This window comes from Ambystoma mexicanum, chromosome 1p, assembly GCF_040938575.1.
Source record: "Ambystoma mexicanum isolate Mex_15411 chromosome 1p, UKY_AmexF1_1, whole genome shotgun sequence".
NCBI classification, from domain to species: domain Eukaryota; kingdom Metazoa; phylum Chordata; class Amphibia; order Caudata; family Ambystomatidae; genus Ambystoma; species Ambystoma mexicanum.
In genome coordinates, this window is record NC_090921.1 from 91,509,471 (window position 1) to 91,797,828 (window position 288,358).

Sequence of the window (288,358 nt, forward strand, 5' to 3'; positions counted from 1 at the left end):
TTAAACTAAATACATCTACAATGAGTCCAACCCCTTCAGATCTAACATCAGTAATTGGCATCGGTATATTGATGATATTTTTATAGTCTGGAAGGGGTCATCAACACGATTGGACACTTTCAAAATATGGTTAAACGCACAAGATGCGTTCCTAAGGTCTACAATGTCCTCTGACGTCAAGGAAATACCACTCCTGGACCTGATGATTCAAAAGGACAGAACTAGCAATCTACTGACAACATTATATCATAAACCTACGGATAAGAACACCCTATTACATTACGAGAGTTACCATCCCATTAATCTGAAAATGAATTTAACTTACTGACAATTTCTCCGTATCAGGAGAAATTGCAGATCCAACCAACAGTTCAACAACATGCTAATGATCTAACGTTGAGGCTTATGCAACGGGGATATCCTCGCAAGGTAATCAAACATGCGATGAAAAGGGCTGAATATACACCAAGGGAGACGTGCCTGATCAAAAACATCAAGGAGAAAGAAGACAAAATCACTTGCGTCACTACTTACAGTCCCTTAAGCAACTTCACCAAGAAGACGATTCTAAGACACTGGCCTCTAATCATGATGCCTGAGTTCCATTTGGACAAACCAAGGTTTGCCTTTAAAAAAAACAGGAACCTGAAACAAATGCTGCTCCACACTTTTGAAGAACAGAACCATAAAGATGACCAACTAAATCTCTGGGGTCTTCCCCGAGTCAGGGGGCATTTCAAATGCAGACGTTGCTCAGTCTGCCCCCTCACAGAAAATCTGAAAATTATCTCTCTAAAAAATATTAACTGGACATGTGCAGAATTTACTAACTGTAACACGCCCTGGGCGATTTATGGGATACGCTGCCCGTGCAATATGCTATACAGAGAAAAAAACAAAAGACCGGTGAAACAACGCATATGCGAACATCGCTCATGCGTCACGAACCAGATAGCTGATAAACCCCTGGTAGAACATTTCAAGAAAAAACAGCACACACATTTGGACATCAGATGGTTAATTATTCACACAGTCCCCGCGAGGAAACGTGGAGGAGACCGAGACCTAGCCCTGAGACGTCTCGAACAACGATGGGTCCAGAAGTTAGACACAGTGAAAAATTGCTAGAATATAAGTATTGAATGGAATCTCTTTGTCTGAGTTTTGACAAGAAGCATCCACCCAAAATATATGAATTTGGGAAGATAAGGACGCCGTTGAAACTATAACGGTTACTGGAGAAATATGTTCCACCAAGCCTTAATAAGTCTGGGCACCCAACCTCTGGGTATGGTATATCAACAAAAGCATTTGTACACTAAGATGCCTCCGAAAAGCACAGGCTAATGGGTTTCATACACAGAGTGTGAATTAAATGAAGATATATCTAGAAATAGAGATGCATGACGCCAACAGTGTTTTTCATGAAATAAAAAACAATACAGGTCAAGTTGGGGGACTGGATGCTCTTCGTGACACTCACCATACATAATGTGGTATTGACAACTAGACCTCTGCGAGGTACTGTCCTTTTTTGTGCACACGAGCGGAACCTGTTGAGGCCGCTCCCAAAAAGGATTTTCTCAAGACAACCGGCCTTTCTGCACAGGACGGCTCTGTGCCCCAACCAAATGACAGATCATTTACATAAGCTTCAGTAAATATTATATGGCTTCCTCATGCCTATTGAATATGTAAATGGCTTACACTAATGCTATCTAAATGATATGTCTGTTATCATGTTCAGCCATAGGTGATGTATCATTTATTGAATTTGTTTTACGACACTCCAAATGTGATATGCTAAACAAGCTGTGATGTGTGAGACACTGATCATTTTTTACACTGTAAACGTGATATGCCAAATAAGCGGCCTGATTGAACAGTGCCGTATCCTCCATGTAGTTGAATACATTACACTTCTGCACAGTGTCTGTATCTGCTGAGGAATGCCTTTGTAATCATGCGGCACAGGTCGGTCAACCGACTGATTTACAAACAAATGAGAGCGTAAGGTCTGCTTTCTACATAGCTCTCAACTCACATGCTTTTGGCGGGTGTCACCCGCCTTGTAAAGGACTGACTCACCCGCCAAGCCTCCTGCATGCCCATTCATTCCAATGGGCGTCTCACCCGCCAAAAACAAAATCAGGTGATTTCACCCGCCTTTGCGACACACATGGTTGAGAGCTATGTTTCTATCTTTTTAGAGCATGATATAGTAAATAATGGGATCGGTGGATCTCGAAATAAAAAAGATAAAAGGAAAAGAAAAAAAGAAATAAGACACAATTTGGGCATGAATACACCTCCCCAGTCACGCTGAGTGTGTAACTGTAGGTTAAAAAACTTAATTTCCCATGATGCACACGGAGTATAATTTCCCAAAGAGCACATGACCGGTGGTCACGTGCACGTAACACATAGGCAAAGATAAACAAATCTATCCCCGAGCAACTCGCTTGATTTCGGGTTGCGCAAAAACAAAGGCAGAGCATACAGAGAAAGCAGCAAGTTTCTCGAGCGTTTTTGGGCACAATCGAACAGTGCAATTTCTTGAGTAAGTACACGAAGCTATGTTGGGAGAACACCTGATTTGTTTTTAGCTCCCGTACACGTAATGTGAATAGAAAATAATATCGAATTTAGTGTTTTTAATATGCTCCCCCATCCTGTATTTGTATAGGTTGGACAAGGAGTCCCCCCAACTAAGGAGATATGACAAACTCCTGAGGTTTATTAATCACGCCAAACCATGTTACAGAAAATAACATTTCTCAACCTTCCAAAAGAGGTATGCCCGAAATTGAACTTTCTGAATGTTGTAAATATATGCCAAAATGATCAGCAAAATTTTGAGGCTAAAAATATGCCCTGATTTGATGCTCCTTCACTCAGTTTTTTATACAGGTTGGATAAGGAGCTCCCTTAAGTATGGAGATATGACAAGCGCCTGAGGCTGATCAATCACGCTAGCTCGCGCTACTGAAAACAGAGAAAATAATATCTCTCAGCCTTCCAAAAGAGGTATGCCCAACATGTAGATTTGATGATTGGTGTGAATGTACGCCACAATGATTAGTTGTCTTTTTTTTAGCAATTTTGAGGCTAAACACATGCCCTGTGTTTATTGTATCACATAGGCTATTGCAGTCAACTAGAATCAACAATTGACTCACCCTCTGTCCCTGCATCCCTCACCAAAAAAAGGTGAGTGTAGTGCGCACTTTTTTAAAACCTAAATGTCAGTTCTCTATCTGTATGAGCATCTTGTGAAAACCAATATCCCTGGGCCTAGCTCTAAATAGTCTTTATTTATTTTTAACTTTAGAAAGAAGAGAAGTATCACACGGGCAAAAGACCACAGAAGCCCTCTAGACAATTAACTCCCTGTCCTGATGAAGGGCCGGCATTATTAAAGGAGAAGACCATGGATGGATGCGGTCTATCTTATGCCAGTAGGGCCGAAACCCACCGCGTTGACACGATTACCTAGCAGCCTCATCCACTGCCCATTAGTTACCCTGAGAGGAGAGAGGTTAAGAGAAAACCCCAAAAAAATACCAATTCTGAAAGCTGTCAGAACTTTGAGGGATTGAAAAGCACTTTATCCAATATATGCTGTGATATATTTTTACAATTTGTATGTATATAAGTACATGTCCTGACTTAGATGTTACATGTCATAAATGTTGTGTTTTGTGAAATGGTGCCTCAAAGAATGAGTTACTTTGTTATCCTCTGATGAATGGTAACTAAAGGAAGACAAGACAATAAAAATGTATGCAACCTGTAGGTTCCTACGATCCACATAAGTGTTTGCCTTTCTTGTATGTTAAAAAGGCTAGGTTGTTTTGGTAAAAGAAGGTGTTTTGTGTACCCGCAATGTGGCGGGCGTTTCCTGACATGGTTTCTAAAGACTGAATAATGGGTGTTTTGTTGCACACACAGCAGGAGCAGGAGGCAGTTTGTGTTCCCCCCGTTTTCCCACTATGGACTATACAGAAGGGGTAGTTATGACTTTTCAGCTGTTAGACTAAAGAAATACATTACTCATGGACAGAAATCCCAGATTACATGTAAACTGTTACATGTAAAACACCTTTTTGCAATTTAAAATGCCTTTTCTTTCAGAACTATACATGTAGCTTGTTTTGCAGCTTCTCCCATTGAACTGCTGAGCTGTGTAGCTGGCTCTCTGACCTGAGAGACCTTTGGCTGGTGCCTACCAGGGATGCAGGTCTGTTTTAGCAAAATGCTAAAAGAATACACTGGTTTCAGATCAAAATTGTATAACAGTCACATAAAGAAAGACAGGCCTGACCTTTCAGGTCTGTCATGGCCCCAATAAACTGCCTCACATCTTCAAACAGAGAATACCAATGGAACTTCAAAGACTTTTACATAAACAGCCAACATGGATAAGCATATGTTCAGGTCATGTGACTTTGGAGAAAATGAAACTTCCTGGGTTTTGAGAAATAGAAATTCAAGTGCGGCTCATATTAATGCATTGCCATTTCAATAACACTGGACCCATGTTCCTTAATAAAAAGAGAATTGTGTGTCCCATTGAGCTCATCCAGGACTCATATTAAAGATCACATAATTCCTGTCAGTCCTATGTAAATATCAAATGTATGTGATGTGTAGAGAATAAGTTAATAAGAAAGATGGGATTGTGACACTCCTATAAATCAGAGAAATCTAAAATTTGGTGAGCTGATAGATTGGGGTATGAATAAACTGTGAAAAACAATAGCTCACTCCAGGAAGGTCATGCCGCAGTCAAAATAGTGTCCCCAGACCCGGCATAAATCGCTGAATCTGAAATATATATATTATGGTGGTTATCTGTAAACTGAAGAAAGTTGTCATGTTGTGACTTTCCGACAAAGAAAAATACAACTGAAAATGTAATTTTAAAAAGATGCATTCCTCTCCTCCCCTCCCCTCATTATCCATAATCTGGACCGCCTAAAACCCTTGCTCTATCTGCTGGTAGAGGCCGGACTAGAGAGGTGGAGGAAAAAATGAATGTCCAATCCAATGCGTGGCAATATTCATAATGTGGGTGTGTCACCAATGCTATATAATAGCATTACCCTATGAGAAAAAGACTGGACCGAGGGGATGGAGAGGCAGAAGGGGACATAAACACAGAGAGAAAGAAGGACAAAGGATAGGAGACTGGTTCTTGGGAAACTGGGAGCCCTATCTCATAGAGGCCTGTGACTGTTGGGACCTTGCTGTGAATAGAGGCCTGCGGTGTGAACTGCCTCTCTTTTACCAAAAGAGGGTCCTACATTCTGGCTGGCCTCCTGAGCTAAGAATAGAGATCTCCCATGTAGATAGATATATCCCAAAGCTATCCATTGTTTGGAGGAAACTACCTGCCTTAATCCTTCCCATTAAATTATGGGCGGGGGACTCTTAGCCATTTGATTAAAATTAATTCAATTAATTCCCCTGTAGATAAGATCATGGTGTGATTCTTGTTAAAATTTGAAATTAACAAATCTCATCCCCAGTCTGTTATAGTCACTATAGCCGATAAAGTAATTGGATGACCCTATTTTCCTGTAACCCCTACCTTCTTTACAGAAAAGGGGTGTCCAAAACATGAATCCCAAAAACCCTGCCTATCATTTGAATGTGTGTGTTCTCAAACTAATGTTCCCATTAATTTCATTTCCAAAACCCTGCCTTTAAAATTTAAAAGCCAAACAAAATTCCCAATATATTCCCAGTCCCTAAAATCTTGCCTTAGAACCGAGCGGTGTCACATATAACTGATGCCTGTGGGGGGCGCCGGGAGAAAAGTGCAAAGGTGTTGGTTTTAAATGACTGCGTGTTTTCAAGCTTTAATAAGTGTTCATATGCCATATGCACTCTCATTAAAAATAAACTTGTGTTCATTGAAATTGAAATGTTATTCAGAAATATCTGCTAGGGAAGGAGAATAAGTAAATTACATATGTGCTGAAGTTATTGTGAGGTGCTATTATTAAGTGTGCACCTTTAATACATATATATTTCAACTTCTATACAGCGGCCTGGTTCCTGGATTATTGGTGACACAGGGTGTGGAAGCTGAGTGGTATGAGACAAGATGGATAACTGACCAAGTCTGAATCTGTTAAGCGTTTTACTGTGTGACACCTTGGTTAGGGAGGGAAGGAACTCCCAGAGTTGAGAGTGGCCATCCAATAAATCGTTACAGCTGGATGGATTATAACAGAGAGCTAAAAGAATGGAGGGAGAGGGTGAGTAGCTGCAGATTATCAAGGGACATGTTTATTGGACTTTGCACAGAACAAAGAAAGACAGCCACTAGGGAGCGAAAACACTAAATGTCCACTGAAAGGCTACTAAGCTCTATGTGTTAGCAAGTTGCTAATGTAATCAAACCGTAGTAAAAAAAAAAAGCAGCCATGTGATAAGAATGCTGCTGGATACTGCAAGGCCATGGAGAGTGGATGGCCTGAGAGCACCAGCAAATGCAGCCTGTAACGTGGGTGTTGCAAATTGTAGATTCATTGCCCTGAATGAAACAAGTATTTCGCTTCATGATAAGACTGCTAACATAGGGCCTGGAGGCCCATTTCTTTATTTAAAAAAATGTTTGTTTATTGAGTTTCAATACAACAGAACAGGGCAAAACAGTCCCATGCCACCCCCACCATCTCCTCTCCCCCCCAGTGCATGAGATGTTGTAGATTGAGAAACCATAGCATGTTCAGGATATCCAGAACAAACCGTAATCTGTATGGGCACAGCTGTTCGACGTAATCACCATGGAGAAAATCAGTATGGTTGTCCATTCCGTCATAAATCTGCAATCCCATTGGATTGCGTACGTTACCCATTCCATTGAGACAAATTCCCAACGTTTCTGTATCCAGTACAATGTTTGTGCAGGGTCTGCGGACTTCCATTTCCTGGCTATCACTAATAGGGCTGCTAGCCTAAGAATCGTATAGGCCTTCCAACGGTATTTCGGCTACTGTATGGCGTCCGGCCCGGCCAGGCCCACCAGGGTTTCCACTAGGGATCTTTTATAGGAGAGGTTAAATATCCTTTGCATGTGGCCCTCCGCTTCTTCCCAGTACAATTGTATTTTTGGGCATGATTGCAAAATGTGTAGCCAGTCCCTGTATCCCCTCCAGCACTTCTCTGATAAAGACCGCGATATCTTGTGTAGTCTTGTGGGTGGGTAGTGCCACGTAAACATTGCTTTAAACCAAAATTCTCTGATTTGGAGAGTCTGTGTCAGCCACGGGATATCGGACCACAGAGATGCCAAGTGTTCGTCCTCGAGGGGCGCACCCGGTGTGTGTTCCCACCTGAGTTGATAGGGGGGTTTAGAGGGCGGGGCTCGTCTGTGAGAAATGTGTACAGGCTAGAGATCATATGTTTATCGCCTGGGTTAGAGGTTAGGTCCTCACAGTGATACCCTAGGGTCTGGGCGAGTAATAAATGTAATAAATAAATAAATAAATAAATAAATAGGTATCTTTCAAATGGTGTAAAACGTGGCACGGCGGCTCGTCAAATCGAGGGCGGGGGGTGGAGGCACATTTCAACTGAAATAGTTGAGGCCCTGGAACCGTCGCTGGGCTTCTAGGTGTGCGGGTGCATGGCGCTATGCTATGGGACAGCCGCCCGACTTTCTGCAGCGCGTGCTTTACATATGCTCTCCCACACTCACTTGCACACTCACGCCTGCATACACCATGAACCAAGCATGCCGCTCACTGCACGCTACCACCAGCCAATCGACTGTGCACCTGTAATGTAATTCAGCAAATTATGGCCAAAGGCATAAGCAGTGGAGTAACTTTGCCGAAAATGTTGGGGGGTGGGGGGGGCATGACATCTGAGGAAAAGGTGCCCAGGCCAAATGAATGGGGACAAAATGGTGTGCCATGAAAGTTGTGGGGGGGACACACCCCTGAACACCCCTAAAATTACGCCCATGCGCATAGCGAGAGAAACTCTCACTGAAGTGAAACATACACAATAACAATCATATCAGGGATAAGGCAACCTCAATCACCCCGATACCCAACTTTACCCCACTTAAGAAACCCCAGGAGTGTCAGCCGCCCCAGGACCCTTGGGGTCCTCTGACTTCACTCCCGCGCTGTGCCACAGGACTGGAGTTATCAAATGTTGGGTGTGTGCAGCTCTCCTAGTTCTGGTTTGTAATATTATAGTACTCATAGTTTTGTATCCATAAAAGGAACATCAGGACTACAAGTACCAGAATGCACAGGGTAAAATGGACAGAGTGGGTGTCTCGCACACCTGCCATCGTGGGAGCATGGATAGCTCTGCGGTGGCGCGCCAGAGCTCCAGCCCAACGCCCTCTAGCCCCCTGCAGAGTGAAGGCCCCCACCACGGCACTGTCTTAAGAAACTATCGGCCTCTCAGCAGCAGGTCGAGCGGAGTGCCACTTGAGGAAGAGCCGAGGGACAGCTGCCGGGAGGGGGGTGGGTGCTGGAATGGGAGTAAGGGTCTGGGTGGGGGAAGGGACTGAGGGTAGGTATCTGGTGACCGGCCAGCCCCCTCTGGATTCGGAACTAACGCCATTCGCCTGGAAATAGCCTCGGAGCCTCATCCCACGACCGAGAGAAGCGGCGAATCCGGGCCCGGGTGAGGGAACCCAGCGGCCTCTGACAGCATGGAACTCCCCCTGCTCCTCGCCCTGCTGTGTGCAGCCTTCGGGGGTGAGTACAGACCTCGTTTACTAGCACCCCAGGTCTCCCACGCTATTGGGGGAACTTCACACTCTGCTCGGCAGAGGTGCCATACTTTGAATGGGACAGCACCAGCAATTCTAGGCAGGGCTGCTATACTGTAAATAAGACATAAGACACTGTCACTTCTCAGCAGGGAAGGCAAACTTTGAATGGGACAGCGCCAGCAATTCTAGGCTTGGCTGCTGTACTTTCAATGCATCAGCAGGTCGGCAGGCAATACGTGAAATGGGGCAGTGCTGCCTGTTCTTAGCAGGGCTGTCGTACTCTGGGACTGTACAGGCAATCCTCAGCAGGGCTGCTATACGTGGGAAGGGACAGTGCCCACATACCTCAGTGGTGCTACTATACTTTGAATGTGACAGTACAGGAACATTTCAACAGGGCTGCTATACTGGAAATAAGGCATCACTACGAAATAAGGCATCACTACACTTCTCAGCAGGGCTACTATACTGTAAATAAGGCATCACTACGAAATAAGGCATCACTACACTTCTCAGCAGGGCTACTATACTGTAAATAAGGCATCACTACACTTCTCAACAGGGCTGCTGTACTGTAAATAAGGCATCACTACACTTCTCAACAGGGCTGATGTACTGTAAATAAGGCATCACTACACTTCTCAGCAGGGCTGCTGTACTGTAAATAAGGCATCACTACACTTCTCAACAGGGCTGCTATACTGGAAATAAGGCATCACTACACTTCTCAGCAGGGCTGCTGTACTGGAAATAAGGCATCACTACACTTCTCAGCAGGGCTACTATACTGTAAATAAGGCATCACTACGAAATAAGGCATCACTACACTTCTCAGCAGGGCTACTATACTGTAAATAAGGCATCACTACACTTCTCAACAGGGCTGCTATACTGGAAATAAGGCATCACTACACTTCTCAGCAAGGCTGCTATACTGTAAATAAGGCATCACTACACTTCTCAACAGGGCTGCTGTACTGTAAATAAGGCATCACTACACTTCTCAGCAGGGCTGCTATACTGGAAATAAGGCATCACTACACTTCTCAGCAGGGCTGCTATACTGTAAATAAGGCATCACTACGAAATAAGGCATCACTACACTTCTAGGCAGGGCTGCTGTACTGTAAATAAGGCATCACTACACTTCTCAACAGGGCTGCTGTACTGTAAATAAGGCATCACTACACTTCTCAGCAGGGCTGCTATACTGTAAATAAGGCATCACTACACTTCTCAACAGGGCTGCTATACTGGAAATAAGGCATCACTACACTTCTCAGCAGGGCTGCTATACTGTAAATAAGGCATCACTACACTTCTCAACAGGGCTGCTGTACTGTAAATAAGGCATCACTACACTTCTCAACAGGGCTGCTATACTGGAAATAAGGCATCACTACACTTCTCAGCAGGGCTGCTATACTGTAAATAAGGCATCACTACACTTCTCAACAGGGCTGCTGTACTGTAAATAAGGCATCACTACACTTCTCAGCAGGGCTGCTATACTGGAAATAAGGCATCACTACACTTCTCAGCAGGGCTGCCATACGTTGAGTGGTGCAGCACCAACATTTCTTGGCAGGGCTACCATATTCTGAATGTGACAGTACTGAACATGTCAACAGGGCTGCAATACTTACAATGGAGCAGTAGGGGCTGTTCTCGGCAGGCCTGACCTGTTTTGGGAAAGGACAAGCACTTCCCAGCACAGCTGCTATTCGTGGGATGTTACAGTACCTCGTGGGATGTTACAGTACCTCAGTTCTCATCAGGTCTACTAAACATTGGATGTGACAGTATAGATGCCTCTCATCAGGGCTACTATACTTTGGATGCGACAGTATAGATGCTTCTCGTCAGGTCTACTAAACATTGGATGTGACAGTATAGATGCTTCTCGCCAGGACTACTATACATTGGATGCGACAATATAGATGCTTCTCATCAGAGCTACTATACTTTGGATGTGACAGTATAGATGCTTCTCATCAGGGCTACTATACTTTGGATGTGACAGTATAGATGCTTCTCATCAGGGCTACTATACTTTGGATGCAACAGTATAGATGCTTCTCGTCAGGTCTACTATACATTGGATTTGACAGTATAGATGCTTCTCGTCAGGGCTACTATACTTTGGATGTGACAGTATAGATGCGTCTCATCAGAGCTACTATACTTTGGATGTGACAGTATAGATGCTTCTCATCAGGGCTACTATACTTTGGATGTGAGATGTATAGATGCTTCTCATCAGTGCTACTATACTTTGGATGCGACAGTATAGATGCTTCTCGTCTGGGCTACTATACTTTGCATGCGCAGTATAGATGCTTCTCGTCAGGGCTGCTATACTTTGGATGCGACAGTATAGATGCTTCTCATTAGAGCTACTATACTTTGGATGTGACAGTATAGATGCTTCTCATCAGTGCTACTATACTTTGGATGCGACAGTATAGATGCTTCTCGTCAGGGCAACTATACTTTGCATGCGACAGTATAGATGCTTCTCATCAGAGCTACTATACTTTGGATGTGACAGTATAGATGCTTCTCATCAGGGCTACTATACTTTGGATGTGACAGTATAGATGCTGGTCATCAGAGCTACTATACTTTGGATGTGACAGTATAGATGCTTCTCGTCAGGGCTATGATACTTTGGATGTGACAGTATAGATGCTTCTCATCAGTGCTACTATACTTTGGATGTGACAGTATAGATGCTTCTCATCAGTGCTACTATACTTTGGATGCGACAGTATAGATGCTTCTCGTCAGGGCTACTATACTTTGGATGCGACAGTATAGCTGCTTCTCATCAGAGCTACTATACTTTGGATGTGACAGTATAGTTGCTTCTCATCAGGGCTACTATACTTTGGATGTGACAGTATAGATGCTGGTCATCAGAGCTACTATACTTTGGATGTGACAGTATAGATGCTTCTCGTCAGGGCTATGATACTTTGGATGTGACAGTATAGATGCTTCTCATCAGTCCTACTATACTTTGGATGCGACAGTATAGATGCTTCTCGTCAGGGCAACTATACTTTGGATGCGACAGTATAGATGCTTCTCGTCAGGGCAACTATACTTTGCATGCGACAGTATAGATGCTTCTCGTCAGAGCTACTATACTTTGGATGTGACAGTATAGATGCTTCTCATTAGGGCTACTATACTTTGGATGTGACAGTATAGATGCTGCTCGTCAGAGCTACTATACTTTGGATGTGACAGTATAGATGCTTCTCGTCAGGGCTACGATACTTTGGATGTGACAGTATAGATGCTTCTCATCAGTGCTACTATACTTTGGATGCAACAGTATAGATGCTTCTCGTCAGGGCTACTATACTTTGCATGTGACAGTATAGATGCTTCTCATCAGAGCTACTATACTTTGGATGTGATAGTATAGGTGCTTCTCATCAGGGCTACCATACTTTGGATGTGACAGTATAGATGCTGCTCATCAGAGCTACTATACTTTGGATGTGACAGTATAGATGCTTCTCATCAGGGCTGCTATACTTCGCATGAAGCAGTACAGACACTTCTCAGCGGGGCTGCTATACATGGCATGGGGTAGTACTGGCAGATTTCATTGGGCACCTATACTTTAGCACTGTAGAAGCACTTCTCATCAGGGCTACTATACTTTGGAGGTGACAGTATAGATGCTGCTCATCAGAGCTACTATACTTTGGATGTGACAGTATAGATGCTTCTCATCAGGGCTACGATACTTGGAAGTGACAGTATAGATGCTTCTCATCAGGGCTACTATACTTTGGAGGTGACAGTATAGATGCTTCTCATCAGGGCTGCTATACTTCGCATGAGGCAGTACAGACACTTCTCAGCAGGGCTGCTATACATGGCATGGGGTAGTACTGGCAGATTTCATTGGGCTGCTATACTTTGGCACTGTAGAAGCACTTCCCAGAAGGGCTGCTATACTTTGGATGGAACAGTACTGATACTTCTCAGCAGGGCTATTGTACTTTGGGAGAGCACACTGGCTCTCAACAAGGTAGCTTACTTTTAATTAGTAATAGCTGTTCTCTGCAAGGCTGCCATACTGTAAAAGGGACTGTACTGGCACTTTACAGGGCTGCTATCCTTTGCTTGGGACAGTACAGACACTTCTCAGCAGGGCTGCTATACGTGGAATGGGATCATACTGGCAGTATTCCTTAGGGTTGCTAGACTTTAAGACCGCAGAAGCACTTCTCAGCAGGGCTGCTATACTTCAAATGCTGTGTCCTGGCAGCGTTTCTGGATGGCGCGGACTCGATTCGTTCTCTATCTTTGTCATAGGACATGCTGTGTCATTGTGGGGGCTGCAGGCCCTCTGGTGTTGTGTTTCCCCTGTCTTATTGCATCTCTTCTAGAAATGTTTTCTAGATTCCAGACTTGAGCAAGGTTCTCCTCTGGGGAGAGACAAGGGGGACATGTGGCTTATAGAGAGAGGGGTGCAACAAGTAGACCCATGGAGGGGCGATTCCTGGAGAGGCCACATGTGGAGTGCTTGTGTCTGGTTCTGCAAGCCATGTCTGAATTACTTTCTGCCCACATAATGCAAGTCATGTAATGTATAGCTGGGCTATTGTGTCTGAATCTTGCAGCTGCACATTTAGTTGTGTGTCAAGATGTGGAGCCAACACCTGCATTAAGGTGTCCAGTTTAGGGGACATGTTGCCTGAAGTTCTGAAATATGTGTCCTAGGTATGTTGGTCGACTTGAAGTACTGGCCCACTTCCAAAAACTAAATCTCGAAAATGGTGTCAAATTCTGGAAGTTAGGCCTGAAGTAGCGTGTCAAATCCTAGAGGGCGCAACTGCAGTATACGGCCAGGGTCTGGAAGGCACACCAGTTTCTGGAAGCCTTTACCATTGTAGAGTGTCTCTCCTGTAGGTCACACCTGGAGTCGTCTGCCAGATTCTCGACGGCACACCTGGGGATTGTACCAGTTTCTGGAAGCCTTTACCAGTGTAGTGTCTCCTGTAGGTCACACGTGGAGTTGTCTGCCAGCTTCTCGACGGCACACCAGGGGGATTGCACACGTTTCTGGAAGCCTTTACCAGTGCAGTGTCTCTCCGGTAGGTCACACCTGGAGTAGTCTGCCAGCTTCTCAACGGCACACCTGGGGGATTGCACCAGTTTCTGGAAGCCTTTACCAGTGTAGTGTCTCCGGTAGGTCACACCTGGAGTAGTCTTCCAGCTTCTCGACGGTACACCAGGGGAATTGCACCATTTCTGGAAGCCTTCACCAGTGTAGTGTCTCCTGTAGGTCACACCTGGAGTAGTCTGCCAGCTTATCGAGGGCACACCTGGAGCATTGCACCAGTTTCTGGAAGCATTTACCAGTGCAGTGTCTCTCCAGTAGGTCACACCTGGAGTCGTCTGCCAGCTTCTCAACGGCACACCTGGGGGATTGCACCAGTTTCTGGAAGTCTTTACCAGTGCAGTGTCTCTCCTGTAGGTCACACCTGGAGCAGTCTGCCAGCTTCTCGATGGCACACCTGGGGGATTGGGCCAGTTTCTGGAAGCCTTTACCAATTTGGTGTCTCCTGTAGGTCACACCTGGAGTAGTCTGCCAGCTTCTCAACAGCACACCAGGGGGATTTCACCATTCCTGGAAGCCTTTACCAATGCAGTGTCTCTCCTGTAGGTCACCCTGGAGTAGTCTGCCAGCTTCTTGATGGAACACCTGGGGGATTGCAACCGTTTCTGGAAGTATTTAACAGTTCAGTGTCTTTCCTGTAGGTCACACGTGGAGTAGTCTGCCAGCTTCTGGATGGCACACCAGGGGGAGTGGCCAGTTTCTGGAAGCCTTTACCAGTGTGGTGTCTCCTTTAGGTCACACCTGGAGTAGTCTGCCAGCTTCTCGACGGTACACTAGGGGAATTGCACCATTTCTGGAAGCCTTTACCAGTGTAGTGTCTCCTGTAAGTCACGACTGGAGTAGTCTGTCAGCTTCTCGACGGTACACCAGGGGAATTGCACCATTTCTGGAAGCCTTTACCAGTGTAGTGTCTCCTGTAGGTCGCACCTGGAGTAGTCTGCCAGCTTCTCGACGTTACACCAGGGGAATTGAACCATTTCTGGAAGCCTTTACCAGTGTAGTGTCTCCTGTAGGTCGCACCTGGAGTAGTCTGCCAGCTTCTCGACGGCACACCTGGAGCATTGCACCATTTTCTGGAAGCATTTACCAGTGCAGTGTCTCTCCAGTAGGTCACACCTGGAGTCGTCTGCCAGCTTCTCAACGGCACACCTGGGGGATTGCACCAGTTTCTGGAAGTCTTTACCAGTGCAGTGTCTCTCCTGTAGGTCACACCTGGAGCAGTCTACCAGCTTCTGGATGGCACACCAGGGGGATTGGCCAGTTTCTGGAAGCCTTTACCAGTGTGGTGTCTCCTGTAGGTCACACCTGGAGTAGTCTGCCAGCTTCTCAAAGGCACACCAGGGGGATTTCACCATTCCTGGAAGCCTTTACCAGTGCAGTGTCTCTCCTGTAGGTCACACCTGGAGTAGTCTGCCAGCTTCTTGATGGAACACCTGGGGGATTTCAACCGTTTCTGGAAGTATTTAACAGTGCAGTGTCTCTCCTGTAGGTCACACGTGGAGTAGTCTGCCAGCTTCTGGATGGCACACCAGGGGGATTGGCCAGTTTCGGGAAGCCTTTACCAGTGTGGTGTCTACTGTAGGTCACACCTGGAGTAGTCTGCCAGCTTCTCAACGGCACACCTGGAGCATTGCACCAGTTTCTGGAAGCCTTTAGCAGTGCAGTGTCTCTCCTGTAGGTCACACCTGGAGTCATCTGCCAGGTTCTCGATGGCACACCTGGGGGATTGTGTGATTACTGGAAGCCTTTACCAGTGTAGTGTCTCCTGTAGGTCACACCTGGAGTCGTCTGCCAGCTTCTGGACGGCACACCTGGGGGATTGCACCAGTTTCTGGATGCCTTAACCAGTTTAGTGTCCCTCCTGTAGGTCACACCTGGAGTAGTCTGCCAGCTTCTTCACGGCACACCAGGGGGATTGGCATTTTCAGGAAGCCTTTACCACTGTAGTGTCTCTCCTGTAGGTCACACCTGGAGTCGTCTGCCAGCTTCTCAACGGCACACCAGAGGGATTGTACCAGTTTCTGGAAGCCTTTACCAGTGAAGTGTCTCCTGTAGGTCACACCTGGAGTAGTCTGCCAGCTTCTCGACGGTACACCAGGGGAATTGCACCATTTCTGGAAGCCTTTACCAGTGTAGTGTCTCCTGTAGGTCACACCTGGAGTAGTCTGCCAGCTTCTCGACTGTACACCAGGGGGATTGCACCAGTTTCTGGAAGCCTTTACCAGTGTAGAGTCTCTCCAGTCGGTGACACCTGGAGTCGTCTGCAGCTTCTCGACGACACACCAGGGGGATTGCATCCGTTTCTGGGAGCCTTTACCAGTGCAGTACCTCTCTTGTAGGTCACACCTGGAGTTGTCTGCCAGCTTCTCGATGGCACACCTGAGGGATTGCACCAGTTTCTGGAAGTCTTTACCAGTGCAGTGTCTCTCCTGTAGGTCACACCTGGAGTAGTCTGCCAGCTTCTCGATGGCACACCTGGGCGATTGTGCCAGTTTCTGGAAGCCTTTACCAGTGTTGAGTGTCTCGTGTAGGTCACACCTGGAGTAGTCTGCCAGCTTCTCAAAGGCACACCAGGGGGATTTCACCATTCCTGGAAGCCTTTACCAGTGCAGTGTCTCTCCTATAGGTCACACCTGGAGTAGTCTGCCAGCTTCTTGATGGAACACCTGGGGGATTGCATCCGTTTCTGGAAGCCTTTACCAGTGTGGTGTCTCCTTTAGGTCACACCTGGAGTAGTCTGCCAGCTTCTCGACGACACACCAGGGGGATTGGACTGTTTCTGGAAGCCTTTACCAGTGTGGTGTCTCCTGTAGGTCACACCTGGAGTAGTCTGCCAGCTTCTCGACTGTACACCAGGGGGATTGCACCAGTTTCTGGAAGCCTTTACCAGTGTAGAGTCTCTCCAGTCGGTGACACCTGGAGTCGTCTGCAGCTTCTCGACGACACACCAGGGGGATTGCATCCGTTTCTGGGAGCCTTTACCAGTGCAGTACCTCTCTTGTAGGTCACACCTGGAGTTGTCTGCCAGCTTCTCGATGGCACACCTGAGGGATTGCACCAGTTTCTGGAAGTCTTTACCAGTGCAGTGTCTCTCCTGTAGGTCACACCTGGAGTAGTCTGCCAGCTTCTCGATGGCACACCTGGGCGATTGTGCCAGTTTCTGGAAGCCTTTACCAGTGTTGAGTGTCTCGTGTAGGTCACACCTGGAGTAGTCTGCCAGCTTCTCAAAGGCACACCAGGGGGATTTCACCATTCCTGGAAGCCTTTACCAGTGCAGTGTCTCTCCTGTAGGTCACACCTGGAGTAGTCTGCCAGCTTCTTGATGGAACACCTGGGGGATTGCATCCGTTTCTGGAAGCCTTTACCAGTGTGGTGTCTCCTTTAGGTCACACCTGGAGTAGTCTGCCAGCTTCTCGACGACACACCAGGGGGATTGGACTGTTTCTGGAAGCCTTTACCAGTGTGGTGTCTCCTGTAGGTCACACCTGGAGTAGTCTGCCAGCTTCTCAACGGCACACCTGGGGATTGTACCAGTTTCTTGAAGCCTTTACCACTGAAGTGTCTCTCCAGAACTTCACACCTGGAGTAGTCTGCCAGCTTCTCGACGGCACACCAGGGGGATTGTGTCATTACTGGAAGCCTTTACCAGTGTAGTGTCTCCTGTAGGTCACACCTGGAGTCGTCTGCCATCTTCTGGACGGCACACCTGGGGGATTGCACCAGTTTCTGGAAGCCTTAACCAGTGTAGTGTCTCTCCTGTAGGTCACATCTGGAGTAGTCTGCCAGCTTCTCGACGGCACACGAGGGGGATTGGTCATTTTCAGGAAGCCTTTACCACTGTAGTGTCTCTCCTGTAGGTCACACCTGGAGTAGTCTGCCAGCTTCTCGACTGCACACCAGGGGGATTGGCCATTTTCAGGAAGCCTTTACCACTGCAGTGTCTCTCCTGTAGGTCCCACCTGTAATCGTCTGCAGCTTCTCAACGGCACACCTGGGGATTGTACCAGTTTCTGGAAGCCTTTGCCCGTGCAGTGTCCCTCCAGAAGTTCACACCTGGTGTAGTCTGCCAGCTTCTCGACGGCACACCAGGGGGATTGTGTCATTACTGGAAGCCTTTACCAGTGTAGTGTCTCCTGTAGGTCACACCTGGAGTCGTCTGCCAGCTTCTGGACGGCACACCTGGGGGATTGCACCAGTTTCTGGAAGACTTAACCAGTGTAGTGTCCCTCCTGTAGGTCACATCTGGAGTAGTCTGCCAGCTTCTCGACGGCACACGAGGGGGATTGGCCATTTTCAGGAAGCCTTTACCACTGTAGTGTCTCTCCTGTAGGTCCCACCTGGAGTCGTCTGCAGCTTCTCAACGGCACACCTGGGGATTGTACCAGTTTCTGGAAGCCTTTACCCGTGCAGTGTCCCTCCAGAAGTTCACACCTGGTGTAGTCTGCCAGCTTCTCGACGGCACACCAGGGGGATTGCACCCATTGCTGGAAGCCTTCACCAGGGCAGTGTCTCTCCAGTAGGTCACACCTGGAGTAGTCTGCCAGCTTCTCGACGGCACACCAGGGGGATTGCACCCATTGCTGGAAGCCTTCACCAGTGTAGAGTGTCTCCTGTAGGTCACACCTGGAGTTGTCTGCCAGCTTCTCGACGGCACACCAGGGGGATTGCACCCATTGCTGGAAGCCTTCACCAGTGCAGAGTGTCTTCTGTAGGTCACACCTGGAATCATCTGCCAGCTTCTCGACGGCACACATGAGGGATTGCACCTGTTTCTGGAAGCCTTTACCAGGGCAGTGTCTCTCCAGTAGGTCACTCCTGGAGTAGTCTGCCAGCTTCTCGACGGCACACCAGAGGGATTGCACCCATTGCTGGAAGCCTTCACCAGTGTAGAGTGTCTCCTGTAGGTCAAACCTGGAGTCGCCTGCCAGCTTCTCAACGGCACACCTGGGGATTGTACCAGTTTCTGGAAGCCTTTACCCGTCCAGTGTCTCTACTGTAGGTCACACCTGGACTAGTCTGCCAGCTTCTCGATGGCACACCAGAGGGATTGCACCCGTTGCTGGAAGCCTTCACCAGTGTAGCGATCTCCGGTAGGTCACACCTGGAGTAGTCTGCCAGCTTCTCGATGGCACACCAGGGGGATTGCAGCAGTTTCTGGAAGCCTTTACTAGTGTAGAGTGTCTCCTGTAGGTCACACCTGGAGTCGTCTGCCAGCTTCTCAACAGGACACCTGGGGATTGTACCAGTTTCTGGAAGCCTTTACCAGTGCAGTGTCTCTCCTGTAGGATTACACCTGGAGTAGTCTGCCAGCTTCTCGAGGGCACACATGAGGGATTGCACCAGTTTCTGGAAGCCTTTACCAGGGCAGTGTCTCTCCAGTAGGTCACACCTGGACTAGTGTGCCAGCTTCTCGACGGCACGCTTGAGGGATTGCCCCAGTTTCTGGAAGCCTTTACCAGTGTAGAGTGTCTCCTGTAGGTCACACCTGGAGTCGTCTGCCAGCTTCTCAACAGGACACCTGGGGATTGTACCAGTTTCTGTAAGCCTTTACCAGTGCAGTGTCTCTCCTGTAGGATTACACCTGGAGTAGTCTGCCAGCTTCTCGAGGGCACATATGAGGGATTGCACCCGTTTCTGGAAGCCTTTACCAGGGCAGTGCCTCTCCAGTAGGTCACACCTGGAGTAGTGTGCCAGCTTCTCTACGGCACGCCTGAGGGATTGCACCAGTTTCTGGAAGGCTTTAGCAGTGCAGTGTCTCCAGTAGGTCACACCTGGAGTAGTCTGCCAGCTTCTCGACAGCACACCTGGGGGATTACACCAGTTTCTGGAAGCCTTTAACAGCGCAGTGTCTCCTGTAGGTCACACCTGGAGTCATCTGCCAGCTTCTCAACGGCACACCTGGGGATTGTACCAGTTTCTGGAAGCCTTTACGAGTGAAGTGTCTCTCCAGTAGGTCACACCTGGAGTAGTCTGCCAGCTTCTGGACGGCACACCTTGGGGATTGCACCAGTTTCTGGAAGCCTTTACCAGTGCAGTGTCTCCAGTAGGTCACACCTGGAGTAGTCTGCCAGCTTCTCGACGGCACACTAGGGGGATTGGGCATTTTCTGGAAGCCTTTACCAGTGTAGCGATCTCCGGTAGGTCACACCTGGAGTAGTCTGCCAGCTTCTGGACGGCACACCTTGGGGATTGCACCAGTTTCTGGAAGCCTTTACCAGTGCAGTGTCTCCAGTAGGTCACACCTGGAGTAGTCTGCCAGCTTCTCGACAGCACACCAGGGGGATTGGACATTTTCTGGAAGCCTTTACCAGTGTAGCGATCTCCGGTAGGTCACACCTGGAGTTGTCTGCCAGCTTCTCGACGGCACACCAGGGGGATTGAGCCACTTCTGGAAGCCTTTAACAGTGCAGTGTCTCCTGTAGTCCACACCTGGTGTCATCTGCCTGCTTCTCGATGGCACACCTAAGGGATTGCACCAGTTTCTGGAAGCCTTTTCCAGTGCAGTGTCTCTCCAGTAGGTCACACCTGGAGTCGTCTGCCAGCTTCTCGATGGCACCCCTGAGGGATTGCACCAGTTTCTGGAAGCCTTTACCAGTGAAGTGTCTCTCCAGTAGGTTACACCCAGTGTAGTCTGCCAGCTTCTCTACGGCACACCAGGGGGATTGTGTCATTACTGGAAGCCTTTACCAGTGTAGTGTCTCCTGTAGGTCACACCTGGAGTCGTCTACCAGCTTCTCAACGGCACACCTGGGAAATGTACCAGTTTCTGGAAGCCTTTACCCGTGCAGTGTCTCTCCAGTAGGTCACACCTGTAGTTGTCTGCCAGCTTCTCGACGGCACACCAGGGGGATTGCACCCGTTACTGGAAGCCTTCACCAGTGTTGAGTGTCTCCTGTAGGTCACAACTGGAGTAGTCTGCCAGCTTCTCGACGGCACACCAGGGGTATTGCAGCAGTTTCTGGAAGCCTTTACCAGTGTAGAGTGTCTCCTGTAGGTCACACCTGGAGTCGTCTGCCAGCTTCTCAATGGCACACCTGGGGATTGTACCCGTTTTTGGAAGCCTTTACCAGTGCAGTGTCTCTCCAGTAGGTCACGCCTGGAGTAGTCTGCCAGCTTCTCGACGGCACACCTGGGGGATTGCACCAGTTTCTGGAAGCCTTTACCAGTGTAGAGTGTCTCCTGTAGGTCACACCTGGAGTCGTCTGCCAGCTTCTCAATGGCACACCTGGGGATTGTACCCGTTTTTGGAAGCCTTTACCAGTGCAGTGTCTCTCCAGTAGGTCACGCCTGGAGTAGTCTGCCAGCTTCTCGACGGCACACCTGGGGGATTGCACCAGTTTCTGGAAGCCTTTAACAGTGCAGTGTCTCTCCAGTAGGTCACACCTGGAGTAGTCTACCAGCTTCTCGATGGCACACCTGGAGCATTGCTGCAGTTTCTGGAAGCCATTACTAGTGTAGAGTGTCTCCTGTAGGTCACACCTGGAGTCGTCTGCCAGCTTCTCAATGGCACACCTGGGGATTGTACCAGTTTCTGGAAGCCTTTACCAGTTAAGTGTCTCTCCAGTAGGTCACATCTGGAGTAGTCTGCCAGCTTCTCGAGGGCACACCAGGGGGATTGGCCATTTTCTGGAAGCCTTTACCAGTGTAGAGTCTCTCCGGTAGGTCACACCTGGAGTTGTCTGCCAGCTTCTCGACGGCACACCAGGGGAATTGCACCCGTTGCTGGAAGCCTTCACCAATGTAGAGTGTCTCCTGTAGGTCACAACTGGAGTAGTCTGCCAGCTTCTCAACGGCACACCAGAGGGATTGAGCCATTTCTGCAAGCCTTTACCAGTGTAGTGTCTCTGCTGTAGGTTACACCTGGATTAGTCTGCCAGCTTCTCGACGGTACACCAGGGGGATTGCACCCATTGCTGGAAGCCTTCACCAGTGTAGAGTGTCTCCTGTAGGTCACAACTGAAGTAGTCTGCCAGCTTCTCGACGGCACACCAGGGGGATTGGCCATTTTCTGGAAGCCTTTACCAGTGTAGCGATCTCCGGTAGGTCACACCTGGAGTTGTCTGGCAGCCTCTTGACGGCACACCAGGGGAATTGCACCTGTTGCTGGAAGCCTTCACCAGTGTAGAGTGTCTCCTGTAGGTCACACCTGGAGTCGTCTGCCAGCTTGTCAACAGGACACCTGGGGATTGTACCAGTTTCTGGAAGCCTTTACCAGTGCAGTGTCTCTCCAGTAGGTCACACCTGGAGTCGTCTGCCAGCTTCTCGATGGCACACCTGAGGGATTGCACCAGTTTCTGGAAGCCTTTACCAGTGAAGTGTCTCTCCAGTAGGTCACACCCAGTGTAGTCTGCCAGCTTCTCGATGGCACACCTGGGGGATTGTGTCATTACTGGAAGCCTTTACCAGTGTAGTGTCTCCTGTAGGTCACACCTGGAGTCGTCTGCCAGCTTCTCAACGGCACACCTGGGGATTGTACCAGTTTCTGGAAGCCTTTACCAGTGCAGTGTCTCTCCAATAGGTCACACCTGTAGTTGTCTGCCAGCTTCTCAACGGCACAACAGGGGGATTGCACCCGTTACTGGAAGCCTTCACCAGTGCAATGTCTCTCCAGTAGGTCACACCTGGAGTAGTCTGCCAGCTTCTCAATGTCACACCAGGGGTATTGCAGCAGTTTCTGGAAGCCTTTACCAGTGTAGAGTGTCTCCTGTAGGTCACACCTGGAGTCGTCTGCCAGCTTCTCAGTGGCAAACCTGGGGATTGTACCAGTTTTTGGAAGCCTTTACCAGTGCAGTGTCTCTCCAGTAGGTCACGCCTGGAGTAGTCTGCCAGCTTCTCGAAGGCACACCAAGGGGGATTGCACCAGTTTCTGGAAGCCTTTAACAGTGCAGTGTCTCTCCAGTAGGTCACACCTGGAGTAGTCTACCAGCTTCTCGACGGCACACCTGGAGCATTGCAGCAGTTTCTGGAAGCCATTACCAGTGTAGAGTGTCTCCTGTAGGTCACACCTGGAGTCGTCTGCCAGCTTCTCAATGGCACACCTGGGGATTGTACCAGTTTCTGGAAGCCTTTACCAGTTAAGTGTCTCTCCAGTAGATCACACCTGGAGTCGTCTGCCAGCTTCTGGATGGCACACCTGGGGGATTGCACCAGTTTCTGGAAGCCTTTACCAGTGCAGTGTCTCTCCTGTAGGTCACATCTGAAGTAGTCTGCCAGCTTCTCAATGGCACACCAGGGGGATTGCACCCATTTCTGGAATCCTTTACCAGTGTAATGTCTCTCCTGTAGGTCACACTTGGACTTGTCTGCCTGCTTCTCAATGGCACACCAGGGGGATTGCGCCAGTTTCTGGAAGCCTTTACCAGTGTGGTGTCTCTCCTGTAGGTGACACCTGGAGTCGTCTGCCAGCTTCTCGACGGCACACCTGGGGGATTGCGCCATTTTCTGGAAGCCTTTAACAGTGCAGTGTCTCTCCTGTAGGTCACATCTGGAGTAGTCTGCCAGCTTCTCAATGGCACACCAGGGGGATTGCACCCATTTCTGGAAGCCTTTACCAGTGTAATGTCTCTCCTGTAGGTCACACTTGGACTTGTCTGCCTGCTTCTCAATGGCACACCAGGGGGATTGCGCCAGTTTCTGGAAGCCTTTACCAGTGTGGTGTCTCTCCTGTAGGTGACACCTGGAGTCATCTGCCAGCTTCTCGACGGCACACCTGGGGGATTGCGCCAGTTTCTGGAAGCCTTTACCAGTGTGGTGTCTCTCCTGTAGGTCACACCTGGAGTAGTCTGCCAGCTTCTCGACGGCACACCAAGCGGATTGCGTCAGTTTCTGGAAGCATTTACCAGTGCCATATCTTGGAGGTGAAATCTGCAGTATTCTTTTAGGTTCTGGATGGCACACATGGGGGTCATGTCCATTTATGGAAGCCTTTACTGGGGTAGTGTCTCATATAGTGGAGTAGATCTGGAATAGTATGTCAGGTTCTTGAGGACACACCTGGGGGGATTGTGGTAATCTTTGGAAGTCTCTAGAGGAGTAGTGTCTCTTTTCCTGGAGGTGACACCAGGAGTATTGTGCCAAGTTCTAGAAGGTCCATCTAGGGTATTGTATTCATTTGTGGAAGCCTTTGCAGCAGTAGTGTGTCATAACCTAGAGGTCCCATCTGGCTCGTTCTGCTATGTCTCGGAAGGTACACACAGGACATTGTGTACATTTCTGGAAATGTCTGCTGGCATCGTCTGAGGTCGCAAAAAAGAGTATTGTGTCCTCAAGTAGTGGACACTCCTGTCCCCTGCACACCATTAAATCAGTCAAAAATGAATACAATAGTATATTTCAATTATTACATGAAAATAATTACGAATCAAAGTTGTGGAGTGTCCATACATATTTATATTTTTAATAAACAAAGCGAGCTCAATACATCTCGTGTGGAACCGTTCGCCAGGAGCAAGTTTTGGAGAGAAAACATAAATCTTGAAACTTCATCCGTCATCTAAGGAGCAAGTAAAAAATACAATCAAAATCATCCATTTATCAATCTTTAACAATGATTGGTATCAAATTAAATGGTGTTCAACTTTCAATCACCTGGCTGACTTTATGCGTAATTAGGTCCTCATTTATCTTCTCTTGGGACAGGTAAAAAATGCAGGTCTTTTGATTTCTCAAATGTCTGCACACCTAACAGTAGAACGGCATTAAAGATTGTATTCGTATGAAATAATATTCTGTTAATTCTCAATCTAAATGCAATGCGAGGTAAGCATAAGTGCCTACCTCTCAGTCTTGGTCCGCTTTGTCTAAATTGTCAAAGGACTTAATTGGAGGTGTTGCATTTCAATTACTATGTTAGGGATCTGCAATAAATATAACAGCAATAAGGATCTCTGAGGATCTCAGTTCATCAGGAGATCATCACTTAGAAGGCCAATCTAGGAATATAATCACTCCCCAATGATCTCATGAGTTCATAACTGTTTATTCAGATATTTCGTTTTTGAATCGGTAAGAGAGGTATGAACGCCCCTTAATACGTGGGAAAGTGTTGATCAAGCATCCGATATGTTGTGAAGATAAGATCAAACTCTACATAGGTCTCAAGTCAGCAAGTAATAGCAAGTTAAGCAGCGTTCTGAGGGCCTGGAGGAGCCGAGCTAGAAAATCAAAATGGCTGACTTAGATACAACATAATCTGACGCACTCACACATTCGTGTGGTGAGGCCACTGGTTTACATTAGACTAATTTAGCGTTTGTCAACAGAAAGCGTAATGGTAACATCGTGCGGTCATATCTTAAGTGTATCTATGTCTGAAGTGTGCTATTGAGTAAGTCCCGTTAGAGATCATTTATGCGACCTTATTTATGCTGAATACATGTTTACACATCATGATTATGTGAGTAAGATGAAGCAAAGGAGTCAGACTATGTCATGTCATGTTAAATCTAAAAGTGGTCTATTCAATTTTGCATGTGTGCCCCACTTGGTCCCCGTATCCCACTGTGTGCCTCCACTGTGTGCCCCCCTGGTCCCCGTGTCCCACTGTGTGCACCCCTGGTCCCACTGTGTGCCCCCTGGTCCCCGTGTCCCACTGTGTGCCCCCCTGGTCTCACTGTGTGCCCCCCTGGTCCCCATGTCCCACTGTGTGCCCCCACTGTGTACCCCTGTGTTCCCCGTGTCCCACTGTGTGCCCCCACTGGTCCCCATGTCCCACTGTGTGCCCCCCCTGGTCCCACTCTGTGACCCCTGGTCTCACTGTGTGACACTGTGTGCCCCCACTGGTCCCCATGTCCCACTGTGCACCCCCCTGTTCCCCGTGTCCCACTGTGTGCCCCCACTGGTCCCCATGTCCCACTGTGTGCCCCCCTGGTCTCTGTGTCCCACTGAGTGCCACCCTGGTCCCTGTGTCCCACTGTGTGCCCCCACTGTGCACCCCCCCTGTTCCCTGTGTCCCACTGTGTGTCCCCACTGGTCCCCATGTCCCACTGTGTGCCCCCTTGGTCCCCGTGTCCCACTGTGTGCCCCCACTGCGTGCCCCCACTGGTCCCGTGTCCCACTGTGTGCTCCCACAGTGTGCCCCCCCGGTCCCTTGTGCCCGGCTGCGTGCCCCCCTCTTGGCACCCTGAGGCTGTCTGTCAGCCATCCTGCCCTCCCCCTTCTCCTTTTTTCATCTTAGCACTTACTCTTATCATTGCCTCTTGACCTTTGGTAACAGCTTGTCTGTCCTCCCCCTCTTCCCTTCTTGTATTCTCCTCCCACCCCTTCCCAGCACTATCTTAATCCGGCTTGACCCCTTAAGATAGTCAATTGTTTGTTCCTCTCCTTTTCCCTTTCTCTCCACATCCACTCACCTCCACCCCTTGCCCCTCCTCTTGTCACTCTTGCACTGCAACAATTGTCGTCAGGCATAGTAATGCTACTGCTAGTATTGTCTCCTTTTTTCCTTCTTCGCCTCTCACTTATTGTTCCATGCACTTGTACTATCTGCTATGATATGATAGTTATTTCTCACATTCGGATTTGATTCAAGGACCTGTAAGAATGTAACTGTATTCTCCCATGTACCCTCCCTCCTTGAAGCGCTTTGGAACACATTGTGTATAGGCGCTATACAAATAAACAATCAATCAATGAAAACATTTTTTTTAGGTTTTATAAACATAGTCAGCGTGCGAATTCTGAAAAGAGAACGCCGATATTTACAGGCTATTTCATCTGTCACACATATACGGTTTACAAAGATGTCAACTCATGAATTAAGATCCTGATTTCATAGCAGCGTTTCTCACTTGTAACTGGTTTTGAGGATGATATATACAATGTTATCACAGTGCCTTATAAACACATACATATCGTGAATAGAATTTTACATATACATGATTCTTTACACATTAGAATTTAGCTTTCGATAGTTCATTTTTCTCAATGGAGTATCATAGATGTACATCATTTCACAGTATATAGATGTTAATGTAAGGCACACAAGGTAAGAGCTTTACATTTAAATTTCAAGCATGCATGATTCTCTATACACAGAAGTCTAAATGACATTGTTCCTTCTTTTTTCAGTAGAATGTCCTAGATGTACACAATTCTGTAGTATGTAGATGCAAAAGATAATCTTTAGAAAATATCATATTCATATTATTCTCTATATGAATGATTAACAAGGATTATGGATTCAGCATCCTACCCAATTGTCAATACAATATCTAGGTTCATGGTAATATTTTGCGGATACATAATTCTTTACACATCGAAATCTAACATTCAGTAGTCAATATTTTCTCAATGGAATGTCCAAGATGGACATAATGACAGAGTGTATAGATTTTAATTTAAGACACAGAAGATATCTTTATATTGGACATTTTAGCTTAATTTTAACTTACAGTGTTCCTTCTTTTCTCAATAGAATGTCCTACATAATTTCGCTACACAAATAATCAATAAGGAGCATGGATTCAGCATCCTACCCAATTGTAAATGTAATATCTGGGTTCATGGAGATATCTGTGCTTGAAGGTATTTGTATTTTGTATTTATTAAGTTTATATAGCGCTTTACGCCAAAGCGCTTTACAGTAAGGTACTTTAGGTACTTTAGGATGTAAGTATTTAGGTACTTTTTGATGAAGGTACTTTAAGATGAGGGTTACATCTATTTCATGGTCCTGTAGAAAATTCATCAAACGTAGGACCGCATCTTCATTAGATAGCCAACATCTGAAATTATGCCGTTTGTGGATAGAATGCTTGTCTGTCTGTTCATAGAAATGGGGCAAAGGCTAATTCTTCATTCGTGTCTGTCGGATCAAGTGAGCCTAATGTGTGGGTCCAGAACATCTCTCTCTTGAGCAATAGTTCATGTAGATTTCCCCCTCGAGGTGGTGTTCGTATCACTTTGAGAACAACATATCGCAATTGTGATATTGTGTGTCTCATTGTTGTGAAATGTCAAGCTACTGGGGAATTTTTATTATTTGTACATATGTTAGACTTGTGTTCTGTAATCCGTTCTTCGATTTTCCTTGTAGTCTGCACTACATAATATTTGCCACAAGGGCACATCAGGCCGTATATGACATTTTTCGAATCACATGTGGCAAATGATTGAATGTGATTTTTTGACTGGTACATGGGTGTCTAATATGTTCACCATTCTGAATATTATTGCAGTGTAAGCAGGGGTATGTCCCATGTTTGGGTTTTGACAAGAATGATTGTCTAGACTTTGTTGGTCTTTCTGCTTTACACGACTGTCCCTTAGATTTCATCCTCTGGTATAGGCCAGCATTGGTGGTTTGGGGAAAAGTTAGTGTATCCAAATGAGTGATCTTCCAATTCTTCTTCAATAGTCGTGTGATCTGTGCACTGTGTCTGGAAATCTTCATTAGGTGTACAGATGGAGGTGTATCTTTTTGTCCCTAAGGTTCAAGTAGGGATTTACTGGTTAGTGAGCTGGTTTTTGTTTAGCCTCCTCCAATATTTGTTCAGGATATCCTCTTTCTTTGAACCTCTCAGTTATTGTTTGGGATGCCTTTCATGATCTGTGTCATCTGAAACTATCCTTCTGATTCTTAAGTATTGACTTAGTGGTGAGTTATCTTTCAGGTGTTATGGTTGGAAACTGGTATAATTTAGTGTGTTGTTTACGTCAGTTGGTTTGCGGTAAATAGCTGTTGTTAATGTGTTCTCATTAAAGCATATTTCCACATCTGGGAAATGTACGTGTGGTGCACCTACTTCTAACGTAAATTTGTTTCTTGGATGACATTGATTCAGATAGATAAGAAATGTGTCTAGTTCTTCACCTGAGCCTTTCCATATGCTAAAAATATAGTTTATTAGTACCCGGCGAGGGCGCAATCAGAATGAAAGAACCATTCTGATTGGCCCTCACCGAGGTATTACCAGGCCGGGAATCCCTTGGTTGAGATTCCACTGCCATTGTCCCCAGCAGGGGGCGTGGCACCCCCTCAGTTAATGAGGAGGCTCGAAGCAGGGCCATCCCTGGTCCGAGCCTCCCCACGTTAGTTGGGTTAGTGTATCCTGTGGCTGGGCGGGCGATAAGTGGATAAAGCCCTCTTCTAGGTGCAGGCCTGCAGTGCTTCCTCTGGTGTTGTTGCATTCGATATATTCAGGTGGGGCTATCCTCGCGCCGGTGTGTACACCCAACAGTATCCTTTATATCCTCTACCATTTTCCACAAGTCTAAAATCTCTTTTCGTTTCGGCAGTTGTTTACATTTATGCTTAACAGTTAAGAATGTGTTCATATATTCTAGTATCTCTCTGCTATTGGTAGCCTGCTCTGGCCAAGGGCGGGGCATTCCACCATGGGTCTCTACCGCCGACTGGTTGTGGTACTTCTCTATCTTGTCCTTGTACAATGGCAATGCACTATACATATACTTCAGACAATGGTATATTCAAAATAAGCCTCTAGTTATATGACACACACTGTGTTATTATAACCGTCACTACCAGTCCTCCGTTCCTGCCTCCCGGTCACCCCCTGTTCATGCCCCTCCACCCCTTCATGCTCACTCTCACACTTCTCACACCTCACACTCACATTATTTTCATGGGCCCTCCCTTAGCCTCCACTGAATTCACAATAATAGTTCAATACACTAAAACAACAAACTAAATTTACAAGTCAAAACAACAACCTCTACTCTGCCTCCTTCCCCCACCCAGAATATATTGGACACAGAATTCTGAGCTCTCTAATTATACAGAGCTCCTGCTTTTGTATCCCTTAATCACAATAGAAATGGCGCCATCATCTCCCCTTACTCGGAAAGGATCCCAGACTCCTGTCTTTCTCCTCGTTATCTCCTTAATAATAATAATAATAATATGAAAAATACAACAAAACACCACATAACCTTTCATGCTCTCCCGTCATCCTCATACACACACACTTCACCTCCTCACTCACTCTTACCCCCATTGTTGTCTCTCGCAAGAGGTGTACTTACATTTGCGTGTTCACCCGAGCTCCTCCGTCATAGGGTCCCAATAACCTCCTGCACCTTCTTAGAAGCCGAGCTCCGCACCAAAGAGCAGACACAAATTATGTTGAAACGGTTCCTGTATACCACTGCGAGTTGCACGCTTAGGACTGGTCACTGTAGGTGGGTGTATCCCCTCCAGAGATGCGGCCTGGAAGCCTCCGTCTTCGTGGGAGTCATTGGGATCACATTGGGGTCACTAAAAATGTAGAGAAAACGCTCCACACTCACACCAGAATAAATGCAACCCACGAGGGATAAAGGTCCAGCACACCTCTTGCAAAAATAGAACTATTCCAGCAAAGCCCTCTACTGCCACGGAACGTTCCGGCAAAATCAGTATAAGCAACACTTTATGAAGGCACACTGGGTCATCAGTGATGTAAATTACATAATGTACAAATCCAGGTGGCTGGTTGGCTAAACCCTATAGATAGGCTACCTGCTCCATAAGGGATGCCAGGCGTATTGGTCCCAGCCTGACTGCCCATTTTCGTGGGTTTCTTCTTGCACGTCATCTTGCATGAAGCTACACCTAATTGGCAATTACGTGAAGAAAAACAATGCATGCTCTATATCCTAACGTGCACCTGGTACTGCAGACAAGAGCTAAGAGGATACTTCGAGGTCATTGCATCGCATACACTAGATCGATTCCACACATGTCAGCACCCATCCAAAGCTCCCCACCCTCATTTTGGCTATGTTGTTTTACCCCTCCCTGCACCTCGCAACACAAATCACATGACCTATGGTGAAGGCAACTGGTCCCTGCTTTCTGATCTTTTCTGATCTATCGTGGGTCTAACAGTTTTATGGTCTGGGACTGGTTGGTACTTTGGAATGCTAGGGGTCTTGGGTTGAGTCCATTTAAATGCTATTACTTAGTGACGACTTAGAGTCCAGATCCCGCAGGAATAATATCCGCATTGTGGGGGTTCCGGAGGCAGCCCTCAAAGGCAAAATGGAACTTGCAGTCAAGTCCCTTCTGAGAGACCTCCTGGGTGATCCTCAACTCTCCCCGTTTTTCACTATTGAGCGCGTCCATCGTTCACTGGCCCCACGCCCCAAGCCGGGCGACTTCCCCAGACCAATTATTGCCAAGGTTCTCAGCTTCAGGGATAGAGATCACATTCTACGTCTGGCCCGCGAAAAAGGGGAACTGAAACTTGAGTCCCAGACTATCCGTATCTTTCCCGACTTCTCGGTCAACGTTCAAATGGAGCGCAGACAATTCAATGGTGTGAAAAAATTGCTCAGCGAGAGGAAGGTAGAATACGCCATGTTGTTCCCTGCAAGGCTAAAGCTCACCCACCGTAATAAACTGTACTTTTTCACAGTCCCTGAGGAGGCGGTGAAATTTATTGAGTCCCATATTCCTGTCCCAGGGCCGGAGGGCGACCCTGTGGAGGAGGGCTGAGCCGGCCTGCCATGCACCCATTACTCGAATCATGTGTGGTACCATTACCACGCCAGTCATTGGCATTTTCCTTGCAATCTTATGTATCCTTTCCCTTGTGTATTCATTCATTGTTGTAACTTGTTGTGAAGTTTCATGAAACGCAATATGGGTCACAGTTGTATGATCTACGGTATTTTGCACCTAAACTGGGATCCTCTATTCCTAGACCCTCCACTTACCGTACTCTACTATGGTGTCTCCTCTAAAACTTGACTTAGTTACCGCTGCACGTTATTTGGTGTACTCCACCGTTCAACCATCTTAATCGGGCGCACGGCAACAGCTACCCCCGCTGCAGTTGCAATGCCGAGTTTGGCTTGTTTTGTTCACTGGTTGCTTCCCTGTTGGGTGTGGGGGCCGGTCCTGCCCCGTTGGGCTGGCACCAAAGCCATGAGACTTTGGGTGGGTTTTTGGGAACTGCTGTGTTGGGGAAGGCAGTGAGGGAGGGGGGGTGCAGTTGGGGGATGTTTTAACAAAAATGTTGAGGCAGTGGTAGCTTTTGGTACGATATATCTGGCCACTGTATTGGTGGCCGGCACTTGTTCGACAAACTATGACACACATTACTCGGATCCCTCCTAAAGTGCTACTAAATGGCCATTAGGCTAATGTCTTGGAATATCAGAGGGCTCAGCAACTTCACGAAGGCTCGCAGGATCACGGCTTATGTCCAGAGGCACGGGGTCAAAATACTTCTCTTGCAAGAAACTCACGCCCTCGCACATTTATCGTCCTCTCTTGCCCCGGCATGGGGCCCCAACAAATACTACACAGTGTTCTCCTCACAGTCCAGAGGGGTCCTCACCTTGATTCACAAGTCCTTGGAGTTCTCCCTTCGCACCAGCCATGTCCAGGGTAGATATGTGATCCTCCACTGTTTCCTCGCTAATACAGAATGCCTCCTGGTCAACACATATGCCCCATGCATCGATGCACCCGATTTTTTTTACCACATCCTTGACATCCTCCTAGGTTATGTCAGGGTTCCCATTATCTGGGGGGGGACATGAATTTCATCCTAGACTCCGACTTGGACAGATCCGGTGTTGCACCCAGAACACTGTCCAGAGCCGCTCGTCGCCTCCATGCACACATGCTCACTGCCGGTCTGGTAGATGCCTGGAGAGTACTCCATCCAGTGTCGAAAGAGTTTACATTTTACTCCTCTGTCCATGACAGCCATTCCAGGATTGATCTTTTCCTTCTCTCCGCGGGGCTCATGGGCAAAACACTTACCACACAGATTCTGCCGCGCACATTATCCGATCACTCCCTGATCACATTGGACATTGCGTTGCACCCGGCCCTCCCCCAGCACTCTAACTGGCGGTTTAAGTCAGATGCTCTGCACGATATTGTCTTCAAGGCTGACATCCTCGCAGATATCACCTAGTTTTTTGATGATAACAAACGCCACGACACAACGGATGGGGTGAGATGGGAGGCCTTTAAGGTGTTTATCCGGGGCATGTGTATCTCCAGGGAGGCTGGGGTCCTGAAAGACATTAGAAACTCTCTGCGCCGTTCTGAGTCCAGACTTAAGGAGCTAGAGCGCGAGTATGCATCCACCCCCTCTCCGCCCAAGCTTGCACAGATAAGAACTGAACTGGACGCGTTCGAGTCCTTTGCCCTCAGTGAGATAAGATACCTTGCCCGACCCATTGCGGCCCGAAAGTATGGTGAGGGAGAGAGGCCGGGCTGTACTCTTGCCCGCCTCGCCAGGGCCGAGGGAGGTAGAGCTTGGATTGATAGTATCAGCAACAATGACGGAGTGCGACATTGGTCTGACCGGCCCATTCTTGAGACCTTCGCAGATTTTTATGCAACCCTTTATGCCCAGCAACCAGAGCACAGCCCGCAGGACCTGGAAGACCTCCTAGACCGCATCCCAATGTCCCTTATATCTCTAGCCACCAAAGAACAATTAGATGCACCCTTCACCCTTGATGAGATCACTGCTGTTATTTCGGCCCTCCCTAAAAGTAAAGCCCCCGGTCCAGACGGCCTAACCGCCGAGTTAAATCAGGAACATGTTGCCCTCCTTGCTCCACGCCTTTACGAGGTTTGGGAGGAGTCGCTGCGTCTTACTACCCTCCCCCGTTCCCTGCGCGAGGCTGTCATCACCATGCTCCCGAAGCCGGGTAAGCCTCTTGATGAATGTGGCTCCTATAGACCTCTGTCCCTCATCAACACTGATACCAAAATCTTCGCCAAAATCATAGCAAATAGGTTCCTCCCCATCATGAAATATCTGATTCACACAGACCAGAGTGGTTTTGTCCCTGCCCGTTCCATTGCCTTAAACATTTGGCGATTGTTTAACGTCATCTCTAGAATTGACCCCCAAGCCAATGCTGTGGCCGTGACGCTGGATGCCCAAAAGGCGTTCGACATGGTCTTGTGGCAATATCTTTGGGCGGTGCTGGAGAAGATGGGGATCGGCCCATACATGATGTCCTGCATTAAACTGCTATATACTAACCCCGTGGCCAGGGTCCTGGTTAACTCTCACCTGTCGGCTCCCTTCTCCCTCCACAGAGCGACATGGCAGGGGTGCCCGTTTTATCCCCTGTTATTCGCAATGGCCATCGAGCCCATGGCGGATAGTGTACGAAACACCCACGTGCGCAAAGGGATTCGTCTGCGGGATACCCCCAAAATGATATCATGCGTGAAATTTTCAAAATTGGCACATTCTCGGACTTCACCATTAATTATACTAAATCAGAAATCTTTCTCCTTACGCCCGCAACTTCCCAACCTGCATGCGAATTTCCTCTCAAATGGGCACCTGAGGGCATCAAATACCTAGGGGTCCAGGTGTCCCTCTCAAAATCCTCCTTATTATCTGATAACTATGGGGCTGCCGCGCAATATGCTGATGCCAGGATGGAAAGATGGCGAAACCTCCCCCTCTCACTATCAGGGAGACTGTCCCTAATAAAAATGATCATAGTTCCGAAGCTCCTATATATATTCGCTAACGTCCCACTCTGGCCCGGGAAAAGGTACTTTGCAGACCTGCATGCGGGGTGCACCCGCTTTCTATGGCATTCTGATGCCATGCGTAGAAAGTGGCAACATATGACCCTACCTTATGAGACGGGTGGCTTCAGTGCACCTGATCTCACCCAGTATTGGATAGCAGCTCAGGCTCAGCATGCTACATACTGGTACCATCACCAGAAACCCCCCCCCCCCCGCATGTTAAGCTTGAAATCCTGGCGACCGGGGAGGTGAATGTCATGTCCTTGATCCTTTTTCACTCGTATCGCTCGGAGGCCCCCGCTGACCCAGTGGCCTCCACCATAAGGGCGTGGCGGCAGATTCTGGTGCCTGGCTCTGGCTCCCCCCCCCGTATTACAAATGGCTTCCCCTCTGGTCGTTTCCTGGCCTCACCCCCACACAAGATAAGTTCCTTATGCATCACTGGTCGGACCTGGGATACAGATCATTCTCCGACCTGTTCCCCGATGGGAAATTCATCACCCCAGATACATGGAAACCAGGGCACTCCAAGTCCTCACTGGAGCTGCTGCAATACTTCCGACTTAGGGCGGCAGTCCAAGACATGTGGCCTTCGTATCCGGACGAACCCCCGGAATCCCCCGAGATCTGCTACATTGCCAATTCCGCTGGGGGTAGGGGCATTGTGTCCTCCCTATATAAAATGTTGATGGCGCAAGCTATAGAACCCCCCCACACTGTTCGAGATGCTTGGAGCCGGGATCTGGGATTAGACATCACGGATGATATATGGACCAAAATGTGCATGCATACACGTAAGCTTTCTCTTAACTCCAGAGTTAGATGTGTTCAATACAAGCTACTCAATCGCCTGTACTACACTCCCTACGCGATCGGGAAATTTGCCCGGGATCAATCCCACCTCTGTCAAAGATGTAGATCTAACGATGCGGACCACGCTCACATGTTCTGGTCTTGTGGGGCATTGGCCCCATTCTGGGATGCGGTGCTTGAGACCCTCTCCGAAATAGTGGGGTTCTGTGTTGACCCTGGCATCCTGTCTCTTCTGTTTGGGCTCTGGGAGGGGGTTGAGGCGAAACGGGAAGCTAAATTTCTGAATGTGGCGGCGATTGTGGCCAAGAAATGCATCCTGCAATGTTGGAAGCGCAGATCCCCCCCTTCCCTAGAAATGTGGCTGAAAGTCCTTACCTGGACACAATCTTGTGAAGAAGACTACATTAACATGTTGCCTAGTGATGCTCGACCTAAAAACATATGGACAGAGTTCTGTAGCTACTTGAACCGCAAGTTTGACCTGGAGCTTCTGTCATCTCCCTCATCTCCAGATCAGGGGACTGATCATACTACACGATAAATGGCTCTATTGTAATCAACCTGCTGTTAGGATCATATGTGACCTTCTGTAGAATCTGTGCTTTTTCATTCACGCTTCAAATATGAAATGTGTGTTGTTGTTGTAACCTGTAATGTGCCAGCTACTACTTCTTGCCAATAAAGAAAAGTTAAAAAAAAAATGCTATTACTTAGAGAGTTGAAACGGGAATGGTCGGAGGCTCGTGCCCTCATTCTCGTGGGATAGCTTTTTACAGAGAGCTCTCAACCTCTCAACCCCCTCGTGTCCTTGCAGGGCGCATTCCTTCTGGGATACGAATGCTGGCAACATGAGACAATGCAAGGTCTATGTGTCTCTGCAGCTCTGGCCTTTCTCACTGGTGCCCATGTTACAACCTATTCCCTATTCCAGAATGCATACACTTATTTCCATGTGTGTGGCTCAGGCTGCCACTCTGGCTGCAGTGCGAAGCTAGGCCTCCATTTCAATATGGCTGTTAATATGTAAGAAGGTGTCTAGGTCACAATGTATTTTAAAGCTAAAGCATACACCACCCCTAGCGACACCCCTCTACCCCCTGTAACCTACCCAAACCCCTAGGGCACACTTCCAGGCCTCTTCTGCATCCAAATGCGCTTGGGGGTTTGGGACGAACGGCTCCCCTTCCCAACAGTATCTGAATTTTCTGATTTCTCTCTGCTCTATCTCTTTCTGATAGGAGTCTCGTTTCCTGTTGGCTGACCCCCATGTAAAATGAGTGTGCTCTGAATTGGGAGGGTGTCCTCCCCATTGCCACCAGACACCCATGTATCACTCCCAACACCTCCCTCCCTCCCACTCTGCACCGATAGGAAAAATGCCCACAAACATTCCGGCAGTTTTAACCGATACAGTTGGATCACACCGGTCCTCCCTAACACCACTGACACTGCTTCTCTGGTCTGTGTTACATATATTGATCGCAAGGTGCACCCCTTCTCTGCACCCTTCCACTTCATCAACCCCCAGATGCAGCTACCTTACTCAGCACTCCTTCCCCGAAACGCTGAGCACCCCAAAGAGCATTACCACAAACAAATCCTGGACCAATCAGATCTCCTATCACGACTAGCACACTGCCCGTTGTGCTCCCAGGATTACTGACAATATTGGGCGGCGTAAATCCTTTTGATCTGGCACATCCTTTCCTCTAACTCTCCTAGCAATGTTTCATAACCCCATAACCACTTTCCGGACAGTTTTGTCATTATCGTGACCGACGACAAACCCCTTTCAAGCAGAGACAAGTCTTCCTACTTTCTTCACCACACCTCTCTGCATATCACCCTAGCCCACTCCCCACTTTCCTGAAATTGATCCCACGCCATTTTGTAAGGCGTCCATGTCTAATCCTCCAGAGAACCTTCTGCCAAGGACATCGCCTTCACTTCCCTAAATCCTCATAATTTCTGGCACGTGCATTGGCCACCAATCGCCTTCTGGATCCGGTCCACGGAATCCTGACCGCCGTGAAAGGAAAGCCCACACCGAAAGCAACGTTCCACCTCCACAGCGTGCCTGCCGCTATCCACAATAACAGCAGCACCATTCGTTCTAACAACTTCACCACCCATGAGTCCTTGCTAGATTGCCTGTTTATGAACCATAGACACTGATCTCAGAACAGCTTGTTCTACGTAAGTGAAACACAACCTTCCTACCTCGTGGGTATTCACATTAAATATACAAAAGGAAGGTAAACATTAATATACAAAAGGAAGGTAAACATTGTCATCACTCATGAGATACAGGGAGACTTACACATCCTTGGGCTAACTCCCAACCTTGTGTTAATTATTTTAAAAAATATACAATTTTACTAGTGATAAAACACACAATCTCAAAGTTATATCAACACATTAAAAGTAATATATAAAACCACAAGTACATACAAACATGTAAACAATTTCTCCAAATTATAGCAAAAAATCGGTGTACACGCTTTGCACTGGATAACTCTCACTACAGTGTATTATTGTTGGTGTGATTACTCTTTATGCTTTTAGAGCATGTAGGTCTCCCTGACTCTCATGAGTGATGACACTTAATGTTTACCTTCCTTTTGTATATTTAATGTAAACCATAGACGTCACCCTTCTGTCTGTCCTTTCCATGCCCCACAGCTGTGGTGCCAGCAGAACTGACAAGAACTCCAGAAGATGTCTTAAAATGTGTTCCCTTCAGCGTGTGAACAAATCTCCACCTTCCACTGGTAGGCTCAGGTAGAAGCCACATCAACACCCAAACGTCTGCCAGATCTTTCGGTCCGTATTGATCCTGTTCACCACTCTTATCTTGAGTGTGGTTTATTCCCCACCAGCAGTGCTAGCACCAACTGCCTATCGATGGATCTGGCAAGCCATAGCCGGCTTTAGACATGGGCCACCGGGGCAGTCGCCCAGGGCCCTACATTAGCCCCCCATTAGCTTGCCTACCTTGCCTGCTCGGTGGGAGTCTTTCACGGGCTACCCCAAGCTGGCGTGGTGGGTGAAGGTGCGGCCAGAGCCAAGGTCGGCCCGGTTCCAAGCGCTACTACCTTGCATAGAAAATTACGACTCCCTGTCAGTTATTGCCTTACAGCCGCCACCTCATCCAGAAAACTACTCTGACTCGTCAACTTATCCTCCAAAAGTCTTGATTCGATTGCGACCGACTCCAGCTTGCTCTCCGGAAATGTCAGTACCACCACCGATCCTTCTGTTTTTTCCACAGCTAACACGATGCCCAAGTCTCTTGGCAGCTCTTGAGACACTGCAAGCAGACCAGCACAGTCACCTCGCTCCCCCCTCGTCCCTATCCCCAAGGAAATCATCCAAGTAGTGCTGCATCTGTCCTGACCTGTCCATCTCTAAAAGTGGCCATAGAAGCGCACTGAAGCATTCAGACATGCCCCCAAGCACTCCATGGGAAATACTTAGTCCCCCCCCAGTGCTGGGAATTCATCCAGGTACAGAGGCAGCAGCCTATTGGCTGGCTTGATCTTGCACTTAGGCATCTCAGCCGCTCATGCATGCCGCCAGACTAGCTCCATCGACTTTTCCACTCTTGCACAGCACAGAGCAAGCTCCTTCTGATCAATATAATTGTTAATAGAGTCAAACAAAATTCCCATATTTCTTTTTTGCCCATTATCCTCATTGGTTAATCTTGTATTACACGCTTAACATCAGAGACCTGTCTCTAAGTGCAGGACCAGGATTCAAACCTGTGTTGCTATGTGTTGTCTTGCTTCCAAGACAAACGCGCTCCCCCTGAGCTATCCTCCCAGCTATTGATGATATTGTGAGATCCATAAAGATTTCCTCTCTCTTCCTGGAAATGGCGAATGAGGCCCTGGTGGCTCACACACCTAATGCCGCTCCAGCATGGGGTGTGCCGGTGCCATTCACTGCAGCCATAGCTCTGCAACAATCTCTCCCCATGCCATCAACTGATCTGGGCACCTCCTTGATCTGGATTCTTCCTCCTAGTGAAACCATGCAAACTCCCCCAAAGTTCATTTGGGACCTCCTTATAACGTCCTCCATCGACGCAATACTCCTTTCTAGGAAAACTTTGGCCATAAATACTGTTGCACAGCAAGAAGTCTGACGTCTACTTCTCGGGTGTCGTCGGTGCTTTTAAATGCTCAAAACTGAAAGCTCTTCAGTTGCGCTTGTTTGGCTAAGGCGCAGGGGTAAGCCCAACGCACAATAGGTTAGTTTCTGAACCTTTCACGCATTTTCTTTGACGTAGATTTGCATTTCTATCCTTCAAACAAGAGAAGAAATGCAGTGTCATTTTTTTTATCACATTTTACAGTGACAGGCGGGCTTGTTACTCCGAAAATACGCACTCACGTGGCCGCTGAAAGCTTGTAGTCCATTGGGGCTGGGAGCACGTTCCCAACACTACTGCATTTAAGGGGGCTGAGCAGTGCGGCTTTGCGCTACCGTTCAGCCACCATTGAAATGCTCAAGTCACCTTTCAGAATAAAGTCACCAGCACATTTCTAAAATGAGTGCAAATGAAAAAGCTCATCCTCTGCGCTTTTTTTCTTTTTCACTCATTTTTGGGAATCTGCCCCAGTTTGTCTGTTACCATAGCATCCCTACCCTTCTGTGGGGAATGTATTGATCACGTACAATAAGCATTCAGCAAGGTAGGCTTGCTGGTGATTGTAACACCTGCTGTCCTACTAAACAGGGTACATGATTAGACAGACCAAGCTAAGTAGGTCTAGAGCCTTATTCCTCCAAACAAGGGCTGTAAACACGAGCAGGCAGCCCGGCAAACAGCATAAAGCTTTAGTCGAGAAAAGGGGATTTGGTCCTCAAATTCCAGGGTACAGAGCCAAGCATGTGTGCTGCCTGCAACCCAGCCTATGTGCCCACTGCCAACATGTGTGCTGCCCTCTCCATCCCCTTGTCGTGACCCATTCTGATCTTGTGGCTACCCCTTACCGGGGTCCGTGCACTGCCCCGTTTCCAGTTTGTGTATTGTCCATCTCCACGCCTATGTGGTGATCAACGCCAGAGAAGAATTACATCTCCACGAAACTCCTCCCACCTGCTCAGGGTGTGATATTATCCATCTCAAATGTACCCCCACTCACTCATCCTGCATGAATATTCTGCTCGTGTACCGGCCACAGAAAACAAGGCGAATTTTAAGGAGGAGCTTATCCAAAATGCATTACCACTTCATGAACCAGGCAGTGCTACTCTAGTCCTGGGATATTTAAATTGGTGGCGTGGAGACATCCTAGACCCCTAGGCAATCAGCCTTGAAATGAGCCTCACCAATTGAGATCCAGAAAACATCCTAAGCAATCAGCCTTGAAATGAGCCTAACCAATTGAGATCCAGGAACCCACTCACAACAAGGGGAAAATATTGGATTGGGTGATTAGCCGGATTTTAGATCTTAGACTTGCTGGAACCAAGCCATGTATTTGGTCCGACCACTCTTTTGTTGAATTTCTTCTTCTTCGAACGCTTAGGCAGCCACCTATAACTGGCATATGGTTTGCATGCTTGACAGGCTCGCACCTATTAAAACAATCACAGTAAGAGACAGGACCTCGCGTAACTGTTGGTTCACACCTGCTGCACTGAAGGAACATAAAAAGAAAAAAAAGACAGTACTTGGTCAAAAACCAAATCAGATCACCATAAAGCAATTTGGAAGGTCTTGATGAAACCTATACGATGGCGGCATTTGACGCTAAGAATTCTTTTCAAGACAAACAAACAGTAAATGGCAGAAATGTACCCAAACAACTTTTCAGAATTCGGAAAACATTAGAAACACCTAACACTCAGCCTCAGACCTGCTTGCCTACCAAAGAGGACTGCTCCGCGGTACAGCTTGCATTTTCTGATAAAATCTTAGCTACACGCAAGAAAATCAGAACCTATGCACAGAACAGCCCAAAATGGTGCCAGGTTGCTCACTTCAAGCCTTCACCATGCGGGAAAAACAGGACCAGGCAGCAGAACATCTAACCCTTTCATTTAAAGCCATCACCACTCTTGAACCTATGGAGGTCCATGCAACCACGCATCTGATCTCCTGCCTCGGGGATGTCCTACCTTCTAAGATTATCCTTGATTATAAAACACTTTTTACCCCTTTCCTCCCCCGCTTTGTCAATTCTTCCTATGCATCAAAAAAGTAACTGTCGCACCACTGGTCAAGAAGACTGGGCTCAGTCTTGAAGACCCCTCTAGCCTCAGGCCTATCACCCACTCCTGAGGATAGTTGACAAAGTGGCCACTAGACAGTTTCAAGACTTCTTGGACCGACACTCCATTCTTCATCCTAGACAATCCGGTTTCAGGACCCACCACAGCATTGTGCACGCTCTGCTGGACCTTCAAACCAACATGCTTGACATGCTTGACATGCTTGACATGCTTGACAAAAATCAATGTAGTCTGTTGATGCTGTTGGATTTATCCACAGCGTTCGATTTATTAGATCACAACAACCTGATTGCCATGCTTCAAAGGGCCGGCAGATGCCAAGCCTTATCATGGATCCAATTCTTATCTGGTAGGGCCTCTGCCACGTTCTGGAGCGGCATCAGCTCAGACCCTGGTGCCATCTATTACGGAGTTCCCCAGGGAGCCTGCCTGTCACCAGCGCTTTTTAATGTACAAATCAAAATACTGTGTGATAAATTGGATGAGACTAATATTCTAGTTTCCAATTATGCTGCTGACACTCAACTCTTACTTACCTTGAGTGGCAGCTACGACTCTGACTCTTCCCAATTCTATAGCATCTTCCACGGGATCATGCCGTGGGTGACAACCCAACAGATGTGTTTAAACAATTCTAAGACCAAGCTTTTACTCTTTGGCCCACACCAAGCTAGATCTAAACTGGACGCTCACTTTGAGATCGATGGCTGCCCTATTCCGACACTTAGCAAGGTTAAAACCCTGTCCACTTACCTGGACTCCTCACTGAGTTCCGACTCACTAGTAAACAACTTAGTGAAAACCACATATTATCATCTGCACCTGCGTAAGCCCTTCATTTCTGAAAAGAACTGTGAAACCCTAGCCAGAGCAACTATCATTTCTCGACTTCATTATTGCAACGCGCTCTTAGGTGGCGCTACCAAAGGCAATATAACCAAGCTCCAGAAAATGCAAAATGATGCCGCCCGCATCATTAAACACATGGGCTGGGGAGAATCCATCTCTGAACTTAGGAAAAAGCTCCACTGGCTCCCTCTAAGCTCGAGAGTACTCTTCAAGACTCTTACTCTGGTCGGTATATAAATGTGTCTACGGCAAAGCCCCTTCCTATCTGAAAGAGAAACTTAAGAACTACTACCCATAGAGAACTCTTTGATCTAGCAACCGCCGACTACTAGTGTGTGCCAAACCCAATTGCGCGTCAGGTAATGGATCTTTCCCCTTCCTTGCTGCTAAAGCCTGGAATACCCTCCCTCTGGCACGCCGACAAGGAGAAGCCCTGCGGCCATTTGGCAAGCAACTGAAAACCATCCTATTTGAATAGTTCCTCTTCTTCTGCCTGCCCATGATCATCCCGCTTCTCTGTTATCGTCTTTGTGTTTTTGTCATGCACCATGATGCAGACGGGCTTCGGCGCTATAGAAATTAATAAATATAATACTTTAAAAAAATATGTGCTGCCCCTTTTGGAGTTTGTGTGCTGCCTTACCGTGTCCACGGGCTGCCTCTCACAGAGCCAGTGTACAGAGCCTGTGTGCAGAGTCTTTCTGAGCCTGTGACCTGCCCTTCCTTATGCAATGTTCCCTTTTATGCCACATGTTTCCGTTGCTCAACCTTGATGTCTGTGATGTAACTTTCGATGTGCGTTTCCCAATCCGGAAGTTCGTTCCCTAAAACCGGATGCTGATGTTTTCTGCCCATTTATGGCGCTTATTTCCCAGTCCTGTTGCTCATTACCTAATCCTGGTGTTCACGCCCAAACTGCAGTGTCTTCCACCCTACGCTGGCTGTTGCCTAAATGTTTCACCTATATTTTCCCCCTTTTTTGTGCACGAAAGGCCCTGGAACCAAAGTGTGTAAATAAAACGACTCCTTGTGGATGGCCATCCTAAACCGCGTTACCAACTACAAATGAAAGCCATTATAACAAGGGCAGACATGAAAAAAGCAAGAGGCGCTTACACCCCTAGTGGGCGATACTGTTCAGGGTAGACACCCGAAATAATGGAGTATGAACATTGCATGAAACGAGACAAGGCAACATGTTTAAAATGGCATTATAGGGGCGCGCAAGAACACTCTGAAAGTGTGGGCAGGCGTCTTATTTTGATAGGCAGAACCTAGTTAATTCTGTCAACTTGGAGGGAAAGCACTATAGACCCAGTATACAAGAAAGGATCAAGACAAGACCCATGCGGCTATCGATTGCTGGCAATCCTTGATGCCCCTTCAAAGGTCTTTGGCAAAATATTTCTTGTGGAACTTAACAATCGGATTGTGGAACATAACATCGTACCTTTTAATCAAACAGGGTTTAGGAGGGGCACTAGTACGGATGATAATGGACTGCCTTTCATCACTATCATCGAACAGGCATGGCTAATACGAAAACTGCCTGTGCATGTAGCATTTGCGGACTACAGTGCAGCCTTCGACCCTGTTGATGTGGTGGAAGCTGTCCAAATGGAAGATTTCCGGCGACTTACTTAATATGATCAAGGCTGTGCATGAGCATATGATAGTTAGAGTAAGAGGGAACGGCTCTGGGGGAATGACTGAGGGGATTGACAATAGCTCTGAGCTAAAACCTGGCTGCGTACTTGCACCCACACTGTTCGACTTCTATTTGGCTCATTTGGGTGATGGAATTGAGAACACATCTCCATTCCGCCTAAGTTGGGCAGTCTGGGTGTACAATGGCTGGCATATGTCAATGACCTGGCTATGCTGGATTTAACTCCACAAGGGTTGCAGGCTTCGCTGGATCAACTATACAAATGCACGGGGATCAACTATACAAATGCACAGGGATCAACTCACTGAAGACTAATATTACTAAGACAAAGATCATGGTATTTACCCCCAAAGATTACTCTATTAAAAGGTGCAGTACGCTGGCCTGGACGTTAAATGGAGAGCCGATAGAGATGGTAAGCTACTATAAATATTTGGGAGTAATACTTGACCCCATACTAGATCAGAAATTACACCTACAACGTGTCCAACTCAAGACGGCACAGGTCACAGGGGCTATTAATTCATTAACCTATAGTGCAGGAGGATACATTTGTCCCGCGCGTCTTGGAAGCAAGACCACACGAAGCAACAACAGGTTCGATCCCCGGGTCGCGCTTAGAAACCTCTGGGTGTTTAAGCGCGTTATAAATACGTAACTAAGACAAAAAAAAGCACAATTACGCAACTAAGAAAAACAAACAATTCCTGTAACAGCGCATCGATGCCTGCGGGCTGCGTGAGTGCTTTATAAATGTAAAAATAATAACCATCATTAAGTTGTATTTAACTAAGGCAGTGCCCATTATTCTCTACGGGAGTTCACTAAATTAGGATGACTAGAGAGATGCACACTTTGAGACTTCTGCAAGAGCATTCCAGCTGAGTAGATCATGTTGGAATATGATATCGTGAACGCATCACAAAAGCTGCCTACGCATGTATTGGAAAATGTATTTATAGAGTATTTCTAAGGTGCACTGTACAGTAAAATAGTGTTTCTAGGTGCCAGAAATTATGAATGCCACACCTGGAGCGTTACATTGGCGTCTTAGAGACGTTCTAATGAGTAAGAGAGACTACATGAAATCAAGTGTCATTTCATACATTCTGGAACAGCAGATCTCCCAACGATGTCTTGACACTACTATATTTAGTTTTTAAGAACAGGATCCGTGTGATATTACGCGAATATAGCAGAGAGCAGCATTTGGTGGACCTGGCTAGCAAGTCGAATGATATATTATGTATATTCATGGGTATGCCGGCGTCCCTTCTTACGTAAAACATTTCTTTGGGAGCCATCTTGTTTGGTCATACATAAGAGTTAAAATCAACACTGTACAAACCTATGAAATAACAGGAGCCTGTACTGGCAATTTAAGGGGTGCAGGAATGTGTTGACTATGTGATGACAAGGCCATTGAGACAGCTAAGCATCTTCTGTTGGAATGTACCACTTTGGACGCTGTGAGGAGGACGTATCTACTGGCCTGGTCTAATTACGAACAAGCTGATAACAATGATGTATGGGAAACGTTTATGTCTGGAAAGAATGAAGCTTGAATTTTTTATTTGACGAGACTATGGAAAATAATTGTGGACATTGGATGATTAATTTTTTTAATTTGTTTTAAAGATGTATATGAATGGAGCCTGTGAATAGTATTAAAAGTTGACTATATGTTGAACGCTATACTATTAAATAAAAACATAAAATAATAATGTTTAAAGAAGAGGTAAAGAATCAAACATAAAGTGAGGTAAAGAATCAAACACAAGGAGAGCAAAAAGATACGGTGCAGAGGTTGTGTTCAAAGTTAACTGTTTTGTTCACCTCTGGCACTCACAGGGTAGGAAATGGGCCGGAACAAAGCTCTGGCAAAGTTTGTCTTCCCAGAAGAGGCCTAGAGGCTAGTGCCATCTCAGTTCCCGAGCCGGCCTCTCACAGGACCAGGCTGGCTTCAAGTACCATATCAGTTCCCTAGCCGACCTCTCACAGGAGCAGCCTGGCTTCAAGTCCCATATCAGTTCCCGAGCCGGCCTCTCACAGGAGCAGCCTGGATTCAAGTCCCATAGTAGCCTGGCTTCAAGTCCCATAGCAGCCTGGCTTCAAGTGCCATATCAATTCCCGAGCCGACCTCTCACAGGAGCAGCCTGGCTTCAAGTCCCATAGCAGTTTGGCTTCAAGTCCCATATCAATTTGTGAGCCGGCCTCTCACAGAAGCATGCTGGCGTCAAGTTCCATGTCAGTTCCCGAGCCGACCACTCATAGGGGCAACCCGGCTTCAAGTTTCATATCTGCTTCCGAGCCAACCTCTCACAGGAGCAGCCTGGCTTCAAGTTCCATATCAGTTCCTGTGATGACCTCTCACAGGACCAGACTGGCTTCAAGTCCCATAGCAGCCTAGCTTCAGGTCCCATATCAGTTCCCAAGACGACCTCTCACAGGAGCAGCCTGGCTTCTAGTCCCATATCAATTCCCGAGCCGACCTCTCACAGGAGCAGCCTGGCTTCAAGTCCCATATCAGTTCCCGAAACGACCTCTCACAGGAGCAGCCTGGCTTCAAGTCCCATATGAATTCCCAAGCCGACCTCTCGCAGGAGCAGCCTGGCTTCAAGTCCCATATCAGTTCCCGAGACAACCTCTCACAGGAGCAGCCTGGCATCAAGTCCCATATCAGTTCCCGAGATGACCTCTCACAGGACCAGGCTGGCTTCAAGTCCCATATCAATTCCCGAGCGGACCTCTCACAGGAGCAGCCTGGCTTCATGTCCCATAGCATCCTGGCTTCAAGTCCCATATCAATTCCCGAGCCGACCTCTCAAAGGACCAGGCTGGCTTCAAATCCCATATCAGTTCCCGAGATGACCTCTCACAGGAGCAGCCTGGCTTCAAGTCCCATATCAGTTCCCGAGACGACCTCTCACAGGAGCAGCCTGGCTTTAAGTCCCATATCAGTTCCCGAGACAACCTCTCACAGGACCAGGCTAGCTTCAAGTCCCATATCAATTCCCGAGCCAACCTCTCACAGGACCAGGCTGGCTTCAAGTCCCATAGCAGCCTGGATTCAAGTCCCATATCAATTCCGGAGCCGACCTCTCACAGGAGCAGCCTGGCTTCATGTCCATATCAATTCCCAAGCCAACCTCTCACAGGAGCAGCCTGGCTTCAAGTCCCATATCAGTTCCCGAGCCGACCTCTCACAGGACCAGGCTGGCTTCAAGTCCCATATCAGTTCCCGAGCCGACCTCTCACAGGAGCAGCATGGCTTCATGTCCCATAGCAGCCTGGCTTCAAGTCCCATATCAATACCCGAGCCGACCTCTCACAGGACCAGGCTGGCTTCAAGTCCCACAGCAGCCTGGCTTCAAGTCCCATATCAATTCCCGAGCCGACCTCTCACTGGAGAAGCCTGGTTTCATGTCCCATATCAATTCCCGAGCCGACCTCTCACAGGACCAGGCTGGCTTCAAGTCCCATAGCAGCCTGGCTTCAAGTCCCATATCAATTCCCGAGCCGACCTCTCACAGGAGCAGCCTGGCTTCAAGTCCCATATCAATTCCTGAGCCGACCTCTCACAGGAGCAGCCTGGCTTCAAGTCCCATAGCAGCCTGGCTTCAAGTCCCATATCAATTCCCGAGCCGACCTCTCACAGGAGCAGCCTGGCTTCATGTCCCATATCAATTCCCGAGCCGACATCTCACAGGAGCAGCCTGGCTTCAAGTCCCATATCAGTTCCCGAGATGAACTCTCACAGGAGCAGCCTGGCTTCAAGTCCCATATCAGTTCCCGAGACGACCTCTCACAGGAGCAGCCTGGCTTCAAGTCCCACAGCAGCCTGGCTACAAGTCCCATATCAATTCCCGAGCCAACCTCTCACAGGAGCAGGCTGGCTTCAAGTCCCATATCAATTCCTGAGCAGACCTCTCACAGGAGCAGCCTGGCTTCATGTCCCATAGCAGCCTGGCTTCAAGTCACATATCAATTCCCGAGCCGACCTCTCACAGGACCAGGCTGGCTTCAAGTCCCATATCAGTTCCCGAAACGACCTCTCACAGGAGCAGCCTGGCTTCAAGTCCCATATCAGTCCCCGAGACGACCTCTCACAGGAGCAGCCTGGCTTCAAGTCCCATATCAGTTCCCGAGACGACCTGTCACAGGACCAGGCTGGCTTCAAGTCCCATATCAATTCCCGAGCTGACCTCTCACAGGAGCAGCCTGCCTTCATGTCCCATAGTAGCCTGGCTTCAAGTCCCTTATAAGTTCCCGAGATGAACTCTGACAGGAGCAGCCTGGCTTACAGTCCCATATCAGTTCCCGAGACGACCTCTCACAGGAGCAGCCTGGCTTCAAGTCCCACAGCAGCCTGGCTTCGAGTCCCATATCAATTCCCGAGCCGACCTCTCACAGGACCAGGCTGGCTTCAAGTCCCTTATCAGTTCCCGAGCCGACCTCTCACAGGAGCAGCCTGGCTTCAAGTCCCATATCAGTTCCCGAGACGACCTCTCACAGGACCAGGCTGGCTTCAAGTCCCATATCAATTCCCGAGCTGACCTCTCACAGGAGCAGCCTGCCTTCATGTCCCATAGCAGCCTGGCTTCAAGTCCCATATCAGTTCCCGAGATGAACTCTCACAGGACCAGGCTGGCTTCAAGTCCCATATCAGTTCCTGAGCCGACCTCTCACAGGAGCAGCCTGGCTTCAAGTCCCACAGCAGCCTGGCTTCGAGTCCCATATAATTTCCCGAGCCGACCTCTCACAGGACCAGGCTGGCTTCAAGTCCCATATCAGTTCCCGAGCCGACCTCTCACAGGAGCAGCCTGGCTTCAAGTCCCATAGCAGCCTGGCTTCAAGTCCCATATTAATTCCCGAGCCGACCTCTCACAGGAACAGCCTGGCTTCATGTCCCATGTCAATTCCCGAACCGACATCTCAGAGGAGCAGCCTGGCTTCAAGTCCCATAGCAGCCTGGCTTCAAGTCCCATATCGGTTCCCGAGATGAACTCTCACAGGAGCAGCCTGGTTTCAAGTCCCATATCAGTTCCCGAGACGACCTCTCACAGGAGCAGCCTGGCTTCAAGTCCCACAGCAGCCTGGCTTCAAGTCCCATATCAATTCCCGAGCCGACCTCTCACAGGAGCAGCCTGGCTTCAAGTCCCATATCAGTTCCCGAGATGAACTCTCACAGGAGCAGCCTGGCTTCAAGTCCCATATCAGTTCCTGAGATGAACTCTCACAGGAGCAGCCTGGCTTAAAGTCCCATATCAGTTCCCGAGATGAACTCTCACAGGAGCAGCCTGGCTTACAGTCCCATATCAGTTCCCGAGACGACCTCTCACAGGAGCAGCCTGGCTTCAAGTCCCACAGCAGCCTGGCTTCGAGTCCCATATCAATTCCCGAGCCGACCTCTCACTGGAGCAGCCTGGCTTCAAGTCCCATATCAATTCCCGAGCCGACCTCTCACAGGACCAGGCTGGCTTCAAGTCCCATATCAGTTCCCGAGCCGACCTCTCACAGGAGCAGCCTGGCTTCAAGTCCCATAGCAGCCTGGCTTCAAGTCTCATATCAATTCCAGAGCCGACCTCTCACAGGAGCAGCCTGGCTTCATGTCCCATATCAATTCCCGAGCCGACATCTCACAGGAGCAGCTTGGCTTCAAGTCCCATAGCAGCCTGGCTTCAAGTCCCATATCAATTCCCGAGCCGACCTCTCACAGGAGCAGCCTGGCTTCATGTCCCATATCAATTCCCGAGCCGACATCTCACAGGAGCAGCCTGGCTTCAAGTCCCATATCAGTTCCCGAGATGAACTCTCACAGGAGCAGCCTGGCTTCAAGTCCCATATCAGTTCCCGAGACGACCTCTCACAGGAGCAGCCTGGCTTCAAGTCCCACAGCAGCCTGGCTACAAGTCCCATATCAATTCCCGAGCCAACCTCTCACAGGAGCAGGCTGGCTTCAAGTCCCATATCAATTCCTGAGCAGACCTCTCACAGGAGCAGCCTGGCTTCATGTCCCATAGCAGCCTGGCTTCAAGTCCCATATCAATTCCCGAGCCGACCTCTCACAGGACCAGGCTGGCTTCAAGTCCCATATCAGTTCCCGAGACGACCTCTCACAGGAGCAGCCTGGCTTCAAGTCCCATATCAGTCCCCGAGACGACCTCTCACAGGAGCAGCCTGGCTTCAAGTCCCATATCAGTTCCCGAGACGACCTGTCACAGGACCAGGCTGGCTTCAAGTCCCATATCAATTCCCGAGCTGACCTCTCACAGGAGCAGCCTGCCTTCATGTCCCATAGTAGCCTGGCTTCAAGTCCCTTATAAGTTCCCGAGATGAACTCTGACAGGAGCAGCCTGGCTTACAGTCCCATATCAGTTCCCGAGACGACCTCTCACAGGAGCAGCCTGGCTTCAAGTCCCACAGCAGCCTGGCTTCGAGTCCCATATCAATTCCCGAGCCGACCTCTCACAGGACCAGGCTGGCTTCAAGTCCCTTATCAGTTCCCGAGCCGACCTCTCACAGGAGCAGCCTGGCTTCAAGTCCCATATCAGTTCCCGAGACGACCTCTCACAGGACCAGGCTGGCTTCAAGTCCCATATCAATTCCCGAGCTGACCTCTCACAGGAGCAGCCTGCCTTCATGTCCCATAGCAGCCTGGCTTCAAGTCCCATATCAGTTCCCGAGATGAACTCTCACAGGACCAGGCTGGCTTCAAGTCCCATATCAGTTCCTGAGCCGACCTCTCACAGGAGCAGCCTGGCTTCAAGTCCCACAGCAGCCTGGCTTCGAGTCCCATATAATTTCCCGAGCCGACCTCTCACAGGACCAGGCTGGCTTCAAGTCCCATATCAGTTCCCGAGCCGACCTCTCACAGGAGCAGCCTGGCTTCAAGTCCCATAGCAGCCTGGCTTCAAGTCCCATATTAATTCCCGAGCCGACCTCTCACAGGAACAGCCTGGCTTCATGTCCCATGTCAATTCCCGAACGACATCTCAGAGGAGCAGCCTGGCTTCAAGTCCCATAGCAGCCTGGCTTCAAGTCCCATATCGGTTCCCGAGATGAACTCTCACAGGAGCAGCCTGGTTTCAAGTCCCATATCAGTTCCCGAGACGACCTCTCACAGGAGCAGCCTGGCTTCAAGTCCCACAGCAGCCTGGCTTCAAGTCCCATATCAATTCCCGAGCCGACCTCTCACAGGAGCAGCCTGGCTTCAAGTCCCATATCAGTTCCCGAGATGAACTCTCACAGGAGCAGCCTGGCTTCAAGTCCCATATCAGTTCCCGAGATGAACTCTCACAGGAGCAGCCTGGCTTAAAGTCCCATATCAGTTCCCGAGATGAACTCTCACATGAGCAGCCTGGCTTACAGTCCCATATCAGTTCCCGAGACGACCTCTCACAGGAGCAGCCTGGCTTCAAGTCCCACAGCAGCCTGGCTTCGAGTCCCATATCAATTCCCGAGCCGACCTCTCACTGGAGCAGCCTGGCTTCAAGTCCCATATCAATTCCCGAGCCGACCTCTCACAGGACCAGGCTGGCTTCAAGTCCCATATCAGTTCCCGAGCCGACCTCTCACAGGAGCAGCCTGGCTTCAAGTCCCATAGCAGCCTGGCTTCAAGTCTCATATCAATTCCAGAGCCGACCTCTCACAGGAGCAGCCTGGCTTCATGTCCCATATCAATTCCCGAGCCGACATCTCACAGGAGCAGCTTGGCTTCAAGTCCCATAGCAGCCTGGCTTCAAGTCCCATATCAGTTCCCGAGATGACCTCTCACAGGAGCAGCCTGGCTTCAAGTCCCATATCAGTTCCCGAGACGACCTCTCACAGGAGCAGCCTGGCTTCAAGTCCCATATCAGTTCCCGAGACGACCTCTCACAGGACCAGGCTGGCTTCAAGTCCCATATCAATTCCCGAGCTGACCTCTCACAGGAGCAGCCTGCCTTCATGTCCCATAGCAGCCTGGCTTCAAGTCCCATATCAGTTCCCGATATGAACTCTCACAGGAGCAGCCTGGCTTACAGTCCCATATCAGTTCCCGAGACGACCTCTCACAGGAGCAGCCTGGCTTCAAGTCCCATAGCAGCCTAGCTTCAAGTCCCATATCAATTCCCGAGCCGACCTCTCACAGGAGCAGCCTGGCTTCAAGTCCCATATCAGTTCCCGAGCCGACCTCTCACAGGACCAGGCTGGCTTTAAGTCCCATATCAATTCCCGAGCGGACCTCTCACAGGAGCAGCCTGGCTTCAAGTCCCATAGCAGCCTGGCTTCAAGTCCCATTTCAGTTCCCGAGCTGACCTCTCACAGGAGCAGCCTGCCTTCATGTCCCATAGCAGCCTGGCTTCAAGTCCCATATCAGTTCCCGATATGAACTCTCACAGGAGCAGCCTGGCTTACAGTCCCATATCAGTTCCCGAGAGGAACTCTCACAGGAGCAGCCTGGCTTCAAGTCCCACAGCAGCCTGGCTACAAGTCCCATATCAATTCCCAAGCCGACCTCTCACAGGAGCAGCCTGGCTTCAAGTCCCATATCAGTTCCCGAGACGACCTCTCACAGGAGCAGCCTGGCTTCAAGTCCCACAGCAGCCTGGCTACAAGTCCCACATCAATTCCAGAGACGACCTCTCACAGGAGCAGCCTGGCTTCAAGTCCCATATCAGTTCCCGAGACGACCTCTCACAGGAGCAGCCTGGCTTCAAGTCCCATAGCAGCCTGGCTTCAAGTCCCATTTCAGTTCCCGAGATGAACTCTCACAGGAGCAGCCTGGCTTCAAGTCCCATATCAGTTCCCGAGACGACCTCTCACAGGAGCAACCTGGCTTCAAGTCCCACAGCAGCCTGGCTTCAAGTCCCATATCAATTCCCGAGCCGACCTCTCACCGGACCAGGCTGGCTTCAAGTCCCATATCAGTTCCCGAGCCGACCTCTCACAGGAGCAGCCTGGCTTCAAGTCCCATAGCAGCCTGGCTTCGAGTCCCATATCAATTCCCAAGCCGACCTCTCACAGGAACAGCCTGGCTTCATGTCCCATGTCAATTCCCGAACCGTCATCTCACAGGAGCAGCCATGCTTCAAGTCCCATAGCAGCCTGGCTTCAAGTCCCATATCAGTTCCCGAGACAACCTCTCACAGGAGCAGCCTGGCTTCAAGTCCCACAGCAGCCTGGCTTCAAGTCCCATATCAATTCCCGAGCCGACCTCTCACAGGAGCAGCCTGGCTTCAAGTCCCATATCAGTTCCCGAGATGAACTCTCACAGGAGCAGCCTGGCTTCAAGTCCCATATCAGTTCCCGAGATGAACTCTCACAGGAGAAGCCTGGCTTAAAGTCCTATATCAGTTCCCGAGATGAACTCTCACAGGAGCAGCCTGGCTTACAGTCCGATATCAGTTCCCGAGACGACCTCTCACAGGAGCAACCTGGCTTCAAGTCCCACAGCAGCCTGGCTTCGAGTCCCATATCAATTCCCGAGCCGACCTCTCACAGGAGCAGCCTGGCTTCAAGTCCCATATCAATTCCCGAGCAGACCTCTCACAGGACCAGGCTGGCTTCAAGTCCCATATCAGTTCCCGTGCCGACCTCTCACAGGAGCAGCCTGGCTTCATGTCCCATATCAATTCCCGAGCCAACATCTCACAGGAGCAGCCTGGCTTCAAGTCCCATAGCAGCCTGGCTTCAAGTCCCATATCAGTTCCCGAGATGAACTCTCACAGGAGCAGCCTGGCTTCAAGTCTTCAAGTCCCATATCAGTTCCTGAGACGACCTCTCACAGGAGCAGCCTGGCTTCAAGTCCCACAGCAGCCTGGCTACGAGTCCCATATCAATTCCCGAGCCGACCTCTCACAGGACCAGGCTGGCTTCAAGTCCCATATCAATTCCCGAGCGGACCTCTCACAGGAGCAGCCTGTCTTCATGTCCCATAGCAGCCTGGCTTCAAGTCCCATATCAATTCCCGAGCCGACCTCTCACAGGACCAGGCTGGCTTCAAGTCCCATATCAGTTCCCGAGACGACCTCTCATAGGAGCAGCCTGGCTTCAAGTCCCATATCAGTTCCTCAGCCCACCTCTCACAGGAGCAGCCTGGCTGCAAGTCCCACATCAGTTCCCGAGACGACCTCTCACAGGACCAGGCTGGCTTCAAGTCCCATATCAATTCCTGAGCGGACCTCTCACAGGAGCAGCCTGGCTTCATGTCCCATAGCAGCCTGGCTTCAAGTCCCATATCAATTCCCGAGCCGACCTCTCACAGGACCAGGCTGGCCTCAAGTCCCATATCAGTTCCCGAGTCGACCTCTCATAGGAGCAGCCTGGCTTCAAGTCCCATATCAGTTCCCGAGACGACCTCTCACAGGAGCAGCCTGGCTTCAAGTCCCATATCAGTTCCCGAGACAAGCTCTCACAGGACCAGGCTGCCTTCATGTCCCATAGCAGCCTGGCTTCAAGTCCCATATCAGTTCCCGAGATGAACTCTCACAGGAGCAGCCTGGCTTACAGTCCCATATCAGTTCCCGAGACGACCTCTCGCAGGAGCAGCCTGGATTCAAGTCCCACAGCAGCCTGGCTTCGAGTCCCATATCAATTCCCAAGCCGACCTCTCACAGGAGCAGCGGCTTCAAGTCCCATATCAATTCCCGAGCCGACCTCTCACAGGACCAGGCTGGCTTCAAGTCCCATATCAGTTCCCGAGCCGACCTCTCACAGGAGCAGCCTGGCTTCAAGTCCCATAGCAGCCTGGCTTCAAGTCCCATATCAATTCCCGAGCCGACCTCTCACAGGAACAGCCTGGCTTCATGTCCCATGTCAATTCCCGAACCGACATCTCACAGGAGCAGCCTGGCTTCAAGTCCCATAGCAGCCTGGCTTCAAGTCCCATATCAATTCCCGAGCCGACTTCTCACAGGAGAAGCCTGGCTTCATGTCCCATATCAATTCCCGAGCCGACATCTCACAGGAGCAGCCTGGCTTCAAGTCCCATAGCAGCCTGGCTTCAAGTCCCATATCAGTTCCCGAGATGAACTCTCACAGGAGCAGCCTGGCTTCAAGTCCCATATCAGTTCCCGAGATGAACTCTCACAGGAGTAGCCTGGCTTACAGTCCCATATCAGTTCCCGAGCCGACCTCTCACAGGAGCAGCCCGGCTTCAAGTCCCATAGCAGCCTGGCTTCAAGTCCCACATCAATTCCCGAGCCGACCTCTCACAGGAACAGCCTGGCTTCATGTCCCATGTCAATTCCCGAACCGACATCTCACAGGAGCAGCCTGGCTTCAAGTCCCATAACAGCCTGGCTTCAAGTCCCATATCAGTTCCCGAGATGAACTATCACAGGAGCAGCCTGGTTTCAAGTCCCATATCAGTTCCCGAGACGACCTCTCACAGGAGCAGCCTGGCTTCAAGTCCCACAGCAGCCTGGCTTCAAGTCCCATATCAATTCCCGAGCCGACCTCTCACAGGAGCAGCCTGGCTTCAAGTCCCATATCAGTTCCCGAGATGAACTCTCACAGGAGCAGCCTGGCTTCAAGTCCCATATCAGTCCCCGAGATGAACTCTCACAGGAGCAGCCTGGCTTAAAGTACCATATCAGTTCTCGAGACGACCTCTCACAGGACCAGGCTGGCTTCAAGTCCCATATCAATTCCCGAGACGACCTCTCACAGGAGTAGCCTGGCTTCAAGTCCCATATCAGTTCCCGAAATGAACTCTCACAGGAGCAGCCTGGCTTCAAGTCCCATATCAGTCCCCGAGACGACCTCTCACAGGAGCAGCCTGGCTTCAAGTCCCACAGCAGCCTGGCTTCAAGTCCCATATCAGTTCCCGAGCTGACCTCTCACAGGAGCAGCCTGGCTTCAAGTCCCATATCAGTCCCTGAGACGACCTCTCACAGGAGCAGCCTGGCTTCAAGTCCCACAGCAGCCTGGCTTCAAGTTCCATATCAGTTCCCGAGCTGACCTCTCACAGGAGCAGCCTGTCTTCAAGTCCCATAGCAGCCTGGCTTCAAGTCCCATATCAATTCCCGAGCCGACCTCTCACAGGAACAGCCTGGCTTCATGTCCCATGTCAATTCCCGAACCGACATCTCACAGGAGCAGCCTGGCTTCAAGTCCCATAGCAGCCTGGCTTCAAGTCCCATATCAATTCCCGAGCCGACCTCTCACAGGACCAGGCTGGCCTCAAGTCCCATATCAGTTCCCGAGTCGACCTCTCATAGGAGCAGCCTGGCTTCAAGTCCCATATCAGTTCCCGAGACGACCTCTCACAGGAGCAGCCTGGCTTCAAGTCCCATATCAGTTCCCGAGACAAGCTCTCACAGGACCAGGCTGGCTTCAAGTCCCATATCAATTCCTGAGCTGACCTCTCACAGGAGCAGCCTGCCTTCATGTCCCATAGCAGCCTGGCTTCAAGTCCCATATCAGTTCCCGAGATGAACTCTCACAGGAGCAGCCTGGCTTACAGTCCCATATCAGTTCCCGAGACGACCTCTCGCAGGAGCAGCCTGGATTCAAGTCCCACAGCAGCCTGGCTTCGAGTCCCATATCAATTCCCAAGCCGACCTCTCACAGGAGCAGCGGCTTCAAGTCCCATATCAATTCCCGAGCCGACCTCTCACAGGACCAGGCTGGCTTCAAGTCCCATATCAGTTCCCGAGCCGACCTCTCACAGGAGCAGCCTGGCTTCAAGTCCCATAGCAGCCTGGCTTCAAGTCCCATATCAATTCCCGAGCCGACCTCTCACAGGAACAGCCTGGCTTCATGTCCCATGTCAATTCCCGAACCGACATCTCACAGGAGCAGCCTGGCTTCAAGTCCCATAGCAGCCTGGCTTCAAGTCCCATATCAATTCCCGAGCCGACTTCTCACAGGAGAAGCCTGGCTTCATGTCCCATATCAATTCCCGAGCCGACATCTCACAGGAGCAGCCTGGCTTCAAGTCCCATAGCAGCCTGGCTTCAAGTCCCATATCAGTTCCCGAGATGAACTCTCACAGGAGCAGCCTGGCTTCAAGTCCCATATCAGTTCCCGAGATGAACTCTCACAGGAGTAGCCTGGCTTACAGTCCCATATCAGTTCCCGAGCCGACCTCTCACAGGAGCAGCCCGGCTTCAAGTCCCATAGCAGCCTGGCTTCAAGTCCCACATCAATTCCCGAGCCGACCTCTCACAGGAACAGCCTGGCTTCATGTCCCATGTCAATTCCCGAACCGACATCTCACAGGAGCAGCCTGGCTTCAAGTCCCATAACAGCCTGGCTTCAAGTCCCATATCAGTTCCCGAGATGAACTATCACAGGAGCAGCCTGGTTTCAAGTCCCATATCAGTTCCCGAGACGACCTCTCACAGGAGCAGCCTGGCTTCAAGTCCCACAGCAGCCTGGCTTCAAGTCCCATATCAATTCCCGAGCCGACCTCTCACAGGAGCAGCCTGGCTTCAAGTCCCATATCAGTTCCCGAGATGAACTCTCACAGGAGCAGCCTGGCTTCAAGTCCCATATCAGTCCCCGAGATGAACTCTCACAGGAGCAGCCTGGCTTAAAGTACCATATCAGTTCTCGAGACGACCTCTCACAGGACCAGGCTGGCTTCAAGTCCCATATCAATTCCCGAGACGACCTCTCACAGGAGTAGCCTGGCTTCAAGTCCCATATCAGTTCCCGAAATGAACTCTCACAGGAGCAGCCTGGCTTCAAGTCCCATATCAGTCCCCGAGACGACCTCTCACAGGAGCAGCCTGGCTTCAAGTCCCACAGCAGCCTGGCTTCAAGTCCCATATCAGTTCCCGAGCTGACCTCTCACAGGAGCAGCCTGGCTTCAAGTCCCATATCAGTCCCTGAGACGACCTCTCACAGGAGCAGCCTGGCTTCAAGTCCCACAGCAGCCTGGCTTCAAGTTCCATATCAGTTCCCGAGCTGACCTCTCACAGGAGCAGCCTGTCTTCAAGTCCCATAGCAGCCTGGCTTCAAGTCCCATATCAATTCCCGAGCCGACCTCTCACAGGAACAGCCTGGCTTCATGTCCCATGTCAATTCCCGAACCGACATCTCACAGGAGCAGCCTGGCTTCAAGTCCCATAGCAGCCTGGCTTCAAGTCCCATATCAATTCCCGAGCCGACCTCTCACAGGAGCAGCATGGCTTCAAGTCCCATATCAGTTCCTCAGCCGACCTCTCACAGGAGCAGCCTGGCTTCACGTCCCATATCAATTCCCGAGCCAACCTCTCACAGGAGCAGCCTGGCTTCAAGTCCCATATCAATTCCCGAGCCGACCTCTCACAGGTGCAGCCTGGCTTCAAGTCCCATATCAATTCCCGAGGCGACCTCTCACAGGACCAGGCTGGCTTCAACTCCCATATCAGTTCCCAAGCCGACCTCTCACAGGAGCAGCATGGCTTCAAGTCCCATATCAATTCCCGAGCCAACCTCTCACAGGAGCAGCCTGGCTTCAAGTCCCACAGCAGCCTGGCTTCAAGTCCCATATCAATTCCCGAGCCGACCTTTCACAGGAGCAGCCTGGCTTCAAGTCCCATATCAGTTCCCGAGACGACCTCTCACAGGAGCAGCCTGGCTTCAACTCCCATATCAATTTGTGAGCTGGCCTCTCACAGAAGCATGCTGGCGTCAAGCTCCATGTCAGTTCCCGAGCCGACCACTCACAGGTGCAACCTGGCTTCAAGTTCCATATTTGTTCCGGAGCCAACCTCTCACAGGAGCATCCTGGCTTCAAGTCCCATATCAGTTCCCCAGCCAACCTCTCACAGGAGCAGCCTGGCTTCAGAAGACTCAGCGGGGCACTGAACGCAGAAATAGCCAAAGCCTCACATACTATTTAGCAGCTGGCTAAATTGGTATATATGTCTTGCAATTCAAAGACATATTTTGTTAGGGTGAGTATTGCGACCACTGAAAAGAGCAGAGTCCAACTTCCATTACTCGCTCAAAAGGGTTTCCTACTGAATCACTATCACAGACAAGTGGGCATTCTTATGCTCCCAAAATGTTCTTGGCTTTTATGCAAATCGCCAGGCGTGGGTGCCATGAAGAGATACTATGTTGCTGACCTGGACTGAGGCCACGCCCATTGGTCCCTCCTCCTCCTCCTCCTTCCCACCCTCACCACCTCCAGGAGGAGAGGTGTCGGTCAGAAGTGAGCTGTATTGGGATTATAATACAGCGCAATAGCCAATGTCCTGTTCCTGGCCTTTTCCTGCATTAGGGTTGCCATCTTTGTTTGAAGCAAAAACCGGACTTTTAGCCACGCCCACATTTGAGAAGCCCCACCCCTTGACACACCCCTTTCATAGATTCAAAAACTGCAAGGGGGAAGAACAATCATGCTAGCAGTTATGTTTGTAACTGACCTAAAAAGCAATCTAAACATGTATGGCTAAAATGATATTTCACAGAATACCATACATGTTTTACCTTGGAATGATGAAAAGCTGAGCTGGTTCTGACAAAAATGGATCCGCTGATGTCAAGTCAGACGGTGATGTGCCCAACATTTCAGTAGCAATGCCACGCTACAAAACACCATATCGGGGCACCAAGAGACATGCGATGCACACATGGCACAAGATGGCAAAAAATAGACAGCAAAACCGGAAAGTCCCATTACCCGCACTCCTTGAACATCCCCGCAGTCCGGCCCCACCTGCACCCTCGGGCTCTGCAGAAGTTAAGCTTCCTTGATATGGTAGTGCTTTTTCTGTGGTCCCCAGGATTTCTCCAATTCCTGCATGTTAGTGGCAGGCCCACTTTCTGCGTGGCATGGTGCAGGTAGCTCTTGGTTCGTCCGAAGCGTTGCCATTTGTAGATGGTTGGTGTAACGATGTTTGCAGCTTTCAAGGAAACTCCCTTTTCAGGGATTCTGAAATGTTGACTACCCATGGTTTGCAAGAGTACTGCCACCAAGGCATTGTGGCAGCCATGCCGTCACGCTGTTCGTTGATCGTGTTTTGTTAATTCATGCTTCAGGAATTGGGCCTGTTGGAGGGACGTCATTTAGAGGTCGCCAGAGGTCGTGACTTTTTTTTTCTAATTCAAGCTCCTTGGCAGTGGCCAGCACCATGTGGCTCTTTACTTCTGGAGTGGCTTTCCTGTTCAGGCCTCTCCCTTAAAAAAAATAAGAAAAATAAGAACAGGAGTGCCACCAGTCTAACACTTTTAGCACTGACCCTAAATAAAGAATAGGAAAACCAAATAATGTCTCTTTCTGGAATTCTACACAATAACTGCTAGACTCATTAAGGGTTTATTTCAGGCACACTTAAGGGGGTGAGTCACTAATTTAGTGTGTTCTTAAACGCCTCAACTCAGCCTTTCATCCTTCTGAGGTCGATAGATGAGTACCAACACAGGTTGGGTGATATTGGGTGTATATTTTTTCTATATAAAGCGCTAAAGCGTAAGTGCTATATAATAACACATCATTACCATTTGGTCATGGACGTCTGCTTAAATTCACACTAATTTGGTAATATGGGCCTATACACACTGATTTTAACGATACATATGGCGATCCATTCAGGTATGAAATTCACATCACATTATAGTGATATCGTAAACCATATTTTTCACACTTTACAATGCTATGTGATGCCACTTCCTGTTTTGTCAACGGGTGAAAGGTCGTGTTCCATCGCTTCCCGCGATATCACTTTGGGGTGGGGTCAAATGACATCACTTCCTGTGATGTCATCAGGGGGTCAAGGGTCGTGTGATGTCACTTCCGCTACCCCTGGCATTTTGGGGAAATGTCGTCCCTGTCAGCTGCATGTACGAAACCAAGAAACCGGCCACGACGCACGGGTACGTATAACACTGCATGCTTATGGAAGATAGCTGAAGGCACAGCGGCCCACCCGCATGCATCGGCTATCATACACTACTCTAAGACACATTGCAAAACGCCTCTGCCATAAGAATGCAGCTATCCACCACGACACAAATTCGTTCTAGTTGGATACATGAGTCTCCTGCACCGCATACTCTCCAGACGACCTCACAGCACCAATCCACATGCCAGCTCGACAAGGGTAGCTAGAAAGTACTTGGTCATCCCTACCTACATTCGTATTGGCTAAAATGCACACACACATTCTAAACTCCTCTGACGAATTTCCCATACCTTGTGCTTCGGTCCCCTGAGGGCGTTCACCTACAGCGCTTTGAGGCCATTTCAATGGGGAAATGCGTGATACAAAAAACAATTACATGACATTGCCTTGTGTCGTAGGGGATGCAGAGGAAGAGGCTGAGGAATGGTCAGGATTAACGGCGGGCCTGGGGCACACAGCGCGCAGATCCCAGTCTTCATTTGAGGCATGGCTTTTGATTCCCACTCCCCTCTGCAGGATTAGTGCGCTGACGTCTCACTGAAGTAAGGGTTTCCCTGGCTTCTGAACCAGGTGCCCCGCCACGGTACTAATGTTATGCCTTTGGCAGTCTAGTGCCTCAGCCTGGCGTACCGGTGCTGTGCTCCATTGTGGGCGTGGCTTCATCCTCCTGAGGTCAGGGTTGAGGTACTTGCCTGCCATTGGCTGCACGCTCCTGCCCTTAGCTGCCTGGTTATCAGTGGCCCGGTGTTGCAAGCAGCCCTGGTGTGCTGATGACTGGAGGCATCATTTAACATGTGGATCATTTCTGCCTGGTCTGGATCGCTGCAGGTTTGACTTATTCTTCATGTATCTCTAGACTGGTATTGCCAGGTGGCTCTCGCCATGTACACTTGATTGGTTTGGCCCTCACCTGCCTGGAACTGTTCATGAGGATTACATCCTTCCAGTCTTTCCTGGGGGGCCCCTGTCTGCAGTCTACGGATAATTGTGCAGTCTGCATTCTGATCTTGTGGCATCTGTGTTTTACAAGTTTCCATGGCAGGATCTAGTATGATGTTTGCTGGGCTCCCTTCTTCAGGGAACATTTCCCTAAAGTCTCCCTTTTTAGAACCCATAAGGCTTGGTGGCAGTGGGTTTGGCATGTCTCTCTCTGTTTGGGACTTTTTGCATCCTCCAAGATTTGGTTGACGGAGCCTAGCTTGAAGAAGTTGCCTCTTGTTTTGTTTGTATGGTTTCAGAATTTGGCCCTCATTATGAGTCTGCCAGTAAACCGCTGATGCTACCGGCGGGTAACCCTCAGAGTCGCCTTACCATTATCGGTGCCCGACATCCTAGTGTTACCGGGACATTACGGGTGTGCTCCGGTAGTAATGGTGCCGATGAAAGGGGCAATTCTTTGCCGGTAGGAACCAGTACTCCCGGCAGGTCAGGCCTGCTGCTGGTTCACTGGCCCTTCTGGCAAACTCGGAGTAAGCCAGTCCGGGAATAATGCCGGAGTCGTTATACCAGCCGTTTTACTGGCATTTTTCCCAGACCGGCTTGCTCGTCATGAGGGCCTTTGCCTTTCATTGTCCTTCTTTTAGTTCGCTGACTAGCCTGCCTGCTTTGTGTTGGAACAGGTGTTTCCTAATGTTGCTTGCTCCTCTACCGAGCGTGGACACAGGGAGAGGCTCTTTCTGGATTGCCCAATTAAAATGTGACAAGACGAGTTCAGAGAGGTGGCAATTCCCCAATTACTTACTGGTAATCTCGGGTACAGTCGGCCCTCCTCTTCTTCCTCACAGACCCGGATCCTCGTGCTCGAACCCTTCCAAGTGACAGGCACGCGCTGAACATGGCATTGCCAATAGGATTATGGGTCTTTAAACAGGCTCTTTGGGATGGGAAGTGGGGAGGAGGCAGAAGCGTTGCTAGGGGTGAGGGGCTGAGGAGGCCATAGCCCCAGGTCTTTTGGTTGTAGCCCCGGATAGAAGATCAGGGGCTTCAACCAAAAGGCTATAGCTAGCCCCGAATCCGGCCAATCCCTACATTTGCTTGGCCCCTGATCTTTTCCAGACCTAGCAACACCCCTGGAGGGGGGTATTTTGTTAAACGTATATGGCCTTGTGTGGTTGCCCATTTCCCAGACACGACTTGCCTCATAGGGTGCAGGGTGGGAAGAAGAACATTGTGTTGACTTTTTCCGTTCAGTAACCCATGCATGTGTTGGCCCAGTCCCTGGAAGCCTCATGAGATCTGCTGTGAGCAAAACAAATTCAGGGAATGTATAAGTGACCTTGTTTAGGGTCGAAGAAAGGCACCAGGAGGACTGGTTCAGGCAGACAATTGAGCGGGTTGTGAGAGGAGGCTAATTAACTCTATGCCAACGTAACATGGGCGGCTTCAAGAACTCAAGGGCTCAAATACATGCACAGTTGGCATGTCAAACAATATTCGAAAAATAGCGCCAACGTAAACTTCTTGGTGCTTTCCAAAAAACCCAAGGGCATTTTGAAAATACGAGAAAAAACACAATTTTTTTGTAGGACATATCTGAGGCTGATTCCAGCCTGCAACTCTTCTGTGCGCATACATTAAATAAGCAGAAAGGTCAATGTGTATTATGTAGGGTGACCAGATTAAAAAAGTAAAAAACCGGGACAGGGCAACTGACATAATAGTAGGACTAACTCTTGAAAGTGGCTGTCAAGGCACTGCACTTCAGTAGCGTCTGGAGGAGAAGGGGTATACGTGTTACTGTTCAAAGAAACACATATTATAATTCATTTATCACAAACTAACACTATCTTAAGTTGTAAAATGCAGCATTTCTTCTGTGCGAGATTGTGCATTCCTGCCTGCCAGCGATGAAGACCTACTAACAAAAAACCGGGACCAAAGCAGATTCCATTGGGAACATAATCTTGAGAAAGGGGGATGGAGCACCAAATACCGGGATGCCTTTCTAGAAGCTGGCGGGTACCCATCCTGGGTGGCCCCAGCTCACATAAAGCCCTGCCTGTCTGATACAAAAAAAGTGTAAATAACTAAATCTACAAGACTCGACTGCTCCTGATCACCTAAAGAATGGTTCAGCTGCGGATGCTTGGGTTCTAAGTAGGAGAAGGAAACAAAGAGAGGATTAAGGCAGCTAGTTATTTCTGCATATATTCCAACATGCCCCATTCCTTTCTGGAGATGGTAGTCCAGTCCTGGTTTAAACTTTACATTATGTTACAGTTAGTCCTGTATTTCCCCATTATAAACCTTGGCCTGCAGAATGCACAGTTAAAACCAGGAACAGCCTAGCATCTCCTGAATGGAATGGGTCATGTTGGAATATATGCTGTGCATTTAGATGTTCTGCCCGTGTACCAGATGCAAACAACCAGTCAGGTCTTGGATTTTTTATTGTTGTGTGCCACAACTGGTTAAATCCTACTTTGCACGTGAGCCCAGATGGTTGATTGTGACAGCATTGTCTTTCGCATTTATATGTATTGAAGGAAAATGTATAGCAAAGTGGCCGAGATCAGGGAAGTTGTCTCTCAAGCGAGGAGCTTAAATACCTTCACAGATGCATGGACTGGTAATCCATTGAACCAACGTTTGAGAAAATGCCTATATTTTGCAAAGTAGTGTGGGAGCCCCTCTACTTAGAACGAACATGGGTCAAATACCTTATTCTATGGAATTTGTTGCACTGAGGAGGGTCTACGACCACATTTTAGCTCACTGCACCCTTCACAGAGAAGAAAAAACCATTTGAATATCAGTCTTTGTCCCACCCACTTGGGCCGTCCAGCATCAAAATACTAGGCAAATCTCCTCTGAATAAGAGTACAATCAACAACCCCAGACACGTGTTTTGTCCTAGTCGGACCTCATTAGTGAGGTGAAGCTGAGCCTCTCTAAGGCACAGTGAGCAAGCGGTCCACGTCTGGATTACACTGGGTTATTTAGGGTGAAACACCAGGTCTTACAAAGTTTCAAAGGGGTGTGGGAGGCCCACCACTGAGAACGAACATGGGTCGAATACTCTGTTCTATGGAATTTCTTCCACTCGGAAAGGTCTAAAATCTCATTTTAGTCCACTGCACCCTTCACAGAGGAGAAAAATCTATTTGCATATCAGTCTTTGTCCCTCCCACTTGGGCAGTCCAGCAACGAAAAGCTAGGCAAATCTCCTCTGAACAAGAGTACCAACAGCAACCCCAGACACATGTTTCAGCCTTGTTGGGGCTCCTCAGTGAGGTGAAGCTGGGGTCCACGCCTGGATTACCCTTGGTTATGTACAGTGAAACCCCAAGTCTTACAAAATTGAAAAAAGGAGTGTGGGAGCTCTTCTATTGAGAACGAACATGGGTCAAATACCCGGTTCTAGGGAATTTCTTCCACTCAGCAGGGTCTACAAACACGTTCTTGTGCTCACTGCACCCTTCACAGAGGAAACGTTGCCATTTGCATATCAGTCTGTGTACCACCCACAAGGGCCGTCCAGCACCTAAATGCTAGGCAAATCTCCTCTGAAGAAAAGTACCATCAGCAACCCCAGACACGGGTTTTGGCCCAATCGGGCCTCATTAGTGAGGTGAAGCTGAGCCTCTCTAAGACACATTGAGCAAGGGCTCCATGTCTGGATTACCCTGGGTTACTTAGGGTGCAACCCAAAGTTTTACAAAGTTGCAAAGGAGTGTGGGAGACCCTCTACTGAGAACGAAAAAGGTCATATACCCTGTTCTATGGAATTTCCTCCCTGAGGAGGGTCTATAACCACGTTTTAGCTCACTGCACCCTTCACAGAAGAGAAATATCCATTTGCATATCTGTCTTTTTCTCACCCACAAGGGCAGTCCAGCATCTAAATGCTAGGCAAATCTCCTCTGAACAAAAGTACCGTCAGCAACCCCAGCCATGGGTTTCAGCCTAGTCAGGCCTCATCAGTGAGGTGAAGCTGAGCCTCTCTAAGACGCAGTGAGCATGGGGTCCACGTGCCGATAGGGGCCAGGAAAATGTCTTCATAACAAAAAGGTAAAACAAAAGCACAAATTAAGTTAGATGATAGAACCAGACTCCAGATATTGGTATAGATACAGATTAGACACTACAAGAACGAAATTGTTGTTTTAACAGGTACCATCCTGCAAACACCAGAAAGGCTACAAATATCAGCAGATGCTTCATATTAAGGCTTTACATTTTACAAGCAAAAGGAGCAAACAAGCGAGTAATTGAACATTTGTTGTCCACTTTATGCACATAAAAGACTCTTGTTAGAAAAACTGTACACACCAGTATTTAATGTTTTAACCCAACGTAAGGGCAATACGTTTAATTTTATGTTTTTTGTCTAAACATTTAGAAATACAAATGTTCAACCCTCCTGATGAACCATTAGAAATAATGGAAAAACACGTGTCAAGGGAAATGTAAAGTAACATTAAATCAGAAATTGATGCAATATGTTGTACAAATCGGAATGAGAAATGTGAAGTAACATTCAATCAGAAATTGATGCAAATAGATGCACAAACTGAAGAGGACATTAAACATTATAAATCACAAATGTAATAATGAAGAGATTTTTTGTGTTACAATTAACAATCAAAACAAACAAATTTGGGGCACATAACAAAGGATACTCAAGGTTCTTTTTAATTCTTCACACGTTCTTCGTCCACTACTTTGACTTACTTTCCTCTACAACAGATGTGGCTGTCAAATCTTTCTTTCATCCTTGTCATTCTTTCTCTCACTTGTTCTCTCAAATCCTCTGGATTCTACTCTGCAAATTTCACTTGTCCCATCCAGGGTGGACAAACCGATGTACGGGGCTTCCACCTCCTGAGAACTTCAAAGGGATCACGGCCTATTGTGACATGAGAGGCCAGTCTATAGGCCATCAGTTTCCTTTCGATTTCTTCCTCCCAATAGTTCTCTGCACTAATACCGATTCTCATCACCTCAATCAGTGTTTGGTTGAATCATTCTACTGCCCCATTTGTTTCTGGTTGGTATACAGACGTCTTAATGTCACGCAACCCTATGTTCTGCAGAAACGTCTCCATGGTACAGGAGGTCAATTGTACACCATTATCAGTGACTATGATTTTTGGAAACCATTCCTGTTGAAAGATTCTATCAAGAAGCTTTACCACTGCTGCTGTGTCAGCTCCAACCCAATTAGTGACAAGGTCAACAAGGACCAGGATATAATTCGGTTTCCCCCTTGATCCATATAATGGCCACAACAAATCTAATGCCACAAATTCCCTGGGCAATTATATTGACCCACATGGTTGTCTTTGCATTTTTACAATCTTCACACTATCTTGGCAGATGCCACACTCTTTAATCTGCCACTTCACATCACTATCCACACCGGCCACCAATAATCGCCACACACTCTCCCGTTAATTTTCTTCATTCCTAAATGTCTCTCATGATGAGCCTCCAATATCCTTTTCCTGACCCCTACAGGTGGTATTACCTTACTTCCTTTACACAGAAAGTCTCCTTCAACACATAGTTCATCCCTCACCTAGTAGAAAGGCTTCATGGAATCCTCACTTGATGTCTCCTAACCCGCTTTCTACCTATGACCTGACTTCATTAAGTACTTCGTCCTCTGTCAAAGCTCTGCCCCACTCCTCCTCATTCACAAACCTGCCCTTAATCTGAAAGACTTGTTCCTTGCCTTCTTCAGCTTCCTTTCCATCTTCCTCGTCCACTGTTTTCTCTACTCTCCTTATTCTAGCTAGAAAGTCCGCTATCACATTTTCCTTCCCTGGAATATGATCAACTGATAATTCACGTCCCGGCAGAGAGGCCAACCACCTGATAATCCTAGATGATTTTCCCTCAAAACCATTGTTGGAAAATATTTCCACTAATATCAGTTTGTGATCAGTTGAAACAGTGAACCTTTACCCCCACAGAAACAAAATATGTTCACTGCCCGTACCACACTTAGAGCCTCTTTCTCTATTATGGAATACTCTACCTGGGGACTGTTCATCATATGGGAAGAGACACCAATAATAATTTCTAATCATTTATAAATCACTCTGGCCTTGTAATAGCACAGCACCAATCCCTGTGGCTGGCATCTGTCGTTATGGCACACTTACATGTTGGGTCAAACCTCACAAATGCGTCTACTTCAATAACGCCCCTTTTTACTAAACATATCCATCATCCGTTTTGCAGATGCAGCAACTGCATCTGTCAGCAAAATGTGGTACACATTTTGAATAGTACTCTAATCCGAGGAATGACATTTCTTGCTGTCTATAACTTGTACTTGTCGTCCCACGATTGCACAGATAAAGCTTTCTTCAGGTTCTATGATCTATGTCCAGCCTCTCTAAGAACCCCTTTTGTAGATTCCAGACTCTCAATGTGCTCCTTCTCTCTCTCACCTCACACCAGGCTGTCATCCTGGAAACAGGACACCCTTTCCATTCTTCCAAATAATGAGTGCATAATTTTCTGGAATACCGCAGATGCAGAAACTAGCTAAATGGCATTCTTTTACACGGAAATGTTCCTTCCAGAGTGATGAACAAACAGAGAGTCATTTATTTGGTGTTATGCCGAAGCTAGGTCCACTGTGCTGAATACCTTTGTATTACTCACCAGGCTCACTAACTCTTCTATGTTAGGGAGTGGATACCTGTCTTCCACTACACATTTGTTCACTGCCCTCAAATCAGCACAGATGCAAATCTGACTAGTAGGTTTCAGCACCACTTCAATTGGAGGCAGCCACACCGAAGCTTCCACTGACTTAATTATTCCCTGCTGTTCCAGCTTTCGCAACTCCATTTCATGTTCCTCCCACAGGCTTATACGGACGCCTCTGGCACACGCGGCCATTGGCACAGCCTACATTTTATTTTTGTAACAAAATCCACATAATTATCCTAGATCCTCTGAAAAGACATCTGTGAATTTGAGAATTTGTCCTGCACCCTCCCACCACTATCGACATTTAAGATGGGCACATTCCCTGGGACATTATAATCTAGAATTATACGCATGTAATTTGTCAAACCAATCTAACAAGTCCTCACCTGTTTTGGATACATGTACCTTTGCACGTGTGTTACACACTTCCAAATCGGCTTGGAATCCACCTACAATGTCAACGTGTACCCCCTATACCTATTGACACCAATATCAGATTTCTTTAGTACTATGCCAGAATTTCTCCACCCATGCCTTCCAATGAATTATGGTATAACCAGAGTCTATAAACATGGGTATGACCTCACCGTTCACTATCACCTCAGCATGGGGTTTGCTACCTCTGTTTTTCTATGTCTAACCGCACTAAGTGAAAAGTCCACACCTTCACCATCATTGCTTACACTTTATGCTTCTCCCGTACCAGATATCTCCCTGAGTGTCCCTCTGTAATCATCTCTAGGCATGTACGGGAGCTGGACATGTGGACGTTACTCCCACATCTCTCAAACTGGCTGTTTCTCATCCCTCTGCACTCATTGTGTCCCTGGTTTGCCATTGGCTTCTCTCTGACCCACTCCTGACCTTCCCGGGCTGCCACACTCTCTCCTTTGCTAAATATATTTTCTCTGATTCTTTGCTCTCAAACTTTTAATATGAACTGTTCCCATATGGGTTTATTGTGGGATGCAGCAAAGTTGTATTTCTTCGCTAGTTCCTTTATTGCATCGATAACATCCTCAACCGATTCCCCAAGTCTCGTTCCTCTCGATATTACATTTCTTTTCTTTGCATAGTACCGGTCCATTTTCTTTGTTGCCATATAATATGTGTTGAGGGTCTCACCGCCTCTGATTTCGTCCCCTTAATTAAGCCCACTTTGTCTGACATGCAATGGTTTTTTGAGAATGTGCCTTCAATGGAAACCTAAACAAAGCACTAGAAGTGCTTTTTTTCCTTTAAATGCTATATGAGGGGGTGGGAATTGGCAACACATAGGGCCTCATCACGAGTTGGGCGGTAGCCCTTAAATGCATTGGTAACGGGGTTACCGCTGAATTTAAGGGTCCGCCAAATCATTAGTATGGCGTGTTTACCCCCAGCTCAGAGCTGTGGGTAAAAACGTTGTAAAAATGCAGATTTTCAGTGCAATTACCGTGCGGTAATACCGCTGGTGGTAATTGTGCTGAAAATTCCCCATTGGGTCCAATGGACCCAATGGGGAATGGGGAATAACATTTACCACCCAACCCATGATCCGGCAGTAATACCGTTGGACGGGTGGGTAGTAAAACCAATAAAGTTGGTCAATATCCCAGTCAGGCTAATGCCCAACTCGTGATGAGGCCCACAGTCTTGAAAGTCCTCCATCCATATCTCCATTTAATTATCGTCTCACCTGGAGAGGGAAGACAATGTGGTGGTAAATTGCTAATTTTTTGTTGTTATGAGTCCTTAAAAAGAACACAAACACAATTCTTCACTTTCTGCAAATTTCAATTCATTAAGTAATTACACTGATCAATCAAGAAGACAATTATCGTGTAATATTGTGTGATTATTTTATTTTCCTGCAGACTTAAAAGGCTAGTAGTAGGATTTCAAGATTGGTACAAATACCTATGGCAATTATGATTTTGCGTCCACTTTTGGATTAAAATAAACACATGGTGATGTAGCGGTTTGATTTCAGACCCTCCCCCTTACTTTGGTCTATGTTGGAAAGCCAGACAGAAAAATTGGAATGATTTGGTGAATTTTGGATTTCAGACTCCCCTTACTGAAAGGCCTCTGTTGGAGAAGCTGGATAAAAAGGTTGGACTGATTTAAAAACAGACACCCCTCTTCCTTAAAGAAGTCGGGGTCAGTTGGACAACAAGGATTACCCAGTTCATTTATAAGCTATAGTTTTCAGCACACACTGGGAAGTGAGCTTTGTTAATTTTGAATTTTAACAAAATTCACCCCATAGTGTTATGCCAAATGGGGAATTAATTGAATTAATATTTCTGGTTAAATACGCTAAGGATCTACAGGGTTTTGCCCCCTCCCCTGCCCACTATACAGGGAAAGGATTCAAGGCAAGCAGACTCCCCCACCTTTTAGTTTCCAAGGGCTCAGTTCAAGCCTCTGTTTAAGGTTCAGGAAAGCCAGCTGCATCTCAGGACACTCTGGAAAGATAGGGTAGTGGTCTGGTCACTCCACTCTCAAAGATGGCTTCCCGCTCTCCACCATAGGACCAGGTCAGCTTGAGGCCTTCCTAGAGATAGACAGCTCCACTCAGATGCACTCTCAGCAATCTCCTCTGGTGTCTCGTTACAGCTGTCATATGGTAAGTTTCAGAAGCCTTCCTGATGGTCTGTCTCTTCTCTCTGTCCTAGTGCAGTCTCCCTTATAAAACAGCAATGAGACCACCAATTTTACAATCTTGGGAAAGTACCCTGCAATAATCCCTGCCCCAAGGATTGGAGAGTTACCCTTCTCCCTCCTCCCAAACCCAGCCTCAAAGTCAGGATTGGTCTACGGGTCTGGAGCAGCATTTGGCAATTCCCATTTGCAATCGCCCTTTGTGCTCCTTTCAACTTTTTGGCAAAAACTAGTTATGTATCACAACTTCATTATTTTACTAGCAACTGCCATAATAAACATATTTTCTGATTCAGCTAATCATGAGGAATTAGATAAGACAATCACCAAATCTGTACCATGTAGCACGGCCATGTGGCACCTTTCTGCCGTGTCTATAAAAAGCACAACAGTTATAATTATGTAAGTTATTAAGCAAGTCCGTAATTTCATTTTCCACCCGCTCACCAACTTTCACATTTGGAACATGTTTAGATCAGCCAGAAACCTAGTTTAACTGCCCATTACAGTTCCCACAAGTAACAGGTAGATGAATTATATCCCCAAAATCACCTGGAAACTACGTAAAAAATGGTACATAGATGAAATCCATCCGCCTTATGATGGCTGAGAAAAAGGCCTAAATGATAATAGTCCTTTTAAATTAACTGTGAATCTTCATGTGAGACAAATGGCACTCCTGCCTTCCGGTCATTTATTTTCACTGGATCAACCTGTTCCCAGAGTTTTTTTGATCAGTCTCCTTTGTGTTGGAAACTTGCTCTTTAAAGTGGGTGTCCCCATTTTCACACATATTAGTCATGCTCCAGCCAAGGGGAACTTCTGTTGTAGTGCAATGCTTTCAGAGCCAGCAGGTCTAGAGAACACTGAATTTTGACACCTTTAGCAGGACATTTTATTGCAGTTGATCATTAGATGGGAGATGGGACATCCAGGCTGGAACTGGGAAATGTCCTTGTGAAGTTTTTCCCACAGCCAGCAAAAGGGTTTGCCTGGGGCTGAAATTTTCCATGAAGACAAAGTGGCTCTTCAAATGTCATAGAAGTTTTGTAGGTGAAACATAATATACATTGATTTTTGGCAATCCACACATCATGTTTTGTTTTAAATATTTCTGACAGCAGTGATACTTTTTTGTTTTTCACTTTTCAAACTGCTTTTATTTGTACACACCTGTGCAGGCCATTTTTGTTTTCAATGTTTCACAATCATATTTTTCATGTGACATGGATCTTTGATTCCTCCTTCTTTTGTAAATTAAAATGGTGGTTATCCATTGATAATGACAGGTAGGCCCCTTTCCACATTGCTCCTTCATTTTGCTTGAAAAACAAAAAGAGGGCAGGCTGTTTTGTTTCATTGTTGAAAATCATGCCATTCATGGGAAAGGGACTTCTGTTTGAGGCCTTTAAAAACACCCCCCCCCCCACACACACACAAACACACACACACGCTCACCGCCCCAGCACTACTAGGCTCTATAAGCGCTATCCCAGACATCTTTCTTATGAACGCCGATTGTTACCCTGCATACGAAAGACACCATCAGACCTTCACCCATGTAAACCTGTTCACGCAGACATATTTTAAGAGATGTGTGCCTGTAACAGGTAGCTATTCCTTGCTATCCTAAGTGGCATGCCACAGGTAATACGTGAGATGTTATAATGACTGGCCCCATCGCACTTAACCCACTAATGTAAGCATATAACCCCTCCTGGTGTACAGCGCTCTGTTTCTTCTTGAACCTAGACTCGTGCCCAATGCATACTCAAAATAAAATAACTAAATGATAAACGTGTTGCTTGCTCTCCTCTCCACCAGCGATTGGCGCCAACGAGGAACTCGATCTCTACAATGACCTGTTTGCCAGCTACGACAAGAACACGCGGCCGGCGGAGAAAGTGGACGACATCATTGGCGTGCAGATCAAACTCATCCTCACCAACCTTATCTCGCTGGTAAGGGCCCGGCATGGCCGAGCAAGACCCTAATCCAAGCACAGGAGAAGCAGGTGGATCTGCTGTGGTCACTCTGCCAATTGTAACTGTATCATTCTGTTCTTAAATACTGGAGTACCACCTGTGAAGCATATACTGCCCATGGAAACTCCTCCATGGGCTTGTTTCTGTAGAGCGTCCTAAATGGGGGGAATGTGAAGGTGCCACTTTGAGATCAAGTGCACCATGAGCCGGGGACTGCAATCCCCTCTGCCAATGCACCTCGGTCTGATTCTATATGGAATTTAGTCATCCTCGATTGCTCATCGATAACTGTATAGGTGGTTTTGAAGGTGCCTGCTCTGCACATCTCCCTGCTGACAGATCCACTAACAAATTAACGGAGAACTGGAGCACAGGTTGTGAGGGGCACTTTGCCCTTTATAAATCTGAGCTCAAGGTTCAAAGTCCCTGATTCACAGAATGTGCTTGTGCAGTGTGGGATTGACTTCCCTCAAGTCTGGTGTACAAAAGACAGCATCATGTTGGCTGACGCACAGCATGGCACACTTAAAGGAAGTGGTCTGGTGACTCCAATGAAGATGGTGCAGCGGCCCGTCAAGGGAAGTAGAGGGACCGGGGGAAAGCAGGGTGAGCGGATCTGTCTGTGAAGCCATTCCTTGGGAGAGGGGCCCATTGGGGGTAGAGCAGGCGATGGTAAAAAAAAAAGCGGCCTTGCGGTAGGCAGCATTCCATAGGCATCCTACCACACAACCCTTCCCTGGTCCGTGGACACAGAACCCCTTCCTCTTTCTCCATCCATCCTACTGCAGACCCCTTTCCCCTAATTACACAGTAATTGTTTCTGGGGCTTATGCAGTGCACAAGTCATAATTTGCTGAGTGAGAGGGGCTCTCTGTTCTCTGTAGGTATAAGTACACCTTCCAAAATGGTAGCTTGCTGTAAAGAAGGGATAGGTAGGATGTAATACTACTGAAGTAAATGGTCACATGATTGGGTACTGGCCCTTTCCTCCCTCTTCATCTTTCGACTCACTAGCCTATTCCCAAAGCAGCAAAGCTAGAGCTGATGACAGGTGTGCTCTTTTGTTCAAGTCCAGATTGGTGCCATTGGTGTCAAGCCACTTGTTAATTGCCCATGGGAGTTTTTAATTACATTAGATGAGCAGATTAAAGTGTCTGTATGACACTGCAAAGGATGATGAGTCACGTCCTGTGTCAAATGGAATTCGCTTAGACTTGGCCACTGTCCGTTCTCTTTATGATTGAACCACAGCCAAGGATTTCCACTCCCGCGCTGAGTGATCCATGGCAGGACAATGAGCCGTTCTTGCCACTGATCTGCAATGTGATCCCCAGATCTGCAGTCGGTCTCTTAGAATTCCCTCAGTTGCTTTCCTGGGTTCTGTGAGGAGTCAGAAATGACAGTAAGACTCGGGTTTGCCATGTTTTTGGTTAAAGACTTTTATTGAAAATAAAAGGAGCTGTGAAAAGGTCACTCTGACCCTGCTCTAAAAGGAATTTCCCAACCTAAACACAAACTAAGGCTCTGTCTGTGTCAAGATGTCAGAAACAAAACTGTCCTGTGTGCAACGTTCTTTCTGACCATCACACTACAAACTTAAACTCTAAGGTGAAAAAGGGGATTGTCTTTAACCTTGATTGGATTGGGAAATTTGTTCATAAAGGAAGGATAAATGATTTAAACAAAAGTTTCTTCTGGAGAAAGTTCTTGGTTCCAGAGGGTAGCAGCTCGATTCCCCTGGATTCTTCTTTACTCCTTGAGATTTTCACACACCACAGTTCTTTGGGGGATCTCTTGGCCAAGTACAACACTTGCACAACAACTCTTTAACTTGACAACTTTGGTTTCTTTTCAAGAACACTTCTTTGGGCCAATGCAACACCTGCACACAATACTGTTTTAGGGCCATTACCAGAATGCCGGGCTGGAAATAAGGTGCCTGTAACAACGTGTACCGGCACCTTTTCCAGAACGGCATACTCCAAGTCGGTAGTTCAGGCCCCTACCGACAGAGAATTCACTGAATCACTGGCACCTTTAACAGTGGTGCCGGTGACTCAGTGGTACCCATCCCGTAGAGTCCTATGTGACTCCATGGAATGGGAACTTACCATTACTCCAACACCCGTAATATCATGGTAATACCGGGACATTGGACGGTGTAAATGGTGGCTTACCAGTAAACTCGTAATGAAAGCTTTGTCTTCACAGGTTCTTTCAAGAACAATTCTTTGGGCATTTCTTGGCCAAATGCAACATCTGCACACAATACTGTTTGTCTTCACAGTTTCTTATAATCCACTTCAATTGCCTGGGATACTTCCCTCTAGGGCGACCTTTTTACACACTTGAGGTTGCCTGGTGTATTCTCCTTGCAGGACTTCTGTTTCACGCACTTGAGGTTGCCTGGTGTACTCTTTTTAGAGGACCTCTGTTTCACATACTTGAGGCTGACTGGTGTACTCTCTTTACAGGACGTCTGTTTCACACACTTGAGGCTGCATGGTTTACTACCCTGCCAGGACCTCCGTTACACACACTCGAGGCCGCCTGGTGTACTCTCTTTACAGGACCTGCGTTTCACACACTCGAGGCTGCCTGGTGTACTCTCTTTACAGGACCGCCGTTTCACACACTTGTGGCTGCCTGGTTTACTCTCTTTACAGGACCTCCGTTTCACACACCTGAGGCTGCCTGGTGTACTCCCCTGCCAGGACTTCTGCTCATTTGTAGGTTTCACCCCCCTCCCAAAGTTGTTTGTATATAGTATTCGATAATGTATCTTCCTTATATATTCTCTTCCTTCTGCTTTCTTCATATTGGCACTGTGACATTTACATATTAGCAAAGGGTTTGTTTGTGACTTAAATTCCCTTTTAGTGTGTGCATTTATTTTCTCTATTTCTGGTAAGTAACTTTCAATTATACGCACTCAGCGTGTTCGCCGATACGCCTCAGTGTCCATGTTGCTCTCAGGAGGACTCACCGGCTTCTGTATGTGTTGTTATCTTCTCTCGCAGTCGGTCGGAATAAGATACCCGCCTGCTTCCCTCTCGCAGTCTTCTTTCCTTTGCTCGCCGGTCCTCCGCAGCTTTCTTCTGACAAGCCTGCTGTCCTTTTGGCTTCAGTAAGCAAATTGCCCTTCCCCTGCATCTGTGAATGCCCCAGGAGTTCTTCACCTGTTCGTGGCATATCCGCAGCGCATCTCAGTTACGCAGTCCCATCTTCGTTCGGCGGGGATCCGCATGACTCCACCACGCCGGTTTTAACTTTTCGCCTCTATGCTCTGTGCTGAGAGGTGTAACTGTCTCTCGCCAGTCGCCAAAGCAGCAACCCTCCATTTTCTGTTTGGGCTACTTACATTTCCCAGACACATGTGTGTGCCAGGAAAGACTAGAGCACTCACTAGGTCTGCAGTCTCTCTTGTTCCACTTTGCACAATCCCTCCTCGTCTTCGTCTCAGTATTTTGTGGATTCTGAGAACATACGTTCATTGTAAATGATTGACTCATGGAACTTGGATGAGCATTTACAAAAGGTTTTGATGGCAAGTCACCTCTGATAGACTGACAAGTGGAATTGAAAAAGGCGATTCTATCAGATTTGCAAGGATGGGTCACAGATTTGACTAAAGGGGTTTCCCTGATCTTCATGGGAATAGGAGTGGGAACATGGCAATAATCCATGAGGGTTTCAGACCTGGGGAGGTTATTCTCAAGGGAAAATGGGGATAACATGTCTCTGTCAGGGTTCACACTGATAGCCCCTTGGATCTGGTGGGCCCCCCCAGTCATCGACTCCCATGAGGGCCTTTCAAGCTCCCAGAGCGTCTTGGACTCAGTCCTGGCGCCGTTGGCGCCAGGCTCATGATATGGGATGATTCATGTAGAACTACGTGCCCAGTCTAGGCAGGACTGGAACTTTCTGTTTTCTCAGGGTGTGGTTGGGGGACTATTTTGTTCCAGAACAGGGAGTGGTAAAGGGGCTACTTTACCTGGGACTACCTGCGAGGCTATTTAAGCCACGCCCTGCATACAGAACACGCTTCACGTTATTCTGCACTCCTGCAGCGTAACGCTCACCGTGTCTGTTCTGTTCCTGAACTTCTACAGCCACACCCGTCCTGGACTCTAACCATCGGCATCTGGAAGGGAAAAAGACAAAGAAAATACGAGTCAGAGCAGCGGCGAAACCTTACCTGCAGCATCCTTCAACCGGCAGCATCTTCGGCTTCTTCGTCCGTCCCGGGCCCTCGCATCAGCCGACTCACTTCGTTCAGGCTGAAGAGCCCTCTCGGGTCCAGTAGCCTTCCGGAGCATCTTCGTAGTGTTCCTCCATTCTTCTGCGTGAGTCACTGGGCCTAAGAGAGCTGAGCGGGATAAGTAAGTTGCAAAGCATGAGAGAGCGGAGAGGCCCGCGTGCGCCACTGAGCCTAAGAGAGCTGAGCGCTATAAGTAAGCTACAAAGCCTGAGAGAGCCGAGAGGCCTGCGTGAGCCACTGGGCCTAAGAGAGCTGAGCGCTATAAGTAAGCTACAAAGCCTGAGAGAGCCGAGAGGCCTGCGTGAGCGACTGGGCCTAAGAGAGCTGAGCGGTATAAGTAAGCTGCAAAGCCTGAGAGATCAGAGAGGCCTGCGTGAGCCACTGACCCTAAGAGTGCTGAGCGCTATAAGGAATCTGCAAATCCTGAGAGAGCAGAGAGGCCTGCGTGAGCCACTGGGCCTAAGAGAGCTGAGCGATATAAGTAAGTTACAAAGCCTGAGAGAGCAGAGAGGCGTGCGTGAGCCACTGGGCCTAAGAGAGCTGAGCGGTATAAGTAAGCTCCAAAGCCTGAGAGAGCAGAGCGGCCTGCATGAGCCACTGGGCCTAAGAGAGCTGAGAGCTATAAGTAAGCTACAAAGTCTGAGAGAGCAAAGAAGCCTGCGTGAGCCACTGGGCCTAAGAGAGCCGAGCAGTATAAGTAAGCTGCAAAGCCTAAGAGAGCAGAGAGACCTGCGTGAGCCACTGGTCCTAAGGGAGCTGAGCGGTATAAGTAAGCTGCAAAGCCTGAGAGAGCCCGAGATGCCTGCGTGAGCCACTGGGCCTAAGAGAGCTGAGCGGGATAAGTAAGTTGCAAAGCATGAGAGAGCGGAGAGGCCCGCGTGCGCCACTGAGCCTAAGAGAGCTGAGCGCTATAAGTAAGCTACAAAGCCTGAGAGAGCCGAGAGGCCCGCGTGAGCCACTGGGCCTAAGAAAGCTGAGCGCTATAAGTAAGCTGCAAAGCCTGAGAGGGCAGAGAGGCCCACGTGAGCCACAGAGCATAAGAGAGCTGAGCGCTATAAGTAAGCTACAAAGCCTGAGAAAGCCGAGAGGCCTGCGTGAGCCACTGGGCCTAAGAGAGCTGGGCGGTCTAAGTAAGCTGCAATGCCTGAGAGAGCAGAGCGGCCTGCGTGAGCCACTGGGCCTAAGGGAGCTGAGCGGTATAAGTAAGCTGCAAAGCCTGAGAGAGCCCGAGATGCCTGCGTGAGCCAATGGGCCTAAGAGAGCTGAGCGCTATAAGTAAGCTGCAAAGCCTGAGAGAGCAGAGAGGCCTGCGTGAGCCACTGGACCTAAGAGAGCTGAGAGCTATAAGTAAGCTACAAAGCCTGAGAGAGCAGAGAGGCCTGCGTGAGCCAATAGGCCTAAGGGAGCTGAGCGGTATAAGTAAGCTGCAAAGCCTGAGAGAGCCTGAGATGCCTGTGTGAGCCACTGGGCCTAAGAGAGCTGAGCGGGATAAGTAAGTTGCAAAGCCTGAGAGAGCGGGGAGGCCCGTGTGCGCCACTGAGCCTAAGAGAGCTGAGCGCTATAAGTAAGCTGCAAAGCCTGAGAGAGCAGAGACGCCTGTGGGAGCCACTGAGCCTAAGAGAGCTCAGAGCTATAGGTAGGCTACAAAGCCTGAGAGAGCGGAGAGGCCTGCGTGACGTGAGCCACTGGGCCTAAGAGAGCTGAGCGGTATAAGTAAGCTGCAAAGCCTGAGAGAGCAGAGAGGCCTGCGTGAGCCACTGACCTTAAGAGAGCTGACCGCTATAAGTAATCTGCAAAGCCTGAGAGAGCGGAGAGGCCTGCGTGAGCCACTGGGCCTAAGAGAGCTGCATGCTATAAGTAAGCTACAAAGCCTGAGAGAGCAGAGAAGCTTGCGTGAGCCACTCAGCCTAAGAGAGCTGAGCGGTATAAGTAAGCTACAAAGCCTGAGAGAGCAGAGAAGCCTGCGTGAGCCACTTGGCCTAAGAGAGCTGAGCGGTATAAGTAAGCTGCAAAGCCTGAGAGAGCGGAGAAGCCTGCGTGAGCCACTTGGCCTAAGTGAGCTGAGCGGTATAAGTAAGCTGCAAAGCCTGAGAGAGCAGAGCGGCCTTCGTGAGCCACTGGGCCTAAGAGAGCTGAGCGCTATAAGTAAGCTACAAAGCCTGAGAGAGCAGAGCGGCCTGCGTGAGCCACTGGGGCTAAGAGAGCTAAGCGCTATAAGTAAGCTACAAAGCCTGAGAGAGCCGAGAGGCTTGCGTGAGCCACTGGGCCTAAGAGAGCTGAGCGGTATAAGTAAGCTGCAAAGCCTGGGAGAGCAGAGCGGCCTGCGTGAGCCACTGGGCCTAAGAGAGCTGAACGCTATAAGTAATCTGCAAAGCCTGAGAGAGCGGAGAGGCCTTCGTGAGCCACCTGGCCTAAGAGAGCTGCACGTTATAAGTAATCTACAGAGCCTGAGAGAGCAGAAAAGCTTGCGTGAGCCACTCGGCCTAAGAGAGCTGAGCGGTATAAGTAAGCTGCAAAGCCTGAGAGAGCAGTGTGGCCTGCGTGAGCCACTGGGCCTAAGAGAGCTGAGCGCTATAAGTAAGCTACAAAGCCTGAGAGAGCAGAGAAGCCTGCGTGAGCCACTTGGCCTAAGAGAGCTGAGCGGTATAAGTAAGCTGCAAAGCCTAAGAGAGCAGAGCGGCCTGCGTGAGCCACTGGGCCTAAGAGAGCTGAGCGCTATAAGTAAGCTACAAAGCCTGAGCGAGCAGAGAGGCCTGCGTGAGCCACTTGGCCCAAGAGACCTGGGCGGTATCAGTAAGCTACAAAGCCTGAGAGAGCAGAGAAGCCTGCGTGAGCCACTGGGCCTAAGGGAGCTGAGCAGTATAGTTAAGCTGCAAAGCCTGAGAGCCCGAGATACCTGCGTGAGCCACTGGGCCTAAGAGAGCTGAGCGGTATAAATAAGCTGCAAAGCCTGAGAGAGCCGAGAGGCCTGCGTGAGCCACTGGGCCTAAGAGAGCTGAGCGGGATAAGTAAGATGCAAAGCCTGCAAAGCAGAGGCCTGTATGAGCCACTGGGCCTAAGAGAGCTGGGAGCTATATATAAGCTACAAAGCCTGAGGGAGCAGAGAGGCTTGTGTGAGCCACTGGGCCCAAGAGAGCTGAGTGGTATAAGTAAACTGCGAAGCCTGAGAGAGCCGAGAGGCCTGCGTGAGCCACTCGGCCTAAGAGAACTGAGCGGTATAAGTAAGATGCAAAGCCTGCGAGAGCCAAGAGGCCTGTGTGAGCCACTGGGCCTAAGAGAGCTGAGCGGTATAAGTAAGCTGCAAAGCCTGAGAGAGCAGAGAGACCTGCGTGAGCCACTGGGCCTAAGAGAGCTGAGCGGTATAAGTAAGCTGCAAAGCCTGAGAGAGCAGAGAGGCCTGTGTGAGCCATTGGGCCTAAGAGAGCTGAGTGGTATAAGTAAGCTGCAAAGCCTGAGAGAACAGAGAGGCCTGCGTGAGCCATTGGGCCTAAGAGAGCTGAGCGGTATAAGTAAGCTGCAAAGCCTGAGAGAGCAGAGAGGCCTGTGTGAGCCATTGGGCCTAAGAGAGCTGAGTGGTATAAGTAATCTGCAAAGCCTGAGAGATCCGAGAGGCCTGCATGAGCCACTGGGCCCAAGAGAGCTGAGCGGTATAAGTAAGCTGCAAAGCCTGAGAGAGCAGGGAGACCTGCGTGAGCCACTGGGCAGAAGAGAGCTTAGTGGTATAAGTAAGCTGCAAAGCCTGAGAGAGCAGAGAGGCCTGTGAGACAGTTGCCTGGCGAGCTAGATACTAGACCCCCGAAAGTGAGCAAGCACTATATAACCTAGAAATGAGCTGCGTACTGTATTCCTGGGAACTAACAAGAAGCGACAGGGTGCTATATCCCTGGTGACAAGAAGCGGCTGGGCGCTATATCACTGGTGACAAGAAGCGGCAGGGCGCTATATCACTGGTGAGAAGAAGGGTGCAGGGCTCTATATCACTAGTGACAAGAAGCGACAGGGTGCTATATCCCTGGTGACAAGAAGCGTGTAGGGTGCTATATCACTGGTGACAAGAAGCGTGCAGGGCGCTATATTACTGGTGACAAGAAGCGGCAGGGTGCTATATCACTGGTGACAAGAAGGGTGCAGGGAGCTATATTACTAGTGACAAGAAGCGTGCAGGGTGCTATATCACTGGTGAAAAGAAGCGTGCAAGGCACTGTATCACTAGTGACACGAAGCGTGCAGGGTGCTATATCTCTGGTGACAGAAAGCGTGCAGGGTGCTATATCACTGGTGGCAAGAAGCGTGCAGGGCACATGCTATCACTGGTGACAAGAAGCGTGCAGGGCACTATACCACTGTTGACGAAGAGCATGCAGGGCACTTACTATATGACTGGTGACAAGAAGCGTGCAGGGCGCTTGCTATATCACTAGTGACAAGAAGCGTGCCAGGCGCTATATCACTGGTGATAAGAAGAGCGCAGGGCGCTATATCACTGGTGGCAACAACCATGCAGGGTGTTTGCTATATCACTGGTGACAAGAAGCATGCAGGGCGCTTGCTATATCACTGGTGACAAGAAGTGTGCCGGGCGCTATACCACTGGTGACAAGCGTGCAGGGCACTCGCTATAAGACTGGTGACAAGAAGCGTGCAGGGGCGCTATACCACTGGTGAAAAGTAGCGTGCATGGCACTCACTATATCACTGGTGACAAGAAGCGTACAGGACACTCGCTATATCACTGGTGGCAAGTAGCGTGCAGGTTGCTATATCAATGTTGACAAGAAGTGCGCATGGCGCTATATCACTGGCGACAAGAAGTGTGCAGGGCGCTCGCTATATCACTAGTGAAAAGAAGCATGCAGGGCGCTCGCTATATCATTAGTGAAAAGAAGCAAGCAGGGCGCTCGCTATATCACCAGGGACAAGAAGCATGCAGGGCACTCGCTATATCACTGGTGACAAGAAGCGTGCAGGGCGCTCGCTATATCACTAGTGAAAAGAAGCATGCAGGGCGCTCGCTATATCACCAGGAACAAGAACCATACAGGGCACTCACTATATCACTGGTGACAAGAAGCATGCCGGGCGCTCGCTATATCACTAGTGAAAAGAAGCATGCAGGGCGCTCGCTATATCACCAGGGACAAGAACCATGCAGGGCACTCACCATATCACTGGTGACAAGAAGCGTGGTCCATGCCTCTTTGCCAGCGCTGCTTTTTTACTTTTCCTTTTTTCAGAGGGCACGGATGGGGCACCTTAATCTATTGAACATACACAAATACCTCCAAAGGTGCAGGCATATTATCTTTCCATGATCGACTGTAGTGGTAAAGTTCTTCGGGGGATATCTCAAATAACGGAACAGGAAGTGTTTCTATATTGGCGGTGCCTGGGGGGTTTATGGAACCAAGAGCAAGTGACGAGATTGTGTATCATGTGAGTGAGCTGCAGTGCATTCTGGGATACGCTGCCCGGCCTGGTTATCAGCACTTGCCCTATCGCGAGGACACATAGGTCTTAAGCAGCCCTTACCATTCTGTGCGTATGTGTACAATAACGGCCATTTGCACTGATTCGGGCCCCTCATGTGTTGACATGCTTTTGGCTTAGCCACTGGAAAGCAGCTCTGTATTTTCGATGGTCAAATGCTGTTAGCCCCAGTAAGCTGTGTTTAATTTTTTTTATATTGTAATGTATAATTGTTAATTTATAATGCGCTTATTACCAGGACGGTTTCTAAGCGCAAGCCCGGGATTCGATCCCCTACCGTCAGCTCAGGGCATCATTTTTTTAATTTTATTTACACCCTCTTTTAGGTCCCTTGCTATGTTTACCGTGCAATATTTTATTGGCTAGGATTTTCACACGAAATGGGGACTGGCCACACCCTCGCACCACCGTTTGTATTCTGAAGTGGATGTTACTAGGGTGATTTTATAACACCACGTCACGTGGGAGACGGCTAAAGTCACCCAATCATGGAGCTGTGTTCCGCCATGGTGCTATGAGCGCAAAAGATAACCCAAGCTCGGCGCATTGCATATTATTTATTTATTTGTTGTGGTTATTGTATTTATCGAGTGTAACAGAAACACTTACAAAGCAACAGGTAGCCAATGGGGCAATCCTGAATCAGGGACCGTGCATTATGGGAGAGGATAGTGAGCAACTGACCAGTGGATGAGGATGGGGAGGGGTGGTGGGGGGGGCACTTGCAACATAAATCTTGGGCGGAAGAAACATTACAAACCATGATCCAAGAGGGCGTGTGATATGCAGGTGGCACTGCGCATCAGGTTGCTTCAGTTTGGTCAGGGAGGGGAAATGAACGGTGGAGCAGGCAAAGGGTGGTCCCGTGCGATTGAGGTGGCGCGTTAGTTCGGATCAGGATCAGAAAGAGTTAAGGCGTTTTTCACATGGGATGGAAGGGGGAGCGAGTCTGTCGGGAGGGAGAGGGGGTGAAAGCAAGAGCAGGTGCATGGGGGTCAGAGGCATTGCTAGAGGGGGTCTGGGGATCTATTGGTTGTAGCCCCGGATAGAAGCTCAGGGGCTACAACCAAAAGGCTTGTTAGCCCCGAGTCCCGACAGTCCCGACATTGCCGTAGCCCCGGATCTACAACCAAAAGGCTAGTTTTCCCCGAGTCCCGACAGTCCTGACATTACCGTAGCCCCGGATAGAAGCTCAGGGGCTAGAACAGAAAGGCTGGCTAGCCCCGAGTCCCGACAGCCCCGACATTAGCATAGCCCCTGATCTTTTCCAAACCTTGCAACACCCCTGGTCGGAGGACGGAAAGGTTGGGGGGTGAACTAGAGCAGAAGGGAAGTAGCGGGAGATAGTGCCGGCTAGCGAGGGGAGTGGCAGTGTATTCAGGGATTGGTAAACATGTAGTAGGAGTGGAAAGAGAGGCCATTCACTGAAAGCCGACCAGCACCGAGGCAGCGTTTGGAGTTGGGAGAGGAGCGGGGAAGACTGTAGAGGATACAAGTGGAAAAATTGAAGACTTTGTCATGTCAGGGTGAAGGAGTAGAGGGAGCAGACGGGCCCAGTAGCCAAGGTGACTGAGTACTCACGTCACGGCAGAAAGAGAGTTTTCGTACAGGTGAAAGTGGGGACGGGGCGTGTTTCAAAAGGAAAATACAAAAGGAGGGAAGGGTGGGGACCCCCGATGTGTTTAAACGTTAATTCGAGAAAAATTGGTGAGGTCAAAATTGATCGGAGCGTACCAATAAAGCCTTGGCACAAGGATGTATAGAATCAAAAAGAGAGAACTACGGAAAAATCCCTGGTTCACAGTACGATCTCATTCTGCTCTTAAAATAAGTTGCAGCTATAAGTCAATTGTTCACGTAGTGTCTCCAATTTTTCAGAAACAATGATCCATAGTTCCTTCAGTTAAAATTCCCACATTTTTTATTTCATGAAAGGCAGTCTGCATCAAAGAAATGGGTGTTCTAATATTTGTGCCAATACATTTCGGAGCTTAGTTTGTCTTCAGGGCTGGACACTTTACATGTGGTATTGCATCAACATATAATATTGACACATGGAATAGGTACAATGAACCAGGGATTTTTTCCTAGTTCTTTTTGATGGGGCGTGTTTACCATGTAATAAGCAGGTTACTCCTAGGCGCAGTTGAAGTAGAGGTAATAAAGTGGTGAAGGTTTAAGTCGCTGTCAAAAAGACCTCAAATGTGCGTGTCAGTGGGGAGAGGGAAAGTGGATCAGGTGGGAACGGGATGGAAGAGTGAAAGAGAGGAGGGACAGTGGAAGACGGGAAGCAGATTACTTCATTCTTGAAGGAACTCAGTCTGAGACAGCAAAGTACCATCCACTGGCGAATAGCGGAGAGAGAAGCTGAAATGCAAGCAGAGAGGTCAGGAGTGGGAGCGTGGAAGGGGAAGAAGGTTGCTCGGCGGTAGAGGGTCCCACAGGGAAAACCAGTTTCCTGAAGGAGGCGGTTCAAGGGGTGACTGCCAGGAGTAAACATGGAACCTCTCAGTGGAAACTGACCCGGCTATTGCTGACTCCAGAGTCCTCTATTTCTAGTTTCTGTCTGTATATATTTGGAGCAGGTCACAGTGTTTTGAACACAAAGTCATAAATAGACCAGAGCAGGGTTTGGTGCAGTCCTGTCCCCGAGTGCTCTGCAAAGGTGAAGCCGCAGAGAGATAGGAGCAGGAGCAAGTGGGAAGAATGGGCGCAGTGTGACTTCAAAAGGGGACAGCACAGGGACGTCATTTCACCAAAATGCCAGGGGTAGCAGAAGTGACATCACACGACCCTTGACCTCTGATGACATCACAGGAAGTGATGTAATCTGACCCTACCCCGAAGTGACATCATGGGAAGCGATGGTAAACGACCTTTCACCCCTTGACAAAACAGAAAGTGGCATCATATAGCATTATTTCAAAGTACACTAAGAAATATGTGGTTATGGTATCACTGTAAAGTGATGTACATTGCATACAAGAATGGATCGCCATATGTATCATTAAGATCAGTGTGTATAGGCCCATATTACCAAATTACTGTGAATGCAAGCAGACATCCAAGGCCAAACGATAATGATGTGTTGTTATATAGCACTTACATTAAGCGCTTTATATAGAATAAATATACACCCAAATCCCCCAACCTGTGTTGGTACTCATTTATCAACTTTAGCAGGAAGAAAGACTGAGTTGACCTTGCCGGGAGTCGAACCTGCACCTGCGGATAACACACGCATAGCAGCAGCGAGCGTTCTACCCACTGAGCTATCTTACCAGCTATAGCTACCAGAACAGTATAGCTACCAGAAACCCAGCCACTCCAGAAACAAAGAGCCACAGGCTGCTGGCCACAGCCCAGGAGCCTCAATTACAAATAAACGGTTGTTTTTGTTTTTTTTTCTGTTTTTTAGGGGTAGCAAGGGAGACTTCAGGGATCGGAGTTGCGACCCCTAAATTACATCCCTTGGACAGTAGAGACAGATGGCACAGTTAAGGGAGAAACACCTACGAAAGGGTCATAGCATACACTGATTGTGAAAGGAAGGGGAGCAGGAGAGGGACGGTGCCTTGAATTAGTGCAGTTCCACGGAGAGAAGATGGAGAGAGATATGTCGCACAGAGAGAAAGAGCAAGCGCCACAATGCCCCCGGGCTGCCTGTGCTCTCAACAAATGTGAATAAATAAATAAATAAATAAATAAGAGAGAAATATGACAAATGGAAACATTGCTAGACAGACGGAAATGGAGAGAGGAACAGGGGTACAAAATGAATTGCTTATAACTTGTGACTCGCATGACAGATTTAGCTAACATTTTGGAGACAACATTGTACTGATTATGCCCTCCACCCCCCACTGCCTGCCCCCCATCCACCCTCCAACCCCTATTCCCCACCCTGCAAAGGTGGACATTTTGGGATAGAAGAAGTTATTAAGAAAACAAAAAAGCACAGTTTTGGCCTAGTCCCAATTCTTGTTCCCATAGACAGAAAAGACCACTTTTTTCTCGAGCGCACAGCACAAAATCACTGGACGGAATTGGACCAGATATGAAACAACTTGGGCACGAAGCTTTGACTCAATTTACAGAGGGCATCAGGGATTATTGCGTCCAGAAGTTTTTAAAATATTTGCAAGGAATGGGGCGCCCGCAAAAATTATAGGTATATCTCCCAGGTGAATTGTAGTAGAAAAGCACTTCAGACATGAGATAGCTGCCTTTTTTGGGGGTCCGGTGCGGGAGATATTTGCATATATTTGGGGTAATATGAAAACGGAAAAGTGGAAAAAATTCACCTTGGAGGAGGAAAAAGGATGAAATGGCACCACGCTAGAGGTGGGGGTGGGGGGAGAGGACACTATGTGAAATTGGGGAGTTGGCGTGGGTTTGGGTTGAGAGCTCAAACATTTCCGCATATTAGAGGTTATTTTTTCATATTCAAGGTTATTTTCCCATGCAAAATAGCCTTGAATATTTTTGAAATATTTGGGGTTATTTGTAGTTCATTGCTGATATAACCACGGCTATGGGAAAACACTTTTTTGTGAAAGAGAGAGTTAAAATAATAAGATTAATATAAAAAAAAGTGGAATTTTACAGTGAGGTGTGTAGTAACCTAGTGGGGCAACATGCCAAGGGGTGCGATATGGCCCTGGCTAGTAATTGTAATGGGTTATTTATAACGCACTTACTACCCAGAGGTTTCTAAGCGTGGACCCAGGGAACGAACCTGTGTTGATCAGCGTCGTCTTGCTTCCAAGGCGTGCGTGTTGTCCCTGAGCTATCCTCCAGAGGGGGTTGCTCACTGGCCAGGACCAGCCCTGACTAGTGGACCGAAAAGATGTGCATAGTGGGCACAGTCGAAGACTGTGGCCACCTAGTGTGTCCAAAAGAAACACATTGGGGGAACATGTACAGTGGCCATGGCCAAAGGACATGACAAGTGTCCCGGTAGTGCTGCTCTCGACCTCTCTAAATGGGAACGTATCACAGCTGCTTGAAGGAAGGTCCACTGGCTTCCAGTCCGCGAGCGCAACAACTTCAAATCTCTAGCCATTACCCACCAGTCCCTTCCTAATTCAGCACTGCCTTGCTTCTCGCAAACATTCTCCCTACCCACCCACTCACTCACTCCAGGCCCATGCGTTCCTGCAACATACTCATTCCCTCTGTGCCTAGATTCAAACGATCTAGAGCAGGAGGCTCCAGGTTCTCTGTCAAAGCCCCCCCGTCTACGAAACTCCCTACCACTCAAACTGCAATATGAATCATCCTAAATATCCTTCGCAAAGAACCTTAAAACCTGACTATTTAACTAATTGCTAATACTATCATGAACAGTATATCCCACCCACTATTGGCTCTACTTAGTTCGTCTACATTGTCTAGATCACTTTGGTGCTATTGTCCCTGTTGACTTCATGTAACCAGCACCCAGATGCCTCTGGGCTTGTGCGTGATTTATAACTGCAAAAATAAATAAATAAATAAATAAATAAATATTGGGGGCAACAAGTAACATTGACACGGCCAAAGGCTGTGCTTACTGGCCAGGGACAAGGCCCTGGCTAGTGGACCCAAAAGACATGTATAGTGGCCACGGCCGTAGGTGGTGTCCACCTAGTGGGTCCAAAAGAAGGATATTGGGGGAACATGTAGAGAGGTTTTCGGCCATGACTAGTGGCCCGGTAGTGCTTGAAACTATACAGTGGACATGGCCAAAGGCTATTGGACCGTAAAAAAACAGCGGTATAACAAACCCCTTGAAATTCACTGGGAAAAACGTAGTTACGGTGCAGTTAATTAGCACAGATTTAATGCAACATAACCCTTGAAATTAAGCGGATGTGGGTAGTTATGTCCAGCTTAACTTAGCGCATTCCAGATGCAAAGCCCATGAGCACATGCACATTAGAAGAGAAGGGAGTCACACTCACATGCAAAATGGCATTATGGGGGACATAGCATTATAGGCAATATCAACGAGGGTACTGAGTTAATCGGGTCATGACTTAACACAGTTGCTGAAGTTCAAGGGTTTTGTTGCATTAAATCTGCACATGCTACACGTTAATGGAATGCTACTAGCACTTTTCAGCAGGACACCCTTACGTTTCCACCGATGGGATCACATTTGTAATTCTCTGGAGCCCTGTCTCCTCCAAATTCTGCATTTGCCCAGCCGCCTTGGGTGCAACTCAGGAGAACATTATCAGTGCACACAGACAAGTACCACCTTCTCAATACTTCATGATGCACAGGCCATAGTGGTTACTTACCATTTACAAATTAATTTCAGTAGCCTGTTCTGGCCATGTTTACATTGCCTTCACTAACTTAGGATGACAGTGCAAATCTTTGTACTGTTCCCTCTCAGGATTCCAGGTGTACACATTTAATGTTCAGGTTCCCCTCCTTCAGAAGTGTTAGTACCACCCTACAAGGAGAGAGCAACAATGAAATATAATTTGCTTGACCTACAAAGGATTATGGGTATGGAAATATCCCTGGCACTACCCATAGGGTAATAAGTATTCAGAAATCTGCAATGCTTTTTCATCAATACTTTCCAAGTTTCAGAGTTCTATTGGGGATAGGCCTTAATGAATTCCATGGTAACTCAGACCCCTCCTGCAAACCAGTGGTTTCAAGGAGCACTTGTATATAATCCTGCACCAAAATATGAGGGAGTAGGGATGCCGCAAAGAATCCAGTATTTCGTGTAAAATAATCCTGTACATGCAGATTCATGACATGTTCTGACTCTTCCTAAACTGCCCCATTATATCATGGTGAGGCTTTAAACATGTGCATGCAAGGTTTTGTCAGTAAGCAAATAACCGAGTGAATATTTTACTGCTACAATCCCCAGAGGAGTTTATAATCCTCTTTACTGAGCCTGTCCACTTCTGTTGTAATCCAGCTCAGGAGTGCAAGGGAAGGAGGGGAGAGGAGGAGTGGTTGGTGGGCTGGGAACACAGAAACACATTCATTGGAGGTGAAGGACAGCCACTTTCAAATTCAAAGTCAGGTGTTTGAGCAGTGCAGCAAAAGAAACATGTTGTTTGCTTTGCATTAAAGGACAGCGACCTCTAGGGGCAGTCTACTAAACTGCACCTTCTGTTTCTTTTCTGTGCACAGAAACTTGAGGCTTTTGTGAGCAGTACTTTGTGATTTTGTTTAATGGACGCCATGGGGGACTTCAGAGAGGCTCTGGATTAGGCTGGGGGAAGGACAAGTGAGTTCTTTGTCCTTCCCCCAGCCTAACGTGCCCAGTCATTTGAACTGCTCCAGATATGACTGTCTAGTGAAGTTTGGAGTAAAATGAGATTTGAATGAATGAAGAATAATCGACATTGTCAATGCGGGTACTTTTAAGGTGAGTGCAAATACATTTTAACTCAAAAAGAGATGTTTTGTAATCCATACTTCTTACCACCTGGTAATTGATGACAATTAAATGATTAAATTGTTCCTTATAGTTCCCCTTCGGATCAAGCAGTAATATTACTACCGCTCCTCCCTGTGCCACTGCATTGCTGGTACCATTAAAATACCAGTGTGACTGCCTGAAACTGAGAGAAGAATGGGGGCGCCATGGGGCCCGGGGGCCGCCACCTGCTAAGGGGTGCTGGGCCCCACAGTGCAGAGAGTTGCCCCGGCTCTCACACCACCTCACCCCACTAGTTTGGGTGGGTCTTGTCATTGTCACATGCAGCATACTTGTTGTACTGTCCCTTTAAAAGACCTCGTTATTATTATTTAAGGTTTATAGTAATTGCATCGAATGCCAAAGCTTCGAATGGCTTAGCATCTAAAAAAAAGCAATGAAATAAAGCATCCAATGCATTTTTATTCTTCATTTTTTTTAATTTGGGGTCCCGACAGGACAAAGGATCGACACCAAAGGGTCGACAGGACAAAGGATCGAATTTCTTTTTTAATTATATTCTTTTTTTTTAGGTTTTCGTTTTGGAAAAAAAGTGATTTTTAGCAAAAAAAAGAGGGTTGGGGGAACCCCCCCCCAAAAAAGTAAAAAAATAAATAAAAATAAATTCGATCCTTTGTCCTGTCGACCCTTTGGTGTCGATCCTTTGTCCTGTCGACCCTTTTTCTTCGATCCTTTGACCTACAACCTGGGAGGGGACCTGGGCCCGAGATCAGAGGGTGGCCAGGTAACCAGTGCAGGTTAGGTTTCAACCAGGAAGTCAGCAGGGGAGAGGAAGAGAAAAAGCCGGAAGGTTTTGAGGTGCTTATGGAACCAAAGATGGTTCTCCTAAAGTTTCAGGGAGGCAGGGAGGCCATTCTAGAGGGAGGCCCCGGCCGAAGAGAGAGATCTACCACCAACTCGTTGCTTGGAGAAGCGAGTGACCCTGAGGGAGTTGGAAGCGGATGAGCGAAGAGCTCGAGAAGGTAGCTATTTAGGAAGAGAGAGTTGAAGGTATTGCGGCCTCAGGCCCTAGAAGGCCTTGTGGACAATGCAGAGGGTTTTGAACTTAATCCTCGCAGCCACTGGGAGCCAGTGCAGAGATTTCAGTCCTGGAGAGATACGATCCCTGGGCTTGAGGCCAAGGACAAGTCCGCAGTCCTGTTTTGGATGAGTTGCAGAGGGCGGAGATTAGAAGCAGGAAGATTTAGAAAGAGGCTGTTGCAATAGTCAAGCCTAGAGAGAACCAGAGCTCTGGAGACAGTGAGCTTCTGGGGGAAGGAGAGGAAGGGAAGGATACCTCTGAGGAGGTGCAGCTGATAGTGTGACTTCTTAGAGACAGCAGAGATGTGAGGAGAGAAGGAGAGTGTGGAGTCGAAGATGACCGCAAGGCTTTTAGCCTCACAGGTGGGAGCAGGAGGAGGGCCAAGAGAGGCCGGCCAGAGAGTGACAGGAAAGGAGGGAGTCAGAGTGCCGATGAGGAGAATCTCAGTCTTACTGTCATTAAGGCAGAGATCATTTGCGTCACACCACTCCTGGATGGTGGACAGGCAGTCAGAGAGGGAGAAGAGGTGGCTGAGGCTAGCCGGAAAATGAGCTGAGTGTCATCCGCATAGTACTGGAAGTTAGGGCAGAGCGTGGCAATGCAGTGGTCAAGAAGTGCCAGGTATTGGTTGAAAAGCCAGGGAGAGAGTTTAGACCCCTGGGGGACACCACAGGTAGAGATAGAGATAGAGGAGAGGAAGGACCCAAGTTGAACCTAGGAGTGTCGATCAGAGAGGAAAGAGGTCAGCCATGCCAGGGCCTGGCCGGTGATACCCAGGTTATCACAGAGATGGTTGAGCAGGATGACGTGGCTGACGGTGTCGAAGGCAGAAGAGAGATCAAGTAAGGTGAGGACACAGGGGGCATTGGAATCAAGGTTGGAGAGCAAGTCTTCACGATCCTCTCCGCGCCCAGGTCCAACTGCTCTGGAGGAGGCGTAGCCCTGATCTTCCTGAGTGGATTCCTGCCTCTTTCATTCCTACGCAGGCCTACTCCTCTTTCGAAATGCCTCACCTGCAGGCTTTCTCTCTCTCCTAGCTATTCCCTTATTGTGTCTTTTATCTATCGGCTATCTGTGCAGATCTCCCCCTTCCTCGCTGAGTGGGCTGACCTCTCCTCCTCCCTCCTGGTCTCGACCACTCAACTCCTCCTTTTTGGAGACTTCAACATCCACCTGGATGTCTCCTGTCCTTCCTCTGGACTCTTTCACAACCTCTGCAACTCTCTCACTCTCTATTCTCCCCTCTGGCCCGTCTCACTCTGCAGGGCACACTCTGGATGTTCTGATCTCCTCAGACCTTCCCCTTTCTATCCCTCTCATCACTCCTCTCTCCTGGAGCGATCACTTTCTCCTTTCCTCCCATCTCACACTCTCTATCCCTCAGACCAAGCAAACTCCAACACTGCCACCCACCTTCTTGGTCATCCAACCCATGAAGCAAGTGTCAGTCGAAGCTTTCACCGCCACTTTCTCACCCCCTGTCCCCCTTTGGCTGACTCACACCCTGTTACAGCCCTATACATGCTCCACTCTGCTATATCTGATACTCTTGCTGTTCTTGCCCCTGTCATGCGGATCCGCCTGAAGCCCAAAGCCAAATGCAACTCCTGGTATGACTCTGACCTCGTCACCCTTAAATGCGAGTGCAGAGTGGCTGAGAGGAAATGGTGTGCATCCTCTGACAAACTGGCCTGCTGCCTGCTCCAAAGGCATTACCGGCTCTCTGTCCTCACCAAGAGGAGAGCTCACATCCAAGCCTGCATCTCTGCAGCATCCAACAACTTGGCTGAACTCTTTAAAATCTGTTAGGAACTAGCCAATCCTGCTGCAGTCTCTACCTCTCCTATCGCTTGCCAGGGCCTCTGCACTGCTCTGGCTTCTCATTTCATCTCTTAAACTCAGAACATCATGTCCTCTGTCTCCTCCTCTCCCCTTCCTCCCGCTACTCCGTGCTCTTCCTCTGGCCCTTCTTCGGCCTACTCACCTCCCTCCTTCTCTGCCATTTCCCTGTTTCTCCCAGATGAGGTTTCTAGATAAGTCCCATCTATGAAAGTCTTGTCAAAACAGTTTCATACCTGCTCCTCCAAAACCATCAAGGACCACATTGACTCCCTGGCTCCTCCCCTGGCTGACGTCTGCAACCTCTCCTTCGCCACTGGAGTCTTCCCTTCACCCCTGAAGCACTCCTGTGTGTACCCTCTTCTCAATAAACCCTCTGACAACCCTTTCTGCCGGGCTAACTATTGCCCAATATCCATCACTCCTTTCCTGGGCAAACTCTTGGAAAAGCTGGCCATCTACCAGCTCAATCTCCACACTGAATCTGTTGGATGTCTCCATGACCATCAGTCTGGCTTCAGAGCTCCCAGAAGCACGGAAACTGCTCTCCTGAACATCTGTGAAGACCTGCTCTCCAACCTTGATAGCTAGCCTTTTGGTTGTAGCCCCTGAATTTCTAGCCGGTGCTACAACCAAAAGACTTGAGGCTATAGCCCCCCAGCCCACCCCCTAGCAACGCCACTGCAGTGTGCATGCACAGGATAGGAGTTCAAGATGGTGGCGGACCAGTTTAATGGCTCAGACGTGGGCGGCATGCACACGGGTGGCAACCTCAGGACTGCAGTGGGAGGGCCACAATAAAGCACAACCAGTTACATTCTAAGAAGAACAAGTCCACTAAGCCGAGTCCCCTTAGTCAAAATAGGGTTAGGGGGTGGGGTTAGGCCCCTATATACGACTCAGTGACTGGTATAGAGGTGTGGGTTTTTAGAGAGTGAAATGCAGTGCAAGAGGCTGGAGGAAGGAGCTAAGGATGGAAGGGAACTGGAGTGCCGTTTAAAAGGCTGGAGGAAGTAGATTGTGGAGGAGTTGCAATTGGAGAGGAGTAAAAAAAGCCAGAGAAGGAGGTCAGAAAGAAGGAGGGAAAGCTTGGAAAGATAAGAGGAGATTGGAGGGAAGAAAACAGGGGTGGTCAAATGCCAGCCCAATGAAGAGGCAGAGTAGGTGGAGGTGGCCAACAGGAGGGGCGATTAAGGAGGAGGATAAGAAATATCTGTTGGGGTGCAAGATCAAATAGAGTAAGGAGGAGCCCACCAACAAGGGGGTGCGAGAGAAGATGAGATTAGAGTGCAATGTAAAAGCGCCAGTGAGACCCTTAGGAAAGAGATCATCTGGAAGGCGGAGGCGGCACAGGCAGGCAGGGCGGCGTGGAAAGGGTCGGAACTGAGTGACTAAACCCGGCCTCTGGACCGGCGCAAGCGGCCTAACTGCTGCTGGGTGGAAACTCTGGGGTCAGCCTTGGAGGTCCTCAGCCTTCCATATGGCTGGACAGATGCAGCCAAGGCCAGAGATTCAAAGGCAGACTGTCCAAAAATCCAAACCCATGATGAGGAGGATCTCACAGCGACCGAGGAAGCGAAGAACCAAGCCTGGGGTCTCTTGAACCCCAAGAATGGGAATGAATGAAACCTCTTTGGCACAGGACCTCAGAAGGAGAAAATATTGGGCCTCATTACGACTCCAGCGGTAGCTGTGCCGGTGAAACTGACAGGCTGCCGCCAGAGTTGTGATTTTTTACGGGGCCTGCCTCCACAGAAACATCGGGGGATTACGACCCCAGTGTTCCTGGAAGTCGGCACTGGAAAAATGTAAATCCCCATTCCCATTTGAGTCCCATAGGACTCAATGGGAATGATGGAAGCACCGGCACCGTTAATAACGGTGCTGGTGCTTCCCGGTAAGTCTGCGTGCGGGGGCCGTGCCGCCCGACAGGTTAGACCTGGCGGGAGGGACGGCAGCCGAACGCAGACTCGGAGTAAGCTTAACGGCACCGTTGTTACCGGACCGGCACACTCATAATGAGGCCCATTTTGTTTGTGGGAAAACAGGGAGTAGCCATCCTTTGTCTCCATGACTTTAGGTAAACCAGAGACTTAGGAGAGGTTGGATTTTGCCCAGATATTTTTTTATGGTTTACCGGAATTCAATGAGAACTCCTCCATGCCTTATGTTACTAAAAAGGGTAAATCTGTGAACTGGATGAAACTGAGAGCCCATCTGCCCCGCAGTGATACGAGGAAGACTCTCGGTGTGGGAGAGGGGGTGTGGGCAGTATTTATGCAGTCTAGGAACACAGAAAATGACCCTACTGAATAAATACCCTTGTCGCTTGGTATCCCTGCTGCCTATTATTGACCCACTCGACTTCTTGGCAGTGAGGTGTGGACAGATATCATGTTCCTGGTTAATGACAGGCATTTTGTGGCACGGAAATTGGGTATCCAGTGATATTGACGAATATAAAATAAGGAATACTTTTTTTAGAGAATAGAAAATAAGGAAAAAACACCACATTATTTATGAAAAATATTTATGGGGGTGGGGTAAGGGATTAAAACAGGGTGGGGAGGGGTGGGGTTATAATCATATGGAAATGGAGGGGTGGGGGGACCCCCCCAAATAAAAATAAAATAAAACAAAATGCAGTATTTCTTCTGTATTTTCTATTCGTTAAAAAAGTTTTTTGTTAATATGATAGATTATTTATAACACGCTTAATACCCAGAGGCTTCTAAGCACGCACCCAGGGATCGAACATGTGGTGGTCTGTGTCATCTTGCTTCCAAGGCGAGCACGTTGCCCCTGAGCTATCCTCCCGAGACAAATAACAAATGGATCCCAGAAATTGCAGTTCAGAGTATGTGAATGCCTTTCATTATGTATCTCTTTAAATGACAGTCAGGCATTTTGTGGCAGAGGGAAACACCTGCATCTTTAGTTATCGAGGCAGTCCTGTGTGTATCCAACACCTGTCGATGCTGCTGTTACCAGCAAGAAGAGCAGATGTCTTGTCCTTGTTGCAGTAACTCACACGTGCACCCATTGTGGCAGGCATTCTGATTGACAGAATTTCGGTCCCAGTATTTTCACGTGTGCCAGGATGGATGATAGATTTTTTGCACCTGGGTACGTGAATGGTAGAATGGCTGTCCGAGAGATTCGCACCTCCTTTCGAAGATTTGTAGCCAAGGAGCAGGGTCCTAACACTTCAGCAGCAATGCTGGGTTCAACATAAAGTCACACAAAGTCTGAAAAACCGTGTTGTATAATTGTTTTAAAATAAATTAATATAATGAGCATAGGTTTACACTTGGTGTGACTACTTCTGTTGTTGGATGGTTTCTGTATCAAGCTACGTTGCTGTTCCATGGCAGGTAGGTGACTTTTTTTCCTGACCCCTAAAATAATGTCCACAAATATTCTAGGAGGGGTATCATTTTACATTATAAACTCCCATCTGGGGAAAGTGTTTGATTTTAATGAGGGTGCATTTCTGGGGAAATGTCGCCCCTTGGCTGCCATTTCCCAAACGCCTTTATCGCTGAATACCTACGTGGCTACAGCCAGCCCCCACTTCTGATGTCGTTACTCTGGAGCCAGGCTGTTAGGGAGAATTCTCATTTCATGGCTTATTTCCCTTACCTATAGAGTCCCCCAGCAGCTTTGCTGGATTTGAAGGGTTTATTTCTTTTTACCTGCTAAGAGTGAGACTCTTTTTACCACTCATTTTTGCTATGTGTGTTCTAGGCTATTTTTGTGTTTAATGCCTATGGGATCTTTTCTCTCACCCATAGGAACCATCTTTATTCACATGTGTTACACAGCACCCTCCTTGCCGTGACACAGGAGTGTCGTAGCGACCCCCAAACATAGACCCCATACCCTGGGACTGACTACATGTTAAGTCCCCATTGACTTTACTAGTCGATTTTTATGACCGTAACCAGTACACCCCATCTTAATATGGAAGTACTGGAAGGGGTTAATAGTTTTTCCCCCCATGTTCATTTTCGAGAGGGTACCTTAAAGTCCCCCTCTACAAAGTTTCTGGCTGGTGGCAGTGGTTACTACCTTTTATATTCAACCGCAAATATTTCTCTATGGAATTTTCCCATTGTTCGAGACTACCACTTTTACTGACAGCCTCTAACATACCGCCGGTCTACTTGTTTTATTAACTTTACTCCGGTAGGTTTTATTTGCCAGAACTTTGATAAAACTTCTTTCTCGAGACTTACTCCATTTTCCTAACCCAGGTCGGGGATCCTTTGTTCGTCCTTTTGGCGGGCTTCTGCCAAGAAGCCCTCCTTTCGGCACAACTGAGTCTGGGGTGGGTCTGTTGTTTGGGAGGGGGAGTAGAACCACCGGACAGAGTTGCCACCGCAACTCAGGTCCCACTCTAACCTGATAGGCTGGAGGGTCTCCCGCCAAGATGACCACTCCACTGTGTGAGTGAGAGCTAGGCTCTATCAATGTGTCTCTTTCTGCATAAAAGCAGGGTCCTGAGGACTGGAAGAGCAAGACGTCGCCACTGGAACTACGGAACCAAAGGGAAGAGAAGCCAGAGACATCCTCAGCATCTACACCACTGGTGAAGCCCTGCCGGATCGTCTCACCATTTTTCTTCCACACGACGAGAGGAGATCTTCAGCGGAGGAGCCTCCTTCCCTGGAGCTGGTGGGGTCAACCAGTTCACCTATCGCATCCTCGGACCTGCCTTGGTCGACTCGACAGTGCCCCGCACTTGAAGACCGGATAGCCAGGCAGCTACCGACCCGGACCGCAATTAAAAGGAGCGTACCTTTCAAACGTCGTTTGGCATCACCGCGGCTGGTTTCATCCCTGGGTAGTGCAGCCACTTGAACCTTCCTCCACGACGAGAGCCTCTCTTCCTCTGTTGGACCCCTCGACCTGCAAGAACTACCAGGAACAACCGCCACCGCAGGAGCCATCTCTCCATGTTTAAGGTACATTGTTCCGCCAGGACGTCCTTTCTCCATGGTAGCCCTAAAGGTGTTTTAAATCCTTTAACTACTTGTGGGGTCGGCCGCCCTCTCTCTTAACATTGTCTTTCGCCTCGCATCTACCTCTTCAAAAGTTTTCTACTAATGACTTGACTGCAGCTACAAGAACATTTGTGCTCCTAAGCTCTTGGTCCTGTACCACTGACTCTGGCTCAGGCCTATTGACTCGGGCTGATTTGTTAGATCTGCTCTCACTAGATTAGTTTTCAATGAGAAATGTGTTGATGCACCTAAATCTTCTAAACTCCTCTTCCTTCCTACTGTTTTAACTTGTGGCAGCCATTTTGCTCAGTTTTCATTCACTTGTCTTTTGGTTAAAGTGTTACTGTGCATTACTTGTTCACAAAACTTCAGGGAAGTGTTGCTAGGGGGTGTCTGAAGATATTTCGGTTTAACTTGTGCTTTCCCTCCTTTCGTTGAATTGGTAGAGTGCCATTTGTAGTAGGTGTTCACTGTGGCGTTTTGCTCAGTTTTCACTCTACCGCAAACCTGTCTACAATTGAATAGGGAGTTGTATATGCTTTTCTTTTGACTAAACTTAACTTACTTTATTAACTGTGATCTATGTGTTGACTTAGAAGTGTATAAAATAAATATATATTCTCTTTTTCATACACAACTTTGGTCAGTGCTTCCTTGCTCCATACTACTGTGCTACCTATTGTGTCAACCCTGAATACTGCTCATCTCCCTCTTGAGATGAGTCTGACTGCTCAGCCACAGCTACCAACTAAATCTTTGTGGTACACACTGATACCAAAGGGGTTTTATTGCTCTCACCTGTAGTCCTAATCTGGGTTTGTGCTCCCTAAGGGAACTGCCCTGGATTCTGCGTAACACAGGCCTACACTACACAGGCACACCTGGTAGTAGGAATTTGTGGAGCAATTGCGTAGTGTCTGGAGAGCCAGCAGGCATGGAGGCGGCGAGTATCGGAGGGAGCGTAGTGGGGGTTGGGCTTGCTCGGAGTTCGATTTGCAAGATGAGAATTGTGTTGAGAGGCGTAAAGGAATAGAGAGGAGGCCCAGGGGAAGGCTAGCAGTGGTCAAGTCTGCTGAGTATAAGGGCGCTGGTGTTGAGTAGGTGAGGCATTACAGTAGGTACAGTCGGCATGAGGGAATGGTAGAGAGGGTATACGCGGAAGGAGACGAGGGGTGAAGACTGATGGCCAGAAGGCAGGATAGCTCAGGGGCAACATGCTTGCCTTGGAATCAAGACGTCACAGAGCACCACAGGTTTGATCCCCAGGTCCACACTCAGAAACCTCTGGGTATTAAGTGCATTATAAATAACCAATCATATCATATCAATTGGAGATTCTACAGGAGGGGTCTGCGGTGAGGGTTAAGGAGAACCCAACCATCGGAGAAGAGTTGGAGGGCAGAGAGGAGAGGCCTTCTGTTGGAACGCTGTGGGCTCCCACTGCCAGATGGTAGAGTTTGAGGTGTGGAGAGGACTGGGTGGATGCACAAGTAGTGATGGAGTCTTTTTTTAATTTATGCAGAATTCTTTGTTCAAAATACAAGTATTGGAAAGGATAGAGAACAGGTGCAAGAGATGAATACATGATATGGGTTTCCTTAACTTATTTTATGTAAGAGTTCTTATAAGGAGGCCTTTGCCTAGAGCCAGCAGCTTAAACAAAGACAAAACAATGTTTAAAAAAGTGTTAATTAAAATATACACCATTATAATAAACTCAGACAACTAGACAAAGGAGGATCAGAAAAGAGGCATCTCAAGTAGGAAAAGTGTCCTCAATGGTATATTGTTTTGGTAATATTAGCCGGAAAATACCCATAATAAGAGAAGTTGCAAGAGGGGTCTACACCCGTGGACGCGCTCGTGAGAGTGCTGCCTGGATATCCTACAGTAAGAACCTTTCCTGACATCCAGGGGCCTGAGATCTTTGCTGCGGGGGCCCCTACTGCCACCTGGTAGCCACAGTTTCTCAGCCAAACATACTGGCTGCCTCCAGGACTAGTGCCGTGAGAGCCCGGAAGCCCAATTTAAACAAAATCTCAAAATCCAAGGATAACAGTAAAGTTGAAATACAATTGTACAGTAATATGATAGAAATGGGCATGCCCCCACTATCAGTCGTGCTGCCCTGTGCAAAACTGATTTAAATTGAGGCAAAGAAGATGCCAACAAGCGAGGCACCCCCATCATCCAATCTTGAGAAGACTAGGGTCTGAACTATGGTGCACAAATCGTGGTCAGTAAAAATCATTGGGCATCATTACAAGTTAGCCGGTCCCGATTTAATGGTGCCGGTAAAACCGTACCGGCACCATTTCCGGACCGGCTAACTAAGAGTTCTGCGGCCAGTGGTGTTACACCCACCAGGTCTGACCTGGTAGGCGGAACGCCACTGGCCGCAGACGGACGTGGAAACACTGGCACCATTACTGCATCGTGCCAGTGTTTCCACGGCCCCCATTCCCATGGTGCCCCCACAGGAATGGGGAGTTACGGAATGCCGTCTCCGGAATTACCGGACCACCGGGGTTGTAATGCCCCGGTAAGTCCGGCAAGTCCGGAGCCGGTAAATCTCTACAGATCCGGCGTCAGCATGACGGTTTTACCAGCATGGCTACCGCCGGACTCGTAATGAGGCCCATTGTTCGGTGAATATATGAACAAAAACTCTGAAATTAAGAAAATTAGATTACATCCAGTTCTCTATAGCACGCAGACATCGCGCGTCGCCCCCGGACGATGAACGTCTGCCAAAGTTGACCCCTTTGGATATATTTGGGTGTTGCCTGTATATTGGTCGGAGGAGACACTCGCATGTGCCACCAGACCCTTCCCGCACAACCAACTCAATGTAGATGTGGAATAACAGCGATGACTATATAGACCCCTGGGGACCATTGGAATGGGAAAGGGTCCAACCTGAACATATTGTGAGTGACTCTCCACAAAAGTTGAAAACCATTTCAAGACACGACCTCCAATAGCCATTGGGGCATGACATCTCCAGAAGCACCCCTTTGATCCACTAGGTCAAAGGCTGCAGAGAGAGCCAGGAGAGCCCATTGTCAAACACTGCCCCATTCGGGGCACACATGGCATCACCCACCACCTGGGCAGAGGCCGACTCGGCGCCACAGCCGGACCGCAACCCAGATTGATCGCACCATAAAAATAAACTTGACTGCCCAGTTGTGAGGCCACATTTCTTTCAACACATAACTAAGCCATGCGCGTCAGCCTTCTACCTAACTACTCAAGTGACACCCTAATCTAAGAGAATTGTACAGCCTTGTCTGTATTATCCATTTGCCTGTCTTGCATTTGTGTAACTATGTAACCACTGTACCGTTGAATTGTCTGATTTCTGTAAGAACAGCGTCCAGATGCCTACGGGTTGGGTGCGCTATATAAATTGCAAAAATAAATAAATAAGGCACTTGCCAGAGTATGGAAAAGTGGTTATTGGCCAAAAATTGGCCAGATCAGAAAGATCAAGATTTGTTGTTTGTTTTAAATGTGGTTGAAGGTACCAATTGTGTAGGCTGTGGAAAAAATACCCTTAGTCAACGGGACACAATTGTCTGGGCTACACATCTTAAGAGATCAATGGGAATTGTGTCATCTTGATGGCTTTTGGACTCCATTGACATGATATAACTTAAGCGGCCCTGATCTGCTAAGAGATTAAGCCCTTCTCAGACCATTATTTCACGTTGAAGTCAACATACTTTCATAGGTAGACCGCTTCTACTATCCACAATGTCCTGTCGAAGCTTTTCAATTCTACAACCAAAAAGAATTGATTTTTGATACTGTAACCAGAGATAAACAGATCTCAGCAGTTGTGCAACAGGATTTAAACCTTGCTTAACTTTCATTTGAAGTTCTCTTGGGTGATTTAATGCAGAATGAGTTCTGAAGATACAGATTTCTAACATCATGAATATTCAAGCCGTAGGGGATGTCCAAATGACTTTGATGGAAGGTTCTGTGAAGGCCCGCCCTTTGCACTCCATGTTTATGATCGCCTTTCTCAAATCCCCTGAATACCCATGGAAAGGAGTTTTTAAGTCAAATCTGTATTCATTTCGGATCTGAATGACATTGGCTTCGACCTTTCAGCGCGTCAAGTCCCCTCTGACTTTATTGTTCTCTCTTGCACAGAATGAAAAGGAGGAAACCCTGACCACCAACGTATGGATTGAAATTGTAAGTATGCAAGTCGTCAAGGTGAGAAAATCAGGGGACAGTAAGAGGGATATGGGTAAGCGACAAACTTGGAAGAAGGGACTTGAAAAAGACCAGAGGAAGGAAGAGTATAGCTTAAGTAAAAAGAAGAGTTCACCTAGGAAGTGGGGTACTGAGGTGGTGCTCATGAACCACAGAGCGTGAAGGAAGAAATGGACAAAATGTTTATAAAAAAATAGGGTTTTTGGAGGGGATTTGATTGTCTTAAGTTTTGTGGGGGGATTACATTGCGCGAGTTCTGCTGCCCAACACTGCAGAACTATCAGACAGGGGCAGGCTTGTGAGCTTGGTCTGTGACATGGCTGAGAAACACTCTTACATGGTTGGTAATTCAACACTGCCCTATAAATGCAGTTCTCCCCTCCTTGCCAGTGCCATTTTATTGAGACATTGCCTGTATATCTGCAACTGATTTTGGGGGGGAGGGCATGGGGAGGAGTGCGCTCCCTCCCTCATGCATGTAAGGCTGCCTCGTCCCATGGGTGTGCTTTTTTTTTGTTATTACTGTGAAGCAACCCCTGGTGAACGAATGAACACGTGGTGCTAGACACGCAACCTTCTGTAACCCACTGGGCGCATTCCCTGTGTACAGCGCTCCTTGCTTCCCGGCTCGTGAACGGTCTCCATACATGCAAAGACGTTCACTGATGAAGTCAAGACAGCGATACAGAAAAAAGATACACTGCCATTCATACAAGGGTCTCGACTTCCATGGTCTGCGCGTGCCACGTCATTCCATACCTGTTATATGGACGTCAAACCTTTGAGGCACCGCTGCTGAATGACAAAGCAGACCCCATGCTCCAGGACTCTAAATGACTGACTGAGGGGCCTTTGCTTGTGTCTCATAGGTTAGCAAAGCTTGGGGTTTATCCTAGACAAACCATAAAGGTCTCGGCTGGAGGCTGTTAACGGGATTTTATCTTCTCAAATTAACCACTTTTTCATAGTTCGTTAGGTAAAGAATTATTTACTTTTTATTTACTGTATCTTCTTTTCTTCTGTACTAAGGGATTAAGATAAAAAATAAAAAAATTGGTGAAGGGTTTCTGTGTTAATGACTATTGTCATGCATGAATTAATTGCATTGGGTATTATCAGAAAAGACTTAAGTTTCAGGTAGACTTTTTATGAACCTATTTACAGCCTATTTAATAAGAGTATGAGTTTTTAGTTCTGTTTATTAGGTCTGGCTAGAGAGAGGTTTATCTACAGTAGGCCTGGTGTCGATCAGTTGCTCTGTGATGCAGAACGAGGGCATCATGGTTAAAGCTCTGTCATATCGGCAGCCATTTTGTAAAAGCTAATAGAGCTGCTTGGGATGGAGAGCTAGTTTGTGTTGCTTTTAAGAGAGTATTTGTTTCCCATGCTGCTTGGTCCATTCAAGTGCACGTTTGTGCTGCATTACATTAGGTTGGTTATTTTTGTTGTGATCATTATTATTATTATTTGTTTTATTATTATTAAAAATGTCTATGGCTGCCACTGTACCAGTGTTTAAAGAATGGGACCATCATGTATTGGAGCCTCATATGTAAACCTTTATGATGCTCCCAATCCATCATGGCCACCATATAACACGCCTATGAAAGGTCAATTGGTCTGGCATTGGAAACGTAGATTGTATTTTTAAAGCCAACACTTAAGGCAGTAATGCTCTTTGGGACGTCTCCCAAAAGAAACAAGAGTAGAGGAATAACAGTTTGAGCACAACCCCTCACCCTCCCCCCCCCCCCCCCCGTTCTGTGCGATCTCGCCGCCAGACACGGTCGTGAAATGGCAGTGTTTCTGATCACTTAACATGTTTGCAGGCCTTACAAACAAGATTAAGGAAAATAAGGATGCTGGAGCAGTGGCTCTTGGGTAATGGGGTGCTACCATTTAATTAATTGGGCAAGTCATACTTTATTCCCAAAGTTGAGTCCTTCATCAATCGAGCCTCTGTGGTTGGTATTTTTATAGCCTGTAACTCTTTGCGCATCCCTGGATTCTCTCAGCAGTGGACGGACTATCGATTGGCCTGGAATAAATCGGAGTACGGTGGTCTTGAGCTCCTCCGCATCCCCTCGCACTTGCTGTGGCTACCGGATATAATCCTGGAAAACAAGTGAGCAGCCCCTTGGGCACTTCCTACACACCGATGCATGCCGAGTGACTGTGCCAGGAGATGGGGGGCCACTAAAAACAGAGAAGGACCAGGAGAATGAATGAAGGTCATTGGAGGATGAGAGGGACATGGCAGGGATGAAAGGGGAAATATACGTGGGACTGCAAATAATGGGAGTGAGCGAGAGGGGCACACATATGTGAACATGAGAGACAGACTTAGTGAGAAGAAAAAAGAATGATGATTATAGATCAAGGTCGGGACCCTGACGGGTTTGCGTACATTTAGAATCATTGTATGCACATTTGTCTCATGAATATTAATGAGGGTTATCCTGAAAACTGGACATGTATCCGGCCCTCGAGAACTGGAGTTGTACAACCCTGTTATACATGAAGTGGCAGATGAGGTAAGGGGAATGGTAGGAGGGTAAGAGAAAAAGAGTAAACGTGAGGGAGAAGTAGAAACAATTGAGAGATAGATTAAGATTAGAAAAAAAGAGATTGCAACATAAGCAGAAATGATAAGATGTCAAAAGACATTAGGAGGGTGTCAGAGAGCGACAAAGAGACAGCATGAGCTATACAGTCGCAGGACTAAAATGGCCAAATGAGAGCCATAAAAAGTGGGGAGAAAGTGAGAGAATTAAGGGCGAGAGAGAGAGTGATTTGTTTAAATATCAAACCAAAGATGAGAAAAGTTAGTGACAAAGGGAGACGAAGAAGTAGAGATTGGACATGAATGAGATTGACTAAGTAAAGCGCATCGAAATAGGAGGCAGAAGGGAAAGAGAGAGAAAGCAAGTAGAGAAAGGGAGACATTGTGAAGGATGAAGAAAGAATGAGCGATGAAGTAAAAGTTAGTGCGAGTAATGAGAGAAGGAACTAAACAAAGGGTGGTATGGCAGGTGGAAGACAGGCATAGGGGAGCAATGACACTCAGGGCCTGGATGATTGAGAGAACAAAGGGTAAGAGCGATTGAAGGGAAGGAAGCAAGGACTCCAGCGCTGAAGGGATGAAGACGTAGCAAGTGATGGTGGGTGCGGTGGGTGGAAGTGTCATGTCTCCTAAACGGCCTTTTCACAGATCCCTGTCCTGATCATACCTATGTTGTGCGGTTCTCATCTCACAGTATTGACGGGAAGTTTGACGTCGCCTACTACGCCAATGTGCTGGTATATGACAGCGGGTACATGTATTGGCTGCCACCTGCTATCTACCGGAGCACCTGCAGCATCGTGGTGACCTACTTCCCCTTCGACTGGCAGAACTGCTCGCTGTCCTTCAGGTGAGTCCTCTTCTCGAACTCCTTAACTCCTCGACCTTAGTTTACTGTGCTTGTACGTATCCAAAACGGCACAGCTCCCCCTTGGAGCCATTCGCTCCCAAGAGTTAGGTGGACACTTGAAGAAAGCCCAACCCATTAGGTAGTCCTTCTAAGACAGAGACCACATCTTGTGTCTGCCTGTGGCAGCAGAACCCCCAACCCCTTTGTCAGGAGTGGTATTTGAAGATGATCCAGAGCCCATTACAAAATAATGTGCAGGTTCCTTCAGCCTAAATCTAGGAAAACCCACATGAATATTAACAAGAATTCATAGCAGCAACAACACACACTTTGGCATTTTATTGCAGTTTATTGTCAATTTACTGGTTGTCATTTTTTAAATATAAAAGCAATTTTTATCTCTCAGTCTGGCTGATCCACAACAATACACACAATTTTGAGCTATTAGCAGTTATTCCACTATAACAACAAAAGTTATTAATGGCCAAACCTGTAAATATGCTTGATATTTACAAACGCTTTATTGCTAGGGTGACTTTTGTATAAAGAAACATTGTTTTCAACAAGAAAACAAATAGGAAATGCGTACTAAACCTGGGGTGCGTTAGGTATTTAGTGATTCAGTCACACAACTCTCACAGACGTATATATGACAGATATAAAGCTCTTTGGTCATTCTTATCTTCCCAAAATACTCTGCAATATGCAAAACAGTCAAAAGCTCATTGGTTTTATTGGTGCCACTTTACATTATCTTCGGTGTTCATTCTAACACATACAGTGTGTTAAGCAATCACTTTTATATTGAAATACATGACATGCATTTTTTTAACCGTTGCAAAAATGAGAGTTTAAGTAAAGGTTATAAATGATGCATTATTTTACAATATAAAACGCATGCCTATGCTTATGTCAAGCAGAGCGTTCCCACAGTGGCACTTAAATCACGCCAGGAAGCAAGCACTAATTTCCCTCCCCACCTCCACAATTCAGAGCTCTGTGGCTGCCCAAAAGGTGCAAGCATGAAAGAGATCATAGAAAAGTTAAAATGGCGAAGATAAATCTGAATGCGCAAGTGCATCAAGAAACCTGTGAAAGGGTCCCCAAAGCGATAGAATGGTGAGAACAAAAACTCTGTGCCAAAGGTACACAGTGTTTCCCAGCTGTAAAGGTGTCCCGTAAAGATATCCATTCAGCCATCTTTACTGAAGCTGCTCAGTGCTAAGCAGGCACATGGCATCCCTGCTGGGCTTATCATGCGTCTTTGACATTCTGCTGCACGCTCAGTACTGTCTGGAGAACCAACTGCAAAGTATTTCACACAGTGCATAACTGTGATATTTATAAGTAATCGTTATGTCAAATATTTTAAATACCAGGTAGGACTTTTAATATGAAACAGTACTTCACATGACAGCAGGACATCTATATCTATGCCCACACATCTCAAAATGGTCCCATTTATTGTACAGTCCAACCAACTCTACGGAGTTGAGAAACATTTTAAATTACCTTAAACGCAAGCTGGCAAGACCCACAGCCTAAACCACACCCAAAAAGGTAACATTGTGCTGGAACGCCCAATCCATTGCTCACTTTTACTCTTGGAGTGTTGGGTATTTTGAATAATTGCACAAACAGCAATGATGTAAACAGTATGTACCACTTCATTTGTTATAAAAGGTGCCTGCATTGTGCAGCTACGAGCAATTCTGTTGCTTCCCACACATGAATGTTCAGGGTCGCCTTTAGCCATTACTCCACCGTAAGAATGCACAGCCAAAGATTTCCAGAACCTTCTCAAACTGTCTTTACTCTACTGAGGTGTTTATGCCCAGGCAGAGTTTACAAACTTCACTTGTGGTTTTGCCATATTTTAATGATGTTCCAGGCCAAGGGAGTGCAGGTACATAGGCTGCAGCAGGTAACTTGCTTTATTCAAATTTTGCCCCCTTCTAAGACCTGAGCTCTAGCCATGAGAAGGGGGTTGAGTTCTTTTTATTCAACATTTTTATAAGGTGCGCTTGTACCACTTGCATATATTTCAGATGTAAACTTTACCATTTTACAAGGCCGGATGTAGACATTTAGTTATGTTGCATTAATATTACAGACCAGTCTAGTTGCTTCTCATAGAGTGGCAGCAAGCAATTTGTGAGAGAAACCAGATATTAGCATTGAAACCAAAAGTCCTCATTCCAACCTTCTCTCACTTGTGTCCAGTTGGCAGATAGCTTATGTTCTTATCGCTTTCTCTGAAAGATTGTTTTCAGACCTAACCAAAAATAGGCAATTAGCCGTAACAATGTCCTATAGTGCACGCAACTGTAGAACACACTGCCTTCTCCAAATCTTGGGCATAACATAGAAGATAACAGGCTTGAATTAATAGAAAGCAATGACGTTCTAATCCCTCCCACCTTAAAAACGCCATTATAATGTTATGAAGCCAAAATGGAGGACAAAATTGGGGTGTAGTTAAGACAGTGGTGGGGTGTAATCTGGTAAAGGTGCAGAGTCTGGCAGAGGTGGAGTAAAGTGGTGGGGAGGCCTGCACTTATTTGGCCCTAGGGCAGCAGAAAGCCTAAACACGCCACTGATTCAGCATACAGAACTGGACTGACTCAGTACTTCCCCAACAATACCACGCATTACACAATCACCTCCCAAGCCTGTCTCACCACCAAAAACACTAACCCCCATCTCACTATTAACACTGACAACATTTCTGTGGATAGACGAGGCAGTTGCTTTAGTAGGCTGGAGTTAACTTACAGCTGATCGATAATGATGACACAGCTGCAGGCTGTGCGCTGAGCAGGTGTCCGAGCTGTGCCCCAGTGTAAGGAATCAGCAGGGTTCGGTCCCGGGACAGGCCGAGTGAGCTCTGCCCCTGGGAACTGCTGGATATACCTTCAGGACTTGGCCTACAGAACATGTGACCATATTATTCTTACAGTATGGGACTAGATCCCAATTGTTTGAGACTAGAAGCTCTTCCATGACCCCTTGCCACCCTCCCTCTCTGCCACCTAGTCATGGCCCATCTTAAAAGGGCAATACACTTAGGAGGCTAACATAGAACACTGACCACCATTATACTCAACTTAGGCTCTTGTGGCTGCACAGCCTTATTGCGGTAGAAGGAAGCCATTTTCTGCAACAGGTACACCATGAAACATCGCAGAGACGAAGGACAAAGGAAAACAATAGGCAGTAAAGATCACCACAGCTTCACAAAACAGTTCCAGGTGCGGGTCGGCGTACGAACAAGAGACATTTGTGATTTCTCACGGGCTTGACCTTTCCTCATCCTTATCTCTCCCTGCCCTCCTTATTTCCCTCTGAAGCCACTCCTGCCTAATCCCAACCCTCACCGTGTATTCTCTCCTCCTCCCCCGTGTGGTGACCTAGTGATAGTCTGTAGGGTGGTTCCCTAGTCCTTCCTTTCTTTTGATGTCATAATTAATATGGGAGGAAGGTGTGAGCAGGGCCCTCAGGGGCTGGCGTTGTCGCATTAGGAGCAGCCGGTCAGTGTGCCACGTACAATGATGTGGTGGAGTTTAAGCTTTTCAAATGATAAAGGGCAGTGGGCAGTGGTAAATATACGTTTTTTGGAGCAGTTGCTGCAGTTTAAAAAACAAATCTTTATCACCAGAGCACATATCCGATCACACACTCAATATATTGCAAGGAATGGGAAGAATACAAAATATATTATAAATATAAATAAATAAATAAATACATTCAGTGGAGCCTAAGTAAAGGACTGTGGCTGGTTGAGGCAGCTGTGTGGGGCATAGATTATAACAGAGAATCTACGTGATTTTACTGGTTTTATCGTTGTTTATAACAAATAATTCTTCGTCAGGGTCACAGGGGCCTCCTAAAAATGTGAGGGCCCATTTCAGTTGAAAAACCTGAAATGCCATGGCGCCACCATTGCTCCTCAGCTGTTAGTGGTAGGCCTGCTCTATGGTTTCGTTCAAGATCATCGTGGAGGATCCAGGAGTATCAGTCATTAGTATTATACACTTAGAGCAGAGGTCTTCAACCATTAGCTCTACAAAAGTTCTGGACTAGGATTCCCGTGGTCCTTCACCTTTTAATTTGCTGGATAGCGCTGATGTAGTCCAACACATCTGTAGAGTGAAAGGTTGAAGACACCCTTAGTTAGAGCATCAGAAGGCCAAATTCCTTTGCCAGTAAACCAGCAGTGGTAGGCCTTCTTTAATTCTGTATTTATTACATCAGAAGGCCCAACCCCTTTTGCAACTCACCATCAGCAGTGGGCCTGCGCTCACTCTACACTTTAAACATCCCCTTTTCTGGCTTCCTTGCAGAAGTAGCTTGAGGCACTGGAATCCTCAGGTCCTTGCTGACTCATTATTAGTGATAAGGCTGGCGGCAGGTGTGCGTGTGCGGACGCAGAAGGTGGTGGAGCCTTTGGCAGTCACTCTTGCTATGGGTGTTAACTTTAGGCAGCGAGAAGCACTGGTGCTTTGTCAATTCCCTAACTAACTTATGTGTCCACCTGAGGCAATGGAAGGTCCAGGTTATTGTCCATTTTTGTTCTTAGTAGGTCAGTTTTAGGTTTTTTTTGTTTTGTTTTAAATATTTTTATTGAATATTTAAACAAACAATACAAACCAAACTTGCAGTGTATACAGTAACATTTCAATTATACATTCTTCAATCACGTTCACTGCTTCCCTTATCCCACCCCCATTACGAGCCTATTTCTACTGATGTTCTATTCTTGCATCTTGCAATAGAGTATTCCTTTCCGTGGGTTCCGATGGGTCTTGCATTGACCCAAATAGTGGCCATCAAGGTCTCAGCCTCCTCACCCCCCCCCCCCCCAGCACCGCTAGCCTCTTGCCATACCATGGTTTCCGCCTTCGCCCATTTCTGTAAATCTTTCCACCATACCTCTAATCGTGGTTTATGGCATGTCTTCCATCCCATAGCAATTCTCCTTTTCGCAAGCGCATATGCCAGTTCTTTCAGTTTGCTTACATGCCCAAGTTTACGTGGCCGAGGGAATCCCCCTAACAGGCAGGCCCACACTGTATCCACCACAATCTTGATACCCTTTTCTGCAAGTTTATGTGCAACCTCCCCCCAGAAGCTCTCAATAATCGGGCATGGCCAAAACATATGTACCATGCCCGCGTTCTCCTCATTACATTCAGGGCATGCCTGCCGTCCTGCATTTTTTTACTTGGTTATCCTCTGGGGTGTCAGATACGCTCTATGCGTAACATACAGTTGCATCTGTTGAAATCTTGCATTCCTCGACACCTTCTTGTGATACCCTTGGACTCGTTCCCACATCCCATCCTCCATCGGGGCTCCTACTTCCCCTTCCCATTCCAGTCTTAGCTGCGCCACCTCCTTTCCCACTTTAGACAACATCATCTCATATATTCTAGATGTCTCATGACCCCCTCTGCTATATCATATATTGTGTCTATAGTAGCATCTTGTTCTTCTTCCAGCACCAGTTCGGGCTACGTTCTCTTAATCCTTTGCACCAGTCTATGATACGTGATATACTGGCCACTGTGTAGCCCAGTTTCCGCCCCTAATTCCCCAAAATCTGTTATGGTTCCCTCCTGCCAAATATCCCCCATTGTCGCTATGCCAGCCGGCTCCCTGTGGTTTCTAATTAACTTCCTTAACTGCACTTCTCCACCCGCCAGTGCAACCAGTGGCACCTGAGGGGAGCATAGGTGTGGGTTCTCCATCAATTGACAAGCCCTACGCCACATCTTCCATTCGAGCACCATCACCTTTGGGCACCCGTCCATTACTGCTAGGGGCAACCACATGATCTCCTTCAGATAAAATGGGGCACAGTCCTGCATGAACAACCTGTTTTCAGAAGTTACATCCTCCGAGAGCCATTTAACCACATATTGAAGCTGACTTGCAACATAATAATATAATTAGGCAATTTTATACCCCCCTTCTCGTAAAAATTCTGTAGCTTCCAGAGGGCTACTCTGTTTCGTGACCCGTGCCACAGGAAGTCCCTGCACATTTAGTCCAGTCTACTAAAAAACTTCTTTGGTATCAAATACGGGATGTTCCCGAAATAATGCAGGAGCCTAGGCAAGACCACCATCTTTAACATAGCACCACGTCCCATCATTGCTAAAGGCAGCTTTACCCAGAACCGCATGCAATTCTCAATTTTCTTAATGGCTACCTCTGTATTGCGCTTGTGCTCTTCTTCAACCGTGTGGTATATATCTATTCCAAGATAGCGAAATGTACTAGCTGCCCATGGTACCTGCAACACCGGTAGTTGTTTCAGGGGGATCCCTTTATATACACCTAATGGGAACATGCTAGACTTCTGAGGGTTCACTGCTATACCAGACATCTCTGCATACCTTCCCATCACCTCCAAAATGTATTGGAGGTTCTCCTCTGGGTGCCGCAAATACAATAGTATGTCATCTGCATATAATGATATCAGGTGTCGTTCACCACCCACAGGGATGCCTATCGGGTTATATTGTTGCCTTAAATAGATCGCTTAGGGATATCACGACCCTGTTTTCACTCTGGCCAGTGGTTCACTGTATAACATTTTAGCCCACTGTAGATATCCTGGACCCATCCCATAGCCAGCCAGGGACGCCAACAACCATGGCCATTTGACTGAGTCGAAGGCCTTTATTGCGTCCAGCGACACAATTGTCAGTTCGTCCTCGCTTTCATTTCCATATTTAATGACTCTGTGGAGCCTTCTAATATTATTAGATATATTTCTATTGGGGGACATAGCCCGTCTGGTCCAGATGTATTAATTTGCCTATGACTCTTCTTAGCCAGTTTGCCAAAACGGCAGTCAGAATTTTACTGTCTTGATTTAACATCGACAGGGCTCTATAAGAACTGCAGCTATGCCCTGGCTTGTTAGGTTTGGGAAGTGGTATTATAATCGCTTCTCTGAGTGACTCTGGCAGTCTGCCTAGCTCATACGCCTCATTCAACATACATGCAGGGGGAGCACCTCATCCTTAAATATTTTGTAAAATTCACTTGGGAGTCCATCAGCCCCCGGGGTCTTACTAGTTGGCAACTGTCTCACCACCTCTTCTAGCTCCTCTAAGGTAATCGGTGCGTCCAGCTCCTCTCTTTCCTCAGCACTGATCTGCAGCAATCCCATGTTCTCCAGTGTTTCTACTATCATTGCACGATTATCCTCTCCATCATCCCCATATAGCAGCCCATAATAGTTTGCAAACTCCTGATTAACTCCCTCTTGGGTATCCACCACCCTTCCGTCTTCCCTTGTTATTGATCTAATCGGGGGTCTAGGGCCTTCACTCTTATACAACCATGCTAAGATCCTTCCTGGTTTATCTCCACCCGCATGCTGTCTCTATATGTACTTTTTATAGTTAAGGTTACACAATCTCTCCCAGTGCCCTGCGTACTTTTGATGCAGTCTTACTATCAGATCAGCGCCCTGGCTGGTACTGTTTTCTCCCTTAAGTGCCCTTTCCAGTTCTCCCTCGGTTTCTTGCAGGTCCGCCAGGATTCCTCCCTGCATAACCCTAGATTTTGCTATAGCCACTCCTCTCATCACAACTTTGAAATCCTCCCACAATGTGCCCGCCGAATCCACACTGCCCGTATTTGTCTCAAAGTAGCTAACAATCTCCTCCCTCATGTCCTCCCTAAAAATGGGGTCTCTGAGCGCCTCTGCCCTGAGACGCCACGTCGGGATTCTTGCTCTCGGGGGACAACTATGCCATCTAAGGATCAGGGACGAGTGGTCCGAGAGGACCCTAGCTTTATATTCAACTTGCGTGCTCTCTGTCAGTATCTCTGGAGTGACGAAGACATAATCCAGCCTTGTGTGCAGTTGCTGCGGGGCATAATAATGCGAGTATTGCCTCTCATGAGGATGGCGCGCCCTCCAAACATCTTCCAACCCAAAGTCTTGCAGCAGCGTCTGTAACGCTTTAGCCGACGGGGCAGGCCTATCCATTTTTCCATCTGATCTGTCTACCCTAGGGTTTAATACACAGTTAAAGTCCCCTCCCCAAATCACCGCACTCCCCACACACATGCTAAGATTGTTACACATATATTTTCCACCAATCCCCTCACCACGACCATCCTCCCGTCCATCTCAACCAGCGTCTGTAACAGCTAAAATGGGACGTGTGGCGCCACCCAGATGATCACACCCCTAGCGTAAGCCGAGTATGACAAACCCACCACAGTTCCCTTCCATTTACTCCCAATCTTATCTCGCATTAGGCGCGTTTCTTGTAACAAGGCAATATCTATCTTCTGCCTCCGTAGGTATAGCATAACCTTGTTTCTCTTCAGGTAACTATTGAGTCCCCTGACATTCCGAGTGATTATTTTAAGATCCCCCATGGCATGTCAGAGTCCCTCTTCCTCCCCCGCCCATACAATCCAACTCCAGTTGCTTAACTTGTCTATGTCGGCTTATACCCCAACTTAAACTTCCCCTAACTGTGAACACAACAAACCCTCCCACCTCCCCCCCTCCCACCTCCCCACCTTTCCCCAACATTACCCTCACCAACTGTTGCCCAGCTCCATCCCTGGATCTCAGGCACCCCCGCATCTAGCCCTTTGTGGCAAAGCCTGTACTCGCGGCTCAGCAGGGTAAAGTCGCCCTAGTGGCCGCCTTACGACTAATTCTTGGGGGTAGGTTGCCTCCATCCTGTTGCTCCTGTTTATTCTAAATTTACTATGCCTAGTGCTACCCAAGCCACTTGTGCATTTTATTCGCTATACTCCAGTCCAACAGGGTCACAGAGTCCATAAGTTACACAATACAGTTCAAATGTTCCGAAGCCTCATGCTAAGACTCCCCTCCAGCTTATCCCCTCTGTGTTCTCGATACATTCTCATCACTTATCGTGCTCCTGGCTATCCTGCTCCTCGTCTTGCTCTGGACAGCCACTTCGCCGCTTCCTCTGGGGTATCAAAAAAGAGCACTCTACTTTTGTGCAAAACTTTAAGCTTCGCAGGGTACAAGAGCATGTACCTGATACCAGCCGCGCGCAGTCTCCCCTTGACCTATACCGCTGTCTTTGCACCAACATAGTATAGTCAGGATACGCCGTGATGTTAGTGGATGCTCTTTCTATCGTTCCCCCTTTACGAAAATACTCCAGGATCTTCTCTCTGTCTTTATAGTTCAGGATTTTCACAATTATTGCTCGCAGTGGGGCCCCAGGCCATGGCTTCCTCATCAGGGCCCGATGTGCACGTTCAACCGTAAACCCTTGTGAGTGTTTGTCTGCCCCTATCTCTTGCAGAATCATATTCTCCACATAGTTTGTGGGGTCTTGGCCTTCTTCTCCCTCCAGCAGACCGATTACCCAGATATTCCGTCTTGCCCTTCCTTCCGCTTCTTCCACTCGGTTTTCAAGGTTAGCAACCTGTTGTTTTAGTATGTGGACCTCTTTCGCATTATTTGTGCTGACATCTGTGTTAGTCTGGACCGCGTTCTCCAGGCCACTTGTCCTTTCTACCAGTGCCATAACATCTTGTCGCAGCAGGGTGACTTCGATTCCTAATGCGTCGATTTTGTTCTCTAAGGCCATCCGTAGATCTGCCATTGCTGTCCCCCATTTGGCGCTCAGTTCTGTTATGGCGGCTAGGACCTGATGGTTTTCTCCTTCGGGGGTACCATCCACGGAAGCCGCTGCTACACTTTCGCTGGGGTCGAGGGAGTCCGCTGTGCCTTTGCAAAGGTCTCCATTGTGGGTTGTTTGCTCTTGGCCCTCACTCCTTTCGCTGACATTATGCAAACTTCCTGCGTGCCAGGTTCCAGCTCTTCAGTGTTGTCGTGCCTCCACCCGTTCGGTCAGACGGTGGAGCATCTACTTCAGAGAGTTGCGATATGTGGTGGCATGAAAGGTTGCATTTCGAGTGGGCTGTGTCCTCCCCGTCCCTCCTCTAACTTCCGTAGTCAATGGCCCCTTAGCCTGTTCCTGCAGGCCAATAGGCACACTCTCCCTGCCACCACCACTGTGCCTCGGACCTCCGTGGGGTTCAGTGTTATATATCCACCTTAATGGGAACTTTCCTGCAGCGTCTGCCCTTAGCCTGCTTGATTCCTTACTTCTTCTTATGCCGCCATCCAGCGACCGTCCAGGGCAAATCAGGTTCTAACCCCTTCGAGTTATTACAATGCAAAGGTCCTCCTATATTTTCCTATATTTCTGGAGTTTCTCGGATCATTGCCGGATCCACAGTAGCTGCTCAGGAAGGCACGTCCTTCTCCAGCACTTGCCTCCTGCTGCGCGGGCCCTCTCTGCACCAGTCAGCGATGGCATATGTCTTTGTCCCCACCTGTATGTTCTGCAGGCTACACCACACGTGTACCCTTGAAGACTGCACTCTCGCTCATCTAAGCTCCTAAAAGTAGATGTGCTGCCCTGCTTCCACACGCAGGCAACAGTACCAGAGCCTGCATGCGGCCCGTTGCCGTCTTTTCATTCACTTTCTGCTTCCCAGTCCCCCCACCGGAGCACTCCACACGCTCCGTGCTTTCCGGGTGGGAGTTCGCCTTTCCTTTTCGGCTCCTTAGGGTCCCAGGGCCGGTTGAGCATACGCATCAGCTGCATTCCGTCCCGCTTCTTCCCCAAGCCTGTCAGTCGGCTACAGGCTATGTGCAATCAGATCTCTTGTACTCTTTCATCAGTGCCGTTCGTCTCTGTATGGGCACACTTGAGCATTATGGGCCGCCTTTCATTCCTTTGTTTCAGTGGTGGCTGGTGGCCATCTTGTATTCACATTGCGCGTATCACAATGGCATCGGTTCTGTACAGGCAGCTCACTATCAGATGAGGTCCAGCTCCTGGCCGCAGCTCCCGTCTGGGCTCTCTCACTTCTCACACAAAGCATGCGTCTCGTATAACTTATTTGTCCATCACCACAATGTATCAAGTCCTCTGCGGTCCACGATTGCTGCCGAGCTGCCACAACGTTGCCGGTTGCAGTCAGCGCTAACAAGGATGTTTCGCTGCGTCTGACTCCCGCAGCAGCAGTACCTCTTGCAGGGGCCCGTCACTACCCCATAGATCTGCTCACTCGATTCCAGCTCCATCTCCTTTGTTCTTCATGTCGGCTGCTCGTTTTATGATACTATCACTAGGAAGCTACAATTCACAGCGATCCTCGCCCACCACGTGCCCTGCAGCTTCTGACCACCGAAGCACTGAAATAATTAATCAGCAGATTCTTATTAGTCATAGTTAATGCCAGGATCAATGTCGAATCACACGAGCCTCTGGGATCTGCAACCTATTCCATGGCAGTGTAGCCACGCCCCCTGTAGGTCAGTTTTAGTTATACTCGGGCTGTGAATGGTACAAGCACTTTGTCAGTCATTGTAGAGGTGCATACCCAGGCAGAGGAAGGCCAGGGCCTGTTGACAGTTACGAATATCTGTAGGACAGATCCACCTGTATGCTTGCATCAGTGAGGGCCTAGGCTCTTTGCCAGCCATCATTAGCAGAAGGCTGGTGTTCAGATCCATTGAGGCACTGCTGTCAGTGGTTTTACTCATAGGTCAGCATTACCTGTCTGCTTGCATCAGGGTATGGTGTAGGCTGTTTGCCAGCCATCATTAGCAGAAGGCTGGTGTTCAGTTCCCATTGCTGTCAGTTGTCTTCTTGGTAGATCAGCTTCACCTGTATGCTTGCATCAGTGTATGGCCTAGGCTGTTTGCCAGCCATCATTGGCAGAAGGCTGCTGTTCAGTTCCCATTGAAGAACCGCTGTCAGTTGTCTTCCTGCTAGGACAGATCCACCTGTATGCTTACATCAGTGTAGGGCCTAGGGTCTTTGCCAGCCATCATTAGCAGAATGCTGGTGTTAAGTTCGTATTGCTGTCAGTCGTCTTCCTGGTAGGTCAGTTTCACCTTATGCTTGTTTAAGTGTATGGCCTAGGCTCTTTGCCAGCCATCACTAGCAGAAGGCTGGTGTTCAGTTCCCATTGCTGTCAGTTCTCCAATGGGTAGGTCAGCGTCTCCTGTATGCTTGCATAAGTGTATGGCCTAGGCTGTTTGCCAGCTATCATTAGCAGAAGGCTGGTGTTCAGTTCCCATTGAAGCACTGCAGTCAGTCGTCTTCCTGGTAGGTCAGATCATTGTATGCTTGCATCAGTGAAGGCCTAGGCTCTTTGCCAGCTATCATTAGCAGAAGGCTTGTGTTCAGATACCATTGAAGCACCACTGTCAGTTGTCTTCCTGCTAGGACAGCTCCACCCGTGTGCTTTCATCAGTGTGGGACCTAGGTTCTTTGCCAGCCATTATTGACAGAAGGCTGGTGTTCAGTTCCCATTGCTATCAGTTGTCTTCCTGGTAGGTCTGCTTCAGGTGTACTCCTGATGCAGTAGAAGGCGCAGGCGCTTTGTTAGAGGAAGGCTGGTGTTCCGTGCACATTGAGGCCGTGGAGGTCCACGGCTATTGTCAGTTGCTGTTATTGGTGAGCCAACATTTTTTTCATTGCTCAAGTCCCAATGTTTTTGTGTCATCACATGCCTGCCATAGTGTCCAAAGGTTGATATGTTCAGATTGGTGCCATGATTTTGAGATCCTAGGGCACGTGACCAGCCTAACCTGTCCTATAAGCATGTTTTTTTGAATCGTCACTGCTCTGCAGAGTTAGGCCTTTTTTCTCATGTCCTTGACATGTTTTGATTGGTCAGCTACTGCGAGCAGCTCCCGTCAGAGAGTTATTGTGCCAATAATCACGTTTTTTTGTGCCTGAACTTGAAGCGCTTACTGTGCCCAATTAGTCCACAGTCAGTCAATAGGTGGTCCTTTATAATGCTGATTCTAATAGTTATTCCACCTGTAATAATGACCCAAGTCATGTCCACAAGAGACCTTTATCCTAATTGAAATGGCACCATCCAGCACTTTTTGTGCGCATATCCATGATTGTGCCCGCTATGTGCCAGTTATTACCCCATAAATACAGCTGTTGTTCCTAAAACCAATTGACATGAGCTTCAAGTGGACTCTTACAGCTGAGCAGTGATGTACATTTCCTAATCAATATCTGTACATATTTATTTTGCCATAATCGTTTAATTGCAAAAGTCAGTGTTTTATTGATAATGCCCTCCTGCAGCACAGATACAGAGCTAAAAATCAGATCTGGGGCCCATGATTAATTATTGGGAAAACATTTGTGAGGCTGCAGAGCTGCTTCAGCACGCTAGTGCCCCTAGCGCTAGCAACGGAGCTCAGAGGGGGGTCTTGTGAATGAATGACATTACTCATAGGCCCGCTGGAAATGAAATTTCTTTAAACCTTTTGGAATTGAACTGCTGAAGACTCCTCAAAATAGAGCCATTTTAGAGCCTTTAGAATATTAGAATAGAAATGCCTGGGCCTCTAGACGGATGTGAGCTGATACAGAAGCAGTCCAAACAACATTAATACTGTGGTACCAAAATACAAAGAAATGGCGTAGTTGGGGTTGAGTTGCAGGGGTTGAGTTGCAGTCAGTAGTTGAGGACTGGGTCTGTTTTCCCTGGCTGTGCCTTACCTACGCTGTGGGGAAGAAGAAGAGCCTAAGCACTAAAAACCCCTCGCTAGCGCGGAGAGCTGCAGAGTTGCAGTCAGCAGCAGTCTGCGGCTGCTCAGGCAGGGGGTATGTGGAATTAAGAATTCAAGTACCTCGAACTTGTGAGTGACTTATCCAATTTTTCAGCAGCTGGATCTTTGTACCCTTCCAGGCAGCCTATTGTAATGTATGAATTAAGAAGTAAATCTGTGCCTGAAATTAACCCGGCTGGTGGAGAATTACCTAATCAGAATTTGTTATCAATGACGGCTGAACAAACCACCACGAGTTTGATGGCAGGTAAGCCCCTTCCGGAACTATTTGGGGTACTCACCCTGAGGCCCTCCATTGGTTGGAATTGCTAACATGGAGGTTAGCTTTGAAAGCGAGACAGGTAAAATTACAGCGATAAACACTCCCAGTAAGCTGGAATCTCCACATTTGCAGATAGAGAGACAGACAGAAGCGGATCGGATAGTGGCCAAAGTGTTTGTGTCTCAAGAGCAGCCACATGGGCTGGAATTAACACCTGTATGCCTCATTCGGAGAAGTGGACTTCTTTCCCACCGCGGGCACTAGCACAGAGGTGCGTGTTAACAAAATGATTCGCCCTTCAGTGCAAGGAGAATCGAACTTCATTAATGACGGAAGTTTTTGGGAGGTAGAATTGAGCAGATGTGGTATGACTGTCCTCAATCCGCTGATAAGTAGCGAAGGGAATAACAACCAGGATGATGTAGGAATGGCACCAGGCTGTGCCCCGCTGATCTTGGATGACGTGCCATTGTTCATAACTGAACACCCATCAATTAGCAGTTTATAATCCGCGTGCAAGGACCGATCAGAGAAGTGCCTACACATCATACCCTGCGAGAATTGGACAAAAAGGTGAAATTAACTGCTCGTCAATCTTCCCCCTGAACTTAGAATTAGGTACTTTTGTCAGCTTCTGTGAAACCATTAACATGAAGCTCTGGGTGCCCACATTGCAGCTAAGTAAAATAAAGATCACACTGCAAATCTTGAAGGAGCTTAAAGAGGCAAAAGAGAGGGTTCTCCCTCCGATGGGTGAAAAGGGCAATGTGAAAGTCACTCCGCCCCCCTGCTCTAATTCCACAAAGTTCACCTGTTCAGGTAATTGAACCATCTTTGCCCTCCCCACCCGCCGAGCCCAAGATCTTAAAACCGACAACAAAGTCAAATAATGGGTGGAAAAATATTGCAAGGCAGTTCCTTAGGAATTTACATCTCACTGTGGAAGAAGCGGGAAAATCATCGAATTATAGATTTATTTACTGAGTATTTATAAGGTGCACTATACAGCAAAAAGGTGTTTCCAGGCGCCACAAGACGAAAAGGGGGGCGCGGGCAACATGGGAGATAAACAACAATAACGATCCTACTAGACCTTGTGACATTCGGATCGTGCAAGTGCAGAACAAGAGGGGCAAGTGGGAATGGAGTGGTGGAGGGTCAGGGGCGGTAAGAGAGGGCCAGGGGAGAGGGCATAAATTGCAGGGGGAGGAAGACGGAATAAATGGCCCAGGGGCTAGGCAAGTGCTGGCGGACCAGATGGGGACATGTGCCAGGGGATGCCGTGGGCAGACCGCGTCTAAGTGCGAGGGAGAGGGCTGCACCGGACTCTGGAGGGATGCCCAACCCACCCAGCTAGTCAGGGAGGGAGGCGCGGAGGGCAGTGCTGGTTTGGGGGATGCTGGTATAGGCAGGTCAAGGAGGGCCTGGTGCTCAGTGTGGCTCATAAAGGACCAGGACGCCAGTCGCAGCGGCAGATGGGGGCATTAGCAAGGAAAGGCGAGAGGGAAGGAGGAAGAAAAGAGCAGGGTCTTGAGAAGCTTCCCAAACTTAAGTCTGAGAGGAGTAGGGAGGCTATTCCAGAGGGAGGCACCTGCTGAAGAGAGATCTTCCCCCCACTCTATGCTTAGAAAGACGTCTGATCTGCAGAGAGTTGGAGCTAGAGGTCCTTGTGGAGGATGCAGAGGTCCTTGAATTTGATCCTTGCTGTCTTGCTCTCTTACATAGCAAGAGAGCAGTCTAGAGGTCGAGCATCGCCTGTGGAACAGCCTGCAGCTGCATCACTGGGAAAAAAGGAAGTGTCAATTCAAACCTCACTTCTAAGCTCTGCGGTGCCAATAGAAGTGCTGGATACTGATGACTCAATAGAAACAGAGCCACCACTCGTAACTCCACGTTTTGACCCAATTTTTAACTGTGCAAAACGAAATGGTGCAGCCACTGCGCAAGGAAAAGGGGAATCTCAACGTATCGGGATGACTGTCTTTGCGTGGAGGGTTATTCGAAAACTTCAAAGCTGGTTGCTTTAAATCCCCCCAGATTGTATCAGGATGGTATCAGGAGCTCCTAGCCCAATGGGTCCACTGTCATTACTCTTTTTCGAGCCTCCACACATTTAGTGAGTGTTCGAGACATTGTAAACACAGGTTTGGAAGTCAAACATCGACAATCAATTCCATGAAACTGCCTGCACAAAGAAAGTGATGCTTCAACCATTGGTTGGTACAGACGTTCAGGTGGTTATGAACCAATTTTCTGAAGCTCCTGCATGCAATCCCTGCACTTACTCTGCTCCCATCTAGTGACATAGAATGCATTTAATTTTCACAATGACGAGAGAACTGACTTGGTTGAATTATGTTTTAAGTCGTCAATTATAGTTAAATCACTAATGGATGAAGCAGATGAAATACATAGACTTTGTTATGATGTTTTTCTAAACATGTTTGATAGAACTTCTTGTGAGCGGAAGTTAAATTATGAGGTGTACTGCAAAGAAGGTGTAGTAACTTATTGAGTAGCGCAAGAGTAGTTTGCTTTGAAAACCATACATGTAATTCTAAATACGAGTCGAGTGGAGACTAGTCTTGGCTGCCCAGTACCTTACATCGGGACTTTAGAAAACTAGGGGATAATGGGATGGGACTTTAGCCTCTTTAGATTTGTCCTGCTTGTCTTGGAATACACAGGGATTCAATAGTTTCCTCTTTAGATTTGCCCTGCTTGTCTTGGAATACACAGGGATTCAATAGTTTCCTCTTTAGATTTGTACTGCTTGTCTTGGAATACACAGGGATTCAATAGTTTCCTCTTTGGATTTGCCCTGCTTGTCTTGGAATACACAGGGATTCAATAGTTTCCTCTTTAGATTTGCCCTGCTTGTCTTGGAATACAAAGGGATTCAATAGTTTCCTCTTTAGATTTGTACTGCTTGTCTTGGAATACACAGGGACTCAATAGTTTCCTCTTTGGATTTGCCCTGCTTGTCTTGGAATACACAGGGATTCAATAGTTTCCTCTTTGGATTTGTCCTGCTTCTCTTGGAATACACAGGGATTCAATAGTTTCATGAATGATGAAAGCAAGGCCTCCATTTTTGGTAAATTAGATACAATTATGCTTCAATAGAACTGATTAACCTCCCATATTAAGATTGACGGGTTTACGATAATACAACTTCTCCTGAGTTCTAATGAGGGGTTCCCGCTGGGGGACTGCTGCTAGCGACCAGGAATCTGATCATTAAAAAGTTGGAGGTGCTCTTTGCAGCTAAACCATGTATTTTAGACTTCAGGGCCGACTTTAAAGATGGGATGGGTACTCAAGGTTTGCTATTGATGGATCTTTATTGGAACCCCAGGATATCCAAAATGGAGGATTTTATAAATGATGTGACCGGTCAGTTGGCAGAATATCGGATTACACAAGATAATACTCACGTTATCCTAGTAGGAGGTCTAAATTCACGTTATAACTCGGTCATACTTAAATGGTTTAAAGCAACAGCTTAGCTGCCGGAATGGAGTAAAATTGTTGCAATGTTTTAAAGACTGGAACCTAATAGTGGCCAATGACAATGTTAAAGGAGACCCACAAATTACAGTGACCTGGAAAAATGGTACTGGATCCTCATTGATTATATTGTACTATCACGTACAATGTTGAGGAAACACAATACCTTAAAAAATAATTTAAACAAACAGTGACCATAATATGCTCACAGCAGGATTTACAGGCAGCCGGAAGCAATGTCAGTGGGTACCGCACAAGGTCAAAACCAGAAGTAAATAGGATAGCCGCGTTTTCTGGTGATAGGGCCAGCCTCATTCGGAAGTTGCAAGATTTTGTGGTGGACATCCCATAGAGATCAGCAGGAAATAGTTTGTGCTGCAAATAATTTTATGATTTTTTAAAAATGGGATCTTGTTATGGCAAAATGTCCGGGACATAAAATTGCAAGTAATTCTCGGCACATATTTGATATCAAATATACTAAATAGCAGGCAAATGCCATTTTCCTGGAAGTACTCCATAATTGTCCTCATTTTCAAGAAAGTTGATCGGTCTGATTCTTTTAATTATAGACCAATCACCCTTCTAGACGCAGACAGTAAGATCTTTGCAGCATTACCATTAGAGGAACTTGAGGCATGGGCACTTAGTCAAGGAGTGCTACAGAAATTGGAGTCATTTAGGAGGTGAAGTTGTTTAATTCTAAAGGGTAGTTGTGTAGCAGCTACTTTTTCCAAGATTTTGCCAATAAACAGGAGGTTCCATAATGCGCTGGTAGTTGGACACGTTGTCTGGATGTAGGGTTGATTTTTTTCAGAAGAGGTCGTATGAGACCAGTCCTGATGGTTTTAGGGAGGCAGTAATGATACCGAGGAGCGCGTTAAGCGCCGGGACCATCAATTGTTTAATGATGGAGGCCGGGATAATATCATCAGAGTAAGACATAGGTTTTTTAGGAGATCTGGAGGTACGAGCAGAAGAGAATTAGGTCCAGAGGGGAAGTGTGCGTGCTGCCAGGTAGCAGGGGATGTTAATGCTGTGGAGGTCTCTTGGATTTTCTCGATTTTTCCGATAAAATATTTATTGATTCCGTTGCATTTTTCCTGAGTTGCTGGGATATCGGGTTTGGGTGAGGGTTTGGTATAATACTTTACTACTTCAAAGAGTGCTTTGCTCCTGTTGGAGGCTGCTGCAATGGTGGTGGAGTAGCAAGGAGCTTAGGCCATTGTCATCAGAATCCTACAGTTGGTCACTGAGAGGTTTGAAGCTGGCGAGAACTCCAGGGTTATGGTTTTTGTGCCACTGTCTCTCTAGGGCTCTGATTGAACGTTTGTTGGAGGCTAGCTCGGGGTGTACCGTGGGGCGGATGGTTTGGTTATAGTATGGCTGCTTTTTAGGGGGGCAAGAGTGTCCACCAGTTGCGCAGCAGAGTTGTTGAATACTTCTAGGAGGCCAGAGGTGTTCTCTGTGGTGGGGAAGTCTGCAACGTTGGCTTCTAGCTCATTGACTGGGAAGGTTTTAAATGAGCGGCATCGAGTCTGGGGGCATTTAGTCTGATCTTTGTGGGCTGTAGACGAGTGGGTGACCGAGAATGGGATCGCAGTGACTCAGATCAGTCGAGTGGGATTGGGTCTGCGCAGGTGATGAGAGGAATGATCTGAAGACTAAGTGTAGGGTGTTGCCTTTGTTGTGCGTGGGAAAGTGCACAATTTGCTTACGGTGCATGGAACCAGTCAGCGCGAAAGGCGTCTTTGAGTGTGGTTGTTGGCCTATGATTCAGGGACGTTAAAATCTCTTAGAAAGGCATTATTAGAGTGTGCTAATTTAGCAGAGGAGAGTAAGTTGGAGATGTAGGCAATGAAAGCGTTACTTCTGTGAGGTGGTCTGTAGATCAGGTGGAAGGGGATGGATGTCTTGTGAACCAGCCTTGGAGAACGACCAATCACTTCTGTGGATGATTGTCATTACACCTCCTGCCCTTTCTGGCCGGTTGGCATGTTGGATGCAGTTGCCTTGGTGTAGGATGACATAAAAAACATTGCGGGAGAATGTGGTAAACTATGTTTTAGTAATGAACAGGGCTTCAAGGTTGTTGTACGAGATGAGGTCAGCGATCTCTGCAGCGTGAGCAACTGCGGAGCGAGCACTGCTCAACATGAGAGGGCGTGTGAGTGTGGTCCGTGGGAGTTAGATGGGGGCAAAGATGATATCAACGAGGTTTGTCCCGCCCACTTGAGCAATCCAGAACCGAAACACTAGGCAAGCCTCCTTTGAACAAGAGTACCAACAGCAACCCCAGACATGTGGTTTCAGCCTAGTCGGGCCTCATCAGTGAGGTGGAGCTGTGCCTCTGTTAGCACAGTGAGCAAGGGGTGCATGTCTGTCCACGCTGACCTCTCCTGTCAGTCAGTCAGCATGTCCATGCTGCGTGTGTCTCTGCAACGTGAACATGCTAACTGACAGGAGAGGAGTCCTATCTTGTCATTCAGCGTGTCTACGCTGTCAGCTCAATAATTGGAGGCAGTGAAGCTCACTTATGAGCCATGCTGCCTCCTATTATTTTGCTGTTTATTGCGGAAACAAATGGCTCAGCAACAAACAGCAAAATCATTGCAAGGGCGGCAGCACAGTCCCGCGTGTGAATAAAAAATATGGGAGGACTGTGCTGCCTTCTACTTAGAAGTGGGTGCCGCGAGGCCCTCCGCAAGCGCGAGGGCTGGGGCAGCTTGCCCCTCCTGCATCTCCCCCCTCATGATGGCCCCGAGAGGGACATCTGTACCTATTTTTCCACAAAAAATATGAGCTATAAATCTGTGAACTCCGGGACACAAGCTATGTCACTAATTATTGTATTTTTTTGTTGGTTGAGCACACAGTCAACACAAATGGTCTCCGTGGCAGCAGCAGATGTGCTGCATCCAGTAAGGAAGGAAATCATGTTGTCCGTGCTGCAGATTTGGAAACAGGCTGCCCCCGGTCCAACACTAGGGTACAATCTTGCCACTGTAAATCTCTCCATGGCCAAGGAGAACAGTGACTCTGATCTCACTGCAACGGAGGACGAGGAAGAGGGTCAGGCAAAGGCAGAAGCCCGAGATGGGTGGTCCTGCCACTGCATCCGAGATGAGCATACAGATTATTTAAACACCTGTACCACCAACAGTGGAAGTGTGGTGATCTAGGCATTATCAGCAGAGTTTGAAGTAAAGGGGAACTAACAGGAACTGAGTTCTACGACTTGTATTTCCATACTGTTAATAGTTGCACTACTTTTACACCCATTGTTACAGTTCTGCAACTGTCCTCTCTGCTCTTTTACCATTTCTCATGGCTTATCGCAGAGTCTTTGCAGGTGATCACCTCACCTGGCTAGCAACGCAACAACGTGTCAGACCATGTTAAGTGCTGCTTTCTAGCTTGTGTGTGGGTGTAACTGGGACTTCATGGGGGCGCATTTAGAGGTGTGTAATCTAGAAGTGGAGACACACACATGTATCGCATTATTCATTCATTTTCTTCCTCTTAAAATCCCTGGCAAGATCTTTGTTGCCAAAACAAGTTATTTCTTGGATCTTTATGTTCTTTTGGTAGCAGTGATTGCGCCCTTTATATTGTTTGTTTAGTCAAAAGGTGTGCATATTTACTGTTCACATAAAAAACTGCCCTTGAACCACTTTTGGTTCGCGCCCTCAACACAATCTCCAAGATCGTGTACCAAAAAAGAGGTATTGCTGACAAAAGTGCTGTGCAGCAGTAAACATGCAGAGCTTGCCTGCATTCCCTTTACACTTAGTTTGGCAAACAGAAGTCAATGTACAATTAGTTTCCTTGTTTCCTTTACAACAGAAACTGTTATGAATTTTAAAAAAAAGTTGTGGGCCTGTTGCAAAGCACCGTAAAATGACAGATCCGGGGCGACAGCAAAACAATCTAAATGGCTGCCTCAACCTCGATTTTTCTAGAACACCCACGATCCTTATAGGACGAAAACCTCCCAAAGCCCTAATTGCATCTGAATTGAACCCTATTTCAACCAAAGGGTCCAAAATGAAAAACAACGTGTATGCTCGCTTCTTCAGTCTTCACGGCAGTGATATTGGTCCGCACCTCAAACACTTCCCACATGTCTTGCTCCAATCTCGCCCCCTCCACAACAAATCCCACTGAGTCACAGTTCCGCCGGATTTTATGATGCACTTCCGCCTCTGACGCTCCTGCTTCCGGGGTAAGCTGGGAGCGTATCTCGATCGAGCTTCTTTCCTACTAGTGGGGTAAAGTAAATAAGGAAGTGGCAAAGATAAAAATAATGGAGCAACCAAGCTGTTGGGAGGCCCCGCCCGGATCACCGGGCGGGCCTCTGCACGTGTCGGGAGCACCCGACACGGACCATCTGTGCTGCGCTCACGCAGCAGACAAAGGAGAGGCAATCACCCTACTCGCTCCTGGGCACCGGAGCAAACCACGTGCCTGGGGGCACGCAGCACACTGCAGCCCCGGCTCTGGGGGCACCCAGGCCGGGGTCGCACCGCTAGCCATGCTCACATGGCCAGAGCATACTCAAGGGACGGTGTTGCCCAGCAGGGGCACCGTCCTCGGTCTGGGCGCCGTCCTTCGACCCACAGCACGTGGTGTTGCACCAGCATAGTGCTCTGCAGAAACGACACCGGAATCAGGATCACATTGACTGGCGAGCCAGAAGTGGCTCGTCTCTTTTATTAACATGGTCACATGGTTACCCCATGTGACCATGACACCAACACTAGAAGGTACCATGTCCCCCAGAAGGGGTGACATGCAACACAAGCGATGGAATAGCACACAGATATGTCGCAGAAGCAGATGCTCGGGTGATAATAGCAAGATAAAGAAAATGGTCTGGCATAGTGGCCTGGAGCTTCAGCAGAAGCAGCAGGGACCAGGACTTAGGGAGCTGAGGGCAACTACTGTACCCAATCCCAGAGAGCGAGGGCAACTGCTGTACCCAATCCTAGAGAGTGAGGGCAACTACTGTACCCAATCCCAGAGAGTGAGGGCAACTAAGGAACCCAATCTCAGAGAGTGAAAGAGTAATACACCAGTAGAGAGGGGGTTGTGGGGAGGCGTTATAAAAAAGGTACTCCCGGTAGGCAAGAGATGATTGGTTTCTTGAGGTCATGAGTCTGTTCTCCGTCCAGCTGATCAGCGGGAGACCCTTTCCCCAGAGGTTTGGCCTGGCACGAGTTCGGAGGTAAAATAGAATTTAAATTTGGAGGTATTTATATTGCGCCCACAACAAACTGAATCGAAATCTGGTGCAGGTGGAACACTAGCTAGAAGAAACCTCCTGCACTTGAATGGAAGTACTTCCTCCGCTTTACCCCCCAAAATGGGGCAATTGTAGTGAGTGGAATTATCCGCAATAATTCCTCCGGAATCCCAATGGAGTCCTGAGTAGGGGCTAACACGCCTTTCCGCAACGGGTGATCTGGTGGCAAATCTGCCCGAGGGGATCCTATGCTTTATGCCAAGCTGCTGCATATGCCCCTCAGAGTAGTATTTAAAATGCCAACGATTGCGCCGCTTGCTCTCCAAACCCAGGTTGCTCTTCTGGGAGGTTTTCTTCCCTGGAAATCTCCCATTTCTGCATCCGCAGACTTGACTTTTCTTTATCAGCCAGCCGTGTTGGGGAGGAAGGATGAGGCCGAGACACTGCGGCCGGGAGGATGTCTGTGGATGTGTTCCTGTGGTTCCCCGTTGGTGACTGCTTTCGGACTCTCTCGGGACCTGCAGGACTATTAGGATATGTGCAGTTAGAGCAATATGCACATGCACTATTTGGCATCAGACTACTGACAATACTTTAGCCACAGGGTTTCATGACCTTTTTAACACTGTTTAAAATGAGGGTCTGTTTACGCTGCCACCAGGAATTCTTTTGCCAGTGTCGCATTTTCACCCCTAACTCAGAATGAACCCCACAGGCCTAAGGAAGTGGTGGATGGTCTGATCCAATTGAAGAGGGTGCGTCGCTGCTTTAGCAACATTGTCCCCTAAGTATCTCTTTTCAGCCTGATAGAATGATTAGTGATGGCCATTCAGAGCTCGTACCCCTCCAGTTCCGCCAACAGAAGGGTGGTTCTGCAGCATTGCAGTTTGCGGTGGTCATGAACCCCACAGTGGTGAGCACTGGAGTAAAGTCCTACAAGGATCAGAAATAGAGCACTATGCCGGAGTACCCCTTCATTGCCTGACAACCTCAGCATTCAGACATTGGGCCTCATCACGAGTTGGGCTGTAGCCCTTAAATGCGGTGGTAACGGTATTACTGCCACATTTAAGGGCTGGCCCTATTACGAGTTGTTCGCTAAATGGCTGTTTTACCTCCAGCTTTTTTCTGGAGTTGAAAATCCCTGTTTTGGGCGGTATTACAGCCGGCTGTATTAGCCCGCAGTTTTAGCACCGAAAACTCCCCATTGGATCCAATGGACCCAATCAGGAATGGGGATTTACCGTTAAGGCCCAACCTGTGATCCGGTGGTAATACCACCGGGCCGGTCGGTGCTAGGGCTATTACAGTCGGCGGTATTACAGCCGGGAATACAGCCCAACTCGTGATGAGGTCCATACTATCTTCTGGCGGACAGGACTGTGGACTTAGTTACTCCTTCCATCTGCTCCTTTTCCGCCAGCCCTCTCTTTACTCCTTTTCCTGCCCTTTAATTTATAGCAAGAAAATCCTTATATTGATTTCAGAGAAAAGGCTGGGTTTTGGCTTTGAGGGTTTTTTACCCTTCGTCTTCTACAGCCTGTGCCAACGTTTGAGAGTGAGTTAAGATCATGCTCATGGCTATGGGCTGGGGAGCAAGCCTGTCACTGCTTCTGATTCCTCACATCTGCTTGCCAGCTCTTGATGGGTTGCCAGTGGTTATGCATCTTCCCGAGGTGATGGGAGTGTTGAATGAAACTGTCAAGAGTCCAGAAAACAGCAGCAAGAATGCTACTAGGAATTGATACAAGAGACCACATCACACCTGCCGATGGATTGATACATGGGAAATTAACGGTATCGGGTAATAAAATTGCGGCAAAAATGTCGCCGGTAAAAGAAATTCTGGCAAAGATGCTGTGGTTTGAACCGGTAAAGGTGTACCCCTTTATACCATTTAAGGGGAGCGGGGGTTGTGGGGGTGTCCCCTGCTCCCCTTAAAGGGTATAACGAGTTTGGAGGTTGCGGTGGTGTCCCCTGCATCCTTTACATGATTGTGGCGCAAACAACCACGGCATTTTTGCTGCGATATTTTGTAATTGCTGCCATTTTTGCCGTGATTTTATGATATCGAACCAAATTAACACCCTACGCACCCATCACGACCAGTAAGATTCAGCATAGACATTCTCCCAACTGTTCCACGCTGCATCCAAAAAGAGACGCGGAAGCTCAACATTCAGAAGCATGACTGCCCGACTCTGGCACTTACCCTGCCACCTGCACCCAGCCCCCAAAGGGAATTGGCATGCTTCAGCCTTCGTGAAATCACTGAAGACCTGGTGGCTATTTACCAAAACATAGGAGCCCAGTTACACAGATATCTTCCCACCATGCACACAGCCCCAGACCCATTATTCCCAAAATACAAGCACTCCAGCATCCTGAACCCCTAGATGTCAGGCCCTGATTTCTTTACGCGCCTCTAATTAGTATGCATTAAGCTTGGCTCCTACTTAAACTTTGAAAATACTCTGAATTTTTTTTGTTCTGAATGGGCCAGGCCATGTTCCGCTTGTCGCTGTGCCCTGGATCCTTTGTTGCCTGCCAATGATGTTTTTCTCCCTATTTATGTATTGCTGCAGGATTGCGCCCTGTATTACCCTGCTCCCCTCCGATGCTTGCTCCCTGACCACACCTACTGACATTATGACTGCATTTGACATTTATTACCTGAAATGCCTCCAGGATTGGGGCATGCACTGTTATGCTCCTCACAGAAGCCTGGCCGCAATCCCGTGCCAGCTTACAATCAGTGTCTCTTGTCGCCCACCTCTAGATCCCAGACGTACAGCGCCAATGAAATCGATATGCAGCTCTCCGTGGATTCCGAGAGCCAGGTGCTCATCGAGTGGGTGGATATCGACCCGGAAGCTTTCACAGGTGAGAGATCTCTGTTGGTCCTTGGCTCCTGCTTTAGTCTTGTTCCCGGCTCTCTATGAATGTTCTTCTTTCCATATAACCTCTATGTAGTCTGGTAGTCTGTGAGAACAGGCCTGGAATGTCAGTCACCTTCTTCATTCCCATAACCAAATATGGATATAGGGTTTTGAATAAATCTGAATCACTGACACTGCTCTGGGTAACCTTACACACCACCGTTTTTTAGCCCGTCATTGCAAAAGGGATCCAGCCATGTGCAAATCAGTCAGGCACTGCCACCAATGGGATCAGCCCAGTCTGAACTGCTAGACCAGGTCCCCCCTGCACGGAACCACAAGCAACCCCAGGCATGTTTCGACCTTGTTGGGCCTCCTCAGTGAGGTGCAGCAAGCAAGGGACCCACGTGTGAGCATACCCTGTCTCACATAGGGAGATGCAGCTTGGTTCCCTATGGCGCAGCGAGCAAGGGACCCACGCCAATGCCACAGGCTGATATTAATTCTAAAATTCCAGCCATTTCCTCTTGTTTTGCCTTCTTCATATCCAGAACCTAGTTTCACTTTGCTAAAATATTCTGGACCACAGATGTGCACCATCCCCAAGGAAAATGGCCACCAAATAGGGCGGGAAGAGTGGAACAGCTGACAGCAGAATCCTCCTTACACATCTGCAATGCTCTTTGCACTCATATTGATCTCATCCTTGGTATTACCCTTTTGTATTAAAAGAATAGCCATTTCCATTTTCCCGCTTCTATTGTGTCTTTCTCCCTGGCTTGTGTGAAGGTTGCCTTTCAGTTCCAGCATTGAGCCGGCATTACAGATTGCCATTGATTGGAAGCTGAAGGGCATGCATACACTTTCTTTTCACATAGGTAGAGGCAAGACACCCTGAGCCCAGCTTCCACTTCAAGAGAAAACACCTTATCTCCATTTTCTAGTTGTGACATACCCTCCCTGGTGAAAGCTCTCTACCGTCCATCCCATCTTTTACATCTGTTTTTGGAGGTCACTATCTAAACTGTTTCCCCCCAAACATATGCTTTTGAACCTGCAAAGAGAATCCCAGCCACTACAGCAGCCTTTTACATTTACATGAATGCAGAAGACTGGAGTCGGGCGGGTCCAACTGATGACATTAGAAAAATTGGGCAAATGTTGTTACAGCTATGACCCAACTTCAAATTGTTTTTGTAGTGATAAGATTTTTAAAGTTCAGCATATAATACCAACGTACCGGACATTGTTCCTCCCCTAAAAGCCTAAAATAGTCAGGGAACATCTCACCTTGGGCTCAATGCCCACTAAACCTATATCACCAGCAGGAAATCCTAACTCTCGTTTCCCTCTCTGCAGAGAATGGTGAGTGGGCCATCAAGCACCGCCCCGCCAAGAAGGTCATCAACAAAAACTTCTCGCCGGACGACCTGGAGTACCAGGAAATCCTCTTCAACCTGATTATCCAGCGGAAGCCCCTGTTCTACATCATCAACATCATTGTGCCCTGCGTGCTCATCTCCTCCCTGGTGGTGCTTGTCTTCTTCCTGCCTGCCAAAGGTGAGCCGGCCCCCAATCAGACACTGGGGGTCTACATATCACTCAGGCACTCAAGGATCACTCACAGGAGGCATGGACTATTGTCCTGCTCTCACCCCTCTGGCCGAAGCGTTGAACATCTAGGGGAGGTGGCCTTGTTGTGATCTTGGGAACTGGAGATCCTGGTTTGACCAAAATAACTGACTACAAATTGTTTGAACACCCTGTGCCTCAAATTGTAAATACGTGTAATGTACATATGTACAAATAACTAATGTATGGTTTAGTATTCTCCCATTTATAGCGTTCTTACCAGCTATACTCATCATAGCCTAGTTCATGTTAGCGGTCTATATTGTAACCAACAAACTATACTCCTCTGTGTACAGCGACTCATGTGCAGCATGCTCCTGCTACAGCCAATACGCTTCGTGAGGAAATCCTTGGGGATACCTGTAATAAAGTAGAGGATATACACTCTTTGTAAAAGAGCCAACCTTTTGTGTTTGCGACAAGTGAACGCAAAACACTAGATTCTCATTAAAAGAATGTATATTCTCGGAAACATAATTTCCAGAAGGTTGTCACCTACTAGGAATTAATGCCATGTCTCAGATATCACTCATTCCACTGGAAGCACAGATCTTTACAGCTTCCGAAACTAGCATGTATGGAAACGACACCTAGCAATAGAATGTGTGTGCATGTTCACCTGTGTGCCTCTGCAAGCATTGACTTTCTACTATCATGCCACAAGGAGTTCGATATTGCACCTATCCTGCATTAAGAAGATCAATGCCTGTACTATCCTTTTTTTAAACTTTTGACAGCAGTTCAACCCTTAAATATGTATGATGATATCAGGCCATGTTCATAGTGGCATGTGGTGCACGTTTAGACGTCAGTCAAATGAAAATACCTGATGCCATTGAATGATTAGTTACACCCAACATGATGTGAACCCCTCCTCTTCCTTCCCCCCTGCGAGGAAACTGCAGACTATGGGGTGTTGCATGAGAATGGACAAAACCCTGCGCCATGTTATGTGAGTGGACAGAGAGGCAGGCTAAAGCGGGATCCAGATTCAGGCAAGGAGCAAAAGGAGGCTGGTATAGGATGCAAAGGAGCAAGTAAGAAGCTTCAGCCTCAGGGCGCGGTGCTACTCGCGTGTCGGAGCACCACATATCCTCAAATATATATATAACCTGGAAATAAAATTGAGTACATGGAACACATATGGCCTGCATCAAGGACAGGCAGACTGGGAATAAGGAGTGTGAAGAGGAGTAACGGGAAGGATTGCCCAAGGAAGAGGGGGACCACTAACCTCTCAGGAAGAACTGATCTGAAAGCATGACTTAAGCAGTGACCTATGGAGAAGAGACCTTTTGGGTCAACCTATAACTATGGTGGGTCACATGGAATGGAACATGGGTGGTACATGGGAGGAGACAAAGGGAGACTTTGTGAATGGATAAGAAGATGGGGAGTGGGGCGTTGAGCTCCAAATTGCCAGAGGGTGGTCATGAGGCAACCTAGGATGAGATGCAGATAGTAAAACAATGGAAGCGTGCAGGCTAGTGGAATTAATGTCTTTTTGATTAGTAAGCAGAAGAGTTCCAAATAAAAGGAACCAATTGTGGTGAGGTAGCCAAGGCTGAATTCAGGTTGTTGTTGAATATTTATGGGGTTGAGTGATCCTGCTCGTGTTGTGTAATCCCAAGAGACTGTAAGGGTCTGAGGTACAGGAGGAGAGGTTTCTAAGACGGTGGGGTTAGGCCCTGGAGGAGAGTGGTCGGATAGTAGAGTGTATAGGGTTTATACCACCCCAGTCAACTACTGGCATGCTCCCTCTTGTCGTCTGGTCTTACTTTCAGAAGCCATATCATGTGACGCAGGCGGTACACTTATCATATATTAATGGGAAGAATTGTTTCATGGCTGTGATAACCGCTGTTAAACTGGATTTCTAAACCTGGTGGGAAGAAGTTTAGGAGGCCACCCTAGTTTAGTGGAACAGGGGAACCTTCTGGACAAACCAGACCAATCTACAGTAGCTTGGCAGGCGGTCAAGACTAAGTCTCAGTAGGGGTGAGAGTGATTGGAAGCCCACAATGAGCACACACAGTGAAAACTCCACAGATTATCCTTAGACAAATGTATATCAAAAATACATTTATTATAGGCCTTTATAACAAAAACACGATTAAACCACAGTTATCAAGAAAACAATTACCGCACATGCTTATTCATTATGTAACATATATACAATAATGCGATTATCCTAAAGCTGATGATGTGGGAGAAAATAACCACAACCTGCAACATAAAGGGGTTAGTTCGGCACATATATCAGTTTAGGCAGTCCTTCATCAACAATCCCCAACTTATGTAGTCCAGCCCTAAGAAGTGAGGAGCTTAGCACCCAAAGTACAGTGGTGGGTTAACAACGGACTGTTGTGCGTAAAACGAAAAGCGGTTCTCTTCAGGGGGCTGTAGCGGCTCAGGAAGGGGCTTGAGGCGATGAAGAATATGTTCCTATTCCTAGAAGAGGGTCTAACCTTGTGGATAGAGTGACTTTCAGAGTTCAGGAATAGCTGGTGAGCGCAGGCTATCCCAGCCAATGTGAGTATTTTTTAGGAGATTCTCATGTGTAAAAAGAGATGGATGGACCAGCGGGCCATCAGTAAGTTATGAAAGTACTCTCTGACCTTTGACACAGTCCGGACCAAACTTTGGCAGTCTAGCCCACTTCGCTCGTAGGTGTTAACTCTGCAGTTTCAGGACACTCCAGCTCTCAGCGGCTGCGGGACAGGGTGATCGTCCATGGCGGGACAGTAGCCTTTACTCAGCTCTCGAAGAAAGGAGAAGGATAGTTTCGGTGCAGCACGTCTCAAGACACGGCAGGGCAGAACTGCTGGCACTGTCAGCGAGAGTCACCACAGCTGTGCGTACAAGGACCGCAATAGCACGCAGAGTGGCACACTCTCATAGATCGCGACCCAGAGGAGGGCCAGGACCACAAGCTAACGATTCCCAAAGTCTCAAGTCTCAACTCAGGACAGCAGCATTCCTGTTTGATACCCTGGGTTCGAGCTGGACAGTTCACTGGATGGCCCAGGAACACCTCCGAAGAGGCTCTTTGCGAGGGTAAGTAGGATATGCCAAGAGTAGTTGTTCCCACTAATCCAAAGGAGTGAAGCACCCTTGCAAGCTTTCTTGGTTTGATGTAAATGCAGGGGTCTGATGGGACAACACTGGGGTCAGGGTGCCAAACCTTCCAAGCATGTCACCAGCGGTTCCTCGAGTCTGCTCTTTCGTTAAGGATACTTGGCTCCTTATGAGGTTCAGTGTGAACTTCAGTAGATTGACATGGAATGGATGCAGAGCCCCTTCTCTCATCCAAGATTCGGTTCATGCTCAAATCGTAGATAGCTATTGGAAGAGCTGCTCTCTTGCATGCATGCCAGACGCGGGTCAATCGTGGCCCACTGTGGTTCCAGTCATTCATACCTACCAGACATACTGGCACCAGTAGTGTGGATTGGAACCAGACAGTCCCAACCCTCTTCCTGGCACTAGCACACGTGACATGCAAGGGCCCATGAAAGATGCGGTTTACGCAGGAGGCTGCATGCCCAAATAAGGAATACCCAGGTCTATCGACCTAGGGGAAGGCAAAGGGATGAAAGGGCCAAATGACAGAACAAAAGACTTTGTGGCACAGCCATTTCTTCGCCACTGGCCACAGTCTTGGGCCAAATGCAGTAAAGTCCATAAAACATAGTTAAAAGTAAACCGCTGCCACCAGTTCGTCCTAGGCACACTTGTACAAACACAAAAAATCCTTAGAGGATGGCTAAGGCCATAAAACAAAATGATCCCTATGTGCTGTACTGTAAGGAACTTGGCACATAGATAAAAAGTTACCAAGAAATGGCAACACAGTCGAAGATAAAGGGAAAAAGTTTCCCAGTACTGACAGCCTGAAGTTTCCCCATAAAAAATGAGCGAAAGCCCAGAGGAGTGCAACTGAAGGCTGTGCTCCACTGGAAAAAGTCAGGTTAGGTAAGCCAAATAAAAGCAAAACATTTAGGGGGTTCACAAATGGAGGAGATATTGCATCTAAGGGAAATCTTTTCTAACACACACCCCTCCCAGACCTAAGCACAGGGCGACTTAATCCACCCCTAATGAGTCTCATGTTCAGGTCAACTAAACATTCTTAACAATCCATCAGCGTTGCTATGTTGGACACCTGGCCTGTGCTCAATGGTGAAGTCAAACCCTTGCAGGCATTTGGACAACCTGAGCAACTTTGGATTATCTCCCTTGATGTTCATTAGCAACTTTAAGGGCTTATGGTCAGTTTGCACAGTGAAGTGGGTCCCATAGAGGTAGGGCCTCGGTTTCTTTAGGGCCAACACAACAGAGAAACATTAATTCACTACAGTGGACCACCTGAGTTCTCTGTCCGTAAGCTGGCGATTAATAAATCTAATCAGGTGTTCCTTGCCGCTCATCTACCTGTGATAGTACAGCACCTATCCCAGTCTCAGAGGCATCTGTCTGCACAATAAAAGCATGTTTGTAGTCAGGGACCGAGACGGCAGGGGCCTGGCACAGGGAGTCTTTTAAGCCATTGAAGGCCTTCCCACACTACTCAGACCAAGTGATCTTCTTGGGTGTCTTTGGAGTTCTGAGAGCAGTCAGAGGGGCAGCTATGGTACCATAGTCTGCCATGAAGTTTCGATAGTACCCAGTGAGACCTAAGAAGGCTCTCACCTGAGTTTGTGCAGTGGGGGTAGGCCAGTCTTGTACTGCTTGTACTTTACTGGGTAGAGGCTGAATCCTGCCTCAACCTACTTCATGTCCAAGGTAGACCACAGATCCTTGTCCAATCTGGCACTTGCTGGCCTTTATGGTCAAGTGGGCCTTCTGAAGAGCCTGTAATACTTTTCCCAGGTGTTTCACATGTTCTTCGGAGGTGGCACTGAAGACTGCTATATCATCCAGATATTCTAAGCAGAATTCATCCAACCCATTTAGGACATCATTCACAAGCCTTTGAAAAGTAGCAGGTGCATTGTTTAATCCAAAGGGCATTTCCCTGAACTGGTAAAGACCCTCTGGGGTTGTGAATGCTGTCCCCTCCTTGGCATGTTCTGCTAGGGCTATTTGCCAGTACCCTTTAGTGAGGTCAAATGTGCTGAGGTACTTGGAGGCACCCAAGCTATCCACCAGCTCACCAGTTCTAGGTAAGGGGTGAGCATCTTTCCTGGTGTCAGCATTCAGAGCCCTGTAATCCACATAAAACATCTGTTCAGAGGTACCTGCCTTTGAGACCAGAACCACAGGACTGGACCATAGACTACTGAAGGGTTCAATTACCCCAATATCCTCCATCTTGAGGTAAGATCTCACTTTATCTGACATCCCGTACGCCCTACTCTTGGTAAGTACACTGCCCCCAGTGTCAATTTTGTGTTTGCACAAAGGTGTCAAACCAGGAGTTAGTGAGAACAAGGGGGAGAACTGCCGAAGCAAAGTTATTACTTCCTCTTGCTGGGAAGGAGTCAGATGAGGGGCTAAATGGATACCCTCAATGGAGCCATCTGAAGGGCTACCTTGGAACAAGTCAGGCAGAGGTTTGGATTCCACTTCTTCTCTTTCTGATGCCATAAGTAGTGCTGGTATTTCAACCTTAGGCATGAAAGCCTTCAGCCTATTTATGTGGAACATTTTGGGGGCCTGACCAAGTCTCCTAAGGTCCACTAAATAGTTTACCTCACCCAGCTCCTCCACAACTGTGTAAGGGCCTGACCATTTGTCCTGTAGGGCTCTAGGCCTTCTAGGATTCATAATCAGGATTCTTGGCCTGGGGTTATGATTGATTGATTGATATTTTATTTCTATTGCGCTCGTACACAAGTGTTTCAGAGCACAACATGAATAAGGGGTGAAGTGAAGCCTTCTGGTCATACCTATGTTTCACCAAAGCCTGACCTGCCTTCAGCTTATCACTGGTCTGAGCCATCAGAAAGACCATTCTCTTCCTCAAACCCAGCACATAGTCTACTGCATTGGCAGTAATGGGAGGAGTAGGGAGCTCCCGCCCTTCCTTGACTATGGCCAGAGGCCCCCTAACAGGGTGACCAAAAAGAAGGTCAAAGGGGCTGAAACCAACAGACAAAAAGTAAGCATGGCAACCAGAGAGCCAATTTTCTCCTTTGAGGTTATTCCAGAGCCCCAATAATGCCTTTGAGAGTTCTATTAAACCTCTCAAATAAGCCATTAGTTTGTGGGTGATAAGCCGATGAAAACGTATAAGTGACCCCACACTCTTTTCACATGGCTTGCATGTACCTAGACATAGAGTTGCTGCCTCTGTCTGACACAACTGCCTTTGGGAAGCCAACCCTAGTAAAAATGCCCAGTAATGCTTTTGCCACTGACCTGGCAGTCCCACTCTTCAATGGGATGGCTTCAGGATATCAGGTGGCATGGTCGACCAGCACCAAGATAACCTTTTGCCAGCCAGAGGATGTCTGGGGGTCAAGGGGACCAACAATGTCACTCCCTACCCTTTCAAATGGCATTCCCACCACATGGTGGAGTGGCACCAATGGAGCCTGTATTGTTGAGCCACTCTTACCATAAATCTAACAACTGGCACAACTCCTACAATGGCCATCTACCTGGACCCCCACATTGAGCTAGTAGAAATGCATGGGTGGCCTCTGCTTGGTTCTCTTGATCCCAAGATGTCCAGCTTCAGGAACCTCATGCGCCAGTTGAAGGAGGAAGGGGGACCAGCAAACTCCTATGGTCACCTTTAGTAGACTCTGTGGGCTCACTGTAGAGGAGCCCACCTTCCCAATAAATCCTATGTTTCCCAGGAGGTTCAACCTCAAGCTGGGAACAGGCATGTCTCCTTAGGCCTTCCAGAGATTGGCATTGATGTTGTCCCTTACTAAACTCTTACCTATCAGGACCACCTTCAACCATTAAACGTTCGAGTACAGGATGTTCATGTGGGTTAATAATTTCAGGCAGCACCTCTTCCTTGTCAGGTTCAGGTGCTTGGTCAACCACCTCCACCTCAGTGGTAGGCGAGATAGGGGGAATATTTTCTTTCCCTCTTCTGAATTTCTTGACTACTTTAGCCTTGGGTTTCCCCTTTGGCTTTGGTTCAGCCTTGGACTTGGCCAGGGCAGACTTTGTTTGTGACCTTGTGGCACAGTCTTTCTGCTGTGTCTCCCACAAGACCTAAGAATCTGAGTCCATTTCTCAGCAGAACCTTTCCAGGGACTTGCCTATGTACACTCATAGATATCCTTACTACAGTGCCATTTGTTGGTTAGATTTACAGGCATTACTGGGAACCTTAGGGAGGGGGGGGCATCAGCTAACTTGGTGGGCATCAAGGGAGCTCTTCTTGGTTTTCCAATGTGGAATCCACCAGAGTTCTGCTGGCCCGCTATTCATAAGGACAGTGGTGTTAACTCGATTGATTAGCACACTGTCCTTAAAGTAGTGCTTGAACAGCAAGGGGGAGAACTGCCGAAGCAAAGTTATTACTACCTCTTGCCGGGAAGGAGTCGGATGAGGGGAATACTAGCATGCACCTCTGAAACTGTAGGCTCCCAGTAACCCAGGGATACTAAGACTACTCCAGACTCTATCCCACTGGGGAAGGAGTCTCAAGAGAAAGATGCCCCTGTGATACGTTCTTCCTCCTCATAAGAGGGGAAGGCCAGACTCACAGAGTGGACCCCCAAGGTTTTGACCTTACATCTGGGGTCCCCCTTCACGTGGTCACTTGATCTACAAGCCACACAAGATCCACTGGGTCTTGGGACATAGGGAGGTTTACTGTAACCAGAGTTATGCTTGGGAGGATGTTTCCCACTATTCTGAACATTCTCATGTGACTTACCATTGTTATGCTTTTTGTGCCCCTTATGTGAGGAAGTTTTAAAAAATCCCCCACCCTCCTTATCCTTGTGCCTTTCCCCCCTGCTTCATGCTTACCAGGAGCAGGCTTGTCCTTATGGGACACTCTGCGTGACACCCATACATCTGCTGCACTGGCTAACTTCTTTGGATCTATCTCCTTCAAATCAGCCAAGTGCTGCTTAAGCTCTGGGGAACAAGAAGCTAAATTATGTTCAAGCGGGACTAAACAAATCATACCCTCAAAGGTAACCTTCCTTCCAGCCAGTTAAGTCTTTCAGGGAATCAGTTACATATGAGACCCACGTATTACCTTCTTTCTTTTTGTAATCTCTGAATCGTTTCAAGTATTGGGTAGGAGTCTTCCCAAACTTTACGACCAGAGTTTGCTACACTTCTACATTTCCATAATGGCACTGCAGCCAGAACGGGGTAGTCAATTGAGCAACCATGCAATCTTATCAGCATCCACAACTTCTTGCACTTCAAATGCATACTCAAATGCAGTCAACCAATCCATGATGTTATTCTTATCATCATCATACATACTAAGCAAATCTTTTGGGAACCTTGGATGAGAGGAGAAGCTGGACCCATTACCAGATCCTCTAGAGAAGCCATTGGCAGCTTGTAACTTGCCAAGCTCCAACTGGTGATCCATGTCCTTCCGTTTCTCTGCTTTCTCCAGTTCTAGCTTAGCCATGTGGAATTCAAGCTCCTTCTGCTTAAACAACAGCTCTTGTCTTTTGAATTCCAGCAGGGCCTCTGCCTCAGAGCCAGAAAAAGAAGCATGGGACTCTACATCATCCTGATCAGCACCTGTCTCCTCGATGAAGGCAGCAAGAGTCCTGTCAGCACTGTTACTAGGAGGTGCACCAGCATCTTCTGCACTGCCATCGGAGAGAAACGCTGTATTCTGGTTTCCCTGCTAATCCATGATCTTTTGGATCATTTCAGCTTTTATGCCAGAGGCTGACAAGCCTCTTTCAGCACAGATCGTTCTTAGCGTTTAGATCTGGAAGCACTCAAATTTATGTTTGCAATTGCTTCTATGTGAGGCAGGTGTTCTGCAGTTAAATTTAAACTAAGGTCATCGTGTTTTCTGTGCAAGTACAACCTGGGTATTTCACCAGTGCACAACACTGGGTACTTCCGAACCTATCCCACTGCTGTACACCAATTTGTTAAGATGGATTTCTAAACTCTGACCTGGTGAGCAGAAGTTTAGGAGGCCACCCTAGTTTAGTGGAACAGGGGAACCTTCTGGAAAAACCAGACCAATCTACGGTAGCTTGGCAGGCAGTCAAGCCTAAGTCACAGGAGAGGTGAGAGTGATCGGAAGCCCCCACAATGAGCACACGCAGTAATACGCCACAGCTTACTCTTAGACAGTTGTGTATCAAAAATACATTTATTATACAGAATTATAACAAAACCCGAGTTATCAAGAAAACAATTACCACACATGCTTATTCACTATGTAACATATATACAATAATGCATTTAGCCTTATGCTGGTGAAAGAGGAGAAAATAACCACAACCTGCAACAGAAAGGGGTTCGTTCGGCACATCGATCAGTTTAGGCAGTCCTTCATCAATAATACCTAACTTATATAGTCCACCCCTATGAAGTGAGGAGCCTAGGGCTCAACAACACGCGGTTTTGCGTAAAACAAAAAGCATGTTCTCTTCAGGGGGCTGTAGCTGCTCAGGAAGGTGCTTGAGGCGATGAAGATTACATTTCTATTTCTAGAAGAGGGTCTACCCTTGCTTATAGAGCGACCTTTGGAGTTCGGGAATAGCTGAGGAGCGCCGGCTATCCCAACCAAGGTGAGTATCTTTTAAGGGATTCTTGTGCGTAAAAAGAGATAAATGGGCCATGTGGCCACTGGTAAGTTCTGAAAGTATTCACCGACCCTCGTCACAGTACGGACTAAACTTTGTCATCCAGCCCACTTCGCTCGTAGGTGTTCACCATGCAGTTTCAGGACGCTCTGGCTCTCAGCGGTTGTAGGACGGGGCAGTAGCCTTTACTCAGCTCTCGAACAAATGAGAAGGATAGTTCCAGTGCAGCACGTCTCAGAACACAGCGGGGCAGAACTGCAGGCACTTTCAGAGACGGTCACTACAGTGAGGCGACACAAGGACCGCAAATGCTTGCGGCGTGGGACACTCGTAGATCGCGATCCAGGGGAACTAGGACAGCGAGTTTTGGCGGGAGGGGGTCCAGGACCACAATCTAGCGATTCCAAAAGTCTCAACTCTCAGCTCGGGATGGCAGCATTCCCATGCAATACCCTTGGTTAGAGCTGGACAGTTCACTGGATGGCCCAGGAACACTTCCGAAGAGGCTCTTTGCAAGAGTAAGTAGTAGATGCCAAGAGAAGTTGTTCCCACTACTCCAAAGGGGCGAAGCGCCCTTGCGGGCCTTCTTGGTTCGATCTAAAAGTAGGCGTCCGACGGGACAACAGCAGGGTCAGGGTGCCAAACCTTCCAAGCATGTCACCTGCGGTTCCTCAAGAATGATCGTTAGTTAAGATTACTTGGCTCCTTATGAGGTTTGGTGTGAACCTCAATAGATCGACCTGGAATGGATGCAGAGCCCCTTATCTTATCCGAGATTCGGTTGATACTCAAATTTCAGATAGCCAATGGAAGATCTGCTCTCTTGCATGCTCGCCAGGCATGGGCCAATGGTGGCCCACGGTGGTTCCAGTCATTCATGTCTACCAGACATACTGGCACCAGTAGTGTGTATTGGGACCAGACAGTCCCAACCCTCTTCCTAGGCACAAGCACACATGACATGCACTAGCCAGCGAAAGATGCGGTTTTCACGCGAGGCTGCAGGCCTAAATAAGGGATACCCGGTCTCCCGACCTGGGGGGAGGCAAAGGGACAAAATGGCTACAGGACAGAACAAAAGACTTTGTGGCATGGCGATTTTTTCAGCACTGGCAACAGTCTTGGGCCAAATGTGGTAAAGGCGTTATGGTTCAAAAAACGAAGTAAAAATACTTTAAAAGTAAACTGCTGCAACCAGTTTGTCCTAAGCACACTTGCACAAACACGCAAAAACCATTAGTGGGTGGCTAGGCACATAAAACAAAAGGACCACTATGCGCAGTACTGTAAGGTACTTGGCACATAGATCAAAAGTTACCAAGAAATGACAACATAGTCGAAGACTAAGGGAAACATAGTTTCCCAGTACTGACAGCTTGACAGATGTGTCAGTTTCTGAAAAATAAATGAGCGAAAGCCCAGGAGTGCAGCTGAAGGCTGTGCTCCACTGGAAAAAGTCAGGTTAGGTTAGCCAAACAAAAGCAAAAACATTTAAGATGTACACAGATGGAGGGAAAATTGCACCTAAGGGAAATCTTTCGTAACACCCGCAAAGATTGGGATATGGTACATGGGTAAATCGAGACTTCACAGTTTATATGTGGAAACATTTGCCGAGACCCTAGTATCGGAGGTGATGCCAGCTTGTATATTGTACTGCAATGGGAATAGTTCAGTGGTATATTGAAACTGTAATATGATGCTTGTGCTACGATGAGTGTGCAAACTACCTCTTTTTCAAGGGCTGGTAGGGGAGATACTTTGTAGTATCAGTAACTGGTGCCACCAACAAAGGGTTTGAGTATGATTGTCTGCGTGCAGGATATCTGGATTCCTAACTCTTTTCCCTCTTGTCTTCACCAGCGGGTGGTCAGAAGTGTACAGTCTCCATCTCAGTACTGCTTGCCCAAACTGTGTTCCTCTTCCTGATCGCACAGAAAGTTCCAGAAACCTCGCTCAGCGTCCCGCTCATTGGCAAGTAAGGACTGTGGCCACTGGCCAGGTGTGCATACCTAAACCTCTAGAACACTTTCATGGTGATTTCATAGGGCCGTGGTGGGAATTCTTGAAAGGGGACATGTGTATGCTTTCATTGGGATCCGAGTGGCAATTCCGTAGACTAGATGCTAGCAAATTTACGCAAGATCTGCATAAAGATTGCAGGTCTTGCTCCCATGTCTTAAAGCGTAATGGCCTTCAATAGTGAAATGTTTGCCATTTTGGTTGCCTTCGGCGATACAGAACCTGAAGGATTGACCTTTTCGTGAGTTTTCCTGTGATGATAGATAAAGCTATGCTGTTTTCATCAATCTTGTTAAACCTTCCTGTTACTTTTGAGATTGCAGAAAATGTACGGAGATCATGTATCGCGCCTTGAAACACTTGTGTATAGGCGCGTTACAAATGCCATATTATATCAGTATAATTTCCTTGTATCTTCCTTGCAGAGTTCTTTTCACTGAGCCCTCTCGGGGGTTTTTTGGGGAGTGACTTTATTTTTGATGAGCATACTTCAATTAACTTTTTTTTATAAAGAACTAAAAAGCCGAAATGTAAATTTTTAGCAAAGACGTAGGACTTTATTAAAAAAAATGTGTTTTTTCCTTGTGCCATTATGAAACGCTTCTGTGAATCAGGCCCTTAATGTTTAGAAAGTGAGGATCAGACCATATTTAGTTGGAAAGCGTGTATGAAGCAACAAGAACTGTAATCGGTATCGCCATAAATTGCTTTAAAATGGGATTTTCAGTTTAAAAATCCTATTTTTGGTTGGGCAAGAAGGAGGTGGAGGGAATGGGGGTTCGTTGTTGCTGGGGTGGAACCCCATTGCAGAAGGAGTACAGTGTAGATTGGGCTTGTGCAGAGGCTGTGGGGTGGGAAGATATATAAGGCCTCTTACCGAGTTTGACAGTGCAGGAAAAACTGGTGGTACGGTGGTGTTGTCATTTACTGCCACTTTCTAGCAATTGCAAATTCAAAGTTTGGCGGTAAAGCAAAGGAAAAACCTCCAGTCCTTGGCTGGAAGTACTTTCTCCACTGAAACTGCCAAATATTGAGAAATTACACAGACGGAATTACTGCCCACAATAATTACTTCATAGTCCCTATTCCTAGATCTGCTGACGCAATTTCTGATCTACGCAAGCCGTGACCCCATCAACCAACTTCCACAGCTCACTACACCCTATCCCTGCCTCACTGGTTCACTCTCCAGCACCAACCCTTCATCAGTGCCTCCTGAACTGCAACCTCACATTATTGCCTACTGTACGGTATGCTTGAACTGAGTGACTCCCAACCAAGTGAACTAGCAACCATTTCCATCTCTCTTGCACCCACACCTTGCCAGACCTTCCCCACTATCCCAACGTAAACCCCCTGCACAGCTACCACACTCTTACCCACTGAACATACGACTTCCCCCAACTACGATATAACTGCCTACAGTTACTATAGTGTCCTCAGGCATGCGTAATACCTTTTACCAGATCCCTCCATTTTCCCCTTCCACTCCCTGCTCCACTGCCTGGCCCTCCCCCAAAACTCTCTGCCTTATCATTATGACCCCCTCCACACTTAACTATCCCTCATCCCCCCAACCCCACTTGGCCCGACATCCATCCTCCCCAATTCGATACCACAGCCTCATCTATCCCCAAATCACTGACACCTCCAATATCATTGACATCGCCTTATGGAATGCAAGATCACTCTGTAACAAAACCTCTGCTGTGTTGGACCTGTTTCTATGCCTAAACCTTCACTTCCTCTGCATTACTGAAACCTGGATCCCTCCCCACAATACTTCTGTCCCTGCATCTCTCACTTCCTCCTCCTCTTCCTTCGTTCATACCCCACGCTCCACTAGCTGTGGTGGCGGCATCAGTCTGTTTTCACCCCAAGTGCCTATTCACTCCCTGTTCTATACCTCTTCCAGTCTTCGCCTCCTTTGAGTACATGTATAAAACCTTCACCTCGCTGCACGCCATATCTTTTCTTATCATTTAACGTCCACCTGGCCCTCTTGGATCCTTCTACGATGATATCGACCACCTCCTTGGCCTTATCTCCCCCAGTCCCTCACCCCTAATCTTACTTGGTGACTTTAACCTCCATCTCTCCACCAATCACTTTTCCTCTCCCCTCCTATCCATACTTGATTCCTACCTTCTTACCTCTCTCGCCACCCCGCCCACTCACTCCTCCGGCTCCACTCTTGACCATATCTTTGTTTCTTCCTTCACCGCCTCCCCAGTATCCAACCTCCCTAGCTATCTTTCTGACCACTCCTTACTCTGTCTCCCTCACTCCCCCTTCTCTTCCTCCCTCTCTCCCCTCACCCTCCATCTCTTCGCCTGACGTGACCTGCGTAACTTTAATCCCTCTCTTTTCTACACTTCCTGTTCCCCCTCCCTCCTCCTCTCTCTCACTTCTCTTCTCTCTGTGCAAACAAAGCCTTATCCATTCTATCCTCTTCCCTCACCTCCAATTTTGACCAACTATACCCTCTCACCTCCTTCAGCCCCTCCCGCAAACCTCCCGAACCCTGGCTTTCTCCATATCTTTCTTCCATGCGCCATCTCATCTGACGCCTTGAAAGACGCTGGCGTAAACACCTACCAACCAATCCACCTCTTCTTCCTACCACACACTCTACGACAACTGCATCAACTCTGCCAAACAAACTTACTTCTCAGATCTCCTCCACACTCAATCTTCTCACCCTCGCCGTATCTTCCAAGCCCTGACTCGCCTTCTCTCTCCTCCTACCCATGATCACTCTATTGCTTCTCCTCTTTCAGCCACTGATATTGCAAACTCCTTCTCCTCCAAGGTACACTCCCTACTTCAAAACATTGTATGTTACCCCTCTTATTCACCCCCTTCTCCATCTCCCACCACCCTGACTACCTTCTCACCAGTCTCTCTCTCTGAAGTTTCCCTCCACCTGTCTAAAACTCACCCAAACGACAGTGAGTCATGGCAGCTGGGCTCTCAGTGCGTAAGTTAGAAATGCTGTAGGTACGTTTGTTTGCTTCAGGCTACCATCTGCGTGAGGAATGCGTTTCCCACGAAGATGGCAGCAAAGCATGGAATGTGGTCCCAGAAGGGGGTGGGATAAGGTGGACCTGTGAGGCATCCTTCGTTACCACCTCTATGGATTGCCACACAGTGCTTGTTGCTTCTCCTGCCCCCCAGAGACTGTTCAAGAACTTAAGACCCACCTCTTCAAGGAGTCTCTTCTCCTCAACATCTAGGCCATCACATCAGCACCCCACGCCACCTTACTTGCTAGATGCTGCCCCCCTCTCATCCTTGCCACCTTGCACAGCTATACCCCTCCTCTCTGTCCCTCTGTATCCCACCCACCTCTGTATATCTGTTCTGTTGTTACCTCTGAAAAGCACTCTGTTATGCATCTGTACTGTTGAATACCTCTGTAAAGCACTCTGTTGCTTCTCGAAGCTAGGTCCTCACTCAATAAATACCCTCTTAATAATAAAAATGAAGTGTCTTCTCTTACTTAGATTCAAGTAATGTAGCGCTAGCTATTCGATCGTGGTAGCACACATCGAAGTTATAATCGTTAGCAGTGGATTACTCCAATCCACTGAACGGCTAAAGTGCAGCTCACAACTAAGTTTCGACCTGGCTGGTTTAACATTAAATCCTGGGATTGTGGAACCCACCATTGCCTGTATTTTCTGAGAGATCAACCAGGAGTGCTATACTTCACACAATTAAGTACATTACAAGCTTTAACTAGTCCTCTGCCATGCTCGCCACTTAAGTCTGAATTCGTAGTACTCCTGGAGTGACCGATCTTCTGTGGTTCCCTTGTAGGTACCTGATATTTGCCATGTTGGTTTCTACTCTGATCGTCCTGAACTGTGTGATTGTCCTGAACGTGTCCCTGAGGACCCCCAACACGCACAACATGTCCGAGAAGATCAAACACGTGAGAGCGGTGATGGTTGTGCGAGGGTTCAAGGGTTTGGCTGCTTTATGAAGCATTCTTATTCACGAGCAGGGAGCTTGTTGTTTCCAAAGGTTTTTGATCATGTAAGCTGTGGAGGGGTAGGGGCTGAGAAGGACCTCCCTGCTTATACTAGGGGAGGTCATGCAGGAGGAAGGGATACAAGGATACTCAGTGGAAAGGTTGTGGAATACAGAGGCAAACTATTTAGAAGGCTTGCCTTCTAGAGCTTTGACTAACCCTACGGGTACAGCGGGGCGCAGATAGTTCTCTCTAGAGTCGTATGGGAACCCAGTTCTTTTTCTGGTGGCGACTAGTGAACAGATCTTCCCCTTTCCAGTTGTTTTGCAATGTGGAGAGCCATACATACCATCCATGTTCTCACTAGAGCGACAACATATTTGCAATGATAGTGGACAAACTGCCAATTCCCCGAACTCTTTTATTCGGTCATTCAATTTAAAATATCCACTCACAAAGCCGCAAAATTTCTAGGATGAGTGGAGGGGTACAGTGCAAGAGATATGGGAAGCAGGAGAAGGCCAGAAACCACAGCATTAGTAAAGCATACCTTTTCTTGTAATTAAAAAGAGACTCATCTGTGATCCTCCCGCCATGTTTGTAACCCTATTTTGCCATTGGCCTTATCCATTCCCTAACATGCACAGGTGTTCCTGGAGGTACTGCCTCATTACCTGGGCATGCACCTGGAGCCCTCCGACGATGCCTGGGATACACCCAGGCCGCGCCGCCGCAGCTCCTTCGGGATAATGCTGAAGGCCGAAGAGTATGTCCTGAAGAAGCCCCGCAGCGAGTTGATGTTTGAGCGGCAGAAGGATAGGCACGGAATGAAGAGGTCCTTCCTGGATAAATATGGTAGGCCAAGTAGGCTTTGTTGACTTCTTCGCTGGTGTCGATAGTGCACAGTTTAGCGCTGTGGGGGTCTCTCAGAAGCAAATGAAGTAGGACATTAAAACTAATAACATTTTAAAATAAAATGAAGATCTAACCAAAAGTCCCTCACTAAAAGAGTTCCTAATAAATCACTGGTACTCAAGCATTTTTAACTCAGAGCTATCACATTCTGCAAAGTAACATATCTATAAATGTTTATTAGTGAAAGGGCTACCTGTAGGTTCAGTGGCATCTCATCCCAAATTAAAGTTGCCCGTTTTTTTGCTGCCAATTCACATCATCGCAAACTTTCGGCCATTTGTATGGCGGAGAGGAGAGGCGGAACGCAACTTATGTTTCCGCCGCCTTCCTTCCTCACAGCCTTACAAATGCACCAGCATCCATTTTCATGCCGGTGCAAATGCAGGGCATCCCTGTGGGGTTCCCCGGCTTTATACACCAGCATGAAGCAAGAGGACCCCGTAGGCATCCATTGTAAACTCTGTCTGCAAAGCGGGCATGGCTGGCAGTGTTGACTCAATTTGCACAGGGGAGTGCAAAAGTGCAGGGCAAAAGGCGGCATACATGCTTGTGCGCAATATTTATTGGGATTAGAAACTTTGTTGATCATTGATTCCTTTGCTAATAAAGGAACGCAAACCGCTTCAATTGTAAGATGAAGCTATATTTTTATTTTGAGCGAGTGGTGGCTCCTTTAGTCATCACAGTGATTATTAATATGATTATTTTGAGTAATACTTGTGTTTCTATGCATGTGATATTTATTATTAATAGTACTAGTTATGTTGCTGCAAAGAAGCCCTTTGTGTAACAATATATATAATACCAAAAGGGTACCTGGTGTGGGTCTATGGTCCTCCAGGTGAGTATACACAACAATGACATAAATGGACCAATGGATAAATGATGACAGGATTCCGTGTGCATGTAGTCAAAAAAGTTATTTTTCAAAAACTCACGCAACTTTTTCCACCGCTTGCACTTCATTCATAATGCATATATACCATGTTCATACCACAACTATATCTAACATAGGTGTCTATTGTCATCATAACATAATACAAAAACACATTTTTAAGATTTACATTTTTTTTGCAAACAAATGAGTCTAATCTTAAAAGTGTGTTTTTGTATTATGTTATGATGACAATAGACACCTATGTTAGATATAGTTGTGGTATGAACATGGTATATATGCATTATGAATGAAGTGCAAGCGGTGTAAAAAGTTGCGTGAGTTTTTGTTGTGACTGTGTAGCAATGACAATATCATATGAGATATTGCAAAGTTTCTTAGTCTTTGATCTTGGGTGGATCACCTGAATCTTTCTTAATGATCTTCATTAGTTGCCCTTCATTAGTGGGTCACCTGAATCGTTGTTAATGATCTTCATTAGTTGCCCTTCATTAGTGGGTCACCTGAATCGTTGTTAATGATCTTCATTAGTTGCCCTTCATTAGTGGGTCACCTGAATCGTTCTTAATGATCTTCATTAGTTGCCCTTCATTAGTGGGTCACCTGAATCGTTCTTAATGATCTTCATTAGTTGCCCTTCATTAGTGGGTCACCTGAATCGTTCTTAATGATCTTCATTAGTTGCCCTTCATTAGTGGGTCACCTGAATCGTTCTTAATGATCTTCATTAGTTGCCCTTCATTAGTGGGTCACCTGAATCGTTCTTAATGATCTTCATTAGTTGCCCTTCATTAGTGGGTCACCTGAATCTTTCTTAATGATCTTCATTAGTTGCCCTTCATTAGTGGGTCACCTGAATCGTTCTTAATGATCTTCATTAGTTGCCCTTCATTAGTGGATCGCTTGAATCTTTCTTAATGATCTTCATTAGTTGCCCTTCATTAGTGGATCGCCTGAATCTTTCTTAATGATCTTCATTAGTTGCCCTTCATTAGTGGATCGCCTGAATCTTTCTTAATGATCTTCATTAGTTGCCCTTCATTAGTGGATCGCTTGAATCTTTCTTAATGATCTTCATTAGTTGCCCTTCATTGGTGGATCGCTTGAATCTTTCTTAATGATCTTCATTAGTTGGCCTTCATTGGTGGATCGCTTGAATCTTTCTTAATGATCTTCATTAGTTGCCCTTCATTGGTGGATCGCTTGAATCTTTCTTAATGATCTTAATTAGTTGGCCTTCATTGGTGGATCGCTTGAATCTTTCTTAATGATCTTCATTAGTTGGCCTTCATTGGTGGATCGCCTGAATCGTTCTTAATGATCTTCATTAGTTGCCCTTCATTGGTGGATCGCCTGAATCGTTCTTAATGATCTTCATTAGTTGCCCTTCATTGGTGGATCGCCTGAATCGTTCTTAATGATCTTCATTAGTTGCCCTTCATTGGTGGATCGCCTGAATCGTTCTTAATGATCTTCATTAGTTGCCCTTCATTGGTGGGTCGCCTCACTCTTTCTTAATGATCTTCATTAGTTGGCCTTCATTAGTGGGTCGCCTGAATCTTTCTTAATGATCTTCATTAGTGGGTCGCCTGAATCGTTCTTAATGATCTTCATTAGTTGGCCTTCATTAGTGGATCGCCTGAATCTTTCTTAATGATCTTCATTAGTTGGCCTTCATTAGTGGATCGCCTGAATCTTTCTTAATGATCTTCATTAGTTGGCCTTCATTAGTGGATCGCCTGAATCGTTCTTAATGATCTTTATTAGTTGCCCTTCATTGGTGGATCGCCTGAATCGTTCTTAATGATCTTCATTAGTTGCCCTTCATTGGTGGATCGCCTGAATCTTTCTTAATGAGCTTCATTAGTTGGCCTTCATTGGTGGATCGCCTGAATCGTTCTTAATGATCTTCATTAGTTGCCCTTCATTAGTGGGTCGCCTGAATCGTTCTCAATGATCTTCATTAGTTGCCCTTCATTAGTGGGTCGCCTGAATCGTTCTCAATGATCTTCATTAGTTGGCCTTCATTAGTGGGTCGCCTGAATCGTTCTCAATGATCTTCATTAGTTGCCCTTCATTAGTGGGTCGCCTGAATCGTTCTCAATGATCTTCATTAGTTGCCCTTCATTAGTGGGTCGCCTGAATCGTTCTCAATGATCTTCATTAGTTGCCCTTCATTAGTGGATCGCCTGAATCTTTCTCAATGATCTTCATTAGTTGCCCTTCATTAGTGGATCGCCTGAATCTTTCTCAATGATCTTCATTAGTTGCCCTTCATTAGTGGATCGCCTGAATCTTTCTCAATGATCTTCATTAGTTGCCCTTCATTAGTGGATCGCCTGAATCTTTCTCAATGATCTTCTTTAGTTGCCCTTCATTAGTGGATCGCCTGAATCTTTCTCAATGATCTTCATTAGTTGGCCTTCATTAGTGGATCACCTGAATCTTTCTAAATGATCTTCATCAGTTGGCCTTCATTAGTGGATCACCTGAATCTTTCTTAATGATCTTCATCAGTTGGCCTTCATTAGTGGATCACCTGAATCTTTCTTAATGATCTTCATCAGTTGGCCTTCATTAGTGGGTCACCTGAATCGTTCTTAATGATCTTCATCAGTTGGCCTTCATTAGTGGATCACCTGAATCTTTCTTAATGATCTTCATCAGTTGGCCTTCATTAGTGGATCACCTGAATCGTTCTTAATGATCTTCATCAGTTGGCCTTCATTAGTGGATCGCCTGAATCGTTCTTAATGATCTTCATCAGTTGGCCTTCATTAGTGGATCGCCTGAATCTTTCTTAATGATCTTCATCAGTTGGCCTTCATTGGTGGATCGCCTGAATCTTTCTTAATGATCTTCATCAGTTGGCCTTCATTGGTGGATCGCCTGAATCGTTCTTAATGATCTTCATCAGTTGCCCTTCATTGGTGGATCGCCTGGATCTTTCTTAATGAGCTTCATTAGTTGCCCTTCATTGGTGGATCGCCTGAATCTTTCTTAATGAGCTTCATTAATTGGCCTTCATTGGTGGATCGCTTGAATCTTTCTTAATGAGCTTCATTAGTTGGCCTTCATTGGTGGATCGCTTGAATCTTTCTTAATGAGCTTCATTAGTTGGCCTTCATTGGTGGATCGCTTGAATCTTTCTTAATGATCTTCATTAGTTGGCCTTCATTGGTGGATCGCTTGAATCTTTTTTAATGATCTTCATTAGTTGGCCTACATTGGTGGATCGCTTGAATCGTTCTTAATGATCTTCATTAGTTGGCCTTCATTGGTGGATCGCCTCAATCGTTCTTAATGATCTTCATTAGTTGCCCTTCATTGGTGGATCGCCTGAATCTTTCTTAATGATCTTCATTAGTTGCCCTTCATTGGTGGATCACCTGAATCTTTCTTAATGATCTTCATTAGTTGCCCTTCCTTAGTGGATCACCTGAATCTTTCTTAATGATCTTCATTAGTTGGCCTTCATTAGTGGGTCACTTGAATCGTTCTTAATGATCTTCATTAGTTGGCCTTCATTAGTGGGTCGCCTGAATCTTTCTTAATGATCTTCATTTGTTGGCCTTCATTAGTGGTTCACCTGAATCTTTCTTAATGATCTTCATTAGTTGGCCTTCATTAGTGGATCGCTTGAATCGTTCTTAATGATCTTCATTAGTTGCCCTTCATTAGTGGATCGCCTGAATCTTTCTTAATGATCTTCATTAGTTGGCCTTCATGAGTGGATCGCCTGAATCTTTCTTAATGATCTTCCTTAGTTGGCGAGTTTTCTTAATGATCTTCATTAGTTGGCCCTGTTAGGATTTAATTGACTGAAGATTCGTAATGCACCCTATTGATGATCGACAATTCAGGATTCTGTGCCAGCATTACAGAGACACAGCCCCTACCTCCAGTTAGCTGCTTGCGAGGCTGAGTTTTAAATGCCTTCGGCCAAAAAGTGTTGCGGGCAGCATACAAATGCTCTGTAGGGTCAGCGGGTACAGATGGTGGGGAGCAGGGGGTAGTGCAGGGGTCATTGTGCAACCTTTGGCTTCCAGCATGATTTAGACTACAACTCCCATTAGCTTAAAAAGAATAATAAATGATGATGATGGATCATGGTCGTTGTAGTCCACAGCACCAGTAGAGGCGCTAGTTGAAGACCCCAGACAACCCAGCAAAATATACAAAGGAATTTCACTGGCGGTCTTAATTGCCGTCAACATTTAAAGCAAGTTTCATCCGACATAGATCCCAACCTCATTTCCTAACTACCGCTCTAGATAAACTAATGGACCACTGGCGTCACTGCGGCAAAGCATATGTTTACTCAACTTAAGAGCTTGAAACGTGATAACCGAGTGTGGTCGTTTTTCACAATTATGATCATCATTGTTACACGCAGAGCACAAAATGAATCTCCAACATGGTTTCTTGGTGATGCGCGGGACACCGGGAAGGAGCAGCCGGTTACTTCTTTCAGAAGAGCCAGGATTAAGGCTCTGTGCGGGAAGCCGGGGGATCAGGAAGGGTCTAGATCCGAGATGGGGAGGGTTCCAGGAATGGGATGCAGGAAGAACTAAGGCCCAACTCTGTTCTTCTGAAGCAAGGGCAATGCGGGAGTGAAGGCTTCTCAGTGGAAAGTATTGACACGGCTTTGATGAAGATGAGGCTTGCCACATCATCTATTAGGGCAGCGAAGGCATTGTAGGTGAAGCGCTGTCTATGCAAGATCCTGAAGTTATCATTATTTGTATTATTGTCATTATTACTATACCAAAAGACCTGAACTCAATCCCTTTGGACAGTAGCAATCGAGGTATGAAAAATGGGCCAGGGTAATGGGGATGATTTTATGAGGCCCAGAAGGAGGTGGCAGCAATATTCTGGACTCTTTGGAGACCTGTGGATGAGAAAAGATGGAGGGCCCCTGGAGACACTGGTGCCATAGAGTCCAGGTCATGCCCAACAGCCATTCTGTGGTGCCTTCAATGAAAGTCAAAAAACCTGAAATTAATTCCAATTATGATTATTGTATTTATTTGATTTCAGATTTCATTAAAAATCACAGCTCTTACTCAGTCCAGATTCTGTTCAGGCGGTGTTTCAATTTGAGAGTTCTTGTTCTCACCAGTCTTCCTGCTTCTGGGCGGTCTGGTTTACTTCTCCTGGTAGGACCATCTGGTTTATGGTCTCTGTTGCCCGCGTAGGGGTCTGCAGTTCTCTCCTTTTTGGTTGGGCACCCCAGATGGTTCCATGTGTTAATATCCCTGCAAAAATATCGCCATGCAAAAATATCGACATATTTTTGCGGCAATATTAAGGCATGGAACCCACGAGGGACACCCCCGCCACCCCTGTATTATTTTAAAAGGAGCGGGGGACACCCCTGCTACCCCGGCTCCCAAGAAACCCTAATATCATCCCCACTAAAAATATCGCCTATGGCCGTTCCCGACGACTATATATACAGCAATATTTTTGGTGGGGATAATATTACCTGATACCGTCTCAGGATTTTTGGAATGGTTCACCTCCCTCCAGGCTGCTTGGGGCTCGCAGCATCTCACACACCTTTAAGAGTCTATGGTCTGACTTGAACTTCATATGCGACTCAGGTTCATTCTCAGTCAACGGCACGCTCCGCTGCGTACCAGCTGCATGCACCTTTATGGGCACCCACAGGGCCCTGGTCAGGTAAATATGAAATAACTATGGTGGGATTCAGTCTTTCTTCTGAAGATGGACAGTCGTAGGAACCATCCATGGTGGTGGGGGGATTTGTCACAGAACATTAATAGTGCAGGATATTTTCTGATTTGGGTGATGGAAAAGCAAGAGTGGACTACCGTAGGCGATACGCGAACGGTCGTTGTGGGTTGGATAGGTTTTTCCCTAAGGGGGAGAGGAGTAGTTGACCAGATGGCCAAAGTCCATTGCTGAGACCTCAGGTTAGTGATCCTCGGTTTAGTTCCCACCAGGCACTTCTGGGCTACAAGCAGGAGACAAAAAGCCGAAAGCAATTTCTAACACTGAGGATAATTGTTCAAATAATGAGGATAAATGACAGCCTGTGTATGTAAGGAACACGCCAATGGTATTTCAGTGGCCCCTATAGACATACTCAAGAAAACAACCTAACGCCAGATAGACTATGCCAGATGAGCCTACATGAGCACCAAGCACATGTAGGAGTTTCAGTGTGTACACTGTGACCTCAATTGCTCTCTATCCAACCAACCCTGAAGACTGGTGTAGAGTCGCATGAACATTTTGGAACACGATTCTAATGCGCTTCTCAATGTAACTGAAAATCCTATTAAACACAGTCTCTAATTTGTCTCCCCTTTTCCTTCTTTCCGCTCACTGCCACATCTCCCTGCAGACGGAATTGATATTGGTATCACCACCACCCTTTACAAGAACCTGGCCAAGTGTGCCCCCGACATCAAAGAGTGCGTTGACGCCTGTAACTTCATCGCCGAGAGCACCAAGGAGCAGAACGACACAGGATCCGTAAGTTGCCTGTGCCCAACCTTGGCCAGCGTTGGCAGTCACGGTAAACCATTGAGAGAAGGGCAGGATCTGTGTGAGTACTGTTTGCGCTGTAGGTGGCCACAGAAGTGTGAGCAGGAACGGGTGGCCACTGGGCTGGAATGGGGAATGTAGGGAGAGTGAACTGGGAATAGAAAATAGAGTTAGGAAGAAACAATGAGGTGAGGAAGCAAAGAAGAACCAACAATACATACAAAAGCAAGGGATGGTAATGGAGTTGCAAGGGAAGGAATAACGTGGAGAGAGAGAGAAAGACAAAAGGAGAGCAGCATGGCCATGCATGAGTAGCACACGACGAATGGCCAGGGCTGATGAAAAGAATGAAAGCAGTAAAGAGGAAGCAAGGAACGAAGGAAGGAAGAAGGGAGCAATGAAAAAAGAGGACTTTTAGAAAATAAATGGGTGAGAAACATATGGAGGGTGGAGGAAGGGAGGAGGGAATGATGGTAGGTAGAAATCATAGATGACAAGGAGTACTAAGTATATGTGGTAAGGTGGTCTCTTGGGTGGAAAATACAATGACAAAGGGATGGAAAAGTGGGAGCACTGTTATGAGGAGCGGCAACGGATGGGATTGCAATGAGGCAAGAAGAAAGAAACGGAGGATCCGGGGGGAAAAAACAGCAAAGAATTAACATATCACCCATAATGGGTAGTGGAGTACAAATAAGGGCGGGAGAAAGACGGGTAAAGGAGAAGGATGAAAGGAACGGGAAAAGACCGCCATGAAAAGGAAGGAGAGGCAGTCGGAAAAGAGGCTCCTTCTCCCCATACAGATACTGACCCAGAGTAGATTTGCAGAGGAAATGACGATCTCTTCATAGGTTGGCCTGGAGGAATGGATGGGCAACACATACTGATCCAATGCAGGTAAAGCTATCTGCCACTCCAAGCTTCCTCAACATAACGCTGGCCATCTTGGTGACTGTGGTGGAAGGGCAGCCCAGTTTCCTCACCCTTTACTCGCCAGAACTCAGACCTGCTCTTGAATGTAGCGGGTTGAGAGGGATTCAGCTGTGGGCAGGAGAAGAATTGTGCACCTGCCAATCAGTTACGGGTGCTTTCGGTAGAATCACCCATTGGCAAAGAGATTTGGTGGCTACTAGTGAACAGATCTTTATAATGTGGTGCAGCTCTGTAGGGATACAAGAGAGGATCCCACCCCTTCCTCTGTCTGTTAGAGTGCACTAAAATCAGTGGTGTCTCCCCCAGTGGTCAGAGAATGCAAATATCTCGGTAGACCCATCCAGTGGCCATGGTTGCCATGGTAGGGGATCCTTCCCAATTAGAGACCCACTTCAGATTAAGTTAAAAGGCTACTAAAGAACCCCCTCCAACCGCAGTATAGCTAGTTTGGGGTGCACTACTATCCCAGGCCCAGTTCATCCCAGTGCCTAGATACCCAGACTCAAACTACAGAATCTTGAGCATAAGGAGACCCATTTACCCACTCACGTCATGTGCGTGTGAACTTCTCAAATATGTATTTTTTGTGCACATTTCAAGCTCAACAAGCCGGTGGCGAAAGTTGGTTGATTCTTCTCCTTCGTGCCCTAAGATACACCCACGCCAGACAGAGACGAGAGCAAAGAAATTCAGCAGTGAGCATTTGAAGGGGAGTGACCACTCAGGACATGCTCAGAGACAAAGTCCATGAAACCCTGGTCTGCCATCCTGAAAAACGTTCTCCGAATGCTGCCACCGGGGAGCCTCCATGACCAAGGAAAGCCGAATTCTTCAGCTTGTGAATTTAGGTTTTATTTTTACTAGCCATTTGTATGGCCCTTATGTACAAGTGTTTCCAGGTGCCACAAGACAAAAAATAGGTGTCCGGGGGGAGGCATAGGAGAAAAAAAAGCAACAACAGAGATGGTTATAGTGGCCTTGTGACAATTCTACCATGCAAGTGCAAAGACAGAGGTGATACATGTGCAGGGGGAGTGTAAGTAGTGGGCAGGGGTAGAAGCAGAGAAGTTGCAGAGTGGGGGTCCCAGGGAGATGAGCAGGTTCTGATGGGGACCACGAAGGCAAGTGTCAGCGAAAAGGGGAAGGGAAGACAAGTGCAATGGACAAGGTGGACCAGATTCAGGCTAGTCCGGGGAAAGGTCCCCGAGGGCAAGTGCTGGTAAAGGATGCTGGGGTAGACTGGTCGGTGATGGTCTGGCCACACTATGACTCAGAAGGGACCAGACACAATTCACAGCGGCAGAGGGATACTTGGCACCAGAGGGGGAAGGAAGAGGAGGAACAGACAGTCTTGAGCAGTTTCTGGAACTTAAGAAGATCTGGCTCCAGTCTTTGGGGGGCAGGGAAGCTGTACCAAAGGGAGAAGCTGCCGAGGAAAAGGATCCACCTCCTGCTCTCTGCTTAGAGAAACGTCTGACCTGCAGAGAGTTGGAGCTAGAGGACCGAAGAACTCTAGCAGGGAGGTATTTAGGGAGAAAAAGCTGGATGTAGAGAGGTCCCAGACAGCCTTGTGGATGATGCAAAGGGTCTTGAACTTGGTCCTTGCGGTCACCGGGAGCCAGTGGAGAGATTTTAGGGCTGGAGAGATGCGGTCCCTGATCTTGAGGCCAAGGTTAAGTCTTGCAGCCCTAGTTTGGATTAGTTGAGGCAAAGGGAGGAAAGAGGCAGATTGATGAAGAGGCTGTTGCAGTAGTCCAGCCTAGAGAGAACCAGAGCTCTGGAGATGTTGAGCTTCGGGGGGAAGATGGGAAAGGGAGAATGCCTCTGAAGAGGTGAAGCTGAAAGTTGGACATCTTGGCAAGTTGCAGGGAGATGGAGAGAGAGGAGTCAAAGATGACCCCAAGGTTTTTCATCTTACAAGAAGGGGAGGGGACCTAAGGATGGTGGCCAGAGGGAGGAAAACAGAACTCAGGTGTCCCATTGAGATGGATCTCTGTTTTACTGGCATTAAGGTAGAGATTGTTTGCAGAGCACCACACCCGAAAAGCAGTCAAGCATGAAAGAGGAAGGAGAGGAGGTAAATGGGAACTTAAAGTGAGGAGAGAAGGTGGAGATCAGGTGGGCCAGAAGGGCATGGTAGATGTTGAACAGCCATGGCAATAGGATAGAGCCCTGAGGACGCCACAGGTAGAGAGTGAGGTGGGGGATAGGAACGGTCCAATTGCACTTGGGAGGGTCAGGTTAAAACGAAGGTGGTCAGCCACGCCAGTGCCCGGTCTGTGATGCCAGGGGTATCCTGGAGACGATTCATGAGGATTGTATGATTCCGAACAGAGTGTGAGAGCAGGTCTTCATGGGTGTTCAGGAGAGCAGTTTCCGTGCCTCTGGATGCTACGAAACCAGACTGGTGGTCGTGGAGGTAGCTAGCCAATTCAATGTGGTAGGTCAGTTGGGAGATTACCAACTTCTACAAGAGTTTGCCCAAGAAGAACAAGTTACTTCTTACCTTGTAACGTTCTTTCGACGGGATGTTCCTCCGACGTATTCCTCATCTTAGATATCTCCTTCCAGCTCTGCTGGCCTCGGAAAATTTTTTCTCTAGAGGGCGCTGCGCGTTGACGTCCTCCGAGTCGATGTCCTTCGACAGCCGCCGTATCGACGTCGACGTCATTCTGCCTATAAAGGCCGCGCGTAGCGTCCGTTGCTCAGTTCTGTTTTGTAGCCCACAATAATACTTTCTGGACTAACTAATCACCCTGAAGGAGCGTAAGCTGCAACAACAAGGGAAGTAGAACTGCGGGGATGGATGGGAGGGTCGATGAGGAATACGTCGGAGGACCATCCCGTCGAAAGAACGTTACAAGGTAAGAAGTAACTTGTTCTTCGAAGGGATTGTGTCCTCCGACGTATTCCTCATCTTAGATAGGCTCCCATAGCAGTATTCTATTATCGGAGGAGGGAGTACTGACTTCACGCTGTCTTCTATTGATGAATAGAATGCAGTACAGCCCTTCCAAACCTAGTCTCTTGACTGGAGGAGGAATCCAGATTGTAAAAACGTGTAAAGGTATGGACAGACGACCATGTAGCGGCCGCACATATGTCTTTAACCGGCACGCCTCTTTGGAGGGCCGATGAAGCTGCAATACCTCTGGTCGAATGAGCCCTAAGGTTTTGAGGGGGCTCTTTCCCTGCCAGTTTATAACATTCCAGAATGGCTAGAATGATCCATCTGGAAATGGTCTGCTTATTTATTGGTAACCCCAGCTTGTGACCTGTGTAACCTACAAACAGCTGGTCTGCCTGTCTTATCCTGGCTAGTCTACTAATGTAAAAACTTAAAGCCCTCCTAGGGTCTAGCCTGTGTAACCTCTCTTCCTCTTTCCCCGGGTGAGGAGGAGGATAGAAAGATGGTAGGGTAATCTTCTGAGTGATATGGAATTCAGAAACCACCTTTGGGAGGAAATTAGGCTTCACTTGCAGGACAACTTTGTCTTTGTGAAATATAGTATGAGGGGGTTTACAAGAAAGAGCTTGTAATTCGCTCACCCTTCTAGCAGATGTAAGTGCTATTAATAAAACAGTTTTAAGGGTAAGGAATCTTAACGAACAAGAATGGAGAGGTTCGAAAGGTGTACCCATCAGGAAAGTTAGTACTAAGTTTGAATCCCATAGGGGAACTTGGAATGATCTTGGGGGATAAACATTGGTTAACCCCTTTAGAAACTGTATTACCAAGGGTAATTTGAAATAGGATGGTTCTTCCGCAGTACGCTTAAAGATGGATAGCGCTGCGAGATAGCCCTTAATGGTGCCAACTTGAAGGCCTGAATTTGCCAAATATAGTAGGAAGGACAAAACCATTGGTGTACCACATGAAAAAGGGTCGATATTCTGTTCTCTACACCAGCTGCAAAATCTGTTCCAACGGCAGCGGTATAAAGACTTTGTTGCTGGCCTCCTTGCCGAAAGCAACACCTCCATAACGTCATCAGGGAGGTCCCAATCCTTGTACCTCAGCCTTTCAGAAGCCAAGCGTGAAGGTTGAGGGTTTTGATGTCTGGATGGAGAACCTGACCTCCCTTCTTTGAGAGGGTGTTTCTCTCTGAGTGGAAGTCGAATTGGAGGCCAGATGGACAAGTCTAGAAGGTCCGGGTACCACGTTCTCCTGGCCCAATCCGGGGCAATTAGGATCATGGTTCGCCAGAATCTTCTCAACCTCCTGTTCATTTGAGGAATGACAGGGACCGGTGGGAAAGCGTACAGAAGCGGAAACTCCCAGTCCACTATGAACGCGTCTCCCAGAGCTCCTCTCGGGGGAAATTCCCTTGAGCAGAACAGGTCGCATTTCCTGTTTAGGCTGGTGGCAAACAGATCTACCTGAGGGGTTCCCCAAAGGGCGAAGATCTCTTGAAGGACTTCCTGAGCTAGCTCCCACTCGTGGGAGACTGTGTTCTGCCTGCTCAGAGCGTCCGCTGTCAAGTTCTTCTCTCCGGCTAGGTGAACTGCCGATAGAGAGATTCCTTCTTGGATTGCCCAAAACCAGAGCTGCATCGCCTCTCTGCACAGGGGTAGTGATCCTACGCCTCCTCTTTTGTTGAGGTATGCATGGCCACCGTGTTGTCCGTCATTATCAGGACGTTCTTCCCTTGTACAGCTGGCAGGAACGCCTTCAACGCAAGTCTGATGGCTCTCAGCTCTAACAGGTTGATGTGTTGTCTAGACTCCGATGGAGACCAACGACCGCTGATGGTCAAGTCGTTGGCGTGGGCTCCCCACCCCGTGAGTGAGGCATCTGTGACTACTGTTATCTCCGGCCAGGGTTGCCAAAACTGTTCTCCTTTCAGAATGTTCTCCTGACAGGCCCACCACTGAAGGTCTCGAGCCACCTTGCCGGGAACCTGAAGAAGATCTGTCATTCTCCCTGAGAATTGTGACCACTGAGTCCTTAGTGCCCACTGGAGGGATCTCATTCTCAGGCGAGCCTCTGGCACTAGGAAAATGCAGGATGCCATGAGGCCTAGCAACCTCAAAAAGTCGAAGGCTGGGAGACGTTGGGCATGCTGGAACTTGGTAACCATCTGTAGAATATCTTGAGCCCCCACCTCTGGTGGCGAGGCTTTTCCCAGGGAAGTATCCAGGATCGCTCCTATGAACTGGAGTCTCTGCGATGGTATCATTTGTGACTTCTTTAAATTGAGGGAGAAGCCCAGTCTGTGAAGGAAGTGGCACACGTGATTTAGCTGGATCTGAGCTTGTTCCGGAGAAACAGCCCTGATCAACCAATCGTCCAGGTAGGGGTAGACGTGAATCCCTTCCCTCCTTAGACTTGCAGCCACTACCGACATTAACTTGGTGAAGACCCTCGGGGCGGAGGTCAGCCCAAATGGCAGCACTCGAAATTGATAGTGAGAGTTGCCAATTGCGAACCTCAGGTATTTCCTGTGTTTGAGATGGATAGGCACATGGAAATAAGCGTCCTGATGGTCCAGAGATACCAACCAGTCCTGGAACTGAAGGGCCTGGAGGATCTGAGAAAGAGTGACCATCTTGAATTTGTCTTTTCTGAGGAATTTGTTCAATTCTCGCAAGTCCAAGATGGGTCTCAGTCCTCCGTCTTTCTTTGGAATGAGAAAGTAAGGGAAGTACCAGCCCTTGTTCCTCTCTACAGTTACCGGTTCTATGGCACCTTTCTCTAGCAGGTCCCAAATTTCCTGCAAGAGGAGCGGATCTGGAGCTTTCTGAGAGCTGATCCCCGGTGGATGACTCTGAGGTATACGTAGGAAAGGCAGGCAGTAACCTTGGGCAACTGTTTCCAATGCCCAAGCATCTGACGTGATAGCCTGCCATACCGCCAGATGTTGAGTCAACCTGCCTCCTACAGGTGTCCTTTGAGGGAAGTCCTCAGAGTGGTTTTGGGGCGGCTGATGCAGATGCCGATGGTAAAGAGGCACCTGCTGTTGCTGCGGCTTTTGAATATCTACCCCGTCCACCTCGGGTAGTTCTTCTTTGACCCCTTTGAGCCGGTCGTCCTCTACCTCTTCCGAATGCGGAATAGAAGCGAAAGGACTTGCCCCTCGCAGAGGTTCCTGTGGGACGAAAAGGAGTCTGACGGATTGCAGCTCCTAGGGATTTTGCTGCTGCTTTTGAAGTTTGCAGTTTCTCTAAACTGTCATCCGCCTTTTTCCCGAACAAAGAAGAGCCATCGAATGGCATGTTCAAGAGCCTGGCTTGCACATCTGGGGCAAAACCCGACTTTCTCAACCAAGCGAATCTCCTGGTTGATGTACTTGCCGCCATTGCTCTGCTGATACTGTCACCTGAATCAATGCCCGTCTGGAGGGATTCGCACATAGCGTCTTTACCGTCCTGTATAATATTCAGGAACGCATCCCTTTCTTCTCCCTCCGGGATGCAGTCAGCCGCTGTAGAAGCACACTCCCAAAGTGTATGGCTGAACCTAGCAAGGGTGCAAGTAGCATTAACAGATTTTAATGCCATGCTACATGCTGAAAAGACTTTCTTTGCCATAGTATCATATTTTTTATCGTCCCTGTCCTGTGGGACGGTAGGATAAGCCGTCTTGACATCGGTAGAGGATGCTGCCTGTACCACCAGACTTTCTGGGGATGGGTGTTTAGACAAAAACTCTGGGTCTGTAGAAGATACCCTGTACTTTGTAGACAGTTTTTTATTTACTGCTGGTACTACATCTGGGGTTTCCCAGTTTGTCATGATCTTTCTCTGAAGAGCTTTATGAAAAGGCACCACAGGATCCTCCTGTGGGCCTTTGTCAAGAATATCCGTGAGGTCATCTTGTTGGAAAGATTGTGAAGGTGCAGACCACCCCATGAACTCTGTAATCCTGGCCATTAAGGCTCTGTAGGGGGTTTCAGCATGCTCCCCTGGGTCTGGCTTAGCAAACTCCACCTCAGGGGAAGTGTCTAACCCACTTGCCTCATGTAAAGAATCATGAAGATCCTTTAACCTGCGCTCTTCAGATGAAAATTCCTCTCTAACTGGGGTTACAGGTCCCTGTAACTCAAATGTGTCTTCCTGTTCAGACAAATCACCCTCTTCTAAAATTGAGGATATAGTTCTCAATTGTTCTGAACTCATAAAGGGAGAAAATCCCATTTCCAAGGCAGAGGCTTCGAGCGTGGCGTCGAAAACAGAGGCGGAGGCCTCGAAGACCTCGACAGAATTGGAATTCTACTCGACAATATCGAAGCCATCGACGTCGAGGGCCTGGGGATAGTCACTGGATGTGTGGTAACCGTGACTTTTCTTGGCGTCGACGCCGGCGTCGAGTCGACAGACCCGTGTGTCGAAGGTCCCTTCGACAACGGCGTCGAAGACATCGACCTCGACGTCGACGGAACCTTCGTCGACGGAACCTTCGAGGAAGGTTTGGAGGTCATAGTTCTGCTAGAGGGTTCAAGACGCGCTCGAGAGGTTTCTTTCGCCGGGTACTGCGACTCGCGGCGTTTTTGACCTTCGGGTCTTTCGACCAGAGCATCGCTCTCGGCAGTCTCCGAGGGGGTCGAGGCCGCTTTCTCGAAGACGCTCATCATATTTTTTCGGAATTCCTCCCATTCAGCCCGGGAACTATGTTTCGTGGAGCAAGATTCTTTTTGGCGAAACAGAGGAAGAGGAAGACGGAGAAGGGGATCTTCGACGTCTCCTCTTCGAGTGCTTCGATCTCGAGGAGTGATGATACCCACTCCGAGACCTGGAGCGCGAATGGTGACGAGGAGATGAATGTCTCGACTTCGTCGACGAAGAAGAAGCTTTAAAAGTCTTACCTTTCTCCAGCTTCCCCCTACGCTCCTTCAGGGCCTTAGCTGTCATGGACATACAGTCCTCGCATTCCGAACAATGGTGTTCAGCTCCCAAAGACAAATTCTGTGAGGATCAGTCAACGACATCTTTTTCCCACAATCTCGACATTTCTTGAAGCCGGATCGAGGAGTTGTCGGTTCCGACGAGGAAGCCATCGAGTACGGATCGAATAACTCGAGGTAAATAGGATTAATCTGACTAAGAACTGAGCAACGGTATTCCGAGACACTGAGTAAGCGCGGAAAAAACGGAACTGAGCAACGGACGCTGCGCGCGGCCTTTATAGGCAGGATGACGTCGATACGGCGGCTGTCGAAGGACATCGACTCGGAGGACGTCGACGCGCAGCGCCCTCTAGAGAAAATTTTTCCGAGGCCAGCAGAGCTGGAAGGAGATATCTAAGATGAGGAATACGTCGGAGGACACAATCCCTTCGAAAGGGGTGATAGAAATAGGGCGATAGTTAGCCACGTAAGAAGGGTCTGCAGACGGCTTTTTAGGAGAGGGTGCACAAGAGAGTGCTTGAGGGGTTGTGGGAAAAAGCCAATGGCAAAGGAGTGGTTACAGAGGTCAGCCAAGGAAGGGGCAAGGGAGGAGATGGTGCCCTTGATATTTCTGGAAGAGCAGGGGAACACTGTTTGGAGGAGACTTGCATAGAGCAGACTACTCTAGGGACCTCATCTGGTGTGATGAGAGAGAAAGAAGACAGTATGGAGCGGGAGGAGGGAGAGGGGAGCCAAGGGAGGCGAAAGAAGAGAGGGGGCGGGGAGAGGAATCGAGGACAGTGAGGACAAGATGTGCGAAGTGGGAGGCCAGTGCAGTGCAAAGGGCATGGGAGGGAAGAGGGGAGGAGGAGACTGCAGTAGGATTGGCAAGTTCCTTGCAGATTTTGACAAGTTTAGCTGTGTTATTGGTGGCCCCAAAGATGCAGGCTTGGACATGAGCCCTCTTCTTAGAGTGGATGGTGAGACAATATTGCCTTTGGAGTAGGCGGCAGGCCAGTTTGTCAGAGGATGAACCTGAGGCCTGCCACTTCCGCTCAGCAGCTTTGCACTTGTGTTTCAAAGCTACCAAGTTGGAGTCATACCAAGAGTTGCCTTGGCTGGCAGCCTTCATGCTGATCCTCATGACAAGGGCAAGGATGTCACGGGTATTGGAGTTGGAGGTTTGACAGTGCAGAAGCGAAAGGAGCTCGGAAGGTTACTCTAATCGACCCATTTATTGGCCAATGTTGAATTAAAAGGTCTTCCCAGAGTTATTTACAAAGGTTCAGAATACTGGGGTGCTGTCAAGCATGCCCCATGGGGGTGACCATTTATTTATTTATTAGTTTAGTAAAACTCCACATACCCTCAAAGCATTGCAGAGTTGTCCACCTGTGTAAACAAAAATCTACGAAAGAGTATACATTCGGGTCATTGCCCAGGTTAAAATACAGAATACTAATATGATTAAAAAGAAAATAACACCAACAGGATAGGAAAGCAGCAGAACTCGGGATGTGGGAATACATACATCCAAGATTCACACACAGACCATATTAGCCAAAAGCAAAAGTAAACAGTCATGGCTTAAGACCCTAATGAAGCAGCAAATGGGGTATTTCAATATCTAAACCTACTTGAGGAGAATTTCAGATGCATGCCGCTAGGTCAGTAAAAGACTACTACTGTATCTTAAAAAATGTTTAAACCTGGGAGCAGCACATTTAGGAACAGTGCTGCTCATGGTTTCTTGGGAACCCCGAACACTATTAGCGTCTAAAAGAAGGTAACCTTTCATGCTTGTTTGGATGGCTTTGTGGGCAAGGCGCGCTTCCTTGATTAATATCTGTTCATATAGGGGCAATCAATAGAGAGACCGCAGGATGGGGGTGATGCGATCTTATTATCCAATTCCACGCACAATCCGAGATAGAAATCAGCAAAATCCTCGTAATATTTGCCATCACAGCATAACCTGAACCCAGGCGAGAAATCACCAGGGCCTGGACATCTGTGCACAGGTTAGGCGACCGCATTAGTTGCTGAACTTTCCAAGGCAAACATAGTTGGCCATTTACTGACTTGGCAACAGCTTGAATGTGGCTTTTTCAGGTTCCGTGATGAATGCCAGTGACTTCACCAGGCAAGTCTCTAGGGTCTGTTCATGCTATTTTACTTTTGCAAAACAACGGTAGCTGTAGGAACAATTAATCAATTTCTGCAGATACTCAAAAAGTATCACGATGACACAGATTGAGTTGTGTCTTGAGAAGAGACCCTGGTGGTGGCTTTATCTAGTGCTCCTTCTACAGCCGCATCTACCAGGACACAGCGAAGTGCTCAAGGTTTTGGCGTGTCTTTCAGTTCCATTGTAAAACATTACATGAATTCCAACATCCTGCTACATCCGGGTGGTGCGTGAATACCCTTACCTTCATCACTGCTTTATTAAAATCACAGGTCTCTGAAGTCCCCTTCTTCATGATTTACGAAGCTTGCTGCTCAATCTTTCAAGCCGTCAGGCTGTATCAACCCTTGTGCATGAAAGAAATACTTGGCATTGCGGGCAGACATGGAATATCCCATCCACCTTCTCCTGTTTGCTCCTAAAACACAAGCCAGTCCCCACAAAGCTAGTGTGTAGTTCCTGATCTTCTCCTTTTCTATCAACCATCATGACCACAATTTTGTTCACTCGTAATCCGAATCCCTATTCTTCACATCCTTGATCTAAATGTCCAACATTGCTGTTGGATTAGATTTTGTACTACATTGTTCCAACCTTTATTCAATGCATATGTGATGTTTGTGAACACTGCACTGGCCTTATGGCAGGGTCAAATACAAAAAGAATATACACTTTCAAATTTTTGCTTTACGATGCAGCAATCAAACCTCACTTGGAAGCCTTCTCTCACTCAATTCAATGTCGTGATCTTGTGCCGCAGATGGAGCAGAGTTTCTTCTTTGTGAGAAATACATTTTTTATTTTCCCTCAAATAAAAAATCTTGGACCCTTTAACAGATATCCTCATAAACCAAAAGCTTGGTAGGGCAGCCGGCTCTGATTCAGTGCGGGAATTTCCATTTGCGTCTTCACCTCTGAAAGCTCTGTCTCAGCCGATTCCCCACATGTAACTAAGGAAAAACAGAAGGTATATCTATGGGTAAAAGGTCCAATATCCTGGGAGGGAGCACCTTGGGCTGACCGACTCCGCAGAAGTTCTGAGTATTCATTTTGTTTGGACAATTCAATCCTTCATGGGTAACTTGATGGAAGACGTCCCATTCCTATAACCATTAGGAAAATGCCAGTCTCTATTTTGTGAAATGTGTCCAACAGGGTCACTCCTGCTCATGCTACCGTGGGGTGTACCGTGGATGTGATGTTCCATGCGCAGGTGCATAGAGTTTCTTGAGAGAGGCCACAATACCTCCCTTGTGCTGCTTATGCCTCTCGCTGTTCTGGCATTTGCAGTGGCTCTCATTGCAACATTTAAGCCTATTTCAAGAGCTGAGCGTTATCTCCAGCCAGAACCATCAGAATGTGTTGATTGTAAGCAAGAGTCCTTGGCACTCAAGTACTTTAATCGTCCTTTTAGGATTATAGAATATGTGCACGCTTGGGAGTAAAGAACACCTCAAGCGTAAGCCTAGAGCCACATGACTTACACAAGCGGAACATGCACCTCCCATAGTTGATCGTCAGCATCTAGAAGCTATACCCAGGGGTAACGCACTGGTCTTGGAAGCAAGAGCACACAGAGCAACAGAGGTTCGAATCCCGCATCCGCGCTCTGAAACCGAACTTGGGTACGGTATTAAGCGTGTTACGTGCATGCTACAGAAAATAGTCCAGTGTCCTCCATGGACATCTTCGGCAGGCAGTGGGGTCAGGACTAGGACACCTTTCTTCTCCGTTTGTCAAGGAGGTTTGGGGATACCTTGCCTTTGATTCCAGTGGTTCCACTGGTGCTTGAGATGTTCAGACATGGCTACTCTTGAGTATCACACATTCAACCAGCGCCTCTGATCGTCTGTCGATAGATGGGATTCTCTCCTCCTCTGTTGCAGAAAAAGGAGGGTCCATCAATTCCACCTTCCAGGGCTCAACATGAAATTTAGGCTCCTAAAACAAAGCAATCTGTCATGGAAATGTGCCTGTCTGTAGAATTTGGGGAGCAACACTACTAGCTGTCTCATGAAAAGCAAGGGCATGTGCTTTTGGAACTGGGTATTGGAGGTGAAGCAATACTCACAGCTCCTATGTTGATTTGTATGTATTGTTTGACTCAGTCTTATAGCAGAGGGCATTAAGGTTGATCCTAATAAAGTTTATTGGAAGATCTGTGGGCCCTGACAAAACACCCCAGATGGGAGTCTCATTGTCCAATTCAGTCACAAAGAGCCATTCCCATTGATCTTTTTGTATGTATGCACTTCCCAGAAAACTGTTCTTGTATGATGACCGAATTTCTGTTCAAGTGCCATAGTGATCAACAGCAGAAACTCTTGATCACTATAGTGCTTCAAAACATGATATTCCACCATAAGAGTGACCATTCATAAAATCCTCACCAAGCTTCCATTGGCTGTTTAGGGAAATAAAATGTTGCAATTCAAAGGGCAATATTAAGGTATTGCATCGGAGCTTCAAAACATTTAAAAGGATGAGGTATTTTTACAGGTGTTTGAAAGAAAAAGAAGGCGGCATTTTGTGGAATAGCTGTAGTCTGATTTGATGCCCATTGACATCCCAATGCCGTTTTGTTATACAAACCAGGCAATCATTCTCCCGGTGTTCATTAGAGTCTTTACTCACTTTCAAAACAAGAGTCCTTACCAAGATCTTAAGGAGACATTATCCTTGTACACAACCTTTACATACATGATTAAGTCTCCTAGTAGTCACCATATTCTTAACTCCATTGTCCCTTCAATCATACTCTGCGTCAACTCCTCTTGCCACAAGCATCCGTGTTCACCACGCCAGAGCTAAGGTGGTGCAAGTGAATTTCCAAAAGCATGTCCCAATAAGTGAAGTCTACTGAGCAGCCACCCAGGCTGCTTATCATACCCTGTTAACTAAGGTGAGCAGAGCCTGGTTTAAAAAGTCACCAGCCAAGTCTGTCACTTTGTGCTGGGAAATTGATTGAAAGGTTTTGGGAATATGAAGGCTCTTGAAGTACGGGTTAGGGAAGTCATCCACCATTATTCCCATGCGATATACCACTCTAATACTCCAGTGGGTAGATTGACAAAACTAAAAGGTAAGGCATGCAGTAGTTGCAGGAGGACGGAGTCTGGACTGAATGGGAGGCCTACACCCATTCATGTTTAGTTGTTTCACACCATTTGATATTGTCTCACTTTTCCCTGGGTTCCTTGAATTTGTAATGTGAAGCAGCCTGAGATTTAGGAATGCCAGTGTTTATGGTAAGCAACAACCTGTTTCATCATGGTTTCCTCTGTTCCTTTTTCAGGAAATGGGGAACTGGGTCTTCATCGGGAAGGTAGTGGATAACCTGTGCTTTTGGGCGGCCATCTTACTCTTCACCATCGGCACTTTAGGAATTTTCATCATGGGCCACCTGAACAATGCCCCCGACCACCCATTCCCTGGAGAAACCAAACAGTACTATCCGAAGTAATCTCCTCCCTTCTGCCCGCATTCAGGGTGCAATATGACATTTTCCTCCACAAAGCTGTTTGAGCAGGGGACATGCACCACGGCGAAAGACAAGAGACCAATGCAAACTTGAACCATGCGTGGGACGTCTAGTCGAATGGTGGCAGCACTGTTGATCGAGACCAGGCCTGCGCTTTAATGTACAGAAACAGGTTGAGCCTTTAAAGCTAAGTTTCTATTGATAAACAATCTAGAAATAAATTCAGAGAAGAGATTTGAAGTACCTACAAAGCCTACATTTCCTTGAGTTCTGAACGATGACCTACCTTCTGTGCAATGTTTTCCACATTCAGTGCTGGTGCTATCGGCTTGAGTCACATGGCTGGAAAATGGTGGACAGAGAAAAGCTCTGGTCGGCCCAAGTCCACCTGCACACCGAGGAGGCTGTCCGACGCGCAGAAAGATGGTCAAGTCTATTATTGTTGAACGATGTCTCTAAAATGTACATACATGATGATAATAAGGTTTGCCAAATGATTTGTCTGTTTGAGTTACTACCATAACAGATATATTCTGTGAGAAATAAATTGTGTAAATTAAATAGGGACTTGCTTCTTTCCTGGTCTCCTTTAAATCTGTGTTGACCCTTTTTCTGTTTCAATAATTTTTCTTTTCCATTATCCCCCCTTTCTTTACCCTATTTTCCTGCTTCACTATTGCATCCCTTTGTATATCTATTGGCACAGAAAATGGGACTGCATAACTGCAGCCATCTTTGTTTGGTTAGTAATAAATATCAGCATTTCTTTAAAATGAATACTATTGACATTTTGAAACTATTAGTCTATATTGAGGAAGGTGTAATTTCATATAATGACACTGAATGTGATACAAGCTTCATGTTGCAAAAACACTTCCACAGCGAGATGATGTTTAGGGGGGAATGTCCTATGTTGCAAGGGTTGCGCCAAAGCTGCACGAGTGCTCCTCTCTTTTGTTCTCCCTGTATGTGAATGGCATGGTGGTGGAGGAGCTGTCAGTTGTGTGTGGAAGCACCATGCCTGAATGAACTCAGATATGCAATTCTGTTATTTGCTGGGCCCACAGAAACATCTAGATCTGTGTAGTAACATCTGTAGAATGGAGAGCCTGGAGCGTAACTTCTCTAAAACCAAATGCATGATGCTTCACCCCAGGTACTCCCTTAAATTCAATCTTTTTGCATGGTGACAAAATCAGAAAGTTCCAGTCCCCAGACTACCTGAGGGTGGGTGATTAAGTTATGATGGACCATCGTGCCCCCCATGTGGTAAAGGGGAGCCTACCACTAGTGAGACTCGGTGGAGGAACCGTACGATTCTTGAAGTGATATGGAGGTAGATTAACTACACCAGCATTGGGTGTATATTGTAGCCACCGTTCCTGGTGCTCTCCAGTGGGCTGAACCTTTGGAGAAAGGAACACGTCCTAGATGCTGTAACTAAAAAGTCCATCTCATCCTTAAGAGGCGTTTGATGCACCCAGTTCGATAACCAAATATTTTGCTGCAATTTTAGCTGGATCGTTTCAGAATCACTCTTGAAGCGCTCATCAAACCTTTATATTATTGGTTTGCAATTTCGAGCTTCCCTACCTCGATAAGATTTTGAGAGGCAACGGTTCCTCAAACGACATGGGCTGAGTGCGATTTGAAATGATGTGGAAACATGGTCGTACGTATGTTACGCTCACCTGGCTCCCACAGAGGCATCGGTCTGAACTGGACAGCTGCGGTCTCCACCAATGTGCCACGTAGGGCCGAGATGACGGACTGGACTGGCCCACCTAGCTTCTTTTGCTTGGCCCGTAGGAATATTTTTCTGTAAATGGAGAAAGGGAATTAACCACCGTGGGGTTGAGCGTAAATCCCGCCACCCCTGCTGTTCTCCCCACAGATCACCTTTGATGTCCCCTCTTATAGTCTCACCTGATGGTTTGAAAAGATGAGCTCTCCATCCTGCTTTGAGCGCAGGGGCGCGTTGATAACCAGTTGCTTCACTGGCTTGAAGGAATTGGTGAGTTCCAGAACAATATTGACTCCGAAAAGTATGTAGTTCGTAAGAGTTCACATGTCTGACTTTCACTCTTGTCCGATTCCTTGCAGCTTGACCCCAGCGAAGAGTTCCCCGTGGTAGCTGATGAAGTTCAGGTAAGGATTTGGCTTATCCTACACAGTTCAATAAAATAAGGCCAGAATGTTACCTGTGGCTTGCTCCCTTATTCAGGTGTGGAGAGAAAATATGAAGTTCGGGAAATAATGCCTCTGGCGGTAAAATTAGGTAAGTCTATTGTGGTGAGAAGAGTTCCTCTTGTTTGTCCCTTCGTCTCACTTTGTTGTCCTTTTGTTCCCCTTAGGGGCCGGGGTACGGCGAGGGTGCAATGGAGACTGCGCCGACCCGTGAAGAGGAATAGTACCTCCGGCGGTAATCAGATAAGTCTATGGGGGTAGTTACTATTGCCTCCGTTTATTCCCTTGGCTCACCTTTGCTGTTCTTGTGTTCCCCTTTGGTGCCGGAGTGCGGCGGGAACAGGCAGATGGATGCGGTGGATTGTGAGGATGCTGTGAAGGCCGGTGAGTTCAGTGCGGCACTGCAGCAGGCGAGGCGGCGCGTAAATGCTTCTTTCTTCCAGCTCGAAGACGCGGTGGATCCGGAATTCAGGTAAGGATCAAAGGTTTTGCTCTTATTCTAACCTCTTCTCCTTCTGTTCCTCCCTTTTTCTAGGAGCTGCAGACTTGAGGCGGGCGTGGCAGAAGACTGGATGCAGGCTTGCAGACACGGTGAGCGTTACGCTGCTGGATGCAGAATAACACAAAGCGTGTGATGCTCTTCGGGCGTGGTTTAAATAGCCTCAAAGTAGTACTAGGTAAGTATTCCTCCCCAGCCCCACCCAAGTAAAAAATAGTCCCTAGGTAAAATAGTCCCTTCCAAGCCTCATTTGGCTCGGAGCTCTGCAGCATGGTCTGCATCAGGTAAGTTCTACTCTATGAGCCTAATGCCTATGGCGCCAGGACTGACTCTCCATATGAGCCTGGCGCCATAGGTGCCAGGACCGCACCCAAACAGCCCCTAGCAGGGGTTTTAGGGCTTGCTCAAAATAACGTGATGCCTGCTTCCGGGGTTGCTGGACCTGGTCTTGTTCCCCGGGGGTAGGCATCATGACACGTAATTAGTCTGGACATGCTCCCTAGGAGTTACATGCACCCCTGGTAGAGGGACCAGAGGAACATGCCGGTCAGATGTTGGGTATTGCTATCTTCTGGGACACCTCTCACTTTGAACATCCTGGAGGACGGTCTCTGTTTTCCACACTATGTACTCCTTGCGGCAGCATCAACTTGTGGGCGCCGGATATAACTTTACTTTCATGCCAAACAACTAGACCGCATGCTGTGAAACAGCATTGGTCTTTGCGCCCGCCATCTTGGAATCAAAAATGGCATCTGCAAATTGGATAACAAACTGTGATCCTGTATCTCCAGGACAAAATATTGGCATCATTCTTTTTACTACCCATAATTTTTTAACAGATATATGTCTAAGTGTGTACCAGAAATATATTTTTTATTGATAAATAATTGCCAATTTTGAAGTGCAACCAAAGTGGAACCAAAATAATTGAAATTCCCCTTGTTCCACTGAAACGGGAGTAAAAGAGATCTTCTGAACATATCGAGATCTGATGTTAAAGTGGCATTGGCCATATTTTTAAATATATAACAGAGGAGGAAAGGATATAAATGTATGGATTGAAGTGGCCATTGGATTCACAGGGTGCGTCGAGACTGAATCTTGTTGGACTAGACATACAGGTCAGTCAAGCATGTTTGATTGTGCTTGCATCATATATTACAAAGGCATTTGGAGTGCACTTACATCATTCTTGGTCATGCTGATGAAGCTAGTCCCTGGGGTCTGGTGGCAGGGCCTTAACGATATTGGGAAATTGAAAGATTATTTGTGAAGAAACAGACTCCATTCAATCCCGATATTGAGGCCAGCCTGAACAGTGTTGAGATCGTAAACCCATTTTTGTTCCAATTGTCTTAACTTACGATCTCAGTCACCTCCCAGAGGGTGGACTGGCACTGTTTGAATTATAAACAACTCTATATCTTCTTCGGTGTGTTCAGCCTTGACAAAAAGGGCTACTAAACGTTTTTCGGGCACTGAGTTTTTGACACACGACCGATGTTCGCAGATTCTCTGCTTAATGGGTCTCTTTGTCTTGCCGATGTGTAATAGCCCACATGTGCATGTGATAGCATAAATTGCCCATGGAGTATTGCAATTTGTGAAGTTTTTTAGATGCCAGATGCGGCCATTCATGTTAACCATTTTCAAATTTTTAGTCAAGCGGCACACTGAGCAGTTCCCACATTTAAGGTGTCCAGTGACTGGCGGTGTGAAAACAAAGTCAAAATATCGAGGCTGAGTACCCCAAAAGGAAATACACCGAACACGGGTTACAAAGAAACATACAAAGTACTTTATTTTATACTGAATTCAGTTACGAAGAACAGAGCAAAATCAGATCGCTATCGGCCCTCAGTGCAACACAGTGAACTCCAGCGTGGTTCAGTGTGTTCAGTGAGAGACGCTGTACATTAGAATTCATGGCTCTTTTATACTATTTGCGAACACGATGTCCAACCCTACTTCGGGTTAATATTCCTCTAATACATTACTGATCTAGGGTTCATGCCAAGTCCGCACATCCACATGTAACTGGTTTTCTTTTAACACATATCAACAAGCCTACACAGTAACTGTGTATTCTGGGATTTCCCATGCAGGTCTTCTCAAACATTAATACAATGTAGTTAAACAAGTGTTCTACGTTCAGTATTTGAATATATTGTTCTTAACATATGCTCGTAGATTAGTTTCTTGCACGAGTAATCCTTTACACACAGGTCAACGAAGGACAAGGTCTCAGTTCACGACCTCAACAAGTGGCCTGCAGGCAAGTTACATATTGTCACGATGCCCGCTCCCCTTTGGACAGCGTCCTGGCGCCTATGGCGCCAGGCTCATAGAAAACGTCAGTCCTGGCGCCATAGGCGCCAGGCTCATTATGAAAGTGTTTGGGTGCACTTACCTGATGCAGACCATGCTGCAGAACCCCGGCCTCCTTGAGGCCTGAAAGGAACTACTTTACCTGTGGGACTCATTTACCACCCGGGCGTGGTCGGGGAAGGATACATACCTGATTGGAGGAAGGACACATTCTAGGAACTTCTTCCAAGGCTATTTAAACCACACCCGATCAGCCACTTGTGCTTCGCGTTGTTCTGCATCTAGCAGCTGGACGCTCACCATGTCTGCTCCTGCATCTTGACTTCTGCCACACCTGCCAGCATCCTGAATCACCTGCAAAGGAAGGGAACAAGAGAACAGAAGAAGGAAAAGGCCTCACCTGCTAAATCTGCATCCCAGAGACATTTCGCTGACAATCCTGAAAAGGAAGACATTTATTTTTAAAAGTACATTGCATCGATCGCTGCAGCGCCGCATTCTACTCACCTTTACAGGGCGCCTCCATGTTCAGCAGCGACCATCCGGATTCACAGTCGCGCCCCCGCGCCTAGGGAGAAAAAGACAAGAACAAAGGTGAGAGAAAGAAGGGAAAAGGGAAGCTAAAACTCCATGTGAAGACTTACCTATTGGGTCATTCCCTTTTCATTTCGGGACCGCGCCGCATCCAGGCATTTTCGGACCCCGGCCCCTAAGGGGAAAAAGACATCAGCGTTAATGAGTGAATGAAAAGACATTACCAAAACATTCATTAAAGACTTACCTGATTTCCACAATGATTTCACCGCTCACCTCGGATCGGTGCCTGTTCCCCGGCATTCCGTACCCCGGCCCCAATGGGGAAAAAGACACTAGCATTAGAACATTAATGCATGGACACAAGGGGAACCACTTATAGAAAAACTTACCTGGAAGCCAAGCAAGTTTGGTTCTCACCCATCCGAAAATCCAGTGACGTAACTGGATACCAACGCACCCCTGCATCAGAAGCAGGATGGAGAGTTCGTCCTTCCAGACCCTAAGGAGAGACGCTACGGGGAAGCACGGAAGGGTTTTGAGGAGGGTGAGAGGGCTAAGTGGGAGGCCGATTGCATTACCCCGCAGACAGTTAACCCCCTATTCTCACCTACAGAAGGATACTTCTGCGAGTCAGACAAGCCAGATCTGGGGCCCGGTCCAGTCCGTCTTCCGAACCCTGCGCATCACCTTAGACGAGGCCACAGCAGCGCGAACCAGGCCAGCGCCCCCGTGGGAGTCAGGTGAGCGTTACACATATTAGCTACATATAGAGGTCAAGACAGCCATGTTGTATTTCGGAATGACATCGTCACAGGGTGACTTTACAAAGCAAACCTAAAATGGCAGATGATCCTAAAATGGCGGCTTACGTTGATTTTAAGGTCAGGACCTTGGAACACGGATTCCTTCGCAAGTGACTTATAAGCAGCTTGGCGTAGGCCGATATACATATATTTATTGCAATAGGAGGCACTATATAATTTATCATTTGAAAAACCCTCCTTTTGGCCTATGCCAAGTGCTAAAACTACTTTGGATCTCCTTGCAAATAACTCCATGCATCATCGTCCATGCACCCTGAATCGCCATCGGAAATATCTATTGCCATTAGGTCATTCGCTAAAATTTCTTTCAACACATATTCTTTGGAAGTTTTATCTGGGGCATACAGTTTATGTCCTATCGTACCTATCGCTTGTGCACAACATCCCCCTAGCATTGAACATATACTAGGTAGACACTGAATACAGCAACAAAGAAACAACAGGATTCCCAAAATAATCAGCAAGACCGAAAGTACTTTCCAACCCCAAGATCGCAAGTCGTCCCAGAACCAAGCACTAAGATCCCAGTTTCCCTCGGGAACATGCACTTCTGAATTAAGGACATGCAGATTATGTATTGCCTTGAAGATAGTTGGGGAGGAATCTGGTATGAAAACACAGCAAGCGGATCCCACCAATTTACACACTCCACCACGTTCAGCCAGAATGACATCTAATGTCATCCGGTTCTGAAGCGCTACTACTCTTATCGCCTTCTGTTCTAATGCCATATTATAGAGTTTGTCCGTGGTCCGGTTGATGGTACTCTCGCTACTCTTCTGATATCTTCGGAATTCGCCATCTGCCCCCAAAATGGCACAACTGATTTTGATATATCTCCCAAGATTTGTGCTGGAGTGCCACCATTCTCGTCCCGCCGTGGACAAGCCTTTGAAACTTCTATTGTACTAGCTATAAACACCCCAGGTAACAGGATCCCTAAATAACAGGTTCCCTGCCAATCCCTTGGCAACCATGGGAATGCTACTTTACCGCAGACAAAGTAGACAGGTTCGCCTACATACAAAGGTCTGTTTTACCCAGTCAAATTTGCAACATTGGCACAACCTAGAAAATCTCCCATTGACTGAGTTCCATTCCTCTGTATGCAAAAAGAAACTGAATCGGGGCTATGGTTAACAGTGTAAGGGGGAGGCATGACATCCTTATTGCCTATCGGAGCCATCTTAAAGGAAATCAAAGATTGGAAAGGACGAGAGTCTATCAGAAGGCCTAATAGAAGCAACGTTAGGTTTACTCCTGTTTGCGAAAAGCGAGCATCCCGGGGGAGTCAGAACACGTTTCTCAAAACTGGTGCCATCAAAGTTCCCTGAGATGCTATCATTCCAACGGCCAAAGAACAGTGCTCTAAAAGAAGCATAACAAGCAGTTGTCAAAGGTAAAGGATGAACATACCAACCTGGCCCCTTATCCCCGTGTTGTGGTAAATGTGAGCAGACCCAACAGTTAGACCTATTAAAAATGGCATGCATAGCGTTAATGATAAGTAGCAGAGTATTATTGTGGTACCTTTGTCTATGCTGAGAGTCCCTAGGGGACAGAGTATGCAAATGTACAAAGGGAGTAGGAACAGTAGGTACACTTTCAGTGGGCAACAAGGATTCTAAAGGATACGTTTCCTCAAGGTACCACAAACCTAAGACAGTGACTATCAAAACCCCAAATATCATAAAAACACAGCAATACATTTTCAGGGCCCAGGTGCATCTTCCATTGTCCCGGATGGTCACCCCATCATTTACAAGTCCCATACGAGCGGTAGCGCTGGCAGGCATTGTGGTCTTCAAACGGAAACCCCAATGTTCATTGCTGGCGACCTCCCGGACGCGCAATTTTTTAGTCCTTCCACAACCCTAGCCAACAGAATCCCCTTTCTCAAATTTGGACAAAAACAAGCCCTTGATGATCCTTTCCTTCTCCAAATGCACAGCCGAACCGTGCCGTAAGTCTATTTTCTTGGACGCAGATTGTACCTTGCTTTTCCCGGTACTGATTGATCCGGAAACAATGTGTCGTCACTTCCTGTTGGAAGCAACGTATCAGAGACAAGTGAAGATGCCGAATTTGAAACGTCAGTTTCCGGATGCAAAACTTTTGGAGAGTGTGGAGACAAAATGGCTGTTTCCCCAAGTCTCACGGGCTCAGAAAGATTCTCCGACACACTCTCAGCACTATTTACTGCTTTGGGATTGTTGGTTGCAGCGTTAGCGAGGGGTTCTATTTCTTCTATATCATGTGGCACAGGGTGAGGAAGTTTCTTGACGTGGGACGTGTGGATCCAATTCTTTCTTCCAGAAACCCGCACCACTGTTTGGGTGACCAACAGGACTTGGAACGGGCCCCGCCAGCGAGGTGCAAGGGAAGAAGAGCGCTCAAACGCCTTGATGAGCACCCAGCTTCCAGGCCGTATGCTGTGCCCGGGCCCTCGCATTGCACAGGTAAAGCCTCTCGTACCTGGTGCTAAATCAAATACAGGTTTTTAGTCAACTGGCTGCAATAATCTGAAAGTAATACATTTTCAACATTTCTTAACGATCTGCATTTCGTAAGGTTCCAGATATTGGCAGGTCTCCCCATTACCACCTCAAATGGGGAGAGCCCAGTCTTAGTTTGAGGGTTTTACGCATGGATAATAACACTATCGGTAAGGCGTCCGGCCATTTTAATTTAGTGCCAGCACACGTCTTAGCAAGCTTGTTCTTGATGATACAGTTGTGTCTTTCTACTAGTCCGGCGCTCTGAGCATGTCTGGCCGAATGGAACCGTTTGTCGATCTGTAATGCCGCACATATCTGCAGAATTACAGCAGCAACAAAATGTGGACCATTGTCCGACCAGATGACTCTTGGTAGCCCGAACCGAGGAAAACATTCCTTTAACATGGTTTTTGCAGTAGTCATGGCTGTAGCATCTTTGACAGGGAAAGCCTCAACCCATTTGCTAAAAGCACAAATGACCACCAGCACGTATTTCATGTTGTTGCACCGCTCCATTTCAATAGAATCAAAGTGGATAACTTCAAATGGTACAGAGGGTGGCCCAAAACGTCCCCTTGGAGTTGCTGTCCCCTTACCCACATTGTGTTGCAGGCAAATCATGCAATCCTGGACGTAGCGCTGGGCAATTTTCGAAATTTTGTCATTTGCCCAAACTTTCTCTAACATTTTTGTCACTTTCTGGTCACATACATGCGTAGGACCATGGGCCATGATGACCATCATCATTATATATGCGTCAGGGAGTAGCCATTGCCCTTCAACTATATCCACCCAACACCCGTCATCATCAAGTTTCCCCAAGCCTTCAGCTCACCTCTTGGATTCTTCTAACGTGGCATCAGCTTGGATATCCCGTACAGACCCAACACCCTCATCCATTGCATAAGCATTTACAGTCTCCCTTGAAACATACATCTCAGTAAGGGGATCGGTAGCAGTTTGTCTAGCTATCTGATCAGCGAAAGCATTCCCTTTCCCTATGCCATCTGTAATCTTTCGATGTGCTGCACGTTTCATAACAGCTGAGTAGGGAGCACAAGCGCTGAGAGTAGTTGTACTATTAGGGAGCCATGTTGGATTTTAGTGCCATGTGAAGTTAAGAACCCTCTCTCTGACCAAAGTCTCCCAAAGTTGTGAACCACCCCAAAGGCATACTGACTATCAGTATATGTTTACTGCAAGCCCTTCGGAAAGTTCACAAGCTCGGGTCAATGCTATAATCTCTGTGGCCTGCGCAGAGTTATGCTTGATTCTCTTGGTTTCCACAACCGTGCTTAATGTGGTGATTGCATAAGCAGCTGTGGATGTACCATCCGGAAGTTTGAAGCAGGAGCCATCACAAAACAGCTCTCCTTGCGGATTATCCAAAGGAGTGTCTTTCAAATCAATACTACCCTTTGTCTCTTGTTCGGTAGTATACAGACAGTCATGCGACTTTTCATCGCCACAGAGCGGATTAAGAACACAACACCTCTTAATTTGAATGTGAGGCGCAAACAAGATCAATTCATATCTCGTCAACCGTGCAGAAGTGAGGTGTTGCGTTTGGGTACGGTTCAGTAGAACATCTACAGAGTGAGGCTCCATCAGGGTTAGATCATGGCCTAGGACCATTCCCTCACTGTTTTACAGACGCGGCAGCGACAGCTCACAAACATCTTGGCAAAGCACATGCTACAGGATCAAGGGCGGAAGAAAAGTAACCGCACGGCCTATTCTTCCCTCCATGTTCCTGCGTTAATACAGGCAGAGCACATCCATCACATTCATGCACAAACAACACAAAGGCCTTTTCATAGTTTGGTGTGCCCAAAACTGGTGCATAGCATAATGCAGTCTTGAGCAAGTCAAACGAATGCAAATGCCCTTCTTTGTCAAAGCCAACATTGGTTTGATCACTAGTGAAACATTTGGGATCCACAACCTACAGTAAGCAGCCATACCTATCAGGCTCTAACTTCCTTCTGTGTATTTGGTACAGACATGCCAGAAATGTGTTTTATTCTTTCAGGTGTCAATCTTCTTCCCTCCTTTGACAGGAGATAGCCTAAATAGGCGACCTCCTGGAAACAATATTAAACTTTTTAAGCAAAGCTTTGTGACCATGCTTAGCTAGATGGATAAGCAATAACACAGTGCCCTCCTTACAGGTGCTCTCAGAGTCAGTAGCTAGAAGCAAGTCATCAACATACTGAAGCAATGCACAAGTAGAGGGCAATTCAAGGGTATGAAGCTGTTCTTTCAAAGCCCTACTATAGATGCTAGGACTCTGTGTACCCTTGAGGTGCACGAGTAAATGTGAACGAGCATCCCCCTAAGGTGAACGCGAACAAGTATCTACTATCCTTGTGTATAGGAATACTAAAGAAAGCATTCTTTAGATCCACAACACTAAAGCAAGAAGCTGTAGCTGGAATCATGGTTAATATTGCCGTCACATCAGGCACAATTGGAAATTGTGGAGCGACGACTTTATTAATGGCACGTAAATCAATTATGAAACGGAATGGAATTGCATTCTCGCCTTTCTTGTACACGGGTAAAATCGGACTATTGCACAAACTTCCTGAAATGTCTTCAATCACTCCACGATGCACAAAATCAGAAACAATGCATTTCAAAGCTTGCTCGCCCTCAACTGAAATCTTATACTGGGGAATGCGTGGCAGGTCAATTCCATGTTTCAAAACTATCTTAACAGGCTCAATCTGTAAAACACTAACATTATTGTCGTCAACAGCCCATAAGCTCTCTGGTACATTAATGAATTCTGGCGGCAAAGGTCTAGTCAAGAATTGAGAGACAGAAAATTGCTATGGTGAAATCGTCCAACGCACTCCATCAGAAGAAGAATAAATCACTGCATTTAATTCTTTTAACAGGTTCAACCCCAGAAAATTCTCTCCACAATTCGAAGTCAACAGAAATGGACCTTGGTCCGTAAAGGGACCCAAAGAAATGGGTACCGGCGAAGAAACCGGACAAACAACTGGCGTGCCAGAAAACCCTACAGAAACATAGGTTTGCCCTGACAGTGGAATGTTTGGAACCCGTGAATGATCAATGGAACACTTCTGTGCTCCAGTATCTATCAAAAACGGATGTTTCCTATTTCCCACCACCATTTCAACGTAGGGACCTTTCTGATTGATGGGAATAGGTGTAGGTTCCAAACCCTGCTTCGGGCAATCCTAACTAAACAGAATGTCATCAAAAGGAAGCTCTTCAGATAAATATGCAGCAGAAGGATGATCAAATATGTTCCTAATATCCACACTCGGAGTCTGATTATCCTGTGAAAAAGGTTCCTGAGGATCCTGTGTAAAAGGACCTCTACCAGGGCCCCCTACACCCGGGCGACCTCTGGATCGTCTACCCATATTCCCAAATGTGTTATTCGACCTTTGTCGAAGGACGGGGCATTGTGCACACCAATGACCCTCTTGACGACAATAGGCGCACTGGTTAATGTTCACAGGTCCCAAGGGCACATTCCCTTGTGGGACATACTGACCTCTAATCTGCAAACTACCCCCTCTGGGGCCTCTAACAATTTGCTGTAATAGCACTTTAGTCTTCAAATCACCTTTTCGTTTTTCAACTCTATATTTCTCATTATTCACACGGTTCTCGTAGTACTGAACCATATGCCTCACTTCTGATTGGGACTTCGCCTGCCAAGCGCTCTCAGAAGACATCATTTGTGACTGGATGTCAGGCAGCAATCCACGCACAAATTTGTCCACAAATAACCTTTTCCCAGACTCTGTGCCTGGGTCTTGTCCGCTGAAATCTGAGAATACCTGTTCGAACCAATTAAAGAACTCGGTAGCACCCTCAGACTTCCCTTGGACACAGGCCGTAAGTTTGTCCCAAATAATTATTTTCTCTGGAATTATAGTTTTCAATTTTGCAATGATTCTATCAGGCAAAGTTAGTATCACCTGAGGCGGTCTTTCGCCATCGAGTCTAGTTATATTCGCCCATGTATCTCCCAACCCTGGCACGTCGTCTATAGTTCTATCTTGTTTCCACAAATCTACGAGCAGGAGTACAGGAAATAACAGATCAATATCTCCTAAGGTGAACACTGAGGACTGCAAGACGGACTCTATTTCTTTATAGAATCCTGTCAGATTTGTCCTAATATCAGGAATAGATTGTCTAATAGTATTCACTTTCTGTCTTGAGAACGGGACGTGAACAAACGGCGATACATAATGTGCAGGAATGTCCACAGCGACTACACCCCGTGCAGCATCGGCCGCAATCTCGACCTTCGGGACAAATGTCGGAGGAACCTCTCTCATAGGCAACTGAGAAGTAGGCAACTCCGAACGCTTACTAAGCGACAGAGCTAAGTCGAGCGCTAAAGCAGTCGAAGAAGTGTCAAGGGAAAAAGCTCTCTTATAAATACTCAATAACTGTGGGACAACTAATCTTTCTTTTTACACAATCATCCTGTAGGTACTCTATCATTACCTGTATCACTTTCCTCTGCATTTCTGGCGTATACTGACTATATGTGTCATATACTTCAACTGGAGTTATCGACATATCTGAAATCCATCTAAGCGCGTCCTTCGTACAAATTCGTGCTTCCTCAGATATCGATTTACGACAAGGAAGGAACCGTTTCTGCACATACATACTTTCCCCCTCATCATCCTCATTCTGCAACCTTTCTAACTCCTTTCTATACCCAAATAACCTCTCCACATGCTCATTTACTTTCTCCACAGTGTCTCTAGAAAACGCTAAAGTATTTAGATCCCTTAACCCTTGCGGGAGATCTGCATTATTTAATGTACCCCATATTACACAAACGAATCCCTAAACCTTCAATAAAAACATTTTTCTCAGGAAAATTGTCCATATTACAAAGTGTGGCAAAAACATTAGCTTGATCATCCCTCTCCATACAATGCTTAGCCCATGCAATCAAATCACGTTTCTTCTCTGGTGGCAGGGTATTGCGAGCAACAACCTTCGACCCTGCACCTCGATCGACTACAAGCGGCTCAGGACCACTTGGAAGAGAGGGAGCAGGCAAATTCAATGGAGGTACTGTTACAGGTGCGATAAGGAGAGGTGGAGGACCTGGAAGAAGAGGAACATTAGGAGGAGCAGGAACAACGGGAACAACAGCAGGTAGAGCAGGAATAGCAGGAGGAAGAGGCAAAGCAGCAGGAATAGGAACATACGGAGGTGGCGCAGAGGCACCAGGCCTTCGTCCATTTAACAATTTGTCTATGAATTCGTCGGAAGCATGGAGGTCTTTGGAAGGATAGATTTTCTGAATTCCAAGTGAGAAAGCCTTATCCGTATTCCTAGTCGACTCAATGTTTATCTTGGTCATACAATAATGCTTTTTCGGCGTTCATCTTATGACGGCGCGCATGTTTTTCTCTACTTTTAAGTTGCTGCGACGCTTCTTTTTTCCAATTCTGCAAAACATCAAATGCTGCAGGTCTAGCCTTTTTCTTTAATAGAATTGACTCTAAATACTCAATACGAGGGATTTCAAAACTACCATTGATTGGCCACTGAAGTTCAGAGGCATGTCTAGTTTGTCTGTGCCAAATGTCATTAAACATTATACTTCCAATGCCATGCTTACAGTACATAGTACATGCCGGTGACCACTCCTGTGGTGCCGGATGGCTAAATTCCAAAGATTGTCTATCGCTGCGGAACAATGCCCTGAAGCAGGCAGGCAATTTCCCAGGCATATCAAATTATTGGTGTTACCTGGTCAATACTTGTGTTTGCAGATACAATACGCCAAAATCAAATTATCAGGATTATATTAAGAGTTGGGTCACGACTCACCTGATCAAGCCTAAGGAGGTCCGATCAGATTTCAAAGAATCTTACCTAACTAATCTTACCTCGTGTATGGTGATTTCGGCAAATCTGCCCGCCTCGATAAGTGGACCCTCGTCAAGATGCCGTCTCGGACCACAAGCTAATCGTCCAGGGATCGGGTCGTGGAGCTCTGCTGAGGTGTCACGTCTCGTTCAGTGGGGCCCCTTTTTGTCACACCGTCCGATCCCGGTCCGATAGCCTGCGCCAATCTTCGACAATCCGGCATCAATCTTGAGGGTCCCTATTCGGGCGCCAACTGTAAAAACAGTTAAAATATCGAGGCTGAGTACCCCAAAAGGAAATACACCGAACACGGGTTACAAAGGAACATACAAAGTACTTTATTTTATAATTAATTCAGTTACGAAGAACAAAGCAAAATCAGATAGCTATCGGCCCTCAGTGCAACACAGTGAACTCCAGCATGGTTCAGTGTGTTCAGTGAGAGACGCTGTACATTAGAATTCATGGTTCTTTTATACCATTTGCGAACACGATGTCCAACCCTACTTCGGGTTAATATTCCTCTAATACATTACTGATCTAGGGTTCATGTGAAGTCCGCACATCCACATGTAACTGGTTTGCTTTTAATACATATATCAACAAGCCTACACGGCAACTGTGTATTCTGGGATTTCCCATGTAGGTCTTCTTAAACATTAATACAATGTAGTTAAACAAGTGTTCTACGTTCAGTATTTGAATACATTGTTCTTAACATATGCTCGTGGATTAGTTTCATTGCACGAGTAATCCTTTACACATAGGTCAACGAAGGACAAGGTCTCAGTTCACGACCTCAACAAGTGGCCTGCAGGCAAGTTACATATTAGCTACATACAGAGGTCAAGACAGCCATGTTGCATTTCGCAATGACATCGTCCACAATTTGAACTCACAGGGTGACTTTACAAAGCAAACCTAAAATGGCGGATGATCCTAAAATGGCGGCTTACGTTGATTTTAAGGTCAGGACCTTGCAACACAGATTCCTTCGCTAGTGACTTATAAGCAGCTTGGCGTAGGCCAATATACATATATTTATTGCAATAGGAGGCACAATATAATTTCTCATTTGACAGCGGAAGGTGCCATAATGTTGTCTGTTTCGAGCTGGAAGGTGTTTTCAAAACTTTGTATGTGTGCACCAATTTATCACGTAAATTGGGCATACGTTTGAATGCAAAGCAAAGTCATCAGTTTGAATTAAGGGCCAGTTCTTCAATATACAACGGCGAAGGTCATTGCTAATTGGGGAATAGGTAGAGACACATGTGATTTTGTCCTCTTAGACTCTACATTGTTTCTCCAGACATTGAACTCTATTGATATTACGTGCCCTTTTCATCGATCGTCAGATGATGTGTGGTGGATATCCCCGTTCTTTAAGTTTTGACCACAAGTTTTTACTGTTGCTATCAAAATCTTCTCTTGTTGAGCAGTTTCGTCTTATACGCAAAAACTGACCAAAAGGGAGATTCTCTCGCAATGATTGTGGATGAAAACTTTTGAATGATAGCAATGTATTCTTGTCTGCTGCAGTCTTACATAGGGTGGTTCTCAATGTCCCAAAGGTGTTTTATGGATCTCTAGATCTAAAAAGGCTATTTTTCTGTGGTCAAGGTTCATGGTAAACTTAATGCATGGATCTTGTAGATTAAGCCATATGAGAAAATCTGACAGATGTTTCACTGCAATGCCAGAACAGGAACACATCTATATAACGATACCAAGCTTTCATTTGCATTTTGAAGGGATTGTTTTCATGATAAACAGATTTTAATTCTAGGTTGTCCATGAATAAATTTGCTAGGTCGGGGGCAAAGGTCGCACACATGCTAGTCCCCTGTAGCTGTTGGTAAAATATGTCTTCCACCATAAAAAAGTTGTGAACCAAGGCTAATCTAATGCATTCACATATAAACTCTGAAGGAACTGTTCTATCACTTCTTGTTTCAAGATAGGAATGTATAATTTCAATGCATTGTAACTGGGGAATGCTAGTATATATCGATTCCACATCTAGTGTGACCAAAATATCGCTCGGATCGATTGCGAAGTTAATGACAATTTTAATCATATTGGTAGTATCCTGGACATATGATCTCATTTTCAGCACAAAAGGTCTAAGGAGCGAGTCTGTGTAAATGGACAATGGTTCAAGTAGAGAACCAATAGCAGCTACAATAGGGCGCCCTGGTGGATTGATGGCGTCCTTATGCATTTTGGGGAGACAATACAGGGCTGGAATAGTGGGATGACTGTTAATAAGAAAAGCCTTTTCATCCTCATCTATTCAGCATTCATTTAATGCGTGTAACAAAAGACTGTTAATTTCATCCCATATGGTGTTGGTTGGATTCCCCGGAAGCTGCCTATAGAATATTCCATTTGCCAGCTGTTTGACTTCAGTTTTGTATTGCTGAGTGTCCCATAAAACTACTCCTCCGCCTTTGTCCGCCGGTTTGATGATGAATACATCGTTAGTTTCCAAACCGGTGAGAGCTAGTTTTTCTTCTTTGGGGAGATTGTCGATACATCGGTTTTTAGTTTTGACAAGTGTTTTCATCTCTCGAAGCACTTTGTTCTCAAAACTGATGATCTCAGGTGAGACCATCGATGACAGTGGAACAAAGGAGGATTGTGGCTTAAGGCCTGTGGCACTTGATGTTTTTTGGATTGTAGGGTCTCTATCACAAAAAATACTTTAGTCTTACAATGCAAAAAAAGTTAGCACTGTTAGTAGGCACGAAAGCTAGGCCTTTACTTAACAGGCTGCTTTCAATTGGAGTGAGATTGTGTTTGTTTAGGTTAAAGATCAGAATCCCCAAAGCCGGGGATACCAGATCTGGGGAGGCGGTTGCCACTGACGGGTACGCATCCCGTGATTGCCTGGCTGTCGCGTTTTGCCCCGTCCTTGAAAAAACTGGCCTTGTGAATGTTTTCCCCCTCTGTTGTTGGGAGCATTATTCACAGAGCCTGAATTACTGCTGTTACTTGAATTTGAAAAAGAGCCACATTTTTTAAAGTGTCTTAGACAATTGGGGCCCCATGCCTGGCCTTGGTTGGCATTCATTGATTGATAAAACCCAGGTACTAAGTATGGGTAAGTGATCTCTTCCTTGTAATTTTGGATATCTCTTTTTAGTTTCCAAATTTTTTTGTCTATGGTGAACGTCTTAAATGTCACCATTTCCTCTTGTAATTTTTCGAGCAGTGTTTTAGTCTCGGGAGTAATAGATTCATCTTGAATCTTTTTTTCTAGGATGACTAGGTCTTTTTTGTTGTTTTACCTCCTCTTCTGCTGTGGAAATAACTAGAATTACCCAATCCCTGGAGCATTTTTTTGCCAACACCACTAAAACCCACCATGAATTTCAGTTTATCTAAGAAAACTCGAGGGATGTTTTTGACCTGGAGGCGCTATCGGATAACTCCCGCCTTTAGATATTCAAGTTGACCATGGGACTCAGTTCTGATGAGTTTTTTCTTCTTTTGAGTTAACAAATCTAAATCATTGGTGGTTGGGGGTGGCGCAGCATTCACACTGGGTATGGGTGCATCTAGTATCGAAGGCAGGTCCAAAAACGTTTTATATTCATCATCTGTGAATGATACAATGTTTACATTCTCCATTTTCAATTCTTATTTTATAGGATTTTACTTAATTTTGCTATTCAATATTGAAAAGTTGATAAAAAAATCAGCTATATCAATAAAAAAAAATTAAAAAATTCTTTTAAGCTCTACCAACCAAGACTCCCGGTTGATGGTGCTCATAGGGGGCTGTGTGGCAGAAGACAAATTGTAAACGTATATATAGAAAAAGCCACAAAAACAGCTACCTGCCTACACACGTACAAGGTGTGTCTATTTGCAAAACGTGCTATCTTTCATATCAAACAATTTATGCAGACAGAAAAAATAGAGATATACATATTTTAATTTATAGATACAAAACACTCAAAATTTAAAAAAAAAAAAAAAGACAAAAAATGCATTCTTTACCCATCACATCATATAAAAGAACATTAAGTGAAAACCATTTCTTTGGACTGAACACAACCATCATGTTTTAACGATGTTGTGAGGTTAGTAAGGGTGTGAAATGAACATATTCCTGTTTCATATATGCTCAATTCGTAATGAACTTGTCCTTGACTTTGTCGACACAAAGAAATGTGTTTCTGGGTCCTGACAACAATGATTGAAAAGCAGTCTATAGCCAAATTAATGTGCTGTAAGACGTGTGTTGGACCCGTATTCAGGACGTTGTTTGATGACACCAGGAAGTGGGTCTCAAAACCCGGCTCATTAGTTGATGGCCTTCACTTATGACAATCTAAAAACCAAAACGAGAAACTGTGTTGGTAACATAATAAAAACCAACAAGGGAGTGTTTTGTCTCTATTGGTGTGCACATGCAACAGTTTCCACTAACCTGTTTATTTCTTAACAGACGTGTGTGGCCGAATGAGATTGGGGGCGATTGCCAATTGCCCAAACTGTGGATCCTCACAGTCGTCACTGAAACAATGAATAAGCCATACATGCTTCTATTAGCAATTGTTTCCTAACACAAAGGAATTTGTTACGCCAAAAAAAATGTTTGGCAGTCATTAGTCAATTACATCATTGCAGAGGGGTACCCTCAGTTTCTTTTTTGAAACACCAACAGTGTAACCCTACATTGTTGTTCATCATTAACTCTTGTGAGGCCCGTTTGTTCTTTCAGTTCAAGACCGAATGTGTTTTTTACAAGTGTATCAAAGTTGTTTTAAGATAGCTCATTGTACATCCAAACCACTTGTAATCAAATTCGTAAATGGGTACCTGCAAGTGAGACAAAACTCGCTCTCACGTTTTCTTAAACGACCATGGATGCGGCTTTTACATGTGTTGGCATGGTATTGGACGATTTTAGCAGTTGTCCAATCTGTAAATGTAATTGCTTGGAGTTAGTGACCTTAGACTAACATTGTCATCCCTACGCGTTATAAAATTGCATGTTATTTATAGTGCCAACGTTCGTGCGCTTACCTTAGCAGTTTGTAGTATCCTTCGCTCTTTGTTTTCCACACTATGTACTCCTCGCGACAGCATCAACTTGTGGGCGCCTGATATCACTTTACTTTCATGTCAACCAACTAGACCACATGCTGTGAAACAGCATTGGTCTTTGCGCCCGCCATCTTGGAATAAAAAATGGCGTCCACAAATTGGACGACACAACTGTGATCCCGTATCTCCAGGACAACAAAAAATTGGCATCATTCTTTTTACTACCCATCATTTTTTAACAGATATATGTCTAAGTGTGTACCAGAAATATATTTGTCAATAACCTCGCAATCGATCCGAGCGATATTTTGGTCACACTAGATGTGGAATCGCTATATACTAGCATTCCCCAGTTACAATGCATTGAAATTATACATTCCTATCTTGAAACAAGAAGCGATAAAACAGTTCCTTCGGAGTTTATATGTGAATGCATTAGATTAACCCTGGTTAACAACTTTTTTATGGTGGAAGACATATTTTACCAACAGCTACACGGGACTAGCATGGGTGCAACCTGTGCCCCCGGCCTAGCGAATTTATTCATGGACAACCTAAAATTAAAATCTGTTTATCATGAAAACAATCCCTTCAAAATGCAAATGAAAGCTTTGCATCGTTATATAGATGATGTGTTCCTGTTGTGGCATGGCAGTGAAACATCTCTGTCAGATTTTCTCATATGGCTTAATCTACAAGATTCATGCATTAAGTTTACCATGAACCTTGACCACAGAAAAATAGCCTTTTTAGATCTAGAGATCCATAAAACACCTTTGGGACATTTGAGAACCACCCTATATAAGAAGCCGACAGACAAGAATACATTGCTATCATTCAAAAGTTTTCATCCGCAATCATTGCGAGAAAATCTTCCTTTTGGTCAGTTTTTGCGTATTAGACGAAACTGCTCAACAAGAGAAGATTTTGATAGCAACAGTAAAAACTTGTCGTCAAAACTTAAAGAACAGGGATATCCACCACACATCATCCGACGATCGATGAAAAGGGGACGTAATATCATCAGAGATCAATGTCTGGAGAAACAATGTCGAGTCCAAGAGGACAAAATCACATGCGTCTCTACCTATTCCTCAATTAGCAATGACATTCGCCGTTGAATATTGAAGAACTGGCCCTTAATTCAAACTGATGACTTTGCTTTGCAAAAACCACGTTTTGCATTCAAATGTATGCCCAATTTACGTGATAAATTGGTGCACACATACAAAGTTTTGAAAACACCTTCCAGCTCGAAACAGACAACATTATGGCACCTTTCGCCAGTCACTGGACACTTTAAATGTGGGAACTGCTCAGTGTGCCACTTGACTAAAAATTTGAAAACGGTTAACTTGAATGGCCGCATCTGGCATCTAAAAAACTTCACAAATTGCAATACTCCATGGGCAATTTATGCTATCACATGCCCATGTGGGCTATTATACATCAGCAAGACAAAGAGACCCATTAAGCAGAGAATCTGCGAACATCGGTCGTGTGTCAAAAACGCAGTGCCCGAAAAATGTTTAGTAGCCCATTTTGTCAAGGCTAAACACATCAAAGAAGATATAGAGTGGTTTATAATTCAAACAATGCCAGTCCACCCTCGGGGAGGTGACCGAGATCGTAAGTTAAGACAATTGGAACAAATGGATTTACGATCTCAACACAGTTCAGGCTGGCCTCAATATCAGGATTGAATTCAGTCTGTTTCTTCACAAATAACCTTTCAATTTCACAATATCGTTAAGGCCCTGCCACCAGACCCCAGGGATTAGCTTCATCAGCATGACCAAGAATGATGATGTAAGTGCACTCCAAATGCCTTTGTAATATATGATGCAAGCACAATCAAAGATGCTTGACTGACCTGTATGTCTAGTCCAACAAGCTTCAGTCTTGACGCACCCTGTGAATCCAATGGCCACTTCAATCCATACATTTATATCCTTTCCTCCTCTGATATATATTTAAAAATATGGCCAATGCCACTTTAATAACATCAGATCTCAATATGTTCAGAAGATCTCTTTTACTCCCGTTTCAGTGGAACAAGGGGAATTTCAATTCTTTTGGTTCCACTTCAAAATTGGCAATTATTTATCAATAAAAAATATATTTTTGGTACACACTTAGACATATATCTTAAAAAATTATGGGTGGTTAAAAGAATGATGTCAATATTTTGTTGTCCTGGAGATACGGGATCACAGTTTTGTTATTGTCATGATGCCTACCCCCGGGCATCCGGATGAAGCCCATCAGCCCCGGGAGCAGGCATCCAGACATTTACAAAAACCCCAGCAGCCCCGGCTAGGGGCTGTCTGGGTTCAGTCCTGGCGCCGTAGGCACCAGGCTCATAATAAAAATCAGTCCTGGCGCAATAGGCGCCAGGTTCATAGACATTACTTACCTCATGCAGACCATGCTGCAAATAAATCCAAGCTAACTTGAGGCCTGGATGGGACTATTTTACTACAGGGACTATTTTTTACTCTGGTGTGTTCCTGGGGAATTTCTTTCCTGGGACTACTTTGGAGGCTATTTAAACCACGCCCAAACAGCAGCACATAACATGCTTCGTGTTATTCTGCATCCAGCAGCGTGACTCTCACAGTGCCTGCAGCCAGCATCCAGTCTTCTGCCACGCCTGCCTCGAATCCGGAGCTCCTAGAATAAAGAGGAAGAAAAGGACAAGGTTAGAAAACAAACTTATTTCGAATTCCTCACCTGATTCCGGATCCAGTTCATCTCCTGACCTGGAAAGTACACCAGTCCTGCACGTGTCGCTTCGCCAGCTCCAGCACGGCACCATACTCACCAGTTCTCACAGCATCTTTCGATCCGGCACTGTCTCCATCATTTCTTCGCCGTACTCCGGCACCTAGGGGCACAAGAATAACAAGGTGAGCCAAGGGAATCAACAAATACCTCTTACCACCATAGACTTACCTGATTCACCACCGGCGGTATTATTCTCCATATCTTCATATGCGCATCTGTAAAGAGGGAGAAAAACCACACGTTAACGCATGCAATAGTTACCGGACAGCGTTGGGTAACACAGACTCTTACCTGAACGCCAGCAGCAGCTACAAGACCTTCTTCTCACGAACTCAGTTGCAACTTAAGGAAGGAAGGGGACAAGAGTGAACATCGGGCACATTGAACTCTTTGAACTTGATACTTACCAATCCCGCCTGGGACTTCAGAGTCAATGCTTACCGGAACTCTCCCAACGCCTTCAAACCAGTGAAGTAACTGGTATCTACGTGCCCCTGCAAGACACGCAGGATGGAGAGCTCATCTTTTAGAAACATAAGGTGAGGTTACTAAGGGGATATCGGAGGTGATTAGTGGGGGAGAGCGAGAACAGTTGGCAGGCCATCTCTAAAACCCAGAAGTGGCTAATCCCGGTCTCCACTTGCAGGAAAATACTTCTTCGGGTCCAACAGACAAGACTAGGCGGACCAGTCCAGACAGTCATCTCTGCACTACGCATCACGTTGACGGAGACCGCAGCTGTCCGGGTCCGATCGACACCCCTATGGGGTCCAGGTGAGCGTAACAGTTATCCAATTTGCGGATGCCATTTTTGATTCCAAGATGGCAGGCGCTGTTAGGCAGAAACCTGTGCAGTTCCCTCTGGGACCACTGCAAAAGATTTAAGACTACAGGTGTTTAGCAGTAAACCCACTTGGTAGCAATCTGTACCAGATTCACTTGGTAGCTGTGGCTGAGCAGTCAGACTTCCCTCAAGAAGAGTTAGGCAGTATACAGAGTATTCACAATAGGTCAAAAGAACATAGTAGAACAAGTAAACACTGACCAGAGCTTGGTGTAAAAGAGATAATTATTTATTTAAATCCACATCTAGAAAAACACACAGGCACTAATAGTAAGCAATTCAAAAACACGTTCACTAAAAGATATACACTCCCTTAGAAGAATTTTAGACAAGTCTTAAGTAAAGCCCCACTTATTTTCAGACAGCGATGAGCGCTTAACGCAGATGGCACTCTAATAATTCGTTTTTAAAAGGGAGAGAAAAGCAGAGTATAATATGAAACAGATCCCAACACTTTCATAAGAACAAAACAAGAGAGGAAGGCAAGTAAAACTGTGAAGTTAGAGTTCAGAAGGTCGGATCCACTTTAAGAGGATCAGAACGAAATGTGTCCAAGGTCACACGGTTGAAGTGCACAAGAGTCTTGCAAAAGTTCAAAAAATGAGTTGAACCAAAAGAAAGGGACCAGTTAGAAGGTCAAGGCGGCCAGCCCAGTCCAGAAGGTTAAGGGATTATTACCTTGTAGCAATCTTCAGAAAGGGAGGCCTGGCGGACACGGTACCTTTAAGTGGTGAGAATACTCCAGCAGGGGCAGTTGTTCCTGGCAGCGGATGCAAGTCGGTGCTTCGTCCGGGGTAAGAGAGGATCTCGTCGGGGAGGAAAACAGGAGTCCGTTGCACTGCCAGGGAAGAAACCAGCCGCAGAGTTCTCAGGTAAAAGGAGCGGTCCTTTTATTCGCGGTCCAGTAGTGGTAAGTGGCTATCCGGTTGCTGGGGTGCTTGGCACGGGCAATTCGATCACAAGACGGCCTGGGATGCGAAGAGAATAAGGTAAACTGGTTGTGCCCACCAGTCAGGGGAAGAAGCCTCTCCAGCCGGGAGATCTTCTCTGTCGTCGGGAAGTGGTGAGTCGGTTCCGCAGGGCTCCACCAGTGGTGTCATCGTGGTAGGTCGGCTCAGCTTCTCCCTCGTCGGATTCTCAGGTCCTGTGGCGACTTCTGAAGTTCCAGTCCCAAAAGCCCTGCTTTTATGCAGCACACCCCCATTCACTCAGCCTAGCTGTCAATCAAACATGCTAAGTGGTTGGGCCAATCACACAAGAGTACGACTTGAGTTACCAAGGTAACTCAGTACAGGGTGCCTAATCCCCCTCCCACACCCCCTGTGGTACCCAGACAGAGTGGCACCACTTTTGGAGGCTTCCGTGGAGAAGCCCACCAAAAAGTGGAACAAAGGGCTCGGCTTGGGTTGGAGTCACAGAAGAGAACACAAATGCCATTTTAGAATCGAGTCCTGGCAAAAAATACCAACCGGCGAATTAATATTAAATAAATAGACCGGCGGTATGTTCGAGGCTGTGAGAATTAAATAATTAAAGTTGGTAGCCTCGAACAATGGGAAAATCCCATAGGGATATATTTGCGGTCGAATATAAAAAGTAGTATCCACTGCCACCAGCCAAAACTCGATCAGGGGGGACGGAGACGTGCCCCCTCGACTAACAGACCCCGGGGCAATCGAATTGCCCCAACCAGTACGTCCACAATAGGATGGTTTGTACTGGTTTCTGTTCATAATTTGGGACTAGTAAAGCCAATGGTGACTTGACATGCCCTGGGAGACAGTAGCCAGTCCCAGGGTATGGAGTCTATGGTGGGGTGTCACTATGACAACCCTGTGTTACTACACGGAGGGTGCTGTGTAACACACATAGAAAAAACACATGAGACCCTATGGAGTAAAGGACCCCATAGCCCATAAAACACATTAACAGTCAAATGAATCATGTCCAAGAGTGGGAGAAAAAGAGTCTCACTCTTGGCAGGAGAAAAAAACAAACTCCAGAAATCCAGCAAAGCTGCTGGGGGACTCATAGGTTAGGAAATTCAGCCTAAAGAGAGAATTCTCCCTAACTGGCGCAATGACCAATGCTGATTCACAGCATGCGGTCTAGTTGTTTGGCGTGAAAGTAAGTTATATCCGGCGCCCACAAGTTGATGCTGCTGTGAGGAGTACATAGTGTGGAAAACAGAGAGCAAAGGATACTACAAACTTCTAAGGTAAGCGCACGAACGTTGGCGCTATAAAAAACATGCAATCTTATTACACGTAGGGATGACAATGCTAGTCTAAGGTCACTAACTCCAAGCAATTACATTTACAGATTGGACAACTGCTAAAATCGTCCAATACCGTGCCAACACATGTAAAAGCCGCATCCATGGTCGTTTAAGAAAACGTGAGAGCGAGTATTGTCTCACTTGCAGGTACCCATTTACGAATTTGATTACAAGTGGTTTTGATGTACAATGAGCTATCTAAAAACAACTTTGATACATTTGTAAAAAACACATTCGGTCTTGAACTGAAAGAACAAAGGATTAAATAATATGCCTGGAATCTGAGTTGACGAGCCTCACGAGAGTGAATGATGAACAACAATGTAGGGTTACACTGTTGGTGTTTCAAAAAAGAGACAGAGGGTTCCCCTCTGCAATGATGTAATTGAGTAATGACTGCAAAAAAATATTTTTGGCGTAACAAAGTAATTTCTGTTAGGAAACAATTGTTAATAGAAGCATGTATGGCTTATTCATTGTTGCAGTGACGACTGTGAGGATCCACAGTTTGGGCAATTGGCAATCGCCCCCAATCTCATTCGGCCACACATCTGTTAAGAAATAAACAGGTTAGTGGAAACTGTTGCATGTGCACACCAATAGAGACAAAACACTCCCTTTTTGGTTTTTATTATGTTACCAACACGGTTTCTCGTTTTGGTTTTTAGATTGTCATAAGTGAAGGCCATCAACTAATGAGCCACCTTTCGAGACCCACTTTCTGGTGTCAAACAACGTCCTGAAGACGGGTCCAACACACGTTTTACAGCACATTAATTTGGCTATAGACTGCTTTTCAATCATTGTTGTCAGGACCCAGAAACACATTTCTTTGTGTCGAGAAACTCAAGGACAAGTTTATTACGAGTTGAGGATATATGAAACAGGAATATGTTCATTTCACACCCTTACTAACATCACGACATTGTTAAAACATGATGGTTGTGTTCAGTTCAAAGAAATGGTTTTCGCTGAATGTTCTTTTATGTGATATGTAAAAAATGCATTTTTTGTCTTTTTAAATTTTTTTGAGTGTTTTGTATCTATAAATTAAAATATGTATATCTCTTTTTCTGTCTGCATAAATTGTTTGATATGAAAGATAGCATGTTTTGCAACTAGACACACCTAGTACGAGTGTAGGCAGGTAGCTGTTTTTGTGGCTTTTTCTATATATGCTGTCCTGTAGAGACGTAAGCACCAAACGGGGCAGTGAGAAGAAATACAAAAAAAAAACACAGCCGTTGTGCAGTTTAGTTCCAGCATGCTATTACTGGTACATCTTTGGCTGACATCATGGTGAAGAGAAATAAAAACCCAGAAGTGCGTAATGCTCAACTCAAACAGGCAATCGGGTGAGCGTACTGGTGGCCCGTTTTTAATTTTAATCTTTTTATTGCAACATACATATTCAAGAACAATCCATCTGAGAGATTAGACCTCTTGCCTTATATATTATGGCAAACAAATAATAAACAATGGGTCTAGGCACAGATGAGGCTAGAGAAGATTTCAAAAATATACACATTTTATAATTTTAGAAAACAAAACCAATTCCATTTAGATAAGGACACCATTTTCAAACATACTTTTACCCCAACCTATTGCACATCATAATTTCATCTCATCAATCTCTAATTTTTCATACTTTCACACATATCACTATCTCAAATGTTTGAACAAAGGTGCATAAACAAAAAAGTAATTGCACAAAAAACACACAACGAACAATAAACAATCCTGTTACTGTCAATACTGTTTTTTTCACATGCATGGTATGTGATCAGTTCTTGTTCATAGAACAACTACAATTGTTATCCCGGTGATCTACATATGTTTCTGTCTGCTGTGGACTATTCGGTCCTTCGTTTGTTAGGCCTTCCTCAGGATCTAGGAACCACAGTTCCTGGTTCCCACAGTAACTGAACAAGATGTCTTCTGGGATGTGATTCTAAAAATATACACACAAAATGTTCTAATCAATCTCTAACCTCTTGATTCATAGCGACAAAATTTAATTATGTTCAGCCATCGATTGGATGGTGTTCACCCCCACTCACCGCGAACCAGAGAAGTGTCAGGGGTAGTGTGGATGCCGGTAATCAATCCAACAGGGCTCTGATAGAGAATTGCAGACACCTGGAAAATATAGGACATAAAGTGTATTACTCCCTTTGTCCTAATTCCTCTATTGGTTTTTTATAATATATAGCATTTATATTTGTTTTCATTACTTACATCCAAATTATCTTTAAGTCTGGAGTTGATACTTCACCTCGGCTCCCGAAAGGAGCTGCACTTTTTTTTTGCCCTTTTCGGTTTTCTTTTTTCTGGTATCATTTGCCACTAGAATGAGACAGAGAGCCACCACTTAATGGTAAGGAAGGTCTTTCCTATTTAGATGAAATAATCCTTTCAGGTACAGGACATAGGTTACTTATAAAAAAGGTGGTGGATATTTGGTACTCACCTAATATATAGTTGGTACTTTTGACCACATGAGTGTTGTGTGACCGATATAAGATTCACTGTGGAGGTAAAACAGAAAAAATCCTGTTATCTCCAATTTATGCTCAATAGAGGCATCGTAGAAATTACTTCAGTACATACAAATTTAAATATCTTCCCATGCACTCTGCATTGTTCCGCTCTTATAAACCGGGCCAAATACAAAGTATGTCCTGCCCACTGGTGCTAATGCCGTACTGGCAGCATAGAGACTGTCCAAAGACTCAGACACGTGTGCCCCGTGATCGACGCGGGGCGTCGGGACTCCTGCTATGTTTTACAACCCCCGTCCAGCTTAGCCGGTAATTATAAAGTGTAGTACTGCGGTCGGGACTCCCGTGATATTTACATCCTCCGTCTCATTTCACAAATAATTACAGAATGTAACGCCACGATGTGATACTATCAATCATCGCGGACATGGGCTCACCTTATCCTTTAAGATCAGTCTTTCCTCTCCTGTATCAAAGGAAATAAGTGCATGAGTTGCACAGCTCTCGTCTAATACACAAATGATCCTTGCGAAATGGGCTATCCCGACTCTCCTGGACCCCTACACATTGGGCATAGAAAGAGGACTTGATCCTTGCACCAATAGTCATAGAAAAAGGACTCATTTCCCAGCCAAATAAAGTTAACAAAGGGATCCATGTCCCTATGGTCACCGAAAACATACTCAATCCCCTTATTCATAGATGGGTTCCCACTTGAACCCCTATTAGATGCAATTTGTTGGAAATACCGTTAAATTAGTCAGATGGAAAAAAAGAATAAGGTGGAAAAAATGATTAAGGGGGAAGATATTTATATTTAAAAGGGGGCGCGCTAACCTCTTGTTGGACTACGGGGTGCACAATGTGGATGCAACATTCAGCATAACTGCCACATATGGAATGTTTACAAATTTCTCACCATTTCATTATGTATCAGCTTATTCCATTCAATGGAAACGTTCAACCCTTGTTTGACGCTGTTCAAGGAATGTATCCATCTTTGTTCAGCGCGATGCAGGATCACTGACATATCACCACCTCTTGCTGGGGTTTTAAATTTCTGCAGTACAAACCACCTCAAGTCTCCGAGTGTCCTTTTTGTAAAAAATGATCGACCAGGGGTTTATCCGCGATTTTATTGCGTAAGCAGGAACGATGTTACAATATGCGTTGGCGTATCTGGCGAGTGGTTTTCCCCACATAGATCTTATTGCAAGGGCACATAATTATGTATATCACATTAGTCGTCAGGCAGTTGGGATGTTCCTTCATTTTCCATTTTATTGTACTCCATTCAAATGTTTTTCTTGTTTCAGTGAATTCACAGGCAACGCAGTTCCCACATTTGTAGTGGCCCACAATGGGTTCAAGGCCCCATTGATTTATCACAGTCTGTTCCACTCTTTTTTCTTCAATATAGGTGTGGGCGAGTTTTTGTCTTAAGTTCATATTTATTTTGAAGGCAGAGTGGTTTTTTAGCTAGACTGCCCTCCTGTCTTATCAAATGCCAATTTTTGTTGACGCTTTTCTTCAATATATTACTAATAGGTGAGAAAGTTGAAACACACCAATCTTTGGTTTTCAGGTATTGGCCTAGTTGTAAGGCATATTTCACGGTGGGTATTAGCTGCCTTCTTGCATTGTTGTTTGACTAACTTTTTAGGATCAATCTCTCTTTAAGGGTTTCAGCATGATGTTTAAAGTCATCATTTTGGCTGCAATTTCTCCGGATCCGCAGGAATTGGCTATACGGAAGGTTTTGTTTTAGTCCATTAGGGAGAAAACTAAAGAAGTGTAAGACTGTTTTTATCATTTTTTTTCTTGTACAGAGTGGTTTCCAGAGTTGTGTTCTTTCTGATCAGCAGATCTATAAAAAAAAAACTGATCTCTCTGATTTCTCTCCATTGTGAACTTTATGTTCGAGAATCTTGTCAATGATTCATCTGACCCTCTCCAAATTAGGAATATGTCGTCGATAAAACGCCTCCATACGACCACCTTTCCGTGAAACACTTGTTTACTTAGGCTGTTCTTGGGGCCAGATATGAACATCCTCTCAAAATTTTCCATGTATAGGTTGGCCAAATCCGGTGCGAATGTGGCCCCCATACTCACACCCTTTAGTTGTTTATAGATGTGCTTTTTGAAGAGAAAGAGGTTTTCACTCATGGCCAATCTTGCACATTCTTGAATAAAGCTTGCTGGGGGGATTGTATGGTGTTTCCCTTGTGTTCAAAACCAAACCAAGTACTTCCAGGAATTCCTTTTGTGAGATGGATGTGTACACGTTACTAGAATGTCCTGGCTCTCTATGACTATGTCCTTCATGATGTTAATCATATTAGTTGTGTCCTTAATGAATGCCGGCATGAGTGCTACATGTGGTTTCAGAAAAGATTCTGTGTAAATCGACAAAGGTTCCAATAGGGAATCTATGGCTGACACTATTGGTCTCCCTGGTGGATTCTTAGGTATTTTCGGCAAGATATAGAATGCTGCTCTCTTCTGATGGGTTTTGCAAAGAAACAGCTGTTCCTCTTTGCATATCCACTCCTTTTCTGCTGCATGTTTCATAAGGTTTGCTATCTCATTTTGAAGCCTTTCGGTCGGATCATGGTCTAGCTTCCTTTATGAACCTACATCACATTGTAGTCTTAAGCATTCATCCTCATATTTACTAGTATCCATCAAAACAATGCCTCCGCCTTTATCAGCTGGTTTGATGGTAAGTAGGTTGTTTTCACAGTCTTTTTTGACTATCTCTTTTGTTCCTCCTTAAGTTGTCACAATGGTAATTGTGTTTTTTCAGTGCTTCCTGTACCTGTTTAGTCACTTTGTTTTCAAAGGTCAAGATTTCAGGCGGGCACACATACGCCGGAGGTGTGAAATGAGATTTATTTTTCAGTCCTGTGATGTTTGGTATCTCCTGTACGTGATCATACCTGAGCCAGTTTTGTTTCTGTTTTGGCTTGGGATATAGATCTCAAAATAATGTTTTAGCCTAATATTTCTAAATAACTTCTGAAGTTCCATTTCGCTGGTAAATGCATCCGTCATGGCTACCAGGACAAAGGATAAACCTTTAGCCAGGAGTTCCTGAACAAGATGTCTTCTGGGATGTGATTCTAAAAATATAAACACAAAATATTAAACCTTATATATTATGGAACAGAACATAAACCCATTCAACATTGTATAGATGTACTTGTAACTGAAAACCTAAATATTAGAAATCAATAATAAAATGGGTTTTCTGGGTGCTAGTGTCTTAAGCACCCATCGTTACTCAAATCTTCTATTGAAACCGAAGACCAAACTCCCAGAGTGATGATTACTAAAATCAATGTTTTCTCCTAACACAAGAGTGACATGTGATCCCCTTTAGTGCTCCGTGCGATAATTAATAGTAACTAATACAAAATACGTTCTCCCGCATGGGGTCTGGCATGGTTTCACGTGCTCATGAATATTCCCTGACGTCATGCTGGGAATCCTCGGATAAAAAAAAAGTTCACATTTAAAACTGGGGGATAGGTATATTAAGAAAACGTGCATGGCTCATTTGGTTTTCGTGGGTTGAATTGGTGCACATAGGTTTGAGTAATTAGTGGCAAGGGTTAGCAGAGGCTGATGCTCTGCTGTGCGAGGCAGTTAACAAGGGCACATTTTTGTCTCATGGTTGCTGGTCATTTTGAGGAGGGCGTGTCTTTCGTCCACATAGTTTTAGCAGGTGGGTTTGTGTTTATTAACCTCTTACGTAGAACCATGCAGATGCTAAAAAGGAGAGTTGACAGGCTCATCCATTCCAGGACTCCACAGATTAGGTCCAGGGAGTTGGAACTCAAGCAAATGATACCTTGATGGACTAACAAAGTCTTACGCTAAGATGGTAGTTCTATAAGCTTTCGAAGACCCATAGACCTCTTAATCATATGGTGATCAGATGATAAATAAGCAACAAAAGAAAACACACAGAGCTGGACATCACATTTACATGGAAAAGAACGTAAGGCATTCTCCCACTTTAAACTCCAGTGGCTGTGGGGAAAACAATATGCCAGGAACTAAGTCTAGGGCGGCCCCTTTATCTAAAGGGCTAGACATTGGAAATGAAACAGACACTTAAACAAAGCGAGGCAGTCCTCCTCACTGAGAAATTACTTTACAAGCAGGGCCATGTTGTTCAACTAATGTTTTGCACGTAATGCTTAGTGTATATGAGTGTAGCTTCGAATAAAAAGGGTATTGCTATTGTAGAGAAATTCCAAATGTTTGATTCAAAGGCACACAGGCTGGGAAGTGTGTGTTTTTCTTCATCACCTTCCCTGCACAGCAAGTTTTTTCACATGTACAGTGGTCTTCATTTTCCAATGTTATAAGCAATTATAATTACTGGCTAAGCTGGACGGGGTTGTAAAATATAGCAGGAGCCCCGACCGCCCGCGTCGATCACGGGCAAACGTGTCTGAGTCTTTGGACAGTTTCTATGCTGCCCGTATGGCATTAGCGCCAGTGGGCGGGACATACTTTGTATTTGGCCAGGTTTATAAGAGCGGAACACTGCTGAGTGCATGGCAGATATTTAAATTTGAATGTACTGAAGTAATTTCTACGATGCCTCTATTGAGCATAAATTGGAGACGCAAAAGGGGTCCCGTGACTCCTTCTCAGGTGTTCAGGTGAATAAAGTAAGCTGTGCCAGACCCCTTCTTTTAAATAGTAAGTCCACAGGTGATGGGACTAAAGCTAGAATGCTTTAGGGGTCCAATCCCTCTTCTTCAAAGAAGTCAACTTTGCCCTTTGACATCACCCCCAAAGGAAAATGTATTTGGCAGGCACTGCCGTAATGGTACTAAATGGTGATTCATGGTAGCAGCTGGCAAATGGTGCATGTACCTGGGCATACAGTGCATGTACCTGGGCATATGATGGCAGTGCCCGAAAATATTTATACCTTAACACAAGCTCCAGGTCTGGCCACTACCAACAAATACAATAAATAAAAAATAAACAAGCTGAAACGGCTGGCTTTGCAAATGCTTGCTTTTAACCAGACTTCAGTGAAGGGCATGCACACTGCTAATAAATCAAGTGGCTCAAGGCAGACATGATTAAGACTTTTAGTACACCAGTAGAATGTTTACAGCTCCAATTATACCATTACCCTTTAGTAGACTGGTTTGAAAAAACCTGATGGGCACTTGATTTTAAGGCTTGATTAAGGTAGCTCATATCCCTGGAGGGTGTTTTGGGCAGGTTGTGGTTGGGAATTGTTAGAGGAGATTTCCTAAAGTCTATCAGCAGGTGAGACTCTATAAAACTATCCCTTAGTATACAGGTCCCAACTGTTAGTAGAAGTCTGTACTACCCACAGATTTGGTAGAATGGAGGAACAGCCAGGTTCATCATAGGAGGATGTGAGCAGTAGGTAAGTATAAGTATAAATAGACTTTTATTTTATATACACAAGGCAAGTACTATCTAAACTAATCAACACAATTGAAAACATCCGCAATACTTTAGGTGATTAAACCAATAGCAATGTAATGTACAAGTCATGATCACAGTTCAATGATAAGTCAAATCGATTATAGGGGAGAATGTCATTACCGCATACCACCATGCCAAAGAGGAAATGTAGGTAGGTCAGGATACCACCTGGGAATGGGTAGGGAGGGACCAGAAGAGCAGGGAGAGGATGCCAAGTCCACATACTGCTAGTCCACAGAGGAAACAGGCAGGTAAGGGCCACCAACACAGGAATGGGCAGGATGGGACCAGAATCCTCTAAAGGAATCATTGCCAACACCATGGTGGGCTAACACGCTTCACCTAGGTACACAAACCACTAAAGTTGCACGGAGGAAAATTGACACCACCATCATACCTGCAAACTAGACAGACAAACTACAATATCAAAACGCAAAGATTAAGAGGTAAGATATTAAACAAAAAAAGACCCCCCCCCGCCCCCAACTATAAAGAAACCTCAACTTCCCACATACACTTCTCACACAGAAACTCATACAACCACTTCTTCACACAGCAATCTGCATGTACTTCACCACACGGCAACATCAGACAGACAACACATAACCCGTATCAACAGCACATGGGAACTCTCACTGACCCGATAACTGAACTCATGCTCAGCGAACAGTGAAAACCGAACTGAAGCTGCCAACTGAACATCACAACTCTCACTCTCCTATTCCCACGGCACTTACTAACCCCCCCACCCCTCCTCTTTCAGATCCGCTAGAGCACCTGGGGACCAATCCGGTGGCGACTGTGGGCGGTAACAAATACCTTTACCATTAACAACATTGGAGTACGAGGGCCAAGGTGGTGTCAGTGTATCGAAGGTGCTAATTCAGCGCCAGATATGGGGACGCACGTACCACCTTCGAGAGTAAAGCAGGGTGCGGGCACCTTCTATGTGGGAAAAACATGGTACTGAAACCCACGGTCACACCATAAAAGACGACCTCTCTGGGAAGGGCTGGGCTAGAGCTGCATTGTGTGTACCGTCAGCCCAAGGGATCTTTATATAATTAGCACAAGATGGGGGGGAAAAATATCCTGGGTAAACATTCAGCAGGAAAATACCACAGGATGGGCCCAGCCCAGCAATCCATGATCTGAAACACAGGACCAACACTCCGGGGGTCAGGAAGGAGGGGGACAGAGCTCAAGTTACACGTCACAGGCATATCGAAACAGCTAAAACACCACTGGTTGATGTAATTACAGGCCAGTCAGCCAATCTAGCGGTCACACAGGGGGTTCCATGTGTTAGAATCGCAGCAAAAAGGCTGTTTTGCCAACGCAATCAATGTAATGGATTCAGGGGACACTGCCTCAACCCCTGGACCTATTATACCATTTAAGGGGAGCAGGGCACACCCCCGCTCTCCTTAAATGGTATAATGGGTACACCTTTACCAGGTCAAACCACAGCATTTTTGCCACAATTTATTTTACAAGAAACTTTTTTGCTGCAATTTCATTACTGCACACCACACAGAGTAGGGGAGAAATGGATCTGAGCCAGTGAACCGGTCACATGGCCACATGGTCACCAGTGCTTATCAGTGGGTGGGTATGGGATAAGAACACTGAGCGGAGTGGCGTTCCCGGTAGTACCAATCAGATGGTAAATCACTGTGTTCCTGGGAGGTGGCCAGCCTTCCGAGTATCCACAATAGGGTTTGCGAAGGCCATTATATAGCAGGCATTGTGTGAATGTCTTCCTTCCCACCAGAAGCATGGTGTCTCGTGTTCCGTCCTCAATGGTTCTGAACAATGTCAGTGCAATAACATTCAAGCCGTCAGCCCAAATGTTATTTTACTAATTGCAAATTGTTCCGGAGTGGGCTGAGAATCAATGTGGCACCACATGGGGAGGTGACGTGTTGGGTTACTGTTGAACTGTTTGCTCCAATCATACTTCACTAACATACGTCCAGCAATAATGATATGAAGTAGACTAGGCAATGAAATTCCTGGGATACATTGAAAATAGAAAAATACTAAATTGCAAGTGTTTCAAAGGGTCTCGACCATTATGTTTTATGGTATAAAACGAATGTTCGTAGTACACTCAGATCTCAGCTCTCATCAAAGAGATCTATTCCACTGTTCTGTTTGATCTGTGCTTGCCCAGCTGTAATAAACAGCATTACTTCTTAGCTGGTGTGTGCTCCTTTTTTCAAATACGTTGATTTATGGTGTGATCAGTGGAATTCCCGCCCCACCCCCCCAACGAGTACATTTTTGGAGGCCACAGCGAGATACTCAGTCCTCCCCGTTAGCCGAGGGTATCCAGGCCGCCTTCCCTGGGGGCACGGGTCTGGCGACCGCAGACCTGATTGACGCGCATAACCGAGGAGGCCCTGCAGACACAGAGTTCATGAAGGCCGGCCTTGTCTCGAGCACGGCCGTGCGCTCAGTGGGAGGGGTGAGCTTGTGCTGGAGGCTCAGTGCCGACGGGACTTCAGGGTCTCTAAGGCGTGAGTATAACTGTGCAAGAACATGCTCCATAGTGGTGCATACCAAAGCGGGGAGGGAGGGATAGATTTTTATGGTGTTTAGGACGCATCTTCAAGACGGGAGTACTATCGGCCATAGCAGTATAGAAATTAGTGCAGGCCACTAAACAGGGAGTGGATACAAGTGTGAGAACACCTGCATTAGAGCAGGAGAAGTACGTAGTGTGTGGTGAACCCCATCAGATGGGAGGTGCGCATAGTACCAGCGATTCTATAGTTGCGTTATTGGGGCAAGAGTTGTGTTGTTGAGTTTTGTCTGTTTCAGGGGTGTAGAGAAGGACACACATACAGTAGTTTGTGTTATTTTGTGGTGTGACTCATGGTGGAAGAAAGAGTAAGCACCAGGAGGTACCCCGTGTAAAGTAGTGCGCTTGGCATTGTAGATGCGGGTGTGTGCAGACCATACAGAGGCACGGTGCACAATCGCTTTAACATAGGGAACGGTGAGCCCGTGGAGAGGGCTGTTGGATACTAACACTGCTTGAGTGGTTGGGCAAAGTGTGGCGAGTGGAGCGCCTGGTCGGGCCTGTGGAGAAGGCCAGAGTGAAGACTGAGTTAGGGGGGATTGGGAGTGAGCATGTGCATAACCGGAGAACAGGGTAAATGGGATCACAGTACTGTGAGAAATTATTAAAGTGCAATTTGGAATGGGCTCAGGAGACAGACTGGACCACCCCACTTCACAGAAGGTTGTAAAAGGTGAAAATGGGGCTAACACAGGCTACCATAGTGTGAGGGATTGGTCCCAAGACGCAAGTAATGCCATTACAACAGAAAGGCAGAAGGGGTGCGAATTATGTTCCTTGGCAAACAATGGACCGAGACAACCTGCAGCTTGCCCTCCCTCGTGATTGGAGCCAGTAAATAGATACAGGCGCTTGAGAAAAAGACGGTGGGGGTGAAAATAGCAATCAGGGACATGAAACGTTTATTCGCTGCGATCATAGGAGAGCAGGCAAACAAAATATGGAACCAGGCAGGCTACAAAGGGGTAAAATTAAGTACAAATACTCATGATGGTGCTCAATTTAATAATTGTCGAGCACACGTTTGGGAGATCCTGACAAGTATGTATCCTGATAGTTACAACCTGGGGACAGTAATGTCCCATCAAATTAAAGGTGACGATGACCCAACAGACTATATAAAGTGAGTACAAGACCGATGGACACAAGAGACACGAAGGTCATGGGATGAATCCATACCCTTGCTCTATCACATTCGGATAAAAGGGCTGCTGACAGAAGTACAGGTAACTTTGGACAAAATGTAAGCTAAAGGTTGGCCCGAAATACAGGCAATGATAGATAAACAGGAAAGTGAGAGGGAGGCAGCAGAAAATACCGCCAAGGTAGAGAAAACAAACTGGTGAAAAAGAAACTGGCAAAGTATACAATGAAAGGGGCGATGCTTGTGCCAGACGCTGCTGCAGTAGCGCCAGCACCACATGGAGGCTTTCCCGCAGGAAATATACTGCAACAAGGAGGCTACATGCAGCCACAATTTCCCCTGCACTTGCGCGATCTCAATGTCACCTGGCCTACTAAGATTGTTGTCTGTCTTTCCTCTGTTCCCCCTCCCTTGCCTCATTTTGCGCTTTGAAACACTTGTGTATAGGCACGTTATAAATGCCATATAATATACACACTACAATGGGAAACATTACCATAGGGGAACTACATGCATGGTGGATTTTTTCCTGTGGGAAAGGCTACCCACAGCGAGAAAGAGGGGGGTATAGAGGACCCGGGTATAGGTTCTTCAGATCAAGTTACATATGCCAGAAGATGGGACACCTGGCGCACACTTGCCCTTTCATGCAGGACCAGGCACAGGTGATCCAAGTGGCAGAGCAACAGGGGATCGGTACAGTAAAGCCCCAGTGGCAACATATGTAGCTTCTCCCAGGATGGTCACAGCCAGCACAAATGTCCTTGCAGCAGGGAGGGATGCAGATACAAGGGGGGGGGCAACTGATAGCGGGATAGCAGTGCCTGCTATGACCCCCAGGAGTAGCAGTGGTGACTGCTGTGGTGTTGGGACAAAATGTGGTGCCCCATTATACCGGGGTCAGCGCTGTATGAGGAAATCCTTTGCCTTTATTGCCAAAAAGCATGCAGCAATAGGGGCGGCCCTCAGAAAGCCAGAGTGTGTCTAGTCTTAGCAGTAAATGACGACCCTGAAGAGGAACCCGAGGTGGCAGTGAAAATAGGACCAAGAGAATTCTCCTTTCTCAGACACAGGAGCAACCAAATCCTGCACCATAGAGGGGGGAATTCCCATTATCCATTAATGTGATGGATACGCAGGGCTTCTCTGGAGCAGTGGTCACGGTTCCAGTCACAAATGATTTACCACTGACAAGAGGGACACAACACCTTATAGCGCCATTACTATATTCCAAAGACACTTCTATCAATATCTTAGGGTATTTGCTCAGCAAACTAGATGCAACAATATCATTCATGTAGAAAGGGATGGTGTACACTACGCATTTATTATGCTGCCATGGCCGCCCTCCTCTTCGCAGCACGCAATCAAAGAAGCTTGAGAGTACAACCCTTGTACCCAAGCATATACTTGTATGGGGTCTACGTCCTGCTAAAATGGGTCCCAAGGATACAGGGGAAGGTGTTCCGATTGGCTTCAGAATTCCTGTTTAGACCACAGTGCCAGAAGGATGACCTAAAGCGGACAACTGTCGTGTTATAACTAGAGGAAGTAGTGGTACCCAAAGACATGGTGATCCTGTGTGGGATGGATAAAGACAACATTGAATGGCTTACAGTGTTATGCATCGACCCTACACTGACAATTACAGGAGTATCGGATGAACGATTGTATTCCAGATACAGATATCTTGCCCAGTTCCAATAATGGAAAAACCGGTACCAATTATAACACAGTTAGTGAAAAAAAGAGAACACACAGAGGAAGATCTCAAAAAAGTGGCAGAGTAATTATGGACCAAGGGACTCCATGATGTAGGGATATTAAACGGAGTTGGGGCAGTGAAGATAAAATGAAAGGAGAGGTCACTATTGCCTCATGCAAAGCAATACACATTATCCAAAGAAGCAGTTGAAGGGATATATTCCACTGTACATGCATTGTGGCAGCAGGGCATTATCCAGACATCCTTGTCACCATATAACTGCGATATAGCTGATAAAGAAATCAAAGGGAGGGTTGAGGATTTTTATCCAGGATTTGCGCCCACTGAATGATGTGGTTGAAGCAGAATTTCCTGTGGTTCCGAACCCCACCACAATATTGTGCAATATCCTAATGAAGGCGAAGTACTTTACAGTGATCAACTTCAAGAATGCCTTCTTCTCCATAGCCTTGCACCCAGACTCAAGATACCTGACCGCGTTCACATATCACGAACCAGATTCGAGCCCACTCGTTTGCCTCAAGGATACTGTGAGTCACCTAGCATTTTCAACAGGGTAACCCAGATGAACCTGTGCAATGTACAAAAGCCAAGTACAGTGATTCAATATATCAATGTTTGTTGATATGCAGTGAGACAGAAGAAGAGTGTAGAGCAGACTCAGTACACATTCTGTCATTACTAGCAGAAAAAGTATAGAAGTTGGACAAAGCAAAATTGCAGTATTGCTGGGAAGAGGCCGTGTATCTGGGAAAAATAATATCCATAGATGGTCACAAGATAACAGAGAGAGAGTAAAGGCTGTTCACTCTACAGCCAGCCCATGTACACTGAATGAAATGCAGAGGTTCCTGGGATTATGCAACTATTGCAGGGCATGGGTGTTCAATTATTCCACATTTACCAAACTCCTACTGCAGGGCCTTAAAGAAACACAAAAAGAAAAGAGCGAACTAAAATGAACATCTGAAATAAATGAGTTTCAAAGAGCTAAATTCTGCACCTGCCCACCCCAAATTACAGAGACAAATTCCATCTGTTCTCACACTAAGGGGGCTTAGTGATGACGGCTGCCCGTACACAAAAGAAGCCATAGGGGCCCAAGCCACTAGCCTATTACAGTGGTATCCTAGACCCAGTGATGCAGGGGCACTTCCCCTGCGAGCAAGCAATCGCGGCTGTAGCGTTTGCAATAGGGAAGGCAGCGACTATCACCATGGGTTTCCCCGTAGTACTGTATGTGGAGCACTGGCTATTTGCCATCCTCAAGAAATCAAAAAGCACATTGACAACACAAAGGGCATCAGGGTACCAGGTAATTCAACCAAACCCATCCATAGAGGTGGTAAGGTGCAGAGGGGTCAATCCAGCTACCTGCCTATCAGAACCAGTACAGGAAGGGGACTACACACAATTGTGCAGCACACATGGACAGGATTGAAGGGAACATACAGGTAAAGAAGAAGCAATAGCAGGGTCTGACATGGTATATATTGAGGGGTCATTCAAGGAGACATACTGGTGCAGCGGTTGTGTGCTTCATAAATGGGGAATATGTAATAGCCTCCCAACAGCGAATGCCCTCACACTATTAAGCACAAGCAGCAGAATTGGTGGCAATGATAGGGCTATTGAACATGATGGAAGGACATTCTGCTAAAAGAAATTCTGACTCTGCCTATGTCACATCAACAATCCATTCAGGATTAGTACGGCGGGAAAGGAGAGGATTCCGAAGAAGTGATGGTTCCCCTGTGCAACATGCAGAGCTTCTCAAATAATTGATTTGAGGCCCTAAAAGTACCAGTAGAAGTGGCAATAATAATATGCATCACCCACACAAGTAACCAAGACAGAATATCATTAGGGAACGAAATGGCTGACAGAGTGACAAAAGAAGCAGCGTATTATTTAAAGGAAGTCTCAAAAAGGTACCCCGGGGCAGATGAGAAAGCACCACTTTTGGCAGCAGAGAGGAAGGTGGGTGGAGAGGAAGAGGGAGAGGAGAGTTTCGACACCATCCCCATTGTCCAAATCAGAGCTGCAAGGAGAGGCACCAAAAGAGCAAAAGGATTTATGGGTGCGGCGGGGGTGCTCACTTTCACCCACTGACCAGATTTGGTGACAGAACAGCACAGGAAAGCCTGTGATGGCCAAAAGACTGCTAAGTGTAGCACTAGAACAGCTACACTTCCCAATCCATGCACCAAAAGAACATATAGCGGCAGAACTGAATGAAGGGTGGTACGTGTAAAACTTGCATGAGAGAGTGGCTGAGTTTATGGGAAACTGCATAATTTTCCAAATATTTTTGTCTGGTCATACTCTTAAAACTAATTGGTCCAATACCACGGCCAGAAGGACCCTTGTGGCATTTGCATATTGAATATGTTGACATACAAGAAAGATGTGCCTCACATAGGTACCTAATTGTGGCTGTTTGTCCATTCTCACGCTGGCTTGAGGAGGGACCCTGCGCAAAACATGACGCGATAGCTGCAGCAAAATACTTGGTGAAGGAGGGGTTTCTAAGATGGGGGGTGGCTGTGTGCAGGTAAAGTCAGATAATGGTCAGCAGTTACCCACCACGCGTTTTGAGGAGATAACGCGTCTCTTATGGATATATCACAAGCTTTGCACAGTGTACCACCTGCAAGCGGATGGGATTGTTCAAAGGCTCAACGGCTTACTTAAAGAGTGCTTGGCAAAGCTAACCTCTACTATGTGCCAAAATTGGCTTTCTTGCCTCCCCCTTGCTCTTTTCGCCCTCCGAAACTCACCCAGTGCGGATCACCACTTGACTCTGCACAAAATTGTAACGGGAAGGAGGATCACAGCCTGTGCCTCCTTCATGTTCAATTTCAGATGCTAATGTGGGATATGTTTACCCACTCCGCTTTGCTTCCCCACATCACCAAGCTACATTTCAGCAGAAACATCAAAATGGCTGCGCTGGCTCCTGTGAGCACCATGGCCTCAAAACAGCGTTTTGCAGCAACAAAAAGATGGCTGCCTCATCTTGCCAAGCACATATTGGGCAGGATGGAACAAGGGGGCACACTGAATGAGCTTGCCAGTGTGTTCTTACACATACAAAAGAATTAGAGTGAAAAAGCTGCGCTGCTTTGCTGCCAGCCCCAAAGCCTCCATTGAAAAGGGGGTATTTTACTTTAAAATGCTGCTGCTCTGATGCTATTTTTATCTATTCTTCCTCAAATTACTGTTATTAATAAGGTCCTGCCATGCCCATTCATATCCCCATTGTGCTTCAGCAAAACCAGTATGACCCCTGAATAACATTTTTTAAGTTACAAAGTGTCAATGATCAGTAATTCAAAGAAACTCCAGGTCTGAGCTATGTCAATTTCAGTGCATTGGTGGTTCAAATAAACTACTGCCTAGAAGAAAAGAACTATGGCTGCAAAACAGTGTGGGAATCCAAATGGAAAGTCAAAAACTGAATTTGAAGGCAAAATGCTAGTAGCTTGCATCACATGTGTAAAAATGGGCTTGAAAAATGCCTGTTGGAGAATACTATGTTGAACAAAAACGTCTTCTTGCCTAGCAATGTGAAAGGGAATTGTACTGTGAAAGTACAATGTATGAAATGGTTCTATTCAGCAGGTTTCCTTCCAATTCAGAACAAAAACAAATACATTTAAATTAAACATCAGTGGCTGCATGGGGGGAGGAATAAGCCCGAGACAGGTTTCTGCTGAGAGGATGACAGAAACCAAAGGGGCTCTCTCAGTAGATACCAACACCCCAGTGATAATTACTAGGTTGGACAGAATCGGGTCTGGGCTGAGCCCTCAACAATGGAATTTCCAGGACACGGATGTGCGAAGTGGAGAAGGGGCAATAAACGTTCAATCAAACTGGGAAAACCCCATCCTATCTCTGGGGGAAGTGACAGTTGGTGGTAGCTGAAAAGACAGAAATGGGTCAGTGTAGGACAAAGGATGCCCATTTGTTTCAAAAAACTATTTTATTAAGAAACTTTGAAGCCGGTTATCTTTGCAACTGGACTTTGTAAAAATGTAGACATTTTGTACTTTAAATGTGATTTTTGTGGCTTTCAAATAAGAGGTCTTGGCTGTCAATTGCATGTATGGGACACAAACGCCAGAATAATGTGAATCATGGGGAAAGGACATATGATGGAATGTTAAAAACGTAACAGAAATAGACCCCATGATATTATGTACGCAGTTGTAAAGTCAGAGTTTTAAGCCGGACATTTCACACTGAAAATGACCAAAGATTATTAAATGTACAAAACAATGTCTCACAGATTGCAGGGTTGGACTGCAATCGTCTGCATAAAATATGTAACCTGTTTATGTAATTTGCTAAGAGACTTCAACTGTATAAATGTACCATTTGTGGCAAAAATCGGATTTTAGCTAAAGTAACTGTGGGAGGTTTTTGAACATTGTAAAACTCACATCATAAATCTGACATCCTGCCCTTGAAATTCAACCATCTGAGAGCGAAGCAGGGACTATCACCCCCTGCCCAACCCAGTGGGTTAGAGGTGTTTAGCTAAGCCTGCCCAGCCATATACTTCCATGATGTCACTATGCATTATAAATAAGAGTCTATGACACGACTCTAGACACACACTCTTCCTGAAGTTCCTGCGCTGCGTTCCTGATCTGCTCCCTTCCTCCGGCTGATTCCAACAACAAGGGCGAAGCATTGCTGACCCTACTCCAGAGTCCACTGCAAAACCCAAGTATAGCTGATTCATACTCCAGCAAGGCCAGTGATCCAGAATAAACCCACTAATCTCCCATTTGCATCCTGAGATCAGCCTGGCTTGCTGCCCACTCACTGCTTGCCCACTAACTGCATCGAGAGGTACCTGTGCCACCGAGTGACCCAAATTGCCCAGCTGTTCATTACCCAGTGACCAGACTTTGCCCAGCTGTCTTTCGCCAGGCACGCCGCTGTGTGGTGACCAGACCCTGTTGACTGTCCAAAATCCCAAAACTAAAAAGTGGACTGTGAGTATAAACCCCACCCCACAGAAACACATAGCTTACCTTGCATTGCCGTTGTCCTTATCCAAGTAGTCATATTTATACCCTGGTAACTTGTTGAAACTGTTAGAATTATCCATGTATCCTGTCCTGAATGTTTAAGTGCTAGCACCATCTCTTTTCAATTTTGCCCTTAGTCATATTTGGATTAATCAAACTAATTTCCATATATTTTATTGTTGGGGTTGAGCACTGGGGGGACAAGGTTGACCTCGCGAATCAACCGTGGAGCTTACTGTGTCCCTCTTTAACAATATAGTCTAGATAATTTATTTTTAAGTAACATTTGCCTTTCTTTTAAAACTGAAGTTTTTACTTTAACTGCTCTATTTTCCTAAAATCGAACCTCACTCTACAATCCCAATGTCTCGCAATTCACCAGCCAGAGACCTATTTGCACCTCTATGTTGTACCTGTGATATATATCTACCCCCCCAGCCCAAAAACCGCACTCCAAATCAGAGTATTTCACCCGTTTTTTATTAAAAACCGTTTGGGTAATTTAAAGCAGGAATTGAGAAAATTGCAACTTTCCAACGTGTCATTTGGCTGCAACATACTCTAAAACTTTCATTCATTTTCGAATTGTATGCCTATTGCTGATCCATTGCCTTGTGATATAACATACATGCTATTCTGATAAAACATATATATTATAATTTAACCACACATTAATTATTAGTAAAATTCTAGTGTTATTTTAGGCCTTTGCTAAGGGTTTAAAGTCCGTTTTTGCCTCTTATTCTCTGCTGATTCTTTCTATCCACTCAGACTTCGATTATTTGTGGGTTGAGGGAACCTTGCAGGGGGAAACCTTAACTTGGGTGCCATCTCTCCTAATTCTAAAAGTGCTCCTATTCATTGGTGCTTTGTATTTTTTTCTAAAAGGTTAATCAAGTGTTTTGCTTCCATTTTCATTGTAATTATCACCCCATTGGTGACTTCTGCCCCACATTAAAAATGGAATGATTTACTTTGAATTTAAAAATTAATAAATATTGTAATTTTCACCAACCGGCCTGATTAATGGTCCTTTGTGACCCGGGGTATTTGAAAAAGGGGGTGTGATACGAGTTGTGTACCATCTCAAATTGAATCCATTCAAAATAAAGAGAAAGGCATATCAATTGAGCGCTGAGACCAAGGTGTGTGTCACCTGATTGAAATCCTTGACACTAACGCTAGCTCAGAAATCCTATGCAATTAAATGAAACAGTGTTTGATAGAGATGACAAACGTGCTTTGCTATATCTCCCACCAGGTTCGGCGACCAACAAGTCGGCTGACCAACATTGAAGAGTGCACATGTGACCATCAAGCAGAGGACTTTCCAGAAGCACAGCCCCTCTATACAGGCAACTGAATTCTAATATGCAACACTGTGAGAGGGTGGAAAGAGCCCAGAATTTGCAGCCCCTTCAAAGTGATTTACTCAACCCCCATGGCAGAGAAGATTAAAGAATGACAGGCATGGATTCATTTATCCGATGTTCGCAAAGACACCAGCAGCACACTGGAAAGACAAAGCATCGCCTAATGGGGAGTATTTATGAACTAACATTAACTCTATGTACTGCAGTAAGGTTTTACAAAAGGCCCACAATTGAAAGAGAAGATGGGCAAGAAAACACTAAGGGGAATGTTGGAAGAACAAAACATTATGTAAATGTAACAGAGGTTTGATTGCTTTGTGTTTCTCTTCCTCTTTTGGTTCCTAATACAAAGGTGTATTATGCTGATGGTAAAAGGAAGATACGCACTAGATGAAGTATATCAGGTATTACAGAATTCTACAATGCAGTCAGGGAGGGAGGGGACCTGGCATCTGAAAATGTGTGGTACAGGGAGGTGAAGAAGGTGGAGCGAGGAAGCATCAATGGCACATGCTATGTGTGCTCATTCATCGCATGTGTCGCAGGAACTCCTAAACTATTTCTGCCACAAGAATTGACAAAAGAAGGAGGATGACTGATGTATATGTCCTTTCGCACAACCAGGGGGATGCTTCAGGGCCACACAGTAGAAGTAAAATGGCTAGATGAGGGGGGAAGAGGTGTACGAAGACACCTATATGCACTCTAGTAACTAGAGTATAAAACTAAGGGGGAACAAAAATGAAAATAGGTGGTCATGGTCCATAAAAAGATATTCTGTAAGACTTCCACTGGATGTAATATACCATTTAATGTATTTATAACGCGCCGGGACGTGCGGAGAAGCAAAAACAAACATAAAACAAACATAAAAGAGTCTGCCACTTTAAAGGACTTAAACTAGGGGTCTAGTTTGCGAGCTTACGGGACGTACAATCATTAATTCAGTTTTAGTGTTGTTGAGGGCAAGTCCATTTAACAACAACCAACTGTATATGTAGTTGTAGATATTATTGTCTTCATGTCTCTTTCATAGTTGCCCATAAGGGGAATCAAACACGGAGTATTATCAGCGTAGTTGGCGTGTATCACTCCGCTGCCATCCAACATTTTTATCAGAGACCAGGTGAAAATATTTAAGACTGTAGGAGGTCTACACGAACCCTGTGGAACCCTACACGTCAGAATGAAGTCTTCTGCCACTGCTTCTTAGCTATAAACTCTAGCTGTACGATCCGAGAGGAATGACACGACCCTGCTTGCAGCATCCAACGAGAAGCCAGCAGAGACTTGTAGTCCGTCTACCAATGTGGCGTGATAAACCAGACCAAAACGCCACTATCAGGTCCAGAAGCATCAGAAGGGCGGTCTTTCTACCATCAAGAAGTTTAAAGAGGTTTGTTTTCAAGTCCAGCAAGATGGATTCTGTGCTGTGGTGACTTCTGAAACCCGACTGTTTTTGTCCTAGGAAGTTCCTGCTATTTAAAAAAGCCTGGATTTGTAGGTTAGCAATTTTGTCTAGGATTTTTTTACAGGAATTATGTGTTTGTTATGGCTGGTAGTTGCCAGCTACCATGGTGCCGCACCCAGTCCTTAATGCAAACCCAGTGTTCAGTACTTCACAATGGCATGTTATGTTATGTTATTTTGCACTTATATAGCGCCTTATATACCATTGGTATGGTCTGAAGGCGCTGGTAGGTTGAACGCCCTTGGGAACCGAAGTTCAGGTCAGTAGAGAGAGTAGGGAGAGTCAGCGGCGCGTGTGCGCACCGGGTATGTGTGCAGCTGGTGCAGTTTTCGTTAAATAGCTGCTTCTTAGCGGTAGGTGTGGTGGTTGAGAGATCAGGATTATGTGTTCCTTCCGGCTGGATTTATCCAGACCAGATGTGGCTGCATTAGGCCTGAGGAGAACGCCTGGCTGGGGGTGTGTAACCAGCGGTGTTTAGTTAGAGTGATGTGGAGTGAGCGGCGGATGTTGGTATGAGAACAGTTATACCGAATGGTGTCATAGTATCTCTGTGTTCTAGTTGAGTGGTGGTGTAAAGAAGAGAGTAAGCGTGGGGTGTGATATGATGGGTTACATGCTCTTTCATACGTTCTCTGCATTCCAGATCATACTATGTACGTCGCGCAGTTCAATGCACTCCAGTCCGTTCTATGGACTTTTATTCATTCCATGCGTCTCCATCAGTGCTACACACTCCGGTCTGCTCGACGCACTCATGCATTCCAGTCCGCCCTGGGCGCTCCCGACAGCCTGCCAACCCTGTCTGCACCTGTACTTCGCATTCACCCACCGTGCACATTCATCCGCTCCCCGCATTCACCCATTCCCGGCACTCACCAGCTCCCCGCACTCACCAGCTCCGCACACTCATCCGTTCTATGTGCTCATGCTTTCCATGCATTCAACATTAGTATGTACTCATCAGTCCCTTAGAGTCATTCGTTAGTACGCAGTAATCCTGTTCTATAAATTCATTTGCTCTCTACACTCGTTTGCTCTCTAACCTCATCCCCCACTCTACACACTCCCCCCACTCTACACACTCCCCCCACTCTACACTCATATGTTCTGTGCAACCACCAGTTCTACATTCGCCTCTGTCTCCATGCCCTCGTCAGCCATCCGCGCTCGTCTGATCTACGTACCCAACCACTCCACATGCTCATCCGCCCATCATGTTCATCCATTCTATACCCTCATTCGATCCACATACTCACTCGATTTACACACTGATTCGATCCATGTAGTCATCCGCTCCTCCACTCATGCATTCCTCCACTCAGTGCATTCAACTGTTTACACCCAACCATCTCTACACACTCGGCCGCTCATCATGTTCATCCATTCTATATACTTATCCGACGTACTTACTCATTCGATTTACACACCCATTCAATCTATATAGTCATCTGTTCTTCCACTCATGCATTCCCTCATTCAGTGCATTCATCTGTTCACACGCTTCATCCATTCTAACTATTTCATTGACGCTCTTCACTTCATTCCCTCCTCACACATTATGTGCATTTCAGCAGTTTACATCTCCCTATTGTTTCCACATGATTTATTCTTATTATCCACTTCACTGTTTTGATCTACTTCACTCGGTTAATTCTGTTTGACTTTCTAGTCCATATTCGGGGCTATCAGCTGTCCATTTCTCACCTCAGGTAGCTTGATGGGTTGGTGTCGCTGAGACGCTGTCTGTCTGGTTGGGTTAGTTTGGTTATCAGTTGGTTTTGGGGAAGAGCCAGGTTTTCAGCAGTTTGCGGAAAGATGCTAGATCCTCAGTTTGGCGGATGTGGGGTGGGAATGAGTTCTACAGGGTGAGGGCCAAGGCTGAGAATGATGATCCGCCTAATCTGACTGTTTGTCTTAGGTATGACTAGGAGGCCGGCTGAGCTTGATCTTAGGGTGCTAGGGGGATGATAGGGCTTTAGTTTGTTTTGAAGATATTGAGGTCCGGTTTTATGCAGTGCTCGATGGTAGATGCATAATGTTTTGAAAGTCACCCTTCGGGCTACTGGAAGCCAGTGCAGCGTCTTAAGGGCTGGGGAGATGTGGTCTCTTGGGCCAAGCGCAAGCAGCAATTTGGCTGCCGCGTTTTGCGCCCTTTGGAGTTTATTTAGTTGGTACGCGTGGAGTCCGAGGTATAGGGGGTTTGCATAGTCCAGTCTTGACATAACAATCGATTGGACCTGGGCGTGGCTTGGCGGCCATGCAAGCGTGAGCTGATTCAGAGGAGCTCCCACTCGATCCGACAACTGATCCTGATATAAGGCTGAAATAATCGTTGATAGACTGAACAAACACTGGGAAGAGGCACCGGAGAGCCCAGGGCACGTACGGGGGAAGACCCGAAAATAATCGGAAGGTGAAGGGCGAAAACTGAGAAAGTGAAGTGCGCGAGTCTCGCGGAGCCGTCAACAAAATGGCGGGTGCGTCTCACTGAAACCGCCGCCTGCACCCCGCGACGTGAAGAAGCGCTGACGGCGGAAGGCGGAGCTTGGAGGGACCGACGACCAGCATCCAGCCCTGGCAAGGCTACGAAACCACCCTGGAGGTGGAGGCGTGGGGTGCCAGCTGCAGCGGAAGAGGAGAGCAGGCTGCGACGGCACTACGCGCCGCCGCGCTAAGCCAGGGCGCTGAGCCGGGGCGGGCGACGACGTGGTGACCCGCAGCCAAGAGGAACGGGAGGCGGCCCGCGGACCATACCGGAGAGGGGGCCCGTGAGTGCCTGGGGAGCCCCCCTCCCACCAGCGCGATCGAGAGCAGCTGCACCGGAGCAGAGGCCAACGACCAGAGCACCAAGAGGACTCAGCGGAGCAGCAGGGGACCCCGAGATCGAGAGGCGAGGCGGACGACCAGGGCGTTAGGCCCCAGACCCGGAGGCAAAGCGGAGGACTACTGAGCTTGGGAGGTGAGACACAATCCAACCGGGGCAGCACCTGGACGGCCAGCGCCGACCACCAAGAAAGGGAAGCAGGAATCCACAGACTGCACTGCGGGGGGTGACACTGCCCCATGGGTGGCCAGCCTCCTCCTTGAAAACACCGAGACGGGTGGTTGTCATCAACAGAGCGGCTGGAGAGGGGGCCAGTGGAGGCATATACGGAGTCTGACCCCAGCCCAGTCAGCTGCTCCGGGGATCAAAGGACAATCAATGGGAGAATATAACCCACTCAAGCAGCACCCAGGTCGTTAATAAAAGGCCTCCTATAGACGCCACAAACCACACAACTAGGCTGAAACACTATCGAGGAAAGGGCTCCCATGGGCGGCTAGCCTCCTCCTACAACATCAAGGCAGGAGCAATAGCCAGGGGGAATATTACCCCACGGTGAGACAGGCAGCAACGCACCCACGGGTATGTGTGATAGCAGTACCGCAGAGACACGGCGGTTGAAAAACGCTGAGAGAAGACGGGGAGAGACCGCCCATCAGAGGCCAGCACAAGCAGGAAACTGTGGGAGGGAGCACAACCAAAAGGGAAAACCTGCAAACAAACCCACTGAAGCGCAAAGTAGACCCGGAACGAGCAAGATCCACACACAGGCACGGAGCAGCTGGTGTCGATATGCCAGACAAGCAAAAAGGTGGCAGGGGGAGGCAGACAGTCAGAGTCATTCGCCCGCAAATGTGATGATCAGCAGCCTGGGGCAGGCGAGAAGGATGCGCCAGAGCCATACGCCACGCAAGGAGAGATCAGACAGGTGGAAGGCAGTATACTAGAGGCCATTGAAGCACTGAAGACGTCGATAGAAGGCAAGCTGGATGCAGTGATTGTGGATGTGGGGCTCCTCAGACAGGACACGAGGAACTTGGCGGAGAGGATGACAATGGTGGAACAACAAGGACAGAGCAATACAGCGGACATGACCACCTCTCGATCGCAAATGTCAGAGGCGCTGGAGAGAATCAGTACACTAGAACGCAGAGCCGAGGACGCGGAAGGCAGGGCTCGGCGCAACAATGTACGTATAGTGGGGCTGCCGGAAGGGGAGGAAGGCAGAGACCCCACGAACTATATAGAGAACCTCCTGATCCAAGAGGTCGGAGCAAGGACCCTGACTCAGGGTTTCACAGTAGAGAGGGCACACCGAGCGCTAACTAAGAAACCCCGCCCGGGGGCACCACCGAGACCAGTGATTGCAAAGATCATGAAATTTAAAGACAGGGAAAAAATCCTGACGTTTTCAAGAGAAGGTGGAGCCATGACGCGAAATTGGGCCAGGATAACAATATACCCAGATTACACGGCACTCATGCAAAAACAGAGAGCCCAGTTCTGGCAGACCAAAGAAAGCCTTCGGGCTGCGGGTGTGAAATTTATGCTACTGTACCCAGCCAAACTTAAAGTCCTGCAAGACGGGAAGACACAGATCTTTGAGACAACGACTGATGCCCAAGAGTGGATGGACCAACGGGGGATCCCGCAGCTGAGGGAGGGGAATGAGCGGAACAGGAACGCCCCCCGGCTTTGTAGAGGGTGAGACTAAGTACGATACGCATGCCCAAAACCGCAGCAATAAGACAGAGACACCCTGCTGAGACGTGACGGAGCAGGATAATCAACAGCCGAAAAGTTCAAAGGCCTAAACTAGAGACTTGAAATGGGAGCACAAGACTTTGGGAAGCGGAACCACCGAAACCCCAGTAGAGACAATGTTTGCAGTGTCAGTTTTGAGACACTACGCAGCGACAAGTACGCCGGAGGAGAGGAAGGCGGTACCTGGAATGAGGTGGGGCCCGAGCGGGGGGAGGGAGGCTGGGCGTTTGTTGTTGTTGTGGTTAACAGTTGAAGCAGTTCGAAGGTTAAGCTTGCAGGAAGAAGGCACAGGAGGAAGTGGACATAACAGTTGGCGTAAACAAGGAGAAGGCACGACAGTTATTCACCTGGGGCAGTACCCAAACGCAGGGGACTGGTGGAGAGCACGGGGAAAGACTCAACAGCGAAATTAAGCCAATGGCAGCAAGAGCAACTTGGGAAGGAGGACAAACTAATCATTTAAAATTCAGCAAGAAGGGGACGGGATATAAATCCCCGAAAGTGGTATACCAGGAGAATATGACAGTAAGCGAGCCCATGGGAAAGAGCAGGCCGATAGCGCTAACCTCCACAAAGACCGCGTTGACCTGAGGATCGTCACGTGGAATGTAAGAGGGCTGAACGCATATGTCAAGAGGCTGAGGATTTATACCTGGTTGAGCAAAGCGAGAACCCACATTGCAATGTTGCAAGAGACACACCTGACGGCTGAAAAACAAGCCAAGGTAACAAAAAAAATGGGGAGGTCAGATGTATGGTTCAACATACTCCAATTACGCAAGAGGGGTGACGACCTGGATTGCTCCTGGCATCCCATTCCAACTCGTCAATCAAGAAAAGGACGCCGAGGGTAGGGTCCTGATTGTCCATGAGATGTTGGAGAATCGGGAGGTGTGCCTGGTGAACACCTACGCCCCCAACCATGACGCGACGTCCTTCTTTAGGTCGCGCCCCGTACAGGAACGCTACGATAATCTGTGCCAGAGATCAAAATTGCACATTGGACCTCCGGCTGGACAGGTCGGACGACAAGCACAAAAGAGCAGCGCCACCAGCAAGGGCGCTACAGCAGTTGCTGGACCAGCTCGAGGACATCTGGAGAAAGGTACATGGGGAAGAAAGGGGATACACGCATTACAGTGCTCCACACAGGACATTCACACGGATAGATTACCTTCTTACGGGCAAGGAAACACTGGGGGAATTCACTGAGGCACATATACACGCACGAACCCTATCTGACCACGCCCCCCTGAGAGTTACATTGGCACATACACACAGGGGAGCCCCCATACTCACGTGGAGGCTAAGGGCGGAAGCACTACTTGACGGGGACTTCCAGGAATACATCCAAAACATAATAGATGATTACTTCGAGCATAACATGGGCAGTGTGGATAGCACGGGGACGGTCTGGGAGGCCTTCAAGGTGGTGGTCAGGGGAGAGGCAATGGGGAAGATGGGAGGACTCGGGCGGGAAACCCTAGCACAACTGGACGAGCTAGAAAGGAAAATTGAGAAGGCCGAGGGGCAGGCGTAGGAGTGAGGGGCAGAATAGGGCAACCTTACCACTCTGCGACAACAATGTGCAGCGACCTGGGAAAGACTAGGGCGTTTTGACTATGGGAAATATATACAGAAGCTGCACGCAGAGGGGGATAAGCCTAGCAGACTCCTGGCCTGGCTAACCAAACAGGAGACCAAGCGGGAACCGATCAATGCAATTCACAACAGTCAAGGGGAGGTGATAAGGTCCCAGGAGGGTATAAATGAGGTGTTCTCGCAATTTTACGAGGACTTATACTCCAGAGTCCAGGAAGCGGAGGAGGGGGACCTGGAGGATGCCCTTGCGGAAATTAGGCTCCCACAACTAACGGAGGAGCAGGCCCGAATGTTGGATGCTCCCCTTACTGTAGAGGAATTGGCGGAAGTGATCACCCAACTGCCGGGGGAATTTTATAAACAGTACAGGGATGTCCCGGCCCCGAGGCTGCTGGAAACATTGTAGGAGGCATATGAGACGGGAAGGCTCCCGAACAGCATGTCGGAATCTATATTAGTCCCGATCCTTAAACCAGGTAAACCACCTCTCGAATGTGGGTCTTATAGACCAATCTCCCTGATAAATCAGGAGTCCAAGATCCAGACAGCGGCGTTAACTAACCGCCTTAAGAGGGTGATACCCACCCTGATCCATACGGACCAGACAGGGTACGTACCGGAACGAAATACGTCATGGAACCTCCGAAGACTCCACTATGTCATCGATAGGACAAACCAGGCGAGGGGGGGGGGGGGGGGTGCGCTGTAGCTTCACTAGACGCAATTAAAGCATTCGATTCGGTGGGTTGGGAATGGCTCCTGGGGGGCTCGCCCATTTTGGGATAGGACAGGGGTTTCTACGATGGATAAAGATACTCTACAAAGACCCGAGAGCAAGGGTCAAGAAAGGTAGACATGTTTCCAGGGAATGGGGCATAGAGAGAGGTACGAAGCAGGGGTGCCCCCTGTCCCCAATGTTATATATTTTGACCCTGGAGCCATTCAGGGCCTTCCTAAGAATGGACTACAAAGACACGGGCATAGAGATAGACGGGGAAACACACCAGATATCAATATACGCGGACGATATATTGCTTTACGTACAAGACCCACGCACCCACCTGCAGGACCTGCTAGAGGCACTGAGTGCGTTCGGTAGGTTATCAGGAATTGTGGTTAACAGAGAAAAATGCTCACTGTTCCCCCCTGGGCACAGTGCCTGCGCACAGTGCCAGCAGACCAATTGCCACGCCTGAGCATCAAATGGACCCCGACCACCTTCAGATACCTGGGAGTGGACATTTATCACGACACCACGGAAACACATAGGCAACACGCAGGCAGCCCTGGACAAAATTGGGAACGCCATGAAATTTTGGCAGACTTTACCGTTTGCTATGATAGGCCGTGCAGCCTTATTAAAGATGACGGTCCTGCCCCGACTCTTATATTACTTCACAAACATCCCTTACAACATACCATGGGCCTACTTTAAACACCTGCACACCATGGCGAGAACCTTCTTGTGGGAAGGGGGAGAAACAGGGTGGCACTAAACACACTACAAAGGGGCTATGAGTGGGGGGGCATCAAGGTCCGGGACTTTGAGTACTATTACTTAGCAGCACAGCTCCAATTTATGGTGTGATGGCTGGGGGAAGAGATTTCCATAGATGCAATACTTTTCCGGCCGAAACTCCAGCAATACTACCTGAGAGAACTCCTATGGTTAAATGCCGCCCAAGCCAAAGACCTTCCCAACATGGCCAATTTAGGCCGAACAGTATGGAAAAGAGCCTGGAAGACACAAGGCACGCAAGACCCTTGCTCAAGACAGATCCCCCTGGCGGGATTAGTTGATACCCGAGTGGCGAGCCTGACCCCGTATAGAACAAAATGGGAAGACAAAGGAGTAGCCCAAATAGGGGACTTGTGGCGTGAAGGACAATGGGTCGAATTCCAGTCCCTGGTGGACGAACAGGATGTACACAAAGGCCAATTCATCCTGCACAATAGCCTAGTGCAAGCAATAAAGAAAAGGTGGGACACTATGCCAGAGACAGAGGACACTGAAGGAGCGTTGGATGCATGGTACGATGTTTCTGAAGGGGGACACACCGTGTCCAGACTCTATGAGCAACTACTGGGAACCACCAACAAAAAGACACTGAAAGCGCGAGCGAAATGGGAGGAGGAACTTAGACAACCCTTCAAAGATGAGGAATGGAACGGGATCCTCCAGTACACGTAAAAAGTCTCCAGGAACGCTAGGTTCAGGCAGCTGCAAATCTATATAGCACATAGAGCCTATCTAACTCCCAAGAGAATGTCGAGGATGGGAGATTGACAGACCCGGTGCTACCCGCGCTGCAAAGAAGAACAAGCTGACATGCTTCACATGTTCTGGTCGTGCCCGAAGATAATAGACTTCTGGAACATGGTAAAGGAAAGGGCGATGACAGCGAAAATTCACATGTCAGCTGGGTCGCCGGCGTCTTATATTCTGGGCATGTTCCCGAGGGGAGACTGGCAGATGTTGCGCGTGGCAAAAATGAAAGACTTGATGACAATATTGGTGAAGCGCCGCATAGCGATGGCATGGAACAAGAGCGAAGGCCCCTCGAAGGAGGGCTGGAGGGCCGACCTGCAAAAATGGGCAATAGCAGAAACAGCAGTCTGGACGAGAGCCACGCAGAGGAAAGAAGGCAACAGCGGGGCCAGACTATTGGCATGGAACACCCTGGTGCAAGACCTGTTCCGAAACAGAGACGAAGACAGCACGAGCGACCCAGACGACTCAGGAAAAGAAGAAGTTGACCCGCTCGCGCCTGGGGGCAATATATAGACCAGAGAAGGGCAAACAACCGGAAAGGAGAAGGCCTGGCCGTGACCAGTGCGGACAACGGACAACGCAGATTTCACTTGGAAGTGCCAGCATATATACTCATGGACAAAGGAGAAGACACCCCCAGAGAAGAGAAGGGGGTAGCAGGGAGGGCTGTTTCTCCACCATAAACCTGACAACTGTTGTGAACCGGTCCGAGGAGGTGATGGACCACGGACATACTGCTGCTGCCTTCGGGGGAGGGAGGGGGAAGGCGGGGGGAGTTGGGTAATTGTTCTTTTCCTTTCTTTTGCCTTCTCTCTCTTGGTTCTTTTTTCTCTTTGTTGTAAAACCAAAAAAAGAAGTTAAAAAAAAAAAAACAATTGATTGGACCGCGGAGAGTCTGTTAGGAAAGGAGAGAGATGGAAAGATGCGCCTAAGGGTTTTAAAGGTGGTAGTGGCAGGATTTTGAGACATTGTTGATGTGGCGCGAGAGTGTTAGATCAGAGTCAAGGATGCATCCAAGATTTTTCACTGATTTGCAGGGGGTCGGTGAGCTGCCCATGGCGGGTGGCCAGGGTACTGGTTGCGGAAGAAGCTCGGAGTTGCCACATACCATGATTTCAGTTTTGGAGGGGTTTAACAATAGGTGGCTTTGGGTCATCCAGAGTTCTATGTCGAGGAGGCAGGAGGCCAGGTCAGGTCGGGAGTTGGGATTTGAGTTCATTAGTTTTAGAATTAGTTGTGTCATCGGCGTAGTTGTAACACAGGATGTTGTGTGAACGAGCTATTGGAAGGAGGGTGATCAAGTAGAGATTGAACAGGAGTGCAGATAGGCATGCTCCTTGTGGGACTCCCGTGTCGACTGGTCGGGCTTGGGAGGTATAGGAGGAGAGTATTGTTATTTGGTACCTATCTTTGAGGAATGGCGCTATCCATTCAAGAGCGGTTCCACGAATTCCTAGGGAGTGGAGGCGGTCTAGGAGGATTGAGTGATTGATTGTGTCAAAGGCGGCGGATAGGTCAAGAAGGATTAGAGCCACGCATCCTGCGGAGTCTGCCGTCATTTTAAGGTCATCCCAGATTGAGGTTAGGGTGGTTTTGGTTCCGTGACGGGCTCTGAAACCTGATTGTGCAGTGTCTAGGAGATTGTTGTCTTCGACAAAGGCATTTAGTTGGGAGTAGGCGGTTCGGTCAATGAGTTTTGCAAGGAATCTGGTGTTTGAGATGGGGCGGTAGTTTTTGGGCTGGAGAGGGTCGAGAGAAGGTTTTTTAATCAGTGGTTTGACATGAACCATTTTGAATGCGTCCGGAAAGATACCAGAGGAAAGGGAGGCATTTATGATGGATCTTGCATGTTCTCCTATGCAGGTGGAAGCGAACATTTCTTTGAGGGTTGTGGCCGGGCAAGGGTCCAGGGGGAGCCAGATGGTTTGCGGGCAGATAGAAGTTTGAGAAATTGCTCTGGTGATATTGGACTAAAGGATTCGAACGTTGGTTGCATAGCGGTCGCTGGTGGGGGTTTGGCCGCTAAGGTGGGGGTATTGCCTGGTGGATCTGAGAGAGCCAGTTTGGTGGCTAGAGTATTTGTTCTTTCGAGAGCTATGGTGTAAAAGTGGAGGGAGAGTGAGTCACACAGTGATTGAGAGGGGGTCGGGACGGTCGTGGTGCAAGCTGGTTTGGTGAACTCAGATGATTTTGTGGAGTTCCTTGCTTGGGTTTTCACAGTTTACGATTCAGGAGTTGTAGTGGGCTTTTTCTGCTTTTCGGATTGCGGCCTTGTACTGATAGAGGTGTCGGGCCAAGATGGCCCTGTTCTCCTTGGTTTTGTCTTTCTGCCATTTGCGTTCTAGGTATTTATATAGTTGTTTAGTGGTCTTCAACTACGGAGTGAACCATCTGGGGAAAAGGCCACGGCGGGATGATGGCTTACAAGGGGGTGTGAGCAGCATCAGAGATGCGTTGAGCCATGAGTTAAAGGCTTCGGGGGCTAGTTGTTTAGTCAGCTGGCAGGTAGGTGGTGGAGATTGGAGGAGTGTGTCGGCTAGGTCCGGGACGATTATTAGTTTTTTCCAGCATTTGCGTAGATTTGGTGGTTCAGATTCAAGTACGGGGGTAGGGTCGGGTGAGTGAATGGCAAAAGAGAGAATGAAGTGATCGGACCAGATGATTGGGGTGGGGGGGTTTAAATGAATCCGTGTGTTGGAGCTAAAGATAGCATCAAGAGTGTGTCCTTTATAATGAGTCGGGCCATTTATGTGGGGTTGGAGGTTAATTGCGTCTAAACCGTCAACCAGAGAGTGTGTCATAGGGTTGGTGGGGATGTCAAGCCAAATGTTGAAGTCTCCAAGAAGGGTGAGGTTGGGATGGTTTAGTTGAAGGGTGGCGATTGAGTCGCAGAGGTTGTTTGAGAATTGTCTATCGTAGCCTGGGGGCCTGTAGATTATTAGGAAGCTGTGCAAGAGTGACGGGGAGAGGGATAGTTTTACGAGGAGTGATTCGCAGGAAGGAATGGAAGGTTGGTTGTCGATGATTGAGGCGTGGAAGAAAGACTTGTAGACGAATGCGACTCCCCCTCCTCTAGAGGGACAGTTCAGTGGGATGAGGGAGTAGTCAGGGGGGAAGGCTTCACTGGCGATTGGTGCGAAGTCGTCAGAGAACCAAGTTTCGGTGATGAAAACCAGGTCTGGATTGTCAGAGGTGAGGAGGTCAAAGATGGAGAATATGTTTTTTGCCATGGATCGGGCATTAAATAGGATGCAGTTCACGTCGGCAGGCGAGGTAGGTCTCGGGGCTGGGGCAGAAGGGGGTAGTGGCGGAGAGAGAGGAAGCTGGGGAGGGAGGGGGTGGGAGATGATTGGTGGGAAGATTGGGCGGGCAGAAGGATTGGCGGGCTTCGGGCGGGATTGGGTGGCTGCGTGAGTTCGGATGATCGGGTTTGGCTCAGGGGATTTGAAAGTGGGGTGTGGGCGGTTAGGAGTTTCCATTACAGTTGATGAGAAGTCGAGGGAGAGGGGTTTCAGGACAGGCGAAGCTACGGGGGACGGAGGTGATTGGGGGAAAGTGGAGGTGGGTCAGGACAGGGGAGGCGAGGAGTGCTGAGAGATTGAGGGGGACCAGGTGCGATTCCTCTTTAGTTTCCTTGTTGCGATTGGAGTGTGAGAGGGAAGGGGGGTCAGAGGAGGAGAGGGATGCGGCTTCGGTTCTTGCTAAGGCTAGGCGTGCAGTTTTTAGGGACGGGAAAGGGTGTGTTCGGGGGGGAAGGTGGTGGGGTTTTGTGGGCAAGGCAGGAGGTGGATGCTTGCAGGGCAAGGTGTGCCCGCTGAGATAGTGAGGGGAGAGGGCGTGGTTAACGTAGGCTGGCCGGTGGTGGGGTTCGGGGGAGGAGTGGTCTTCGAGTGGTTGGCTCGCCATCATGCCCCTCTGGCTTGGTGTTTGGAGAGTGGAATGGTAGGGAGTGCAAAGGAGGGTGGGGTGATTTGGGAAGGGGGAGGTATGGGGCAGAAGGTACACCGGGAAGTGAGGACAGTCCACAGTGGTCGTTTCCGACAGACTCTGTTGGAGTGGGTGCACTCATGCTTAGTACGAGCTGTTAGGAGTGGTTTCAATTGAAACTTAAGTTTATTGGGTTTTATAGTTTATAGATATTAGGCCGTTTTGGGGTGTAGCTAGACCCTAGGCTATGCTAGTTAGGCAGTCTATTTAGTTGTAGCTACAGCACAATTACGCAGTTGGAAGAGTTTTTAGTGGGCTGGCATTCCTTTAATAAGCTGGAATATGGGTAAGCTATTTAAGGAGTTGAATGTAGCAACGCTCCAGGTATGGTTTTAGTTGGACTTTTAGGTGGAGTTTAGGGGGGCTTTCTGATTGTAGTTCTAAATTCAGTGGGAGCTCACTATTAGATACACTTCCTAGTTCAATTTGCAACGAGATATTAGACTGTTGGGTGCACTACTGGCTTCAACTGTACACGGAGATGATGTTAGGGTATTAGGTACTATTAAGTACACTACTAGATTTGGTAGAGGTGGTATTGGGTCTACCTCTAGATTACGTTTTGGATAAAAGGGATTTTAGGCTATTAGGTACAGTACTAGATTCTACATTATACAGATTATATTAGACTATTAGGATATTGGGCACACTTCTAAGTGCAATTTTCTCAGAGAGGCTATTGTACAAAACTTCTGAATATAAACGTAGGCTATTGGGTACACTTCTAAAAGCAACTTTCCCAGAGAGGCTATTGGGCCTAACTTCTAAATACGCACATAGGCCATTGGGTACATTTCTAAATGCAACTTTTCTCAGAGAGGCTATCGGGCACAACTTCAAATGCAACTTTTCTCAGAGAGGTTATTGGGCACAACTTCTAAATACACAAATAGGCTATTGGCTACACTTCTAAATTCAACTTTCTCAGAGAGGCTGTTGGGTACAACTTCTAAATGGAACTATTCTCAGAGAGGCTATTGGGTACACTTCTACTAAATGCAACTTTTCTCAGAGGCTATTGGGCACAACTTCTAAATACACACATAGGCTATTGGGCACACTTCTAAATTGGACTTTTCTCAGAGAGGCTTTTGGGCACAACTTCTAGATGCACACACAGGCTATTGGGTACACTTCTAAATGCAACTTTTGTCAGAGAGGCTATTGGGCACACCTTCTAAATGCAACTTTTCTCAGAGAAGCTATTGGGCACACTTCTAAATTGGACTTTTCTCAGAGAAGCTATTGGGTACACTTCTAAATGCAGTTTTACTCAGAGAGGCTATTGGGCACAACTTCTAAATACACACAGCCTATTGGGAACACTTCTAAATTGGACTTTTCCGACAGAGGCTATTGTGCACAACTTCTAAATGCAACTTTCTCAGAGAGGCTATTGGGCACAACATCTAAATTGGACTTTTCTCAGAGAGGCTATTGGCGCAACTTCTAAATGCAACTTTTCTCAGAGAGGCTATCGGGCACAACTTCTAAATACACACATAGGCTATTCTGTACACTTCTAGATGCAACTTTAACATGCAAAGGACAGAGTTACTGAATGCAAATATAATGAATTTACGGTGGTGATGCTTTATTGGATGAGTGGTAGGGTAGTATGGCCTGAAGTAGTTGCTTCTGGCCCCGCTCTTGCCACACTTGTTGGCTTCTTGCTTCTCCTGCGGATACCTGCAGATACGATTGGGAGCCGTCCACTGTATGAGCCGTCCTTTGCCTCGGGTCCTTAGCCGATGGGCTGTCGGGCAGGAGGCTGCCCTGGGGACGGTCGGTAATGGTCTGGGTTAGATGGTGCGAGGGCCAATTGGAAGGTTGGTGGGCGGGTCGGGAGGCGGGAGGGAGGTGGACTAGGAAGCGGGAGTGGCAGGGAAGGAGAGCACGGAGCTCACTAGGCGGATTTCTAATCTGCTACAAACAAAATGCCCGCAAAACTACAGGCGCTGCTGCAGGTGCACACTCACCGAGCTCCTGGATGGAAGGGGAGCCGGTGTGGGTACACGAGTCGGTAGACTTGGAGCAGGATGGAGGATGGCCAATTGGAAGGGTGGTGGGCGGGTCGGGAGGCGGGACGGAGGTGGACCTGGAAGCGGGAGTGGCAGGGAAGGAGAGCACGGAGCTCACTAGGCGGATTTCTAATCTGCTACAAACAAAATGCCCGCAAAACTACAGGCGCTGCTGCAGGTGCACACTCACCGAGCTCCTGGATGGAAGGGGAAAGAGGGATGGTACAGTGTCGCGCAGAAGAGCTGGTTGGGTTAGAAGAAAACGTGGTGAAGAAAATAGATGCATGGTGTAGGAAAATATGGAATAATAATGTACATGCTTAACCTGCATAGATGTTTCATAGCCAATGGGACAGTGGTGCCGGGGATGAATACCGGCTATAAGAGGATGATGGGCATCACACCATTGCAGAAAGCGACCGCAACAGTGATGGATGTGTAGTGGGCATGCGAACAAGAGCGTACGCCTTGTTACCACCAGAACAGAAAGGTGTATGCACAATGGTAACCCGTTGTGCCTCATGCAGAGTTGATGCCACTTAGTGAACTATCAACCCGGAAATGGAAAAGGCCAGCAGAGACACAAGATGAGCAACCAAAAACAACAAGGAGGAAAAGGTGGAGTAGTTACTTATTGGCAGAACTCACCCAGAGCTTAGAGGACATTCCATCCCATTTAAAATTGTTTAGCAAAGAGTCTATGTTTTGACCTCTTTCCTGCTTCCTGGGGTACAAACAGCCGCTAATGCAAAATGGATTCAAATAACACGTTATGAGCTGCTTCAACTGGGTAAACCAATCGAAAAAGGATTGAATGTGGTACGAGAAGAGCTCCAGGCATTGTGTTTGATGGCCCTCCAGAACCGCTATATTCTTTACCTTATGACTGCAAGGAAGGCGACGTGTGCACAAGATTGGAAGCCCATGTTGCATGGCAATAACCGCCAATGATGCAGCCAACGGAACACTTACAGAGGCTGTCGAGAAGATTAGAACAATACATGAGAAAATGATAAAGAGACACTGTGGAGGAGGTTGCAGACATGACCTGCACCCCTGCCCCTCAGTTCGATCTGCCAGGAAGGTACCCGCCAAGGGGCGTGACGTATGAAGAGCAAATGAACCAACAGAGAGCCACACTGGGACTCTTGCCCAGTATACATTAGGAGATCCATGCCAGTTGAAGTGCCCATAACAAGACAACCCTGGGCAGCGCGGTACCCTATCAGACAGCCATACCAGCCGCTGATACGAAATGAGGAGTACCTTCATGCGGTCCACGAAGAGACCCCAAAAGCCTTAATGGAAGGCCAGGAGAAATGACATAAGTGCCTGAACAGACTCGCAAATGAATAAACGTGGCTATCGAAGATAAACACGCCAGTGCAAGTAGCTACGAAAATAAATATGTGTTGGACACAGAGAAGAGACAATGTTAAAACTTAAGGAAACGGTGCTGCGAGACAAGATGGAAGCAACCGTTCTGTTAAACGTGTGTAAATAGGCTTGAAACGCAAGATGCTAAGAAACCGATACTGCTTTCAATGCTTAGTAGAATAATAGAAGCGGCATGCGCCGACTATATATCTACCTCAAGAAGCACATTATACAAGTGCGACTCCATTTTGTAAAAGCAGAAATGTACCTAGGCATCCAGAGGCTTGACAGGCCAAGTTTTCGAAACACAGCCAAAGGCGAGAGAAGGAGCGGAATCGAAACTCAAAGAGCGGCTCATGCCTAGGAAATCCATGTCAACCAGAAAAGGGGAGGAGAGCATCAACTCGCAAGAATCAGGCTCTGGAGCATACCAGCTCGCCCGTGAAGGTCAAGATAAGAAAGGCCCATACAGGTGGCAGAGCCGAAGCAGAATTAAATGCAATAAAAGCTGGAAACTGAAGCAGATTCATGGTGAACAGACACGTGTCCAGCCAGGCGCGAAGAAGTACCACCACCTGAGGTCATCCAGAACCCGAGGATGCCATAACTTTTCCCGATAAGAGACTACAGTTTCGAGGCCATCTTTAGCCAACTAATTGCCACATAGCCCTAAAATACTGATTGATAGAAGGGGGGCAGGGCGAAACTTGGGACACCAGGCAACTGGGTTTCCATTCTGCATGCTGCCAATTAAAATGGGGATTTATGTCTAGGGGTGTAACCCGCCCAATCACAATAGACCAAGTAATCTAGGGTCCTAAAGCCAGTAGAACCAATGAGACGTTGTACTTGTAGTGACGTCTATCACGAGTAATGTAGAGGTTTGGACATAGACGCCCACCCGATAAGAGTTATCCAATCCACATGCTCTGTTACCGTATACAGATATAACACCTATACTTAAGTTACCTTTCCTAACCAATTATATTGCATAATGATTTTTGTAAAGTTAGACGTCAATGATGACAAGTTTTATGCATAAAAGTGGCTGTTCAACTGAAGTTCGAGGAAGTCGGGGCGAGAGAGGTGATTGGAACTCTGCTGATTTCCATTTGTTTTCCCCGTTTGATGTTCTTGCCATTAAACAGACTTCCCTTTGGCAACTTACTGAGTCCTCATTATTGAGTTGTGCTGGAGTATGCGAGTCCTGCAACCCCTGTCCTCACATGGTGCAGCTATCTTGTCTTACAAGCTCGGGAGGGCGAGTACTGACCTATGGGCCCGTCAGTAACTTTCTCCCCTCACTGAACACTTGGTAGCGTGAGGATGGTTTCGGCCATCGATTATTGATTATCGATTGATAGTTATAAGACACCTTCAGACCGACGGCACGAAGAAACTCTGGGCCCTCGGTAAGATCACGAGTCCTTTCACCATTCCGACTGAGTAGACTGAGAAGCTCCCCATGGAAAATGATAGAGTAAAAGTTTCAAAAATCTGCAGTGGGTCTGAAGGAACCCGCCTTTCCAAGCATAACCCTTCTCATTCCCATGGGCGGCGGATTGGACAAAAACCTTAAAAGCAGGAAGAGGAAGGGGCGGTGGTCCCAGAGAGGAAAAGATGCAATCGGTGAGTGAAACAACAAACTCGTTACTTTGGGAAATGTCTCATAGGCATTAGAGTAAGTAAGGGAAAGGTAACGGAGGATGGCAGAGAAAAATAAAGTAGGTAGAAGTAGAGAAGACATTATATATATATATATGGGATACATTACTCACCGTAATCGTATTTCTGATGCTTGTATCTGCTTAGATTCACATGCTGTGCATAGGCCGACATCTAGTGGAAGCTGCGGAGTATTACAGTTTGTTTTTCGAAACTCGAAAATGGGCGTCGACACAGGCGTGCCAGTAATACTATCCCTAGTGTGAGGTCCACTGTACCCAAGATCCCTCACGCGTCTAGGATCCTCAGATTGTATTTTTTCTGACATGAGGAAGCATGAGGAGTAGCGTGAGTACAGATAATCCAAGCAGATAGACAGAAAGGTAAGACTACAAGCAATCATGCGCCTTCTCTCGGAGGGGAGGAAGGGTGGGTCGCATGTGAATCTAAGCAGATACAAGCATCAGAAATACGATTACGGTGAGTAATGTATCCCTTCTGAGGCTTGTGGAATCTGCTTAGATCACATGCTGTGCATAGATTAGCGAGCAGTACCAGAAGAAGGAGGTGGGATGTGAGAAGGGTCATGAGCAAACAGGTGTCTTAGAACCGCTTGTCCCACTTGTGTATCTGTCTTGGAATGAGTGTCAATGCAGTAATGCTGAGTAAAAGTGTGAATAGAGCTCCAAGTAGCTGCTTTGCAAATGGTGTCGAGGGGAACATTTGCAATGAAAGCCAGAGTGGCCCCAATGCCTCTAGTAGAATGGGCCCTTGGCGTAAAAGGCAGAGTTTTTTCAGAAAGAGAGTAACACAGCTGTATACAGTTGATAATCCACTTCGAGATAGCGCCTTTAGAGACGCGATCCCCCTCTCTGCCTGTAGCTACGGAGACAAACAGTTGATCTGTTTTCCTTAGCGGTCTGGTTTTATTTACATAGTAGAGGACCGCCCTACGCACATCAAGGGTGTGTAGTTTCACTTCAGCTGAGCTTTGCGGGTTCTGGAAGAAAGCCGGAAGCTCGATGGACTGGTTTACATGGAACTTAGATATAAATTTAGGTGAGAACCTAGGGTGTGTGCAAAAAAACAGTTTGTCTTTGTGGATAGTAAAGAAAGGATCCTGCACTGACAGAGCCTGAATTTCACTGACCCTTCTTATAGAGGTAATGGCTACTAAGAAGGCCGTTTTATAAGTCAGGTGTTTGAGACTACTTTTATGCATGGGTTCGAAAGGGGGGCCCATGAGTTTAGCTAGCACCACGTTGAGGTCCCATCCTGGCGGTGGGTTCGAAATAGGAGGGTGAAGTCTCTTTACTCCTTCCATGAAGGCTTTAACTACTGGTACTTTCCACCACGATACTTTGTTATGGGATGTGGTGTAAGCCGAGAGGGCTGCCAGGTGTACTTTCAGAGAGTTAAAAACCAAACCCGCGTCCAGCAGGTGGAGCATGTACGTTACAACGTTGGAAGGAGTGCAATTAACTGGGTTGATTTGTTTATTCTGGCACCAAATAACGAATCTCTTCCACTTGTCAAAGTAACAGTGCCTTGTGTTTGGTTTCCTGGATTCTTTTAGGATGTCCATACACCTCTGTGGTAAATTGAGATGCCCAAACTCTATGACTTCAGGAGCCATGCTGCCAGGTTCATTGAGTTGGGTACCTGGTGCACTGTTTGACCTTGTTGCTGGGACAGTAGGTTGTACCAGGCTGGGAGTTTGATGGGCTCGCACACCGCCATCCTGCGTAGGTGTGGAAACCATGGTTGTCTCGCCCACATGGGAGCAACTAGGATGAGCGTCATCGATTCCTTGTTCATCTTGTACACCACCTTCCTGATGAGAGGAGTTGGTGGAAAAGCGTACGCAAACATCCCTGACCAGTTCATCCACAGGGCGTTCCCTTGGGAGTCTGGCTGGGGGAACCTGGATGCAAATCCTGGGCATTGTTTGTTTTCGCTTGTGGCGAATAGGTCTATAGTGGGGAAACCCCACTGAGAGAAGAGATCTTCTACGATATCTCTGTGAAGGACCCATTCGTGTTCTTCTGGGAGGGAGTCTCTGCTTAGGGCATCCGCTAGGGATTTGAGCTCCCCTGGAACATGTTGTGATGACAGGAAGATGTTCCGTCTGAGTGCCCATATCCAGATTTTCTGGGCAAGCTTGGACAGATTTGGCGAACGAGTCCCTCCTTGTTTGTTCAGATAGAACATGGCTGTCGTGCTGTCCGTCCGGATCTGTACCGACAAGTTTAGCAGATGGGGCTCGAACGCCCGAAGCGCTCGGAATACTGCCAGAAGCTCTAGCAGGTTGATGTGGTTCTTGGCTACTGAGTGAGACCAGAGACCCTGAGCTGTGTGGTGGAGATGGTGAGCTCCCCACCCAGTCAGGCATGCATCTGTAGTCACCACTGCCTGTACTTCGGGATCGTAAAAGGGTTTTCCCCTTGCGAGATTTTCTCTTGTCCACCAGTGTAAGCTCTGTACGAGTGTTGGCGAAACGACCACTAGATCGTCCCACTGACCACTTGCCTGAGACCACTGTTTCGCCAACCATTCCTGCATGGGACGCATGCGCAGACGCGCGTAGGGGACCAGGTAAATGCATGACGCCATCATGCCCAGTAACCGCATTGCTTTGCGTACCGTTATTTGTTGACCTGACTGATAATGTGGAATTTGCAGTAGTATATTCCGGATTCTCTCTTCCGAAGGGAAGGTCAACCCTTTCTGAGTATCTAGGATTGCTCCTAGGAACTGTTTTGAGGTGCTTGGCACCAGACTTGACTTCTTCTCATTGATGGAGAAGCCTAATTCGTGGAGGAGGTCAATAGTCCTCTGAATGTTTGACCTGCAAATTCCTGGGGTTTCCCCCGTTATGAGCCAGTCATCCAGATAAGGGTACACTGGGATTGCCTCCCTGCGTAGGTGTGCAGCTGCCACCGCCAGTACCTTGGTGAATACCCTTGGTGCTGAAGCTATCCCGAAGGGCAGTACCTTGAATTGGTAGTGGCGACTGTCTACCTTGAAGCGCAAGTATTTTCTGTGTGCTGGGAGCATGGAAATATGAAAATAAGCATCTTTCATATCCAAGGTTGCCATGTAATCCCCCTTTTTTAGGAGGGGGATTACCTCTTGTAGCGTAGTCATACGAAACTTTTGGGGCTTGACATACTTGTTGGCAGGCCGTAAGTCCAATACTGGGCGCATTGTTAAATCTTTCTTTGGCACAAGGAAGTAAGTTGAATAGATACCCTTGTTTACCTGGTGTCCTGGGACGAGTTCTATCGCGTCCTTTTCTAGCAGAATGGCGATCTCCTCGAGAAGGATCTTCTGATGTTCTAAGGAGTGTATTCTTTGTCGTGGAGGGTGGTTTCGGGGACGCTGCAGTAATTCTATACAATATCCTGTGGACACTGTTGACAGCACCCATCTGTCTGAGGTGATCCCTTCCCAAGCCTGGGTGAAGTTGGAAATGCGTCCCCCTACTGGGGTTGCGTGAGAAGGGACCCTGAACTGAGCGTCACTGCTTTGGCGGAGGCGTGCCACCTCCCTTGTTGGGGCTGCCTCTGCCTCTTCCACGACCTCTCTTGTTACCCTTGCTGTAACTTTGGGTAGACTGCTGGTTGTTGTTCCATTGTGTACCCTGTCCTTGGGCATAGTTGCCTCTTTGTGAATTTTGGCCGCGTGGGCGACGAAAATTACTGTTCCCCCTCTGGTTCGGGGGTTTGTTGGTAAGCTGGCCAAGGGATTTGAGAGTCTCGTACTCGTCCTTGGCATTCTTAAGTGCGTCTTCGACCGCTTTTCCAAACAATAGATCTGGTTCCACCGGCTTGTCTATTAATGAAGCCTGTGTTTCTGTCTTGAACCCCGACTGCCGTAACCACGCATGTCTTTTGATAACAGTACCTTCTGCTATCAATCTTCCTGCGTTGTCTGCAGCGTCGAAAGTTGCTTTTAATATGCAACCAGACACGGCTCTTCCTTCTGCCGAGATCCGAGCCAACTGGCCCTTTAACGGTTCAGGAGCAGAGGCTATGAGCGCCGCGACCTCTTCCGATTGATGGCAGTTGTAACTTGCCAACAGGGTGGTGGAGTTTGCGATCCTTGCTTGGTAGGCGGACGTTGAGGCTACCTTCCTGCCAAACCCGTACAGTCTTTTGCTCTCCTTGTCGGGAGGAGCTTCTGACGACGATAAGGGTGTCCCAGCCCTCTTCCGAGTGTTGGTAACCACTAGGGAGTCTGGTTTAAGATGACCTCTTATATAAAGAGGGTCAGATTGGGCTGCCCGAAAAAGTTTTTCGACTCTGGGGTTGACGGCTCTGGTGATGTTAGGATTCACCAGGGATGGAGCTATTCTACGTTGGATGGATTTAAGGATAGGGATGGTCTGAGCGACCGGCCTCCTCTCTCCCACCAACTCTTCTGCGAAGTCCCTTTCCTCCTGTACACCATGTGTGTCGATGTGAAAATGTTCTGCTGCGCGAGCAAGAACTTCATTAAGGAGGGGTTGGTTATCAACTGGCGAGTCGGTAACTGGGGCTTCGCTTTCTACCGGGGAATCTACTCTGTAAATTTCCTGCTCATCTTCTACCTCCTCCAGGTCCTCATCCTCCGCATAGTATTCAGACCCGGTTCGTTCCTCCATAATTGTAAACTCCTGGTCCCCTTCAGGGAAAGGTTTTCCTTGGTATCTGGGGTGTGGAGTAGAGTATGGAGTAGAGTAAGGCTGCACCTCGAAGGGGTCAGGTCTTTCGACCCGGGTCTTTTTACTTAGGGGGATAGGATCAGAGGAGCCTGAGGGTGTGGCCCCTTGAGGGTCATACGAAAGGAAATGTTCTAGGTTTTTGTCATAAAAATCAGCTAAGGAAGACATCCTTGACATGACCCTGTCTATGTCCTCACTGGACCATTCTTTGGAACAGGGTATGACTTTAGTAGGCAGCTTAGAGGACTTATCAAGGGTACCCTTGCTGGATGTTGATGTCCCAGTAGATTTATGTTTATCTGTCTGCTTGGGGTGGAAGGATGGTCTTACAGGAGTGGAAGGTTGAGCTTTCCGCTGTTTCCCTCCCTCCCCGTGCGTGGAAAAATGTTTTCCCTGCCCCTTGGAGGCCCCAGAGACTTTCGACGCCTGGCGCCGAGGGTCAGGAGAGGTATCTTGTTTCGAGCGTGGGGCCTCGCTGGTGTTAACTGCGCTCTCGGTCTCTTGGAGCGCGGCCTGGGGGTGGAAGTCGTCTTCGTCTTCCGACGATCGAACTTCCGTTAATCTAGGGAGCGAGGCACTCTTGGCAAGAGTGGATGATTGCCTTGAGTCATGAGGCGATCTCGATCGAGAGCGCCCAGAGGACACCGAGTCGGACCGTTCTATCCGTGCCTCTTTCCGAGAAGTCGACATCGTCGAGGTTCGGTTGGACTTAGTGTGCTTAGTGTGTGTAGGGTGTGTAGCGCTTGCGTCGCCGGGGGTCTTCCCCATAGCCGCCCTGCCGGACAACCTTCCGAGGTCGGGGACCTGCGCTCGGCAGTCTTTCGACGCCGTAATGCCCTCGCCGTCCGAAAGTACGGCGTCGCTGCCATCGCTGAAGGCGCCCTCGCTGCCATGGCTGCCTGCCTGGCGTGGTGGGCCCAACGCTTTGTCGAACGGTCCTTAAGTGTTTTAGGTTTAAACCTACTACACGCTCTGCAGTTCGCTTCGGGGTGGTCCCGCGGCAAGCAGAGGTTGCACGTGGCGTGCCTGTCGACCCAAGGGTAGTTGCGGTTGCACTTGGGGCAGAATTGGAAAGGGGTACCCTCCATACGCACCTTGAGGCAGCGGGCTGGTAAGTGTAGGAAATATATACGGTGTACCTATATACCAAGAGTGAAGAGTATGTACCACCCCCCACTCTCCCTACTTGCAGGGCCGAGGCCAGCGGCCTACTAGGCCCGGGCCGAGGCCAGCGGCCTTCCGAGGCCCAGATCCGTCGTGCAGCAGCCGACGGTCGATGTCTTCTCCAGCCGTCGTCGAGGGTCGACGTTGGGGTGGGGAAGGATGTCAATAAATAATTTTACTTCAATAATTAGCAAAAGTATGGCTAAGGCCAGGGAACTCGGCAAGATGCTTCCGACCAGTATGGCGGACAAAAACAATCTGAGGATCCTAGACGCGTGAGGGATCTTGGGTACAGTGGACGTCACACTAGGGATAGTATTACTGGCACGCCTGTGTCGACGCCCATTTTCGAGTTTCGAAAAACAAACTGTAAAACTCCGCAGCTTCAACTAGATGTCGGCCTATGCACAGCATGTGATCTAAGCAGATTCCACAAGCCTCAGAAATATATATATATATATATATATATATATATATATATATATATATATGGGATTCATGACTCGAGCATAAGAAATAATGAGTGGATACCAGGGGGGGGGCACCTGAGCAAAACCATAAGGAATACCAGGGGGGCACCTGAGCAAAAACGTAAGGATTCGCCTTCTTCCTGCGCTTTAAAGAGTGGTCAGAAGGAACGTGAACCCAGAGCCCACAGCGGGGGGACAATTTAGGCTACGGTGATGATTAAAGACGTCACAAAAGGGGTTCGTTCACATCCCATGATGGGGTATTGATTAGAAGGCAGGTATATGTGTGACCAGCTGGCGTCTGTCTAGTCTGTCAAGCGTCTGTCATATGTCCTGTGTATGCCAAAGGTGAAATTATTGTATTGATTGATTGAAATGCATTTTGGCTTTACGCGATTTCGTAACTAAGAGGGAATCGCCTTTGAATTGATGTGTTTTGAGTAAATTGCTGGTACAAAATTTGGCAGAGAAAAAAATAGGATTGGAGCTTGCGTATGTGGTGCTCGCTCATAACTAGTGGAAAGATTAAAGAACTGTGTAAATATTGTTGGTGACGAAATTAAGAATGGAGGAAGTTACCCCACTTGCGCATTTATGCAAGCAACTGCCCAAGCATGCAATAAAACTGAAGAAATATAGCCAGGAGTGGGTTAAGGGTACCGCCAATAAGATGTTTATGCCTTGGCCCCAGAATGGGTCGCTTTTTAAGGCTGTTTTACAGCACATGACCACCTTCCTACATGTCACATATACAGGCAAGAAGCTAGAAAAACGTCTTGCTGTTCTTGAGTTATGGAAAATGTTTGAAGAAACAAAGGTGGAAGAACCACCCACAGACTAGATACTAAATTTATGTACGGAGGAGGGTGAGACGCCTACCGCGTCACCAGCCCCGCCTGAGCCAGTCATCAAAGGGAGCAAAACAGAAGGGCTTTACCCGCTAAGAGAACTCAAGGCAGTTACGGGGTATAGCAACCCTGCATATGAGTCACCTACGTGCAGTAGTGACGAGATCAAGGAGAAGGAGCAGGAGAGTAATCTTGCCTCCGCAGTCCCGAGGGACAAGGAAAGACGCGATTGTGGAAAAAAGGATCAGGCACAGACTAGTGCATCTCTCGAGAAAGAGAGAGAGGGAAAGAAGAGGAAAGGAAGTGACGAGTTAGCATTCGCAAAGGACGAATGGATGGGAGGACAGATACTATTGAAATTAGATGGAAAAGGAAGCGATGAGGTACGGTCGATAGAAAGGACTGATAAAGCACAACGAAGGGAGAAGGAAAAGGAGAAGGAAGTAAGGGATGAAAGGACAAGAAAGAAAGATAGGCTAAGACGAGAACAACTATATCGCGAAGAGCAAGGAATACCGCTCAGTCGCACACAATACGCAGCCTATGAAAAGTACAGGCAGAACATGCTAAAGTTAGAGGAAGAAAGGAGAGTGCACGAAAGAAAAGGAAAAAAGCGGGAAGATGAGGAAAGTAGAAGGGCAAAAGAACGTAGAAATGAACGAATGAGAGAAGTAGATAAGGCTAGGGAGGAAGCAAAAAAGCAAAAGGAAATAGACGAAGAAATAGAACGTAAGCACAGACGGAGGGCACAGGATCTTGAATATTTGGAGCGGAAGTGATTAAACCCAGTCCTGCAGTAGAATGGGAAGATCTAGAATAATTTTTTCCTGCAAGCGATGCAGTACCAGGTACAAACGGGACAAATATTAAAGATGACTTCGACCTCAGAAGCATCGGGGAAACAATTGATAAAATCTATGACGAGATGGGACTGGAACTAGTTTACCAAGGGGGAAGGGAAGATGAGCGCTTAGAGAGCACTCAGCTTTATGACACTGAGGATGTCACCCGAAGTAGTGGGAGCAGGGGACTGTCCCTAGACAGGCTGGAGATTGGGCAAAACGAAGAAGACGCTAGGAGTTGTGTAAACTGGGAGTACTCAGAATCTGACTCTGGTGGGGAAACGGAGGATGTGGAATATGAAGAAGGGAGACGGTGCGAAAAACGGCCGCCAGGGGACCAAGGGGTACGATGGTCAGACGCTAGCAGGTCCACAAGTAGGGCACTGAAGTCTGTCGCACAATGTGGCCGTCATGAAGGAACACCCCACGGTTAGCGGGAGGGGTCAGCACCTGCCTATGCAGACAGACTAAGGGCATTGCCAGGTAGGCGGTAAGGCGGGAATGCCACCCCGGCAATAGACCAGAGAGCCATGGGGAAAGAGGAGGACTGCGCATTCCAATTCCCGTTGCTAGAAAAGGGGGGAGCAAGACCACAATATATTCCATGGCCACACATGGACCGAGAGAATCTTAAAAATAAGCTTCCAATGCTGACATCGGGAGCCGGAAAATGGATACACGAGTTAGAGAAAATGACGAGGGCTGTCACCATAGCTATAGGGGACATTAAGGGCCTCCTAATTTTTATACTTGGTGAAAGAACAAATGATGTATGGAAATGGGCAGGCTAACCTAGGGTAACCTTAACTGATAGCTCCCATGACGGAGCAGCATTTAACAACTGCAGAGCAGCAGTGTGGAAAGCGCTTCGAATGCTATACCCAGACACGTCCGATATGGGAGCTATAATGACTCGGAAAATGAAATATTCGAGGATCCGTTGATTTATATCCAGAATTTTCAGGACGCGTGGGTCCTCGAAACGCATGAGTCTTGGACGAAATCTATCCCTGTATTCTACCACATATTATGCTGAGGGTTACCTGAACCTGTACAGAAGCAGCTTAAAAAATTGGTAGGAGTAGAAGCAAAACCATGGGCCGAAATACAGTTGACAATTGCACACTACTGTAGATTGTTGCAAGAAAAGAATCGGGAAAAAGAGGCAAAGCGTAAGGGAGAGGAGGCAAAGTTAGTGCTAAAGAAACTCTCGAAATATGCTCTTGAGGGAGCCATGCTCACCAGCCCAGCTGAGCCAAGCGCACAACAAGCGACCAACCCATCGCAGAATAATCAGGGTAACGCAGGGTTCCACACGAGAGGAAGGGGTTTTGGAGGAAGAGGATGGCAGAATAATCAGGTAGGGTTTCGAGGTAACCAAGGAGGTTTTCAGAATGTTCAACGGGGCCTCCAGAATGCACAGATGGGCAGTCCAGCTACGCTAGATGGACAGATGGCCCGACCACTGCCAGTGTGTTGGCTGTGTGGAATGACGGGACACATAGCGCGTATGTGCAGAAGCCAAGGGATGGGGGTAGGCATGATGAATCAACCTGCCGTCCCGCAACCAGGAGGTGCACAAAATTACACTGTGCAGCCGCAGGCGTTAAGCATGTGGCAAGGTGCACAGCAAGTGGTTCAACCACTGAACATGGGGAACTTGCTGCAGGGACAACCCCAGCAGGCACCGCGGCAAATGTGCAGGGCACTAGCTCCAGAGGGGGAGGTTGGGAAATCAACAAGTATACAGTGGACTGAACTTATATATAAAATAGGACAGCTCACGGGGGACTCTGATGTGCTCTATCCTATCAGTGACACCAGACCCTAACAGGGAACCAAGGGTGAATGTCACCATAGGGGGGAAAGAATATTCCTTCTTAGTTGATATGGGTGCAACATGCTCGTGCATTCGAGAAGGCAAGTTTTCCTTGTCCGGCGATGCTATAGATACTCAGAGTTTCACTGGAGCTCATAGTAGAGTTCCCTTTACAGACGCACTCCCAGTCTCAGTGGGAGAGCGCAAAATGAATGTACCTCTATTATATTCACGTCAGACTCCAGTAAATATTCTGGGTCGGGACCTGATGACTAAATTAAACATGACCATCTCGTTTACCGAGAATGGCATAGTGTGCTCCACTCCAGGAATGCATTATTCAAACATGTGCGAAATGATCAGAGCATACTCTGGACGTGTAGCAATGAGGGCTATACCGCTAGAACCAGAGGTTTTCGCATATGGCATTTGGGTGCTTATGGCGGGATTGCCAGGCCTCACGGACAGACCTATGAGAACCCCGGATGAGTTTCTATTCAGACCAAGAATACCCATGTACGAAGAGCAGGGACAAGTATTTCCTTTAAGGGTGCAATCTGCCGCAGTACGAGGGAAAGTGGTATTGGTCGAAGGATGTGATGATGAAGGCACACAATGGGGTGCGATTGTCGCTGCGAAAAGGGGACAGCGCAACACAAACGCAACAGAAAGTGCTGATGCAGGTGCAGCTCAAATCCTTTGTGCGCCCCTTGTCTTCCCTGGCGACAGTATTGGTGAAGAACCACACAAGAAAGAGGTGGGACGAGCCAAGATTCAATGGTTCCTTTATCGTAGAAGACTGCACCCCGTCTGCTGTCAAGCTCAAGGGCCTGGATCTTCCTAAATGACATTAAACCCTACATAGGAGAAAGCCCTCCAGCTGCATCCAGCTGTGAAGAAGCTACAGACAACGGGAAAGAACCTCAGCACGTGCAGACAAGATCCATGATGAGGAAGAAGGACGCATGAGCAGAAAAGACAAGACGAAAAGAGCTCTTGTGAAAATCTTGGCCTTACACCGAACTTTTCCTCTAAGCACTGAAAGGGATAAAAGCAACAAAACAAACACTCTGTGCAGCCAAAGATACAGGGTAAAGAAGAGAATTGCGCACCCAAAGCCGCAGTAATGCTACTCATAAATGTTTAGAGCCACATTGAACACTGAAAAGACCCCAGGACTCTGATAAGCGGAAAGTAAGACATGCCTGAGAACCAAAAACAATATCCCGAAGCAAACAGAACCAAGACTGTGCCACAAAACTCATGGTCTCCCCCAGTAGAAATATTACAAAGGCTGTGCTTTCCTGTTTCCGATTAGTATTAGAGACATATCCATCACTCGTAGGGAGAGACACAAGTATCCCAGATTTCATCCAAAATCCAGCTAACAGGAAGTTAATACAGCAACTACTGACTGTCCTAGCAGAGGCTTTTGCCTAAGTGCCAGAGTACTGGGAATAAGGACAAATGCTGCCACCTCAAGTGATCATCAATGAACTGACTTACACCCTATTTTTCCGAATAATAGAGGAGTGCCCAGGAGCTGTTGGGAGAACCACAGATACCCTAACCTTCATCAGAGACCCAAGAAACAACAAATTCCTAAACCAAGTGTGGTACAAAATAAACTACGTGGTTGCAATCCACGCAGCAGGAAAGTGTAAAAACTGTTCACGTCAAACGAAAGGATTTTGATCAAGATCGAGCTGGCTCACAATGTCATGCTCAGACTAGTCTATCCAGAAATGGTAGGAAGGCCTGCAGATGTTGACGTCATCACCTTCCTTAGAGATCCGGCCAACGCCCCACATATGGGCTCACTTCTCCATGGTATAATGCTGCAAGTGGAGCTATCCAACTTCCAGCGAGAATCCCTAAGGAGAGTCCAGTGAGACCTTTTGCAGAGGGACAGATCGAGGAGACGAAGACTGTTCACGCTGCAAGAAAGGCCTGTGATCTAGAGACTAGAAAACAAGAGCAAATGTCGTTGACAACAGAAGACACCAGATACGCATACCGAGTCTTCTTCCATCTCATTGAGAACTTTCCAGAACTAGTGGGTAGACCCGACAATGTTAACGTATCCACATTTCTAGGAGATCCAGTGAAGAACGCCCAATTAAACAGGCTCCCGAGAGCCATCATAGCGCAACTAAGAAGCAATTATGGACATCCACTGCTGAGGAGAGCCTTAGAAGGAGGAGATCCAAAATAGAACCTTTCGTGATCTTACCGCCGTGGAGCAGACAGAGGAAAGAGACACTGTTCAACGTGTCGCCGAGAGACGGAGCGAAAGGAGGGAACACAAGAACTTCACCATCTTATTTTTCTTCAACCTTCCCAATTTTTCTATTTTTTCATACGGTCACTTTTGCTTTAATGTTTTGTTCCTATTTTAGTGATTTTAACTCGTTTTTTACCTTTTCCATATGTTCATTTTTGTTCCTATTGTTACAACTCTATTTTTGTGAGTATAGCTCAGTTTTTCCTATTTTTGCCACACATACACTTTTCAGTTTTTTTTTTTTTTACTTTTTCATCATTCCATTTTGTGTGATTTTGTAGCAGTTCCATCATTTTATTCTTTCGCATTGAACTGTTTCCCGCATGTCCTCAGGACCAAGGCAAATTCGAGGCGTTCATTGGGACCTCACCTACTACAGATAAGCATAAATAAATGTGATGTACCAGAGTTGATAGCCTAACCTTTTTCCATAGTCTAGCGAACAGAACCGTGCTGCATACCCAGAGACTATCATCATCACACACAAGAGGGGGTCACTTAAAAGCACTCGACACTTTAGTAATAATAAACCTTTTGAACTGAGAGATCAAAGCACGAAAAGAATAAATAATGGACTATGGACTTTATCGAAATGGGGGCCCAGAACAGTAACATAGTTCTACCCCCAGCAGAAGGGCGCCTCCACATCCCTGGAAGAAAATGCTGCAAATCATCGTTCTGAACGATAAAGTGCATATGTACAGTGATTATTGTTGTTTTCCTATTAACAATCAGAACTGCTTTCTTTATTGGTGAGCGAAGTATCCCATTATCAGTACGACCACAGTATAATGAACGTCAGGGTCACACAAAAGCACCCAGACGCTATATAGTGATTCCAGTTCCAAGAAAAGCCAATGATGAAGCAAATGATTTGAAATTGAATGTAATTAGCAGTGATACGTATATACATGAGATAATGAATGGGGAGAAAAGCATGAGACAAGGGCAGCAAGATATGAATGTTAATGTAGCACTGACCACGGCACGCACCCACACACAGAGTGCACACAAACAAGGGCAGGTGTCAATGGCTACAAGGCTTCCGACGAAGGCAGCAGAAAAACAATCGATTCCTGAAAACAAGGGAAATGCCCAGGAAAAGCCAAGTGAAATACTAAAGACTGAGGGAATAACAAAATCCAAAAAGAGAGAAAAAAGGGGATCCAAAATGGAACCCTCCCGTCCCCTGCACACCGTAGTATTGCGTCAAAACGACGCCTTAATATTCATTCAATAAGATACTCATGTAAAGATTCATTCAATCAATTTCGGTAAGAAAGACAATTTTAACTAAATATGACAATGCAATCAAATGTATAAAAATGTTCTTTATTCCAAACGCATAGGCCAGAGAAAGTTCAGTTCATTAAGGACGGCTCACACATTGAGAAGTCTTTTCTCTTCTTCATGAGCCAAAGATCATGTACCAGAACTAGGTATAAATAATGTAGAGAAAAGAAAAGTACAATCAGGATATTATTGCTCTAAAACTAATTCCATATGCAATCTGGTGTTCAGCATCATACAATTCAGTGCTGTCAGTGCAATAACATCAATAGTGTATCAATAATTGTATCAAAAGAAAGAGAACCACCAATGAAAGTCAAAAATGATAAAATAGGATTCAGTTATATCCAAAGCCACAAACAGAAACGAAGGATGGCCAGATAGTCAGTAAAAGGAGAGGGGTTGGAGAATATAGCTGAAGTAGATTGTACTAAACAAAATCATAGAAACATTGCTCACCAAGACTGGGAGAGTCATATGCGTAAAGAAGGCCACTCTGCATGGGTGGGAAGATTCACGTGAATGTTGAATCTTAGGGATTGAACAGCGTTAAAATAGAAGCCCGGTGAACTGTAAGGGATGAACATCAAAGACCTAAGTTAAACAATTATCCCCAAAGTGGCAATCCGCAGGGTTGCAAGTGAATGGACAGACACTCGCCATTGTGAGATGTAAATCCAACTCGAAATGTCCAGCTTCTTTTCAGTTGGTGCCTTGAGCGGCTTACAATCAATAGTCAAGTATCGTTAACAATATACCGGCTGGATCTGCAAATAATCCAACAACGCTGTGTGTTAATATGTGCACGCCTCAGCCAAAGCGTAACTGAAAGTATGTAGCATTTAACGTTGGACAAACGTCGGTGATCAAAACTTACTGCGCAGGCAGCGCGGTGTACCATCTGTTACATCTGCACCCGGTATGCTGAAATGGTGAGTTGCGGGTCGCGTAGCCCCGTCTAGGTAGAGCAGTGTTGGATGGAGATTGTTGCTATGCGAGGGACGCTTCGCTGGAAGCGAAAGACCCTCTGGAATGCATTAGCCGGTCTAACGAGGCCAACGTGCGTCGAAATAGTCGACAGACTAACGGGCAGAATCACATATGTAAAAGTGTAGAGTAAATGCTAGTATAAGGCGGCGGCCATCTTAAAATTCACAACGCCCATGCGGATACTGGGAGTTTGGCCTTAAAACAAGAATATGGATGAATAAAGTGAACTGAAATAGGTAGTAAGCGAATCATATTGAAGGAAAGTAAAAATCCGACCATCTGAGTTTCAGTGGAGTGGCTTTGAATTTACAGCGTATATAAAACAAAGAGAAAGTGACACAAAACTGTCATATGGTGATGTATATACAATAGGGCACCAGTACATTGTTCAATGTGAGATCACATGGGAACAAAGTGGTTCAACTCCAGTATTTGAGTGTAGGTAGTAATTACACAATGGACAAGAATGAATTAGACACATATAGAGCCTGATTGGACTGAGAGGCAAAAGTAAAGAGCTGTATAACATGTCAGATGAAACATTTCAAGGAGAATTCATCATTAAGACCCCTAGGGAGTAATGTGTTCAGTGTATGGATCCAGTACCACTCTCTACGTGAGAGCATTGATAGTCGCCACCCCTATAGGGTTTTTTAACTACTTCAAGGACTTGGAATTTAAGTTGAACAACCGTGTGGTTGTTCTCCATGAAGTGTCTTGAGAGAGGTGATTTCATGTTATTGCACTTGATATTAGATTTATGCTTTGAGACGTTCTTTGACAGATCTGGTTGTTTGCCCCACATAGAGTTTGCCACATGGGCCTTTGATCGCATAGATCACCACAGTAGACATGCAAGTAGCATAATGGCGTAACTTAATCTTCTTCCCAGTGCATGGGTGGACGATATCACCTTTGGTGATGTTATTACAATGTGAGCAACAGAGACAGGGAAAAAGTCCCCTTTTTTTGGTTTGTAGGACCATTTGCTTGTCCTTAGGTGGTATTTCTGCTCTTACTAAGGTGTCCCTTAGATTCCTACCACGTCTGAAGGCAATCATGGGTGCTTTAGGAAACAACTCCTTGAGTGTCTGATCATTATGGAGAATGCTCCAATGCTTCCTGATGGTTTTGCCTACTTGAAAGCTTTGTCTTGAGTATTTGGTGATGTGGAGCAATGGTGTTTCCTTTGTTTTGATTTTGGGTACAATGAGTTGTTCTTTATTAATGAGTCCAGATCTTGCTTTGGCTTCCTCAAGAAGAGTATCTGGGTATCCCCTGGCTTCAAACTTATCAAATAGTTTGCTGCTTTCTGTATCCAGGCCAGCTGGATCCAAAATTATGCGTTTCAATCTCAAAATTTGACTATATGGCAGGCTTTTCAACATTGATTTTGGATGATGGCTTGTGTAGTGTAACAAGTTATTAGCATCAGTCGGTTTGTGGAAGACAGTGGTCCTAATATGGTTTTCTTTGATTTCCATGTCCAAAAAGTGTAGGCGAGGTGCACCCATCTCCATGGTGAACTTGATATTGTTGTGAATGGTATTCATGTAATTAAAGGAGTCCAATTCGTCACGTGTCCCGCACCAGATGCCGAAAATGTCATCAATGTACCGCTTCCACATAAGAATCGTATATGACCATTCAGGGTGGTCCAGTACATGTTGGTGTTCGTCTGTACATAAATGCGTTGGCGTAGCCCGGGGCCATAGAGGATCCCATAGAGGTGCCGGTAAGTCTGTAGATCGAATTTACCTTGGAATCTAAAATAGCTGTTGAAAAGTATAATCTCCAGAAATTTCAAGACCAAGCTGTTTGCCATACTGTTAGAGCTGTTAGAGATTAGCCATTGAACTGCACGTAAACCTTCATCATGGGGAATGGATGTGTATAAGCTACACATCCATGCTGAAAATTATACACTCGGCACTAAGAACTGTGATATCGTTAATACAGTTGAGGAAATCAGTAGTATCTCTCAAATAAGTAGGGGTGTCCTGAACCAGTTTTTGGAGCGATTTATCCACATAAATAGCAAGTGGGTCGAAGACGCTGTCTGATCCAGCTACTATGGGCCTCAGTGGAGGGTCGGTGGGGTTCTTGTGGTTCTTTGGGAGACCGTAAAAGACATGGGTGATGTGAAGTTGATTCAGTAAGAATTCTCCTGTCTTAACGTCAATCAAATTGAGATCCATCTGCCCACTCGCTCACGCCCTCCAAGCTCTACCTACACCCCTCTCATACCCTCCTCCGCCCGCCTACTCCTCCCAGCCACCAGACTTGCCTCCACCCTCCTATACCCACACATCCCTTCCCCTCCAACCACCCACCACGCACCCCTGACTCACAACTCAACTACATCCACACCCCAATCCGAAGTTAAGTGCATCCTCTTTAACGCCAGCTCTGTAAGACCGCCTCTTCGACCTCCTCTCCTCTGACAAACCTGACCTAGTCTTTATCAATGAAACGTGGTTCTCAGACGACTTTGCCCCTGTTGCACATGAGGCATGCTCCTCTCCCCCCCGGCTACTCCCTCATCCCACTCAACAGACCTTCAAGAGGAGGTGGCGTAGCAGTCCTCTTCAAATTTCACTTCAACGTCTCACTCGTAGACTCTCAGTCATGCATTCCATCATGTGAATCCCTCCTTGTTAAACTCTCATTATCGACTTTCTCCCACAGCTTCCTAATAATTTTTAGCCCCCATTGTTTATAACAGACTTTTCACAACCAACCTCAGACTCTGTAGCCACCATTCAAGTAAACCATCCCTCCCTGACTCTTCTAGAAGACTTCAACATCTGGTTGGACACCCCCACCAACCCCATGACCCATTCACTGGTGACAGTCTTGATGCACTCAACCTCCCCCTTCACATGAATGGCCCAACTCATTCTAAAGGGCACACCCTAGATGCTATCTTCAGCTCCCATGACCTGATACTTCTAGCCCCGCCCTTACCTTTCATCTGGTCCCACCATTTTGTTGTCCCTTTTTCGATCCTCTCCCCTGCCCCCACCCCCAACCCGCCGCACCCCTTCACTGCAAATGCTGGAAAAAACTGAAGATATTCCCTGACCTAGCCAAAGCCCTACTTCTCAAACCTCTCCCACAACACCCCCACTGATGGATCTTTAACCATCAACTCCTTTGTGTCATGGCTCAATGACTCTCTAATCTTGCTCACCCCCTCGTGCCCCTCCTCCTCACGCCTTGGACCTTTTCCCAAATGGTTTACCCCTGTACCCCTGAGAAATGGCAAAAAACTAAATAAATCCCTGGAATGCAAATGGTGAGCAGATAAAACCAGTCTCAGTAGATACACCTTTGCCTTGCACCATCGCAACTACAAAGCAGAAATCCAGAAAGCCTAAAAAGCCAACTACAACAATCGGATTCTCAACTCTGGAAACCGCAGCAAAGAACTCTACAGAATCATATCTGAATTTGTCAAACCCTCTTGTACCTCTGCACAATCTACCCCATCACAGTCTCTCTGCGACTCTCTCTCCCTCCCTCCACTTCTACACCACTGCTCTTGACAGAATGGCTTCCCTTAAAAATAAACTGTCCCTCCTCTCTCCGCCCCAAATCCTACCCAATCCAACTACCACCCCCACAGCCGCAGCAGCAGCAGCAGCAACCCCCTCCCTACCCACCTTTGACTCCTTCAAACCAATCTCCAGAGAAGAAGTTCTTGCCCTTATATCTGCTCGCAAACCCTCGGTTTACCCACTAGACCCATGCCCCGCCTCAGTCCTCCAAGAAATATTCTCATCCACTTGTGCAGGAGAGCATGCAAGAACCATCCTAAATGACTCCCTCAACTCTGGAATCTTTCCCGATGCCTTCAAAACTGCACATGTCAAGCCTCTAAAAAAAAAAACCTCCTCGACCCCAAAAGTTATCGTCCAATTTCATACATCAGATTCCTTGCAAAACTCAACCAAACTGCATTTGTATTTGTTTATTATTTATATCGCGCTCCAAACCCCGAGGTAACTGGGCGCTTGAAAACTTGGCTGTTACATACATAGAAAAAAGCAAGAGCAATTATGAAGACCAATGGCAAGCATATACAAATAAGCACAGGCAAGTATGAGATGGAGTCTAGAGGCGGAGGGCAAAAGCCTCATCAGATAGGCTTATTGCTGAGCCAACTATTGGTTATTGCTGAGCCATACTTCCAACTAAATGCATTTGTCGAATCCAACAACCTCCTTGACCCCACCCAATCACGTTTCAGACCGCGACATGGAACCAAAACCTCTGTGGCCTCAATCTGGGACGATCTTAAGATCACTGCTGACTCTGCAGATGCGCTGCACTAATTCTTCTCGACCTGTCTGCAGACACAATTAACCAATCAATCCTCCTTGACCGCCTCCACTCCATAGGAATCCGTGGAACGGCTCTGAAATTGATCGCCTCCTTCTTCAATAACAGGAAACAAATAACCCTCCTCTTTTCTTTTATCTTGGCTGCTCGCCCAGTTAATACTGGAGTACCGCAAGGCACCTGTCTATCAGCGCTCCTATTCAACCTCTACATGTCTACCCTCCCTGGAATCATCCACATTAACAATATCCTGTGTTACAATTACGCCGACTATACCCAGATCATCCATAAACTCCACAACTCAGATGCCACCTCTGAGCCCGACTTCGCAGCCTGCCTCTTAGATATCTACCGTTGGATGACCACAAACCACCTCCCCCTAAATCAGATTTAAAAACGAAATCATGGTGTGCAGCAACACTGAGCTTCTGCCTCGTCCACTCCCTTGGCCCACTTCGATGGGCCCAACACCCACCCACTCCGTCTCAGTAAAACACCTTGGATGCACTATAGACTCTGACCTAACGCTCTCCCGACAGATCAACAACTTATTTAAATCTGGTCTCTACCATCTCAAAATTCTCAGGCGCATTTTCCCCTACCTCTTCTTCCCAAACAGACTTTCTGCAGTTATGTCCATTGTAATGTCGAGACTGAACTCTGCCAACTCCCTTTACCCATGAGTCCCAGCATACCACCTTAATAAACTCCAAAGAGCACAAAATGCTGATGCTAAAATGCTTCTAGCCCTGTGTCCAAGAGACCACACCTTTCCAGCTCTCAGAACCCTTCACTGGCTCCCAGTTGGATGAAGGGACACTTTCAAGACCCTGTGCATGATCCATCATGCAGCGCACAAGACCGGCCCTCTATACCTGCAAGATAAGCTAAAACTTTACCATCCACCACGCACCCGAAGAACAAGCTGTGCGCTCCTTTTAGTGATCCCAACCACCAACTCCATCAGGATTGGAGGATCCTCCTCAGCACTGGCCCCGACTTTGTGGAACTCACTTCCACCACACATCCGACACACCCAAGACTATAGGACGTTCCGCAAATTACTAAAAACATGGCTCTTTCAATAACACCAACGACAACCCTTAAGATATGTATGATCTCCCAACAACCAATGACCAAACACGAAATAATGGATGAAATAGATAGAGTGGATAGAAGTTATGTATATAGAGTGTACAGAATGGATGAACTAGTGAGAATAGACGAAATCAATAGAAATGATGGTCAGAGTTGATTGATGGATCGAGTGGAAGTATGGAGGGGATCGATGGAATGGATGCTGGATGGAATGGATGGACGCAATTGATAAAAAAAAGACGGGCCAATATAAGGGATATATGACATGGATGGAGTGGATGGATGCATGTAGGGCATGTGGATGGAATGGATGGCGTGGATGCATGAACTACAGTGAATAGACAAAATCAATAGAACTGATGGATGGAGCCAATAGGTAGGTGGATGGATGGAAGCGAAGGAATGGATGCTAGATGGAATGGGTGGACACAATAGATAAAAGATGGACGGATAGAATGATGGATGGAGTGTACGGATGCATATGGGGCGAGTGGATGGAATGGATGACGTGCATGCATGCAGAATGCCTGGAGAAATGTACAGAGTTTTGACAGAATGCAGTGGGTGGAGTGGATGCAGTGGGTGGAGCGGATGGAATGGGTGGGTAAAATGGATGGAATGGCTAGAGTGGATGACGTGGGTAGCGTGGATGACGTGGACAAGAGTGGATGAAGTGGACGGAATGGATGAAATGGAGAGAGTGGACGGAATGGATAGAAATACGAATGTAAATATCAACATGTATCACTATGCACCCTGCCCTCCTGTTCCCTATGTTATTACTATATATCCTTATCATCCCCCCTTTTACTGTAATCCCAGCCCTGTCTATATATGTCCGTGTGTTGCTGTGTTCCCTATTCATGTGCCTGGTCTCAGGCGCTCAATCATCGTATCACATTACTACGCCTACTCTCTACTTTACACCATCATTCAACTAGAACACAGCTATACCCCTGACTAATTCGGCCTAGCTGTTCACATACGAATATGACCACACAAACACCTCAACACCCTAATAAAACGCAGCTAGCCAAGCACATTCCAGCCCAGTTGCTCACATCTGCGTCCTTCAGGCCCAACGCAGCCAGAGCCAGTGTAGGTGTCCACCCATCAGACTGCACACATGCCACTGATACCTCCAGCACCTCACCTAACGCTAGGATGCAGCCACCATCCAGCAATTACATCAGCTGCACACATATCCGGTGCACAAACACACCCTAAGACTCCATCTCTCGCTACTGACCAGAACTAGAGTTCCCGAGGGCGTTAAACCTACCAGCGCTTTGAGGTCATACCAATGATTATAGAGCGCTATATAAATGCAAAGTAACATAACAATAGCACTCTTCGATCTCCAAAATAGTGACACCATTGCAATCAAACCTGCAGATTAAAGGGGGCGGCTTCCTAGTTATGGACACTAGTAAGTATGTCCGAAATGGTAGAAAGTTATTAAATAATCCCCCCATTATCTACAATTGCCCAGTGATCCCACAAATAGATTGATGCCCAATAACTATGTCACAAATCTGTGGAGCAAGATTTCCCCAGCTAAGGCAAAGCCATGTTCCTGATCCCGAGAGATCCAAGGCACCCAGTTTTCTACGCACCTCTGAACATCCACAAAAATGATGCAACATCCTCCCCTCCACCTGCCCCCGACAGGATGTCTTAGTGTCCCTGTGTGGTTCTGTGTTAGAACTAACAGGCAAGTACGCAGACCCATTTCTCCAACCAATAGCAACTGCAAATAGGTCTTACCTCAGGGACACCTTGAATATGATCTAACTATTACCATATCACATTGACCATAAGCTAGTCACCTGTGATATGACTGCCTTGTATACCAACATCCCCCTAAGCGATGCGCTTGGACTCCTATCAAACCAATTGAACAAACGCCCCTTCCAATATGGTTTCATCATCATTTATTGTGAAACTCTTAGAACTACCTCTATGCAATTTTTTTTTTTTTTTTTTTTTAATGTTTGCCTTGCAAATTTTCTACCAGATCAAAGGAACAGCAATTGGGGCAGTTTTTGCTCCTAGTTTGGACAATGGCAGACTTTGAAGAGCTTAATATCTTTAGTAACAACCCTTTCCAACCACACCTCACATGCTGGAGCAGATATAGGTTATTTGTATGACTGGACAGTTGGGATTGGCGCGCTCACAACTTTCTGGTTTGGGTAATTCCATCAATCCAAACCTTCAGTTCACAACATCCTCCAATAAAGACCAGCTACCATTCTCAGATGTAATCATTGGCCACAAGGGGCAACACCTGTACATGACCTTATCGCAAAGAAACCGATCGAAATTCCATGCTTTCATACTTTAGTCATCATCATACAGCTCTTCGGGAGAATCTCCCTTAGTGTCAGTTCCTTGGAATTGGGCGACACTGTACTTTGACAATAATACACATGCCAAATCCTTATAGAGGGTTTCCAAACTGGAAGTTACCTGTATAAATAGCCGAAAGGTTCAGCCAAACGGGCATGGCGCACTGACCGATTCTCTACTTATACCACAAAACCAAGATCAGAAGACATAATAGTTTGTGTGACCCCATTCTCCAAGTAGACATACTATAATAAAATCCTATTTAAAAGATATCGGTACTTGGCACAAACAGGGTTAAAATCCACAAACCCCATCTTTTTTCGCTCGGGGGTTACAACATTAGTGATAAATTGGTCCATTCTAAACACTCAGTATTGAGCTTTGAAAATACCATCACAACCTGCTTTTATCTACAAATAGATTAGCCATGTGGCAATTGTGCTGTCTGCCCCTTTACAAGCAGAATGCTGGTTTTCAGACACAATTCCTTCTTGTGGCACCTTAAAACATGTGGCTTCTTGAACTGTGGCTCTACAAATGTTATCTACACAGTTCGGTTTGTATAGGAATAACCACCAGAGCAGTGGCTTTAAGGATCATATAACAGATCTAAAATAATGCACAAGCACCGCTAGCAAAGCATTTTCTTTACTTCCAACATACAGAAAATTACCCGAAATGGACAGTGATTCACACTCTTCAACCTGATCTGCCCAATCTCTCCACGCCAATTCCACTTCTAAGATGGCGACGGCTTACACACAGCCAGCTAGACAAAGACGGTCTAGCCTCTAAAAAGTTACACTTTACTTAATAGCAGCTCCCCCCCCCCCCCCCCCCCATGTAGAAAACAGGCAGAACCGTGGTCGCTGCGCAAATCAGATCAACACAGCCCCATTCGGAGTTAAGTGGGTTGGCTCGCACCCAGTCACAGGCTTCATGAACAGATCAGGTACGGCGAAAATAGTAAAATACCCGACATTGATTTTGGTTCCCACTTTACAATCACAGACACAAATCAACTATAATACAGCATCCGAATGTCTCGGGAGGATAGCTCGGGGGCAAAGTGCTCGCCTCGGAAGCAAGACGACCCAAAGCAACACAGGTTCGATCCCCGGGCCTGCGATTAGAAGCCTCTGGTTATTAAGCACGTTATAAATGACCTATCATATCATATAACGCCTACACGTTTTTGAACTGCCCAGTATGCCCATTTGTTTGGATCCATGCCAACTACATAGTACACTATTCTCCCCATTTACTGAGCAGTCTATACTTTCGTTATAAGTCCTGCACATTCAGTTGTGCTTTCTGCCACATATGAACAGAGGCTCTGGAAACCTAGAGCTCTTGGCAAGATACTAAAATTGTGCCTCTATGCACCACATATCATCTGGCATACTTGGCATAATGGGATACAGACAAGGTTATGGTTTTTCTTTTTTGATATGAATGCATCAATTTAGAAACTTTAGAATTATAACATGCAAGTATTCACAGATCGATTTTCTCATTGTAGGTCCACCCCCCCAGAATGCAGGACAATCTCGAATGGGTTGCTTGATTTGCCTTGAGAAAGGCAGAGCTACAAAGGCTAAGCTCGCGCGGCCAAAACTAAGTTGGCATCCCACATAAGGAACATCTACCAATTGATTAAGAATCCCCCCCCTCAAATATGGCAGATTAACACAAAGCAGCCATTATTTAGAACAAATCCAAGACTCCTGTGGAGAAAAAAAAAAGCATCCTCTACCTCATCCATGTTAATTCAAATTTTGTTCAGGATTCTTGGAGTTAAATGAATTAGGTTTTTGTATAAAGTAATGTCTTTATGTAATTATGATGGCAACAAGTTCATATATAGTGTGTATGTGTGGGTTGGTAAATTAAAAACTTAAATATTCAAACGCTTGATTGCAACTTATTTACAAATAGCGTTTTATGTTGTTGGACATTTGCTTGTTTTTAGAATATTTGGAATAAAAGCATATTAAATGCAGATCAATATCTAGCATATTTTGGTAGTATTTCTTGTAGACTATCACTTAGGGGGTTGATATTTAATGTTGTTCAAAAATAGATTTTGATCAGTGCCCGATGTCCATGATGTAATGTGTTCAGAAAGCAAGTGGCATAGCCCTACAGATTACATCTAATTGTCCAGTTTTATGTCGTAGCTCCCTTAACAATGCGTAGGAATTCTAAGGTGGGATCTACTGAACATGGTTTGCCTATGGAGACTTTAGGTCTCAGAGGGTCTTGAAACCCTGCTTTTGCTGAAAAGGGATACTGCCTCCAACAGATGATTCAAAGCTCACAATGCTTTAGCCCCGTCAAAGGTCTGCAACCTGGGGCTCCCCAGATGTTTTGGACTACGACACCCATAATCCCTCTGCATTGAATATACCAACTATGGCTGATGGAATTTGTAATCCAAAACATCAGGAGAGCCAAACGTTGCAGACCACTAGTTAGAATTTAAAAACCCTTCACCTATCAAAATGGTGGCAAGTCCTTTCACCTTAAAAGACAGATTTTGGGGGAAAGGAATGGAGGAATAGAACAACTTTTCTTGGTTCATGTGGAAATATTTTCAGCACCAATGAGCGTAGTCTCCTCAGAACACCTGAGAACCATGTACAACTCCTTGGCAGAGCAGGCCTAATGCTCTCTCAATTGTCTTGACAGCATAATGGTTACTAAATACACTGTCCCTGAAGTGCCAGGAAACGCTTTCTCTTGGAGGGAAGACTTCTATCCTTGGTGAAATCATGCTTTTATTTGGGTTGGCCAACATGGTTTTAAATTAGGACTTTGGGGTGCGCCAGCTGGGGGAAAAAGGTGAGACTCAATAAGTCCAACAGTTGATTGTCCCGACAAGCTGTGCGGCATATGAGAGTATGCATCTTAGCCTTAAGTGCTAGGCAGTGTAGCGTGTGGATCGTGGACTCCAACATCACTGAGCTACATTATTCAAATGAATCTTCTTGGAAATCTGGCAAGCACAGTGTTTTCGTCTTAGTGTCGACTGTCCATAGGAACCTACCACTCCACTTCCTATTGAAGGGCTATGAGCCCAATTATAATCGACAGAAAAGAAATTGTGGGTGGAATTTCAATATTTTTTTTTGCCGCCCTCGTCAATCGGAGATCAAACTAACTGACATTTTAATAGATAGCATGCTTACTTCAAAGGTCTCCCTTCCAGATAAATGATCTACAGACGGAGTCACGGAAGCAGGTTTTGGAAGAAACTCTCCAAAACATGAACTGATTCTGTCTGGAATTTAGACAGTGACCACATTGTCTGTTGAGCAACATGAAGTTGTCTCACCAGCTAGTCCCCAGAAATCGGTCATCCAGGTGGCCAGGACACAGCCATTGCTTTTGGATCCAGTTCCTGGGGGTGGACCAGTGCAGGAGGATCACCTGGATGAGGGGTTATCAGGCAGTGGAAGTGGGACACCAGACAGCAAGACGCGGGATCCCCTTCCCTGTAACACCTTTTCCCCCATCCTACCAGGTAGGATACTTTGGAACTCAACCACCCACTACCCCCTTTTCCGACACAAACATGTTCTCACAGAGAGGTCACTGTGAGAAAACGGACTAACACCTGAGCCGTATACCCGCCATGTCCCAATACAATGGTCAAGCAGGGACAGGCAATTACTGACTACACACACCCGACTTCCAGCACACAACCCCAAACGGATAAAAGGCAGTGAGTGAAAGCACACTGAGCAAGGCAAAGCACTCGAGAAAGCAGCAGGTCCAAGAAAGCCGGCAAGACCGAAGAGGGTTCCACGGAGGGAAATGCCCTTGACCATTTCAGAGAAAGACCATTACTGGGCTTTCGGGAGGATAGCTCAGGGGCAACATGCTCGCCTTGGAAGCAAAAAGAACACAGGTACGATCCCCGGGTCCGCACTTAGAAACCTCTAGGTATTAACGCGTTATAAATAACCTATCATATCATACTTTCATGAGCCTTCGAGAATAAGAAACTTAATACCCAGAATCAAAGCTGAAGAAACCGGCATTGTGTGTCGGAGGTACTCTGGGCTCTTCCACGTCGATCGTTTGCGGCTGTGTTACTGTCCTAGGCTCCTACAATAAAGCAGCAGCAGTAAAATCAGCACTGCTGGTGAGTTGGGGAGACCGATACCAGACCAGTCTGTATTAAAGCCAAGGTTGCAAACACGTCATTGTATAGAGAAAACTGAAGAGAACTGCGTGTGAAGCATATGGGACAAGAGACGCAAATTTAACAGCAGATGAGTGACTAAGCCTTTAAAGCCAAGACAGATACTGTAAACAGGGTGGTCTGGCACCACGTGGGTGCTCATTCGAAGGTCTCCTAGGTATCCAACTGAGAGGTGGCAAGCGTAAAAAGGAATTGTGAAATTGAAGTGGTCATGCAACGGGTCAAGCCAAATCCTGTGCACATTTGAAAGTCTTCAATAGTTGATGCTAACCGAAATTGGTCAGAAACCAGGATCTGTGCCTGGTTAAAGGGGACCCGGGTTGAACCGTGAGTCACCCTAGAAAGAATAGCCTATGAACATTGTGAAAAAGGATCTGAGCCCGGAGGAGGGGGATCCAAAGTGACAATCATTAATGGATCTGAAACCGGCTGAGGGGCACCCTGGGTGAATAGTGAATCACCTGAATTGAGTACTTGTAAGAAGAAAATAATATTGTTTTGTTGCATCAGGCTCTCTGCATGAAGAGACTTTGATAGGAAGAGAGACTTGGGCACCGAAGGCCCAATGCTAATGATGGAACTGTATCCTTGTGCTAAGGAAGCCATTGATTGTGCTACGCGAGTGAACCACCTTGTCCCGTGCTAAAAATGTGGGGACGGAAGGCCAATGGCCTGAACATCCGGACATATAATTTTGTGAACACATTTCTCTTTTTATGAACACTACCCCCACACTATTTGTATTTAGAGGTAAGGATTGGCAATATGTTTTTTAGTACTAGGACTGTGTTATTATTTGATGGTCGTAACTTGCTCCCATATGTATATACCCTTGCTGAAGGTCAATAAACACCCTTGAGTAAAAAGGACAGACTTTTTTATAACAAGAAATGTACAATTAAAAAAAGCTCAACAATGCCTTCCATTGTGTCTCCGCCCTATACCACTGCTGGAAATCAAATTTGTCTTATTTTGTGGTGCCTCTATTAAAAACAGTTTGCATCTATCTAATTCGAGGAGAGGGTCTGGTGCTGGAGTGCTTCACCAGAGATGTTTATAGGCACCGAATTGCCCCCATGTTCCTTAAGTGTAAGAGTGCACCCCTCTTGGAAATCTGGATGCAGTAATGGCAAGGAGGATAAAAGTCTGGGATAAAAGAATTTGGAGGTTACAGAGATCACAATACTAAACAATGTGTTGCAATCCTTTGTGAGACTCTATGACAATATCAGTAGCCAGGTTTGAAATCACAGCACAGGAGTATTTTCTAGCAAGACGTTGAAACGCCATGGACACAGAGGCAGGTAGACTGCATTTTAGCAAAGTGGATTCCAGGTCAACATTAAAAGAAAATCATGAAGACAGATTGAAGGAAGTGAGCGTCTTGAAGTTTAGGAGTTCCTCACCGAGGCCAGCATTAGATCATGCACAACGTAACGCAGAGATTAGTTTTAATGTGAGACGTTCTAGTTCTGGTGACTTATATAGGGATTTATAACATGAGCTAAAAAAAATCCCCAAAACACAGAAAATAACACAAAAAACCCACAAAGAATATTAAAAAATTCGCCTAAAATATCAAAGGATCAAGAAAATGTGTGAAGTCACTAAAATTGGCATTCTCCCAGCAAGTCCAATCAAAGCTTTAATGAAGAAAAAGAGTGTCCACTAAAATTAAATCCAAAGTAAGAGACAAAGATGAACGCCAACCTTTCTGAAATTTCCTCTGAAGAGTGGATGTGGCCTAGCACACAAACCTAACCAGTCTCACCTGCACGTAGAGGAACTGGTTCTCTTTTACTGTGGTTCAATCCTTGGTAGTTAGATCGCAGACCAACAAAGGAGAAAAGTATTGGTGCGGTTGTTAAAGCACAAACAGTACAGTTGAAGAATCTACAAACGGTTCATTTTCAGAACAAAATTAATAAGCCTGCTAAGCTTTTAGTTATTGTGTACTTGAACTTAAAACTGACCCCACAGCTGAGCCAGGTTTCATATTCTGCCATTGATCAAGTGAAGTTTCCACCTGATCATTTAGATGCAATTACTTTACATTTAAATTCAATGACTTACTCAATGATATTGGTAGACCATCTCACCAACCCCCTCAAGATCTCCCCCCTCGCCCCCATCAGAGTACAACAAAGATTTGGTTTGTAAATCTTAAATATTGGCTAAGACCATCCACATCCAGTCTTAAACAGTAGCCTTGAATCATGTAAGATCTGTTGATGTATTGTTCTTATTCAATGATGGGTGGAAAGAACAGTAGACTTCTAGCAAACTGATACATCTAATTAACTCAGCTCTCAGAATGATAGGGCATGGTTGCCAGGGGCTCTTCAGGGCCCACTGAGATCACAACAGAGTTTAAGACGAGAACCATCGATCTGGTCCTGGAATTCCAGGTGCCAAATTCGTTTTTAAAGCTGGATCATTTAAATGATTAAATGATATTACTGCAGAAGGTGTGGATCCTTGTATGTCCCATGCCTGATGGTTTCACAAAGCCACTAGAGGTGCTACAGGCTGCCCCGGTGGGGGGATTGCTATGTGCAATTACAATTCATTAGGGGGTCAAATTTCACCCTGTGAGAGTACTCCTGATCACTAATGGCAGCAAAGTGTAGGTGGCACACAGAATGACTCAACAAAGGTATCATTTTGAATCTTAACAATAACCATGTTGCTCAAGTAGAGACCTTAACGAAAAATAACAGTTCTAAAATGTTAGCCAAACGGTTTAGAGAATTCCTTCTCTAAATGTGGTAATTTCAGGGGATTTTAATTCTAATTGTTTGATAAATCCGGCTCACAATTTTTGGTTATCCAAGGTAAATGTGGCAGAGTTTTCATCAATACTCGGTTGCTGTAATATGAAGGATACCTGGTCTAAACGTGTAGATAAATTGTGACTGGATTTCATTTTGTAACAATGTTTGACTTGTGCATTGTTTTGAAAAAATTCCTACCAATTTAAGCAACCACGTTAAATGAATTTTGAAAAACATTCTCATTTCAAATGGAAGTCAACCTGGAGCAAGAATTGACAGAAATGAATACTGAACACATTTTGAAATCAATAATGAAAATGTGTGGTGCCTCTATGAGGAAAAAAAAAGGACTCAAATTTATCATACATGCCGGAAGAGTGGCCCAGAGATTGTATGGTGTACAAAAAACTCAAATTAATGCTTTCATAATTTCCACACCGAAGTGCCACTTCAACGAGCAAATTCAAATTAAGAAACAAGAAGTGAGGAAAGTATTATGTGGCCTTTAAGACCAGGAGAGCTCATCAGATTATTCATTTCTCCATGTGAGAAGAACATTATAACCGTATAACAAACATTGGCTGAAGTGGCACAGGCTAAAAACATTCATAACTGTCTTTAATACGCAGGCCTCCGTCAGCTAATCCAAACTCAGTCAAAGTGTAGAGAGCTCATTTAGGCAATAGTATGCCAGCTTGACTCGAATGGTGCAATCCCAGGAACCTCTGGCCGATTCTCAAATTTCAAACATGGACCCACCTCCACAAAGTTCAAAAAATTGCATTCTCACAAAAAGAGAAAAAGGGGCCAATCTAATTCATGACATCTAACTGGGGCTTTGGTTATCAGCTTTTACACAAAAAATACATACGAAAAATCACTCATTCCTTTCAGCATTTATTTTAACAAAACAGGAAGAAAGCGAAAAGTGTCTTGATTAGCTTGTCAAGTTGTCAATTATGCCTAACAGACAAATGGCTGTGAAAAGTATCACAATGTAAGGGATGTGCTGCCCTTTGAAATTGTTCAAAGGGCTACCTAGGGATTTATTACATCAGCACAAGTGGCACCCGTTTGTTTTTAAGGTGAAAATTGATATTTCCTTAATGCGCAACAAACCACCTATAGTAGTCTCCTATTACAGACATCAAATGGCTATATTTTTAATTTATGCTGAACAGCACTGGATGCACATTTGTATTTTTACCAGAGCAAATTTAAATGTGTATAACTACAGTTAAAATGACAAAAATAAACATGGTCAAATACAGAAAAATGTTGAAAAATAAGAGACCATAAAACAGAGTCTTACTTCTAACCCATTGAACTTGGACATTTTGAGGTGAGTAGACTGTGGGACAAGAGATTCTCTTCTTGAACGTGATTTGGGATGGCATCGTAGGCAAACCCCAATCAGTCCATAGTTCAAGATCACAGGCTCTGGAGGAACAAACTGGTCTCCACCCATCAGGTGGGAATCAACCATCCAGCACTAAAGAGCTTCCAGCATCTCCTGGATTAAAAAAAGGAACCTGCTGCAATTGAAGATCATAGATATGATCCTGCTTGGCTGACTGGTTCTATTGGGTCTGCCCTGTGTGCCACTGATGTGAGCCCACCTGTAATATAGGCAGACATCGAACTAGAGGGTAGAGTTTGAAAACTTTACCACAAATTAGAATGCCCCCCAGACAGCCACAAGCAGCATCACTGAACTTTCTATATCCAGAACTAGAGCGCTGAAGTGGAGTCTTTGCAGAAGGCCAGCAGGTGTCAATTCAGCAGGTTTACAGGCCTAAACAAAAAGGTTAATCAAGAAGCTATAGTTGCAAGACAGCCACAAGCTCTTGTATAGAGGCTCAGATCAAAAGAGGAGATCAGTAACACCATGTTGCTTCTGAGAGAACACATAGCCGAATAGGGAACTTTGTACTTGTAAGGTCTTTCCACAAACAAGAACCTAAGGAAGGGTCTGTGCAGGTCCATATAGGGCTGCACAAGAGGGTATCTTTAGATCAGGGTTGTCCAACACTAGGCCTCAAGAGCTGGAACCCTGACATGCTTTCAGGATATCCCTCATTAATATTCATGAGATCAAGTCACATACAAGGATACTAAACGTATACAAATGTTTTCCAATGAATATTAAAGAGGGATATCCTGAAAGAACGTGGATCTGCGGTGTGCACCCAATCTGTCTGCTGTAGGGATACGATGGCCTGCGGCACAGCAACCATCTTAAAGTGCTGATTCAGCCAGAGGTATTGCAGTAAACCCACATCTTTCAAAGCAAAGACAATCCTACCTGCTACCTATCCCAGCTGGATACTCTTCAAAACATCCGTCATTTATACAGCACCTTTATCCAAAGCATAACAATACTTAAACACGGTACCACACTATAGATCTGAAAATATTTTGGTAGCATTCAAAGAAATTAGAATTGATAGATATTTTTTTTCTATCGTGCTCGTACACAAGTCGTACACAAATACATAATCACATTGCTGATGTAAATGCAACAATATAATATTCCCTTGTACTTTAAAAAAAAAGGCTTTTATACATAAAATAAATACAAATGAAAAAGAAGAAAAACACACTTTATACAAAATGGAATAAGACTAAATGCCACCCATCATAAGCCACGGCCACAAAAGAGTGATGCAGCAACTCTAAAAGACAAAAAAATCTAAAGGACCTGTAAACGATCTTCGAGGCGAACAAGCGTCCAACGAAATGGCACCAGAGAATTCCAACTATAAGGACCGGCTGAGGATAGGACGACTCCCACATGGCCCACTGGACAAAATTCAGCGCACCATCTCACAAGTCCCGAAAGCTGGTAAAACCAACCATCAACAGAACTTGAATCAAGCTCCCCTTTCACAACTTTGGTCCTGGCTTCCCAAGGCACTAACAACTAACAAAGAAATAGCAATGCACCTGACCCCTGATCAGACCTCAACGTAAACCCTTAACTACACGACCAACTCCACTGAAAGAGGTGTTGACTTTGGAGTCTTGGAACACACGGGGCTTCCATCATCTGACTAAGGAGGGCGGGTTAAACCTGGGACTTTTTGATATATTGTGCATACAGGAATCTTGGATGATGGTGAAACCGGCGATGGATGGCTATGACAGCCTTTGTTGCAGCAAAAAAAAGGGGCCCAGGATGCCCGTTTTCAGGTATAATTACTGCAATCCGCTCAGGTAGCGGGCTGCACCTCCAGAAAACGCTGACCACAAACTCATATCTACTTGTCACACTACTGCGTTGGGATCAACTTACGAGTCCAAACATGACGATTGCATCAACCTAGCTGATCATCATGAATACCTACTGGAATCCCCTGGCTATGGACGACAAGACCTTCCTTCTGATGATCGAACGGGCTATTGATGAAGCATTTATGGAACATCAGGTCGCAAATGTCATCATATGTGGTGCCCTAAACACCATTGGTCGCCCTCAAGACGACACGCCAGTAAGGTGGTCTCCCTCAACGCATAGAGGAGAGGAAAAAAAAAAATCAGACCTTATGCCTTCAAAAGATCTCTTAAATGCAGGAGACCTATTCCCAAGGCTAAATCGGGCTCCCGAATGGGAAAGAGATAGTTCACATGCAGACATTGACCACATCTTTCTAACAAGACCTCTAGTTTCTCAAGCAGCCTCATTTGAGGTGTTAAAGTCAACCGATTGTGATCACAATCTCCTGGCTTTCACATGGAAATCGCGTATAGCACTGAAACTTGAAATGTTAAACCAAGTTGAGTGCAACTCGCAAAGAAACCACCTTAAACTGACCATCAGATCAATAAAGACAATAACAACAATCTATCTGAAAGGGTCAGAGGCCTTACATCCAAACGACGCTCCAGTAGTGCCAGACTATCAGCCACTTTTGATCCTGTATGAAGTAATAGCTAAACAAAAAAGCTAAAACATCTGTGACCTCTTGTAACCACGCCTATTGTAGGAACCTGTAATGAAACGAGAGCTTAGGAAACAAACGTTTGGCTTTCAAATACCCGACACCAGCTAATCTGGACCGGTCACATACAGAGGTAAAGTCCTATAAATCGTGGGTAAAAACCCATCGCCTAAACCTCTATCAACAGGATGCTGAAGAAATCCGGAGAAACGTGAGGGGCCACAAACCCTGTGAATTCTGGGCCTTACTCAGAGCCGCTGATCCGGGGGTGGAGAGCGCCCCTATAAATAAAAATCGGCGAGGAGACCTGGACGAAATGTTTCCAAACATTATTTCATTAAACCTCACCACTCCTCTGCAGAAGAAAAAATGAAAGTGGAACAATGGGCCGATATGAGTAACAGAGGACATAATAGATGTTAATCGCAGATTGAAACTATTCAGAGCCCCGGGCCCGGAAGGCATTACCAACAGCGACCTCAAACAGTTCCCTGAGGAATGGGCAACGCTCATCAGCGTCATCTTTAAAAGATGTTCAGAATCAAAGACTATTCCATCTTGCTGGACCTCTTCCATCGTGGTCCTGATATTTAAAAAGGGATGTAAAGAGGAGCCAAGCAACTACCGACCTATCACGCTACTTGACGTGATCGGCAAGGTCTTCAGAGCCCTTCTTCCAAAACGCTTCCAGGCATGGGCAAAGAATGCCCCCTGTGCAGACCCCTTTCAAACAGGGTTTACCAAGAACATTGGGACAACAGCGATTATGTTCCTGAGCGCATTGAAGAGCAAGATCATTGAAGGGGCACCTCGAGTCTTTGTGGCATTCATTGACCTGGCTCAAGCATTGGACCAGGTCAATAGAGAGACTCTGAAAGAAACTAAGCGTCTGGAAATGTCATGTGGACATCCTCCACCCCATTCGAGCCCTCCACGAAAACACTAGACAGAGTAAGACTAAACCAAGCGGGCTGGCTATCTGATGAAATACCGGTTGCAAGAGAAGTTAAACAGGGTTGCCCTCTTGCTCCGGCTCTCTTCATTGCATATATGGGCGACTTCAAGGATTCAGAGTCTGCTATAAGGTCCTTTTCACCCACCATGGGTGCGACAAAACTACGCATCCGTTGTATGCAGACTATTTGATATTAATGGACCACACGCCAAATGGGTTCCAGCGTCAGCTTGATAACCTGGCCTCCTACATACAGGGAAATGACTTACAAATCAACATCGCAAAAACAAACATTTTGATCTTGGAGAAATCCAAAAAAGACAGGGAAAACTGCACTGGTTCCTTGAAGGCACGGAACTTGAAAAGGTCAATAATTTCAAATATCTTGGCGTGACACTTGACTCCTCCAGAACAAATGCTGCAGTGATGCAACAAAACTAGAAAGCTGTCTGCTCAAGCTAGAGCCCTGGACAATAAATACGGCCGTTTCTCCTTACTGCCCATGATCAGATTCTCTCGATCTAAGGTGGTGCCGTCCTTAACTTGCGCCATGGAAGCCATGCCCCAAACACCGAGAAAGCTATGTATTAGGCGGGAAGGCTACTTTTGGCGTTCTGTGTTGGGTCTCCCCAAATCAACATCAATGATGCTACTCAGACGGGAACTAGGTCTTCTATCCCTTGAAGCGCACATCGAAAGAAACAGCATGATGCTCTATCGGAAAACCCTGCTCCCAAACTGCCCTAGTATCTTGAATATGATCAGAATGGAAACTATGGGATCCAAATGTAACCTGCTGAATATATGGGAAAAAGATTGTAAAGTGAAGCTAGACGAAATTCAAATACCTGAAGCCGAGCTAATACAAAACCCAATGAAAATAAAAAGAAAAATGGAGGAACTCGATTGGATAGAGACCTTGGGCGCCGCCGCGGACTTTACATCAACAGCTCATCTACCACCACAGTCGAGGAAATTAAACTGCGTCCCGAATTATCTGGCAAAATTTCCTAACAAGTCGGTAAGGAACATCTTCATGAGAGCTCGTTTAAATCTTCCAGAAACCAAAGAAATCTTGGCTGTAAGAGGTCTAGCAAATTCAAATAAATGCCATTTGTGCCCACACGAATACCAGATTGAGACATTACGGCACTTACTTCTAAACTGCCCTGGAATCAAGAAGATTAAAACAAAATATTTGCTGTCACATCTGACCTCTTCCTACACTCAAGAAGAACTGGTGTGGTGGGAAAGAATAGCTGGCGAAAAGAACTACTTGGACAATTGCTACCACACAGCTATTGAAAAATTCTTGGGTCGCTAAACCAGTAAGGCCAATGGAACTTGCTGTTTAAGTATAGAAAATGCCTGAACTCTGACTTGAATGTCTCAATAGGCATTACAACTCCAAATAGGAACCACCATTTTATTTCTTAATTTTGTTACAACTGTATACTGCTACGTGTCTTTCTCGTCTCATCTTCTTCCTTTTCCTCTCTTGTAAAAATCATTAATTTGATTAAATCAAGTAAATTAAAAAATGAGACTAAATAGAGTAAGCCCACTAACTATATAGAAAATTCACGAGAACGGCCAAGATGAAATTAAATCATTGAAAGCGCTACTTAATCAGAACCTCCAGCAATCTTGATTAAGTTTGTCAAGCCTAGCCTGGAATACAAGTGGTACATCAAAGGCAGATGGTCTCCCGCAATGAAAGTAGACCAAACGGAGGATTTAGAGGATAGTAAGTCCTCCCAGCCTGCCGCACTCACAGCTCACTTCCATTCATTATGTACTGCCGCACCAAAGTGTCAGTTTTCTCATATCTATAACTGCACACTCTGCAAGTACGACTGGGCCTGTCCAACTGTAAACTTGGTCCAACGACTGATAAAGTGTTCACCACAATTTTAGTCTAATGTACTCATTTCTTAGATGTTAGGAAAAGCATTGATATGATACAGGTTCCACAGGACCACTATTGCACTTAGAAAACAAGTCAATCCATATTCGAGCTTTTGCAAGATCTAGCAAATCGTGTTTTATTATGGACTTCAATTTTCCCAGGGCAACAGGGAAGCATGCACAGCTAAAGTGCATTCCCATGCAATACCACTGTACAGTATATAAAGTGCTGGTCGTTCATTTGGTAAATATAGCAAGAGAAGAGCACAGACGTAACTATAAAGAAAGCATAAACCATATTCTAGGAGCAAATAACTGAAAAACAAAAAGTGACGGCGCAGGATGGATGAGGTCCTGCTGATAACAGTTAGGAACATAGCTGATGAGGGAAGAAAAGTGACATAAGATCAGAAAGATATGATGGGGACTAAAGCATGTGCATTACAAAAAATACATGTGAAACAAACCTACAAGAAATAAGCAGCCTACGAAGACATGCCAGGTAAGGAGAAAAAGAGTGCAAGATTAAAAGGCGAACAGCCTATAGAATATTTTGAAAAGGTAATCGAGTACATTTAATAGTGTTTTGAGGTGGTAGTATTTTACTCTCCATATTTAGAATAGAAGAGTAAATCCAAATTGAAGAAAGTCAAAAATAAGTGTTCTGCTTCATAAGAGAGTAAGGATTATTGGACATCCATCCAATGTGTGCACAAAGTTAAAATAGTTTCGAAAACATTAATAATAAAACAGTTACATTATTTCAAGTTAGATATCTTTAATAAAATACACTTATGGAAAATGCTTTCACACAACTTGTAGGTGCAAGTTATCCAGCTGCATCCTCATGACACTTGGACACAGGAACTCTTATTACTACAGATCTAGAACCAGGTGCCAGCTAGTTGGAGGTATTTGTGACTCAAGTCCCTTTCTCCATCAGCATCACCTCTCGCCTCCCACTCCAACTGTTGCTGCCTGGCGCGACCTCTGTTTCACAGCTTCCATCATACTGTTGCTCTCTCTCCTTCCCATTGGTGCTCTGCCTCACAATATTGTTGCTAGGCCGTTTGTGGCCTATTGATGCGGCTCCTGTCTCTGAATACTATTATTGCTGTTTATCTCCTCCATCTTGCTGTCTCCATTACAGTTACTCCTCCGTCTCTTGTCCGGCTATTCCCTCCATTCTCTTCGGCTCTCTCCTTTTCCATCATGCTGTCTCTCGTACCGTTGATCTATTTCTTCCATTCCTCTTATGTTAATGGCCTTCCTTTCTCTCGACATTGCTTTTTCCATTTCTCCCACCAGCTACTGATGAACAAGTTACTTTCTTACCTGGTAACGTTCTTTCGATGGGATGTTGCAACGACATATTCCACATCTACGATAGGTAATCACCACAGCTGTGCTGCTTTGGAAAAAGTTCGACGTCTGCATCCTGCGACGATAGGCTCCCTCGAGGGCCTCCGTCGAGCCGACGTCACCGAATGTTATAAGTAGGACACACGACACCCGTAGCCTCAGTTGTTTTTTTTCCCCAGAACGTGTGGCACCAATCTTCTGCCAGTAGGACTACAGAAAGCCCTGCGGAAAAGTAAGCAGCAATCGCATAAGAAATTGTGTAGAGGGGCAGGTCGGGAAGGTGCGATTTGGAATATGGCGGAGGAACATCCCCTCGAAAGAACGTTACCAGGTAAGAAAGTAACTTGTTCTTCGAGGGGACTGTGTCCTCCGATGTATTCCACATCTATGACTCCCAAAGCAGTACCAACGTATGGAGGTGGGGAAAGAATTTAGAATTTTAGAATGCCCAATCAAATTGCAGAATAGAGGACCGCCTTACCAAAGGCCAAATCTTGCCCATGGATAGAATCCAGGGAGTAGTGTTTGACTAAGGTATGGACAGAGGCCCCTGTGGCTGCTTCACAAATATTACAAATGGGAAAACCCCTCTGCAGAGCAGTATAAGCAGCCACACCCCTATTAGAATGGGCCCGTAAGCCTACCGGAGGGTCCTTACCTGCCAAACGGTAACATTCAGAGATTGTCAAGATAATCCATCTAGACAAAGTCTGCTTAGTAACAGCTTGTCCCAAACGCCTTCCAGCATATCGTACAAAGAGCTGATCGTCCACTCTGACCCGGGACATGCGCGAAATATGGAAACTTAAAGCCCCATAGGATCCAACCTATGGAGCCTCTCCTCTTCCTTACCAGGATGCAGAAGAGGATAGAACGCTGGAAGAATGACCTGGCTCAAATGAAATTCCAACACAACCTTCAGAAGAAAAGAAGGACGAACCCTAAGGACAACCCTGTCCTTATGGAACACTGTGAAAGGTGGCTTGTCGGACAGTGCATGCAACTCACTCACTCTGCGAGCGGAAGTAACCGCAACTAAAAATACAGTTTTAAAGGTGAACAGTCTCAAAGGAAAAGAATGTAATGGCTCAAACGGAGCTCCCATCAGGAACTTTAAGTTCAAATCCCAACCAGGCACCTGGAAAGGTGATGTGGAAACACAGTGAGCCCTTTAAGAAACTGAGAAATCAAAGGAATCTTAAAATAGGAACACTCCTCAGACGAGCGCTTAAATATGGACAGTGCAACCAGGTAACCTTTAATGGTACCCACTTGCAGGCCCTTGTGGGCTAATGAAAGCAAAAAAGAGAACAGGAATGGCACATGAACAAGGATCCACATTCTTAACCCTGCACCAGTCGCAGAACTTTCTCCAACAGCAACGGTACAGGGACTTTGTTGTGGGCCTTCTGGCCGAAAGCAACACCTCCATCACGTCTTCAGGGAGGCCCCAATCCTTATACCTCAACCTTTCAGAAACCAAGCATGAAGGTTGAGATACTTGCCCTCTGGATGGAGAACCTGACCACCTCCCCACCCCCATGACAGCAGATCGTCCCGGTAGGGAAGACGGCGTGGAGGGAAGCTGGACATATCGAGAAGGTCCGGGTATCGCGCTCTCCAGGGCCATGCCGGAGCAACGAGGATCATTCGGGAACCGAACCTCCGTAACCTCCGCAACACTTGCGGAATGACGGGGACTGAAGGAAACGCGTACAGCAGAGGGAAGGACCACTCCACTACAAATGTGTCCCCCAAGGCTCCTCTTAGAGGAAATTCCTGCGAGCAGAATTCACACTTCCGGTTGATGCTGGTGGCGAAGAGATCCACTTGTGGAGTCCCCCAAAGGGTGAAGATCTCCAAAATAACTTCCTGAGCCAGCTCCCACTCGTGAGAGACCGTGCTCTGCCTGCTCAGAGCGTCCGCCACCTTGTTTTCGTATCCGGCCAGATGAACTGAGATCGAAATTTTCCGCTGGATGACTTAGCACCAGAGCTGCATCGCCTCTCTGCACAGAGGAAGTGACCCTGCCCCCCCCCCCTTTTTGTTGAGGTAGTGCATGGCCACTGTATTGTCCGTCAGAATCAGGACAGTCTTCCCCCGCATAGTAGGCAGAAAAGCCTTCAGGGCAAGCCTGACGGCCCTCAGCTCCAACAGATTGATATGGAGTCTGGACTCCGACGGAGACCAACGACCGCTGACTGTCAACTCGTTGGCATGAGCTCCCCATCCCGTGAGGGGTGCGTCCGTCACGATCGTCACCTCCGGGCAGGGTAGCCAAAATGGTGCACCCCACATCAGATTGCCTTTGACGGCGCACCACAGAAGATCCTGGGCGACCGAGGGCGGCACCTGAACGGGATCGATCCTGCCGGAGGACTGCGACCACTGCATCTTGAGAGCCCAATGCAGAGATCTCATCCGCAGCCTGGCCACTGGCACCAGAAGAATGCAGGATGCCATGAGGCCGAGCAACCTCAAGAACTCAAACGTTGGGAGACTCTGGGCATGTTGAAACTTGTTCACTATCTGCAGAATGTGATGAGCCCTCACCTGGGGAGGCGAACACTGCCCCAGAGAAGTGTCGAGCACTGCTCCGATGTACTGGAGCCGCTGGGTAGGTGTCAAGTGGGACTTCTTTAAGTTGAGGGAGAAGTCCATCTTGTGAAGGGAGTGGCAGGTGACCGACAGATGATCCAGGACTTGCTCGGGAGAGCGCGTCCTGATAAATCGTCCAGTAGGGGTGGACGTGAACCCCCCTTTCCTGAGATACGCTGCCACCATCACCATGAGCTAAGTGAAGACACTCGGCGGAAGTCAATCCGAACGGCAGGACCTGAAACTGAAAACGCGAGTCGCCAACCGCAAACCTCAGGTACTTCTTATGCTTGGGATGAATCAGCACATGAAAGTAAGCATCCTTGAAGTCGAGAGACACCAACCAGTCCTGAAGTTGAAGGGCCTGGAGGACTTGAGAGTCACCATCTTGAACTTGTCCTTCCTGAGGAGCTCGTTCAAACCACGCAATGATGGGTCTCAATCCCCTGTCTTTTTTCGGGATAAAAAAATATGGGGAATACCATCCCTTGTTCCCCTCCGCTACAGGCACCAGTTCTATGGCGCCTTACTCCAGCAGGGATTTGATCTCCTGCGCAAGGAGCGGATCCGGACTCTTCAAAGAGAGCATCCCCGGTGGATTGTCACGAGGCCTCTGCCGGAAAGGAAGACGGTAACCGTGGGCTATGATCTCCAGAACCCACACATATGAAGTAATGGCACGCCATTCTACAAGATGCTGCGCCAGCCTTTCCCCAACCGGCGAACCATGGGACATGGCCTCATGACTGAACTGAAGCGGCTGCGGCAGTGCCTGAGAGCAAAGAGGCAACTGCCCAAGCGGCTTTGGCACCTCGAGTAACCCGTTTTCCACCTCTGGTACTCCTACGTTGACCTCTTTGACTGGCAGCCCCCCCTCGATCTATCAAAGGAAGAGTAGTATCGAAAGGAACCTCCCCTCCATTGCTGTCCCCTAGGAAGAAAAGGCAGAGGTTGACATACTGCAGCGCTCAATGACTTCACTGCATCTTTGGAGGTCTGCAACCTCTCAAGGCTCTTGTTAGCCTTGCTGCCAAAAAGATGTTCACCATCAAAGGGCATGTTGAAAAGCCAGGACTGCACATCAGAAGCAAACCCCGACTTCTGCAACCACGCAAATCTGCGCATCACGGTGCTCGCCGCCATGGACCGGCTGACAGTCTGCCACGCCCCAACCCCTTTGAACGGATTCACACATGGCATCCTTGCCATCTTATACAAGGGCACGAAAGCCATCCCGTTCCTCCCCTTCGGGAATATGTTCAGCCGCCAAAGATACACAATTCCACAGAGTGTGAGTGAAACGTGCTAAGGCACACACGGGTTGGCTGCCTTCAAAGCCATACCCCATGAAGTAAATACTTTCTTCGCCCAACCGTCAAAACGTTTGTCGTCCCTATCAGGAGGGACGGTAGAGTACGACACCTGCTTTGTAGGGCCGTAGCCACCTGCACCACCGAACTCTCTGAGTAGGGTGCACTGACAAGTAGCAGGGGTCGCCACTGGCTGGACGGTACTTTTTCAGCAACGACTTACCCACTGCCAGTAGACTCCAGAGCAGTCCAAGCCACCGCCACCCTTCTTTGCAAGGCCATATGAAATGGCAGTACCGGGTCAGTTGGTGGACCTTCGTCCAGGATAATCGTCAGGTCATCCTGCAGAAAATTCACTGGTGGCGCAGACATCCAGGTACTCAGTCACCCTCAACATGAGACGCCGGTATGAAGGCCTACTGAACTCAACCTCCGGGGAGGTGTCCAGATGACTGGCGTTGTGCAAAGACTGACGCAGGTCTTCCATCTGGCTATGACCAGACAATAGTTCGTCAGCAACCAAACCTTCATCAGACCCTTCATCCACCTCAGATGTAATCCAGAGGCTGGAATAAATCCCTGGATGAGGGCACCTAAAAAGGTTCAAATACAGGCCTCACCGACTTCTTCAGGGTCTTCCTCAGAGTTTCTACCGATGCACGGGATACCTCGGTAAAGCCTCCACAAAAGGCGTCGAAAGGAATCGGCGTTGAGGTCGAGCAAGGCGCCGAAAGCTTTGACACAAGCCTCGAGGCCAGAGCCCGAGCGTGTCCGACGGCCTTGGCACCGATGGCTCCTTGGAGGTGGAGCCACGAGAGAGTCCCGACAGACATGGCCCCCATGGCGTCAACGTCTTCTTAGAAGACCTCACAGGCTCCAACAGTCTCGAGGGCATCGAGGACCGGGACCTGGAGCGGGCATGGCTAGAGCGATCCACCTTGTCTGATCGGGACCTCGACGCCACCCGATAATCGCGCCGACGGCCCGAGCCCAAAGGCGTGCGAGCAGTGGCCCTATCGCGTTTGTCGGCTTCTCTCGAAGGGCGGACGGAACTGCTGTGATTCGAAAATCGCCATCATCTCCTTGCGAAACGCGTCCCATTCCACAGGAGATGAATGCTTGTTGGGACAAGCCATCCGCCGTCTGGCGGAGTCTTCGGACGAGGAAGGCAACCGGTGATGGCGCTTCCGCAAGTGCCTAGAAGAGGCAGAGGTATGGCGGGAACCACTCCGGGACCGAAACCCCCCCTGGACTTACGCCGACGCGGATAGTGGCCCCTCAAATAGTCGACAGCCCAGTGGATCTCGACTTACAGGGTTTGGAAACCCTACCGACCGTCAACTTCTTCCGCTGCCGCAAGGCCTTCGACGTCAAAGACTGGCAATAGTCGCAATCATCGGTGGCGTGGTCCTCATGGAGGCACCACAGGCAGATGTCTTGCGGGTCCGTAAGCGACATCTTGGAACCGCAGCCGCGGCACTTCTTGAAGCCCGACAGCGGGGTAGAAGGCGGCAAAGACATGATATCTTCACAAACCACCAAGTTCGAAGAACCGATAGAAATCAGAAAAACCGAGGCGCGCCGAGATCTCCGAAGCGAACACGTTTGCGGAAAAAAAAAACTGAGGCTACAGACGTCGTGTGTCCTACTTCTAACATCCGGTGATGTCGGCTCGACGTAGGCCCTCGAGGGTGCGTATCGACATCGACGCACAACATTTTTCCGAAGCAGCACAGCTGTGGCGATTACCTGTCATAGATGTGGAATACGTCGGAGGACACAATCCCCTCGAACTGTATTTACTTATTGTCCAGTCTCTGCTTATTCTATGCCTCACTCTTATTGCTGGGGTGTGTGTGTGTCCCTCTCTTATTATTCAACTTCATTTCCTTACGCTTGCTCACTTTGCTGCTCTACCTCCTGTAACTCCTTGGTACCTCTTCCCCCATCTCCTGTTTCAGCATGTCGATTATGTTCCATGTTCTGCCTGCCCCACCTTCAGCCCCTCGTCTTTTATCTCTTAGTTTTGGAATTGCTCTACCTCGCTTGTTTTTATTTAGATTTTGGAATAATAAATATTCAAAAAGCTGAAAAAATCTTCTGGGAGTTAAGCTGGAAATTGCAAGTGTTTCAACTGCACAGTCTGCCATTGTTAGTATGGCAGCACTGATGAGTCGTGTTCTGGACCATTGAGCATTTAGCCATCTGGAAAGCTAAATCAGTTCTGCTACAATTCAAACTGGTTATCTCAATCTGAAACACATTGCTGCTTGTAGACACATTAACTCACTGAGCTATTGACAAGATTGAAATTAGCATGTTAAACATGTATGCAGCAAGTTTATTATCAAACTGAACTAAATTTCCCAACATGCTGTTGGCTCAAAGGCCCAAGGGTGGGGCAGTAGGCGTCCCATGAATGGCTTACCTGATGCACATGGCTCGTCCCAAGCCTTTTGAATGAACTATCCTACAGGTGAATCATGAGATTGGAGGCTTGTGCTTCTGAAAGGTGCAGGGGTTTTGGCAGCGTCACTCAGACATGGGAGAGTCAGAAGTCGTGAACATACTGAGAGCAGGATGGCTTGAAGGCTAAGACAGCAACAGGATTTTCTAACATCGTTCACCAGCTGAGGAGACTGGAGAAGCTGCTCTTCAGTGCCTAAGCTCCCTACTGAAACTACCAAACATGTACTACTGATGAGAAATGCAGCTACTGTCTCATTACATAGCAGTCCTGCTAGAAATCAGCATTATGCCACTAAACGTGCATTAGCCCCGCTCTGAACAGTTGCCATTGCTCCATTAAAAGGGTATGGCAGGTCCATTGTGCAATGAGTGTTCTGTGCCTACATATATAGCTGTTAAAACAAACTGGTAAAGTCAGACCCACTAAAAACATGCACAGCTCTGTTTAGAAGTGTTAAACCTATTTCATGTAAAAAAACAGCAGCTAGTCCAGGTTTGATGGGCTGCTAATGTCTCATTAACATGATAAAAGCCCATTAACAAAGTGGTGGTAGGTGGTCACCCTACCTGTGTGCATTATATCGGCTCAGGGTGGAGGATGGAGGGGGAGTTAAACTAAAGTTAAGACCACATGCTGAGCTATTCATGGCTCTCTCTACTGTGACTAACAATTGACTCTGCCCTTTCATGTATGCAAGAGCGCACACACACAAAACACGCTGTACTTAACACATCTTCATATTTAACATTGAAAGCATTTCCGAATCCCAAATGTCAAAACTGCTTGCTGAGAGGCTCTCAAAACTAAAACATGTCAAAAGCCTCAAGCCATTAAATTCCATGGCTGTTCTCTGAGACAACAGGAAAAGAACACAAAATGCCCATGCAAAACCCTGCTAAACTTCAAGAGCTTCCTCTAGGAAAACAAACTAAAAAGTACAGCCCTTGCCTGAAGCATATAAAGGTGCGGCTAAGTCATACAAATCAGCGATTGAGGCCAATAAAAATGTCCTACATTCTAGAGTTGTGAACGCCCTATCTGGGGTCAAGGAATTTTAAGATATTAAAAGAACAAGAAACCACCATCCAGCCCTATGCCAGCCAATTAGTTAAGGATGCGGCCTGATGTCGGGAAATCCAAGATGCTATGCAAAACAAGCTGAATGGCATCAGAATGGTGATAATTTGTAAAAAGGATGATCTTCTCCTGGCGTCAAGTGAGTCTAGGAAGGAGTCGTAAGATCTGCATCTATTCCTCAATTTAACTGATCTACCATTACCGTCGGTGAGCTATCGGTTGTAGTGGAACAACTGAGGGCCACCAGATGCAAAGGCGACCTTTGCTCGCCCATGATAATTAAAAAATGCCCACTAACCTTGCTAGACGCCTTAAGTTTGTGAACACTCCTTACAGAGGGCCATGTTCAAGTTGATTTAAAAAAGGCAGGGGTCACCCCTGTCCTTAAAAAACCTTGCTTATCTACAGAGGTGCCGCTCAATTATAGTGGTATCACCAACACTCCTTTTCTGTTGAAAATCTTAGATCGTATTGCGTATGGGCAGATTTCTCAACACCTGAATAGTTGTGACCATGTATCGGCTGCTAGACTAGCTCTGTGGAGGTGCAAGTTATTTTACACCTTCTAATAATTACCTACAAATGCAGACATGGCTTAATGCCCTGTATCTGCAAGATCTCATTTCTGAAAAAGACAACAGTAGATTTCCTAGATCTAGTGATCAGAAATTCATGCTTACCAGATGTAGGATTTAAAAGTCGAAAAGTGGGCTTTTTAAATTGCAGCTCCTAAAGCCTGGAACAATCTACCTTTGGATCTTAGTTAAGATAAATCAGAAAATGTGGCCGTTTGATCCATTCTGCCAGTTTCGGCTGAATTTTCACTTTTGGTCTCTGTCTTTGTTCTTTTTTATGTTTCCGTCTGCACCCTGATGCCCATGGGTCCAAGGTTTGCACACTATAAATGTATTAAAGTAAATGGACTGGCCACCAGGGGGCACGCGGATGAGCGTTTCCTCTGTGTAAGGTCGGTCACTGTGGTCCGCAGAGTGGACCCGAGCCCCCACTCCCAGACCCCCCCCATGGCTGAAAAGTGGGGCAAAGCTGCATGAAGGCCCCCCCAACCCCACGCTACAAAAATCCCAGAGAAAAATCGGACCAGGATTCATAGTGAAATCATTGTGAACACAACGGCCCTACGAAGTGTGACCGGATGAACGGTGATACCAAAGCTTGTGCACGTCGCTGCCTTAAGGACGCCCGGAGCACTGCGTTATTGAGCCCCGGCACCTCGTTAGGGTGCCTTGACAGCTGGAGCGCACGGCCCGCCCTACATACCTGAAGCTTAGAGTAGACAGCCAGGTGAGTGCAGGGCATTGATGAGAAGGGAATCCCCAGAGACGAAGTGCACCCCGCTCAGACCCCTGGCCCTGCGCTGCCCCATCTGCACTGTGGGGCCTGGTCTGCACATCACCAGCAATGGCGGAACACCACCCCAACCCACCCAAACGACTGCAATCAGCGGCCACACAAACCACTCGTGGTAACGAGGGGAAGCGCCCGGGAACCGTGAAGACTCGACCGCACAAGACGGATTACATGGCTCTCGCTGCCCTGCGCCACGCTCCCTGGACAAACCTGAGGGGCTATCTATGACAACACCGAATGAGGGGAACATGTGATGCATGGAAAATGTCTCCCGAGGGAAGACGCTGGAATGCGGGCACCCCCCCGGTAAAGATAAACTTTTGCCTGATCCCTACTAACAGAACAGGTTCTACAAGCGACCACCACCGGCCCTCACCAACCATCACTTAACTACCAAGCCAGTACAATAACACCCCACAAGGCCACCCCCTCCCCCACAGAACGGCACCCGGACCACAGGGGGCTGGCAGGGCCACCTGGGTGGCTTGGAGAAATACCCTCAGCAGCACATGAGGCCCTACAGAGGTCTCCAAAATGAGACATCACATACTGATACCCCTTAGAGACCCCCACCATACAAAAAGCACTATGCTACGCCGTTTGATAGGACTGGGGCAGAGGAGATGCATACCCTCAACCGTACATGGATGTGAGTGGAACCACACACCATGGTATAAGAGACCCAGCACCAATGATTTCAAGGAGGAAAGAGCCTGAAACGGCTGCCAACCCTAAGCGACCTGGGTGGCTCTGGTGGTCCCCCACTACAAGCCCCCAGTCAAGAAGGGGTCCCCCACCCAAAGTAACGCATAGATCCACTGGGGCTACGTTTTTCCGGGAAACAGAGAATCCAGGCAAATCTCCCCAAAAGAGGCTGTAGGTAACCCTCTGTCTAGGCTTTGCCGTTAACCTCTTGCTGACTCAGACCCGGCCTATCCCAATAAGAACCACCATTAATCGAACCGGCAACCCTGCACTACCAGACGGGGCTGCCCAAGAGGAAAGGCCTTTCAATTCTCCCAATACACAAACACTGACCAGTGGACCAGCTTGAAGCCCACCCCCTATACCTCCATCATAAGGTACGTCTCTGCGACCTCCTACTGCCAGCCAGTGACACTCAGATAAAACACGAAACTGAAACCCTGATCCTGAGACTTCTACACATTCTGAGACCATAAGACCCCCGCGGCTCCCCAGCAGAATAAAAACACGAGGCGAGACAGTGCAGTAGAGAGAATCACGACAACACCCCACACTACCTGGGACGGGGAGGCTGCCCAGAGTGACTCGAAGAGGCTGATACATTGTCAAGCAACCTTAGGTCCACAGGCATTTGAAACACTAATTTATTCCTGGAATCATTCGAGGGCCATCTACCAACACGTAGGGTAGAGCCAGGAGACCTTAAGAAAACGATCCATGACATTAAAATACTGGTAGGGGACGAGGAGATCGAGGAGCCCAAGACGGAGCGGATACATAGAGCTGGAGGACCTGCATGTGGCCCAAGGTCCGTCCTTTGCCAGCTTTCACAGATACCAGGAGAAAGCCAGGATTCTAGAGAAAGCCAGGACCGGAGGCTCTCTTACTCTTGGTGGAGCGCAAATCACTACCTATCATCACTGACCTTGGCCCTAAGACTAATGTGTGGCACCCTCATGAAATGGCTCAAGGAACAGGGAACTCTATATAGGTGGGGCTATCCATTCTCCCTCTCTTTTGAACAAAGAGGCACAGAAGATAAAACTGAAATCCAAAAGGGAGATTTGCGAATGCATCGCTGACCTTCTGGAAAAAGTACTCAGAAGATGGCAAACAAGAGGAAACAGGACAGAATGGGAGACAGTGGGAACTCCAGGGCCCAAGAAGGAAGAGAGTCAAAGGATCAAGGAAATACAGGCGAGGCAATGTCACGCCTGAAGGAAAGAAGTGAAGAAGGCAGTCGGTTAGATGAAACTCAGTACATTGACTACCAATACACAGAAACAAACGGCTTGAGAAACCACGAGGAACCCGAACCTTCCAGCTCAGATATGGATAAACCACCACCGGTATAGACACTCTTCCCCAACAGGAAAACAGGCGACTTAGACAATAGGCGGCGATGTTACAAGAGATGCCATGAATCCTTCTAAAGAGATTTTTGTAGTATTTTGGGAGGAGGGGGGCTCAAATGTTATCGAGAATGTTTAAGGCGGACCGTGAAGTAACAGTTCCCACTGGTGGCCCAATGTCGGGGCCAATCGTTCCAACTGATACCGATCGGACACCATCAACTAGGGATGAGGGTTGTGAAGGTGTGGGAAGAGGGAGGGGGGGAGGGTCGGGAACAGAATCCTCATTGAGACTAGTAAGGGTACACGCACGGTTGATCGACATCTTGAGAAGGTGTCATTTGTGGCTGATGGGTCCTCTAAAAGGCATGACTAATGGCGGCTGATATGGAACAAAGGGTAGGAGACCTCCTCAGGGTGGGTACACTAAATGTCAAAGGCCTTAACTCCCCGATAAACGGGTCCGTAGTACATCAGGAATTCCGCAAGGGGAGACTGGATATCCTTTTTTTTCAGGAAACAAACTATGCCAAGGGAGAATAAACTCCTGGGAACAAGAACAGGGATACTCATCAGTAAGGAGCTGGGCTTCACGATCTCTAAGACATGGGAGGATGTGGAAGGGCAAGCCCTGCTTGTTGCAGGCACTGTAGGAAAGGTAAACTTCACACTCGCAACCATATACGCCTCCAACACGGGTCAAGCCAGATTTCTAACAAAGAATTCCCAAAATTATACTAGAGGCCACTGGACACGTCATATTTTGAGGTGACTAATCTGTGGGCGGACCCCAACCTGGATAGGAAAGCAGGAAAATCTGAGGTGAGGGAACCCACTGTGGGAGGGCGCGATGAGGTCGCAAATAGGCTCGGTATATACAGACAGATATGTGGCGTAATAACCATCCCGGAGATCAGGGGTACACTTTCTACTCCGCCCCGCATAACACCTTTACCAGGATTGATTACATATACCTGTCAGAAGAAATGCAGAATGCTACAAAAAGGTCTGATATCGTCCCCATCACCTGGTCCGATCATGAAATGGTCACGGCCGACATTGACTGGGACACTTTGCCCAAGAAAGGGGGCCGTTGGCGGTGCAATGAATCACTTTGGAAAGATCCAGTCTTCAAAGCGGAGATGGAAACCGAATATATTAAGAGCAACACTGGGGAAGTCCTTAAACTAATAGTGTGGGAAACGGGGAAAGCGACCTGGGGGGGCGGGGTGTGTGGGGGCGTGAGTTCTGATGAGGGAAGGGGCTAGCAAGAAAAGGGAAAGAGACCTGATCAAAAACAGACTCAGGAAGGAGATATATATCATTTAGACCAGGAAGCAAAGACTGACAAAGCTGGGAGGGCAGACAAGATTCTGGAGTCCAAGAAAAAGAGGGAAGAACTTTGCCTTCTTGAACACAGACTAATACATTTCAACTCCTAAAACAGAAGTTTTATGAGAAATAAAACCAGGCCGACTCCATTTCTGGCTCCTAGGCTTTGCTCCCAATGGGTGGAGCGAAAAGTATTAGAAATAGAAGACCAAGACGTCTCCCACACTGCAAAAGCCGCAGGCATCCCGAGGCCTTTGCCAAGTATTATGAGACCCTTTATAAGTCAGAAGCGCAACCCGGAGTGTCAGATACTGATTAATACCCCCGACATCTGTAAATATCCCACAGATTACACATTTACACATGGTGAAAGCCGTGCCCTAGAGTGTCGATAACGGAAGATGAGGTTAAGAACGCAGTTAAGAGACTGTCCCTAGGCAAATCCCCCGGAGAAGATGGATATACCACTGGATTCTATAAATCCTTCCTCTCTTTCCTCCTCCCTCTTATGGTAGAACTCTTTAATGAGATCTTAGACACAGGAAGAGCCCCAGACTCTTGTCCGAGCCCTAGTTTTGGTGATCCCCAAAGAGAGTCGGGAACCTAAGCAATGCAGATCGTATCGCCCCATATCCCTACTAAACATTGACGCAAAAATCTATTACAAAAGCTTGGCAGCCCGACTGGAGACGTACATGGCGTGCCTAATACACAATGATCAGGTCGGCTTTATTTGGGCAAACAAGGAGCGGACACCATGAGGAAGTCCCTACACTTGATCAATGCATCCCGAAGCATGGGGAATGAGCCAGCTCTCCTCTCGGTTGACGCCGAAAAGGCCTTCGAAAGGGTGGAATGGGGCTTCCTGCAGGCAGTCCTCCGTAAGGTGGGACTAGGTCTGAAATTCAGGTGAGGAATTCAAGCGGTGTACACATCTCCCAAGGCCTCAGTCTTTGTCAATGGTGAATATTCCCGCTGGTTCAAGCTAAGTAGAGGAACACGACAGGGATGCCCTCTCTGCAATACTCTTTGCACTCTTGGTAGAACCCCTAACCCAGAAACTGAGAGACGAGCCCCAAGTTGAAGGACTCAAATTAGGATCCATAGAATATAAAGTGGCCTTGGATGCGGACGACCTACTCTTGCACATTTTGAATCCCTCGTCCTCCATCCCTAGAGCAATCCAGCTTATTAAAGAGTATGGGACCCTTTTGCGCTTCAAAATCAATGAATCCAAATCAATTTTATTTCCCTTATATGAGCCCACGCAGGTAGAGGTCGATAGTCTCTCCCCTCTAGGTCTTATCCTGGAAAGGGACAAGTTTAAATACCTAGAAAAATCACCCCTCCTTCGAAGGTTTTATGCAGACCTAGCCAAATGGAAAAAGCTTACGATATCATGGATGGGCAGACTTAACGCTGTCAAAATGGTATACCTCCCTCGCTTTCTCTATCCCTTCCAGATGCTCCCTATACGAATGCCGAATACCTTCTTTGACGAAACCAAAAAGGCTGTAGTGAAGTTTCTCTGGGAGGGTAAAAGGAGAAGAGTAGCCTATGACACTCTAACCTTGCTCAAGGATAGGGGAGGGATGGGGCTACCAGACCTGAAGAAACATTATCAAGCAGCTCGGCTCTGAATTTTGATTCCCCACTTACGGAACTGCAAGGACCCCCAATGGGTCACGATGGACAATCATTACCCATCTCCGGCAAGGGTCTCTGAGTGGTTATGGGTCCCAAGAAACAAATTAGTACGAAGGCTAAAAGATCACCCAATAATGGGTACTATCTGGGAAATATGGAGGAAGAGACAGGATATGGAAGGAATAACCTCATGGCCCTCCCCCTTGAGTCATCTATGGGCCCCAGGCCAGAGAAAATTCCCAATTTATACAGATTACAATCCTGGTTCGAGCGGGCGGGCCAGCTCTGGAAGAATGGGGCCTTTAGAACCATTGTGGAGCTAGGAGAGAATCTAGGACTGGGACCCCTCCAGTCTTCCACTTCCGGCAGATTAAGGGTGCTGTGTCAAGGATCGAATGGCAAGAAAGTGGATAGAGAACTCACCCCCTTTGAGAAACTGAATTGGTTGAAGGAGAGGGGGTCCACGATGCACTTGAACAGGTGGGAGAAGGATCTTGGGGAAGAGCTTGACGAGAACATGTGGGATGTGTACAGCTACACCACAAGTCTCCATAACTAGCCAATATAAACTCCATGGGATCAAATTACTACACAGATGGCAATACGACCCTCAGACTGTTCCAGTCAAAGCCCACTATGTTGGCATAAGTGTAGCCAAGTAGCTGACTACTGACACATGTGGTGGGCCTGTCCCAGAATTAGGGTCTACTGGAATGAAGTCCTGGGGTGGATTAAAGACCTTGACGGAATCAGAGAACTCCAGATCCCTTATTGGTTCTTTTTTCATTCGAACAAGGCGAGGACAAAAGGATGAAAATTAAGGGACTAGCAGCCCATCTTTTTTTAGCGACCCGTGCAATTTTAGTCATCAACTGGAACTACCCCCAGGTAGGGCTGATTGGATAAATGTTGCATCTAAAATGTGTGTCATGGAAAAAAAAAAAAAAAAAATCACTGCATCCTTGCATGGAAAATCAACCCAATGCGACCTGTTGTGGGAAGACTGTCAAAATATATGCCGGGAACTAAACAGTAAACTGAAGCGTAATTGAAAAGTTGTACCCTCCCCCCCTGAGGAAAATACTCCAATCGGCTTTGCATCAAAAAAACACACAATGACCCAGAAGACTGTCCTAACAACCCG

At 46.9% G+C, this 288,358-nt stretch overlaps 1 protein-coding gene and 1 long non-coding RNA gene across 2 annotated transcripts; both read left to right on the plus strand.

Annotated features, from left to right (window-relative positions):
- The first annotated feature begins 2,424 nt into the window (after nt 1-2,424).
- On the plus strand, nt 2,425-5,941 carry LOC138566515 (uncharacterized). Its single transcript, XR_011301949.1, has 5 exons — nt 2,425-2,560; nt 2,687-2,794; nt 2,899-3,027; nt 3,144-3,210; nt 3,332-5,941. It is a non-coding gene; the product is annotated as an uncharacterized lncRNA (long non-coding RNA).
- A 2,648-nt stretch (nt 5,942-8,589) lies between these two features.
- CHRNE (cholinergic receptor nicotinic epsilon subunit) lies at nt 8,590-171,977 on the plus strand. Its single transcript, XM_069643923.1, has 12 exons — nt 8,590-8,732; nt 72,901-73,037; nt 102,299-102,343; nt 104,380-104,489; nt 105,622-105,777; nt 131,216-131,319; nt 132,675-132,875; nt 144,521-144,635; nt 148,502-148,616; nt 149,303-149,510; nt 156,842-156,972; nt 171,227-171,977. The coding sequence occupies exons 1-12, from the start codon at nt 8,687-8,689 to the stop codon at nt 171,392-171,394; spliced, it is 1,536 nt and encodes a 511-aa protein (XP_069500024.1). The 5' UTR covers nt 8,590-8,686; the 3' UTR covers nt 171,395-171,977.
- The last annotated feature ends 116,381 nt before the right edge of the window (nt 171,978-288,358 follow it).

Bases quoted from the DNA above. Each gene is read 5' to 3' on its own strand.
- CHRNE (XM_069643923.1), top strand. From the start codon at position 8,687: ATGGAACTCCCCCTGCTCCTCGCCCTGCTGTGTGCAGCCTTCGGGG. The intron at 73,038-102,298 runs GTAAGGGCCCGG...TCTCTTGCACAG, and splicing joins TCACCAACCTTATCTCGCTG to AATGAAAAGGAGGAAACCCT. The intron at 156,973-171,226 runs GTAAGTTGCCTG...TTCCTTTTTCAG, and splicing joins AGCAGAACGACACAGGATCC to GAAATGGGGAACTGGGTCTT.